The following is a 288,358-nucleotide window of genomic DNA, read 5'->3' as shown; positions in this document are numbered from 1 at the left end:
AGATCTGAGTTTGCAAACACAGCCTTAGACACAGGCCTCACTTGTGCTCGTCCCCGCACAGAGCGACACAGGACAGCTCAGACTCGGCATGCTACTGACAAAACCTTTCCCTGAAGTTTGTGTAGGGCTCCGAGTCACTAGAAAATGGCTGACGGGTATGATGCTCTTTTGAAACCGTCAAATGTTTCCTTCTCCCCGCCCTCCACCTCCTCCCTCTGGATGGATGTTTCTCAAGCACCATGCAATGAGTCTGATGGCAATAATTCAGACCTTTATTGAGGCTGCAGAAAATAAAAAGACAAAAACCATGTACTTTTTCATTCATTGGAGAAAAATTTTTTTAACTGGCTCAGCGTGAAGCCTGACTGCAGGGCAGTCAGCCTTGGACAGTGGCTGCTCAGGCCTGCCAGACAGAGAGCTTGGGGCGTTTGAAACTCAGCCCAGAAAACTTCATAAAGACAGAACACTGACTCTGCACACCTGAGAAACACATCAGGGCACAGAATGTGTAGCCTGAAGTAGCTCATTTCCGTAGCAAAGCGCAGTTTCTGCATAGTGGTGAAGAAAGGAAATGTGTTCCTTCATTCACTGAGTTCTGGCTTCAACCTATTGGCACTCGTTATGTAAGGCACAAGTTTCCAAAGGCAAACACCAATGCTGTAAAGTAGTTCATTATCATTCTCCCCCTTATTACATATGAAATTTAGCATTTAGACATTCCCACCTCGTTTTGGTGAGCATTTTTTAAAAAGATAAACAGATGCATGATCAGGCAGGACAAACAAGCCTTCCTGTATCACAGTTGGAGAAGACAGAGTTGAACAGAGACAGCAGCAGATAAAGGTAGATTTTTCTCCAGCCTGGGGTCCCAATGAATCCGTCTGCTGTGCCCCTGGCATTGGTGATGCGTTGGAAGGGGACACCAAAGTCCACAAAAGTACCACATAGAGTGCCGTGGCAGTTTAGTGCCTGCGAGTGACCCCGGCCAGGCTCTGTGAGGAGATCACATAAAGGCAGGCCTGGACGCTTTTCTTTGTCATACTCATGAGAAAAACAAACAGAAAGTTGTCTATCGGAGAACAAGAAGACCCCAGCCATCCCCCCTCTCTCTGACAGGGCAAGTGCAAGTCTTTGAAGGGCTCAGCAGATTCGGCCCCCAGCTTGGATCTTCCAGGCGAAGCAGTATTGCCTGGTGCCAGGGTCGGCTGCTGCCTGTCGCTCGGGGATCTCTGGGAGGCCTGAGTCTAGCTATGTCTCATGAGGCCCATCTGGACCGGGTGAGGTCTCTGACTCCATCACAAATAAGACTTGTGTTTAGAACCCAGGCCATGGAGACAAAGACACCAGAACTTTCCTAGCCGCCTGGAAGTCCCCCCAAGGCACCACCAAACCCATGACGGGCCTGCCTGCCGCACTTTTGGAGGGACTGCAGGAGGGATTATGGCCTGCTCGTATCTGAGGAGCAGCACAAACTGAAATGATTGCCTCTTGAAAATATTAATTCTGAACTGAAAACTTCCCAAACCAGCTTTGATGTCCTCAAGTCTTTCCACAGCTTGCCTTTCTGAGTTGGGAGAAGGTTTGGTGTTGATCAGAACACCTCTGAGAGCTAACTTACAGAAGCCAAGCCTGACTCTTCCTACGGCTTCGTCCATGTCGATGCTTGCTATACCTCCCTGGGCTCTTCTGGACTCATCATCACTAACATCTTGACAGCTGAGAGGCTCCAAATTGGGTCTTCAAGGAGCTATATCCCGGAGACGGCCATGAACCCTGCCTAGGTGCACGTGTCCACTCTCCACGGTGGCTGCAGCCGGCTGCTCTGTGAACAGTTTTCTCCAGGAGAGTGATCCATTCACCAAGGCTGGCCCAGAACAGGAACTACAGCTCCAGCAAGCTAATGTTAGCACGGACTGAGTTCCCGTCCACACGGGTCCCTGTGTGCCCACACACCACCTGGGTCCAGGAAGGCCCTTTGAACTCCTGTGGCGTCCACATCTGACAGGGAGCCAGGTGGGGAGAGGCCCACCAGATGCCGCTGTGTCTGCCGTGGGATCCCACTGGGGGCTTGCTGTGGAGATACCAAGGGCCCAGCTTCCTTCCCAGGTGCATCAGGATAGAAGGGCCTTCCTGAGCTCAGCCAGCTTCTTGTTGCTTTCGAGTTAGGCTTTCTGGCAAATCTACAGGCACGAAACACAGTTATCTTTGCTCAGATGGGGAGCCTGAGGCCGGGACCCTGTCCTCTGAGTGGGAAAGGCTCTGCCGAAGTGAGCCACCCCCACCCCCCGCCACTGGATCTTTGCTACCCACAATGGCTTTTTAGTTTGCTTTTGTTTTATTTTGGAGACAGAGTCGCTTACTTAGGCTGGCCTCAAACTCGGCCTCCGGCCTCCACTTCCTGAGTGGTAGGACGGCACGTGTGTGCCACGGTGGCCGTCCTCAGCACGACAGGATAGAACAGAAGGAACCGTGAGCACCTTCCTGCCCTGCGCCAGGGAAGGAAGGATGCGAGCAGGCTTGGCTTGACCACGAGCCCTTCCCAGTGAAAAATGACTCTAGAGACACCTCCTTTCATCGTGGGCTCTTAACCGTGTGGATGGAAATGCACAAGTCAGGGATTGTTTGGGACGCCAGTCGGGCCCTCCAGTTCAGGGCTGCTGACGTCAGTGATGAGGAATGAGGCCCCGCGTGGTCTCCTGGCCCTCAGGGAGGCCGCATAGTAGTGTTTTGCTCACACACTCTTACTCCATTTTTGATATAGCTTGGTTCTCATTTGACGTAATTAGCCAGGCTCCATAGACAGCTAGTGGTGTGGACGGTACGACAGCAGAAATGCTCTTTACGTGTTGGTTTAATTGCATCTCTGTTTCAATGGTTGACTCTTGCTTTCCCCAGTGGGACTAGTTTTTAAGGTACTTGGATTCTCCATTTTTACTTTGCCAACTTTCTGTAAGCTGAAAACTGGGTGAAAGGATTTTTTTCTATTTCTGTGCTTTTGATAAGTGTGAGGATTTATTACTTTAGTTTCTTTCTTACTTAGAAACTATTGAGTAATATCGCTTAGCTTTGCCTTAAGAATTCTTTGGAAGCTATGCACCCTACACCAAGATAAGTGCACACACCACAGTACTCTGACAGATGCTCTAATCCTCACCCACCAGCCCCGGTAGGAACCCTTGCCTTTGAAGGAACCCAGTTTACCCACCAAGAGAAGGGACAAGAGGAGCACTATGTGCTGGCTTCATGACAGAGGCCCAGGCAGACTCGAGGTGATCGGAGGGACAGCCTGTGGCTGGGCGGCTCATGATGCTCAGACGGGCATGCCTTCTGTCTCTTACTGGACTGCTTGGCCTAACTTCTCAGCCCCAGACCCAGGGCTGGGCCTCATCCTCCTTCTCTCCCCACCACAGCCCTTCCAGGGCCTTGCTTCAGGCTCCAGTGTCCCCAGTAACTTACTTCTGAATCCCAGGCTGCAGCTGCCTGCTGCCCACCAGACATTTCCACCAGGATGTCTAGGAGCTTTATTAGACCAGATCTGTGGAAACAAAGCCTGACTCACACTACTTGATTTTCAATCCACCACCACCACTACCACCATCACCATTACCATCATCACCACATCGCCACCACCACCACCATCAACCATCATCACCACAATTACCATGACCACCACCACCACCATCACCACCACCACCACCATCACCATCACCATCATCACCACCACCACAACCCCAAGTTCAAGCCAAAAGCCTGAATCACTCCAGACTCTCCATTTCTTTCATATCCAAACCAAACCCCTATAAGTCCTACCTGCTAAACCTTCAAAATACATTTGTATCAGACCACGCCCTGGCTCCATCTCCCTGCAGGGGTGTCCTTTACATGAAGCCAGTAATGCCTTAAGCACAACCCTCAGAGTTCCTCCCGCACCCCAGCAATCAGACAAACTCCATGTCTCTTACTGTGGACCCTGTGTGGCCTGAGCCCCAAGGTCTGGCTCCTCTGAGCTGTTCCTCCTCCCCCTGGCTCCCATTCTTAGGAAAGCTTTTCTGAGTCCCTCAGCTTTCACTCTATATCCATGCATTTGCCTTCACTACATCCAAACATTGACCGTGTCTGCCTGCTGTACCGACTCACTTGCTGATGACCTGAGTGCGTAAGTGACTGTGGGCTGACTTGAGGACAGGAGCTTCGCGGTGCACAGGGCCAGCCCTCGTTAGACGTCTGTGGGATGAATGATCGAGGCCTCTCCCAAAGCTGCAGAGACCATCTTCTGTTCAGCCAGTGTTGTCGGGCAGAGCTAGGGCACACTGCTGTATGCCGTAGGCCCTGCTTCCTCCTGCCATGGTGAGAGGACTCCCCACGGCTCCGGCTGCCTCAGAGACTGGAGGAAGGGTTACCAGCCCGCCGTGAGGCTCTGCCCAGACGCTCACTCCCAGCTCCTGTCAACCCAAGAGGCCCAGGGGGTCTCCATTGATCCTCCTTCCAAACCTGGCCACTCCCGCAGGTTCCCATCAAGCCCCAGCGCTCATCTGGGAAACTAATTTAATATCAGCTCTAGGAATAATAGAAAAGCTTCCGCTTCTTTCATCAGGAAGATAACTAGATTGTCCTCAATCTAGAAGGTACAATAGGTGTACCTTAGAAAAATATAGTTTAAACCAATCAGGAAAAAGCCACTTCCACAACTATCATCTGCGCTTCAGCATTATCAAGAAAAAAATTTAAAAAGCTTAGAAGTCTCACTGTTCGGATAAGGCATTTCCAAATAGTCACTCTAACAGTGGTCTTTATAGTTGAAACTTTTAATAAGATGAGTCTGTTATATTAATACAGAAAAAGAACTTTGTAGTGAATGCTCAAAAGTGCAAAGAATGCAGCTCAGCTGACACGACGTATGCACGGCTCTGTCCGCCCGTTGCTCTCACGAGTGCGATGCCTGTGCTGACATTTTCTCCACAGGTCCGCGTCGCTGTGGGTTGGTGAAAGCAACCTACAGCTCCAGCTATGCCCGTACCCAGCCCAACCCACGTGCCATTGATTCCTCGAGAAGCATAATGGGGCCATTCTAGAACCCAGGCCTTAAATGGCCTTTCTGTCTCCTCCCTCGTGCATCTGGGGCAAGGAACATTAAATTAACATGCAGCCAGAAAAAAAATGTCCATAAAGAACTATATTGACAAAAAGGTAAATGTGTAACAAGCCTTCCATGGCTCCATTCAGGGGTGGGTAATGCGTCTGAAGAGGAGGATTTTTACAGCTCTCATAGGAATTCCCCACGTTCAAAAGAATGTTTTCGGTTTCAGGAGAATCCAACTGCAAAACATTCCTGGACCATGACAGTCTTTGCCCCCATCTGATGTTCTGTGGGGGGCCTTTGTTTGTGGGGGGCTGGGGGGGGACATACTCCCGCCATCAAGGTGCAGCGGCTTCAAATGCTGCTTTGTGGAGGTATAGGGGAGACTTGGGGAAGCGCCCAAACCATTCACCTGGCCAGGCCCACATCCCTTAGCAAATGCCCAGCGCCTCACAAAGAGGCTGAAGAGTCCTGACTCATACAGGCTTGCCCAGGGAAATAGCTGCAGGAATTTACAAAGCAGCTTGGCAGTGCAGAGTGGCTCTGCCTCCTGCCCAGGGGCCAGCGAGGGCTGCCACAGGGCTCAGGGCCTGCCCGCCCGCAGCCCGGGCGCTCACGGGGGGACACACCTGGAAGTCCAAGGAGGCAGGGTAACAGATGACCAGCACAGTTCTCACAGATCAAACAGCGCACTGTCAGCCCCAGGATTAAGAGTTAAAATCGGAATCTCAGCACCTACACACAGCAGGGCTATAAAGCAAATAGACGGAGGTCTGGGGGAAGGGGTGTGGGTGAAACCTTGTCGGATGCTAACTGAAAGGGAGAGCAGGGCCCTGTGGATGCACAGATTCACCACATCAGCCTTAAACAACAAGATGTCACTCCAAACCAGAAGACAGGGACTGGCTGTGAGGTGAGGGCTCAGGTCAAGGTCAGTCTTTTTTTTTTTTTTTTTTTTTGGTCAGTCGTGGGGCCTGAACTCTGGGCCTGGGCGCTGTCCCTCAGTTCTTCAGCTCAAGGTGAGCGCTCTACCACTTGAGCCACAGTACTACTTCTGGTTTTCTGAGTGGTTTATTGGAGATAAGAGTCTCAGAGTTTCCTGCCCAGGCTGGCTTTGAACATGATCCTGAGATCTCAGCCTCCTCAGTAGCTAGGATTACAGGCGTGAGCTACTGGTGCCCAGCTCAAGGTCCATCTTGAAACTAGAGCTCCACTACTTTCTCTGTAGACAATGTGGATCTTCTCAGCCTCAGTTTCTCCATCTGAAAAAAAAGTGGGAAGAAAGCATTGAGACTCAAGGCGGTGGTTCCTAAAATGCATTTGACACTTTACCTGAGGTCTCATCTTTCCATAGAAGACATCCAGAGCATAGAAATGAAAATGATAAAATGGCATGTGTGTTTGTGGTGCATATGTGTGCAGGTATGTGCAGGTGTGCATGGCTGTGGTGTACATGTGTACAGGTATGCATGGCTGTGGTATGTATGTGTGCAGGTGTGTGTGTGTGTGTGTGTGCAGGTATGTGTGTGAGTTTTCCATTGCTAGTCAGAGTCCACACCAGGCAGGAGTGATGAGGACTATTTGTTTATGACTGAGAAGATCGTGGCATGAAACTGAATTTTCCCCCTGCATTACACAGCCATGCAGTGGTTTTTGGTGTTACTACAGGACACCAGGGAAGGTTTATTTTTAGCCACATCACACACAGTCTCCATCTCTTTGAAGTTTGTTTCCTCAGCGTTTTATTGGTGAGAATGTCAGCTTGGCTCAGTTCACCTCCAGAGATGTGGGGCCTGCTTTTACTCACAGGGGTCCCTAACTCTCGGTCACATCAGAGGTGTCTGTCTTTCCCTCTGTGTCCCACAAGACCCTCCTCAGTCCGCTGCCCGATGAACACTTATAGCTTCTAGAGAAACCCAGACACCAACCAGGGTAAAGATGGGCTCGAGGGTGAGATTGACTGACTTCCTTGATGTTTAGTTTGTTTGTTTTGTTGAGTGGAGACCTCCCTCTTTGACTCGAACTCATGACACTCCCACCTCAGGCTCCCCGGTGACTCCGGCTCCGGTGCTGGCAGTTCAGGAACCTCCCAGTGGACTTTACTATCACACCTGGACTTGTACTTCTATCTCCTGAACACTGTAACATGCCTTCTGAACTACACTAGTGCTATTTGCTTCATTCAAGGACTTGGGAAGCCCCATTTGGCCTTGGCTTGCAGGAGAGAGGTTGGCTCCGCACAAACCAACCCAGGGCCAGCCTTCCTCTCTCCTGCAGGGCGGTTCTGGGTGTCAAGGCCATCAGCTGGGGCGGGGGAGGGGAGGGAGCTCTTTGCCTTCCCCAGTCCTTATCCCCAGGCCCTGGTCTCTGTCAGATATCTTGGTCATTTGGGGCCCTGGCCTTCTGCCTCTCCTACTTTTCTTTGGCTGAGTTTGAGCCTCCAGGCTGCTCATGGGCCCTGCCCTGGTCTGGGGAGAAGAGCCACACAGCGGCAGGAGAGATGAGGGGAAGGGGGGCAGGCCTGCAGGGCGCCTGCAGTTCCACGGGAGCTCTGGGGACTGTGGAAAGATTACTGATGCAGCCCACGGCAACTCTAGGCTGTGGCACGACTTTCGGTTTACAGAAAAGGAAACGAGTCTTGAGAAAAGTGAAATTACACGTCCAAGGACACACAGCTGCTGGACACCCAGGCCGGCCCCTCCCGCCATGCATTCAACCTTGGGTTAGCCAGAGATGCTGCTGGAGGCCCGACCCAGCTGTGTACACCCCGAAGTCCTGTCCCTGTGAGGGGCAAAGCTGACTCCAGGCTGGCCAGCGGCCGGCAGTAGGAACACCGCTCTCTCTGGAAGTTTGAGAAGGGCTGACCACCCCAGTGCTGCCCCGGGGGGGGGGGGGGGGCCATCCTAGGCAGGAAGTGGCTGGCAGGCACCAGGGGCCCTTAAAACCTGACATTTGATGGTGCCGTGCAGGTAAATCTCCACTCAAAAACCGGATGCAACGTGAAGAATGCTTGCAAGACCAGTCTGCATGCCTCTCCCTGCCCACTCCCCCCGGGGAGACCCTTCCCCACGCTGCCCTTCCTCAGAGGGCACACCTAGAGGAACAGCACGTTTTCACGCGTGCATACTACTGGGAAGCCCACCGCCTGGGTCGTGGGTCTTGTCTTTGTATTGGGAGTCAGTACACTCCTTTCTCACCCGCACTCCGTTTCCCAGTGTGGTCTGAGGAGCCTTCCCAGGGGATTCCCCCCCCCCCAACCCTTCCTGGCTTCTCACCTCTGGGTGGGAGGGGGAGGGACTCACCCAACCCTAGGATTCCATGTCCAGATGCTACCCCCCCAACATCTGGGAGACCCAGGCCAAGTAACTGAAATCCCCCTCTGAAATGCAGTGCTGGGGTTAGGGCTTGGTCTCGACAGCTCCTTCCAAACGTTAGGGTCTAAAACTCTAGCCTTTGATTAAAAACCAAAACAGAACAAAAGGCTGCTTTTCCCCTGCCCCTCTCCCTCTGCCTCCACCGGCCTTTTGAAGGGCGCAGATACACTTGAGGGGAGCCAGCCCGTCCCCTACAGACTCTCAGTTCCTGCCTGGCTCCCTGGGCCAAAGCTTTTCTCGGGAGGAAGTGGGACTCAGCCCAAGGTTGGCGGCTGGGGCCTGGGAATCCTCCCTCCCTGAGGAGGACGGGTGGGAGCTGGAGGCCAGGCTGCGGCCCTGCGGGCGCTGCGCTGGGGCAGCGCTGCCCATGGCTGCTTTCCCGGGGCTGCGGGGCCTGGACGGCAGTGCGTTCCCACAGCCCCTCTCTGCTAGAAGGGCGCTGGCCACCGCGGTCACGCCAGGAGTTTTGTCTTCCTTTACTTTCTTCTCATCCCTCTAATCCCTTCTGGCTTGAGGCGGGCATACCACAGCGGCCGGCCCGGGTCCCTGGTGACCCGGGCGGCCGGAGGAGCCCCGCCAGGGCTGCCCCTCGGAACCGGCCCGGCTCCCAACTTGTCCTCGCACCCATCTTAGAGTGCAGCTTTAGGAGACGGTTTCAAGTTTGGGGAAAGGCTGAACACAAGCTCTGACACGAAAGGGAAGAAAAAGGAGCGTGGCGTGGGGGAGCCTCCTGGGACCCCGCGGGGGCGGGTCCTTCGGTCCCAGGGGACAAAGACCTGCAGGAGAAGCCTCGGTGGGCGCGGCGGCCCTCTGCCCGATCCGTGCACTTGCCGAGCGCATTGCTCAGCAGCTGCGGGTTTAAGCGCCTGGGCTTGGGTGGGGTGAGCCGGGCAGAGGGGTCAGAGGCGCGGACCGGCCCTGAGCAGCGCTGCGGCCGTGAGGTCCGCCTTCTGCCCCCATTCACGCTCCCTCACTAATCCCGCTTATTCTCCTCATTTCCTTTCCTTCTTTGTGTCCAACTCCAAAGGTTCCCAGTGAAATTCTTGGGCAGCTTATGGGTCCACGAAAATGGAGAGGTCTGTTCACAATGGCCTGAGGGCTGTGAGGACAGGGCCTGGGGGTCAGCCGTGAGGGGGGCTGTGAGGACAGGGCCTGGGGGTCAGCCGTGGGGGGGGGCTGTGAGGACAGGGCCTGGGGGTCAGCTGTGAGGGGGGGCTGTGAGGACAGGGCCTGGGGGTCAGCTGTGAGGGGGGGCTGTGAGGACAGGCCCTGGGGGGATGGGAGGGGCTGTGAGGACAGGGCCTGGGGGTCAGCTGTGAGGACAGGGCCTGGGGGTCAGCTGTGAGGGGCTGTGAGGACAGGGCCTGGGGGTCAGCTGTGAGGGGGGGCTGTGAGGACAGGGCCTGGGGGTCAGCTGTGAGAGGGGGGCTGTGAGGACAGGGCCTGGGGGTCAGCCGTGGGGGGGGGCTGTGAGGACAGGGCCTGGGGGTCAGCTGTGAGGGGGGGGGCTGTGAGGACAGGGCCTGGGGGTCAGCTGTGAGAGGGGGGCTGTGAGGACAGGGCCTGGGGGTCAGCTGTGAGGGGGGGGCTGTGAGGACAGGCCCTGGGGGGATGGGAGGGGCTGTGAGGACAGGGCCTGGGGGTCAGCTGTGAGGGGGGGCTGTGAGGACAGGGCCTGGGGGTCAGCTGTGAGGGGGGGCTGTGAGGACAGGGCCTGGGGGTCAGCTGTGAGGACAGGGCCTGGGGGTCAGCTGTGAGGGGGGGCTGTGAGGACAGGGCCTGGGGGAAGGGGGGGCTGTGAGGACGGGGCCTGGGGGAAGGGGGGGCTGTGAGGATGTGGGGGGGCTGTGAGGATGTGGGGGGGCTGTGAGGACAGTGCCTGGGGGGAAGGGGGGCTGTGAGGATGGGGGGGGGCTGTGAGGACGGGGCCTGGGGGGAAGGGGGGCTGTGAGGACGGGAGGGGGGCTGTGAGGATGGTAGTGCGAGGGAGGGCTCCCAGCTGGACCAGCTTCCCTGACAGCGGGCTGGGACTGTGCCCTGTCTCCATGGCCACCCCTCACCCCGGGTAAGCTGTGGGGACTAGACTCTGACCATCCCAGCCATGGGAAGTTCTAGAAGAGACAAAACAGTGGTAGAAAAAGGTGAGCCAGTGCTGACCTGTGGGCGGGCCCAACTGCCCGGGGCCGGGTTGGGGGGGGGCTTTCTGGGGTGACAGGGTTGTTCTACACTTTGGCAGCAGTTTGGGTTACGGAACTGCTGACCCCAAAGCAGCTGATGTGCGTATAGAGTAATTCATGATAGATCGCTTCCATAAAGAACAACAGGAAAAGGGGCAGCCCGCTGGAGAAAGGCCTCCAGGCCTCTGGACGGCCGCCTGCATGGAGCCCGCGGCAGCCGGGTGCTGGAGGACAGGTGTACCGTCCTCAGCGGACACAGCGTCAGGGGCCTGTTTGCCACGGGATGACAGGGCCCCCAGAAGGGAGCTCCGCTGCCCCTGGACACCTCTGCTGTCCACACAGTGCCCCCAGGAAGGGCAAGCCCTGTCTTTCCCAGTAGACGTTTCAGCTGGAGCCCAGTGTGGCAGGGTGCATCCACCATCAGCTCCCACTTCCCACCAAGGCCTGGGAAGACCTGTGGGAGGGCTCGGGGTGAGGGGACCTCTCCTGAGGCCCCCAGAGGCTTAGCTACAAGCCCCTGTTCCGAGGCCATGCAGTGTCATCCATCCTGGAGGCGGCGGTGTGTGGCGGGGTTGCCCCAAGCCGCTCAAGGTCCACAGGAGAGACAGGGCTGGGCTTCCAGCCCGCAGAGCCTGCCATCCAATTACAGAGGCTGGCCACGGGCTGGGCGTTACTTTGAGCAAAGCTACTGTAAGCAACACACCCTTTGAATGTAGACTAGGTGGCAAGTGAAAAGAAACTCAGCCAATAATGCGGGTTACAAAATTACACGCACATTTCCAGGAGGTTCTGCCAGAGCCATTCTGTGACAGGGAGTGTAACGCTTTCTCTCTATCTTTTTCTTGTTGCTGTCGTTGCTTGTTTCTGTTTTCTAAATGGCTATAATCCCCGTGGACCAGGTGTGACATGAGTAGAACTGTCTCCTCCTGATATTCATACTCAGAAGTCCTAAACCCCAGCACCTCCGAATGCGGTGCTGGGGAAGGAGGGACCCCGGGGACATAGTGCTGTGGAGAGAAGCCCTAACCCCACGCAGGACTGGCGTTCTTATTTAAAAGGAAAATTTTGCTGGGCACTTGTAGCTCACACCTGTATTCCTGACTACTCAAGGGGCTGAGATCTGAGAGTCAAGTTCAAAGTCAGCCAGGGCAGGAAAGACCAGGAGACTTATCTCCAATTAACTACCAAAAATCCAGAAGTGGAGCTATGGCACAAATGGTAGAGGGCTAGCCTTGAGTGACAAAGCTAGGGCATTGTGCCCAGGCCCTGAGTTCCAGTGTTGGTTATCTGCATGAGAGGGGAAGGGGGAGGGGAGGGGGAGGGAGAGGCCTGGGCAGGTGCCCCAAAGGCAGTGAGCTTTCCAGTTCAGGGGCTGCTCCCGGGCATCGGCTTGTCTGGCTCACGAATGCATGAGGAGCGCGACCTTCCTGGCACCTACTGCATTGGCATCACATGACCTAGCTGCCCACCCCGCCCCCTTCACCCACGATCTCATGAGTCACTTGCGCTCCCCGGAGCTGGCGGGAGTCCTGGCGGGTGGAGACCCTCCCGGGAGGGCAGCAGCTCTGCTCACTCTCCAGCTAGCTGGGCCAGGCCTCGTGGCTGAGATGTGGGTGAGACCCCCGTCTCGGGTGGCGCTGGGTACTCTTATGGCCCCATGCCCACAGAGGCTGCCCAGTGAGCACTGAGTCTATTATTATAATGACATGCCTCACCCCCCTCCCCATCCGTGCCCCTGAGGCTGGGCCCAGAAACCTGAGCCTGACTAGCCCCGGCAGATCAAAATAACTTCCAAGAATAACCAGGCCGAGGCCTGCGCGGAGCCCTGGGCCTGGGCTGGAGCGCAGCCCGTGTCAGCCTGGGGCCTCTGCTTCCTCCTCTGCTCCCCAGGAATGGGGCAACTCAATCAGCCGAAACAATCGGAGGAAGTGTGGAGCTTTCTCCGCAGGCCAGCCAAAAGGGACCCTGCTTATCAAAGGGACAAGATTTACTCAGTTGCTACAAACTTCTAAAGACTTCCTTTCCCAAAAGAAAGGCCTAGAAGAAGGTCATGTCCCTTCAGCCACCTCCACTGAGCCAAGAGCACCGTCTGCTCTGCTTCAAGCCCATCAGTCAGGTGACCTCTCCTCCACACACAGCTGCCCCAGAGGTTTGCAGTCTCTCCAAGGCCGGAGCAAAGCACAGCCAGCCCTAGGGACCACGCACAGCACATAGCTCCAGATGGTCTGCCAGCGACAGGCCCACACCTGTAGCTGCCGCTTGCCGGGGAAGGGAAGGAACAGAGACTCGGAGGGAGCGGCTTGGAGAGGTTGGAAGAGGAAGCAGAGCAGAAGGGAAAGAATCAGGGCAGGAAAGGGCAGGAGAAGAAGAGGGCAGGCCCGAGAAGGGAGTCCTCCCTTGACCACTCTGAGCCCTGTCTGCAGCTACCGCCAGCAGAGCCACAGCTCCCTCCTTAAAGGCCCTGGTCTCTGGGGCGCCCCAACATCTTCTTGAAGGCACCCTGGCTTCTGAGTTCCTCCCTGCTCCTGCTTCCCGCTGTAGCCAGATGAATCTTCCCAAATGTCATTTTCAGCATGGTCTTTACTTGGTCCAACCTCTACCCCCACATCTCACCCCACAGAACAGGACATAAACTACTGCTAGGAAAAAGTGAAGCTGGGGTCCCTGGGCCCTGGCAGGCCCCAGTGCCTGCCCTGGGCCTCTTCCCCTCCAGTCCTTTCCCCAGAGGGCCGAGTCCTCCTCCACACCCCACAGAGCATGACTCTCCCCCCAGCAACCAGGGCCTCCAGCTCTGCAGCCCCGGCTGTCTGCATTCTGTGTCCCGAGTAGATGTCACAACATCCTGATGCCTCAGCCATGAACGTGACCTCAGGGAACCTCGACTGAACCAGCCAGTGGCACAGGACTCCATTACAAGCACGCTTTCTGCCACCCGGAGGGTACCTACCCAGGTCTCCAAGTACCACATCAGAGCCCACACCTGGGCACTTTATACACTAGTCACACTTACGAACAAAGACACTTGAACACAAAGGTCACTCTTATTCATGGCAGACCTGCACAAAGGGCCACATTAGAGTTTGCTTGCCACAGACGGAGTAAGAGGCTTTTCCACAGGTGGGTGGGACCTCTACCAAGCAAAGGGGTGGCGCGATGAGCAGCTGCCAGCTGACTGTGGAGGGTGACGTCGGAAGAGCGCCGTCCACCTCCTGGACACACAGCCTCAGACTCACAAGGCTGCCTTTGAATGGAGAGGTGTATGGAAGAGAGCTTCCACCTCCTGGACACACAGCCTCAGACTCACAAGGCTGCCTTTGAATGGAGAGGTGTATGGAAGAGAGCTGGGTATTTGGGCAACCCACTACTCATAGCGTCCACTCAGAGGCGCTCCTGCTGAGGGCCTCTCTTTGCTGATGACCAAGGCCGTGTCCGGCTAAATGTCGATACAGATTCAAAGCCCTTCTTAACACGACAGGCCGAGCATGCCTTTGCTGAGCAGGGCTGTCCTTGGCCAGTCCAGCGCACAGCAGCTGGGTCCTCTGAGTGACCTGAGGTCCAGGCACCAGCGTTTCTCCCACAGGTCTGGCAGGGCAGAGAATTCATCTTAGGTGTGAGAAGGACACACCCCAGCCAGGCAACCTTCTCCGTGGACAGCGGCCTCCGGCTGGGGTGGCTCAGGGTGTCTCGGGTTTCGCTGTGCCTGGGTCAGTCGCTCAGGCAGTCAGCACCTGACTGCACACCTGCAGGCACCGGGATCTTGGCAGGACGGCGCTCAGACCCACTCGGCTGTGGAGTGGCAGAAAGCTAGTTAGCAGTGACGAGGACACTCACGGAATCCTGCAGCCGCCCCTCTGCTCACCCGAGCTGGGCCTGGTGGGCAGCCGTGGCCTGTGGTCCTGAGGGCTGCATCCACTCTCCATGCCCCACCCTCCCAGGGCCTCCAGCACACTCCGATTTGCATCCATCAGTCTGACAAATGAGAAGAAAGGCAAAAACCCAGATCTGCAAGGGGGAGGAACTCCACAATTGGCTCAGCAAACCAGGGGTACTGCTGGTAGGCAGCACACAGACTTGCTCATAATTTGGGAATGTTCATAGACAATCTTTCTACATACCACCCCTTAAGATTCACCAAGGGGCAGGTGCCTGTGGCTCACGCCTGTCATCCTAGCTACTGAGGAGACTAGATCTGAGGATCGCAGTTCAAAGCCAGCCCAGGCAGGAAAGTCTGTGAGACTCTTATCTCCAATCAACTACCAGAAAACCAGAAGTGGTGCTGTGGCTCAAGTGGTAGAGCACTCGTCTTGAGCTGAAGAGCTCAGGGACAGTGTCCAGCCGAGTTCAAGCCCCACAACCAACCAAAAAAAAAAAAAAGGCTGAGATCTAGGGAATCACAATTTGAAACCAACCTGGGCAGCAAAGTCTGTGAAACTCTTATCTCCAATCAACCACCAAAAGCTAGAAGTGGAGGTGTGGCTCAAGTGGTAGAGCACCAGCCGTGAGCAAAGCAATACTAAGTGATAACACCCAGGCCATGAGTTCAAGCCCTAAGATTGACACCCAAACTTCAGTTTGGAAAGATGTAGGAAAACAAAATTGTTTGGAAAGATGGACAGGATTCCAGGAGAAGAAAGACAGGAAAAACAGACATTCCAACCCAGGAAAAGGCTGGAGTTTTTCATATGTTGAGAGTTTGCAAATGTGGTCACAGCTAAGCCACCAGCCAGCCTAATGCTGTATTTGTATTGAGTCCTTTTAATGGCAGCACGGATTCTGAGCGCAAAGCTTCCAAGCCGTGGAAGCGTAACCGGAACCCAGGGACAAAACTAGCTGCATGCCAGGGCCTGATCTAGCTTCGAAAAGAGTTCTGTCACTTCTAAAACGCAGATTCCCCACAAGCCACAGATCAGGTGACTAACCATTTCTGCGGGTGAAACCCATCATGTGTGATATTAACTATAAGTTCTTTGATAACTTCCTGATTGACTTTCCTTTCCTGCCCACCAGTGACTTTTGAAGTTGTTTTGAGATATAAGTATAATAGAAAGTGACTTTGTTGAATGAAAGATGAGTTGTTATAATAGCATTAAAGAAAGTATCAGGATAAAGAGAGGGTATGGTGGAACTAGGTGTGAATCAAAGACTGGAGTCTTCCTTGAAGAGATAAAAATATATAACGTAACTGGCATTGCTAACTCAAGGCAGGACAATGTCCCACAGAGGGCACAGAGCGCTTGTTTTGACTGTCTCTGAACCAGATGTTATGCTTCCACATAGGCCTATACAAACTGAATCATGAGTTATAGCTTCCTCCCATGTAATATGAAGAAATTAAAATAATTTATTACATAACTGTCATAGATTTAGCAATAAATAATGCACAAATAGTTATATATAAGTTCCTTTGCCTAAGTAAATCTAAAGCTCTTGTCACATTTTAATCAAATATGTATGCTATTTTTAAAGTATCTCTAATTAATTATTTCTGTACATTATATTCCACTTAACATTATTTTATATTACTCAATCATTTTAATCATTATATGGTTTGTTATAGAAGTAATATTTTAATATAGCCATATGTGAAATTCCAGGAGGAAACTACTTTATTCTATAGACTGTTACAGTACCCAGCATATCCAACATACAGCAGTCATAGGCTCTGATTTGTTTTCTCTATTAGGATCAGCCAGTATCAGCTTCCTGGGCCACTGTCACCAACTGGCACAAGCTTTGGGGCTTAGAACAACAGAAATGTTAGCTATCCACAGGCGCCTGTGTGAGGACAGGGCTTTCCTGGTACCTCGCCCTGGCTGGCGCCCCGGGGTACACTGGCCTCTGCCGAGCTCCCTCCACAGCTGCCTGCCCCCAGCATCCCTGCTGCTCTCCTGTGCGTCTTTGTTTTCTTACAAGGCCAATGGTCACGTTGGGTTAGCAATCCATCTTACTTTGAAGACGTCTTCAAAAACCCTATTCTCAAATGAGGGCACACTTACAGGTGCCTGGGTTAGGGCCTGACCTATCCGTTGGGGGTCTACCATTTAACCCATTACACAAGCAAAGTTTGTCTTTGGCCTCCTTACCCATCAGGCAGTTCTGCAGTTTCCCAAGTTCCCCGGACCCATCCCTTTCTTACTCCACCCCATTGCTCAGCCTCACTCAACCTGTCCCATCATCAGTGTGAGAAGGAAGGGGTCCCAGCTCTGATGGAGACACTTGGGAGTGCACACTAATGATGGCATTCGTGTCTCGTGGGGGGGGAGGTGTCTGGGCCCTTGGGCCATTTCAGGAAGGCATTTACTTGCTTCGCTGACACCTCCACCAGGAAACTTCAGAGTCTCCCAGAACCTGCGTTGGGTTTTGTCTCCTTTCCTGCCTCTCACCCCAGGGTAGTTCCTCTCCTGGCAGCTGCTCCTTTACACAGGGTGGACACAGACTGTCACACGAGTGGGTACGTGCCCATAAATGACCTGGATGATGTTTCTTAGACCAGGGCCGCAGAGGCCGGTGTGAGGGTCAGAACGCCACGGAGGTGAGCGCAGACAGACAGAAGGTCCGCCCTCACGCTTCCATGCGGCAGAGATGGGGCAGAGCGGCAGCTTCCCTGAAGACCTCGCCACACGCACGGCACTCCGCGCCCCATGTGCAATCAGAGGAGCGGGTGCAAAACTGCAGTCTGTCTTTTACCCTCGCCTGGATCTGGAAGGACAAACGTCGCTCCCAGGTGGATCTGGGATGCACCCACGACTGCCAGAGTGATGGACAGCAATCCTGTCTTTCGGGCGGGTAGCAGCGGGGTGAGCCAGGAGGGCAGAGCCCGAGCCGCCGACCCACGGAGGGGCGGGTGGTCAGGACTCTTCCCTGCACCGCTGCCGGCTCCAGGGCCCTCGGCTGCTCCCGGGTTATAATAAAACCCTATGAGTCTTGCTCTTGCGGTGAAGGCAGCTGGTTGGAAGTGCTCACATTCTCTGCCTTCTTCTTCTTAGTCTTTGTGGCCCCTTCTACCTTCAAGTTCCAATTGGATGCCTAATTCCCCCAGAGATGCGAGGTGGCTTCCCTCACTACCGTTCCCAGGTCTGTCCTCGCGGGGGGCCCCTGCATCTGGAAAGCAGCTGCAGGTTTATGGGGGGCAAGGCCCGTGTGAAGTGACGAGCAGCGTGAGGCAGGCCAGGCTCAGCCGGGACGCAGCCCCGCGAGGTGCAGCGGGAGACACTGGGTTGGACGGGAGGGCAGGCCCCGCAGCGCATCTAGTTGAGCCTCCGGAGAGCAACCAGAAAGAGCATGACCCCATGCAAAGCTGACTCGGGCTGCGAAGGTGAGAGTGGCTCCTGGGAGGAGAGTGGGGTGAACTGGGGTACCCCTGTGTCTGCTGCTAGCGAAGTGCTTGTGTGTGTGCGTGCAGATGTGTGTGCGTGTACATGCATGCACGCGCACGTTAGCACATAGGATATATATTGCTGCTCTACTAAGGTTCTTCCTAAAAACAAGCCACCCTTTCCCTCTACTTGCCCCTGAGTCTTAGTGGTAGCCCCCAGGCTCCCACCTGCCCCCCTGCAGCCTTGGACAGGCCCGTGGCCTGCCCCATTGCACCCCGAGGACAGCGCGGTGAGCTGGCCCGCGGCCTGCACCTGGGCCACAGTGTACAGTGCTCCGTCCGGGCAGTGTGTTAAAACGCTTCCCATCAAAACATCCCTAAAAATAAGGACTGATGTCAGAAGACAGGCGAGGAGAGCCGGAGGTGGGGGGGAGGGGAAGGCCGCCGTGCCGTGCTGTGTCTGGGGCAGCTTCCTCTCCCTGGGGACGCTGAAGAGCACGGTGTGCACAGACAGCCACTTCACTCAGAAATCCCCAAACGCTCACGGTCTAGTTACGATGACTCCACGGGAAGCCTTTAGAAACCTGCTTCTGCGGTGAGCTCCTGGGCTGCGTACCCCCCAGCGGCTGGTCCTGGGGCCTCCCCCATAGGAGTTCTGGTCCCCCGGGCCTGTGGTAGCTCTGTTGACCCCCAAAGTATCCTCATAAATGAGGGCCTGGGCCCCACTGAGAACACAGCCAAGGAAGCGAGGCAGTGGCCACGCGGCTCGAGGCCCAGAGTCTCTGCCCTCAGCTCCTTGGGGAAGCTTCCAGCCAGCCAGGCCTCGCCCCTGCGGCCTGGCACTGGAACACTAGAACACTCCCGTTTCATGAATGTTAACACGCTGGAAGCTCATAACACAGCCAAGTGGTTATGAGCTCAAAAGCTTCGTGCAAGCTTCTCTCTGAGGGCTCCTTAATGTGGTCTTTTAATGGACACTCCCGAATCTGAATCCTCAACTGGAGCTTTTAATAGGACTGATAAGCACTCGGGTGTGTGGCCAAGTGGGGGCTGGGCACCTCCTGTCTCGGGGCTTCTGTGTGTGTTGAGGGACCTGGAAGGGCCTGGGCAGGGGAGAGGGTGGCGATGGAGCGCATCCTGGCTTTAAAAACCCACAAGCACGGTAGGGCTGGCCCTGTGTCCAGAGAGAGGCTTAATGGAGTGGCTAAAGGCGCATTCCAACTGCCACGCTCCGTGGCCTTGCCTCCCAGCCCTACCATTAATGTGGAAAAGTCCTATAAATCAACCCAACCATGAATAAGCATTCCCCACCCCACCCCCGCTCTGAACCCCAGGGCCCAAAATACTCAGGCAAGCCTGCCCGGTGACTCACAGGACTTCCTGGGCCCCTCCTGCCCAGATCCCTGCCTTCCCGAAAATATATTTAGTGGAGAGAAATTGCTCCAGATATTTTGGGGAGACAGCTGTTTGTGATTCTACTTAAGAATTAGGGTAGTAATGGCAAAATGGGGGCTGGACACAGGAACTGGAGCTGGTGCATGTAGGTAGGGAAAAATGCAGCCTGGAATTCCCAAGGCAATAAACCCTGAGTTAAACCAATGGATGGGGGCAGAGTAGAGGAGAAGGAGGCGGGAAGACTGCCTTTGAGTGTGGCGCTGAGGTCAACTGAATTCTAGTCAGAAGTTTTAGAGATGAAATTTCAGATCCTACGTGAAGAATTCCTCTTCCCCTGCATTCAATTGTTCACACAGCATGTGGCTGCCTGCAGAGCATGTGTTGGCCGTTAGAATCGCAAGTCTCAGTACTCCACTAAGTAACAACACCCTGGACACTTGGTGCCACAAGAACCCCTGGCCCTGGCTTTGTCGTCCTTGAGGTTGCCCCCCCTCTGACCTTGGAGAACTGAATGGATTTTATGTGGAAATTGAAATGGAGAGGAAGCTGAGTGCTGGTGGCTCACGCTGTAATCCTAGCTACTCCAGTGGCTGAGATCTGAGGACCGGGGTTCAAAGCTAAACGAGGCAAGAAAATACGTGAGACCCTTCTTTCCAGTTAACTACCTAAAATATCAGAAGTGGGGCTGTGGATCAAGAGGTAGAGTGCGAGCCTTGAGCAAAAAACAAAACAAAAACACAACAACCCCAAAAACCTCAGGGACAGTGCCCAGGCCCTGAGTTCAAGCCTCGGGACAAGCATGAAAAGAAAGGTGGGGGGGGGGGACTAGAATTAAGAAACACGACCTACTGCATTTCTGTCTGGGATTCTGTGATACACACACAAACACATAGAAACGTAGAAAGATCCTCAATAAAGAAACCTGCACAGGACTGGGCCGTAGCTCAGTGGCAAAAGCCTTGCCTAGCAGGTGCAGTGTCCTGAGCTTGACCCCCAGCACCAGAAAAGAAAAGACAAAAAATACAGTTTTTTTAAAAAAAGGAACCGACTTAGCTTTATTGAATGCAACACTTCTAAAGTGTATTTGTCCATAAAGAACATGTTTTGGGGGCTGGGAAGATGGCTCAGTGGTAGAGTGCTTGCCTTGCATGCATGAGGCCCTGGGTTCGATTCCTCAGCACCACATAAACAAAAAAAGCCAGAAGTGGCGCTGTGGCTCCAGTGATAGAGCACGAGCCTTGAGCTGAAGGGCTCAGGGACAGCGCCCAGGCCCAGAGTTCAAGCCCTGCGACTGACCAAAAAAAAAAAAAAGAACATGTTTTTTTCTTGTTTGTCTTTACAAAGTGTGCTATATAGGGTAATGGCCACGACCTAATCCCCTGTGAATTTGTCTCCTTACTGGCAAAAGGGCTGCTGCTAAAGTGATAAAGAATCTCCCTGGGCTGGGCATGGCGGCTCGTGCCAGTAATTCAAGTTGCCCTTAATTGAGATGGAGTTGGGAGGATAGAATTTCTTGGATGGGTAAGAATGTGAAAAGGGTAGCATTGGTCAAGATATATTGTATTTATAAACCACTTTGTTAAATGGCAACTCCTTTATACAAATACTGAAAGATTAAAAAAAAATGGCTAGGCCAATCTGAGCAAAGTTATTGAGCTCCCACCTCAACAAATAAGTCAGGTATGAAGACACATTTACAAACAATGCCTGTGATGGGACAATCACCCTGGATCATCCAGATGGTTTATCTAATCACCAGGGCCTTGCAAAAGAAGTAAGAGGTCAGACTCAGAAAGAGATGGAGTCAGGCAAGAAGAAATTGGAGTGATAGTGGGTTTTTGTTTGTTTGTACTGGGGCTTGAAACCAGGGCCTTGAGCTCTAGCTCAGCTTTTTCTTTCTTTTTTTTTGGGGGGGGGAGGGGGTCTAGTAGTGGGCCTGAACTCTGGGCCTGGGTGCTGTCCCTCAGCTCTTCAGCTCAAGGCTAGCGCTCTGCCACTTGAGCCACAACGCCACTTCCGGCTTTTTTCTTTTTGCTTATGTGGTGCTGAGGAATCGAACCCAGGGCCTCAAGCATGCAAGGCAAGCGCTCTACCACTGAGCCACCTTCCCAGCCCTAGCTCAGCTTTTTCAATCCCAGGTGGTGCTCTACTCTGGAGCTGCATCTGCACTCGGGCTTTGTTTACTGGTTGATTGGAAATGAGAGTCTCTCAAGTGGCCTGCCAGACTGCCTTCCAATCAAGACCCTCAGCTCTCAGCCTCCTGGGAAACTGGGACTTTAGGTGTGAGCCACCAGTGCCTGGCTTGGACCAATGTACGCTGAAGATAAAAGAAGAGACTTCAAGTCAGAAAAGAGAGATGTGAGCAATCTCTAGATACTGGGGAAGTCAAAGAAATGGACTTTTCTAAAAGGTACACCGCCCTGTTAAAGACCCGATTTCAGGACTTATTTTAGAGTCTTGACTGCCAGCCTATAGGCAAATATATCCGCCCTGACTTTAGCCAGGAGGCGGTGGCTATTTGTGACACAAAGATAGTAAACTAGTAAACGATAGTAAACTACCAGGGAATGTGCGTGTGTCACATGGAAAGTGTAGGACTTGTGAAGTTAGGGCCGCCCTGTTTCTTGTCATGTACTAACTCTGACGTCTCTAGAATCCAGCTTCTACTGGATTGGCTTCGGGGCTCGTTCACAAACCAGAATCGTTGTCCCTTTGACCCACACGTGGACACCATCACGCATGGACTGAGCGCTGAGCCCTGCTTGCCTGGCCAGCCCAAGCGTGGAGGAAGGCGGCGGGAGAAGCGCAGGTGAAATTCCCGCAGCAGCACGGGGGCGTGGTCAGGTGTCAGCATTCTGTCCTGCCTGTGCCCATCCCCCCCCCCCAGGAGTTTTCATTCTATTTCTTGGAAAAATCTAACTAAGGCAATGCTTTGATGCGCTCAAGCTTGTCCAAAGAGTAATCAGAGGAAGGGTTTGGCCAGTTTGGGTTCAGAGTTGGGGCTTTTAGAGAATAATTGGGTTCAATAAGCTTGTTAGGGTAGAGTCCCCAGGACGGACCTGGTGGCTCTACAGGAAGAGCAGAGAGAGCAGACAGACATGCCTGTCTGTATACCACCCTGCACCACCTCAGGACAGCGCTGGTAAAGCTATCACACGAGATGCAGCTCTTGGCCTTCCAGACCTGTAAGCTTCACCAAGCACATAGCCTTGGGTATTTCATTATAGTAAAGAAAAGGAGGCTGATAGAGCAGACAAACCTCGGACGTTCCTTTGGACAACCAGGTCCGCCATAGGGTTTGGGGGTAAAATTGTGTGTGTGGACGCGCTACATGATCGATGTTGATATAAAGATATGACAGCGTGGGGGGGAGTCAAAAGCACAAAGTCACCCTTCCAAATGTTATCCAAAGGCGAGCTGCATCCCAAATGAAATCGCTGAGCTAGAAGAATACTTCCACTGCATTACTGTCTACACATTGGGTCTTTCATACACGAATTCGGCAGTGTTCTCTAGCCGGAGCCCGCAGTTGGCGTGCTGGGGGCTAATTACAATGCCTTGTTCTCCGTGGGACCCTCCCCGCCAACAAGGCCAAGTGAAACTCTGCAGTTTTCCACACAGGCCCATTGTGTAGCCACCTCCGGGCGCTATACATTGTTCCTTTGAATGGTTGGCCCCCACTGCCCCGCCCCCACGCACGCGGGCCATCCGCAGGGTCGGCTCCTCTGCCGGGCCGGATGTCCCCAGCCAGAGCCACTTTCAGCTTCCTGGCCCACTACCTGCCTGTCTCCGCTGGTCCTTGACCACATCCACTGTGCCCCTCCTCCAGGCTCTGCCCTTCCTCCAGGGTTCTCGCATGGCAAATGCCACGAGCACATCAGCCTCACTTAAAAAGGAAACAAGAGGCCTCGGGCCGTCTCTGCTGGCGTGCCCCGTGTCCCTCCGTTCCCCAGGCCAGCCTAGCACAGTGGCTGAAGGACACACGTAGCTCTGGGAGATGGCGGTGTTGGCAGCGTGGGGTCCTGTGCAGGTTTATGGAATTGGCTCCCTGCGTGTTCCTGCCTTCTGCTGGAGCCTGCAGTCTTGGTGTTCCTGAGTTTATAGAAGCATGACCCCACTTGCCCCTTCTTACACGTGCTCTCCCTGTCTGCCTGTTTGCCTCCAAATTCCCTTGGTTGTAAGAACGCCAAGTCAAGAATACCTTCTGGAGATGAGCAGCAGGCCCTCGGCTCCACTTACCTGATGCCCGCTGCAACAACCCTACTTCTCAGCACAAGGCCCCATTCCTAGGGGAGGGGCATCTTGAGACTTCAGTGTATTAATCCGTCAGGGGGCAAAGAAGGTGGCCAGGCCCCGATGCTGAGTGCCAGACCCCCATTTCCATCAAGGCGGTCAAAGTCCTCCCCAGACCCAGTACTGACAAATGAGATGCTGTGAGGGCCTCCTGGAAAACATGGGGCCATTTTTCATCCTCTCCCCCTCCTCATTCCTGAGCACGGTGCCACGTCCAACAGCCATTTTTGTGATGACTTTTAGAAATCACCTTTAAAATGGAAGAGAAGCGAGACACGGTGGCTCATGGCTATAATCCCAGCAACCCTTGAGGCAGAGATGGACAGGTTGGCAGTTTGAAGCTCGTCTGGGCAGCAACAAAACAACAAAAAGCCAAGTGTGTTGATGCGTGCCTGTCATGTCATCTCAGCCATGAGAGGCGTAACTGGGAAGACTGAGGTCCCAGGCTGACCTGGCACAGAAGGGAACCTCTGGTACATACGTGCCACATAATCCCCAAGGGCAGAGGCATGGCCTAATGGTCAGAGCATTCACCTAGTAAGTATAGAGCCTGCCCTAGTACTACTACCATAACTAACGAAATAAATAAACAATAGCATAAAATAAAATGGAGATAGAAGAAGTCAGAAGGAATCCAGGTCTGCCAGTACTGTTTCAAGTCACTCCAGGACTGGCTCCTTTTCACCTGAGAAAGATAAACTTCTCTCATTTTATGTCAGTGGTCCTCGACCAGGAGCAGCTCCCCCCAGCTGCTGCCCAGGAGCCACGTGTGGGGAGGCCTTGGGCTGCCAGGACCAGGGGGGGCTCCTCCACACACAGGGGACCTGACAGCAGAGCGGTGCCCAGGGCCAGCGGGGCTGGGTCTGAGGGGCCCTGGCTGGTGCCGCTGTTGACAGGTTTTGACCATGAGCTCCAATCTGATGGGCAGACTGGAGTTCAAACGAGAAGCCACCAGGAGCTGGACCGCATTTCCCCCCACTTCCCTCAGATACCAGCGCCTTCCATCCATGTCTCTCTGCAGGCTCATTCTAGACTTTCATCTCTACTGACCAGAACTCTTTCCTTGGCTCTTTGTGAAATTCAAATATAATTGTTTTCATCTCCCGAATTCACGTGTCCCATTCAAGTGACCAGTGGAACCTAACGTGTCTCGGAATCCAGATTTCCAATTTCTGGGATGAAGTATTTGATGGTGCTGTCTTGAGTCAGGTTCCAAATCAACTTTTCAAGTTATGTAGCTACCGCTGGTTCTGGTGCCTCTGGTGAAGAGAATGGTAGCAGAGGCTAAGAGAAGAAAGTTTCCAAAAAATAGGCCCCTGTCGGGGAAGACTCCCACACCCCCTCCGTCAAAGGGGACCTGTGTTCTCAGTGTGCATCCTGCTCACACGTGCCTAGTGAACACACACAGAGTGGATGAGAGGACAGGGTTGTGAGAATGTTCTGGAAGTAGGGGCCTGGGTCATCACATGACCTGCCTAGCAGTCCTGGGGCCTGGGATGGTCAGGACAGAGCCTTTCTCCATCCCCTACACGACTTTCTCAGTGGGGTCCCCTCCTCCCTCACTTCCCTGGGCATAAGTTCCTGAGCACCTTCTCAGGAGTTTCTAGAATACTTTGACTTTCTGAGTTTCCTACTCGCGGCTGGTGCCTAGGCACCGTGTATGTTTTCAGAGTAACGAGGCTGTTGCTTTAAAGCTTGTTACCAGAGATGTATCAGAACTCGAGTAAGAAGTCTATATTGAATTGTTCTTTAATGGACAACTCACCTACAGTTTACAGGTCAGTGTGTCAGATGCTTTCTGGCTTTTTGGACACTATGGGCTTTTCGTAATCCACCCCCTCCCCCCGCCCCCCCCTCCACCCGCCCCCCCGTCTGGGGAGAGAGCTCTGGCCTGTGAGGCGTCCCCCTGCTCCAGGTCTGTTTGTCTGGTGATGAGAACCCTGTTCATTAGCTGACTGGTCGTTGATAGACTGGCTTTTTCGGCAGAGAATGCTTGCCTTCCCACCCTGGAGCATGGCTTGTGTGTTACCAGGGACTCTGCTGGGGAGGGGGTGGGAGGAACATTAGCTGAGGGACCTTTCCCAGGACCTATCCGATCTTGCTAATAATCCCCACAGTATCTGATGCCTACACGCGTCAGATACTATGACACACCTTTAGAGGGCCTGTCAAGAGTGGCCACCCGCAGGCTCCTCCCCAGTCTCACCCCTGAGCCCCGCACCCACCCTCCTCCAGGTTCTCAGCCCTTCAGGGGGCCCAACGTGCTGAGAGCCTGTGAGCAGCCACTCTGCTTTCTCTAGAGAAGGCTTGCATGGAAGCAAGGTTTCCAAACATCAGATACCTTGGTATTGATCCTATTTAGTGCAGTGCTATGGCCCAGCCTTGCAAAGGTGAAGACTCTGTTTATAAATAAACAAATTTGTGGTTCACCTGTTTCCCTTTGCTTTTCTATTTGCCGTGAGTGTTTGGAAGAGAGGCCCCCTGACATGCAGAACCGCGTTCACACAAGTTTGGCAAACAGGAATTCCTGCCCCTTGCTGAGCTCCTACAACCCCCAGCTGGGGCAGGGCTGACCTCGGGCTCAGCAGAGGCTCCTGTGGGATGGGGGAGCCACAGGATGTGAAAAGAGCTAATGATGCGATCTCTGTCCTGTGGCTGGAATGGCCAGGGGAAAATATAAAAGGAACCAAAACTTTCTGTGAGTTTAGTAGCAATAGGCTCAATAGTAAAGGCTGAAACACGACAGAATGAGCACAGCCCAAAGACGCAATCTGCATCATGACCTAGGAATGTGAAATATTAGCAATTCGATATAATGACTAAGGGAATGTGTTCAGAGTTAAAAAATTGTTAGCTGGGTACCGGTGGCTCGTGCCTATAATCCTAGCTAGTCGGGAGGCTGAGCTCCGAGGATAAGAGTTCAAAACCAGCCAGGTAAGAAAAAAATCACGAGACAACTATCTCCAATTAACCCCCAAAGAGGCAGAAGCTGAGCTGTGGCTCAAGTGGTAGAACACCAGCCTTGAACGAAAAAGGGTAAGGGAAAGGACCCAGGACTTGAGTTCAAGCCCCAGTACCAACACACAAAAAACAGTTACAGAGTTTAAATAAAGGCTTAGAAAACAATTTAAACAACAACTCATCTATTTTTCTTTAAGTCTGTCTCAGACTATAGGGCATGGAATTCATACTAATGGAGCAGTCTTATCTGCTTATTCCTAGGAATGCTTCGTTCAGCTATTATGATGAGTGATTAAGCAAAATAGTCTCCTTTCACATATAGAAGACCAAAAAAAGCTATAAGGAAAAAAGAATGAAATCCCAGATGTCAGCTGGGATTTTCTTCCGCCTGTCAGCACTAAGCAGGGAGAGGTCGCTTTTGAGGAAGTGTCTTGGGAGATGTTTTGTGCTCCGAAAGTCATGATAAAGAAAATGCTGTGCTTTCTTTAGCTGGTGCTATTCAAGGCCGGACAGGAGGAAAATCAGACCTGCGCTCTGTGGATTTCCTCTGTGGTCTGTAGCATAGCTCTGGCTGGCAGAAACCATGTGTCAGGAAAGCTGTCTCCCTCTTTGCAGTGACAAAAGGGATCCCGCAGCCCCCCAGAGCGTGGACCCCCAATGTATGAGGGGTGAAGAAAGGAACACAGCCAGCTATATTCATTTCCTTTTTTTTTTTTTTCAATTTTCCAGAAGCCAGCTTTCATTTCCCCAAAGAACAAGCAGGGCTTCACGGGAACGCCCAGTCTGGCTGACCAGCTCCTGTTAAGAGTTGGGGACAAAACTCTGAGATCTGGGCCAAAATACTGAAAAGGAAAATGCTCGCAACCCCTACAACCTGGTGCTGTTCTGTCTCACGGCCCACACTCCACAACCATGGTGAACAGCTGGTTCTAGGGCAGGTGGGCGCAGCGCTGGGGCAGGCGTGTGCACGCTCCTGCATACTCACCGTGCATAGGCCTCACGTCTGCGCGTGCCTGTGTGTTTTGTGCCTTGTAAACTAGAATAAAGATGGAGGAGGGCACTTGGGCGCACTTTGGCTGGACATGCAGCTTTTTTTCCTGCCTGCTTGGCTATAAATGTCCAGAGGAAGTGAGTCCACACTGGCTGATGACCTCATTTCCGCTGCTTCTCCAGCAGGCCACCAGCCTTCGGGGCTGCTGGGCAAGGCCTGTGCCTCTGCAGGGTTGTAGCCCCAGCCCACACCGCCCTGCCTGGCTCCTCCTCCTGCCTGTGCTTTGGGCTGTGCTTTATAGTGTCATTCTTTAGACAAGAGCTGACACCATGGCAGCCCAAACATGAGAAAGTCGGGCTGGGCCCCAGCTGCAGGGTGGGGTCATTAGCCGCACAGAGACCCGCCTGGGACAGATTTCTCACGATCTTGCCACAGGAATTAGTCACCAACAGAATCGGCACAGCATCTATTATTGATGACGTTTACCAAATCAGAGATAAATCGAGTGCTGTGTCTGAAACCAGTGACAACCACAAAGAACTTTCATGAAATCAATAGATGAGTTCAAAGCCAATAAGTCAAGACACTCAGGGGTCCGTCAAAGCGATGTACCAAACTACACACGAGGCTCTCTGGGAAATAAACGGAGTCTGTGAGCACACGGAAAAGTGGAAGCCACACGGTCTTCCTTCCTTGTCTAGCAGTAGACAGAGCCGTGCGGGCACGTCTGGGCACACTTCTGTGTGCACAGGTGACAGGCGGGCACACGCAGGCTGCTGGGAAGAGAAACTCACCAGAATATGAAGTCCCATCCGGTCCATTGTCATCCCACTGAGTCCTCGGGATTGTCCTCATAGAACTGATGCAAAGGCAGTGTCCGGCAGGGGTGAGTGGCAGCCGGAGAGGACGGGAGGATCGCAGAGCACAGCGTGTGCACGTGGACTGCGGGCCCCGGACTACCATGGGCAGGAGCCAAGGGAAGCTTCAGGCATCGCCCTGTGGCGCAAGCCGGGCCCAGCCGTGGTACCCCCTGCAGCTCTCAGCACACACATGCGTGCACACACACATACTCCTCACGTGCAAGGGTGGGCACACGCATATGAAAACATAAACCTGTTGACATAGCTAAGGACACACTTGCATAAACGCATACACAAACATGGCCACCCAGGTACACGTGCTCCCATAGACACACACGGGTACCGGGGCGTTGCCAGCAACTCTGCATGGAGACCATAGCCGCTCTATCCCCTTCTAAGTCCATCCAGCCCTGCTCTGAGATTGAAGACCGCCATGACTTTTTCACGTGAACAGTCAGAAAGAATTAGAGAACTTAGGAGAGGATCTGCTTGGTGGAGATAGGAAGGAAGAAAAGCATCCCGTGCTGAGATCAGCCTTTCTGGACATTAAAAAGAACTCACAGAGTAAGGCTGTCTGTGTTTCGCAAGAGCGATGTGTCCATAAAGAAAAGGAAGTGTGAAGACGATTGTTTTCCATCTTAGATTAGGAGAAGAGTAGCTTTTTGAAGTATGGGGTGGGTTTACCAAGCACATACTGTTCTGGAAGTTTAAAGCTTTTCTGAAAGATCTACAGAACTCTCAGATCAAGAGAGGAGTGTGGTTGTTATAGTTTGTATTTTTGAGTCTCTCTTGACACAGTTGGATCAAATTGACTTGGCTGAGTCTCAGGCTGGTAGATTGCAGAATATAACAACCTTGGAAAGTGTCTGGTTCTGGAGCTGTGGACACCCTTCTACCACAGCAGAAGAGACCTCAGTACTAAAGACATCTCAGGCCATCTGGTCCACAAGTAAGTAAGATCTGTGATTCTTTGATCCATAGGGAAATAGCCACTGATGGGACTGAACCAACAAACCATCGCTAGCAGACATCACAGGACCCTTGTCCTAACGAGCACTTAAATAAATAATAAGATTACCTATACTCTCTCCTCTTATTAAAAATAATTTTGGAGGGAATAATCTTGGGTATATGGAATCGTTGTCAACATGCTGCAACATCTCTTGTCACACATTCCCTTAGTCTCTACTCCATGTAAATCTCTCAGTCCATCCTTGCTTCTGATGACCCTGAAAGTTTTGAGGGTAGCTCTTCCATCAAATGCTCTTCACCTGGTTTGCTTTCCTCTGCTCTTCTTGTGAATAGCTGCAGTTCGTGGGGGTGGCGAGGAAGACCGCAGAGGTAGGAGACTAATCCCATCCGATCACCTCCAGGGCACATGCCACTTTCTGGCTTGACTTATCACCGATGACATTCACCTTGCTCACTGAGGTTCTGCCGCCGGCCTTGTCCAGCAGATAGGGACTTTTGCCCCCTCCCTGCTCTTTCCTCAGGGAGAGAAGCCCCAAGTCCAGCCATCCTCAAGGGGGTGTATGGAGGGAGGTGAAATTTCACTCCATGCCTTGGGTGAAAGGTTGTGTAAGTGACTGGGAATTCCTCTGGGGACTGTGTCTCTTCTCTCCCAAGAACTTAGTCATTTTTGGTGTCAGTTCACACGTACCGTTCAGTATTGTGTCGTTTACTGTTTTGATCACACCGTTGGACAGCCATGTGCATTGGGAGCTCTTCCAGCTTGGCTCTTGAGTCCCATGATTCGCCCTCAGCCTCCGGTACCGAGCCTCTTCCTCGCATTTTGCTACCACAGGCTGCTGCAGGCTTCTTGTGCCGTTTCTCTGACCCAGCCCTCGGCGGGGCCCTGGTTCCTCTCACTGGAGACAGAAGCGGAGGTGCAGGCCCAGGAGGGCTTGGCAGTACTAGGCTGCCACTGTTCTAGCAGAGCCTACAGGAGCCTGCATTCACCCCGCTGTATGTGTTCAATTCCAAGATATCTCCACATCTATGCAAGGCATGAGCTCCTACAGCGTCTCTGACTCTGATCCAGTGGCCTTTCCGCTTACATACCTGTGACTTCTCTCTCTGATGGAGGGAAGGCTGGTGCCCGTGTCTGCATGCTTTCACTTAGCTGCTTAGCTCCAGCACACGCGGATAGCTACTTCAGATTGTGAGTCTATCACCGTACCCAACACTTTTTTCTATGTATATGGCATACAAAATATTCATATAAAAATGTATGCCTGATAAAACTAGGGGAAACATAAAGGTACTTGAAAGAATCAATATTCAGAAAGACTCTAGTAATTGAATCCAGGTAGAAGAATGGATTGACATGATACACAGAGCTCAAAGAGAAATAAAGGACATAAGGAGAGAACAGAGGTGGAGGAGTTGGCTGACCACAAGCACGGGGTATGATGGTGTTGCTAAACAAAACCAATGGATGGAAATAGACTCTGCCAGTAAAGGTAAGAAAATGCACCATGGGCCCATGTAAACGCCAGACACATGGCTACAGATGCAAACATTTATATCTACCCTTCCAAAATGAGTATAGGGAGAGGGAGAAGGACCATGCTGGAGGGACAGGTCATGCTCCTAAAATACTAGCAGGGATTATGTGTACCCTAGGACGCTCCAGGGGACAGAACTAAGACCAGGAGTCTGACAATCATTCCCAACCAAAGGGGCTGGACAGAAGAGGACATGACCCATCCCATCCTCTCCTGCTTCAGCGTTCTCCCTTTCAGGACAATTAAGAGCCTCCAGAGTGGAGGGCAACACTAGACGTCATATCCTAGAACAGCTACAAGAATAAACTGGAAAAGACAATTGGCTCATCCAGGCCAAAACTTGAGTGAACAATGAAACGAGCAAACCAAAAATGAAGGAGGGCCGGGGGCAGGAAGAGACAGGCTGGGGAGACCGCCGAGGGTAAAGCCCCTCCTCCTGCCCAGGCCGGCAGTCTATGGCCTAGCAGAACAAGTCCATTGAAGGGCCCCCAGCAGAGCAGCGCAAAACACTGTGAGGACAGAGAAAGTTTGGTGAGGAGGAAATAAAACACAATCCCTATCAGGAGAGGGTTTCACGCGGAGTTGGTCAGGCCACATGCGCTGTGGCTGCCAGTGACTGCCCTGCAGCCAGAATGAAGCCAGGGCCTGGGTTGCACAGAGCGCAGAATGCGGCTAGTCAGGATGAGCACACAGGATCCCACAGGGGGGAGTCAGGAGGGAGTGGGGCCACCAGCCATACCCCTGCACTTCTAGGAGACTGAGGTCTAGAGGATGGCTGTTCGAAGCCAGGTTGGGTAGAAAAGTCCATGAGACTCTGATTCCAATTCACTAGCAAAGAAGCAGTTGAGGCTTGCCTCAAGTGGTAGAGAGCCAGCTACAAGCAAGCACGTCGAGGAAGCGTAAAGCCCAGAGTTCAAACTCAATACTACCAAAATGTCTGATCATCATTACAGTCAACACCCCAGGGATCAAGCTTCAGATGCCAGACTGCACGTGTGTGTGTCTGCTTCAAGGTGGCAGTGCTGGCTGCTTTTCTTCTTGTACTTACGTCAATAGCTGAAGCAAAGATAATTTCAAAGAAGAAGACTAAAAAGGCCACACACCGTGTTGAAGCCAGGGGTCCAGGATCTTAATCATGACTGTACAGAGATTCCCATATCCCTGTCTGAGCCTCAGTTTCCTCCATCCACAAAGACAAAAGCTTGGAGTAGGCGCTTTCTACAGGCTTATTGAGCTCCAAGTAGTTTAAGAGTCTTATTTACAGGCAAGAAGCTTAAGTACCTCTTTCTTATAATGTAATTGATCGTTTTTCCCAAGCCAGGTGCAGTTTCTTTGACATCTTTGTTAGCAGAAGGAAAGCAAATGGAAACACACAAGACAGCATTGCGTCTGACTCTACCAGGGGCATCGTTCACGTAATGGTGCAAGGGAGGAAACAGGGATGGAGTCAAAGCTTACGAATAAAGCAGCCCAAAGAGCCAACCTGCATCACCACAGACCTTCCCAATGTGTGCCCCAAGAGGCCCCAGCGCGCTCGCTCGAGGTGAGACCAGCCATGATGTCACCGGGTTTAGAAAGGAACTCAGTGCACAAAGGCCAGTGCTATTTTGGTTTGCACATGGGAAGACATCCTGCCATGGGATATTAGATTCTGTGTGGGCGCCTCCGAGTACAGAGGCAAGACAGCTCCTGAGGGACAGGGAGGAAGTCAGAAAGCCGGAGTGAGCCCAGGATCTGGAAGGCCAGAGTGAGCCCAGGATCGCCACCCTTGCTCAGTAAACGCTGGCTGAAGAGAGAAATTAAAACTAGTGGCAGAAGGGAGGGATGGACCAATGAGGAAAGGCTTGATTTGCAGCATGTAAATAAATATACATCCATAGAGATACTAACCCAAGTTCATAAATAGGTGTCATTTGTAAAGACACGTAATACCAGGTTCACACACAGGTGTCATTTGTGAAGGTGTATAATGCCAAAACTGGACCAAGATCCTAAGCAGAGAAGTTTAGATAAAGTAAGCCAAGCACTAATGACTCACCCTGTAATCCTAGCTACTTAGAAGAGCGAGAACTGAAGATGGAGATTCTAAGCCAGTGGGGGAAGGGGGAGAGGAAACAAGTCCAGAAGACTCTTCTCTCCAATTAACCAGCAAAAATCAGAAGAGAAAGTGTGATTCGAGTGGTAGAGCACCAGCCTTGCGCAGAAAAAAGGCTAAATGAGAGTGTGAGGCCAGAGTTCAAGCCCTAGTACTGGCCAAAAAATTGGAGGACAAAAAAAAGCTATACAAAGTGAGCTGGTTAGCGGGAAGCATGCTCAGGGTGCCACGAGCACCACAAAACCACGTAGGAAATCCCCACTTCCGCGTGGCGAGGAGAGACCCAGCCTGCTGGCACTGCGGCTGCCCAGCGGCCCCCTTCCCCAGTTCCGCTTGTCTCTCGTGGCCTGTCCTTCCCTCCAGCCTGGAGTGGGAAGAGGGGAGGTGCCCAGGCCGTCCGCAGGGCTCCCACCTGCCCTCAAAGCCCCACGCCTGCGGCAGACGGCACTTTCCGAACCTCAGGAAAGGCTCAGGTTTAGAAAGCTGGCCTGGGCTTGAACTGGGGGCCTTGTGCTCTCCCTTGGTTTTCTGGCTCCATCGCTTGAGCCTGGCTCCATTTCTGGCTTTTTGCTGAGTCTTTCTGGTTTTTCTGCCCAGGATGGCTTCAAATCGCAATCTTCAGACCCCAGCCTCCTGAGTAGCTAGGATTACGGGGTGACTTTTCACCTCTCAGATGAATTGCTTAGCCAAGACAGGGGAAAAGGAGAAAGAGGAGAGGCCTCCCACCCCCACTGGTGCCTCTGTTTCCCCTCTGTGGGTGGGGCCCCCGGGATCTTGTCTGGATTCCAGTTTGACAGGGTTCGGAAAGCCTTTCTTACAAGCTTGCGGCTGGGCTTCCTTGCCGGCCGCAGGCGAGGCCTGGGGGGAGGGGCGGGCGGAGCCTGGTGTCTCTGCACACTCACCGCGCACACTCACCGCACACTCACCGCACACTCACCGCACCACAGAGCTTCACGTGCGCCGGGATGGTGAGGCGCCTGTGCCTGTGCCCCAGGACCTTGTGGCCTGCTGCAGTCCGAGCACCGCACCTGCTGCCTCCTTTGCAGAAAGCCTCCTCCCTGGGTGTTCCCGTTTATCGTGGCTTGTTGTCACCCTGGGACCACTCCTTCCGAGGCCAGTGTCGACCCACCATGGCCAGACCAAGGCAAGTCAGCACCACCAGCTGCTCAGGAGCCCAGCTGGGACTGAAATCTCAGATCGTCCACTTTGGTCAGCTGTGGGGGCTCAAGGGGTGACTCGCTTTCCTGAGGCTCAGTCTCGTCCCCGGCCTGGAGACCAGGACTCAGCCCGGCCCCCTGGGCTCCGGGGACACCGGCGCTGCCAAGAACCCTCATGCTGAACAGAAGCCACCCGCCAGCCGCCGCCTTCCCAGCTCTGGCTCAGGAGATGCCAGGTCTGCGGAGCAGTGGAGCTCACCTGGTCAGCCCGGCATCGATTAACAGGTCATAGAATTGCCAGTCTGTAAATTTTGTTTCATTCCCCCCCCCTTTTTGTTTTTGGAGATACTGAGATTTAAATTCAGGGCCTCTCGTTTGCAAATGCTCTATCACTTGAGCCATGTCCGAGTCCCTTTTTGTTATCATCATCATTAATTATCATTATGAATTATTGGATACGAACCTCATGTCTAGGGCTGGTCTGCCCACCTACAACCTCTAGAGTACCTAGATTACAGATATGTCTCTCTCTCTCTCTCTCTCTCTATATATATATATATATATTACAGATATTGATATACTGATATATATGCTGATATGTGTATGTGATATATATGTAATATAGTCCCTCAGGTCAGCTATGCCTACCTTAGTTGTTGAGATTGGCTCTTGGTAACTTTTTACCCCAGCTGCCCCTTGGACCCCAGTCATCCCAATCTCCATCTCTGGAGTAGCAGGGCTTCTAGTTGTATATTACCACACCTTGCAATAGTCCTGAGCTTCTACAGAACATGACTTTTCTCTTTCAACTTCCTTCAACTTTACTTCAGTACTTAGTCTACCTAAGAAGCTCAAGAAGGGCTGGGAATGTGGCCTAGTGGTAGAGTGCCCACTAGCATGCAAGAAGCCCTGGGTTTGATTTCTCAGTACCACATACACAGAAAAAACCCAAAGTGGTGCTGTGGTTCAAGTGGTTGAGTGCTAGCCTTGAGCAAAAAAGCAGCTCAGGAACAGTGCTCTGAGTTCAAGCCTCAGGACTGGCAAAAAAAAAAAAAAAAAAAAAAAAGAGCTCAAGAAGAGAGAACAAGATGATCAAAACTTCCCAACCTGGGTAGGGAGCTGATGGCTCACACCTGTAATCCTATCTACTCAGTAGTCTAAGATCTGAGGATCAAAGTTCAAAGTCAGCCCAGGAAGACAAATCCAAGAAACTATTTCCAACTAGCCAGCAAAAAGCTGAAAGTGGAGGCGGGACTCAAGACATAGAGTACTAGCCTCAAGCACAAAAGCTAAGCAAGAACATGAGGCCCTGAGTCCGAGCCCTACTTGACACACACACACACAGGAGCCTTCAGCTTCTGATTATAGGCACATTCAGCATCTTTGCGTATTACAATAGTGAGCTCAGGAGTGAGGCACGGGCAAATGAAGCCCCTCAGTGATACTCCTACACTTTGGCCCCTCAAGCCTTCTAGGCGCTCTGGCTTAATAGACACTGCTTGGTACCACAGTCATATCTGACTTGCAGCGCTGTCTGTGACAAGACAGGAAGTTACCTACCCCCTCTGGGCCATCAGCTGCAGAGCCTGCCTGCAAGGCTCTCAATAGGACTCCCTGTATCCCACACTGGCAAGGGGAGCTCATCACACGCAGGTAAAGAAAGAATGAATGAATGAATGATGAATGAATGAATGCCAGCCAAATCTCCCAAAACATGTCTTCCCTTGAAAGCTTTGAAAGAACAATCAAAGGCAAAAAAACTGGAGGCTTTGATTTACTGTCACTGAATAAGTCAAAAAAATCTTCGTAAGAGACACTTGAACCTTTTAAGTATCATCTTGTGATAATAATGACCTCTCATGCATATTTATGCACTTGGCTTTAAAATAACCACTTGAAAGACTAGGGTTTTTTTTCTGCCTCTGGGGAATGAAGCTATGTGAAGTGTAACAAAATATTGCAAGTTCAAAGGTCCAGATATGTAAAATACGCAATGTTGGAATTGCTGCCGCAGAAGGACGCACTTGGTGCGGGATAAGCGCAGGCGGTGTTGACACAGGCGGCCAGGTGGGCACTAAGAAGGTCCTGGAAAGCCAGCAAAGCTCACCTCGCCCATGCCCAGCGTTTTTCTGCGAGTGTGAAGTGTGTGTCATTTACCTGTGGCAGGACAGGTATGGTTTGGAGACTCCAGAGAAACTGTCAGTCAGGCACTTAGCAAGTAATTCACTACAGGCCCCCAGCCTGGAGTTGCTTTGTAAAAGCCTTTTTTTTTGGCTATAATTTCTCAGTGTCATTCATTACCCCCTCTAAGTAAAATCATATGACCCCATTTCCTCTGTAAGTTAATTATTTTACTACTTTGTATGAGGAAAAACACTACTTTTATTGTTAATTAATATGCTAAAATTAGTTATACTATTCTGGACATGTGAAATTGAATATAGTACTTTCAAATACATGTATATATAAATATATATGTTTTAAGGTAGCTAAAAATAAATGCCTTAATCTCTTTTTTCTTTTTCCAGCCATGCATAAATTTCCTTCCTATGAAACTCCTTTCCTTCCTGCTGTTAAAAATGACATAATGTCATTTATTTTCCAATGGGAAGAAAAAATATTAATGAGACAGTAGGTTCATATTTCAAATGCAGATATTTAATAGTCAAAGTAAAATGAAAAGCAAAAATACAGTAAAAGATACTGTGACTCGTGCATAGACTTCAGGACCAAATCATTGCACACACGCACACACACAGACCCCCCCCCACACACACACACAGAAAAGAATTCTTTCTTTTTCAATAAATTTCAGACACTTCCAGATTTTTTTTCTTTTTTTTCGTGCCTTTGATCAAAGCAGTGATAGAATAGGAAATTCAGAGATTTTTCTTCTTGATGACAAGCAGTGATCAGGTGCACATCCCAGAGACAGCAGGAAGCATTGGTCAGACAGGGGCCACATCGAGACTTCTTGATTTCCTCAGTTCTCCTTACTCTAATGAAATTCCACCTGATACATCTACCCGAGCACACTGTTAATTACTTTTCTATTTGCTTAGTAGACCTACAAGTGGAAAGCAATCTAGGGCTAGGGAATTGTCTGACTCCCATGCTAAGTAGATGGCATTCCTATCCTGTGAGGTTGCAGGCAGCCCAAGCTCAACTTTTATCTCATTGCTGTGTTAAATTAACACCCAGCAGCGCTGCGGGGACTGCCTCCCTTCTCTGCAAAAGGCTGGGTGTTCTGGAAGTCAATAAACAAATGTGACACCCTTCTCTGCTTGTTTCGCTCTAACTATGGGAGAAAAGATTCCTTTAGAACTTGGGGAGGGGCGGGACATCTCTGAGAATCCAAGGTAAAATGTGACCGGCACTCATTACTTTTTTTTTAATCTATGCTGTGGTATATAGTTTCTTGCTTTTTCACATAGCATTAAGGACCGATCGTTCTTCTTATCAATAATTTCCCTTATTAAAATATAAAAATTGGGCATGTTATTTGGAGGAAGTATTTGTCAACACATTATCTTTTCCCATGTACTGCTAGAAAAAATTTCCTTTTTCGTTTGTTTATTATTGCTATTACTATTACTACCTTTAAGTAGTTGTACAAAGGGTTTCAATTCCACATATCAGTTCATGAGCACATGCATCTTATTTGATATTTACTTAAAGTAATTGTACTAAGGGGTTTCCAGCTCAAGTCAGGTTGAGTACAAGCAATCAGTGTCACTTCGGGTCCTTTCCCCGTCCTGCCCTCCCCCCCATCCCCTCAGGCTATCTGTTCTAGTCTCACACGTGGACACTGGCTATTGTGAGTTCCGGCCTAACCGTCTTCTCTCCATTTATCTGCCCTCTCCTTTACCCCACGGTTCTCCCCACAAAACGTGTCCCAGCTTCCTGGTTTTTCGTTTTGCTAAGGAATTGTGCAAAGGAATTGTACACCATTGGATCCCCTGCAGTGTTTACCACACAGAGGTCGTTAGCATGTGTGTCTGCATTGGACCCAGCCTGTGCCTTCATAGATGTTTTAAAATGTGCAGAGCTCATTTTGAATGGATGACTGAAGGGGTGAGCTGGCGTCTGGCTAGCTGGGACTGCAGGCGGCTTTACTGCGCAGTTTTCATGAAGCGTGTGCCTCCGCATTAACACAGGCCTGACCTCCCTTCTCTCTGGGGTCACTGAGTGGTCAGCTCGAAGGACAACAAAGCGGAGATAAGGCTTAATCTGTGCAAACCTCCCAGGGGGCTGGAGAAGCAGCAGCAGGTGCGGTAGGATGTCTGGCTAAAGGCAGTTATTTAAGGCAAAGAGGAAGGAGTGGGAATCTGATGACACTAGAAGATGGGCTCTCGGTTTCCTGCCTCAGATGGAAGAGTGGAATTCCTAGCACGTGGTCTCTTGCCCTTCATGGCTGGGGATGAAGGCCCTCTCTCCATCTTAGTTTCTTCTCTATTTTGCCCCACTTATTTTTGTGACTTGAGGTCTTTTTTCCTTCCATAAATGCAAACAGCTAGGTGCTAGTGACTCATACCTAGAACACTGGCTACTCAGGAGGCTGAGATCTGAAAATTGAGGTTTGAAGCCAGCCTGGGGAAGAAGAGTCTTAAGATTCTTATCTCCAAATGAACCATCACAACCGTGGAAGTGGAGCTGTGATTTGTGGTAGAGCTGTATCTGAAAAAGCGAAATGACAGCACCCTGGCCTGAGTTCAAGCTTCAGGACAGGCACAAAACAACAAATGAACAAACAAGCCCAGCTTGGAAGGGGTACAGTGCAGAAGCTGAATGCTCGCAAGATAACCTAGCCTGTCTGCTCTGTCTGCCTTCTGATTAGACTTGTGTTCTTGCTCAAGTGGCCAGGTCCACTGAGAGGCTCTTCTGTACAGAAGACCCATGGGCATTCAGGGACCAGGCCAGATGGAAGACTGCAGCTCCGCAGGGATTTCCCCCCTGGCTGGCCCGGGTGCCACTGTCTGGTCCTCATCTGGCCCTGACCCAGAGCCTCAGAGCCTGTGGATTCACCCAGTCCCCTCCCCCACAGCCTTCCTCTCCTGAACCTTCCAAGTAAGGTCCTAAGGCATGTTCTGCTGTCCTTAGAGCTCCAAGAAAGGCTGGCAGGACCTGGTGGCATCCCATAACTCGTCACCCCAGAGAGGGAAGAAGCACCCAGGACAGTCATCTCCTCGCAGCCACCACCACCAGCCATCCGGCCAAGCGGCCGCCTTGCCTCCTCCAACGCAGGCTCTGCTCCCTGCTCCAGGGCCAGGACCTGCAACTGAAGCCACCAACGACAGGGGCAGATCCCTTCCTCTCTCTCAGACCCTCTTCCAGGGTGTTAATGATCCTCTCCTTACCCTGACCCCTGACCCTGGCCAGGGCAATAGCCTCCCTCTCAGGGCGTGGGGGGAGCTGTGCCCCCCCCCCCAGCGGAGTCCATCATGAACCAGAGTCTATTAACCTAGTCTATTACACAATGCCGGAGCTGAAGAGGCTGAGATGATCAGCCATGGTTTTAAACAAGTTGGAGCACAGGGCTGTTCTTATAATGAAGTTTCGTGATGCGCAATCACGTCTCTGGCTGACCAGGCGCAATCGTTTTAAGTCTGAGGGACTGTAAAAGATGTGTAGGTTTTGTTTGGCTTGGTTTGCTTTAACATAGACAAAGCAGAGCCCCAAACCTGTGCTCACAGCCCACAGTGCCCAGTGTCCTCTGAGGGGGGGGACCTCCAGTCTTGCAAGGCCGCTCAGGTGAGAAGAGCGCCGTACGCCCCCCCCCCCCCCCCCCCACGTAAGCTATCCTCTTTGCAAAGAAGAGCCACCGTGGTCCTCTTCTATTAAGATCTGTTTGTCTCTTAAATTTGGTTCTGTGGCATAAAAAAAGGAGAGTTTATCTTCCTCCGCAGATGCAACAAACAGATGCTGGGGACCGGAGACCTTGCACATTCATAAACGATAAGTTATAAAATCTATAAAACTGCTGCAAGAAATCAGAATTTCAGCAAATTTTAGGGTTTTTTGTGTGTTTGGTGGGTTTTGTTTTTGTTTGTTTCCTTCCAGGCTGCTCCTTCTGATCAGCCGCAGGGAGGGGAGGCAGTCAGGCATAGCGCTCCATCTGTTATTACAGTAGAGAGTGAATGGGCTTGGGGGGCAGAGGAGACAGGGCTGGGGAGCTGCGATTTGACAGCGGTGACGGAGAGAGGGGCCTGCGCTAAGACCGAGCTGTCATCGTCAATTAGCATTTCACTTTTGGTGAAGGTCTTGAAGGCGATCGCTTCTTTGGGTTTTAATGTGGATCTTCAAAGTAATTTTGTAAGCTATTTAAGCGATGCTCCCTTTTACTAGTCTTCATAATTTGATTATACAAACCACCCTCCAATCCTCCGATATGCAAATCCAATATCAAAATGATGTCCCCCATATTTTGGTAGGATTTCATGCTGGTTGCTGTGACCAGACGTGACACAAATTACAGCCGCACATCAGCAGCCTGTCAGGGGGACCTGGAAGGCATTCATAGGTATGTACTATTGTTAAAAAATAAAAATCCAGCACCCCAGAGGCAAGGCAGGGCCTGGGGCTTGCTTTCAAAATGCCTTGTGTTCTAAGCCTGACACTAAGCTTGTAAACCAAACTCCGAGCCTCAGTTTCTCCTACCTGTGTGATGGAATCACAAGACTCACCTCACAGAAATGCAGCCAGTCAGTAGACTTTTATTATGGTATACTGCCCAGCTGCAGGCAAGTACTTTTGAGTTCCAAGGTCACAGCTGCAACTTTGAACTGTTCCCCAGCAAAGCTGGGATCAGAGAAAAGGAGTCCATGTGCAGAGAGAACCCTGGATGGAGCTTCTACTGGCCGCAGCTCAGCCCCTGTGTGCCCTGAACAGAACGACTTCGCCTTTCTGATCCAACAGCAGTGTGAGTGAGAATGTCTGAGCACCCAGCTCTAAGACCACATTCCCCCTACCAGCTGGATGAGCTTTTCTGGAAGGTAACACAGTGGTGTGATTCAGGATGCCGACAGAGCCCTGGCTGGCCCCAGCACCCCAACCGGTCTAGATCTGGGCTTGGGGGAGGCCGAGTGGAATTTAGCAGCAAAGTTTAATTTTCCACTTTCATAACTTCATTCCTTTGAGTCTCGAGAGCTGTTTTGGCCTTTCAAGAGTTCCCAGTTAAACAAATCTTCTGAATCCCTTATCAGCTAATTAATATCTTAGGATCTAGAGAGCCCTGTCCTGAGGGGTTAGCAGGTTTGTGGTGAGTACTGTGAGTGTCTCTTCAGGCATGTGGGCCCACTGACTTATTTAGGTAGTACTCTTTCTCTGAGGTTCCAAAACATGTCACAAGTCCAGGAACGGACCTCCCCCACCTTCCCAAAGGGCAAGTGCACAGGACAGGTGCAGAGAGCCCAGGGAGCCGTGGAGTCCCACTGGCCTCTCTCAAGGCTATAATCTGGGGTGCACCCGTCGTACGGGGGAAGCTCTTCTCTCCTCCAGGACTGTTTCCGCAGCTGTAAGTTCAGGACTTGAAAGGGACGCATTCCACGGCTCCTTGGCCTCTGCGTTGTATGACTGCGGAAGATGGTGGCTGGCCTCAGCTGGCTTGTCACCCAAGTTGAGAGACGGGCTTCACACATCACTTCAAATGTGGCTCTGGTCAGGACGCTCCCTGGCCAGAGCAGCGGTGGCCTTAGCGTGGAGACAGCAGGGACGGCTCTGGGTGAAATGCTGCTACTGCAAACTGCTTTGTCCACTGCCAACCAGACAAAGAGGAGGAAAACATGGTGCCGACTGAAAGTCGTTCCATGACAGGGTAGAATTCTGAGCCCTCACGGGAGCTGTAGGGTCCCAGGAGACGGAATTGGGGGACGGCCAAGCAGGCACAACGTGTCCTTGTACACACTGCCGGCCCTCAGGCCGCCATTCCCTAGGACTACTGATAGCACTTGTAACCACTGTGACTCCAGGGAAGTTGTGTAAAATAGCTCCCACTCTCTAAATCCCAATTCCTCAAATAGGCACAGGGCTGGAGACATGGCTCAAGGGGTTGAGCATCTGCCAAGCAAGCTCAAAGCCCTGAGTTCAAATCATGTCACTCCCCCCCAATTTTCCTGTATTTGAGTAGACATGATCTGTCAGGCCAGTATAAGGGCAGCTCTGCTAGCCTGAGTGGGGGCTTTGAGTCATTTGTGTCGGTGTGAGCTCAGCCGGCTCTGCCTCTTCTCTGCGTTGTCGGCCTGCATCGTGCCCTGTGCCGAGGCCCTGTCCTGTGGTGAGCTGGAGCTGGAGGAGTCTGAGGCAGCTTGAGTTAAATCTCCCAGTCCTGGGACTCCAACTGAGTGCTCAGAGAGTAAGTCAGGAGGTTAGCGGCATATTGAAGGTCTTTTGATCATTTTTAAGCATTACAACTTAGATTTGTAATATATGAAAGATTCATAGATTGGCCCAATTTTACATTTTTATTGATTGATGCTGAGAAGAATGTATTTCAGCAATAAGAGTCATACAGATCATAAAACAAAAGATGTGTGCTGTTGCTGATCGCATGGCTGCGATAGGAGACTGAACTTCCGGGCCCATTGATGTAGTTGTTGCTGAGAATGAAGCCCTGGAGGCCCCATGGGGCAGCCCAGCCTCAGGGGCTAGCCTGGGAGTCTCCTCTACCGCCGAGCGTAGAAGAGGCCCTCGAGAGGACTCCGACGCCCAGTGCCAACCTCTGGTCCTGAGGCTGTTTCTTAGGTTCTAGTTCAATTGTCTGACCTGAGAGATGCGAACCTGGGATCTGCTTTCCTCAGTTGCCATGGGAAACCCTGCTCAGTCACAAAGAGCTCAAAGCACTGAGTTCAAATAGTTTGCTGACAAAAACTGTTTTGTACAACAAGGTGCTGGGCACTGTCTGAACTGTCCCGAGTCCTCCCCCAGCATGGTGATGTTCAGTGGAGATGTTGAGCGTGGAGACCTTCACCAGGACTTAACTGCCACATTCCCCTGGCAGAAACCCAGGTTCAGACCGAGGCAGCTGCTGTGAAGGCCAGATTTGGAACAGATTCTGTGAACAGTTCTGCAAGTATATCTGGGACCCTGGGCGAAATCCTTCCAGAGGTCTCCAAGCCAAAAGCCATTGTTAGTAACACTGAGTAATACTGAGATGCCGTGCACCCTCTCTCTCTCTCTCTCTCTCTCTCTCTCTTGTCCGTCATGAAGCTTGAACTCTGGGCCTGGGTGCTATCCCTCAGCTCTTCAGCTCAAGGTGAGCGCTCTACTGCTTGAGCCACAGCACCATGTCCAGTTTTCTAGTCGTTTATTGGAGATAATAGTCTCACAGAGTTTCCTGCCCGGGCTGGCTTTGAACTGTGATCCTCAGACCTCAGCCTCCTGAGTAGCTAGGACTACAGGCATGAGCCACTGGTGCCCAGCTCACCTTCTCTCTTGCAGGAACACACAGGGTATCTTCTGAGGCTGCCTGAAGAGTGGGAACATTGGTATGGTGGTGCCTATAGTATCAGCTACCCAGGAGGCTAAAGTAGGAGGATCTCAGAGCTAACCAGGGGTAAAATATTTTATCTGGAAAACAAATAAAAGCATAAAGAGCTGTGAGTATCACTCAAGTGATAGAGAGTCTGTAAGTCCAAATTTCAGTTCTACAAAGATTGAAAGAGAAAGGGAGGGAGGAAGGGAGGAAGCGAGGGAGGGAGGGAGAGAAGGAAGGAAGGAAGGGAGGGAAGGAGGGAGGGAGGGAGGGAGGGGAGTAACAAGTACTACAGTGGAACAGGAAAAAGCACGATTCACACTCTCCACTGGTAGTATTCGTCCTCTCCCCATTCTTTGCTGCAGAGGTTTGCTGGGTGGTAGCTCCCAAAAGATTCTGTCTCTTAACCTCTGGAGACTATGCATGGGCCCTTATCTGGAAAAGTGTCCTTGCAACAGTCCCTCATTTAAGCGTCTTGAGGTGAGCTCATCTGGGATTTCCCAGATGGAACTCCACTCCCACGGCCAGGATCCTTCTAAGACTTTCCGAGAGGATAGACAGCCAGAAAAGGAAGTCATCTGTCCGGGGTGCAGGGGCTGGAGCGATGCTCCCACCTCCCTGATGAGACTCCACGCAGGAAAGGGGTCTCCTCCGCGCCCACAGGGAGCAGAGCTCGGTGGAGGCTTTGGTTTTGAATTCCTGCCTTTCTGAACTGGACGAGGCTCCGGGTCAGCCGTATATCACCAAGGTTTGGTCATTCATCACAGCTGGTGTCAGGGACTCCTATACGCCGGCCGCTGTTTCCAGGGAATGCCTACCACGTCTGCCCTGTTCCCCTACTCCCCAACATTTGTGCTGAATTTCCTCTTGCTGGGTGCAGGGCGCAGTGTCCCCTTCTCTGTGGCACCTTCTTCTGAGAGGAACTCGCTTCCTCTTTGGCCCCCTGCACCCGTGATCAGGTACCCATAGCTCCCCCAGCCTCCACAGACATTAGAAGCTTGGTTTTGTTTTGGGAAAGACTATCATGGGCCCACGTGAGCTTAAGCAAAAACAAAAGGTGTTTATTCTGCAGATAAAAAGATCTCAGGCGGGAGGACAGTCAGGCCCACCCGCGCAGCCCGCCGGGCAGAGCGAGCGGAAGCCGCCCAGGCAGCCACTCAGAGGCTTATCCCGCTATCTGCGCTGGTCACTTTTCCAGCTCTTTCTCTCTCTCTCCTTCCCCCCTCCCTTCTCCTCTGCCACCAGCTGCCTTTGTCTCTGTCAACTGACTCACAATGGCCACCCACACATGTCAGTTGTAACTTTCTGGTTACATATAGTTCATGCTAAGCGAGCAGGCCTGAGCACTCTCTGAATTCCCAATTTGAAAAAAAAAAAAAGAATTTTGGGTGCTGGTCCTGGGACTTGAATTGAGAGCCTGGGTATAGTCCCTGAAATTCTTTTTTCTCAAAGCTAACACTCTGCCACTTGAGCCACAGCATCACTTCTGACTTTTTTTTTCTTTGAGAGTTTATTGAAGGTAAGAGTCTCGTGGACTTTCCTGCCCAGGCTGGCTTGGAACAGCAATCCTCAGATCTCAGCCTCCCTGAGTAGCTTGGATTTTGAATGTGAGCTACCAGCTCCTAGCACAATTCTAAATTCTTGGAGAGACCCTAAGGAGGGAAGGCCTGGAGGCGAACAAGTGGGCAGGACTGTGCAGGGCACGTGTACAGCCAGAGGAGGAGTCTGTTAGATGTCACAGGGGTCCAAGAGGAGGTCACGTTTCCAGCAGCCTTTCCAAGAAGGGGACCATGGGAAGGCCTCTCTGCCTGCGTGCAAGCTCTGCACACAGGGTACTGCAGGCTCGGCCCAGGGTGCCTTACACAGAGGGAGAAGCCTTGGGAGCCCAATGCTGCTGGGAGGTCCTTAGGTCATGGGGCAGAGTGGAGGTCCCAGAAGGAACAGTGGAAAGCAGCGCTCTCTCTCTCTCTCTCTCTCTCTCTCTCTTTCTTTCCCCTCTTTGGGATGTGACCTTGTCCTCCACAACCACTAGGCCATCTACTATTATCTGCTCTCTTTCATGAACTCTCACAAAGGCTGGGTATATGGACATTGCAAGGCTCTGAGTTCAAAACCTTACTATCAGCTAAGCGCCAGTGGCTCACACCTATAATCCTAGCTACTCAGGAGGCTGAGATCAGAGGATTTCAGTTCAATGCCAGCCCAGACAGGAAAGTCCATGAGGCTCTTATTTCCAATTAACCACCAGAAAACCGGAAGTGGCGCTGTGGCTCAAGTGGTTGAGCACTAGCCTTGAGCTGAAGAGCTCAGGGACAGCGCCCAGGCCCAGAGTTCAAGCGCCATGACTGAAAAAAAAGAAAAGCAACCTTACTACTACCACCACTACTACCACCACCATCTAAGAAAAAAAGAGAGGGGGAGGGAAGAAGAGAAAGAGAAGGAAGGAAGGAAGGAAGGAAAGAAAGAAGGAAGAAAGGACAAGTTCTAATGAAAAAGCAACAAGCAAATAGAGGCACCAAAGTGGGCTAAAGACAGCTCTTTTCCCTGGCGGGTGCCCTGTCAGGCATTTTGCTAAAAAAACATGAACCTCGACTGGCCTGGATTGGCTCTCACTCGGTGCCACTCTTTGTCTTCCAGCCTCTTCCTGTGACTCGTGGCACACACGGGCACTGTGTAAGAGGAGCAGCCATTGGCTGGGCGAGTCTCCCCCCGTCCCTGTGTGCTGCCAGCGCCCTCCCATCCTCTTTCCATCAGCCCTGTTTGTTCATCAGCCCTGTCCTCTGCCCTCCACCCTACGTCCATTCAAGAGGCACAGATTGGGAGTTGCCGCTGGGGCCGAGACCCCTATAACCTCCCCGCCCCAGCAGGTCAGCTTTTAAGAGACCAACTCAAGGTGAACATCTCTAGAACTGAACACAACGTGTTATGGTCTCTCAGAGGTGGACCAGGAATGGAGCAAAACTGAGCTGAAGCCATGGGTTCTTATAGAGCTGTGAGGATGAGGGGAAAGGCAAAAGAAACGAATGAAGATCCGTTTATTACTGGACATGTAATCTCTTTGTGTCCAGTGAGCTTAACTGTCAAATTACAATGGGACAAATAATTAAAATGTTAACTACCTGCTTTACAAAAAAAGGGGGGTGACGTTTCTGGCCAGGCTGAGTCCAGAGTATACATGCCTGGAGCCCCATGTTCTCATCCCTTTGGTATGAGAAAGAATTCAGGGCTCAGATGTGGCCTTTGGTAACCAGAAGTCAATGTTGTGAGCCTTCTTTCTATTCATACGCATGAACATACTTGCGTGTGTCATTGTTAAACACACAGCACAGAAATTAAAATCTGGGTTTCCAAGGAGGCAGGAGACGTAAGTCAATGAGCAGGCAAATGTGCAGCCCTGGGCCAGTGGTGACCCAGGTGAGATGTCTGAGTTTCCTCTCAGTGCCGCGGCGGCACCCTGGTCTGCGGCTACGGCAAAATAGGCTTCGGAAGCAGACCCCTCTGTGAAGTGGGAAAATGAATCACGGTGAACCCAGCCTTAGTCTTGGTTGGGTAAGGATAAATAAAATTAAAATTCAGAAATTTCCTTTAAATGGGTTGTTAATTGCTGTTGAGCTTTAAATATTTGAGTTTATTAATTTCTCCCTCACCCCCTGAATTATATTTCAGCAACATTCCCCTGTTATTAGGCTATTAAATCAGACATATCAAAAAGGAAGCATTTATTTATATCTTCAGAGACATGTACATCTAATTAAGATAGTGTTACTGTGCATATTTTATATTAGGCAAATGCTGCCTGTGACTTCCATCTAATCAGCTGTGAAGGGCCCTTCACAAGTGTTGGAAAGATTTGACTTGGGCTGGATGGGGAGGAAGCCCTGTCTCTTTCTGAGCACTGATTTCTTAAGAACCTTCACCCTGCAGGAAGCAGCTGCTCCTCGACAGTGCAAAGCCCCTTGAAAGAAAGACTTCAAAATGGCGTCCTCTAGCAAACAAAGAATTTGGAAATTGGTGCATTGCCAGAATGTTTCTGTGTGCATAGAAAGAATGCACTAGCCAACATTTAGAGATTGCCACCTGCATTCCACAGGCTCTTAATGAATATTCATGACTTCATATGAGTTTATCACCACCCAGGAGGGAGGAAGTAAGAGAAATCTTGTTTTGGAGCATGTACAGACATGCACCACCTGACACAGATCACCGCTCTGTCCTGTGGATAGCAGTGGATCCCTGTCTTGTATTCCTACTGTTGCTGTACTTTCACTGCTCAGAGAAGCAGGATGGGAATGGTGTGTTAGCTACTGTACCAGAACCCAAGCATACTGTTGGGAAGCTAAGTCTGTTTGGTGTGTAAGGTTAATATTGGTCAAATGTTGGCCAAAACATAGTAGATTCCCACTTCTTGAGGACGGTCAATCTCTCCATTTAAAGCCATTTCTAATGGTGGATGTGACCGGTTGATGCTCCGGTTTGTGTTTGCTTATGTCTAGAAACTTCTTTAGACCATAGTTCTTGATCTTTGTTTGTGAGGTAAGGAAAAGGAAATAGGAGAGGAAGTATGAATTTTGGTCATCTTGAAAAATGCCAGGATTGAATCATGGTTCTCCCTCTCTTGGCTCCTAAGTCCTTGTGCAAGACAGACTCTGAGTTTGCTCACTGGTAAGCCGACTGCCCATTGCTTCACGCATTTCACACGCATTTAACTCACACAGCTCTATATGGTGTGGCCACTTGATTAACATTAAATGAATTTTACCTCTACTTCCTCAGCCTCACTAACCACATTTCAAGTGTTCAATAGTCACATTTGGCTAGTGGTTATTATAAAGATATTTCTCTGCTATAGAGATGCTACTTGCCAGTAAGTAGTGACTAACAGGGGGTTAGTATTCTTTTAACAAATGATGAGTGAGAACCAACTATGTGTAGGCCCAAGAGATGACTTTGTAATCAAAATAAAGTTCTCAAAACAAGTATGGCACTACATACCTATAATCCCAGCACTCCCGAGGTGGAGGCTGAAATCCGTGAGTTGTTCGCCAGCCTAGTCTGCATGGTGTATCAAAGTAAAGCAAAACAAAGCAGAAAAAACTGAAAAGGTCGGAGGCCATGCCTTTAAGGCTGTGTGCTGTTCATATTACACATTCTTCCCCAAATTTTCCTGAGGAAGTATAAGGAAGTGTTCATTCAGATTATGGCTTTATGAATACCTGGAGCTGGGGATCTTGGGAGAAGGTTGATTGGCTCACAGTTCTGGTGCTGGCCCTGGGCTCTCCTTGGCTCTGGTCAGCGCCTCCTGATTCATGGCATCATGGCAAAGGCATAGACAAGGCAGAGCCAGGGCAAGTGGATGGGCCAGACCTACTCTTGCCACAAACGGACTCAGGGGCCCAGAGAACCACATTAACTCTCCTTGGGGGCAGCACCTCCAGATCCCTCTTTCCCTGATCCTACCTCTACAAGGTCCCCCTGGGTCTCCACCTAGCCACACTCGGGGACAAGCCCTGACACACAAACCCTGTCGCCTCAAACCACCGCAAATAGGTGCACTACCTCTTTAGCAGGATTGTTGCAAAGATTACGGGAGGAAGGGCTAAATATAAAGGGTTTAACCAATGCCTGACACAGTAGGTGTTCAAGAAATGATTGCTCTCCTTATTAAGATAAAAATCAGTTCTCCTAATTGCTAGTTTGTTCATATAATAGGATATTTCCCCTGCTGTCTGGAATTTATTGGTGTGTTATTAAGGCTCTATCTCTGGATGTTTCTAGAGGTGATCTGATGAAATAATACTAAAGGCGTGCTGAAGGTGCCTTAGCAGTCCATTCTTTAATTCACATGTGGGAATTAATTGCTCAAATAATCATCTTAACAACATTCTTGCTGGTATTGGTTGCTATAATTATAGAATCTTGGAGCTTGAAGAGGTGTCAGGGAGAATTCAGTTCTACAGTGAAAATTCCTACAAAAATTAGGCAAGTGAGGGCTAGGGAACAAGAGGGATTGGCCTGAAGTTGGACAGATAGCCAGCAGCAAAATGAGGGCGGAACTTGGGACTCTGATCACCAACAAACAGAGTTATTTGGTCTCTTGCCAGTTGCTCTGCTCCTTTCCCTCCTCCCCAATCACCATAGACTCTTCATCACCCTTTAGTTGAAGTCTTCCTCACCACTAGACACTAAAATGACACTGAATTCAACCTAGAGGAACCCTCGAGAGATGGCCATGCATGCTTGTTGTCCCCTATACCAGCCACAGTGGCTGGAAGGACTGTTCATCTCACTGCCAGATGTGCCCAGGGACCTCCTCATCACCTCATAGCTTTCTCCCCAAGCCTCTAAGCCCTGGAAGAGTAATGGCATTTCCCCTGTGTTAATTTTCGGTGGAAAGCCCTCAGTACCATCTAAAAGGACATGTCGGGTTCCTCTTGTGTTCTGTTCCTTGGCTAGAAGAGAATATGGTGTCATAACCATTTCTAGCGACACGCTCAAATTTTTATAGAAGAGAACTAATGTTCAGGGAATTCACGCTCATAAATCCGTGGGTGCAAAGGAGGGAGAGTGATTCTAAACCAGGCTTGAAATTTTCTATCAGAAAATAAAAAGATTTTGTAAAAGTGATACATTTTACTCCATAGGCTCTGAGGTTGTGCATAAAGAAGTGTTCTTTGTTTTCTTGTCCTCCAGAGTTTAAAACTTCTTTGGATTCCCATCAGAAAGCACAAAAAATGAAAATTACAGTCGATTCTGGATTATTCATGTGCCACCTGGACTTTTCCATCTCCAGCACCAGAGTGAGTCTCCTTCCAATTACATAGCTCAGACTGCTAAGGGATGGGGGGGGGGTGCTTTCTCCTTCCTCCTTCCTTTCCAGTAGGGAGAAGGAGGGAGGGAAAAGGACAGAACAGGGAGAGAAACATTTTCCCCTGAAATGCGGAGCATTTCAGATCCAAATAATATAGGAAGAATAATAAACCACCAGCCGCTGGAAATTAATAATGTGTCTAACCTTGGGATAGCTATATGTTTTCTATTTCTTTTTGGTTTTTTTTTAATCAGAGAAACTTTCCAAAAATCTAGTCTCAAGTAACAGGCAACAATATAGTTTTCCTCCACATGAGCCGAGTTGGTGGTTATAAACCAATGCAGAAGCAATTAGAATGATTCTTTTGAAAAGCTTCATTCTTTCAAAGCGCATGTTAAAGTTGTGTTTTGTTTACTATGATTGAGCCTGTCTGTAATGGAGAGCCCAGCCTTGCACCTGGATTCTGATTTAGACAATCATAGACTGGTCATATTTCCTCATGGCATGTGGCATGTAAGAAAAATGTCCCAACAGGAAGAGGAGGGAAGAGGAGGAAGCGTATGGATGGCCAGATAAAGGAAGGAGCTGCCCCCCACTCCAAGTGTGTTCCTACACAGCCAGCAGCCTTCACACTCACTTTTCCCAGACCACAAGCTCCTGGAGCGGCGGGGCCTTTCCCTGCACCACTGTACTCTGAGTATTCTGTGGGGCGTCACCATAGTGGGGGCTGATTTCTCTATGGATAAATGTAACACAGCTAAACCTGAAATTGGCACTGTGGGCATCACGGCTTGTTTGGGATTAGAGAAGCTAGAGTAGAATTTCCTGCCCATCTGTGATGAGCTTTAAACGAGAGATCAGAGTTAATTTGGGGAATCCCTTGAATATGTGGAATGATCTAGCAAATTGAGCAAGTTAGTGTCTGGCTACCACTGGAGGGTCCTGGTGTCTGCTGCCCCGTGAGCCCACAGTAAGCCCTACATGACCTTCCACAGTGCGGCCTGTCCCCTGGCCTCCGCCCCCAGCTCTTGGCTACCTCTGTGACCAGCACCACTCATTCTGGCTCATACCCCAGCTCCTGGTTTTCCAAGTTACTTTAATTTATGACATAGTTTGGACTCGCTTGCTGCCGCCATGACCTCGGCCCTCACCCTAGGATATTATTTTCAACATTGATCCTCTAGTTCTCCCACTGACACCACGGGCAGGAGGGAGGTACTTCGTCCTGGCAGGGACCCATGCCCCAGGCCTAGGGAGACAGAGGCCAGGACAATTACATTCTAGATCCCCGATCAGGTAAGAACTAACATGGGAATGGCTTTGGAAGCTGACATTTGGCAAAGTTTCTCTGTGGTGAGTCGTACTTTCCCAGAGGGTGCCAAATTGCACCCAAGGTCACTGTTTCCTCCTGCAAAGAAACGTGGCACTCAGGCTTTAATACCTTGGAGAGACAAAATGTACACATGCAACCAGCTGATAAGATCCACCGAGCTGCCGGAGAGCGGCCACGAGTGCGCAGAGGGCATCTAAAGTAAAGAAGGTCTTCTGTAGGAGAGGGTCAAAGGGTCTTAAGCTGTCTTGAAGACAGAGGAGGCAGGTGGACACCCACCAGAGCCATGGTAAGAGCAAGTAGGGCTCACTGGCAAGTAGAAGTCACGGAAGGATGATGGGATGTAAGTCCTTCATCTGAGACCACAAATGACTCCATGAAGTGGCACTGTTATTCCTAATAGTCATAGGTCTTGTAGCTGACAAGAATCACCAGAGAGAATTGTCCAAGGATGGCGCACCTGACAGACAGATGTTCAAGCAAGAGGAGGAAGATTGGAATGAGTGAGTGTGGCATCTGAGAATCTTCCTGTTAAAGCACATAAAACTTGCTTTGGGTGGTCCCTGACCACTTATCACTTAGAAGAACATAAATTACAAAAACTATCACATGCTCTGTACACATTGCTTGAGATGTTTTTTTAGCTTAAACTACTTTGAGTCCATGTTACTTAAAAAAAAAAACATAACTGAAATATCCATGCTCAAAGTTACACTTTCACAGCTGATAAAAGTTTGAGCTCAGAAGAGTTAAATACATTGTCCCAAATCCTATGCTGATTTGTTGGCATAATCATGGTATTCACCAGTATGTGTTATTAAGAAGCCTAACACAAAGTTCCACATGTTCTTTGATTTTTGTGACAAACCCTCAAAACAGACTGAACAAGCTTAGTGCAGCTTCTATGTGGAACATTGAAGTTCAGACTTCCCTGTTGTCAATCAGCACCCGAAGGAACAGGACTTGAACTCATGTCTCATGACTGAACACTAACACTTCCTACAACAGCCTCATCTGTGTACATATCCCTTATACACAGATAGGTGCATTATACACTGAAATTACACACATTTTAACTGAAAATCAAAATCAAATCAGTGCATCACTATCCTTAGGATTACTTTAAAAGAGGTTTTAAAATATTGCTGCCCAGGGGGGCCCTGGTGGCTCACACCTCTAAACCCGCTACTCAGGAGGCTGAGAGCTGAGGATTGTGGTTCAAAGCCAGCCTGGGCAGGAAAGTCTGTGAGACTCTTATCTCCAATTAACCCCCAGAAAACTGGAAATGGTGCTGTGGCTCAAGTGATAGAGCACTTGCCTTGAGCTGAAGAGCTCAGGGACATTACCCCGGCCCAGAGTTCAAACCCCATGACTGATCAAAAAAAAAATATATTGCTGCCCATAGTTATTTACTCAGCTATATTCCGCTGAAATGTTGGTCTAGGAATCACCTAACTCCTCTGAAGTTTTAACTGGAATAATATATTTTCCATTATCTTGAGACTTGCTAAAATATAAATAGCTTATACTTTGTCTTTCTTGGATTTTAATTTCTAATGAAATATGAAAAAGAAAGAAGACACATAAAAGAAAGGCAAAAGATAACTAATTCAGAGATTAACTTTGGGGACCCTCCGAAATTAGATCATGTAATTAGCTCACAGTTTAAAAGTCTTTGGTGGAATTACATTTATGCAAACAAATTCCATTCACATAGTCTAGAAAAACTGAATGGTTTTATAGATACATTCTGCTTAAAATTCAGGGTTATATAAGCTTTTATTCCCCCTCATTTTTCTATCGTGTATCATTTGGTTTTAACAATCAAGAAAAATCAAGAAGCCGGGTGCCTGGCTCACACCTGTAATCCCAGCTACTCAGAAGGCTGAGATCTGAGTATCAATGTTTAAAGTCAGCCTAGGCAGAAAAATCTACCAGGTTTTAACTCCTATTAACCAACAAAATGCTGGACTGGAGGTGTGGCTCAAGTTGTAGAACACTATTGTGAACAACAACAAAAAAGCCAAATGAGAGCAGGAACTTCTGAGCTCCAGTGTGTGCACATCACACTTGCACATGCGTGCGCACACACACACACATGCCCAAGAATTGATGCTCAGTTGTTAATGGAAAAGCCAGTGGCCAGAAGGGGGGTGCCAACACAACGGAGTTAGAGCAGCTCTTTAAAAGGCGCTTGCTCGCCTTGGATGGCAGCAACTGGCCAAGGCTGGTCAGCTCCAAACTTGATCTGCATGGCTTCCACATCTTTGTGCAATGCTGTACAGGGGTGAAGTGGGTGACGTCTAGATGGAATCACTGGTTTTCAAGTTGCATTTTTGTTTTGGCTAGAGAAAATCCAACATTACAAGCAGTCGAAAGTGGCCCGGCTGGGATGGTAGAGCTCAGGAAAGGAAACAAGCCCAGGGGTCTCTGACAGCCGCTGGCCAAGATGAACTGCACAGGGCCTTTCCCACATGAAGCGTTAGGACGTGGGGCAGGGTAGTTGCTAACTTGGCTGGTAGCCAGGGACACTTGGAATTCAGTGTCCATTTAGGCTCAGCTGTGAAACAGGAGTCTTGTAACTGTTTTAGGGTGGCCCCTCCCAGCAGCGCCGTGGAAGCAGCTGGGGCTGAGTCCTCCCGGCAGTGTTTGCGAATGATGTGTAAACAGTGTGCAACAGTTGGGATATGGTTTCAGGGATCCAACGTTTAAAAATGTTTCGAGAACAAAAACCATGGCATGAAATAAACCCCTTGATGAGAAGAGAGACGGTGTGCGACATTTCAGTTCTGGGTTAAGCCACCTTGGTAGGTGTTTGCATCCCATTCTTGCAGTTTTAATACGAAAATGGACAGGCTGTGGTTTGAGAAGACACCACGCTCCCCAGCATGTGTGTTTGCAGGAAACTCCTGCTGTTACATGAAAGGGAGAGGTTCCATAGAGAGAGGGTCTCACCGTTAGAGCAAAAGTATTAAGTACCTTGGTCCTATTTTAGAAAGCAAGTTGGAAATCACTGATAAGCTTATATTCGAATGTATTAGAACTGTCAAAGCATGTGTATTTACCTCACTAGAACTTCACACTGTTTGTTCCCATGTCAGGCTGTCTGCAGGGTATTTACACTCGGCTTTTCTGGACATTTGTGGTCCTCCACTTTCCTGTGGCACTGGAGGCTTCTGTGCCATTCAAGGAGAGACTGTCCCACGTAATACACACACAGGAGCTCAGAAACCGCAGACACACCTTTCTCATAACGAATTTTATTGTTGATTTCTTATGATTCAGTTCATAATTATGACCAAAATTCCAGCAAAGCAAAAAAAATAAGTGCTACTACAATGTTTTTCTTTTTCTTCCACTTGAAATATTATTCGACCTTTGCTCAGTCATGAAAATTTATGCAAAGTAAATTCCCATGAGTGAATTTATAGCATGAAGCTGTACATAATCCTGACTCTGGGTATCTACCATCACATTCCTCCCCAAACCTGTCCCTTACAGTATTATCATTGGCGTATGAAGCTGCCTGTTCTTCTCCTTGCTAAGTGCATAATAGAATTAAAACATACATCTCATGTTTGCTTCATTTTCCTGGACAAACGTCCCTGCTCAGCAGAGCTTATCCTCTGCTCCCTCGTCTTCTCCCCACCCCCAACTTCTCTCATGTGCTCTTCTTCCTACCCACTGTATTTGTCTACCAGGGTACCCTGTCTTAGAATATTCTAGTATGTTCTGCAACAGGACACTGCTGCCAGGGCCTAACCTTTTACTCTTTTTATGAATTCTGGGCTGTAAAATTCCTCCTTTCCCCTTTCTGCTCATGTGGTTCAGCCTGACCATTTCAGTCAGTGGTTAACAACTGATAATGCCATCCCCCCAGAAAATAAAACACGTTTGCTAAAGGCTTACAAGGAAGACTAACTTAAAGCATCATTTTGGTAAAGGTTTCTTTTTTCTTTTTTGGTCGGTCGTGGGGCTTGAACTCTGGGCTTGGGCGCTGTCCCTGCATTCTTCAGCTCAAGGCGAGCACTTTACCGCTTGAGCCACAGCGCCACTTCCAGTTTTCTAGTGGTTTACTGGAGTGCAGAGTCTCATGGACTTTCCTGCCCGGGTTGGCTTTGAACCGCGATTCTCAGATCTCAGCCTCCTGAGTAGCTAGGATGGCAGGCGTGAGCCACTGGTGCCCGGCTTGGTGAAGGTTTCTTTGGGGGTCCTCGCCCTGCTTCACTCAGGTCGTACGTGGCCTTCCACTGCAGCCCATGAGGCCTGCTCCCCCACACAAGGCCAGGCCCCATCTGGGCCCGGCCCTGACTGCAGGGCGGTGCTGCAGGTGGATCCTTCAGGCTGGGCGCATGCTGCTGCTTCCACAGAGCCCCTAGCAGCTGGACGCGTGGACTTACGCTGCGTTTTAGTCATAGGCCATCAAAAGGCAACAGTTATGTTTGTGAATACACATTTATGCACGAATATGTATACAAATAGACTAGGCTCTGTTATTATTTGCCTTTCAACTACCAGACCTTTAAGGTAAAGGGAAATGAAATGCTGGAAAACAGGAGACTGTTCTGCATAATCTTCTACCAAGAAAGGAATATTAACCACCAGTAACTGATTTTCAGTTTGTCACACAAACATGAAGGAAGACTTCTCTATGTCACAGGGAAGTAGGAGCTGTTTTCTGCTCTGCCTCTGTTGGGGCCATGGCAGGTGGGAAGGATTTCCTGTAGTTTTATGAAGATGAAAAGATGAAAAGAGTCAGGCTAAACATTTCTTGAATTCAGACAGATTTTTAAAAACAAATTTAAATTGTTATTATAATGGTGATATACAGAGGGCAAGACAGATTTCTAGAAGTAACAAAACATTGACTTTCTGTATATTAACATACAAAAGGAAGAGGTAATCTATAAAAAGGAACATTATACTTTTTGTTGTTGTTGTTGGTCATGGGACTTGAACTCAGGGCCTGGGTGCAGTCCATTAGCTCTTTAGCTTAAGGCTAATGCTCTACCACTTGAGCCACTTCCGGTTTTCTGGTTGTTGGTTGGAGATAAGAATCTCGTGGACATTCCTGCCTGGGCTGGCTTTGAACCCAGATCTTCAGATCTCAGCCTCCTGATTAAAGGATTAAAGGCATGAGCCACCAGCACCCAGCACATTACACTTTTTAATAAGCTGTCTTGCTGTGGGGAGGGGGAGGATGGGTGGGGTGGGGGGTGAGTGGTATTGACAGGCCAGGCACATGGTCAGTTCTGGGGCCTCTGCTGTTCACTGAAGAAGGGAAAGGAAGGAGAAGCTAGGGAGATAACCAGAGCTTGGAAAGGTGACTGTTTCTGGCAATATAATATTAAGGTCATCAAAATGTCTCCATTTCAGTTCTACTGTACCAAGATATTATTCTTTTATTAGGCTATCATAAAAGATTACCTATAATTAAAGATGATTTATAATCTAAGCCATAACTAGACATAATTTGAAGTGAACACATTAGGGTGAATTCACTTCGAAGTGGAATTTAGCTAACATAATGGAAATGGTATCTAAATGACCGGGTGCTGGGGGTGGGTAGGGCGGGGTGAGCGGACAAAAACACTGAATATGTGCCATGCAATAAAAATTTAACCCATTCTTTGGGGGCTCCATAAACAAGCAATCTGTAATGAACGAGTATGTATGCAAGATGGCTTCAAAGAAAGCTGACTAGCCCATTGTTTTCTAGCAAATGACTTCTAATATGGAACTCTGTACTTCATTTTTCTCCATCACTGGGAAGAGCCAGAAGGGCCATTTCCCCGACTTTACCAGTGACAAAGTCTTAATGCACATGACTACTGACTGGCAACAGGGTTACATTTTCAGCTCCAGAAAGCTAGATGGAACTTTGTGTTTTCTTTTGTATTGAGATGTACCATTTGTTTTTCCCCTGGCAACAGCTTTTGCACCCCTGTCCCCCGCTTTTTCTTTCTCTTCATGGGAACTGTGGTGCCGGCCACTTGTGGCCCCTTTGCCTACTTCGGGTGGTGTGTGCAGACACACATTTATTAAAGTCATCCTTCAACATCCAACAAGAGCACCAGAAATCTGGGGAAAATGCCTCATAAATATTTAGATGCTCCACTACTTTCCAAACTAGAGTGAAGAAAGACTGTTTAGTGAGGAGTTGGTCTGGGTAATCTGCATGTGAATCAAGAAGGGGGACAAAGCATGAAAGGTGGAAACTGAACACCCACAGTCATTCATCTTGCTCCTGCCTACACCACCCTGGTGCCTGGCTTTTTCTCTGTGCTTTAATGGACAGAGCTCTTTCCCAAAGCTACTTGGCAAAGGAGGCATGCAAACTGTTCGATCCCACACTTTCTTCCGGAACGACCTTGCTTTACCCCTGTACCAGAGCAACTTCTTTATTCTTCTTGCATATAAGTGATACATCTGCGTTTAGTTATAAAGTATACAGGACAGGGAGTTACATTTGTTTTTACTGTGAAAAAGAACCCCACCATTTTGGCTGTGTACAATTCAGTGGCACTAAAGACATTCAGGTGTGCGCAACTATCTCACCTTCACCCTTCTTTGCAAAGAACTTGTGATTCTCAACCAACAGCCTGCACACAAACAACTTCTGTGGCAGCACGAGTGAGCTTTTCACGGCTTCTGTTCTTAAAGACTCTGTGGAATTGGGACTCCTGGCACTTGATTTTGGAAGAGCTGGGGTATATAGAGTAAGAGAGAAGAGAAGAAAGATAAAGTACAAGAGATGACATGGGTTAGAGGTCTTTGTTTTCCTGCAGAGTGGCTTCAGTGCATGGTAATCTCAAAGTCTGGAAGTGGATATGAGAAAGGAAAACCTGGGTGTCTAATGGCCCGGCTGCTGCCCACCAGGATGACAGAAAAGGGCGATGGTGAGCTAGGCAGATTTTTGGAAGTTCTCCATCTTGAAAAAGAATTTCCTTATAGAGAGAAAATATTCAAAAGAAAGCTAAACAATGAAAACCTGGTATACCAGTATTTGAGACAAAAAGTGAGTTATGGATTTTCTAAAATCCCATTAACAATCGAGGGGGGGATATAATGAATTTGATCAGATTGAAGAAATCTGTCTAATTGGTTGTTAAAGATACTTTATATAGTTATTTCCCTGTTTACAATTCTCTGAGATTGCAACTATGTAGCTTTAAGTTAAAAACAACAACTTGTAGAACTACTGTTGGTCAAATTCTCAATTTTATTACAAGGGAACATATGGTGGAAGGCATTTGCCAAAATTTGTGAAACTTTCCTTGTCCCTTAAACTCGGCAGTCAGTGTAAGCAGTCTTAGTAGAAGTTCTGGGCAATGTGGCAGGCGTGGGGTTCTGCTGGGCTTTGCCTGTCACTCAGGCACCTGCAGCAGGGCTCTGCTCCGAGAATGAAGTCAGCAGTGGAAACGGTATGGAGTGGCTCTCAAACTCCCTCCCTCTGAGGAAGCCACGCGGCCACTGCTGTGCGTATTGAAGGAATTTCTGATGTTTTGTGTGATGTCATGATGGCACTGTCAGGACAATCTCGGGGCACTTGTGGGATGAGGGGCGATGAGCTTGAGTCAGAGGCAGAAGAGCAGGGGCTTTGAACAAAGCCGGTAAATGGGAACTTGCACTCTAAGTGCTGTGAAAACTAGCCCTAATCAGCTTAAACTCGAGGCAGATTTACGGACCGAGGTAATTGGCAAAAGGGGATGGAACATTAATGAATGCAGGGTTCAAAGGGTGTCAACAAGAACATTTTTCTCCAGGTTCGCTGTGCTATTCTCGGTGGCAGCTTCCTGCCTTGGCACCTCTCACCACGGTTGCTAAGACTTTCATTCCAAGATCCCTAAAGTGCCCTCACCCCTAGCCAACAATCACACCCAAAATGGAGGATCCTGTCTGGGTGACCACTTCAGCAAGCTTGAAGCAGGGACTGGATTGAAGAGCCAGCCTTGGGTCAAGTGGCTGCTATGCGCGAACCAGTCGCCCAGGCCGCTGTGGATGACTTTAGGCCACCAAAATCACCGTGAAGATTTCCCAAGAATGCGGTGTCACAGGGGAGAGGGGGAGGGAAACATAGGGGAGAAAGTACATCTCTCCGCTGCAGAGCGAGATGGGGCCTTCATCCAGCTCTGTGCATACCCATTGTTACTCCCCTCTTCTGGACAAGTTGGCTCTTCCACTCAGCTGGAGATTTCCTTCTGGTCTTCTCCCACTGAGCGATGTCAGCAGCTCCAACAGCTCTGCCTGCACCACTTTCCCTGCTCTTGTCTGGGTGACAAGTTGCTTCTGTTCAATGCTCCTGAAAGCGCTCAAGTGTTTCCCCAGGACAACACTTGGTCCTCCGCTTTGTCAGTTGCTCAGGTTTCTGGAGCATCTCTGAGGATACAGTCTGAGAGAAGTTACTGGATGTTAGAAAGAATTAAAATATACAAAAGCCACTGGGCATCGGTGGCTCACGCCTGTCATCCTAGCTACTCAGGAGGCTGAGATCTGAGGATCGTGGTTCAAAGCCAGCCCTGGCAAGGAAAGTCCATGAGACTCATCTCCAATGAACCACCAGAAAACTGGAAAGTGGCACTGTGGCTTAAGTGGTAGAGCACTAGCCTTGAGCTGAAGAGCTGAGGGACAGCGCCCAGGTCCAGAGTTCAAGCCCCATGACTGACAAAACGCAAAAAACAATTCCAAGCAATCAGTATGTACAAGGCATATGAGATGGGCTTTGTAAGTATTATCTGATTTTTTTTTTCAGTGCTGGGGTATAACCTAGGGCCTTGGGCATGGTAATTAAGTGCCCTGCTCCTGAGCTGCACTCCCAGCGGAGCCCACAGAGGCTTCATTTCAGTCACTGTGCCCCCATGATGTGGTATTATTGCTATTCCGATTTTGTCACTGACGTGGCTAGGCTCAGGCGGCCTGCTGGAGTCACACCGCAGAGGCACAGCCTTCTGTTTCCATGCCTTATTTCCTTGACAGGTAAACTTAAGTCCAGTGAGCATGAGAGGGACCTGCCCTCTCCACACCGGAGTAGGCAGGCATGAGCCCAGGAGGTGCCTGAAGACGCCTGAATGGGAGCTGGGAGAATCTCCAGGGGGGGGGCAGTGAGGATGGAGCCCAAGGCCTCCACAGGAGGCGCTCCCCGAGGGGCCAGGTGGCAGGCAGGGCAGAATGAGAAGCCTGCGCCCGCCCCGAGGGCAGGAGGAAGAGTGTCTCTCTGTTTCAAGGTCAGGTATGGGGCCTGGACGCCACAAGAGATAGGTACAGCCCTGGAACCTCCAACTACGCAGAAGATTAATAAGAATGTTCTGGAAATATTCTAAGTGGTTGACCCAGGTCTCTACTGAAATGTAAATGAGGTCAGGCTCTGGGAACCACCATGGAGAGAATTCCGAGATTCTTTAGCAACCTTGTAATCTTCCCAATGTTGGCCATTTTTACAACTCCTTGACCTTTTGTGTAACTGAAACTCCTCTGTCCTTTCACTAATTTGTGTGTTTTTGGAGGCAGCAGGTGGGGGAGAAGCTGGGAAGCGGTATCCACCGGAGGCAGGCTCGGGGAGAGGCCTAGTGGAGAAACCTTTGGAGTAGCTGGAAAGAGATGGGTCCCTCAGTGCTGGGGCTGAGGAGGAAAACAGACAGATGTGGAGGCAGCAGCAGTGGCAGCTGCCTGGGCGCTGGGAGGCCTCACCTCTCCGGGATCCTCTAGCCCTCACTGTTTAGTCCTATCAGGGATCAGCATCACACGGAAGTCATCTGTGCGCCCAGAAGCCATGCATCCCCTCTTTACCACAGGTGCAGTTTAAATCAAGATAGGAAGACTACAGCTTTGCAAATTCTCTCTTTTACAATGTGGGGATCGCACCCCTTGAGGGCTGAAATGGTCTAGGATTTGTTGCCTGGGCTGAGCAGTGGTGCCCGAGCTTGTTGGCTGGATCTGCTGGCTGATAGGAGCTGTGCATTGCTGTGCAGGTCAGGCCCAGATAGAGCAAACTGTGAGGTTTAATTAACATGGGATTTTCTCTGTAGAGCTAAGGTGTCAGTTTCACTCTTGAGAGAAAATAGTAATTTTTTAAAAAAAGTTTTGCGGAGTGGCCTAGTAATTTCATTCCAACAAAGGCAGGTGACAGATTGGAGAACTCTTTTGAACATTTTCTAATACTTTTCAAGGGTTGACACATTCAGAAGACAACAATGAAAGTCTTATAAATGACTCTGAACAGGGCACAAGAACTTAAGACTCTGTAGAGCTGCTTTGAGTCAACTTGAACCTTAGGACACAGACAAGGGGCATGGCCACATGAACGCCTGGCTTGAGAGACACCTATGTGGAGCAAGCGAGAAGCAGTGCTTCCCATGTAGAACCTGAAAAACAAAACTGCTCTTAGGTTCATTTCTCTGCAAGGGTGACTTGTCCTTTTCTGATTTCTTTCCCTTTTTCTCCCTTCTTCTTCATGTACTCTCCCCTTTTTCCTTATTGGAATGACATTGCAAGTAAGTACTCTAAGAACAACCTTAGACTACACAACACAATGTCAAATAAAGCACAAAGAATGACCAGTCTCATGTAGACTGTTTCTAAAAAGGCTGAATTAAGATGCTAGCACAGTCTGCCTTCAGGCAATGTACACATTATGGTGCTAATATGCATCCCTTATAAACACAAAGTCCTATCATGCTTTACAAGCAAGTTTCATGATTACAGTAAGTTACAACCACTCACAGGCGGTGCCTGGAGAGATCTAGGAGGTAATGGGAAACCGCATTTGAACCCCCACAATGACACAGAGAGTGGAAGAAGAGGAAGAGGAAGCGGCTGGACTGGAGGCTGGGGGAGGGGAGGCTGGGGGACAAAAGGCTGTCTGCTTTCCACTAGTTCAGACCATGTGACTCTCGTAGGCTTTGCCCTGAGTTTAAGACCGTGTTACTCACTAAGTGAATTTCAGCTCACCCACGATTTTTGTGTGTGTGTATGTATGCTATTACCTTTACTTATTTCATAACTGTGGTATAGCTGTATTAAAATAATTAAAATCATTAAATTATTGTATTAAAGAGATCTCCAGAAGAAGATTCTTCCTAAGTCCCTTACAATGTTAGGGTCTCAATGACTGCAGACTGAATCATGTCCAGGGATGTACTGACACAGTGGTACACTTAGGGAAAAAAACACACAATGCAAGGGAAAGTTTCGTTCAATGTTAGTGTAACAATGGGGTACTCAATTCCCGTGAAGCCAGACTTCCGAGTCTCAAACAGTTTATTTGAAAACTTCCTTTTACTTTTCTTTCCCCCCAGTCCTGGGACTTGAACTCAGGGCCTGGGCACTTTCCCTGAGCTTCTTTTTCTTAAGGCTAGTGCTCTACCATTTAAGCCACAACTCCACTTCTGGCTTTCTTTTTGGGTAATTTGTTGGAGATCAGAGTCTCATGGACTTTTTTGCCTGGGCTGGCTTTGAACTACAGTCCTCAGATCTCAGCTTCCTGAGTATCTAGGATTATAGGTGAGAGCCACCAGTGCTGGGCTTTTCCTTTTTCCTTTCAGTTAGGTTATCTCTGTGTGCTCTGACCTGCATTTTAAAACAATGCACTGAAAATCATGTGTATTCTTTGAAAATCCCTGAGGCAAAGTTGTGGCTCCATTGGTGAACACTTTCTGGAGACCATGAGCATGACCTTGGGGACTGGTAGTGGAAGATGTCTAGCAATGGGAGGCAGACTTGGGGACCTGGTGTGGCTGAGTGGGGACTTGTCTTGGGAGAGGTGACACTTCTTCAGGAGGAGGCCAGGGAGCCTACCAGGGGTCTGCCATCACATGCTTCACATATAATCTGACAAAAGACTCACAGGAGCCGTCTGTATGTGTATTACCTACACTTTTGTCTTTTCCTATCCTACTACCAGATTTTTAAGTTCTCCAAAACAAGATCTATTTTGATCCATGGTGTCTGATTAGGAAAACAAATCAAGACAGAGAAAAGAAAAGTTAGCATGGCTCCTGTTGCTCACTTCTATAACCGTAGCTACTCAGGAGGCTAAGATCTGAGGACTGCAGTTCAAAGCCAGCCCAGGCAGGAAGGTCTGTGAGACTCTTATCTCCAAGTAACCACCCCAAAAGCTGGAAGTGGAGCCTGGACTCAAGTGATAGAACACTATCCTTGACCAAAACAGATCATGGACAGCACCCAAGCCCTGATTTCAAACCTAGGAGCTGGAAATGTTTAGTGGTAGAGTGCTTACCTAGCATGTATGAAGCTCTGGGTTCAATTCCTCAGTACCATCTAAACAGAAAAGGCAGAGGTGGCACTGTGGCTCAAGTGGTAGAGTGGTAGCCTTGAGCAAAAGAAGCTCAGAGATAGTGCCCAGGCCCTGAGTTCAAGACCCAGGACTGGCAAAAGCAAAGCAAAGCAAAGGCCCTAGAACTGGAAAGAAAAAAAGCAGACTTATTGCTGTTGCTGACCAAATGTCTGGTGAGATGGGAAGGAAGCACGGCTTTGCTGAGTGGGCAGGAAAGGCAAGCACCCTGGCGCTCCCTCCCCTCCCCCCACCTCCTTGGGCTGGTGTTTTTTTTCTCCCCTCTTGGTACCAGGACTGGATGCTTCAACTCAGGGGCTGGGCACTGTCCTTGTCTTGTTTTGCTCAAGGCTAGCACTCTACCACTATAGCCACAGCTCTTCTTCTGGCTTTTTTGGTGGGTATTTGGTGGAGTTTGTCAGCTTGCACTAGCTGCAAACCATGGTCCTCAGATCTCAGCCTCCAGAGTGGCAAGAACTGTTTACAGGTACCTGGCTCCCGCTGTGAGTGTTAAACCCTGGGTCAGCCTGCAGCTGTGTGGGCTAAGTAGCACAGTGCAGTGCACACAGGTGTGGTGGTGCGAGCCACCCGGCGCTGAGGACAGCCTCTGTCTGTACACTTGGCTCCTTTCCTGCCCAGCAGACATGAGCTCTGGGTCTTCCCCTAACTGGCAGAGCAGGTACTCACTTCCAGGGCAGGCAGGGGCAAGAGGAGGCAGACTTCCCTTTGCTTGATGCTGCAGAGCTGCTTGTGGGGTGCTGACAACTGGGTCTTGGAGAGCTTGGGTCTGGAGGCCTCCAGCCAGATTCCCAGAAGCGTGCTAAGGCTGGCAGCACAGCCAGCCTGGGATCCAGGCTCCTTTTCTTCAAGCTGTTTGTCCTGCTGCCTACTGTCAGCAGTCCTGGGGAGAGGAAATGGTCTGTGCAGCCGGCGCAGCGAAAACTGATGACCATGCACTTCCAGCAGACTGTGTGGGTACAACGCCAGTGGAGGGGATGAGGTTTACACACGCATTTCAGAACACATGTGCAACGTAAATCTGTGCTCTGTCAGGTTCTGTTCTTTTCCGTTTGTAAAAGGATGTGATTATTGAAAGCTTACTGTGTGTCCTGAGCATTCTGCCAATCCCTTCTGCTTCCTGTACTCATGCAATCCTAGTACCTTTACATTGTCTTATCCCATTTCATAGGTGAGAAAAGAGAGAAGTTGATAGTTTAAGTTGCTGCTGGTACATGGCGAGACAAAGATTTGAAGCTTGGATGTGGCCTCGAACCCTCCCCCGAGGTTGATGGTACAGTGTCTGGGGAGGATGGTTTCAGGACTCTGCCTTAGAGCTCTGAGTCTAAGGACAATCCTCCCACACCATCTGGAGAAGTAGTTCTTATAGCCCTGGCAGATGGCTAGTTGTGGGCTAGGGTATTATTATCTCCTATTTTCCCAATGCAGAAGGAAGCACTTATTAAAAGGTCCCAAACCAGTTGTCTGAGCCCAGACATGAAAGGCTTCCGTCTCCCAGTAGCCTAGCTTCTGAGTGCCTGTGACTTGGGCCAGCCTGCCTCTTACTGTCTCAGACTCCTCCCCTCCCCCCACCCAGAGTGACAGGGCCTGGGTGGGGCTGTGTGACCCAGTGCAAGTGTGTCTTCATGAAACTAGGCATGGGACCAGCTGCAGTGTTGAAACCTGGTCAGCTGAGGGAGAGGAGAAAGTCAAGAATGGCCTTTGGTCTAAGAGGTCAGGGACCTGGCACAGATGAGAGTCTGCCGTCTTGGCGAACCAACATCCCGGCCACCCAGAGAGGAACCGGAGGAGGCGGCGGCTTATTGCTGGCATGTCAGCTGATGAGAAACTTACCAGACTTGTCTCCAAACATCTTGGTCCAAGTTCTTTTTCTGACTTCACAGTTTAGCAGTTTCTTTTCCTGGTTCCCTTCTCACAGGCTCTCTGCTCCTCTGACAGCTGTACCTGGACAGAGAAATGCTGCTACCACAGGCAATGCCCCGTACCACTCTGTCACAGCTCTGGCTTACAGCTTCTCACTACTTAATTCCAGAATTACACTGTAAATATAGGGCACACATTTTAGAACTGTTAGACAAAAAGTGTTACTCATTTTATAGCACTACATTTTATTCTCATCTAAAAACAATGCTTACTAACAAGAGATGTTCAGAAAAATGCAATGCAATTACTCCAGTTAATCAAGTTGGTGGCCCTTGAAGATGTATAAAATGGGAGACATGTTTACTGACTGCCTTAGACAGAATCAGGGAAGAGTAACTGCTGGCCTCATCAGAGCTCTGTGTGCAGCGCAGTGAGGGAAGAAGAATTGCTACAAAGGCCTGGAGAGAGCACAACAGAAATAGTTCTACTGTGAAATATTATCATTGCAATTAGTGAAGACTAGTAAACTCAGGTTCAATGGGCATAGAAACATGAAAATAATTTTGTAAGTATGTAAAGAGGTTGATAGAAATAGATGTAATATTTCAAATACTAGGGCTAGAGGCATGGCTCAGCAGTATGGCACCTGCCTAGCAAGCAGTAGGCCCTCAGCTCAAACTCTGTCAAAAATGAAAGATGTCTCTAAAAATGGGTAGGGTCAGAATGTGCCAGGACTGAAGGGAGCAAGGTGCAAGGTGTTATGTCAGGGCTGCTGGGCTAGGGGAAGAGCCCCATGGCTTCTGGGAGAGTAGCTCAGCACAGACTACTCAATACCACACAAGTATTTCAGAATTTAAAGACTGATAAGGCTGTAATGAATACCAGGGCTGTGAATAACTGCTTTTTAAATTAGATACCCAAATAAATAACAAAGTAAGAGTGAATTGGAGAAGATATCAGTACATTATACAGATTCTTTTACTATTAAAACAAGGTATTTATTTCTGACCTGTTATACATTCAGTGGACTATGGGTGCTTTGGCCTACTTTGCCTCAAATGCTTCTTGCTGAGAGGTAACTTTTATACTCCAAAATACTTCTTGAGACTCTGAAGGCCAGGCTTGGTAATTTATGCCTGTAATCACAACACTTGGGAAGCAGATGCAGGACGATTGAGAAGTTGAGGACAGTCCAGAAGACACAGGGATCTCAAGACCAGACTGAGCTATGTAATTAGACTCTTCCTCAAAATGCAGCTCAATGTAGCTCAATGGTAGAGGGCTTGCCTAGTGTGTACAGGCCCTAGATACTATCCCCAATACCACATAAAGCAAGAGCAAAACCCAAAAATGAATACTAGGGTGAGTCTTTTCTAAGTCTCCTTTATGTCATTGGAAGACAGAGGAACCTTTGAGATTTCCAAAAGCTGCTCTAAGCAGCTTCCACAGCTGGGTGCTCCTCTCCTTAGACTCCAAGTTGGTCTACATTTCTGTCTTTTTTCTTTCTTTTATGCGAAGAAGTGACTGTTGAATGTGAACTCTTTTGAAAGAGAACAGAAAGAAGAACAAGACCCCGCCTTTAAGGAATTGTCACATTCTACTTATAAGATAAATTTCTCCATGGAGGGACTCATTGCTCCACTTTTTATCACATTGTAAGAATTGTACTGTACTGGCTAAATGAAACAAAAGCCCTTAAATATAATTTTTAAACATATTTTAAATAATTTCAGTAAGTGCAAAATCAAAATCAGCTATGTAAAGATTAAAAAACACATTTCTTAATATCATTATGTGACTATTCATCAGTACCTAAGATTATCCTATACACAAAATTACAACCAAGCCTTACTGATTGCTGAGGCACCTTATTTCAGAATTATAGGATTTCAGAATTTCCCAAGACTTAAGTCAACCTTCAGAGACTGAGTTACTTGCTCAATGTATTCACTGTTCCATAGTTTGTTAGAAAAGAAGCTACCTGGATGACCTTTTATACCCAGCACAACTATCTTCTTCTTCTTCTCCTTTTTGGACAACACCAGAAGTATTTCAATTATATATAAGCTTAATGTCTGAGAAGCTCTAAGGTTACCATTGTCTAGAATACTGTGAAAAGAGAGAGACTGAAATGATGGTAATTTTACTCATGAAAAGACATAACTTCTAGGCATCTGAACTTATCTTACAGAAGGGGCAGCTCTATACCTTTGTTGCTCAGGGCTTTGAGAGTCTATGTGAAATTATGTCCCCAGTATTTACTGACTATGGGACAGGAATCATGTTAACTAATTAACCTTCTAATCCTTGGTTTCTTCAACTGTAAAATGGTGATAATCATTAACTTTGAGCTGTTTGTGTTCAGTAACTGCAGTGTTTTATGTTGTAGGTACTCTATACATTTCAGTCTTCTTATTTTCTCCCTGGTTTCTCTGTAAACTTAGTCTAGAAGACATCAATCTATAACCCAATCAGGAAAAATACATTCTATCTTTGAGTTAAATTTCAATAAAAGATAAATGGCATTTGATTAAATGTGTGGAGCATTGCAGTTATACCCTTCACTTGTAAAATGTTTACCCACATTAGCTATTTAAACTCACAGACCATGAATCCAATGAAATCTGTTTAATATTGTAAAGAATTAATCAGTGATGTATCCTGTAGGAAAAGCACCCATGTAACTGAATCCAGGGGAACACTATTGAAATTAAAATCACGAGTCATCAGTCTGAAAGTCGATCAAAACAAAATGCATTTTAATTCACTCTCACGGTGCTGTAATTATTACAGTTCTGTTTTGTTGAAGATTCCTCTTAAATATGGAATGAAGGTCAGATTGCATGGCACAAGGATCTGCATCCTGGCTGAGGGTTTTCACCTCTAAAGTTACATTGAGGGTCAAATGTGTAGCAACCTTACACTGTCAGTTAACATTTAGCTGCAGTGCAGTGGTAGTACTGCATCTGGAAGTATCGTGTTTGTGGTTTAAAAAGGCAGCTGTTATACACTGGGGTGGCTAAAAGGGCAAAGCTTTTCATTTTGCAAATGCTTTATCTGAATACGCCTCACTGAAAGGAGTCCATGTTATTCTATGGTTGATTTATTTTCTTGTGTTAAAAAATAATTTAAAGCCCAAGGCCATTCATCTACAAACATGGTAGCCTGACACTGGAAGGCTATCTAATCTACCACCAATGGAGATGACAACTGACATCCTGATACCTTTCCACTTCCTTTTTTGAGGGAGGGGGCTGCTAAATTTTTATTTTGTTCCTTTAGTTTAGAGTAGCTATAAAGGGAGGGAGTTAATTCTATTTCCACATACTTACATGTTCTAATGCTTTCAGCATTGTCAGTGCCTTCCCCTAGCTCTTCCCAACCTTGAGATCAAAACCTTCCTTTGGAAGGCACTCCTGCCCTGGGTTCCAGGAGGGAACCTGGCTCTCACCCACATCCTTGCAGCTTTTGTCTTTAGGCTTTACTTAGCACTCATTAGTTAACACCCAGCCCAGTCCTACAGCAGGCATTCAGTGTATCTAACCAAGATGGTCTTTCTTAAAATGTGTCACTTTGTTTTTGTTTGAATAGTACTGTATGAACCATCTCACAATTTAAAAGGATACCCAAGAACTCCATTAAGACAATAAACAATTACTATAAACAATTCCCTATCAGGGAAATTTAAGGATTAAGAATTTAAAAAAGAACATTGGAACCAAAAGCCATCAAGCACTGAATCTTAAGTTCAGGGAACATTTTAGTTGCTGCAGGAACTCCATGGTGATGAAGACAGAAGTGTTTGGAATACTGTAATTTTCTATTTTAAATGTCAAGAACAGCAATAAGCAAATAGAGCCAATGAAATGTAAGAGAACAGAAATGTATTTCCACTCCTGGTTAATTACTGACTTTAGAATGTGGAACCAATTTTAGTGTCAACATAGTAGATGACATAATTTTTCACAGTGAAAAAGCTATTACAAGGATCTTCAAGTTGAAGCTCACTCCATACGTATTTTCAATCAGGGGAACTTTTCTTCTGCCAAGGGCCATTTGGATATTTATAACACCATTCCAGGGCTATAAAAATGATCAATACAGGCAGGCTGGCTATGAGCAGTGCATGAGCATACAGAAGCATCCTTGCCTGTTCCCTCACGTATCAGGCCTCATGGCCTGTGGGGCAGAATTCACATGTAATAATGGAAAAGGCTGGCTATGTTTATTTTAAAAATTGTAAGCTTTTTGAAGGCAAGCCACACATCTTAAGAACTTTTCTATTGTACTCTGCACTTACAATTTTCAACTACAATGCAAACCTGATTGCTGAGGTAGGAAATGTGGTAGCTTGTGCTTCAGCATGGTAGAGCTTGGGGAAGACATCCTAGGTAGACCTGGTCTGCCTCTGCCAGCTACTTCCTGCTGAGGTGGGATGGCCACTGTACCTCTGAGGTACAGCTATTCACCTCTGTACCAAATGTTGGTGTGACTATGCTATGAAAGCAGCAAGTGGAAAAGGGTTCCAGGAAAACATACATGAGTGCAAGTGTGTAATGCACTACCACATATGCACATATCATGTGTTGTGACTCACAGAAGAAGAAAGTCAAGTTCTGGTTCTGATGGAACGTAGTGTAGGTGGCAGGTGCAGCCCAAGGGGTCCAGACATGAGGAAGAAATGGGACCAACGGGGGAAGGGCATCCTGCGGGGTGCAGGGTTCGTGTGTGTAGGCAGGCCTGAGTGTGGAAACATGGCTTGGAACAGGTCAGCATGCCTGGCCGTTTGATGGGTCAAGGATTTCAGGCAGCTAGAGCCCAGTCAGCAAGATACGGAGGTCAAATCACACGGGATTCTCACAGGCCTTAGATTTCCCCCCTTTCCCCGGCCTGCCCTCTGGAGAGAGAAATCATGGAATAACTATGAAGAGCTGTGATCTATACATTGAAAGATACCTAGTAGTAATCACTCAATAATGTAACCTAACAATGTTCTTCCATTCGAATTAGTTTCAACTAGATTAGGAAAAGTAGTTAAGCCTTACAAAACGCACTTCCTAGGGGTCAGAATGGCGGAACATTATTACAAAGTTCAACGAGTTTATTGGACAGTTTCGATAAAAAGGCAAAGCACAGGTGTGGTGCAACTCCCTGTAATCCAGCGATCAGGAGGATCGTAGTTCAAGGGCAGACCCGGCAAAAAGTAGCAAGGTGCCGTCTTAATCAGTGAGCTCAGTGCGGTGGTAGGTGCCGTGGTTCTATGCCTCAGGGAGGCCATAGTTAGGATAAAATGGAAAACAAACAAAAACATGTAACAACCCCTGAAGCAAACAAGGCACAGGATGAGGGCGTGGGCCAAGTGGGGGTCTGCCTGGTGAGCCAGGGCCCGTGGCGGGCGGGGAGGGGAGGGGAGGTTCCGAATCTCAGCTTCGGCTCTCTACTTGGCTTTGGGTGCGGGTTTCCTCCGGAGGCCGGGGGACTGGCGTACCCTGGGCGCGAAGGGAACCAACTCAGAAAGGGGCGTCGGTTCCCACCCAGGCCGAGCCTGGCCGGGCCGAGGCGGGACCGGGGTGGGGCGGTGCGCCCGCGCGGGCTTCCGCTGGGGCCAGGCCGCCGGCCTCCACCCCACCCTCCTCGGGGCGCGGCCGCTCGGCCTCCCGCCGCCAGCTCCGCGCACGCGGCACGTGAGCCACCGCGTGGGAAGCGGTGGCCGCTCGGTACCCGGCGGCGACCACCAGCGTCGCGCGCGGGCGCCCACGCCGCCACCACCCGGGCGGGCGCGTCGGGAACCTGACGGGGGCGGCCGGCCCGCCCTCCTGCCCGCCCCCCGGGGTCCGGGCCGCCCTGCGCTGCCCCCCGCTCCCCGGCGGGGCCCGGGGCTCCCGGCGCCGCCCGCCCGCCCGGACCCAGCGACGTCACGCGCGCCGCCCCCGCGAGCCCGCGGGGAGTCCACCACGGCGGCCCGACTCCGTCCGTCCCCGCCTACCGCACCGCAGTCGGGGCTCGGGCACGCCCCGCGTCCCCGCGGACCCGACGGTGCAGGCCGCGCAGCGAGGGCTCCGCGGCTGCAAAGGCCCCGCACGGCCCCGCGCCTCCGAGCCCCGGCCCCGCGCAGGCGCGCGCGCCAGGCCCGCCCCTCCCCTCCCCCTCGCGCGCTCTCGGCCCACGGGGCGGGGCGACCCCCGGGGGGCGTGGCCACCGGCCTCGCCGCGCGCACGCGCCGTCGGCCTCACGGCTACGTGTCGGGCCACGTGACGCCCACCCCGCGAGTCCCCCGTGAAGCAACAGGACGTTAAAAAAAAAGAAACCCCTCTGTCTCTGGACGGTAGCGGGAAGGTGGCCGAGGTCCGAGGGAGAGACAACTAGTAACGGGCGGCGAGCGAGGCCGGGGCGGCGGCGGGCGCCGCGCGTGGCGGCGCGTCCCGCCGGAATTCCTCCCCGACCGCGCCCGCGGCTCCCGCAACCGCGTGCGGGGGCGGCCGCGGACCCGCCCGCCGCCCGCCGCCGTGAGGCCGGCCCGGCGCCCTCGCCCGACCCCGAGGCCCCCGCAGGGCGGAGACCCCCGCGCCCGGCGCCGCCGCCACGCTCCCGCCCCGGCCCCGGCCGCCCGTCCCGCCCGCGCACCAGGGCGGGGAGGGCCCGGAGCGGCGGGGGGCGGGAGCGCGCCGGCCGGGCCCCGTAACGGCCGCCCTGCGCGGCCCCGCCCGGCGCCCGCCCCCGGCCCTCCCCGCCCGGCGCCCCTCCCCCGCCGCCGCCGGCAGCGCCGCCTGAACTGAGGCGAACTCCGCCGCCAAGTGAGTGAGGAGGAGGCGAGCGGGAGGAAGAGGAGGAGCGCAGTCGGAGCGCGGAGCGCCGCGGCGGGCACCGGCCGGAGAGACCCGAGCCCGGCGAGGCGGCGGCGCGGAGCGGACCAGCGGCCCCCCGGCTCCTCGCGGCGCAGCGGCCCGCGCCGCGCTCGGCCCGAGTCCCGCCTCCGCCGCCGGCCTCGCGAGGGAGCCGCGCCAGGGGCGGCCGAGGAGCGGCGGCCGCGGCGCGTCGGGCCGGGCGGAAAGTGCCTGCGGGGGGCGGGCGGGCGCGCGGAGCCGGCCGCCCCGGGGCTCGGCGCGGGAGCCGGAGCGGGAGCCGGCGCGGAGCGGGACGCGGCGTCCCGAGCGGCCGGCGGCCGGGGCTCGCCCGCGCCCCTCCCTCCTCTCCGGCGGCGGCGGCGGCGGCGGCGGCGGCGGGCGGAGAGCGCGGCGGAGCCTGGAATATGGTCGGGGAAATGGAAACGAAGGAGAAGCCGAAGCCCACCCCGGATTACCTGATGCAGCTGATGAACGACAAGAAGCTCATGAGCAGCCTGCCCAACTTCTGCGGGATCTTCAACCACCTCGAGCGGCTGCTGGACGAAGGTGAGGCGCCGGCCCGGCCCGGCCGCCGGGGCAGGGGGGCGGCGGGAAGGTCAGGCCGGCGGGACGCGCGCCCGGGGCCCCCGGGAGGCCGGCCGGCGGGCGGGCGGGCGCACAAAGGCGGCGGCGGCGGCGGCGGGCGAGGGCGGGGGCCGGGCCGCGGGCGGACCCCGCGCCGGCGCCAAGTTGGGCGCGCGGGAGGCGGCGGGGTCCTCGCCGGGCCTGGGGGTCCGAGGCGGAGCGGGCGGCCCGGCGCGGCGGGGCCGCGGACCCTCCCTCCCTCGGTCCCTCCCTGTGCGCCGGAGCGGCCCGGCCCGGCCTCCGGCCCTCCGCGCCCGGGGACGCGGGCCCCCCGCCCGGGGGACGCGGGGGGCCCGGCCGCGCCGGCCGACGCCGCGCGGGACTTAATGAAATTGCGTAGGAGCCCGAAAGTGGTGCGGGCGCGGCGCGGCGCGGGCGCCTCCCCGCTCCTATTGTCTGGGGCGCGGGAGTCCAACTTCACTTTCGGGGGTGGGGGCTGGCGAGCGCCGCCCGGAGCGGAGCCCGAGTTGGGGCGCGCCGGGCGGGAGGGCCGGCGCGCGGGGCGGCGGGAAGTTTGTCGGGGCCGGAGGGAGCGGAGCGAAAGTTTGCGAGGCGCCCGGGGCGGGCGGGCGGGCGGGCGCGGCGGGCTGGGCCGGGAGCCCGAGCCCGAGGCCGAGGCCCGCCCCGCCCCGCACCCGCCCGGCCTGCCCCGGGTCGCCGCGCAGCCCCTTCGCGGCTGCGGCCTGGAGTAGTCGCTACTTTCCGGGGCAGCCCGGGGAGAGGAAAACCGATCTGAGGAGCCCTATGTGTGCTTTGGGAAGAGGGAGTCGGGACGGCGCCCGTCCGCCCGGCCGGCGCCCGCGCACCGAGCGAAGCCGTCGGAGACGCCGTGGGTCCTAGGTGGCCAAGAAGAGCTTGGAGACCTTTTCCCGGTCGCGCTCACGGAGTTGGCATGCCAGAGAGAACAAAGGGCCGGAAGTCTCTCCCTGGCAGAAAGTGGCTCACGAGGAACCCGGAGCTGCCCTCGCCCCGAACCGGGGGCACAGTTTTGGAGCAGAAAACGGCGGCCGCCGCCTCGTCCACGCACTAAGACGCCGCCGGAGCTCGCGTTGTTCCCACTCTGGGATCAGGGTGGTTTAGTGTTACACGGCTCCAGAGAAAACTCGAGCTGCCCCTTTAAGGGTTCCGCTTTTCCTATTTGTGTTGGCATTTGAAAGATTGTGGAGGCAGAAAACTTTCTGGAATGTCAAAAAAAAAAAAAAAAAAAAAAAAAAGAAGCCAGAACTCTTCAATGCGTGTTTCCAAATGTGAGCGCTAAGGGGCGCCAGCTATTGTGTTTTTAATTGTGGAAATGTTTAACAAAATGTGTAGCTTGCCCAATAATCTGACCTAAATTTTTAGTTGCAATTTATTTTATGGAGACAATTTCATCTGTGATCCAGGAATGTGTCTATGGATAGAAAACAGTACACTTTCTCCATGGCTTATTTTGATTAAGTTAAAGTTTAGTAGGAATAATTTAGGGTGAAAAAAATGTTTGCTGCAGTTTATTGTTACAGCATTATTAAAATGCTAAATTCAATCAAACGGCACACGAGAATATTTTGAAAAGTTTGGAAATACTCTTAACCACATAGATGCTATTTCTAAAAGCTTTAAACAATTTGAATTTCTTTGATTAGTTGTAAAAGGCATCTCACTTTTGCTTTTATATCCATCTGCAGTCGAAGTTGATTTTCTGGAAAGTTTCTAACTTCTGACTTCAGTTTTTAATCTTTTGATATTATCTTTAACAAAGGTATATTTTCTCCTTGGTTGGAAATTTGCATTTCAGATGTGGAACACTGAGTCAAGATGATAACGTTCCAAGTACTGTTTCTCCTTTTCATAAAGAGAAAACTTGCCTTGATCTGTTCTTCCTTCTAGTCTTTTCAGCTCTCTAATGCATAGATTAGTTCGCTGTGGTAGCTAATATGTTTGAGATGGGCAGTATACTGACCAGGAAGTTGGATTGTTTTTATCAGACCAGTGCAAGGGGCTGTTCTTTAGTGTGGAATAAGCTGCTTCCTGTAATTGTTAGCATTATTATAAACTTAATTTGAGTTAAAAAAATCCTGTATCTTAGTTATGTCACTTTTTTTTCTCTCTGGATGATTTAATTGCGGTATTTAACAAGTTGTGCTTTACCCCTGTGGTCATTATCCAAAACGAATTAATGACTTCTGTTTGTGGTTAGGAGTAATATTTTTGTTTGTCCATAATGCTTGGCAGAAAAATTATTTTTCAAGTTCAGAAAAACTAAGTTTTTTACTTAAGTGATTGATCAGTTTAATAGGGTTTTGTAGTTTAGTCTTTTTAAATTTATTTTTATTATAAAGGTAATGTACAAAAGGGTTACAGTTACATAAGTCAGATAATGAGTACGTTTCCTTTTGAACAGTCACTTCTTCCCTCGTTTTCTCCAGTTTCTTCCCTCCTTCTTCTATAAGTTGTATTGTTCATTTTCAACATAAGTGTCTGGAGAGTGTCACTGCTCCATTTGTTCACCCTTTGTTTAAAATGTTTTTGAAATAAATATTTAAACATTTTCCAGTCAGCTTGAGAATTGTTAGAAAATTAGGAAAATAATTGGTTGTGTTTTCCTACTTGATTAAAACTTGAAGCTTTAGAAGGAACACATTCTGTGTCAAGTTAAAAATTACCTTTTTGTCTGTATCTTGGTGGTCTTTCATTATTCAATTTTTGCTTGGAGTCAGTACCCATCTTTCTCTCCAAGTATGTTTAACACTAAGTGAAGTAAGAGAATATATTTTGAGTTTTGCAGCTACATGAAGAACACATTTCAGTTGATATTGAATACCATGACAGGTTAAGACCTGGGTCTTTAGACTACTCTGTCTTCAGAAAGTTTTCAACTGTACATTGAGACAATCCACTTTAAAACAGTACACTGTTTTGTTGTGGTTTTTTTTTTTAAAAGACCTTTGTCATAGAACTGACATTTGAACAATAGAAATTAAATGTAAATTGTTTTTATAAAAGTGAAGAAAAAAAATTTGAAAAGACCCAAATAAGGAAAAATTAGGTAGTTTAACATCAGATTTTGAGTTTTTATTTTATTTTTTTAGGGAATCTGGGAAAGCTGTTTATTCAAAAATGAAAAATTAAAAAATGTATTATGGTTTGTGGGAAAGTGAAGTCTAAATGATTTTATTGTGAATATTTTTTGTAGGCCCTTTTTTGATAGTAAATTTTTCCTCTTAAAACATGAGGAAACATTTTAAAAACTTTATTTGCTATAATACATTTCCATGTTAATGCCTTTTTCTGCTTCTTAGGAATTTATTGTTTGGTGTGTCTTACCCGCAGTTTTCTTGCTTTATTTATGTATTTATAGGAACTTTGTCCTGAAAAGCTTTTATTTAAAATTTGCCTGGCTATTGGTGTTGAGAGGACTCCGACTATATAGTTTCTTAAAAATTTTAGATCTTTTGTATGAAGAAAGAATCTTTGTTGACAGCAATCAATATCTGTGACAAATAGATTTTTCTTCTGGAGGAATCCCATTAATCTGTTCTTTCAGAGGGAAGGTTTATCTTTTGAATTAGGTGTGCTAATAAGGAAGCAAGAACTTTGTGACAAGTTATCTTTTTCTCTACTGCCTTTTCTAGGAGTGCCACAGCTCTCTATATGCCTGTAACTGAAACAGGTCATTTGTATCACACTGTAGATTCAGCATTTGGCTGACTTTGGAAGCCTACCTGAATAAGTGGAAGATGATTCCTTTTTCTTCTGCTTTACATACTTTATAGTAAAAGTTTCACACCCAGTTGAGTATACCAGTGTTTTTTATATGAACACTTTTCTTAAGTGGCTTTGAGATTACAAAATTAAAACAGGTTCTTTTGACTTTTTCATACGTGTATAGGGTCCGGGATAGAACCAGGGCTTTGCTACTAATAAGTGCCTTACCACTGAGCTACACTTCTGGCTCACATTTGACTTTTGAATGATTCTCCTACATTATATTTCTGTTAATTGTGTCACTGTTCTGTCGCTAATGCTTCATTGATTTTCCACAAGAAATAGTCTTTTTTTTTTTTTCCCCTTTTAGAGAGGATAGATTCCTATGGCAAAAGAAGTATCAGATAAAATAAACCTTGCTTTGACTACTTGACCTTTACTAAAGCTTGATTAAGATGCTCTTTTTTGAGGCATATATATTTAGACATGCAAGTTTTTTTTTGTTATTGTTGTCAGGTTTTTTGTATGTTTTTTGCTTATTTGTGGTTATAAGAGAATTTCAGTGTGGTCATAGGGCAGCTTTTTATAATTGTATTTAAACTACATTATATTTCACTTAAGAAACTGAGTGTAGCTAATACAACTTACTTGTTTGATGATGCAATTGTAAGCAGAAATTGCTTCTCTGTCAGAGATGGAAAATGCTGTGACACTGTGGGGTTTTTATTAGTAAGTTAAATGCCCACTAGACAACTTTCTGCTGTTAGTAAGTTGTTATGAAAATATTCTTGAGAGTTCATTTTTTGGCCAAAAGGGTGGGGCCGGAGAGTGGTCTTAACCTGAGGAAGTCATGACTGGAAGTGTGTCAATTTTTTTAACATTGTTGACAAGACTTCATTACTTTTTCTGTTCTTTCTCCCCTCTGTATTCAACATTGAGACAAGAGATGAGTGCCTAGCAGATGTGAGACCTAAGATTCGAATTCCTATTTCACGTCATCCGCTCACACTCCCTCCTCCCAAATTCAATGTGCAAGTAAAATTATTTTTTTCTTATAATGTTAACTTTTAGGTAATGCATATACCTTATAAAAACTAGTATGCTATGGGGGGGCTCAAAATAACTCCATTTTTTGATTTCCTTGTAAGATTTCTCATTTAACAGAAGTGAAATATTAAATTTATAATGGTCAGTACAGTATGTGTTAGGTGCAACTTTCAGCTCATTTGTTTCTTGTTAGAATTTGGTCCTTGAAAGTGCCAGCTTGAAGAGTCTGGCATGTGGACACTTACATGTTTATTGAATTCACATACTTTGGTGCTTTACATGTTTATATCTAAAATTGGAGTGTGCAGGTAAATTTAAAAAAAAAATGAAAATATGGCCTGGTGCCAGTAGCTCATGCCTGAAATCCTAGCTACTCAGGAGGCTGAAATCTGAGGATTGAAGTGCAAAGCTAGTCAGGGCAGAAAAGTTCCCATGAGAGTCTTAATTAACCACAGCACTAGCTTTAAGCAAAAGAGGAGGTAAGGAGCAGCACCCAGATCCTGGGTTCAAGCCCCACAACCAACAAAAAACAAAGAACACCTCCCAAATATGGAAGTGACACTAGGAATTGTCTAATATTTTTAAGAATTTAAGCATTTAATAGGTGATATAATCTTGGACATTTAGAGGAAAAAAGTAATGGCATTTTTTTTCTATTCAGATGGACTTTCAAAGAAGTCTGTTTTCAGTACTTTCCCTCAAGATGTGCTTAATCTTAATTTTAGTTTATTACTCTTGGTATGTATGAGAATTAGATGAAATAGTTTACTAAAGCAGTAGTTTCCAGCCAGTTCTTACACCAACATATATCAGTGTATCAATGCTTATCTCAGTTCTTGACAGTTTTTATATTTATGAGCTTAAATAAGTAAACCTTTGTCATTCACTTAGAAAAGCCAATGTATAGGTGTTTCATTTTACACACACACACACACACACACACACACACACACACACACACACACACACAATGCATGGCAGATGGGAAAAATATCTCTCTCTCAAGTAAAGTTTTGGTGTGTTCAGGATGAATAAAAGACCATAAATTGTAACTAGCAGATTGTCATTTGTGCCAAATGACAATTTTTAAAACATGAGTTTATCTCTAAGGTGTACAGAGCTTCCTGGAAACAAGACTTGACATGTCTCTTCATTACATCGCTATAGAGAAACTGTAGAAATCTGAAGAGGGCAGAGTAGCAACAGAGTGGAATGGTGCCCTAAATTTCAATTTCACCTTTTGAATTGCTTTGTGGTGTGCTTTTGTAATCGTAGAATATTAACCCTGATGCTGAAAAAACACAAAACGTCAGCTGTTGCCTTAGGTTGTAAACATAAAGAAAAAGTTCATGGTTTTTTTCTAATTTCAGTGACATGTTATTTTTTGGAGCTCAAGTATGTATTCTGAGATGGTTAAAGAGAAACTCATTTGAATGAGTATGAGCCTAAAAGTGAGATGCAGACAGTTTTTAGAGGCTTTTCAACCCATTCAGTTAAATTCCTTTGTAACCAAAGTTCTTTAAATGCTATAGTACACACAAATTCAGTGCCTATTTAGCAGCTTTTTTTATTTCTGTTATTTTTAATCCTGTAGAGGAAGCAGTATTTCTGACTGAAAGATTTAATATTAGAGGCTTCATATTGCCAAATGATTTAAGTCAGGAATAAACACTCGCATCAGCTTTAATTCAGCGAAGGGCAAATAACTTAGTGATTTATCAGGTGGGCAACTGAAGAGTGACCTGAGGACTGGAAATGGGTGCTGCACTAGGTGATGCACTCATTGTGTTCCTCATATTAGTATTGAAAAGGTGAGTGCTGATTTCAGATACATTAAAATCTTAAATATAAACCACAGCTCTTTGTTGGCTCTTTGTTGATTATGTTCCATTGTTATGTCTCGGATACAATTGTTGTTACATAGTAGTAGGCACATAATTTTTTTTTTAAAGAGGAAATATTTTCTACCCAAGAAAAGAAACATTCTAAAATTATCTGCAATACTATTGTTGAATTGGTGTTCCCACTACTGTGGCTGGTAGTCAGTGGTTAACTCAGTAAGCTTGTATGTGCACATGCAGGAACGAGCCCAAAGGTGAAAGTGAGTGCATCTTTTCATTCTATGCTGATGAGACCATCCATGAAACGTTGAATACATTGACTACAGATCTATAGAAAATATGGATTATAGAATCATGAACCTGCTAAAATGGACACATAGATAAAACTAATTAGTTTTATTTGTGAACATGAGCTTAGTAAATGGAATTTTTCATTTTTTTCTAGTGATGGAGGTTGAATCTAGGGCCTCATGCATGCCAGGCAAGCACTTTGCCACCAGCCACACCCCAAGCCAGTAAAAGGAATTGTCTTCTCAACCTCAGATCCAAATATTCTGAGGTTTGAAGGTATCATGTGCACAAGATTTGCTTATTCTGTGAGGTAGTAGCAGCATCTAATTTGTCGGTATTTGTAGATTCTTTATGATAAGATGAACAATTGAATAAACGAGCAACTTGTAGAGAATGAGAGATTAAAGGAGAGAAAGGTACTTTTATTCATGTGATTGTCAGGTTGTTAAATGCAAGAGTTTAGTAGCATTGATAGTTCAGAAGTTGCATTGAGATGAAATACTAGTACAGTTTTCTTGTGATGTAGAATCTGAGTATTAATAGGAAGGTGGAGGAATGTCCAGGAGAGAGAAAAGGGTAATGGTGTCAGCAAGGCTTGTTTAAAAAAAATGTTTATATATGAAGGTGGAACGGCAAAAGTATGGAGAGAAATGGTAAGGATTAAGTGGAGAATAGAAAGATTACATTAGGGTGGGGATATGGTGGGCTTAAAGCCTTGTCAGGGGTTTCAGTTTCACTGAAAAGTGTAGGGAATGTTATCTTATAATTGAACTCTTTGAAGGTAAACCAGTAAAGGTATTGTGACTGTAATTGTATGTGGTTAGCCCATTAGTATTTTTTTTCTTTCTGTGCTGAGAATAAAACTAAAGTCTCAAACATAGGAATACATACACTGTACACCGAGTTGACACTTTCAGTACCGTTGTTTCATAATATTTTTAGGTTTTCCAAAATTAATAATGAACAGAAATGTTTGCATTTTGAGCTTTCTGTATCTTGAAGTTTTAAGAGATTTTTAAAGTGTGTTTTTAACTATGCAAAACATGTATAGGTCTTCTCCCCTACCTTACCTATAAGTATATTTATCATGAAGTGTTGAGAATATGTGGGGCTTGTTTGTGTAGCAGTGAGCACAATTTTTGGTCACTTAAGGGAGAATTGAACTTTCTGTGAGAGTTGAAGAGAATTGAATAAAGTAGCTTTAGGTGACTGAGTCAGGAATTACTGAATTATTTTGACTTGGAAAAGTTTGACCCAGTCTCAGCAGTTAAGTGTGTACATGTTACCAACTACCAATGAAGCTTTCTGAGAATTTTACCCCAGTTGACATCTGGTTCTTTTTATTTGCCTATATTTATATTTATTTAAAATACATTAGAGATTCATTGTTTTTCTGTCTCTTTAGTGTTTTTCTATACAGTGACTAGTTGAACAAAATGAGCAAGTCCTGTACATAATCAGTCAATTAGATTTCTATAGTTGCATCCAAAATCTCCTTGACTGATTTCCTCAAATCAGAATCTTAAGTCAGTATCTTCTCTTTGGGAAAAGGGGGCTGGGCTGGACCTTGTCCATTAGCTTTTCACTAAAGGTTAGAACTCTACCACTTAAGCCACAGCTGGTCTTACCTCCATTGTAAGGTCAAGTCTTACAGACTTTTACTTCCCTACGGGCTGGCTGGCTTTGAATTGTGATTCTTAAATCGCAGCCTCTGGAGTAGCTAGGATTATAGGCTTGAGCCATTGGTGCCTGGCTTAAATCAAATCTCTCTTTTAAACGACTTTTCTGTTCAAAGATTATTCTTTCGTGTTCTGTGTATCTAGTACTTTGGAAGATTTAAAGGATGAAATGGGTTGAAATACAGCACCTTAAGAGTATATCAGAGGTACTATTGTATACTTACATCTGGAGGTAGAGACTGGTTCCACCATTACTGAAGTTCAGCTTTGTATCTGGGGTAGTTAATGATATACTGTTTGTTACATTGTAATGTTAGGGTGTTTTTTAAGATGATTGGTCCAGGAGGTAATGAACAGTAACCATAGTATTAGATTGCCTGGTGTTTACACAGTATAATCTCAAAGGTTGCTAAATTTTGCTTGGATTAAAACACAGTAATTTCCTAATTCTTCCATTCTTTCTACAGTTATTATTTTGGCATTCTTTGAAAGATAGAGCTTCTTCTCACCTTCAGGGAAAGCCTTACTGTTTGGAAATAGTTCCTACTGGGAAAGCCAGATAGATGCTTATTATTATTACATATCTTGGTTTCCAAAGTAAAGTATAAACTAGTTGCCCTCAATGGCAGTCAGTGATGCTTAATCCGTCATGGTTATTATTATGAGATGGATTTCATAGACTGGACTTAAATAAACTGCATGAATTATTTTTGATGTTTAAGTCAACACAGTTTTGACCAGTGATACTCAAACTATTTCCTTTGTGTTTTAAATCTTTCTTTCTGGGCTGGGGTTGTGTGCTCCTACATGTGCTACCCCAGCTCCCTTGCCTGCCTGTCTTGCCATGCAGCCTGAGTGGGTGTTTCTCCAGGACTCTTGTCTGGCCTAGTGCTAGACTCACAGGTGCTAAGATACTTTATTTAGGTTGAGTGTAGGCTATTTTCAAACCATTTGCTGTGGACAGAGCTAGGACAGTAATTGATTTTAAAAGTCATGAGTTCACGTTTATCTTCTTAATTCAATTTCAAAATTGTTAATTTGGTAATTATTATCTTTGCATGTGCATATGCTTACATGCACACATCAGACAGTTCTGAGGCATGAACTTAGGGCCAGGACACTTGCATTCTACCTCTCCACAGAGCCACTTCTGGCATTTTGGTGGTTAATTGGTGATAAGAATCGCACAGATTTCCCTGTTGGCCTGGCTTCGGAACTGTGATTTTCATATATTAGTAGGTAGGATTACTGGTGTGAGCCACCAGCACCTGACTGGGTTATAATTGTATCTTTTTTTTATTTTTTTTAAATCTTATTGTCAAGGTAATGTACAGAGGGGTTACAGTAACATAAGTAAGGGTAGTGAGTACATTTCTTGACATACTTGTTACTCCCTCATTTTCCTTCCACTTTCCCTCCCCCTCTAATCCCCTTCCCCTCAGTTGTACAGATCATTTCCAACATACTATTTTATGTGTATCGCTGTTGCATTGGTTCCCCTCTTGTCCTTTATCCCGCCATTTTGTTCCCCTTCCCTAGTTCAGATAAATATATACCCAGGGTACCAAAATCAAATACAGTGACAGTAGGGGATAAGCCATAGTGGGGAAGAAACATACACACAAAAGAAACAAGAAATCACATAGTACATTAAAAACAACAAAGAAAACCTCATGTTCTTGTCTTGGAGTTCATTTTTGCTTAGCATCATATCTTTTTTTATTAGCCAACACTAATGTTCTTGATACTGCCACAAGTACTTGCTTTATTTGTACAATATAGAGAAGACACTATTAAAATTCTACTAATTAGTATGATTAAAACTATCTTGCCTGTTTTAGACCTGTTACAAATGATATGTATAGTGACTCATTCTAATTGTTAGGGTATTCAACCCTTTTTTCTTACTCCATGTATACTTTCTTTTGTTACTTTTTACTAAGCTTTATTTTGTCCTTTTAATGTGTCATTACTAGCTAAGTTCTTCTTTGTTATATCCAATAGACCTAGAAGGGGGAGTACAGGTCTCTATTTTTAAGTGGGAGGGGTGTGTCTCATGGTGGCATGCCTCCCAAAGATACTTACCTTAGAGGAAAGGGACGTGTTGCTCTCTTCAAGCAAATACTTTGGATCTTACCTATGAAGGGTAGGAGTATCATGCAAAAAATTTAATTATTTGAATTGTTCTGAGTAATACTATGAAAACAAGACAGGTCTTCAAGATAGATAAAACTGGGTAGAAATCAGGTTTTAAAATTGTAAGTTGCAAAAATCTCTATTATAAAGTTTTTGTCTTTAAGAGTTTTCTTTTCTTTTTCTTGTCCTAAGGCTGGAACCCACGTGCTTGTGAATGCTAGACAAGTACTCTAGCACAGAGCTGAGCTTTCCAGCACTTAAGAATCTTTAATAGTAAAGAACTTATGTTCCAGCAGATGGAGATATTAGTACACAAAAGAGAGCTTTTAGTGATTAAAATGTGTTGAGAAATAACTTGCCAGCATAGAAAATTCTTATCCTTTAAATTATAAGGGAATACTTGCTCAGGAGTAGGACGAACAGCAGTTATTGAGTTTAATATTTAGGGTGGCATGTGAATGAGTTGTGATTTTTTTTTTTTTTTTTTTAAGAATTTGGCTTTTTAAGAAACCATATGTTAGTATGCTAACTACATTAAATATAACTGGTTTAGGATTTCAGTTTGATTAGAGCTATTTTCCAGAGTACTTGGTATTGTCTGCTTTCATAGCTTCATTGTTTGAAAGGTTGTTGCAAGGGATTATGTAATATATATACATTAAGAAGCTTACTTATACATTATCTGCAGTTTAAAAATCTATAAGGAGGTGATGCCTGCTTAGTAATGTGAGTCAGAAAAAAGTGTGTGTCAGTTTAGTATTATATGTTTAGTTGAAAAAGAAAGTTCTTTTAAGGATCTTGGTTTATTGTAGTAATAAAAAGTTATCAGTGGTACAAAGATAATCTTATCTCATTTTATTATTCTAGTTTATAGCCTTTATGGCATTCTTGTCAGTTTAGTTAGGTGAATATATATATAGATATGTGCATATCTATATATATAGTTGTAAAATATGCTGTGCAAGTGTTGAAGAAACACTCATTTCTTATATATGATTTGGAAATAGTGCTTTTACTAATAATTGGTAGATTTAAATTATAAACTGCCAAGGCACTTGGCTAGAGAGGTTCCTTTAATCTGAGCAACTATTATTCCTTCAGTCACTTTAAAGATTATTTCTTAGTTTGTGAGCCTCTGAGAATCTTCTCTGTTTTCTTTCTGGTAATCATGTATTAGAAACATTTGTTCTCATAAAATTTTCTTCCTTTTAAGAAAAACTTAATTGTATCAACTAAAAAGTGAAAACCTTGCATAATTCGGAATTAGGTAAAATTTTTTTCTATTTTTTAAACTTATATTAGTCGTTAGAAAATTGGGTTCTTTCCATATTATTATCCTTTTTTTTCTTTTTCATTCTTTTTTTTAAAGAATAATGTTGTATTTCCCATTGCTATTCATAGGATTTTGTATCCTGAAATCATTTCAGTTTTCATGGTGATATTCCATGTTCTCCAAGTGTACAAGAGTTAAATTTCTTTTGAACATACTACTTTGTTTTTTAGAAACTATGTATTTTGACAATAGCAAATGTTTTCAGAATTTATTACGTTAGTTTTCAGAAAGTCCTACCTTACCAAATATTGTGATTGGCACTTATGAATACCAAACTGTTATTTTGCATTGCAAAACAAAAAGTAATGGACTTTTATGATATAGTGTATAATTTCTAAATCTTGCTGAAGATATCTATTTCAATATTAGTTTAGTGATTTAATAGTAGAAATTTTTTATTCTGTTTAAAGTAGATAATGGTATATTGTGAGGTCTACAACAAAGCTTTAGATTTGTTCCTTAAGATTGATGAGAAAATGGTATGAAAAGTAATGTAAAGGTGTATTGAAGGTGCTAAAAGCGGGTGCTTTAGTTTGGGTAATGAAATGTTTCTGGAGAAGTAATAAAATTTCACTTGACCTTCCAAGGACATAGGACTTTAGTGGAGAAAAGGAAAAGGTGTGTGATCTTAACATAAAACAGTGTCTTGGATACAAAAGGAGTCTAAATAGTGAAGTAAATAAGTTTCGGGGTAGGGGGACACTTTTAATTGTCTGGAGCTTTATATTAGGATAGCAAGAGACATCACTCTCAGTTCCCTTCCTTCCTTTTCATCATGTGTTTAGTGGAGTTTTTCTTGTCTTTAGTTTTATGAGGGTTAAATTATAGTGTGGCATATTAAGCATGATAGATAACTTGCTGCTACTGTTTTTCTCATTTATTTTTCAGATGTTCTTTTTTCTTTTTAGGTCCTGTTTTCCCTTGGTTGTACAGCAATTATGCAATCATATTAAATGAGGTTTTGATGATCTTTATAGTTTGTATAGTAGTCTTTCTGAAAGGGAAGTACAAGAAGAGATAGTAAATTAGCACTTTACTTGGAAACCTGAATGTATTTTTGTGAAAAGAAAAAAAGAAGCTCAATGGAGTGCTGTTTTAGTATCACAAGGCTCTGGATTTAATCTTTGGGATGCCTCTTCCTACCCTCTCCCAAAATTGTCTTTGACCAGAGGAAATTCCAGTCCTTAGATTTCAAAGCTGGAAAGAATCTTAACAATCTCAGTACCATCTGTTATTTTTATATGTAAATGCAGTTCACCAATCTCAAAGTATGGAGACATGATTTTGGTATTGCTAGATTCAAGAATGGTAGGTAAATTGACTTTTTGGTAATACTATCTCTGTGTGATACCAGCAAGGAAGAGCACCCTTGGGTCTGATCTCTAAGGAGAATTACATCATGACTAGATCATTTCTATAGTTGGCTACCCTTTGATGTAAGTAGTCTCAATCATTTTCAGTTCTGTTTCATTGCTTGAAATACACTTTTTTCTCAAAGTAATAAAATTAAGCATCTATTGTACAGTCATGATCATTAAACGATGTTAAACTAAATAAAAACAAGAGATTCTTCTGGGTTCATGGTAGTCTCTTAGCATTTTCCAACACTTTGTATATAAGTTCAGATGTGTGGTTCATTTCAGATTTGCAAAGTGTTTTTCACTGTTTATATTTTATACAATATAAAGAATTTTGAGTATTTTGTTACAAGGGCTGCTAATTTCCTCCATTTTGTTTTTTTATTTTTTTTTGGTAGATCTAGGTCATTTGCCCTAGAATAATATAAAAGTATTAGAAAATTTCTTGGTGTCTATTCCTAGTTACTCAGGAAGCTGAGATTTAGAGGATCTCAGTTCAAAGCCAGCTAAGTGGAAAAGTTCAAGAATCTCCATCTTTAAAATAACCGGCAAAAAAGCTGGTCTAGAGGCTTGGATTATGTAGTAGAGCACCAGCCTAGCAAGCAAGCTGAACAAACATATAAATTCAAACCCTGGTACTGACAAAATATAAAATTAAATAAGACTATTTAATTTCAGTTCTCCAACATTGCTTGACTAATATTTATACATGTTCTATATAGTTTTGTGCTTTTTAGAGACAGTAAGCTTATTTAAATTTTGAGATGGTTGAAAGGTGTCTAAAAATACTTTGTTGCTTTTTTCTTTGAAAAATTGTAATAAAATGTGAAAAGGGGAAATGATAGGTAAATGAATTTGATGGAAGAATAAGAATTAGGGAACACAGATCAGAATTAGAAAAATCAAAGTTTAGGAAATGGAATTATTTTATATGGTGGTAAGGGGCAGGATAATCTTTTTTTTTTTTTCTTAATTTTTCTTCTGGCAGTAGTAAGGGATTGCTATACAAATTCCCTACAGTTTTCCCCAGTTGTTGTGCCTTTGTGCTTTAAAATTTATTTTTTTGCTCATAGGGTCTCTCCTGGTAGCTGGGATCACAAGTTTGAGCCATTTGATTGGGCATACTAGTTCATTATTTTTCACATGTAGTTTTTATATGAATGAAACTTGGTTTTCATTTTTTTTGTTTCAATTGAAGTATATTAGTTGAATGTCAGAATATATCATAGTGACATAGCTGTTTTGTTACCTGGTGAGTAAAGGTGTGTGTAAGTTCACCAAATTTGAATATTAAAGTTATAAATTATCTTATAATTTTACCTTGAAGGTGACTTGGAGCTTGAGAAAGGGAAAAGAATGAAAATACAGTAGCAAGGGGATTCTAAATTGGAAATTTTTGGTGTTATGAAATGAGTCTACTTGATTGTTAATGTTATTATGACTAATTATCAACGAGTGTGTTCTAACTACTTGAGCCAAGATAGCATGACTAAAATTTTTTCATTACTAAGCTACTTGTTATGAAATAGATCATGTGCGTATACATATATATATAGAGAGAGAACTAAACTGAAAGTTTCCCAGTTTTGTCTCTCAGTAGTACTTGTGATCCAATCTAGTATTTTTATGTCTTATTAACAATACTCCTTGTAAATTAATATTCATTGGTTAAATGGATTGTAACTTACATAGTTTAGCAAACTAAACTGTTCTGATTCAATAAGCACTTTCCAACGGTGTTTGTTTTTTGTTTTTCCCTTTTAAAAAATCCAGCACCATATTGGATGCTGTGGATACAAAAAGATAAGTAAGACATAGCCCATGGAATGGAGAGAAAAATGAAAACAGGAAAGTATTGAGACTTAACTGCTGTTCACAGAAGCATGCTCAGCTTAAAGTGGAAAGTGCCACCTTATTTTCTAGTAGAAAGATGGAACATTTCTTCTAGGTTCACATATTACACAATATGATAAATTCTCTTATTACGTACATGCTTAACATAATGTGAGATTTAGTTCTGATTTTCTTTCCTGTGCATTTTTACAAAGGAAAAAATACACCAAGTTTATTTACAAGATTCTAATATTTGATTTACTGGCCAAGTTTGTTAAAAGTTAATTATATAGATAATCTTTACAATATTAAATTTCACAAATGAGTATATACTACTTTAAATATCTTAGCTTTCATGTCATTATTTCGGAAATACTTTCAGATTTTTTTCCTCTTTATATTGTGACTTATTAGGAAACTAAAGTCAGTTAGAAATGTGATGCAAACCTACCTTTGACCATTGACTATTTGCCCAGATGGTGAAAGTTAAACTATGAAGCAAACTGAACTTGAACATAATGGAGTAAAAGGTGGGAACTTAATTTTTTCTGATACTTAAAATTATTGTCTTTATATTGAACTTCAGAAATACGCTCTGTATACGGATTTTCAGTTTGAGATTTACTCAAAATAATAATGAATCTTCACATAAGGAATTTTAAGGGCTGGGCATATAGTCTCCAAAATAGAGCAAGGCTCTGGGTTCAGTCCTTAGCACTACAAAATAAATAAATAAATGGAAATATGGTCAGCTTTATCCCAAATGTAAAGCATGGCATTTCTATAGAACTCAATTTGTATGGGCTACACTGTTGTCACAGTTTTCCCAGGAACCTATAGGCTGCTTCATCAGGTTGAAAAAGCCAGTGTCTAAAGTGAATGTGGTGGTTGCTTAGAATGATTTTGCCTTTAGCAGTGAAAAATGTTTTTCTTACAGTTCTTGTGCAGCAGGCCATGGAGTAAAGCACATTTTTATAATAAAGGTGATGAATTTAATCGCAAACTGGCAGCCAAATGGAAATTTTAGACCTTGATACTGGGAGAAAATTGCCTATAAAGCAACTCTTGAGAGAACAGGCTTTAAATTTATCCACCCATTTCGACATTGAGAAGAACATAGGAATCAGAAGAGTATTTTGCTTGGCCTGCTTAGTTCAGATGAATGACACTTGAATATTCCTAAAAGCCATTAGGTAGTTTAAAATTTCTTAAGCAATATACATAAAGACTTTAGGACTTTTTTTATTTTATTAAATATTTAAAACACTGCTTTTAATATTTCAGTGTATGATATCTTAATGAATTGAAAACCATTTACTATATTTTGAGGCATTTGCCATGTATTTTACATTTCCTACATGTTTATGAGGAACTGCAGTCTTAAGAGTTAGAATACTCCAATTTTAAATAATAATTACTAAAATATAGTCTTTGTTTTATTTGCATTTAAACTGTATATTGTAAAACTTCAACACAGAATGGTGAAACTTGTATTATGAGTAGCCTAACTTATGACCCACCATATCTGTTCAGAGTATTGAACTCTTTATCTTGGTATTCTGTAGCACTATATTGTTAACTCCTTCATCCTGTGAAGGAGATACTTGATCATCTTGTTGTTGACCAAGGGAAGTCATTAATCAGTAATAATTCCAGAAGAAATTTCAGAGACAAAGAGCTTAAATTCTGGGTTGCACAACAGCTCCAATGGTGTGGAGTAACTCACACTTAGTCCCAGGTCGTCTGTCAGGTCTGCTTAAATCATTGCATCGTCCGCATCCCCACCCTTTTGCAGAAATATACCTTCCAAAAGCTAAGTGCCCCAAACCAAAGTAAAAAGTTAAAAGTTGCATTTGTGGAAAGGTAGAATGTCTTTAGGTGGCATTATGAGAACAGTGAATTAAGCAGTACTGCACTCTATGAATCCTGAGCATTTACTGATTTTTTTTTTTTCAGTAACAGTCTCCTTGGAACCCTCTATCCATGGATCTCATTGTAATTAAGTTTCAGGTTGTTTGTATCAAGAGTATATGAGGCTGGGAGGCATGTAGCTGAAATGATCCAGTGCCAGCCAAGCAAGTATCAGGCCCTGAGTTCAACCCTCTTCATCCAGTACTCCCTCCCCCCAAATATATATAAAAGATAAATGAATTTCTTTTCAGATTTGGTCCTGTCTTCAAGATAGTCTCATTATGTAGATGCAAATATTCCAAAGCTTAAAACACTTTAGATAACCTGTCTTGTCTTTCAGAGCTATTTATCAGAATATAATGTTATTTATATAGAATATAGTATTGTATACGGCTTCATATATGTACTTCTTGATTCATATGAATGCATAGATGTATGTACTATTCATATCACCATACTTGAGTTTATAATCTTTTGAAATCTTTATAGCAGTCCTTTGAATTGGGAATATATTTTATGGATGAAGGAACTGAAGTAGACTGAAAGTTTTTTGTTTTAATAAAACATTTTGCTTGGCTGGGAAGGTGGCTCAGTGGTAGAGTGCTTGCCTTGCATGCATGAGGCCCTGGGTTCGATTCCTCAGCACCACATAAACAAAAGAAAAAAGCCGGAAGTGGCACTATGGCTCAAGTGGTAGAGCGCTAGCCTTGAGCTGAAGAGCTGAGGGACAGCGCCCAGGCCCAGAGTTCAGGGCCTACGACCGGGCCCCCTCCCCCCAAAAAACCACAAAAAACACTTTGCTTTTCCCTATTATTTTCTCTCCTTCATCACAGATTATATTTACAGTTATGATGCCATTTATTTTGTGAATTTTTAGAGAGTAAAATTTTACCTAACTTGTGATTGTTAAGAGGAAAACTGACTTGGAGAGGCTATTGCTTTATCCTTTCTGTATACCACAACTAGTTATTTGTAGTGACTGTGAGTACATCTATAAAGAAGCTTTGATTGTGTAAATGGCTGGCTTTATTTGACAGTGACAATCTTTTCACAAGAAAAAAGAAAGCACTGGATATTCAGAATGTAAGAAATACATTATTTAGTTTCTCTCAAGACTTATTCCATTTAGTATGTACTTAAAATGGGTTACTTTTTTAGTCTGGTTACATTTAAATGGGCTGCTTACCTTTTACTAATGGTGACAACTAATAGCTTTGGAGCCTGTGAATTTCCTGGTTTTGAGAGATTGTATGCCACCACTCCATTATTTAGAAGAAAACTGTTTTAGGAGTTTCCACTGTTAATTCTTTTTTTTTTTTTTGATAGGTGTGTGTTATGTGACAGTATTAAGGCTGGAACTCAGGGCCTTGCACTCTAGGCTTTTTTATTTATGTCTGGTGCTGTGCCACATGAGGCACACTTCCAGTTTTTGCTTTTTTCCTGGTTAACTGGATGAGACTCTTGGATTTATCTGCCTGGGCTGCCTCCAAACCATGATCTCAGCCTCCTGAGTAGCTAGGGTTATATATGTGAGCTAGTGGCACTTAGTTATTTTACATCTTTAATGGAACTTTTTACTGTGAAATTTTCCTATATTTTTCAAGGAACTTAGGCTAATTTGAATGGTAACTTGTCTAAATCATAGTATGTGACTACTCTGACATACACAACTATTCATTGTTCAACCACTATCTTGAATATAAAAGAAAGTATCAGGCTAGGAAGATGGCTCAGTGGTAGAGTGTTTGGCTTACATGCATGAGACCCTCAGTTCGATTCCTCAGCACCACATAAGCAGAAAAAGCCAAAACTGACGCTGTGGCTCAAGTGGTAGAGCACTAGCCTTGAGCTGAAGAGCTGAGGGACAGTGCCCAGGCCCAGAGTTCAGGCCCACCCCCCCCCCCCCCAAAAAAAAAAAAAAAAGGATCATGATCCAGGAAAACTGAACTACTGGCCTGGAAAATCATCAGCATTACTTAATAATCAGTCCTGATGGCCTGACCCAAGCTGTAATCCTAGCTACTTGGAAAGCTGGGAATGGGAGGATCTCAGTTTGAGGTCAGCTCAGGAAGAAAAGTTCATGAGACCCCTTTCTCAATCAATAGCTTGGTGTGGTGGCATATGCTTATCATCCTAAGGTATGTGAGAAGCTGGCCAGGAAAGTCCTTGAGATGATTCTTTAGTTAGAGGTGGCTGAATATGGTGGCTTGCATCTGTTACCTGGTTTCTCTTGGCAGATCACTATCAAAAGTCTGGGCTTGGGCAAGTGGTGAGAGCCTATCTCAAAATAGCTAGCAAAAAGCAAGGGTTAGTGCTGGTAGAGGACCTGCTTAGCCAAAGCCCAAGGCTCTTGAGTTCAAACCCTAGTACTTCCAAAATATAAATACGAATGTGCGTATACATATGTAATGCATGCCAGTCTCATACAGAGATGAGATTAGAAGTCAGAAAACTAGAGCTTTTAGTTTCCCCAAACTTTTAGTTGAGCTTTTAGTTTATCCCAAATCTTGGGATAAAATGTACCAGAGGTTAACAGAAGCTTATCTGATAAGCCTCTTTTCTTACATTAGATCCATCAGTATAATATTGTGTTATCAAGTAGATAGCTAATGCATCTTTTTCCCACTTCCATTTTCCTTTCCATTATAATTATTAAAATGAGAGTTTAAGCGTTTTGAGTCTTGTTTTTCACATTGTAGCATCTGAATAAAGCCAGAGTTCAGACTTTATTTAATTATTTTTCAGTTAGCTTAACAATGTTTTCTCATAGAGCTTTTTGTCAGCTGCCCTGGTCTAACTACCTATATTAATAATTTTGTATGATATGAATATATAAATGGCTGCTGGTAGAAAACAGGTTCCCCTTTCCTACTTTACATGAAGAAACACGTATGTTGAGGCACTTCTTCAAGAAGCCATTAGTTTGCTTCATCTGTTGGTTTTTGCTCACTTAGTTCCGATGGAGCAGGGCTCCTGTCTGTATTTGATTATTCCTGTATCCTTGGAGTTTTGCCTGATTCTGTCAATATACTGATACATACTAGTGTACTCTCAGGACTATTGATTATTAGAACACTGGGTGAAAATATTTAGGTGATATTTTATTCAGGCTACTTCCATTTTAGTTATAGTCTGTATGTCCTAGATATTAAGGAAATTAAGAGGCATTTATTTCATTATATTCTGAACATCTCTACTAAATATTTGGGTAGAGTATTGATCAGGGCTGTGTTGACTGCAAATATAGGCTAATGAAAAAAAACTTGAGCAATTAGTCGTAACAGTTCTTGGGGTCCAATATTGATTTGTAGGAGCAGCATTTTTCTTATGAATATTTTTAAGAAAAGTAGTGCATTATGTTACTTTAAAAGGAAGGAGAGCAAGCTAGTAGAGTTGTCAACCAAATATCCTATTGATGCTGACGTGAAATTATTAGAATGTTTTGTAGCTTTATATGTTTTTGTGCTAATAGTCCTAATAACAGTTTATTCAGAGGGGATGTAACTGGGAAATAAAGCAAAAGCAATGCTGTAATTCCACTCCATTTACATTTGGGGGGAACAGGCAGTAAGCAATACACAAATATGTGATACAGTATATTAAGCACTTATAGTTGTGGGAATAAGTTGAATAAGATACAGATTAGAAGAGTAATAATGGATTGGGACAAATTGTGATATTAAGTAGATCTGGGTGAATCTTGAGGAATTGACATTGACACAGATTAGAAGGAGGTAACAGTAGGAGCCCATGCTGCTTTAAGGAACAGCTCTCCAAGAGGAGGACCAGCACATTCTTCTATTCCTGTAGCTTGTAGCTGTAGCTGTGAATGGGCATTAGGGTTAGATAGTTAGAAGAATAAGTCAGAAAAGTTGTGGTTGGGGAGAGTTAGATCTTTGTGAAGGTCTGGGCTTTCTTCTCAACCTGATGAGAATTCATCAGAGTAGTAGCTCGCTCTTCGAGTTGTTCTGTGCCTTCTTTCAGGCAATGGATGAAGTCAAACCATCTTTGTGATCATTAGAAGTTATATCCTGTCTTCACTGTCACTCCCATGCAAGTGCTGTGTGTGGTAAGAGAATCTGTCTGTCCCAAGGCACACATTTAACAGAAATTTGCCAGAAGATAAGTAAAGAGCATTTTTTTTTTCATTTTGTTGGGAAATACATTGTCTTTCAACTGTATATATGGGGAGTTTGTAACGTCATGAGTTCATTGTGTAAAAATTCAGTTTGAATTTCTGTATTGGTAAATATTGATAAAACTCATAAACACAAACTTGTTGGGCTTTCAAAATAAAATTTAAAAGTTTAAACCACAGATCAAAATGTTGAAGTGCACAGCTCCCTTAGAGGTGTTTGTTGTTGATTTTCTCCCCATCCTGGAGCTTGAACTCAAGGTTTGGGTGCTGTTCCTGAGTTTTTTTGCTTGAGGCTAGTGCTCTGCCACTTTGAGCCACAGGGTCACTTCTGGTTTTCTGGTGGTTAATTAGAAATAAGAGTTTGATGGACTTTCCTGTTGGGGTTGGCTTTGAAGCATGATCCTCAGATCTCAGCCTCCTGAGTGACTAGGATTACAAGCATGAGCCACTGGTGCCTGGCCTTTACAGGGTTTTGAATGGGGGATATTGACAGTTCTCACAAATTTTAGCTGGCTTATTTTGGAGGGTTGAAAATAGAGCAAGTAAGGATAGAAAGGAGTCAGGTAAGTTGCATTAGATTAGGTAAGAAATAATTGTGGCTACAGCAGAATTAGAGTGAGTAGTAGAGTTTGAAGTGGTGAGAATTAAAGTTCTGTGTACATTTTGAAAATTGAGTACATAGTATTTGCTTTTGAACGAGGTATGAGGTGTATGAATGGGTTGGCTGTTTTTGAGATCAAGTGGCAGAAGCCTCTTGGAGTTTGGTTTGGCGTGTATCAGGTTGGTGTGTTCAGAAAAAGCTTTCTGATATGGATATCATTAAGCTCTGAAGGCAGAGGGTTGCCCTGATGTCCTTTACTAGGGTTTTTGTTAGGTTATTTTGGAAATTTTTATTAAATGATGGCATTTAGTCTCCATTTTAATCATTTGAATTTTAATGATCTAAAAAAGTGCTGCAATCTGCATATTAAATCTCATATTAGGATTTATTTCCAATACTTGTTAGAATAAAACATATACTTTAGGAGGCATTAAGAATGTAATAAATGTAGTTCTGCCCTTCCTGTAACATTACTTAGATATTCTGAAATAAACCAACTGTGTCTTAATTAGAGGGGATCATATTGCTTACCATGTTAAAATGTTTTCATTTCCAATTACTTTGATATTTGAGGGCCTCTTTGTGTTGTTGTTACAAAAACAGAGCTAAGGTATTTTTGCTGAGGTTTTATTTTCCTTTCTAATTCAATCTGAGTGCTTGAGGGCATTACCTTTTGGAATGTTGTGTATAATAGATTGCTTATTATGGCTTAAAAGTAGTCCTCAGATTTTTCCTAGTATGAGAGATTTCTCTTTTATTTGGGCTGCTCTAACTCCTGTGAATGTTATTTGACATCATTTACTTTTGTTTGTGTAATTAAAGAGTTACTCATGCTAACCTGTGATACATGATTACCAGTGGAAACTTTTCCTTCATTGAACTTAGGTAGAAATTGGAATATAATTGAAAAGGATAATTAAAAAATCAAAGGAATTGTTATCTAGGAAAAACAATGCATTTTCCCCTGCTATGTAAACATAACTTTCCAAATGCTCAGAAGGCCAGTTTTGCTTTTAGCCTGATTTGAAGTCATTAGGGACTTGGATTTTCTAGTTAGTTGTTAGGGACTTGGGATTTCAAGAAGGTAAACAGGGACTAACCTAAATGATTAAGTTTAAAGAACCTGGTTGTGGGAGGATTCAGTACCTCACAAAGATAACACTTAAATCCTGATGTCCAGGAGTTGGAAGACATTTCCAGGAGGAGAATTGAATCCTTTGAGGACTGAATAGGTAATTGAGTGTATATGGGCTGCCCTTACATGTTGAGATTCAGAAAACAAAATGGAGTTGGCTTTCGGGAGATGGAAGATGCAAAGACTCCTAAATGTTGGTACTTTAGAGCAGATAGAAACCACAAAAATGATTTGGTATAACTTGACCATCTTACACATTAAAATATTGAGACCCAGAAAGTTAAGTTCAAAGCCATAAGAAAAATGGTTCAGGGATTTATCCCTGCCAACATGGAGTTGACAGTTACTTCCTATGGAGAGGTCATTATTTATGGATTTTAATCTTCCTGTTCTGTGAGGTTTTAAGTGAGTATGTTTTTCCTAAATAGCGTCTATTAAACTGTAACTAAAAATTATACATATAATCTATGAAGATTTTAAGGAAAGCCATCTTTAGTTAAGATTAACATTAGAACTTTTACCTGTGTATGTTTTTTTTTTTTCTGGAGAATAGTAGATACTTTATTTAAGCACTTCCTTAAATAAAAAAAGACTTGTTTATTTTGGGTACCAAGTACTTTAAGAAAGTAAACATTGTAATTTTAATTTGATTTAGTGTTAATCAAATTGCAGAATAAATTATTTTGATTTTTATTTTCTTAGTTCTACTAGTAAAAAAGCGTTTTTTCATGGAGTAGGATAAATTTTTTTTCCATAGGCTAAGGCATTTGTGTGACATTCATTCTTTGCCCACAACTAGTTATTCCTTCTTCCCATCTCTGGTCTCTGGAACAAATAACTCTGATGGCTCAAACTAAAGCTTTTAAAATTTTAATTCTTTGTTTTTAAATAAATTGAGACCTACAGAAAAATAGAAAATAACACTCATGACTCATAACCATAGTACAGTATAGGAATTAGAAAATATACACGAATCGAGGACTGTTCACTAGTTTACAAGTCATATTGCATGTGGTGAGAGTTCCTTTTTTTATTGCCTCCAATCTGTGACTTTTGACTTAAGACATTTTTGAGGAATTATTTTGTGATGTATTCTGCAGTTTCTCTTGATCAGATTGAGGTTATCTATCCTGGGCTAGAAAAGAGCACACAAGTACTATTTTGTCACCTCAAACTAGTGCACCAAACTAGGGAGCACACATACATTTTAACTTGATCACTTTGGGTTAAGGTGCTACCTGTCATAAAAGTACTTTGTCCTCTCTTTATAATAATGTCATGTGGGGAGATTTCATCTATTCAATTATTTATGTGAATATAGCCTCACATTCTAATCTGTTACTGTCATTCTTATTGTAAGGTATAACTCGTATTAATTAACATATTTTTTATATACTAACAGCTCTGTCACTTGAGCTGAACCCCTGGCTCTTTTTACTTTACTTATTTTCCAGATAGGGTATTAAAGTCCCTGGTCCCCCCTCCCCCAGGGCTGGCCTTGAACCCTGAGCTCCCTATCTGTCCCTCTGCTGTAGTTGTGATTGCAGAATATACCATCATTTCATAAAGATTACGACTATATCTGAGTCATCTTACTCCCAACAGCTTTGTCTTGAAAACAATTGTGTTCTTCAGTTGCATGATATGTTCAAGACTGAAAAATAATAATAGAAACAGTGCTTACCTGTCTCCCAGATTAGACTGGTTTATTTACGTTTAGTGCTTAGCTTATTGCTCCCTTCATTTACCCCCTCACTCACCTGTTCCATCAGGCACTTACTGAGGACCAACCCACTCAGTATTTTAGAAGCTGGAGGCATAGGGGCTGGGAAGGTGGCTCAGTGGTAGAGCGCTTGCCTTGCATGCATGAGGCCCTGGGTTCGATTTCTCAGAGCCACATAAGCGAAAAGAAAAAAGCCAGAAGTGGTGCTGTGGCTCAAGTGGTACAGTGCTAGCCTTGAGCTGAAGAGCTGAGGGACAGCGCCCAGGCCCAGAGTTCAGCCCCCATGACCGGACCCCCCCCCCCCAAAAAAAAAGAAGCTGGAGGCATAGCAGGCAACAATTCTGTGGCACATTTAGTTATTAATAAAAAAAATCACAGGTGTTTATAGAAATTATAACTAAAATAGTAAATGTATTCTATCATCTAACTTGGTTTATGTGTATAGAAGGTTGTTGATTCTGTGTTACTTATATGTATGTTATATTAATGTCATATTTGCATTAATATTTAAAAGTTGTTTACCATTGATTCTTTTAATTTTCCTAGGCTTGATTACCTGGAAAACCATTTTTCCCCTCCCTGATTGGGTTACATTATATGGTACTTATTACAATAGATTGTTAAACATTGAACTGTTCTTAAATTCATAGTAACAAGTTCTGTATTATTTTGGTGCAATTTTTAATATGCTGGTGGATTTTACTTATTTTCCATCTGTAGTTTAAGCAATTTTTATGTATGATTTTTCTATGAGACTATTACTGTCAAGTTTATGTATTGTTGCTGTGCTAACTTAATAACAAGGATTAGGCAGTTTCTGAAGAAATTTAAATGATAAATTACCTAAAATGCTTTTATACAGAGATCTTGACTAAAACATATGTGAAGTTTTAATTAAAAATTTCTAATGCTCTTTGGTTAAGCAAAACACTATCTTGATACTGGATTATTATGAAGGATTTCATGATAAAACTAGAAGTATAAAAATAACTATACTTTTACATTTTATAGTATAAGACACGCAAATGCAAAGTACAGTTTATAAAAATGTACTTTATTACATAAAGTACTAAAAAAGTGAATTCTTGTCATATCCAAGGTACTCTCTTGCTTTTATACTGTTCCCATTTGCTGTTGCTGAAGCAGAAAATGGGCAGGGTTTTCTTTTTTTGAGTGGTTAAGATTTGATAATTGAGTAAGAACACCTTTGACCTAAACCTTTTTCCTGTGTTGGATATTAACTGATTTAAGTAAATGGTTAAGAAAATTAACCATCTGATAGTTCCTTAATATTAGTTGGCTGAAATTTCTTATTTGGAATATATGCAGCATTCGCTTACTTGGATGAAAGTATTTTTCCCAAGGAAGATAGTAGGTAGGCATTGTTATATAGAGTGCAGTGAGCATTAACCTAGTTGCTCACTAACCATAATGACATTCCTTGTGGCTTGTTCCACTGTCCAGAATCCTGTCCTCTAGGACCTGCTATAAGCTTAATAGATACTTGAAGTAGTAATCAAGTTTCTTCATAGGATTTGATTCATAAAGTCATCTACCTAAAAAATTATATATGAGCATTTAATGTAGTTTCCTTTTAAATGTCTTTCTAGCATTTTCAATAATCCAGGATTGTTTTATTTTCCTTAACCTTTCTTCCCTTGAAATTTCTTGATGCTTCAATCCATGGTATTACCTTTAGCTATTTATTATATTTTTGTAGAATTTGGCACTGTTGGATCACCTTAGCATGAATGACACCTCGCTTTCAGGTCTCCTATCTGCTCCATGTCTTCTCTGTTTGGATCTTACCTCTCTCCTTGAATGTTGCTTTTCTTAAGGTTCATTCAGTTCTTTCTTCCTTTGCCTTCTCTAAGACATTACATCTCATATAGCTTTAATTGCTAAAAAAAAATTATGTATCTTACATATACTTCTGCCAAACTTGTAGTTTATTGTCTATAAAACATGTTTGACTATTGTAAAGATATCTAAAATGTTAGTTAAATGTATAGTTTAAATCTCATTCCAACAGATTTTAAAAGTATAAAAGGGCCTTTGGTACTAGGTTTTTTTGGGTGGGTATATGTGTGTATGTGTGTGCGTGTGCAGGCATACGTACTTTACCGAGGCTATTTGAAATGATTTGCCTCATTAAACATGAAAATTTAGGTAAAATAAGTTGTCATATTGTTTTAAAGTTCAGGCTCAGAAGTTTATTTTGATAAAATGTATCATTTGATAAAATGTAAAATTTGATTTATGATAGAATGATAGAATAGGCCAGATGTTGTTCATTGGAGTTGTTAACATTTTATCAATGAAATCTTCCCCTTACCTCTCTTTTTTTTTTAATCCTCTTGGGCTAGCAAGAACTTTTTTTTGTCTAACACATTTAAAATTTTTACTTTTAACAGAAATTAGCAGAGTACGGAAAGACATGTACAATGACACATTAAATGGCAGTACAGAGAAAAGGAGTGCAGAATTGCCTGATGCTGTGGGACCTATTGTTCAGTTACAAGAGAAACTTTATGTGCCTGTAAAAGAATACCCAGATGTAAGTATATTTTGTTGCTTTATTCAGCTTTTTTTCTGCTTCACGTGCTGTGGGAAGAGATAAATTTGATGATAAATAAGCATAATCAGCTACTTTAAAAGATTACATGGAGGAGGGGCTGGAAGTATTAAATAATTTTATATGGATAGTTTGAAATTGTTCTTTGTAAACCAGGCAAATGGCTCACACCTGTAATCCTAGCTGCTGGGGAGGAAGAGATAAGAGAATTGTTGTTTAAACTGAGTTCTGCAAAAACTAAAAAAATAAAGCAAGACTCTTATCTTGAATAACAAGCCTGGCATATTGGAACATGTCTGTAAATCCAGGTATACAGGATACATAGGTAAGAGGGTTATGGTCCCACTCTTGACTCAAAAGAAAAGTTGAAGTCACCTGAAAAATAACTACAACTGAAAAGGCTTTGTGTCTCAAGTGGTAGAGTAGCTGCCTTGGCTTGTGCAAGACCTGGGGTCAAGCCCCAGTACTTCCAAACAAAACAAATAGCTTCCTCATCTTGGTTGCTTTCTTAAATATTCTCTGTAAGCATCTTATAAATAGTATTCTTGTTCTGCAACAGCTGATTACTAAAATCCTGATTCTGTGTTTGTTACAAAGCTCTATATGATACAGTCCATTTAGTTTTCTCTGACCTCTTCTTACATGACTTTCTCTCTTCTTCACTGAGTTGTAATCACATTGACTTTTAGAACAAGTCAAATCTATTCCCAGCCTCAAGACCTTTAAATTTACTTGTACCATGCTGTTTACTGGCTTCTTTTCACTAAGCATTGAACTTAAATATCCCTTCAGAAGCTTCTCCTGGCCAGTTCATCTCAAAGTCATCTGGCTGTGTTTTACATAGTTGAGTTAGTGTCTGTCTCTTGCTCTCTGCAGCAGCACTTTTGGTATTTTTCTTGTTTATTTTTTCCTCTCTTCCCAGCAGTACATAAAATAAGAACTTTTATTTGCTGCTCCATCTCCCATATTGTTGTCACATAATAGCATCCAATACCTGTTGAATAGATAAAGGAAAAATGTGGCTTCTTTCCTGGTTTCTGAAGACTTCTTTGAAAGCATATGGAAAAAGGAGTTGGTATTATAATGTCAGAAATGTGATTTTTAAGTAGGAGAACAGATTATTAATCTTTATATGAGAAATAAGGGTCTTAAGCTGGGTTAATTAGGAAAAAGTTTAACTTTCACAGTTTTGTATTTCCAGTATGTTTTTATAATTTACATGTTTTCTTTTTATAAACATGGATTTTTGTACATTGTCTTTACAGTTTGTACATTTATTACTATAAGCATATTCGGTTGTAAATATGCAAATAATTCAGGTTAATGCCAGCTAAAGAAGAGTTTGTGGGAACATTTTGGGCAATAACAAACATTAGAGGCATTTTCTGGAGAGCAAACATTCACATGAGGGCAGAAACTCCAGGGAGGGAGAGAGGGAGAGTAATAGAGTTGTAATTCATAGGAGGAGAGAAGTAGGTACAAAACAATGTGATTTCCACATTTTAAAAAAGTTCCTTGAAGTTTTAGTTACAAGAATTTGTTCAGCAAAATTGGAATAGATCATTGTTACGGAAAATTTTCTTCTTTAAGTTACTAATACATACTGATAGTCATTGCTTTAGGGGTCAATACAAGGAAGATTGTCTGACATTTTAAAAATGAAATCGGTGATTGTTGTGTCTACATTTGTCAGTATAAGAAAAAGATATATTTTAGAACTGTGAATTACATATTTCCTGTATGAAACATATGCATTCTTTTTAAACTTAATTTGTCTTGGAGATTATTCCATATGCTTCTCTTTCTGCTCCTGTTTATATGGAAGCTTGCTTTTGTGAGTGCATTTATATTATTTGGCTAAAACAATTTTATTAAACTCAAGTGGCAGAGTGTATAATAATCAGAACTGCAAATGCAGATCCCAGATTATAGCAGCTCTTCTTATTTTGTGTACCTGGGGCATTTATTTGCCCCTCTTAATTGGTTCTCACTGTATCATCTCTACAGTGGTGATATTAATTTAATCTTAAGTGAGTTCATACTTGGAAAACACCTTGATGATATCTAAGTGTTAACAGAATGTAAGTTCTATGAAGGCAGAATGACTTTGTTGCTTTTTTCCTTTATCCCACTGTTACATTCTAAATGCTTAGAATAGTGTCTGGTAAATTGTAGATGCCTGCTAAGTATTTAGAGTGTGTGTGTGTATTTATATGTATATAAGTATAGGTATAGATAAATATATATGTGTGTGTAATTTGTGGTATTAAATGGAAGTAGTTTCTATCTATCTATCTCTAATCTATCTATCTATCTATCTATCTATCTATCTATCTATCTATCTATCTATCTATCTATCTATCTATCTATCTATCTATTCTATCTATTCTATCTTGCTGAGGATGGAATCCCCAAGGCCTTAGCCTCTTAGCACTGATAATCAAGTACTCTACTATTGAACTATATTTCCAGCCACAGATAGTATGTGGACTTGTCTGTGTAGACCTTTGGGACTGAGTAGTTTGGCTGAAGTTCTGTCAATTAAGAGCCAGGCCTAGGCTAGCTGTATATGTTCTAGACCTTCTCCATTTTCATCCCTGTTGGACTTACACTTAAGATCCAGTGGGTATTCAGGGTATGCTCATGTCATGAGGGTCATCAGAGCTGTGTGTGTCTTTAGAGCTAAGAAAGAATGTTAAACAGATAACTTGCACATCCCAATTCTCCTTTCCCCAGACTGGTAAATTGAATGGGCTGAGAAACAACCTAAGCCTTACCATGCAACTTACTGTGTGTTTATTTAGGTTGAGTATCCCTTACCCAATGTGTTAGAGATTTGATACTTTTCAGATTTTGGAGAGTGTGTGTGTGTGTGTGTGTGTGTGTGTGTGTGTGTGTGTGTGTGTGTGTGTGTGTGTGTGTGTGTGTGTGTGTGTGTGTGTGTGTGTACACACGCACATACACATTATACACACATATAGATATAATGGTAAATCATAGGGATATCAGAAGATATCACCATATCTGAACATGAAACTCATTTATTATATGTATACCTGAGAATATATGGTCTGAATGTAATTTTGTACACTGTTTTTTTTTTGTTTGTTTGTTTTTGTTTTTTTTTTCTGGGCATGAGGCTGAACTCAGGGCCTGTGCACTGTTCCTGAGCTCTTTTGCTCACGACGAACTCTCTATCACTTTGAATCACAATTCTACTTTTAGTTTTTGAGTGGTTAATTGGAGATAAGAGCCTCACGGGGACTTTTCTGCCCCTGCTGGCTTTGAACTTGGATCCTCAGGTATTAGCCTCTTCAGTAGTAAGGATTACAGGCATGAGCCACTGGTGCTCAGCTTATACACTGCTTTTTAGTGGTATACATTTTGACAGCAATCATTCATATGAAGTCAGATATGGAATATTCCATTTGTGAAGTGTCATTTGTGTTTGTAATTAGAAGTTCTAGAGTTTGGAGCCTTCTGGGTGTTTTGTGTTAGGGTTTTTCACTTTGTATTAGGTGACCTGAATTTGAATCATTTATACTTTATTATGGTCTCATTTTCAACAGAAAACTACCTTAGTTTTTTTTGTATATAACCTGCTTTAACTTTACCATATTGAAATAAAACTTTTCAACAGGTAGCCTTGGAGTTAATTAACTAAAATTTTGGTTAATTCTTTCATTAGGAAAGCATAGTTTGTGTCAACAAACCTAGACATAACAAAGTAAGTTTATAAACTTTTACTGGAAGTACTGGGGTTTGAACAAAGGGGCTTTTTGCTTGTTAGGTACACTCCCGCTTGAGCCATATGGGCATTCTTATTCTCTCCCACATAGCTGGTATTAGGGACCTGAGCCACCATGCCTGGCCTGAAATTAAAGTTTGATCACCATTAAAAAAAAAAAATTCTTCTTCAAGTTCCAAAATAGTTCTAGTTAGCAACTTAGATATTGTAAACTTGGTCATCTCTTTTACCTGTGGGATAATTTTTTTCCTTATTATGTGGTAAGGAATTTTGACTGTGTTTAAAAATAAGTTTATGCTATGTTTTTGAGATTAAAGTACAGGACATTATAAGATTGTATCTAAACTTTGTTAATTTGACACTTAAGGGAAGCGTAAAATAAAATTTAAAAAATTAGAGAGAAACTAAGTACATGAAAGTTAGAGTCTGATGGTGTAGCCCACTGGCAAAGCACATGCTTTAAGTTCAATTTTGACCTGAACACCATCCCCTCCCCCCAAAAAAAGGAAAAAAAAAAGGAATGGAAATAGAAGGGAAAAAATGGAAAAAGAAACAGATAAAAACAGCAAAATTTTTGTGTTTCTTTAGTCAAACCGGTGCACGGTGTGCTAGGTAACTGTGCAAAGACAGTCTCCTATTAACTCCCACAGACACAGTGGAAAACAAGGGCCTAGACCAGGCACTAGACATTACAGTGAAAAGTTCTTTTCCGTTACAAAGTGGAGACTGGCAGTGAGGGAAACTCAGCTAATAGTGCCTCTCTTCAGGAACAGAGAAGACAGAATATAGAAAAAGAGTATAATAAAATAGTGGAAGCAAAAGTAAGATGTGATAAACTTACCATATTAAAAATCACATAAATTGACTTCATAACAATGTAAAAGTTTGCGTTCAAAAATATTCAATTTGACTTTCAGAACAGTTTATTGGTTGATAATTTTTGTGCAGAAAAACTTAGCTATCAGCTTTACAAGCCTTCCTGATCTATGATCAGAACTTGGCATTTCATCTCCCATACTTGTCTCGAGGTGAAACTGGTTTAGCCCAGCCTTTTTTTAAGAAAACATGTTCTTTTTTAAAAATTTTTTATTGTGAAAATACCGTACAGAGGGTTTACAATTACATGGGCAAGATAATGAGTACATTTCTTATCAAGCATTGTAGCCTCCTCCTTTGTTTACCCTTCCCAGGTTCCCCCCCGCCCCCCCAAACATGTTCTTTTTAGACATTATACATGCCATGGAAATACAGTGATAAATGCAGCTTAAAGGTTTTCATAAACATAGTTCCCCTCATTATTACACTTGAATCTGATTCCATTTCTTTTTTTTTTTTTTTTTTTTTCTTTTTGTCAGTCATGAGGCCTGAACTCTGGGCTTGGGTGCTAGCCCTAGCATTTCAGTTCAAGGCTAGTGTTCTACCACTGACCACAGTGCACTTTTGGCTTTTTCTGCTTATGTGATGCTGAGGGCTTCATGCATGCAAGGTAAGCGCTCTACCACTGAGCCACCTTCCTAGCCCCTGATTGCATATCTTTTGGTTGTCTTTGCTGGGCTCTTTGGCTCTTAGCGGCACTCTGCTATTTGAGCCAGGCCTTCTAGTTCCATTTTTTTCCTGGCTAATTGGAGTCTTCAGTTTGTTTGCTCTGGCTGGCTTTGAATTGAAACCCTTGATTGGATTATAAGCATAAGCCACTAGTGCCTGTCGATAATTCTGGGTTTAATTTTTTGAGGCAGTTCTGTTTTCTGTGATGGCTATGATTCATATTCCCATTGAGAGTAAACAAATGTTCCCTATTCACATTCTTGCTAACACACATATCTATTTTTCTTTTTTATAATAACCATGTGAAATGGTATTTTATTCCATTTTATTTTTTTTCCTGGATGGAAATTATTTTATTTATTTATTTTTTTAAATATATTTTTATTGTGAAAATACTGTACAGAGGGGTTACAATTACATGGGTAAGATAATGAGCACATTTCTTATCAAGCATTGTAGCCTCCTGCTTTGTTTCCCCTTCCCATCCCTTCTTATCCTCCTCCACCCCCCTCCCATCCCCCCACCAAAGTTGTAAAGTTCGTTTTTCGACATAACGACTTGTACATCTCATTGTTGCAATGGGTCCACCTGTCTCCCTGTTTTAACAATTTGTTTTTTCCCTTCCCCTCCACATATACCAACATCATATATAGTGAAAGCAGGGATTGTACCATGGGGGAGGGACACACAAGGCAGCAAAGACATAATCTTATATAAATATGTTAGAAACAATCGCATGAAAGATCTCTCTCTTTTTTTTGTCAGTCATGGGGCTTGAGCTCTAGGCCTGGGAGCTGTCCCTGAACAATTTAGCTCAAAGCTCATGCTCTACCACTTGAGCCATAGCGCCACTTCTAGTTTTCTGGTGGGTTTTTTTTTTTTTAATATTGTGATTAAGTGATTACATAATTTCCCAAATTTCACAGTATTGTGGAATAATGATGCTCATTTAAAGTCACAAGCTCATTCTAACTTTCCTGGAGCAAATTGTCTATCATGATCTGTAGCATATAATGGTGTACACATATACACCATACATGTGATCAGCAGCATGGGGCTATTTAGTAGTGGTTCGACCATATGAGTGGAAGTTCTTTGTTTCTTAAGTCCTATTAATTTTGTCGTATCACCTAACATTTTGGATTTAACATCCACTTATCAGGGAGACCATGTACCATTTGTCTTTTTGCTCTTGGCTTACCTCACTCAACATGATTTCTTCTAGCTCCATCCATTTCCCTGCAAATGCCTTATTTTGTCAGTGAAATGGTATTTTAATTGTGTAGGGTTTTGTTGCTTTTTGGTCAGTCATGGGACTTGAACTCAGGGCCTAGGTGCTGTCCATGAACATTTTTGCTCAAGGCTAAGGCTCTACCTCTTTGAGCCACAGTGCTGCTTCTGTTTTTTTTTGCAGGGGTGGGGGCGGTTTTAATTTGAGATAAGAGTCTCACAGATTCTCCTGCCTACTCTGGCTTTGAACTGAGATCCTCAGATCTCAGTCTCCTGAATATATATCTAGGATTATATGGTTTTGACTAGTGACAGAAAGCATCCTTTTTTGTTCTGTTGGACATTTAGACACCTTCTTTGGAAAATTGTCTCTTCAAGTTTGTCACCTATCTTTAAATTGAAATTATTTTCCTTCTTAAGATGCCTTAAGTTCTTAATATTTTGACATGGATATTAACTTCTTAATCCAAATATATAGTTTACAGATACATTCTCTCATTCTTTTTGGTCTTTGATTCCTTTACTCTGTAGAAGCCTTTTAGCTTGATGGTTTCTATTTTTACTTTTTTGTAAGTCTGTTTTTCATATCATATCTAAAAAAAAAGCCAAGACCAGTATCAGAGCTTTTCAACCTTACTTTTTTCCTATGAGTCTTAAAATTTCAAGTCATACATTTAAATCTTTAATGTATTTTGACTTAGTCTTTGTATATAGTGAAAAGGGGGTAAGGGTCCAATCTCCTCCTTCTCCTCCTCCTCCTTCTCCTCCTCCTCCTCCTCCTCCTCCTCTTCCTCCTCCTCCTCCTTCTTCTTCTTCTCCTCCTCCTCCTCCTCCTTCTTCCTCTTCCTCCCTCCTCCCTCCTTCCTCCTCCCTTCTCCTCCTCCTCCTCCTCCACCTCCTCTACTTCCTCTATCTCCTCTACCTCCTCACTATGGTTTGATCTTGGGCACTCTACCACTTGAGTCTTGGCTCTAAGCCATTTTGTTTTGAGTTCTTCAGACCCAGTCTCTTGCTAACCTTGCTCAGTCTGACCTTTGATGCCCCAGACTCTTGAGTAGGTGACGTTATAATTACTGTGTTCCACCGCAGTCACTCCAGTTTTATTTGAATGTGGAGATGCAGTTTTTGTCAGTATGGATTCCCAAAAGCAATTATTGTAGAGACTATCCTTTCTCCATTGTTTATTCCTGATCTCCTTATTAGTTGCCATCTCTGAATGAGTTACTTCTAAGTTTCTGTTCCTTTGGTTAACTTCATTTTTATGTCAGTACTGTATTGTTTTGATTACTCTTTGTAATATAATTTGAAATCAGGAAGTGTAGTTTCTCTAGATTCAGTTGTTGTCATGATTGCTTTATCTATTTTGGAGACTTTTGTAGTTGCAAAGAGGTTTTAGAAATTATTTTCTGTTTCTTTGGAAAATGCCTTTAGGAATTTGATTAAGGATTTCATTGAGTCTGTAGACATGTTAAAAGTAGTCATTTTTTTGAGTCCTTCAACATGGGATAACATCATTTTGGTTCTATTTTAAGTTATGTTTGCTTTCTGAATTTTTCTTTGAATAAATATTTTGTTAGTGCATATATATTTATATATAACTGCTTTTTGTACGATTTTATTAACTGCTGCTTTATATTTATTTCTGCTTTCATCTTTGTATTTCCTTTTTTCTGTTTAAGCCTATAGCACTATGTATTTTCAAGCAATCTCCTTTCCAGTTTTTTTTTGTATGTTTTTTAATTGTAAAAATACTGTACAGAGGAGTCCTATCCAGTTTTAAAAAATTATTCAAAGAATGAGGATTCAAACAATTTAGAATATCTTAGTTTACATGCCCACAATTTTGAATTTTGGTTATAAACACTTATTTGCTTTCTTTGTAACAGTTGAATTCTTTTCTTACATAGTTCTTGTAAGTTTTGTGTAGTAAACACAGATGCTTAAAAAGCCTGAAACACTGAAAGGTTTATCAAATTGTTCTTATATTAACTGTGTAGTATAAGTTACTTGTTTCTCTAAGAGACATTTGAGGATTTAATCTAGAATTAATCTAATATTAATAGTAGATTAATATATATCTAATATTAATCTATTAATCTAATGTTTAGAATTAATTGAAAGTGGGAAAGGGAGAAGACATTTGTTGCCTCTCTTCCTAAAAGCCATTTTGATAGAATCATTTTTGTATTTTTGAAAAACAGTTGTCCTTGTGGATAGGCACTACTCTTAAATAGCTACCTCAAATAGGCTCACTAGTAGATCCACTTGGTCCTTTTCTTTGCCTTCTTAGTGAAAGACTTTTATTCACAAATACATATACACTTTCAGATTGGTGTGTTTAATATCTAACATGACCATGTTGTATGTGATAGAATATGAGGTTTGTGAACTAATTAAAACCACCCTGGAAATAGGTGATACGAAAGTGAAATATGAAATAAAAGATACTGTATTTAGAAACCAATTTGTTTCTTGTGTAAAACAATTGAAAGAAGTGCGTGGCATTTGTTGTTCTAATTTTGTACTTACAAAAAGAGATTCTTTTTTTTTTTGGTCTGGTCGTGGGGCCTCAACTCTGGGCCTGGGCACTGTCCCTCAGCTCTTCAGCTCAAGGCTAGCGCTCTACCACTTGAGCCACAGCGCCATTTCCGGCTTTTTTTTTCTGCTTATGTGGTGCTGGGGAATTGAACCCAGGGCCTCATGCATGTAAGGCAAGCACTCTACCGCTGAGCCAACTTCCCAGCCCCAAACAAAGATTCTTTAATCACTTTTTATCAGTTACTAATTCTGTTAATGTATCACAGGAGGTTTTATCCATTAGTTATTAAACAGTTCCTGGAAACATTTTTCTTTCTGTCATTGGGTTAAATCTGTCATTTCTATTAAAAATTTAGTGAGCATCAGTGAATAGCATTAGACATGATTGTTGTTAAACTTTTAGAAATTCCCATGCTTCTTGGCAGAAATATAATCGGTGAGATATAGAGAAGATCTGTTCTTAAAAATGGTAGAGTTAATGAATGTCTTTTTATTTCTTTTTTTTCTTTACATTTTGGATTTTAAAGTTGCACTTAACTGAGGCTGTTTGAAATTGTTTTCTTTGAAAGTGTTGATACTGTTTTACTTGAATGAAGCTGCAGAGCTGGCATGATAAATCAACAGAATGAATTTTAATGCAAGACATAGGAAATTAACTTGAAAATTGGTTGCAGTAGACAAAGCAGCTGCTATGATTAATTTTTTTTCATTCTCCCTTACATTTTGTGAAGGATGACCTTGACATTTGCCTTTGCATAAGGATTCCCTTGGTATGCACTCACCATACCGGACTGTCACTTCTTAAGGACAGCAATGATTGGGGTTTTAAGGTTGAGAGAAAATATGTGTCACAAATTTAATCTATTTTTTCTGCTTTAAACACTTTAAAAAATTAGTAATAGTTACAAGAATTCATTAGTTGTGGTTAGGAGCCTTTTTCTGTGTATAATTCCAGCAAAGGAGATCCAAGATAGGACTGCCCCTTTTCCAGATTCCTTCCATCCCTCCTTCCAGCTCTCTCCCTTATTTCCTCCTCTTCTTTCCCCTCCCCTCTCCCTTTCCGACCCCTCCTTCTCATATTTTACTGTATTTAAAAACATAACTATTTAGAAACAGATTTATTTGTTGGGTAAAACAGGAAGCAAATCTATTTCTTATATATTTCAGATGCACTTAGCTTATGAGTTGGTTTGGGAAAATGCCTTTGTAGAGTACTACCCCTTATTTTAAGAAACAAGCCGACAACCAGAGTTAAGGTATTTTCACTGACTTAGTATTACTCTTTTTATTTTTAAATGTACATGGCTAATTCCTTACCACCCAGCAAGTCTGGAAAAAATATTTCCTTGTGTGAATTTGAATTTGGAAAGCCATCTTCTGTTATACCGAAAAATTCCCAAAGTAAGCAAAGTAGGTGATAAGATGTGGAGATTATTGTCTCTGTCTGTGTTGTTTTAGAACAGAATGAAAAAGACAAAGCAAAAACCTGGAAATACAAAAGAAAAATCAAAATGAAAGAAATTCCTTAATTCCTGCTCACTCAGGTGATTTTGACAGATTAGAAGTATTTTTTTTCTAAATTTTTTTTTTACTGAGATTAAATGACTACATAATCTTCACAATACCATAGCATAGTTATACTTAAAGTCAAACAAAGAAGTAACACAATGATAGTCATTGTGAAGATCTAAAAGTTAGAGGTATTTAAAAGGAGAATTAGAAATATTTAAAGGGAAATTGGTAAACTAGAATGTAGTTCACAAAATGCTCTGTTTAGAGAGTTAAAGAGGTGGAAAAGATAGGGAGGACATGTGAAAAATAAAAGAAATGTACTATCAGATTTAAATGTTTATGTTGTTGGTGTTAAAGAAATGAGATGGAATGGAGTGGATGCAGAGTTTGAGTGATTTGGAACCTTAAAAACCTGAGAAAGGAGCTTACGTAAAAAGAAAAACTGAACCCATGAATGGAAATAAAGCCATACCTCAGCATATCATACTATAGTTACTAAAAATTGTGAGTGGGGCTCAGGAAGCTGAGATCTGAGAATCAGTGTTTGAAGCCATCCCGGACTGCTAAAGTCCGCGCGTCTTAACTCCAAATTAACCACCAAAAAGATAGAAGTGGAGGTGTGGCTCAAGTGAGAACACTAGCCCTTGAGCAGAAAAGTCAGTGATACTCCCAGGCCACCAAGTTCAAGCCCCAGGACCTTGAAAGAAAAGAAAGAAAGAGGGAGGGAGGGAAGGAAGGAAGGAAAAGAAAGTAGGGAAGGAGGGAGGGAGAGAGAGGGAGGGAAAATGAAAAGGTAAAAGGCAGATTTAAAAACAGCAGAATAAAAAAGGGCACCTTCAAAGATAACCCTCTTAGCTTTCTTCTCAAAAGTAACAGAATACAGACAACAATGTAAAGAATCTTTAAGGTGCTAGAAAAAAAGGTCATAATTCCATCTCCACCAGAAAGAAGACATTTTGTTAAGAAAATACCAAAGATTTTGTTTCTGGCAGAAAAATGACTTTAGTTAGAAAGCTGAGTATGAAAATAGGAATACAAGCTGGGCACCCGTAGCTCACACCTATAATCCCAGCTATTTAGGAGGGCGAGATCTGAGGATCAGGGTTCTAGCCCAGGCAGGAGAGTCTGTGAGATCCTGATCTCCAATAAACCACTCAGAAAACTGGGAGTGGTGCTCTGGCTCAAGTGGTAGAGCGCTTGCCTTGGGTTGAAGAGCTCAGGGAAAGTGCTCAGGCCCAGCATTCAAGACCCAAACTGACCAAAAAGAAAAAAAAAAAAGAATAGGAATACAGAGCAATCAAAATACATTTATATAAATGTGTATTGTCTTGACAAAATAATAATAACTTAGTCTAGTTTAAAAATTGGATTTGCAAATAATGACATTTCCTGGATTGAGAATATTGTGTTAACAATCTGACATCCTTGTATGGGAAAGGAATAAAGTAAAAATGAATAGTGATGTTTAGTCATGTTGTAAGCTCTAGAGTGAACAAGTGTATAACTTCCAGGCTAAAGAAAGGAAATAGGCAAAGATTCTCTTGTGTACCCCTACTCCCACCCACACACAGATGCACATAAGCCAAAGGAATTTACAAGAGGCAGGACATATAGAAAACATATTATTTAAAGGTTCATGTAAATTGTACCATGTTAATAGGATCAGTTAAAATTCAGAAGATTGATTGGATGAAGAACATAAAGCAGTTAAGATGCTGTTTGTAGGATCATTGTCATGTAAAATATAAGGATAACAAAAGATTGAAATAAAAAAAAATGAAAAGTCAAATTTTTATTTAGAAATCAACTTACTTACTGTAGTCTTTGTTTTGTTTTGGTTTTTAGCTGGTCCCGGGGCTTGAACTCAGGATCTAGATGATGTCCCTGAGCCTCATGTGCTCCAGGCTAGCACTGTACCACTTGACCCACAGCACCACTTCCTGATTTTTCTGAGTAGTTTATTGGAGATGACTCTTAACAGACTTTTCTGCCTGGGCTGACTTCAATTGTTATCCTCAGATCTCAGCCTCTTGGGTAGTTGGGATTATAGGCATGAGCTACCAGTGCTGGCCTATTTTAGTTTTTAATTTTAGTATCTCCCCCTCCCCCTCCCCCCTGCATTATTGGATTGAACTCAGAGCCTCCTGCCAGCTTGCTAGGCAGGTGCTCTGAGATAGGGTCTCTTCTACTTGTGTATTACCATGTTGCTGGGGGTGATGGTACATGCCATACTCATACTCATTTATTGTAGGAGATATGGAGTATTGGGAATTTTTATGTTTTGGCTGGCCTCAGACTTCAATGCACTGGTTGTCTCTACCTCCCAAATACAATAGGTTTGAACCACTTCTCCTGACTGATTAGTTTAAAATGTGTTAAACTGCAAGAGGCCAGGAATAAAGATGCTTTTGAAGAAAAGCTTGTACTTATTACATATTAAGGCTTACCATAAAGTTATACCAGTTAATGCAGTGTGATAGTGAACCAAGGATCAAGTGGAAAAGAAATGGAATAAAATGGAATAGAATAGAGTGCCCAGAAAGTTTGTATTAATGACAGGATATATTCTGAGAAACACACTGTTAGACAGTTTGGTTGTTATGTGAACATAAGAGAATATTTTTACAACTGTAGAGGATAGCATATCTCAGGGAAACATGGTAAATATGAGCTATTAGGATCATGCTAATTTTTTTTATTATTCTTGTTTCTTTTTAATGTGGCTTTGGGCTTTGAACTCAGGGTCTTACTGTTGGTAAGCACTTTACTACTTGAGCCTTTACCCCTTACTTTTTTTTTGTTTTTCAAATTTATTTTTCAGATAACATGCTTTTCTTTGAATCATCCTCCCAAATAGTTGCATTTGCCACCATGCTCAGCTCTCATGTTGTTTTACTATAAGCTATTACAATTCTTGTAAGTTGGGCTCCAATCTTAAGTTAGTGATGAAACATGGGTTCCACTTGATTGTTTGTAATTAAGTACAGCTCCTTGGCAGAGGCCATAGGGGAGTTATAGTTCTAGGCCAGCCCTGACCAAAGAACAAAAACCACAAAGCCTTCTTGAAAACAGTTTAAAGCAATAGGGGATGGGGAAGTGGCTCAAATGGTAGAGCTTCATTCAACAGATTTAGCAAGCTGAGACCTTGAATTCAATCCCCAGTATCACCAAAATCAATCAGTAAAAAATGCCAATGACATAATATAGTAACATAGTCATTTATTACTGTGCATAATGGTGTGTGTTCTATTTCTGTATAACTGGCAATGCAGTCACTGTGTTTACAACAGTATCACCACAAACATGTGAGTGATGTATTCAGCTATGATGTCACTACATTTTATGAATTTCTCAGCTCCCTAATGTCTTACGGCCAACTGTCTGTACATGTGGTCCGTCCTTGTCTGAAATATTATTATATAGTACATGAATGTATTTATAAATGTTTATGACTGTAATACCACTGCAGAGCAACAATTGAGAAAAGATAATCTCATAATAAAATGACCTTTAGAAGTCAATTCTTAGTACATTATAGACCTAAATGTGAAATGCATAACAAGCTTCTGAAAGATAATATAAGAAGGTATTTTGATGACATTGGGGTGAGCAAAGACTTCTTTTAAACAAAACACAGAAAATAACTGTGAAGAGAAGATTGTTAACTATATTACATTAGACTTTATCATTTCTCCTGAAGAGACCATAAGCGTGAATGTAAGAGACCACTAACGTGGAAGAAGGCAAGCTACAGGATGGATGAAGCTATATACATGTTTCCACCAAGTAGAAACAAATACGAAAATTTTAAAAGAATACTGTGAATATCAGTATACATGGGAAGGGATCAATCTTAGTAGCTAGAGGACTGCCAATTGAAACAATAAATACATCAGAATGTCTAGGAAGGAAACACTGACAGTAAGTTTATGTGTGTGTGCATGCTGGTCCTAGGTCTAGAACTCAGGCCTGGGTGCTGTCATTGAGCTTTTTTGCTGAAGGCTGGCACTCTACCACTTGATCCACAGCTCTACTTTTGGTTTTTTGGTAGTTAATTAGAGATAAGAGTCTCAAGGAGATTCCTTCCCGTACTGGCTTGGAGCCAGATCTTAGCCTCCTGAGTAGCTAGGATTACAGACGTGAGCCATGGCACTTGGCTGACAGTAAGTTCGGGGGAGAAATTTTATCAAAACAATTTTGGCTTGGGGGTTTTAAACGTGTGCAATTGTTTCTGCACCATCCAAAGGGGATGTGTGTGTGTGTGTGTGTGTGTGTGTGTGTGTGTGTGTGTGTGTGCATGTGAATGAGTACATGAATACATGAATGTATATGTACATAATTTCTCTTATCTGCAGCATCCTTTTCCTTAAGAATCAGTCCCTAGTCTGTTTCTTTGTCTTGTCTTCTCTTTCATATTAGAGCTCTTCCTAAAGTATTTGGTGAACCTTATTTTTCTTTTCATGCTTCAGTGTGAAGCATTGAAAATTTGAAGTGGAAGTTCATGCGTGTGAACAGAGCTTGTCCATTATTAGCTTTTATTTTAGGCTATCGAAGTCACAGCCTTTGAGATGGGAATCAAATAATGGAATATTGGGGCTATTTTCCCCCCCAATTTTTCTTCTCTTGGTTTTTTTCTAGGAAGAAAACTCTAGCTTATCACATGCAAGTCAGATGTCTCTTGGATTTCAGTGGATTTAGACGATCAGTTCTTTGCTCTTTTCCTATAGTTTTTCTTTCTTAGTGTCAAGTCGTAATTGAGTTCTCAAATTTTCTATTGGTAATGTCTCTAAAATTCTAAGCTCAATTGTTGAATATCATAAAGAATGTGGTCTCTCAAATGGTCTTTGTAGTAGAATTGAGAGACTATTAATTGTTAATGATGTGCCAGATCTTGTTACTTGTGTTGTGCTACAAGCAGGATGCTTACTATAGTTCTCCAAATACTATTTACAGACTGAAGGTTGTGAGTCTTGACTGTGAGTTAAAGACCATGGTGTCTCAATATCCTGGGGTTGGGAGGCTTTTATCTTTGTACTATCTACCTTTCTACAATCAGTTGTTTAATAGAAAGTATTATGACTGAGCTACTTTGTGTGGCAGAGTAAGAATCACTGATATATAGAAGATTGAAGAAGTATTGTGCTTCTTAATTCTTCATGGAAGTCATTTTTGTAGAATTAGCATCAAATATTTTGTCATCTGTTTAATATACTCTGATTTAGATTGTATATGAATAGTATACCAATGGACAATTCATTATTAGTACCTATGGCATATTGTTACAAATTCATAAGTTATATTTAAGCATACCAAAATTGAATATAAAATAATGAATTAAGGAATAGTTGCACTCTGTATTTAGCAAGAAATTTATGAGAGATCTTATACATGTTGTAAATGTATGCCTTAAAATAATTTTAAAAACCAGAAGTTATGGCTAATAACTGAGGTCTTAGATATCTGAGAATCTGAGAGGATTTGAAGGCTCATAATTCGAGGTCAGCCCAGGCAAAATGTTCCCCAGACCTCATCTCAGCCAGTAGATGGACACAGTGGTATGTGCCTGTATCTCAGCCACACCGGTGGCCAAGAGTAGGCCAGGAGGATCATGGTTCCAGGTCAAGCCTGAGCCAAAAAAAAAATGAATGAGAAGTCATCTCTAGAGAACAAGTTAGGTATGGCTGCATGCACTAATTGTCCCAACTATGGCAGGAGTAGTATGTAGGATATGCTGGCCTAGATAACACCCTACCTCAGAAATAGCCAGCAAAAAGGCCTCACTTTAAAAGTGCCATGCTAGCAAGTGTTAAGACTGCTCTTTCCTCTCCTCCTAAACTTCAGAAAGTAAATAATTTTTGTGACTTTATTTTTTAATTCCAGTTTAATTTTGTTGGGAGAATCCTTGGACCGAGAGGACTTACAGCCAAACAGCTTGAAGCAGAAACAGGATGTAAAATAATGGTTCGAGGCAAAGGCTCAATGAGGGATAAAAAGAAGGTAAGCCCCTGAATACCAACAAGTCTTGATGATTAACTCATACTTTGGCATTCTTAGTAATAAAGCTCTATATTAACTCACAGTTTGTCATTCTAGTAATAAAGCTCTAAATCGTATAGAAGTTGAGCGTCATATTCATGTTGGAAAACTAGAAACATTTTAAAGGTGCTCCCTTGATTTTTCCCTGCCTATTCACATTTTTCATTTAAGAATTGGTGACCAGTTATCCTAGCATGTTAACTTACCTCGGGAATACACTTGTGAACATAATTTGCAAATTAGAGAATCACGTATCTATAAAAACATGCAACCCAAAGTTTGAAAAATCTCAGTGTTTCCTCTTCTTGTTTTTGATTGTGTTAAGAATGGAACCATTGCGCATGATAGAAGAGCATTCTCAACCCTTTCCTAAAAAATTCCTAAGACAGTGTCTCACATCCCTAGTCCTTTATGGAAACATTCCCTAAGTGTCTTGCTTCAGCAAAAATGGTCCTTTTGATGTAATTTAAGTGAAATGGGTCAGATGAGTGACTGGATTCATGGCAAGTCGTTGAGACAAAAGATGTGGAAATCTGTTAAAATGAAAGTTAACCATATGAGACTGGTTCCAACATTTTGTCTTGATTATAACAAGTATAAAACACGCTGATTCTATTGTCTAGTTTAGTCTCCTGCCATTTCTTGTTTAATCAGCAAATGTTGAGCCTAGCTATTTTTAAAATAGTTTTGAGAAGAGTTCATTATTTATCTAGCTCTCTTTAGTAATATTGTAAGATAGAATATTTCCTATTTAGGTTTATAAAATGACTTTTTAAAAATACCCACACTTTGATTGTGAAGTAATAAAATTATTTGGGGGAAGAGTGGTTTTTTTTTTTTTTAAATACATGCATTCAAACTTAGAGGAGCTCTCAAATATACTGTGTCATTCAGGTGGAGTTCCTGGAATGAACATGAAACCCAAAGATATCCAGATACCATTCATTGTGCTTTTGTTCAGAGCTTCCCACGAGCTGAGGCTAAGCTGAGTGCATTTCAGCTTTTTTGTTCCCTGCAGACAAAATGATTTAATAGATATGAAGTTGAAATTGAAAAGTCTCCAATAATACTAATTTTCTTTGGTCATATTATAATTTAGACTTTTCAGTTGAATTTACAAAGTATTTTTATGGGAATATGTGAGTTCTTACACTAGTTTTATTTTGACTTTTAAATCTCATCTTACGGTATTCTTCTCAAAAAAGTACTGCCGTATTTGAACTTAGGATGGCAGTGCCTGGGGACATTGCATGCAGTCTTGATAAGTGAAATCTGTCTTCATGACAATATTCATGTATATCCATTAGAAGTAATACCTCAGGTAAGAAAATACCTTTTTCTTTGTCCTGAGTCTTGTAGTCATGGCCCTCTGCTCCCTTCAAGCAGCCACACATATGCACAGGCAAGTTTTGGAGCTTAAATATGTTTAGACATTATACATAGAGAATTTTCTGTAGTCCTGGACAGAAGAACGGAATAATAAAGAATGAGCTCTGATCATAAAATGTTTAAGTTTAAATCTTCTTTCTACATTAGATAAGCTTTGTGTGACCTTGGACTAAAATGTAACCTCCTAATGATGTGTAATGTGGGAGTAGTAATTATCACTTAATCTCTCCTAATGAATATGAGAGTCACATGAATTGTAAAGAACTTAGAACAGGTTTTATCACCTAAAAGTGATCAATTAATACTCATGATAATTTTTAATGTATTTTGTTTTAAACAATAGGCTAGGTACAATATTTTATTTTTAGACTCTTACATTGTATTATAAGGAAGATGACAACTTTTTCAGCTTTGAGAATGAACTTACTATCTGTGTCCTACATAATTGTAGCCTTTCTGGTTTGTTTCTACAATGACTGCTATTTCCAAATTTTGTTTTGACCATTTGTTCTTAACCACAAATAGAAATAGTTCACATATTTTATTTTCTACTATTGTCTACTGAAATAAAATCTTACAAATGATAAACAATGTAATAAAAACAAATTAGCAAATTAAGAGACCAGAATAAAATTCAGCTACAGATTACATGTTTATTTTCATTAGATGCTATAAATGAACATGTTTTGATGAAAGATGTTAACTTGAATGGCTTCTGTATAGTTGTTATTATCCTTTGTGAATTTTGAGAATTTGTATATAAATATACTAGTTCTGTAGAATATAATAAATTATTAACTCGTCATGGTTTATGCTGAAATTACTCAGATTTTAAGTGTGAATAATAAAGTCATTTGGTCTTTGCTGTTTATATTTGGGCAAAGAACATGGGAGCAGATAAGCATTGATAGAGGTACTAAGGCTGATAGAATTATATCTTAAGTTACAAAGGAAAACAAAAAGCTCTTTGACTTTAAGCCTTTCTATCTACTTATCAATACATGTTAAAACTATAAAACCAGAAGAATTTACTGATTGCTTCTTTTACTTTTAACAAAAGTGTGATGGAAATGCTTTGGTTAGTCTGAGTCCTTTAATGAAGCATAGACTACGTTTTATGGCGTTTTTGCTGTTTGTTAAGCACCTTGTACAGAGTAGGCACTAGACACAGTGCTGTATTTAAAAAATAGTGACAGATAATAAATGACAGAGAGATGTTCCTCTTCCTTCCTGGCTCCCCTGAAAAGGATTTTTGCAAATGAAAAAAATTGTAAGTCCCCTCGGTTTTGGGGCCTGAACTCTGGGCCTGGGCACTGTCCCTCAGCTCTTCAGCTCAAGGCTAGCACTCTACCACTTGAGACACAGCACCGTTTCTGGCTTTTTCTGCTTATGAGGTGCTATGGAATCGAACCGAGGGCCTCATGCATGCAAGGCAAGCACTCTACCTGAGCCAACTTCCCAGCCCAATTTTTAATTCTTTTGAGAGAATTAATATTTCACTTTATTTCTCATTCTTTTGATTTGATATTACATCTTTATTGATGGGTTTAAAAGCAGTTTTCCTCCAAAATTTCTATTCCACTGTGGAACCTGTAGATAGGAACTACCTTTGAAGACATGAACAGTTGTGAGAGGACTTTTAATAATGATTAAGAACTTCTTGTCTGTACTGGTACATAAAGCTGTGTCCATCTGTATCTGTCGGTGTCTGTGGCAGTAGGGAATTGCTAGAAAACATTTTGCTAGTGAAAATGAGCTATTTTTTGATAATTCTATGGTGCACACTTTTGTCAAACACTATTCTAAATAGTTCATCGATGTTTGTTTAGATTAATTTGAGTTTTATTAAATCTGTTTTGTATATGAGGAAACTGAGGCTGGGGCAGGTTGTATGCTTTGAAGAGATGCATGCCCAAAAGTCATAGTCAGGATTTGAACCTAATGCCTGTGCTCTGTTCTTTGGTATAGTGCCTTCTAATTGTTATAGTTATTTCTAAGAGTGATTAATAACTTAAGAAATACTAGAACAACTTGAATGTTGTGAAACACTGAGGCCACAGTTGGAGGTATGGCTCAGTTAGTAGGGCACCTGCCAAGGAGCCTACATTGACACAGAGCTAATTCAAATCCTGGTCTCAGATGAAAAATAAAATGAGAGAGAACAGTGAGGTTAATAGCAATATATTCTGTAAACTTAAGTTTTTATTTTGTCCTCAAAATAAAAAAAATTCAAATTTGCTTTAAAATTCTGTTTTAAACATAGGATGCAAACCAAAGTGCTTTTTTCTGCTGTCTAACAACATTGAGTGTATTGCTATGGTGGGGATTTCTTTACACATTCCAACCCCAGCCCAGTACTCAGCTCTTCAGGAGATGCTTCTCTGGATGTCATACTCACTTCCCTGTGAACACTTGTCAAACATCCGGATGCTGTCTATAAGGACAAAGTAGCAGATCCTAGGGGTTGTGGCACTTAGTTTCACTTCAGAAGCTGTTTGCAGCCCTCAGTTGTGACCTATGTTTCTGACCCATCAACTTTGAATTTCTTTTCCACCAAGACTGTCCTTAAGTTTGCTTTATTTGCTAAAGTAGGCTCAATAGAAGTTAGGAAACCACTTTTACCATGTTTATTAATTAATTATGACGGATACTAAATATACCTGGAAGAATAGCCAGAAGAAGAGGTGCCAAGAGGAAGGCATGGGGAGTGGTTACAAAGCTTCCCATTACCTCTGGGAAGTGCCACCTCTGGTGCTTCAGTTCTTTGAACTGTTGGGTTTTTGTGGAGGCTTCTCTGAGGAGTGATGATTGGTGACCCATTCAACCCTCCCCTTCCCTGCCCTCCCTTTCCTGGAGGAAAAGAAGTCTCGTGTGCAATCTTTGGATTGCAGCCATTTAAGAACATTTCAAATGGATCTGTTTATTAAATTCAATGTAGGTTTGTTTTTACTGGAAATATTCAAGTTATTTGTCTATTAATCTGGGGTATTGTATCTGGGGTATCCTTACATGAAAAACAGAATCAAATCATTCACTTTTTTGTTGTTGGTCCCATCAGCATAGATTCCATAGTCTCGTGTGTGTGTGTGTGTGTGTGTGTGTGTGTGTGTGTCTGTGTCTGTGTCTGTGTGGTATCCTTACATGAAAAAACAGAAATCATTCACTTCTTTGTTGTTGGTCCCATCCCCATCAGCATAGATTCCATAGTCTCGTGTGTGTGTGTGTGTGTGTGTGTGGTGTGTGCGCGTGCATGCGTGCGTGCCCTTCCGTGCCTGCCTGCCTGCCTGCCTGCCTGCCCGACCGCCCGTCCACCCCACCACTGGGGCTTGAGGTCTTGCCCAGCAGTGTTTGTTGCTCACAGCTGGTCCTCTATCACTAGAGCCACATCTCCAATTCCACAACTCCAAGTTTCAATTATGATATTAGTTCCCCTAGCAGCCACCCCCCACTCGGAAAGCTAAGAACTTTTAGGTGTTGGTTAGGTTATTATTCCAAAGACACTTATTTAGGAACTCTGTTGCCAAAAAACAAATACCAAATGCACACATATGTGCACATAAAAAATTAATGATCTTATTTTACAGGTTGAATATCCTCTATTTGAAATACTTGGGGACTAAAAGTGGTTTTGGTTATGGTTTTCTGTTGTTTTTTGGAATATTTGAGTATGTATAATGAGGTACCTTGGGGATGGGACCCAGGTCCAAATAAAGAAATTAATTTGTTTTATATAATATATATATATTACACAAAACCTGAAGGTTAATAATATATGGCTTTCTGTTGTACAGCTGGTTTCTATATAACTTGTTGTATGAGGTCACTTGTACAATTTGGCACTTGTGGCATCATGTAACTCTAAATGTTTGGATTTGGGGAGTATTTTGTGATTTTCAAATAAGGACTTCAGCTTTATTATTCACTTGATTATCAGGAATCATTTCTGAGAGGTCCCTAAGTCTGGAGTGGATTACAGATGCTAGAGATGTCATTTTAGGGACAGAAAGTAATTATTTGTGGCTTTTTTTAGAAATTGTGGAAGACTAACTCTACCACATTGAAGACTGTAGGGGGAAATGTGTTTATGTTAGAAGAAATGGCCTATGCTTAGAAACAAGGTAGCTGTCCATTTTCTTTCAGGTACCCATTAAATAGAACAGTGTTTCTTATCTAAACTAGACACATTATAACTGAAGTTGGTAAGTTTACATTTTGTGAGTCTGATAAATGATATTTCTAGGAAACAGCATTTACAGATTACAGATTTGTCTTAACTAGTTTACCTATTCATTAGTGATTCTAGAGACCTTCCCCTAGGAGATTTAGCCCACTACCTCTTGAGCCAGGCTCACAGCCTGTTTGTCCTTTAGTTATTTTTCGGGAAGGATCTTGTGTTTTGTTGGGGCTTTATTGTTTTTGTTGGTGGTGGGCCTTGAACTGTGATCTTTCTTTGTGTGGTCTCCTATGTAGCTGGGATCATAGTTGTGCCCACCTTATTGGTTATTGATTGAGGTGGGGACTCACTAACATTTTTTTCACTTGGCTGACATCAACTCACAATACTCCAGATCTCTGCCTTCCTAGAAGCAAGATTCTAGAGGTGATCTATGGAAACGTCCCCATTGCTTTATATCTTATGCATAAAATATATCTAAATTACCTTTTTTTTTTTTAGTAATGCTTTTGTTTGAGTTGGAAAGTATCCAAAAGGTCTAAAACAATAATAAATTTATCTCTGTGGAAATTACCCTTCTCCATCACTTTGAGATGACTTCTAAATTGTTCTTTATGCACCTATATACAGTGTTTTACAGAAAATAAATTTATCAATGCAACTTTTTTAAAGCCTATTCTGGGGCTTGAATTCAAGATCTGTTTGCTGTTCTTGAGCTTTGTGCTCAAAGCTAGGCTTTACCATTTGACCCACAGCTTTTTTGGTGATTAATTGATGGACTTTTCTGTCCAGGCTAGCTTTGAACTGCAATTCTCAGATCTTAGCCTCCTGAATATCCATGCTACTTTTATAATGTCCCTTCTTGCAACTCTATTATTTCATTTCAGTTCAGTTCATCATCTTGTTGAGCTGTATGTTGTTGTAAGACTGCTGGGGCGGGGATAGGGAAGCACTCCTAGGAAGGTGTGCTGGTGTCATTAAGCACACAGTGTGTGTCTGGCCCTCTGCTAATTTTCCTTATATACACACACACACACACACACACACACACACACACACACACACACACACACACACACACACGTATGTATATATGTGTATATATGTACTTATATACACACATGATACTTTAAAAGAAATAAATAAATGGTTTTTTGTGGTTGACATACACAAGCTTTGACAGCTGGTGGAATAGCATCAGATACAAATGTAATTCCAGATACCTTGTTCTATTGATCTTGTTGAATATTTGGCTTTCAGTAAGAGTTTAGCATAGTACCCTTTCCTTTCCTTTCCTTTCCTTTTCCATTTCCTTTTCCCTTTCCCTTTCCCTTTCCTTTCCTTTCCTTTCCTTTCCTTTCCTTTCCTTTCCTTTCCTTTCCCCTTTCCTTTCCTCTTTCCTTTCTTTTTTCTTTTTTTGTCAGTCATGGGGCTTAAACTCTGGGCCTGAGCGCTGTCCCTCAGCTCTTCAGCTCAAGGCTAGAGCTCTACCACTTGAGCCAGAGCGCCACTTCCAGTTTTCTGGTGGTTTATTGGAGATAAGAGCTTCATGGATTTCCATGCCCAGGCTGGCTTTGAACCGTGATCTTCAGATCTCAGCCTCCTGAGTAGCTAGGATGACAGTTGTGAGCCACTGGCACCCAGCTTAGTTTCTTTTTTACATTTGAATTTTTCATCATATTGAATGAAGTTTTAAACAAACAAGGACCAGTAGTCTAAATGGACTGTCGTTTTCCTAGCCAGCAGCAGAACTGCCTGTCTTCCTTCATGCTTTCTCTCACTCCTGGTCTTCCCTGTCACTTCCTGCTGCATGCCAGATTATTTGAAGAGCAACTTTCACACATGTAGTTCCAACTGCAAACCTCTTACTAGGTTAGCTATGAAATTAGAAGGCTCCTTAATAATAGAAAATTCTGTATCCAAATATATATCCCATGTTCATAATTCCCCTTAGGACCCATAAGCTATGTTTTTTAAAAAAAATGTTTTGAATTAGCATCCAGATGATCAGTAAGTGTATATTGTAATTGATTAGTAGTTCTCAGCTACTACCCCACATCATGTTTTGCTCTTGCTGTTTATTTATGAAGGCCTGGTAATTTGTTCTAAAGAGTTACTGTGTAATTGTAATTCACTGGTTATGTTTCTATGGTGGTAGTTAATATTTGTCTGTTACTTACATTTCTTGCAAATTGGAAGGTGAAGGGTTTAATCTGATTCGTATATACTTCTTTCCCTCATTTCTGTTCATTTGTTTTGAAATGATGTATCCCTCAGAACACGGCAGAACACATTTTATTTAAAAAACAAAAATCAAACATGTAGCAGCTGTTACTGAATTGGTTTCTAGAAGTCCTTCACAGATGAGTTTTTGTTTTCTTTTGAGTATCATCCATGCATCTAAGCATTTTTGATGTATTCCAGTTTATTTCTTACATCCTACTTTTAAGATTTTTGGCTAGTTGTGTAACTTCAGACTGATTCCTAAGTTTTTTTGACGAAGATCCTACACTTACTACTGTGATAGGATAGTCTTCATCCTGTAAGATTTCTTCCCAAATTTGGCTTAAACATAATTTGAGTTTTAAACATAATTTGTTGATTTTTAGAGAAGGTAATATTGAGACTTTGAGCTCTCTTGTTAGTAGTATATTTATGAACATTTTCAGGACAAAGCTAGGAAATGCATGCATGCAAATACCATACATGAGAACACACATAAATATACTTTCACAATATTATTCACATTCAAATTTAAGACTACAGTGTCCCTTTTTAAATAGATATTGTATCTGTGGGTCTATTTTGCCCAACACATTCTGATTGGCTAATAATGACAAAAATATTTGATTGCCTTACTTAATATGTACAAAACATTCTCAAAATAATAACAAAACTACTACCAAACAATATAGTTACTGAAGCTTAGATAGTTCTAGGGTTCCTCATCAGAACCACAGAACATAAAAATCACTCAGCTTTTAGCAGAAGGGTTCACCATGAATTAATAGTTGCAGGGGAGAGAAGCTCATTTCATGTTTGGGCTGGGCATTAAGATTTGACTCTAATCAGAGGAAGTGGTGTTTTTCACCATCATTCTTGTCCCTTCCCGGCTTTCTAATTAATTAGTAACTTCTGACAAGAGTAGGATCTATACAGATTTTTTCTCTTGCAGTGTTAATCTTACAAATTATTTACTAATGAGTACTTCTAAATCTGCTTGAATAGTTGTATTTAGCTGTGGAGCCATGAGTTATGATAGGTATGTAATTAAAATTTATGCTATACTGTAATCTGGTTAATGAGGACCTTAACCAAACTGTAGGTCCTAACTGTTGTGAATTCTGTGATATGTGAGTTCATGTTACTACAGATAAGAGTTACCCAGTTTTTAGTATCACTTGTCATAGTCTCCTTAATACGTTTAATTTAATACCAGCCAAACTGTCCAACATAGCAGTTATGGTTTTGAATTCCTGTTATAATCTTTACTCTCAAGGAACTTTAAACTTGTGACACTTAAATCTTGACAGCAAATGAAAACATACTGTGGTGGATACTAGAACATAAGAGTGCATTGCATAGTGCTGCAGTATGTTCTTTGGGTCAGGTGTTTTGTGGAAGCTGGAGAAATGATTGTACCAGGCAAACCAGAGGAGTGGCATTCTGGCTATCAGAATCAGGATCCACTTGTGTATGTCAGCTTGGCCTCCCACACCGGAAGGTGTAGGGGGTACAGAGCAAGTGGCAATGTTGCATTGAGGACAGGGTCTGAGGGATCGGGACCTTGAATGTTGTATCAAGGGAGTTTTCCAAACCTCCATTCTTTGTGTAACAGTTTTTGGCATTATGATAATATTTATTATTTTAAAGAGTTAGTTTGGCTGTACTGGAAAAGATGAGCCAAAGGAAGTGACCAGAGGCCACAAATGATGAGGCCTTACATATAACTTAGTCTAGAAAGTTTTTCCTGTCACTAGTGAGGTAGAATCAGTGTCTTTGAAACAGGAGTCCTCTCATCTTGTATTAATGTATTTTTATTTTTAATTGACAACATAACTTTACATATTCATATAAATAGTTTGTAATGATCAGATTAGAGTAATCACATATGTCACCACAGACCTTTTTCATTCTTGTTAGGAATTTCTTCTAGCAATTCGAATTTTAATTCTTACTGAATTCTTAAATCATAGCAGGCTTTGACATGCTGATAGTGATTGCCTTAAAATGTCTTTCTTTTGCTAATTGACTAATAGCTCTTTTCTGTCTTTCTTTCCTTTGGTCAGGGTACATGGTATTAATTCAATTTTAAGAGTGATTAGTTGGTTTTAAAAAGAGAATAAATTACATGTATGCTGGTCAAACCAGTTATATTAAATGACTTAACAAATCCAATCCATTTTAGCCAATGTTTTTGTAAAATACAATAAAGTTAGTTGTCAGGAAAATGGAATTTTTTTTTTTAAGCTGTGTTTCTGTCAGCAACCACTTACATCTGACCACATAACTTACAATTGTCTTTTGGTACTGGGTTTATAATGATGATTTTTTTTCCACATTTTTTGCATATCATAAGTTATTTCATCTTTGCTTTTAATCTTAGTGGCACAAGAATGCAAATTATTTTTCTCTTTAAACTAGTCTAAATGAGTGTATTCAGGGCTGCTATTAGATATTTCTTTTTTTTTTTTTTTGGTCAGTCATGAGGCCTGAACTCAGGGCCTGGGTGCTGTCCCTCAGCTCTTCAGCTCAAGGCTAGCGCTCTACCACTTGAGCCACAGCGCCACTTCCGGCTTTTTTTCTTTTTGCTTATGTGGTGCTGAGAAATCAAACCCAGGGCCTCATGCATGCAAGGCAAGCACTCTACCACTGAGCCAACTTCCCAGCCCGAAAATGGAATTTTTAAAAAGACAAAAATTTAATATTAAAACTTTTATTTCTGGAACTGGAGGTGTGGTTTAAGTGCTAGCTTACCACCAGCCTCGAGTGAAAAAGCCAAGTAGGAACTCAGTGCCTTGAATTCAAGCCCCATTACTGGCACTAAGAAACAACCTTTTATTCCAGCTTAGAATTAATTATCCAACATTCTATATAATTTTCTAAAAATATTTCAATTAGGTATTTGCAGTATATATTTAAGTAACACTAGCTTAAATATAACCAGTGACCTGCTGACATTTTAGGGCTATAAACTAGCTACTCCTCTGCTTTTTTGTTACTGTTTTGAAATAAACTTTGTTGTCACTGATGGCTTTTTCCTGTAATCATAGCGCTCAGAAAGCAGAGATTAGAAGATAACAGTTCTAAACCAGCCAGTGCAGATAAATTGAGACTCTTACCTACAATTAGTTTGCAAAAATCCAGAAGTGGAGATGTGACTTAAGTGATTGAGCCCTAGTCATGAATGAAAAGGCTACACCAGAGTGAGAGTTCAAGACCCAGTAATGATTTGGGGGGAAAAAAATCATTTTAGTGAATTGAGTAGATTGTTTTTTTTTTAGTTTGTTTCTGGTTACACGTTCATTACAGATCTAAATGGCCTTACTTTATTTACAATAGAGAATTAAGGTGTAGATTAAAAATTCGCTGTTTAGGGGGGGAGGGGGGAGGCTGGGAAGGGATGTGAAGGGTAAACCAAAGGAGGAGGCTGCAATGCTTGGTAAGAAATGTACGCATTATCCTGCCCATGTAATTGTAACCCCTCTGTACAGTATGTTCACAAATAAAATAAAATTAAAAAAAAAATTCGCTGTTTAATTTGGAGTAAAGAGAATAGACTTTACTTAGCCAACATGTTAAAAATTCTGTTTATTTGAAAGTATGGTTATAAGAGAATGGTGGACCCAATGAGAATAAACCTTTGTTTATTAAAATGAAGTAACTTTAACCTGTAAAGTATAAGCTAATTACCATAGTTTTCATACCAAGATAAGTTAATTGTCCATGTCTAACAAAATGAGACTTGGGCTTCAGTGAAAACAGAGTCCATTTTATCACTAGATGCTCTTAATGATCCTTTTAAAATCAAGTGTTGATTACATCAATTTAGTAAAGGGGTATTTGAGTACCTCATAGTTACGCTGAATATATAACGGATTTTCTTGGTAGAGGATTTCAGTTCTGTGTTACTGGAATTGGTAGGGGACTGGTACTTGTTTGTCTGTATTTCACATAAATAGTATGTGATTATGTATAAATTGATTTTCAAAATCCTTTAATATGAAACTTGAACTGGAAAATATTTTCTTAATATGAATAGCAAATATTAGACAGTTTTATGATGCTAGCGAGTTATCTTATTTTGTTCCTACTAGATTTATATTTACTCCTTTCCTTATGAAAGACTACTATTACATTGTTTTGCTGTTCTTCTTTTAAAACATTTCTATTTCAAAATGCCTGTTAATTCTCTTGATGTGTTAAAGATGTTCAGTTTTGTGTATATGTGTACAACAAATGCATAATCATTTCTGGAGGTTGGACTCAAACCGGTGTATGTGCTAAGAATGTGCTTTATTAGTGAGCCTCTCCTCTAGTCCCTTCTTTCTTTTTTAAAAATTTCATTTATTTTTTTTTTATTGTGAGAATACCATACAGAGGAGTTACAATTACATGGGCAAGATAACGAGTACATTTCTTATCAAGCATTGTTGCCTCCTCTTTGTTTCCCCTTCCCATCCCTTCCCATACTCCCACCCCTGCCCCCACCCGATCCTCCCCCCCACCCCCACCCCCACCAGAGTTGTAAAGTTTGTTTTTCGATGATCTAACGACTTGTACATCTCATTGTTGCAATGGTCCACCTGTATCCCTAGTTAAACAATTTGTTTTTTCTCTTCCCCTCCACAACTTACACCAACATCAAATACAGTGAAAGCGTGGGTTATATCGTGGGGGAGGGACATACAAAGCCCTAGTCCCTTCTTAAGTTTTTGTTTCCTAAATCACTGTTTGTTACTGTGCTACAATGTTAGCAGAACTTATATGTCCAAAAAAGCTAAAAATGTGATTCTCAAGATTATTGAATTATTATGAATTTTTTAAGCCAAGGTTAAATAAAAACTTATTAGATAGTATTTTTTATGTTTTTTATTGTAAAAATACTGTATAGAGGGGTTACAGTTACATGAGTAAGGTAATGAGTACATTTCCTATTAAGCATTGTTAACTCCTCCTTTGTTTTTCCCCTACCATCCCTTCCCTTCCCACCTCCCTAACTCCCCAAGTTGTAGTTTGTTTTCAACATAGTGTCTTGTACATCTCCTTGTTACAATGAGTCAGCCTGTATCCTTATTTCAGCATTTTGTTATTTCCCTTCCCTTCTCCAAATTAGTAAAATGTATACAGAAGATGAAAGACACTGACATCAAATACAGTGAAAAAACAGGGGTTTTACCATGGGACAAGAACATACAAGAAAAATAAAAAAAATCATATAGTACATTTTAAATAGGTTAAAAACAATAGCAACAAAGGAAAAACCACTATGTCTCTATCTGGAGTTTCATTTCACTTAACATCGTCTTATCTGGTCATATGTACATAGCTTTTGACCTTTTCTGCTTGTCCTAGACTTATACTAGTTATTGCAAATAAGGGAAACCCTGGGACCTATGTTTCTTGGGGGTTGGCTTACTTAATATATTTTTTTCTAAGTCCTTTTTTCCTATAGGAGTATTTTTTTAAGAATCTTGGTAAGTTTTTTTAACATGAATTTTCTGAGTTTAACTTCCTACCATTCTCTAAATACAGAAGAATAATTACATAGGAAATATTAATGTTTTTCACAATATATGTACAGAAAGTTATGTAAAATTACATTTTGCAAAGGGAACTAACTTATGTGTGTTAATTAAGTTATAAGATTAGCCAATAGTAACAAACAAGTGAGTAATTAGAAGTGTAGATAGATGCTTAAAGGTGAGAGATTTGAGCAAAAATTCATGGGAGAAACATTTAAAATGTTTAAAGCATCATGAGTTTAAAGGAACCACAGGAAAAATAAATGTACAGTTGTCTATTACAGCATAAAAATGAATTAAATGGCAGTGGTTTGTATTTTGAAAAGTATGATCTTTTTCTATACAAAAGATTGTTGTATATGTTTATGAGTTTTGAGGCCATATGCACTTTTTAGTATCTATAAAACCACATGTCATTGTACATATCTGAGTTGAAGTACACTGCATAGTGAGGTGTGTTGGTCTTTAGACTTTTGTTTTGGCAGCACTGAGGTTTGAGTTCAGGGCCTTGTGCTGGGTAGGCAGTTAGTTTAATATATACATATATATATATATATGTTTTTTGTGGGTTTTTTTTGGTTGGTTGTGGGGCTTGAATTCTGGGCTTGGGCGCTGTCCCTGCACTCTTCAGCTCATGGCGAGCGTTCTACAGCTTGAGCCACAGCGCTGCTTCCCAGGTGGTTTAATTCTTGAGCCACATGCCCATCCTTATTTTCCAGATACAGTCTCTCATTTTTGAACTGGTTGTCCTGAACTGCAATCTCCTGCCAAGGCTTTCATTTAGCTGAGATTATATGTGTGAACCATTGTGCTTGGCTTGTTTGTTGATGAGACTCTTAGTAGTAATTGTTTTTTTTGCTTCATATTTGGGAACTGAAATTCTGATCTCTTTATTTTCTAAGTGGTTGGGATTATATGTGTGAGTTATGGTGCCTAGCTGAGTTTTTTTTTAAAATAATTGTTTTTACTGTGCAAATGTATCTTCACTATGAAAGCTAGTATTTGAAGAGCATACGTTATTAAGATACATTTATAGAACTATCAATTTTAATTTCCTGTGAAATTATAATGAATCATCACTAATCTTGGGGAATACAACTTTATTGGGGAACAAAAATGTACTTGATGTTAACTTGGATGAATATTACATCTTATATATTTTTATTTATTTGGATATTAATGTTTATTATGTTTTTTTCCTGTCTTTCTACTACCCCAACCCTACTGTAGGTGTTAATTACACCTAAGGAATGCAACAAAATTCTGTATATCCTTAACCTAAATTGTCATTTGTCAGCGTACTATACTTCTGAGGGTACATATATATCATTGATCCTCATTATTTGCAGATGTCATCTACTTGCTGAAACTTACTGTGACACTTGTAGTAATTTGTAGATATGTGCAGAGTGTCAAAAATCGTTGAGTCACCAAGTACTCTTGATTTAGTTGAAACAGCCAGATGGGGCATTTAAGTGTTCCTTTCATGGTGTCAGTACTTAGGACCGGGTGTTTGTGGTTTCAAATGGCCCTAGACATAGTGCTGAGGTACATGTCTTGTGTTCCGAAGAGTAAATATGCTTTTTCGTACAATCCAGAGGAAGTTCTTGTATTAGAGTTTAGTGTAGTCGTGACTTTGATGCTTTGGGGTGTCTGCTCAGTGTTAATGAATCAACCATGTGTGTAACATAGGTTGTTTTATACCTAAAACAGTACTATAATGAAAATGCTATGACCAGACATGCATGGGAACCTCACTCTATTTTCTTATATGACAGATATAATGAAAGTGCTGTGACGAGACATACATGGGAGCCTCACTCTGTATATTCTTAAAGACCAGTGTTTCACTCATTATTCAGTGCTCCTGGTAACTTGAATAGAACTGTCTATAAATGTCTGTCACTTCGTGTGCACATGCACATTTGTGCATGTGTATACAAAATCCTAATGTCTTGCTTGTAAAAGTTTCAGACCATGATCTTTCATTTCTATTTAGAGTTCATTTCCTTTGAGCCAAAGACATTCTTCTCAATAGTCAAAGTATCTCAATCACATCCAGCATTCAGATTAATTATTTAAGCAGAAGAGTAATGTTATCTGATACTTATTTTTAAGAAGAATTCTCTTAGAGCAATTAGAAAAAAAATAAGAGTTGGAGGTAGGGGATCCTTCAGGCTGTTGTTGGAATAGTTGGAGTGGAGATCGTGATGGCCTGTAATCTTGTTTTTACACTGTTAGAAACTACACCCTCCTCCTCCTCCTTTTCCTTCTCCTCTTCCTCCTCTTCCTCTTCTTCCTCCTCCTCTGCTTCAGTCTTTGCTAATCACCTTTCTGGGTTTCCAAAGCAGAGTTGGTTCTGTAAATGTACAATATATTGTTTGTATTGATTATCTTGTTTGCTCTTGTTTCTTTACTCAGGTTGTATTCTCCAACAACAGTAATATATATTTTTGATTTCTCTGTTAAAATGTGGACATAATGGTATACATTTAGGAAACAGAAGATTCTTTTGTTTTTAGTCACAGAATTTTCAATCAGCTAATTTCACAATTCTTTGAATTGCAGGAGTGTCTGAGTACAATAGAAGCACTTAAAATTCTACAACTGAATATGATACAAGGTACCAAAAAAAGTGGAAAAAAATGAATAAAGCTGGATACCCATGGCTCAGTCCTGTTAATCTAATCCTAGCTATTCGGGAGGTTGAGATCTGAGAGTAAAGGTTCAAAGCTGGCACAGGCAGGAAAGTTCATGAGATTCTTACCTTCAATTAATCAACAGAAAACTAGAGGTGGTGCTGTGGCTGGAAGTTTTAGAGTGATAGTGTTGAGTGAAAAAGCTTAGGGACAGTCCCCAGGCCCCAAGTTCACGCCCCATGACCAGGAACAATAACAACAAAAGTGAATAAAGTGAAATTAATTCCTACCCTGGAGACAGTATGTAGGCTAGATTTGCAAAGAACATTGATGACCACATTATTTTTGTCATGGATATATAGCAACATTTTTAAAATCTTCAAGTACAGATGTTTTTACCTTCTCCCCAACTTATGATGATTCTCTATACTATAACTTGAAATGTAAACCCATAAATTAAAAAAATAGCTTTTCAATCAAAAATGATTGGAATATTTAGTAATAGTTTGTGATTTTGATTTTGTTAATAGGTGTCATTAATATAATTATAAGTTGTATATTGTTAGAATTCTTAAACATAAAAAATTCTGTGGCAAGTCTTGAAATACACAACCCTGAGTGAAATACACAAACTTGAGGTGTGTTCTGTCCTTGGTCATTTAACACAGTATCCTCACCCCTCACCTCCCCATACTCATTAGGTCAGCAAAGGAGATGGAGTCCACAGATGTGCTTTGAATGTTTTAAACCTTAAAAAAAAAGAAAGCATTGAAATAAAAATGTTTCTTAGACAATGCTTGTTTAATGAACTGCTTGTGTATACCAGAGAAGAGAATGGGCCTGATTGCTAAGGATCTGATGTTTGACGAAGTATTTCTCTAGATCGTGTACATTTGCATATCTAATTACTATGTAATCAAAACTAAGTGAACTGTAGCTACTTGAAACTTTAAAATGAAAAGCAATCATCTTTATGGGGAGGAGGGGGAACACCCTTACATGCAAAGCTAGCCTGAATATTAGCATGATAGTCTTCTGGTGTTTAATTATAGGTGTCTGACTGAGCAGTAAATTTATGCTTGTGTAACAAAGAAGTGAATGTGACCTCGAAACACTTAACACATTCTGTTGTAACAGATCCTAGGCTCTGGGATAAGTTACTGTGTATCCTTTGTGTATTTTGGTGGTAAGAGAATGTGCCAGAATGGCTGCTAATTACCCGTTTTATGTGTATGGAAAGTACTGGTTCCGTACTTGGTGCCATCTTGCAGTGAGTGACCCACTTACTTAAAATTGGTATTAAACAGCTGTCATGTGTTTAGGTTATCTGTTGTGAACACCTAAGATGAAGAAAATTCACTTCATTTTTTTTTTTTTTTTTTAGCTGTTTGTTGGGAGCTTTGTTTCTTGAGCCCTTTGAGGATTAAAAAAAAAAACTGTTTACTATAATGTACACCCTTTCGTTCTTTTATAGACTTAACATTTTTCATTTATTTCTTACTGCTTCACATAAAAGATAATGAATTTAAGGAGTGGTAGTACACCTTTAAAATTCTTAAATGTTATTTAGATATCTTGTAGCCACTAATAGATTTCCAAAATAGTTGAAGCTCTTTTTATATTTTATCTCATTTAGACTTCTAAATTTAACTATGTTTAATACTTGTAATTCTAGCTTTAATTTCTATCAGCTCACTAAATGCTTCTTGATCATTCAGTCTCCAAGTAGAGAGGAATATATTCTGATTTATAAACCAAAGTGAAGATAAAAGTTCAAGTGAGGCCATGCAAAATACAAAATGCTGGACTGAGATTTTTATCCAAGCCTTCGGAAGAACTATTGAAAGGTCTGACTTCCTGAAGGTGGTTCTGTGCTTGAACAGGACCTCTGTTGTAAGTGTAACAAATAATTAGGTTTAATGTGTTTATTGTTGAGCTTAGCAGTTAAATGTTGCCACTGTCACGCTTTTAACTTCACTATGTTCCTTTTCCCTTCAAAAAAATTTATTCTAATTGAGGAACTTTGAGGTTTATTAAATATTTCTTGGCCTTCTGAAAATTGTCATTTGTATTATCTTTATGAAAATACTTATTCTATTTTTAAAAACTTCATTAGTTGAAGTAAAGTAATCGGTGAAATATTTTTGGCTGATAGAGGTTGCTTTTCACTCCTACTGCTCAAGTTTGAACTCAGGATGTCTTGCTTGCTTGGCTTGAGCCATGCCTCAAACCTTCCCCTATTTCTTTTGTTTGTTTTTTCAGCTTCAACATGACTTATAGGAAAGAAAATATGTCTTCACACTTAGAGTATTTGTTTCACTGGCCCTTCATTAGCCCAAAGTTCACACATTTGTCAAGTGAGAAATTAATATTCCTTGATTTACATTTATCAACCTAATTTTCTACCGTGGTATAAATAGAATAATGCAACTTAATTCTTAGCTAAGAGTTCCATATTTTCATAGTTGTATTTTAACCTTTACCATGAAGATAAACATGCTGTAAGAATTAATATTGACAGTGGATTTTACACTTGAATTTTTTTTTCAAGTCTAAGTGAATACTTAAATACACATTTTTCAGATGTCTTTCTCATTGAAGACTACAGAATGAAGTGTAGACCCAGTCTTTACCAGCTCGTCCTTTCCATAGTACTCTTTCTTCTTGACACACTAAGTTGTTCATGTTTTGTTAGCTGCCTATGATTATTCTTTGGAATGTAAAAGTCTTGTGGGTGGAAATATGATCCTGCCTCGTTCATTAATACATTATTAAATGCTAGAATTTGGTAGAATAGTCCTACAACAAATATTTGTTAAACAAGTTTACTGTCTGTTACTTGTAGACTTTGCGATCATGTCTTCTACATAATGATCATTGAATATCCCTGCTTTCTGCTTTTATAAAACATTTTTCGTGGTTATTATAAAAATGATGTACACAGAAGAGTTAAAAGATTCAAATGTCAGGTAATAAATACATATCTTTTCAGACATGTCACCCCTTTCTTTGCTCTCTCCCAGTTTTCCCTTCTGTTCTTACCCACGAGTTGCATAGTTTATTTTCAGCATAGTGGCTACTGAGTACCACTGCTACATTTGTTCATCCTTTGTCCCTGTCTTTGTCCCCTGTCTTCCTAAAGACAGATTAGGGAACAAGGCAAAAAACAAAACAAAACAAAAAAACCCAAACCCTCATTTCCATTTTCTGCTGGTTATTTTTGAGATATCTTGCTTTCCAATTAGGTGTGCACCTGAGGTGTAATCTTTCTATATTTGGTTTTTCATCATTGCTGGAAACACAAGTGTATCACTGTGCCCTACTTCAAGGACAACGTCCAAGCCTGCCTAGAACCTTGAACCTCCTAATCTCAGCCTACTGTATAACTAGAGATGACAGTTGTATGCAGACTCAAGATCCTGAAAACTAGTAGATTGAATGTAGTGAATAAGTGCTATGTACACTGAGGCACACTGATGATTGGGCATAGAGTCAAAAGCAACAAGAGAAAAAAGTACAATGAAACAATTAATGGCTAGGTTTTAAACAGAAAATAGGTCAGGAAGAGAGTAAAGTATCTTTGAAAAACTAAAAGGAAAAAGTTACCATCTCTGAATTCTCATCTAATAAAAGTATTTTTAAAATTCAAGTGGAAAAAAAGTTAAGTAGGAGAGCCTATTGCTAGTTTATCATAAGAGGAAATGAGAAGTTACTTTGCAGAGTAGAGAGGAGAGGAAACAGAAAGTTGATTACTTCAAGATAAATGGTGGACAGCAGGAATGGTAAATATCTGTGCAAGCAGCAAAAGACCTTTTTTCTGTTTTTAATACATTTTAATTTCTAATATATATATATGTATACACATACACATAAGTCTACATGATTAGTTAATAGAATAACTGTCCTGTGGAGCTACTCACTTAACGTGTGTATATATATATGGCAACTATATGGGTGCAAGTTTTCTACACATAAGAATACAGAACATTTACTGTACATAGAACGTGTAAAGTTAAAACTTCTTTTGTAAGCCCCCTTCTAAGCAACCATTAAGAAGATATAGCACAGAGACATCAATTAAAACCTGCCAGGTATAACTTAAAAATCAAAATGGATTTGTAATATTCTGAGGTGTGTGTGGGAGAAAGGAGAAGGGAGAAGATAGTGAGGGGCAGAAGAGAGAAGAGATGGGAAAGAGAGCAAAAGGGGATGGAAAAAGCGAGGAGAGAGAATTGGGATAGTAAAAGTTCTGGAAAAGCATCTCAGGAACAATAAATACTACCACTACTACCAGCATCAAAAGTTAGAGATTACAGATAGGTGTATGATAGAAAAAGTAGTAGGTGTAAATCTAGGCCTGTCAAAACTTGTATTAGGTAACAATAGAAGTAGGATTTCCATTTAAAAGGATTGTTGGCTGCTATTACTTACATCTGTATAATTCAAGCTACTGAGGAAGCTGAGATTTCCACTCCCGGGGTCCGGGCGGGGGTTGGGGAGAGTCCTTGAGATTCATAACTCCAGTTATCTTGTAAAATGTTGCAATGGAGGCTTGGCTCATGGCACAGTGCCAGTTATGAGTGAGCAGACAAGGCTAGGGAAAGGGTAAAGCCCTGAGTTCAGGATCTGGTACTGACAACCCCCACCTTCATCTACCCCCAGTTTCCCAAAAAGGTAGTGATTATAAAGGTAAAAAAATTAAGCAATCCCAGTAATTAAATGCCTACAAGAGAAATGCTAATTAGAAGAGATACAAGTTGAATAAAAAAAAAATCACGTGGAGGCCAGAAAGCAGATACTGAAATTATTAGTGTCATCTTCAGATACAAAAGAAAATCAAGTATAGAGAAGATATTTCCTAATGATAAAAAGTTCACTTGTGAGGAAGATAAAACAATCACAAATGAGTCGCCTGTTCACGAAACAAGAATTAAAACTAAAGCAGAAATGGATCATTCTACAGCCACAACAAGATTTTAATACACCTCTTCAGCAGTTAGTACAACAACATATCACTGACTTAGAAGATTTGAACTTCATTGTTAGCCACCTTTGCCATACTGGTGTTTATAAAACAATAAGCTGACTACTGGAGAATTCACATTTTCTCTTTTTTCTTTCTTTCTTTTTTTTTTTTTTTGGTCTGGTCGTGGGTCCTGAACTCTGGGCCTGGGCACTGTCTCTCAGCTCAAGGCTAGCGCTCTACCACTTGAGCCACAGCACCGCTTTTGGCTTTTTTCTTTTTGCTTATGTGGTGCTGAGGAATTGAACCCAGGGCCTCATGCATGCAAGGCAAGCGCTCTACCACTGAGCCACCTTCCAGCCCCTCACATTTTCTTTAAAGGGCACTCTGCATTCATCAAGAGGGAACATACACTATGCCATAGATTAAAAAAAAAGACGAAAATAGTGTGTGTATTTTGGCTATGAGGGAATTAGATATCAAATATTTGGAAAATGAACTACATACATTTCTTTAATCCATTGACCAAAAGATACCACAAGTGAAATTAGAAAATGTTTTGAACTGAATCATAATGATAATGATGAAGCATGATGATAACAGTAAAATTTGAGATGATTCTTTAGAGAGAACATAAATGTTATGAAAACTTGGACCATTTATCTAATATTCTTCCTAATGCTAGAAACAAAAAACAAAACCAGACTAAAGTTAACTAGAAAGAAAGATAAAGTAAGCTTAGGAATTAAAAATACTAAAATAGAAAACAAAAATAATGCAGCTAAATTTTTTTCTCTGATACCACCAAATTAAAGTAGGTAAAGCACAGCTTTGGTGGCTCCTAGCTACTCAGGAGGCTGAGATCTAGGGATTGAGGTTCAGAGCCAGTTCTGGCAAGAAAGTGTGAGACTCTCCAATTAACCATCAGAAAAAATGGAAGAGGAGCTGTGGCTCAAAGTGGTAGAGCTCCAACCTTGAGCAAAAGAGCTCAGGGACAGCTCCCAGCCCCTGAGTTCAAGCCCTATGACCAACCAAAAATAAATGAATAAGGTAGGTAGAGTTAAATAAATGGATTCATGACAAAAAGTGGAGTAATACACTTAATTACTGTATGATCAAATAGGGGACCTCCTCTGTAGAAAAAGCACTTATGTTGTCTAATTTTTATTAGCTTATATAACATACCTTTAAGTGAAAATTGTATAAAAAACACAAATGTTCACCAAGAACTCGCAAACTTTAATATTCCTGTGTTGATTAAAGAAGCTGTGTTTGTAATTAAACTTTCCCTGCAAGTAAGATAATAGTATATCCCCTTCGTGGTGGTGTATGTCAGTGATCCCAGCAACTCAGGAGCCTGACATAGGAGGATCACTGGAGCCCAGAAGTTCCAGGCCTGCCTGGACAACATGGTGACACTGCTTTTTAAAGCCTAGATGACTATATTAATGAACTTTATCAGACCATAGCAAAGTGCTAATTCTATGTAAAAATTGCCATTAAGATAGGAAAATACTTCCTAAATCAGTTTATTGCCACAGACTGATAATCGAAGAAGAACAAAGGATTTTGAGTGGTGTGGGTATTCTAATGCTATTGAGTTGGGTCCGAGTCTGATGCCCAGCCCTAGGAACAGGTCAGTGTTCATAAACAGAGACCCAGGGGTTTTTTAAAAAGTTTTAGTAAACTATATATAAAAATGGTACTATATCATTTCCAAATGGAAGATTAGTTTAACATCTGGAGATAATCAGTGTAATTCATCATATCAATGGAATAAAAGCAGAAGACTGTATGATTATGTCTATAGATGTCTTAAGATGTATTTGTCAAAATCCAATGCATATTCATGATTAACCAGTAAGCAACCTAATCTGAAACTTCCTCATTTTGATGAAGTTCATCTGTGAAAATGTGGCAACATCATACTCAGCAATAAAACACTGGATGCTTTCCTTCTAAACTGAGAGATAAGCCAGGAATGTTTGGGATTTCACCATTTCCATTCTGTTTGACACAAAAGATCCTACCAAGTGCAAGAAAAAGACATTGACAGGAAGAGGCCAAACAATTGCCACACTTCTTAATTGTTTAGATAGGAAAACTGCATATATAAAAAAACGAGTCTAATAAATATATAATTCTGCTGTAGTGCCTCATGCTTCCTAGCTGCTCAGGAGACAGATCTGATGATTCAGGTTTCAGGCTAGTCTGGGCAGAAATGTCTATGACATTCTTCTCTCCAGTATCTCCATATAGTTGGACATGGAGCTGCGGTTCAATTGGTGGAGCACCAGCTTTGAGGGAAAAGCTGCTAAGGGACACCACTGTCTAGGTCCTGAGTTTAAGCCCCAGCACAGGCAAACAAATCCTGTTTATGTCAGTTATCTGGCTCTTGGATTATCTGCTTCATGATGTCACAATAAAGAATTTTAGGACACATCAAGGTAGAGAGAGAACAAAATGCTGGACTAAAGGTATGGCTGGAAGTGGTAGAGCATCAGCTATGCACACAAAAATTTATTAGCAAGCTCAGAAGGCCCTGAGTTAAAGCACACACAGATGGTTGTAGGCACATTTGATAAGAGACAATGCTGAGTGTTTTTTACACCAGGGATATTTTAGTGAAAAAAAAATGAGTATTTTAGCTTAAAATTGCCTTAGAATAGTGTCTTTGTTGCTTTACATGTTATCATCCTTGATATTGTAGCATTTGTGTCTTACCAAAATATCCTGTCTGGTGACTTTTCTAAATTGAGTCATTGACATAGGATGTCTATTTTCCTGGAGCATGCCTCCCTTTAAACAAAGGATGGATTTTTTTAAATCAGGTTCTTTTAAGTAAGGTATCCTTCCTTAGGTTAATTATTTCCCTCTTGGAGAAGAGTGATCAAAGGATTTATTTTACCAAACTTCTCTCTCCCCACACCCCCATGAATGTAAGTCTTCCTTTAAGATATTCCTACTTAGCCTGGCCCTGGTGGCTCACAGCTAAAATCCTAGGTGCTCAAGAGGCAGAGACCTGAGGGACATTTATCTCCAAGTAAGCCCTCAAGCCAGAAATGGAACTGTTTCTCAATTGGTAGAGTTCTAGCCTTGAGCCAAAAAGCTCAAGGACAACATCAGCACCCTGGCCCTGAGTTCAAGATCAGGACCAGCTCATGTGCACTTACAAACACTCAGCTTAGTTCCCAGAGAGTTGTGATCTTTTTGAGCCAATAGGCAAAGTCAGAGAGAGAAAGAGAGAGAGCGCCCGAGCGAGTGTGCTAACCCACTAGAAACTGTTTGGAAATGAGCTATACAACTTGGGGTGTGAGGGAGCCAGGAAGTGGGAGAGAATGAGAGAGAGGTGACACTGTTGAAAAGGAAATGCACTCTTTACCTGACTTTTGTAACTTTAACCCCTCTATACATCACTTTTACAATAAAAATTTAAAAATCTAAAAAAAGTGTAAAATGATATATAATCAAGAGTAATTATGGGCTCAAAGTAAACTTAAAAAAAGACAGTATGAGGCCAGTTGACACCTATACCTAGTGGCTATGTTTTGGAAGGAAGAGGAATGTAGGAACTAGAATCTGACCACTTTCTTAGCAGATCTGAAAACAGGATGGTACTCTCCCTACTTGGTGTTCTTGTCAGCCTACAGAAACCTCTCAGTTTGGGCAAACAGAATAAGACTCTACAAGGATTTTCAGGGTCATGGAAACTGGTAGAGCAGGGAGAGCTGGGCTATACTGCTGCTTCACAGCATTCAGACAAGTTTCAAAAATGGGAAGATGATTCTTAAATGTTTTATAGTAGATGATATTAAATGGCTGTAGAGATAAACTCAAGACTAAATGAGGAATACTGTAGATATTTTAAATAGTTAGAAAAATGTTAGTAACTTTAAGCTGATTAAGATTTCCTTAATTTTTCTATGTACATGTCCTTAGTGGTAAAATTAGTTAAATATATCTTCTATTCAGGTTTGTTTTATTTACTATTTGGGATTTCTACATGCTAAAAGAATACCAGTAATTTTTATATTTACTATTTTAGAGTACAGGCAGTTGATAGATGCTTAGGTATTTGTGGTTAAAGTCAAAAGGATGGTTTCTTTGATTTTGCTGGTTACTATTACAGTTATTTTTTAAGTTGGTCATTGCTATCAAAATTGACTGTTAATTGTTGTTGTTGTTGTTTTTTTTTTTTTTTTGGGGTCCGGTTGTGGGGCCTGAACTCTGGGCCTGGGCACTGTCCCTCAGCCCTTCAGCTCAAGGCTAGTGCTCTACCACTTGAGCCACAGCGCCACTTCCGGCTTTTCTCTTTTTGTTTGTGTGGTGCTGAGGAATCAAACCCAGGTCCTCAGGCATGCAAGGCAATCACTCTACCTCTGAGCCACCTTCCCAGCCCTTGACTGATAATTGTTAAAGAGAGCTCAATTCATTACAGTGATTTCATATTGTTACAAAAAGTTTGCTTTGTACCTGTTAGTATTTTCTATTGCATACTTATTACAGCTAGGAAACAGAAACCATCTTTCTTAATCTATTTAAGTGAAACAGATACTATGAAGGACATTGTTTTTCCTTTAAGTCAGATAGATATATCTTTAATCATTGGTGGGCAAATGATACTACCTTTTGTTTTAGCCACTGAAATATTTCCTTGGTTTCTTTTGAAACAGTTTATACTTCTTGTTAACTCTGAAGCAAAAATTAATTTTTTTAATCAAATGGTGATAGAGGTATAAGTTGGTATCAGGGAGAGGAATTTAAGAATTCATTTTAAGCCAGGCGCTGTAATCCTAGCTATTCAGGAGGCTGAGATCTGAGGATCACCCTTCAAAGCCAGCCGGGGCAGGAAAGTCTGTGAGACTCTCATCTCCAATAAACCACTTAGAAAACTGGAAGTGGCACAGTGGCTCAAGTGGTACAGTGCTAGCCTTGAGCTGAAGAGCTGAGGGACAGCACCCAGTCCCAGAGTTCAAGTCCCATGACTGACAAAAAAAACAAAAAGCAAACATTTTAGTTCTGTACCTCCAAAACATAGACATACTTGAAGTAACCTAATGAAGTAAATACAACATAAACCCTCTGAATTTTTTATCAACTGAGATTATTATTCATTGGCTGATTGAATTGTATGGTAAGTGGTAGTATAGAATTGAATTGTATAGTAATAAGAGAAAAATAAATAACAAAATGGTTAACTTCTAATAAGAATTATTATAACTGGGTAATGTATAGTGCCATTTTAGCAGTAAAATGAGGATCACAAACTAGGTTTTAGTAAACAATTTGGAAATTCAAATAGTTTTCAGGAAAATTATAAATGTCAGATATGTAATTTGTAACTTAAGAAGGAAGATCCACACAGATGTTTTGAAAATATTGCAGTTTTGGTGTGACTATCACAAAGCCTTGCCATGGTGTAGTGAGCTCCTAGTACATTTCCTCTTATTCTGACCTGTTTGAAACCTCTGTAAACTGTGCTAGCATCATCATTGGAGAATGGATTTTCAAATAATGGTTTTAAGTTACTAACGTCTTCTAACATGTGCATCATTCTTACTGTGGGTAAAGTTACATTTCAGAAGTACTCAAGGGACTTGAAGATAGTGTCTTAAAGAGAAAGGGAAAAGTTATTATGCTGCATTAATTATATTATTTTATAGTTGTATTTTGCTAGCTAAATTATGGAAAATTGTATTTTGTTAGCCAAATGTTAATAAAAAGCTAATGGAAAAACTGTTGGATTTATAGGTTTTAAATGATAGAAATAGTGTACATATGGGTGACACGTACACTGAGGATCTTAGTAAAGTGAGTTTTCAACTCACAAGTTGAAATTACCCTTTTAACCTACTGACAAATGTAAGTGTGAAATATAGCTGAACATGTTGAAAATATTAGGAAAAAAAGTACTCCATAGTACATTAACCATCAAATATTACATATTTGTATCTCTCATATTTTATATCTTCAAATAATTAAGATGTAGAGCAATATGCTAGTCACAGAAATTATTGGCTGTTCAATAAAAATATTTGAAGATGGAGGCTGGGAAGATAGCTCAGTGGTAGAGCGCTTGCCTTGCATACCTGAGGCCCTGGGTTCGATTCCTCAGCTCCACATAAGCAAAAAGAAAAAAGCTGGAAGTGGCGCTGTGGCTCAAGTGGTAGAGCGCTAACCTTGAGCTGAAGAGCTGAGGGACAGCGCCCAGGCCCAGGGTTCAGGACCCACGACCAGACCCCCCCCCAAAAAAAAAAAAAAATTTGTAGAACTTCTTAAGAATACAGATGCTTTGAAACCCATCACAGCAATATTGCTATAATATATTGTGCGTACCTATCTATATTTTCAGTTGAAATTAAGGGATAATCTATAAAATCGGTTTAGTTACAACATACAAAGACTACCGGCTACCATGGATTTGATTTACATCTACTATTTTGATCTTCTAAAACTTCCAGAAGTTGAAAGCTATCACCAAGAAATGTGGTATTGGTACTTGCCTCCCGTCAAGAGGTAGGGTCTCTTTAATTTCCTAGACAGGCCTTGCACTTCTAGACTGAAGCAGTCCTCTTGCCTCTCAGTCTCCTGAGTAACTGGAACTACAAATGTGCATCACTGTTTGAACAACAAAAAGTTTGGTTGATTGTGTCTTTGATTTAATAAGGAATCATACCACTCCTACTCCTTATAGAGCTTAAAGTCTTAAGAGTAATTAGAGTAATAATAGAAGAGAAACAAATAAAACAGATGCCTAACAGGGAAAGAAGTTAGATGATCCACATTGTATGACCTTATACTTAAAAGACCCTGAAAACTCCACCAGAGTTTAGATCAGAGAAATACTTTCAGTGAAGTAGTAGAGTACAATAGCCAACATAGGAAATCATCAGCTTTTCTAAACACTAAAATGACAAACTCCCTGTGGAAGAAATCAGTAAAATCGCATTCACAATATCACTACTCTTCCCCGGCCACAAAAAATCCTAGTTATAAGCCTTCAAGAAGTGAAAGAACAGAAAATGAAAACTGCAAACTGTTGGAAAAAGTGGGCAAGGCGTCACATGTTCGTGGATTAGCAGAAATAGTATTGTGAAATCGTCCATGTTACCGACAGTGATCTGTAGATGTGGTACAGTGTCTGTCAGAATCCCAGTGATATTCTTAAAGGGATCCTAAAAGTCACCTAGAAGCATGAGAAAGACTTAGCCAAATTAATCTTGAGCAAATAGAATAGAGTAGAATACCTGAACTTAAAATTATACTGATAGTTGCAGTGTTGCATCTCTCAGTCTCATGTACATGTGGGAGGCAAAAGCAGGTGGAGCAAGAATTCCAGTCCAGCATGTACAAAATTAACAAGACCCCCAACACAAAAACAAAATGTGAAATAAAAGGCTGGGAAATATAAACCCGGTATCACCCTCACATCCCATTCCCCGCCCCCTTCCTTCATGCCTTTTGTCTCCGATACATTTTCTACAGGGCTGGAAGAAAAACATAGAACACTTCAAAGTAATGATCTTCTCAATACTACTACTCCAGTACCTTAAGATATAGTAAGATTGAGTCAAATTAAAGTTTCTGCACACTGGAAAACAACAAAGTAAAGCGATGGCCTACAAGAAAAACCAAATTTTTTTTTTTTTTTGGCCAGCTACTCATTCAGCAGGGGATTCTAAAAACTTGACTCTCGAAAATCTAAATGGACAAACCAGCTGAACACCTAACAAAAGAAGTACAGTGGCCATTAAATAGCAAAGTGTTCAATATCTTTAGACATGTTCCCCATTTCTATGAAAATTAAAATGACATTGAGATTTCATTTTACCCCAATCAAAATGACTATCATAAAACAAATGAAATGACCTAAAGTGAACAAAAGTTAGAAAGCTGGGGAAAACTGAAAACATACACATTGTTGGTGGGAATGTATATTAGTCTAGCCAGTATGGAGTTTCCTCAAAAAAGCTATATATCTAAAGGAATCTATTAGGATATAAGCGAGCTCCCTGTGTACCTATGTTTGTTGTGGTTCAGTTCACAATATGGAATGTACCTTGTCTCACCCACACTGATTGAGACACACACACACTATGCACCATAAAAAAAATGAAGCTGGGTGCCAGTGACTCACACCTGTAATTCTAGCTACTCAGGAGGCTGAGATCTGAGGGTCACAGTTCAAAGCCACCCCTGGCAGGAAAGTCCATGAGACTTACCTCCAATGAGCCACCAGAAAGCCAAAAAGTAGTGCTATGGCTCAAGTGGTAGAGTGCTAGCCTTGAGCTGAAGAGCTGAGGGACGGCGCTCAGGCCCAGAGTTTAAGCCCCACAACCGACAAAAAGAAAAAGAAGTAAAAAGGAACTGTCTTTGTTTTCTAGCGTACAGTAGTTAGTTTTTTGTTAGAGTGATAAAATACTAGGAAAGACTTCATGAAGAAAAAAGGTAAATGCTAATAGCTTAGGGAAATATGGAAGTCATAGTATTTTCAGTTTTTTCTAATTTTTTGAAATACTGCAGTTTCACTATTCTAAATATTTTTTTATTCCTCTTTTATCCGTTTTGTGTAGTATAGCCTGTGAAATAATAATATCATGGTTTATTCCTTTCCAAAAAACTAATCATCTTGTACTTGTCATGTGGGATTTTCTATGCTACAGAGGGCAGTTAAGTATTTTGACCAACCGAGCTTCCTTCTAGTCTAAAACCATGAAGATTATAGGTATATCTTTATTTTCTTTTTCCTAAATGTCCTATTTAAAGATAATTTCATGTTTTTATGTGATATTTTAATATATTTAACTGGCTTAGTTAAAATACACTGTGCCAAGCCAGTTCTCTTTAACCCCAAAATGCACATTTCTGGTTCTGTTCTTTTCCTTAGGTTATTGCAGCATATCCAAACTTCGGTACTTTGTGGAAACATGAATTCCATAGCTTTAAAGATATGCTAGGTACATTGCTCCATATGCTGTGTGGACATTTCCACATTTAAAGCTCACCATAGGTTTGTGATGTAAGTAATTTTAACGGTGCAGCTGCAGTGTCACAAGACCCCTAGAGTGCCAGCAAATGATTCCTCAACCATTGTGCGTGAAATCAAAAATACTTGAGAGGTAGAAGGAAAGGAGTTTACAGTTGTGGGCCAATCCAAGGACAAGCTTGAGACTATTTAGGTGAAAAAGAACTGTGGGATATGGCTCAAGTGATGATGTCTTCAAGTTTAATCCACAGTACTGCCAGAAATTTAAAAAAAAAAAAAAAAAAAGATTTGTATCTTCTCAGTTTCTGAGGAAGTTCTGTCTAAATAGAATTTCCTCAGGAAAAAGTAGCTTTTGTACAGTGAGTGATACGTTGTAGCTCTCATTCCCCTCTCATTCTCATCTTAATACTGTTATATTACCGAACTCTCTTAATGACCTTAATTTGAGATGGAGTATATAACCCATTTTTAGCGGAACTAATTGATTCATTTTTTTCTTTTAATTATTGTATGCTTTATTGTTTTTGTTGACTTAGTTGTAAGGTTTTCAAAGACAGAAGCATTTTGTTTAATACCTGCCTTTAAGTTTGTTAAAAGGAGTGAATAATTTTACAGAGTGCTGAGTATAAAGCTCTGTGTGCTGTTTTTGTTGATTTTGTTAACAATATTAGCAGCTATTGTGTCTGAATTAATGCTGTTCTAGTAATTGTTGAATAGCACAATGGTAAGGTCAGTGCTAAGGGTAAGAAGCTAAGTCTGGCTCCATACTTCCTGGAGCTTTTCAGCTCCAAGCAGTAATGGACACCAGACTATGTAAAAATAAACACAGAATAAGATGAACGCAACATCCTATCTGGGAGGACCTGACAATAGATCTTGGTAAACAGTGACTTGAAATTGCTACTTTGATTTGGGAAGGAAAATGGGTATACATGTAGGTACATAGTTACTCTTATTTTTTAAGGTTATCTTCTTGATATCCTGCCTGAAAATAATATTTTAAAACAAGTTGTCACTTCAGTCTTCCATACCTTCAATAATCTTTTTTTAGATCTGGTAAATGATGGCAAGACTAAGTCCCAGAATACAGATCTCACACATAAATTGGTGCAAAGCTCCTATGATTTTGTGAGTTCTTCTACTGCCATGCACAGTGACTACTTTCACCTTGTCCTTAGCAACAGAAACTCGGTTCAGTGTTTCCAATGAGTTTTCATGGTAGTCTGTTACTTAGATCCTTCATGTTGTTTAACATTAGCCAATATAAACTTGGTAAGAAATAAAATTAACAAGCCCTTTGTCATTTTTCACTTTTTATGGACTATGTACATTTTTGTACAGCCTTCACAACTATAACTGTGTTGTTAATCAATAATATTTTACTTCCAAAGAATCTTAATCAAAATTGTTTCTACATATAAGTTCTTTTGATCTCATTTTATCATGGGGTTAGGCCGGTATTATTTGGCTCAGATGAGTTGTTTTAAGTGGCCATACAATAATTGATTGATAAAAGTTCCAAGGAGGGAATGTCTGACATCTTCATATTGAGTTTGTAGGAGATGGTAATTCTTCTGAAGAAAAGCATTGGAACTTGTGAAACCTGTTAGCATAAAACAAAAAGTTCTTTGACTTAGCAAATTGTTTTCATTATGCTTTAGCATTTGTGGAGTGCCTGTTCCTCTTAAGACCTTTCTTAGATAACTGTATCTGTAAACTAAATATATATTATTTAAGTTCATAGGTTATTAAAAATAATTTGCTTCAAAAATATGATTAGTTGATTTAAGTTTAAGAAAAGTTCTTCTAGGTCATTTTTATGGGCTGTAGTCAATGAAGAGTTAAAGTACATAAAGTCTCCTTTGTGGATAGTTTCTCAACAAACATTTATTAATTTAAGATTATAAATATTAACCCAAGATGTCTCAGCTTTGCAAGTTGGCTTAACATGCATACATTCATAATAAAAGTTATTGATGCTATAGTTCACTTCAGTATCTAATAGATATGGGTTCTTTTCCAAGATGTTTTGGCCTGTGAACTTTCACATTCATAGCACAGTAGGTATGAAAGTCTTGTGCTCATTTTTCTGACTACAAATGCATAGTTAAGATAGTGTCTCAGCAGGGGTTGGGACAATCAGTGTGTTCTGATGCTTCATGTTAGATGATTACTTTGTTGTTCAAACAGATTCTGTAATTAGAGCATAATTTTAAACTTCAGAGGGGCAGTGACTCATCAAGTTTTTTAAAAATCAAAAACATAAGTAGTATCTCAAAGGTTGAGAATGTTTTTATCTCTTTTTAGACACTATATACAACAGCTTCAAAAATGAAGTGGATTTATTAAAAAATAATGGTTAGTATTTACAGGTAAAAGTATTCATTAACCCCGACTTAGTAGAAAGCCACATATTAATTTTTATAATGTCACCTATTGGAAACTAAAGTATCAAGGAATTCTATATATTAGTGAATAAAAGTTTTATCCTTTTGCTATTACTAGAATTTGATAGATGAGCCACCATTTAGGGGAACAAAATTTATATACGTGTAAGAGATCCGTTTAACTGGATGCTTTTCTCTGAGTTCATCCTTCATGTAACTTTTTCAGGAACGGGTTGTCTTGGAACTTGGAGATGGGACACATTTGCTAAATAACTCTCATTAGTCTGTTTCTTCATCTGTATTCAGATTTCTTATATTTGACTGAAAGTTTCTGTCAGGACAAGAGAATATATTTAGAATATAAAAATAAGTAGTAAATTAGAACTCTAAAGATTCGAAAATGCTGTTGTTTTGGGGGTTTTATTCATAATGTTACCTTGGGGACATTTTGCTCTTTTTACGAAGTGTGTGTATGTGTATGTGTGTGTGACATTTTGCTCTTTTTACGAAGTGTGTGTGTGTGTGTGTGTGTGTGTGTGACATTTTGCTCTTTTTACGAAGAGTGTGTGTGTGTGTGTGTGTGTGTGGTGTTTTAGTTAAAAATTAGTTAATACTGAAGGCCCTGAGGTTGTTCTGCCTGGTTACATACAAACTTGTTGGCATGACGTGATTAAGCCATTTCTGCCTCGATCTCCTAGTTAGCACAATGCTATAGTTTAGTTTGGAGAATTAAATGAGATGATGTATTTATATATTTATGTTGCTTAGTGCCATCCTTCACGTGCAGTATGAGTTTAGTAGAACCTCCCATAATTATCATCATCAACTTCAATTTTAAGTTTTTCATCACCTGAAAGGCTGTTATTTGATACTTCATTGTATATGCTATGCTCATTATTATCATTATCATTATTAGTTGTCTGTATATATCTTTGATTAACTAAGAATAGTATAAAATGTTAAAACATCTAAATTTTAATTTACTGTATATGGTTAATTTCGTCGCTTTAAATCCTGTCATTTCTTTTTATCCTCAGTCAAAGCTTTGAATTTATGTTTATACATTTTTTAAGTTGTAGCAAAGATTTTTTTGTTGTTGTTGATCATGGGCTTTGAATTCTGGGCTTGGGCGCTGCCCCTCAAGGTGAGCACTCTACCACTTGAGCCACAGTGCCACTTCCGGTTTTCTAGTCGTTTATTGGAGATCAAGAGTCTCATGGACTTTCCTGCCAGGGCTGGTTTTGAACTGTGATCCTCAGATTTCAGCCTCCTGAGTAGCTAGGATTACAGACATGAGCCTCCGGCACCTGACACAAAAATTTTTTTTTTATTGTGAAAATACTGAACAGAGGGGTTACAATTACATGGGCAAGATAATGAGTACATTTCTTATCAAGCATTGTAGCCTCCTTTGTTTCCCCTTCCCATCCTCCCCCCCCCCCCCACAAAAATTTTTTAATATATCAGAATAAAGGAAGGAGAAACGTTTCCTGTTCTTCCTGTGGGAGTAAACTCATATTTACATATTTTATTTTATATTTCTATTGTCTTATCTTTGTATTTGTTTTTGCTGTAACTTTGTTCTGTTATATTGAAGGTAACCTTAGGTGTTACACTTTTGGGAAGATTTTATTTTCCCATTTTTTTCCATGGGAAATCTTTCTTCCACTGAGCCTTTTGACACTAGAAAGGGCCCAAATAGCTTTGTCTGATTTTGGGGGGACCTTCCTGGTCTCCCCTAGTTTTACTGATACCTTTCTCACTGCCGCGCTTAGAGGCCTTTTTCCTGGCTACCCCTGGTCTAGAACACAATTTTGTTCTGTGATTCTGTCATGTAAATGTCTCCATTTTAAGTTCTTTGTATTTTCCATGTATAAAGATTTCTGTGTCAAGTCATAAGTTTAGTCTTTATTCTGAGGTGTTTTGGAAATATTTTTAATTATAAATGTTCCTCAGTTTTCTGTACTCATTAATTATCTCAAACACAATTGCTTTTAAGGCCTTTGCCTATTGATTATAATATCAGTCATAGGTTAGTATGAGTATTTTTTAACCTCATAGGTGTTGTATTTGTCTACTTTTTGAATGACTTAATTTCTGATTAGATAAAACTAGTGTACATTTTATTTTGTTGGATGGATTCTTTTGGTTAATAGTTGTACAGAGGGGTTGCCATTTAACAGTAGTTTATGAATGCAGTGTATATTGGTCAGTGTCACCCTTTTCAACGTTCTGCCTACCCTTCCCTTTTAACATTGTGCAGTCTGCACTCTGAATTCCTGACTAACATTCTTCACCGCTTCATTTGTCCACCTATCCTTCCTTGGCCCCACTTGCCCTCTTGCAATTACCCCTTTCTTGGTATTTATTTTGTTGGGCTTTGCCTTTACTTTTCTAAGGACTTCCACGATTTGAGGTCTCACTTGAATCTACCATATTTCCAGTAATAAATTTCTGACTAATTAGGCCTCACACTGTTTTTACTCACAGGGTTAATAGACTAATTCTAGCTACCATATAAAAGGGAAACCATGCAATCTTTGTCTCTCTGACCCTGATTTACTTCACTCAATAGAATTTTTCCAAGCATCATTCTTGCTAATGTATGAGTAAAATTCCACATTTTCTTGACCTATTTGTTCATTGAGGGGCATCTGGGCTGATTCCATACCTTGGCTATGGTATGAATACTGTTGCAGTGACATGGTTGCTGGTGGCATTATTTTAACCTGGTTGTGATCTTTTGGATAAATGGCCAGGGGTAGAATTGCTGGATCATAGGGTAGTTTTGTGTGTTTTTCTTGTTGTTATTCTGTTTTGTTTTGGCCCTGGGTGTTGTCCCTGAACCTTTATGTGTGTTCAAGCCTAGCATTCTACCACTTGAGTCACAGAGCCACTTCTGTCATTTTCTAAGTAGTTTATTGGAGATAAAAGTCTGGTGGACTTTTCTGCCTATGCTGGATCCGAACTATGCTAGTATTACAGGCATGAGCCACCAGTGTGCAGTTTTTTAAGGAAACTCCATACTGCTTTCCAGAGTGGTTGAACCAAGCTTACATTCCTACCAACAGTGTGTTAAGAGTTTCTTCTTGGCAGTATTCCTGCCAACATCTGTTATTGTTTGGTTTCTTGATACTGGCCTTTATAACTGGCGTGAAGTGGAATCTCAGTGTTGTTTTGATATACATTTCCTTTATGTCCAGAGATACCGAGGGTCTTTTCATGTGTCTATTGCCCTTTTTTACTGCTTCTTCTAGAAGTCTCTAAGTCATTAGCTCATTTATTAATTGGATTGTTAGTTTGTCAATGGTTAATTTTTTTAGTTCTATATATATTCTAGGTATTAGGCCACTTTAAGTTTGATGCTGTCTCATTTATCAAATCTATCTTTGATATACTGTACTTCTGGATCTTTACTTAGTTCTTTCCTGTGCCAAGGAGTCCTAATGTTTCTCCCACTCTTTCATGGTTTCAGGTCTTACATTCAGGTTTTTAATCCATTCTGAACTGATTCTGGTACAAGGTGACGTATAAGGGTCTAGTTTTAGGTTTCTGTATGTGGAAACCGAGTTTTCCTAGCATCATTTTTTGAAGGAGGCTGTCTTTCTTCCAGCCTGTTCTTTGACACCCTTAACAAAAGATGGCTGTAGGTCTGTGGGTTTATTTCTCAGTCTTTCTTCTGTACCAGCGGGCCTCAGGCCTGTTTTTGTGCTCATACTAAGTTGTTTTCATTACTATAGCTCTGCACTAGAGTTTACAGTTTGGTATTGTTATTCATCCAACACTTATTTTCCTTGCTAAGGATTGCTTTTACTATTTGGGGCCTTTTGTTCCATATAAATTTTTTGATTGCTGGGGCTCCCTCCCACTCCCTCTCCTCTCTCTCCCTCTCTCCCTCCCTCCCTCTCTTCCTTCTCCCTCTCCCTCCCCCTCTCCCCCCTCCCTCCCTTTCCTCCCTCTCCCTATACCTCCCCCTCTCCCTCTCCCCTCTCCTCCTTCCCCCTCCCCCTACCCCTCTCCCTCCCTCTCCCCCTCTCCCTCCCCCCTCTCCCTCTCCCTCTCCTCCTCACTTCTCCTTCTCCCTCTCCCTTTCTTTATTGTTGGTCATGGGGCTTAAACTCTGGGCCTGGGCACTGTCCCTGAACTCTTCAGCTCAAGGCTAGTGCTCTACCACTTGAGCCACAACTCCACTTGTGGTTTTCTGGTGGTTTATTGGAGAAAAGAATCTCATGGTCTTTCCTGCTTAGGTTGGCTTTGAACCCTGATGGTCCTTAGTTCTCAGCCTCCTGGTAGCTAGGACTACAGGCGTGAGCCACTGGCACCTGGCTTTCTCTATCTTTTGAAAGAAGGATGTGGGATTTTAATGGGTATTGAATTTATAGATTGCTTTGGGCAGTAATGCCAATATCTTTGTATTCTTCAGTTTTATTCTCAATAGTTAATTTAGTTGGGAACAGTTTTATTTCTTTAAGTCTTGTTTTTAAAATGTATTTAGGAACAATGGACTGTCCAACCATAGTTGGATTAGGTTTGTTTCCTCTGCTGATGGCAAAACTGTCCCCTGTTAGTGATCATAAAAATGTTTCCAGGCTGGTGTAGACTGTGAGGACTAGGCATTTTAGCATTAACCTTTGGCCCCTGGACTTTCCTAATAGGCATGTAGTCACAGTCATGACTGTTTGTCTGTACTTGGCCAGGCCCTTAGTGGGGTCATTATTCTTGCTTTCGTAAGTCCCTGGATTCTCACTCTGGTCTCCTGGAACTCTGGATAGGATACTCTCAGTCTGTTGAGCAATTAAAACGCCATTATCATTGTTCTTTGTGGCCTGATTGCCAGTAGCTTGAAACCATCATCACATACTTTTTGGTTGTATCAGGTTGATTGAGTCTGGTTCTTGGTATTTACTTTGCTTAGCAAGAAGCACAATATTCTTACATGTATGGCTTAGACAAGAAGGCACATTTTAAGTTCACCAGATAATACGAGTAGCTTTTTTTCCCTTTTACCAAAGCAGAAAAGGTAATCTTAAAATATAACTGGTTGTTCTTCAACAACAACAAAAAAATCTGGATTTAAAATTGTGGTGTTTTTTATTTTTTTGCCACAGACGTTGTTTATGCCTATTTTATATTCTTTGCCTTAGCCACTCAGTTTTCCATGGTATTCCCTAGGCAGAAAGAAATATAGTCTTGTCTGCTCACCTTTTTCCTCTCCTCTTTCTTCCTTCCCTCCTCACTCCCTCTCTTCCTCTTCTTGTGCTTGTACTGGGGTTGAACTCAGGGCCCATGTGCTGTACCACTTTGAGCCATAGATCTACTTATTTTTTTGTATATGCTGGAAAATTGGAAATAAGAGTCTTGGGAATTATTCTGCCCAGTCTTATTTTGAATTATGACCCTCAGATCTTAGCCTCCTGAGTAGCTTGGATCACAGGTGTGAGTCACTAGCACCCAGCTCATAGTTTCAGTTATTATTTACCTCCCATATAGTTTAACTTGTATTTACATCAGTTGTAATTTGATTTTTATTAGAGCAACTGCTAAAAATCTAGCTCTCCTAAGAAGCATTCTTAAGACAGGTGGGAGTATCAAATGTTGAAACAGATATACTTTGAGCTAGTAGTTTATAAGACTCTGATACCTGTTTTTCTTGAAATTTCAACTATCTCTTGGGCCCTGTGATCTCAGAATACTGACTTCAAATTCACTGGTTAGAAATACTGATAAGTCCTTCAAGAAGTAAATTAATTTTCCTGCTGAAGATACTAAGTGAACATAAGAGTAGAATCATATATTTGAGTATTAGAACTTATTTCCATTCTCATTGGTTAAGTTCAATCACCTGCTTTATTTTCCTTAACAGGAAAGTAAAGGTCTGTCAACATGTACTATCTTTGTTTATCTGTGGTACTTTGTTTTGAGCTGTGTACTACTGTTTAACATTTGCATGTTACTTATTTTTAGTTTCTAAATGTATATTGGAATGTATATTTTATACTATGTACTGTCTCTAAAATAAATCTATGACATTATGTATTATATAACTAATAGCATCTCTGAAAGAAGACTATGGACGGACACATCTCCAAATCGTCCCTGTAGGCTGGCAAAGCTTTCAGTATGGGGTTATCCCTTACTTGGTGATTAGAAGTCATCAAGGAAATAGAACAGGATATTCTGTCTGAAACTAGTATTCGTTTAACACCATTTTGTGTGTATATGGTAGTAGTGGGGTTTGAATACAGGACTCGGAACTTGCATGGCCGACGCTCCCACACTTTTTGCTTTTAAATAGGGTCTTGATTTTTGCCTAAGCATGGTTGGTTGAATGTGCAATCCTAGTTGTATACTTAAGTAGTTGGGAATGTCAGATGCATAGCATTGTGCCCAGTTTTTTATCTGAGGTAGAGTTTTTGGATCTTTTTTCTGAGGCTGGCCTTAAATCTTGATCCTTCCCCATGTTAGCCTTGAAAGTAGGAGGATTACAGACATGTGAGCCACTGAACCTCATCAACTAACACTTCCTGTATAAAGTCTTTGCAAAATGGTTTTTATAATGTTCAACACAACCAATTATTAAAGTCAATTGTAAGTCAGTGAAAATACCACTAAACTGAAGAATGAAACTGTTTTGCTTCTTCTCTTGAATTGACAAGTATTTGCTGTGTGATCCTGATAGATGGCTTCCTTTACCTTGATGACTTTCTGTTCACTATTAAGGAAAATATGGAAACAGTAGGCTTCTTGTGTTTTTCATGATAATTTTATAACTGTGGCACATAGCAGGTACTCTATGAATACCTGCTGAGTTTTTTTTCTTGTTTTGCTCTATAGTCTCACACAATCTTTGTTTACTTTGGGTCAGGAAAATAATTGAAAATTGTTGTAATACTATCATAGTTAAATAGTAGAAGTATGACTTAAGTAACTGACAAATGTTCATTTTATGAAAGTTGTACTGTCTCTTTAAAGAAAGACATTTGTAATAATGTACCTTACGATTTTTTTGTAGGAAGAACAAAATAGAGGCAAGCCCAACTGGGAGCATCTAAATGAAGATTTACATGTATTAATCACTGTAGAAGATGCTCAGAACAGAGCAGAAATCAAACTGAAGAGAGCAGTTGAAGAAGTGAAGAAATTACTGGTACCTGCAGTAAGTAATTATTTCCAAATCTCAGATTTGGGTCTCTTTTTCCTGATTGTTTGTTTGTTTAGCACTAGTATCAGGATTTGAACTCAGGACTTGGTTCTTGGCACTTAGTTGGCATACTTGCCCAGCTGGTGCTCTACTACTTGAGTCATGCTTCCAGAATAGCTTTTTGCTGGTGATTTTGGAGATAGAAGGAGTTTTCTGACTTTTCATCCCAAGCTGGCCTTAAACCATGATCCTCCAGATTTCAGCCCTGAGTAGCTAGGATTACAGGTATGAGCCACTGGGGCTCAGCTTTATTTCCTTTTTTCAGGTTAGTCTTAAATTATTAGATTCCCAATCTTAATGAAATATAGGTTACTTGTTTTTTTTTTTTTTTTTAGATTGTAAAAGTAACATGGCTCATTCAATGTAGTGTGAACAACAGACATTGTTCAGATCTTTCACTGGGAGCGTATTTTGGAACGGAAGTGGTGGGGGGGTTTGGTTAGGGGGAGGATAAAAAAATCAGTTAATCTACTTTTCAAAAGTAGTGGTCAGGGGGCTGGGAAGGTGGCTCAGTGGTAGAGTGCTTACCTGGCATGCATGAGGCCCTGGGTTTGATTCCTCAGCACCACATAAGCAGAAAAAGCCAGAAGTGTTGCTGTGGCTCAAGTGATAGAGCACTAGCCTTGAGCTGAAGAGCTGAGGGACAGTGCCCAGGCCCAGAGTTCAGGCCCCACAACCGACCAAAAAGAAAAGTAATGGTCAGTTTTTGAATCTTCCTGTCATGATGAAAGTGTAGACAGATGGAAACTTTTGTTTAGCGATTGCTGATGATTGTGTAGAAGTATATACAACTAATGATAACTTGATGAGCTGAATTTGTAGGAGGACCAACTTACTTGAATTGCCAGTGGGTGCCTGGTAGTTTTCCTGGCCCATCATTGGCAAGATTAATGTTCCATAGTGGAACTTCCTCAGAGTACAGCAAAATGTTTTCTAAATAAAAATAGGGGCTGAATTTTACTTGTTTTAGAAGACACTATTTTGAGCACTTTCGTATGTTACTCTTTTAAGATAAGACTTTTATTAGAGTTCATATTTAAGAATCTTTAATACTTTCTGGAGGATAACACATAAGTAATTGTCAGGACATCCCACTGCCTGCCAACTCTTCCCATTCTCTTCCCTCAGCTCCCCTTCCTTGCCTCTGCTCATTATTGCTGGATAATAGTAGAGCATTATCTTTTTCAATGGGAATTGGAAGGTAAATTTCATTTTTTTCCTGCATTACTATTAAAATTTCATGTTAATGAAAATGCTAGGTATCTATCGAGACACCAGCTGTCTACATTAAAAAACTGGGAATAGCTGGATGCTGGTGACTCATGCCTGTAATCAGTTACTTAGGAGGCTGAGATCTGAGGTTCATGGTTTGAAGCCAGCCCAGGCAGTATGAGACTCTTATCTCCAATAAACTGCCTAGGAAAAGCTGGAAGTGGCACTGTGGCTTAAGTGGTAGGGCCCTAGCTTTCAGCACAAAGGCACTCAGAGACAGCACCCTGGCCCTGTGTTCAATCTCAGGGACTGGCAAAAAAACAAAAACAAAACCAACAAAACAACTGGGAATATTACTAGTATTTATTTTGTCCAAATAAATATGTGTTGGCATTTATATAAATGAGTATCACATCTTCTGTTTTTTCTTTCTCAGAGAGTCTGTTCTTTATTTTGTTGGTAGAAATAAACAAATATCCCAAACGTTCTCCATTAATTTGATGAAGTTAATTCCTTGGAAGAAAAAAAAAAGTTCACGTAAATTCTAGTGGTAGGTCATATTAAAACAAAAACAATAGGTGAAATGTATACCAAAGCCCTTATTTGCTAAATCATGTAGGCTTCCTCTTTTTCCTTAATAAATGTTTGTTCTTGAAGAAATATATGAGTAAAGTTGTTTCTTTTTTTGTGAACACAGCTGTTTCATGATCAGAAAACATAATGCTAGCTGTTTGTTACCAAGAGTATAGTTTTGTGTTACACTAAATGAATGAGTTCACCTATCAGACCAAATAGACCAATGTATGTACCTGTTAGATTATTCTAATTATCCTTTCTATAGATAACTAGTTCTAACTGAGAAAGACTTCTGAATTAGAAGATTATGTTAATAATTAATAACTAGCTAAGGTCTTTCAGAAAGTTAGCTCTAACTTCTCTGTATGCTTCTGTATACTTTCTTATAAAATGAGATTGGGGAAAAGATATCTAAGAACCCTTTTTTTAAAAATTGTCTTTGAATATGAAAACATGCAGTAGATAAAGGGAAACAGGAAAATTCTTAAAATTTATATATTAAAGGAAAATAGCATTTTTGATGACTATTCTCTCATAGTACTTTTAAATTGTACTCCTTGAAATTATTTACCCTGAAGCTTTCTTATAATTACAAGTGATAGAATAAAAAAGACATACTTGGAGGTATGGATTCTATATAGTGATTTACAATATTTCTTACAATAATTTCTTATTCCTGTTCATATTATTTACTACTTTGTTATGAGTCTATATTAGATCATTTATTTTAATTAAACTGAATATTTTCATACTTGTGATGATACCAAAATAAGCAGAAGCTTAAACAAAACAGGAACTTTACTATATTTAGTATAATAACTTTACTGTATTTACTATAATTAACCAGTACTGCCTCTATGATTCTTACCTCTGTATAAGAGATGTTTGAATTAGACTTTTATACAAAATGATATTTGTGCTAACATGATGTTAAGTGTGCTTTTGTGAATATCCTATGTATTTTGTTGTCAGCTTGATGAAACTGTCCACTTTTGGAGTTCCAGGGACCCTGTTTATTGTTCTGGGATGGCTGTTAACCCTGGGCCATCATGGTCCTTGGCAGAACCCCGCATTCATCCAGTCACATGTTTTTGCAATCCATAGTATGGAAGTAAGCATTTCATATTCAGGAGAGAGGCTATTGACAGGAAAGGGAAGCCTTATTTTCAGTACCTAACTGGCCATTTTTCTAATTCTGACTGAATTTCAATTAGTACTGTTTCTCACTGCTTGAGAAAAACTGGTCTGTATTTGGTAATGATTTACTGATCCTCGAATTAGTGAAATAGAGAAGTTCCTCACAATAAGAACTTAATTCATTGGTTTTTATCTTTGCATCCATTAATTTAATCACTGTCCAATCCTACTTTGAAAACAAAATTAACGGTTGCAATTGTTTCTTTATTATGGAAACATAGATATACATGTTAATAGGTGTGATACTTGGTATTTGTACATAATGTGTGGTGATCAAATCAGATTAACATCTTCCACCTCAAATATTTATCATTTCTTTGTATTGGAACTTTTCCTTCTAGTTATCTTGAAATAATAAGTTACTGTTAATTATAGTTACCCTTCCGTACCACTAACCCACCCCGATTTCCCTTCCTCCTACCATCTCTAGTCTGATATCTTGAGTTGCCATTCCATTGTGCTCCAAACAGGTGTTTTCTAATTTTCTTGACTATTGTATGAAAAATATTTGAAAATTTGCTGTAGATTTCATCTCTCAAAATTTAATTTGAGTATAGTGGTGCTTGAAAATTTGTTATTTTCAGTAATAGATATTAACCATGGGGATTGGTAGAAGTTATAGGCCTTTTGTGTTTGCAGTAATCACTTCTGCCTTTCCCTTCTTAGGCTCTGTTAATACATTTTGTAGTTCATAACCACATATCATGCCAGAAAAAAAACCCAAGTTCAGTTGAGTTACTTTTTATCTCATGTGTGTTCACTTCTGTCATCCACTTCCTCTCCCTTATTCCAGCCAGTTTTGTTACCACAGAATCTCACAATTCATGCTTTTACTTAGTCTTTAAAACCCTCAAACCCATCTTTACATTTTAGTCTCTGTGATTTTTCCCCTGCTTAAAAACAAGTTAATAAGTATATATCTATCTTTGTGTATGTGTGTGTATATGTATATACACACAAAATGCCTTAGTGGTTCTCTTTTACTCTGAGAAAAGAATGTAAAATACATTAGCATAGCCTATAGGTTCCTTTTTATGATTTGCTATGCTTTTCAGGATTAATTTGTATTCTTATCTGTCCCTAAAACGTAAGTTCATATGGTCTCACTGCATATTAGACTAACAAACTGAATCATTTTTAATATTTTGGATCTTCAACAAGTTTACTGCATACTTACTATAGGCTAGACACTCTAGTTTTGTTTTTGTTTTTGGTTGATCATGGGGCTTGAACGCTGGGCCTGGGCACTGCTGTCCTTCAGCTCTTCAGCTCAAGGCTAGCGCTCTACCACTTGAGCCACAGCACCACTTCCTAGACACTCTAGTTTTGAGTGTACTAAATGGTTAGATAAACCTGACCAATATGATACTTGCTATCTTGAAACATACCTTTAGAGTTTGATTATTAATAGTAAGAAAAACAGATAAACTGTATTGATTGTAATAAAATACTGTAAAAATATAAAAGGGAATGAAGAGATCAAGAACCATGGAATAAGAAAATAATGTTTTATTGGAGGAGGAGGATGACAACATGCTTCTGAGATGGCATCATTTAAGAAATACCTGAGTGAAATGTGACTTCATTTGGATTAGCAAGTTTAGTGAGGAAGGTGAAGAAAGGTGAAAGGTCAAGTCTGTGGCAAGAATTAACAATGACAGATTGCAGGATCTGTGATATTTGGCTTTATTCTGGCATGAGAAAAGCTATTGGAAGAATTTGAAAGTATCATGGCAATAAGTAGTAAATAAGCCAACGCGGAAGTTTTTGTAGTTGAATGAGAGATGAAAGTAACTTAAGTTGGAGGAGCTGAGAGGCTCTTGCATGGCAAGTGTACTTTGGAGAAGAAATGGACAGGGATTATGATTTTTGTGATAATGAGATGTGATGGTGACTTGAACCTTTTTTCTTTTTCGGGGAATGCTAGTTTTGGGGCTTGAACTGAGAGCCAGGCAATGTCTTTAACCTTTTTTTTTTTTTCTTTTTCAAGACTATCACTCCACCACTTGAGCCACAGCTCTACTTCCAGCTTTTTTTTTTTTTTTTTTTGATGATTAATTTAGTTGGAGCCAACTGTTTGGAAATGTAAAACTTGAAATATCAAATGCTGACATTTCATTATAACAGAGAGTAATTCAGTGAGGACATGGACCCCCAGGGTATAGGAAGGAAATAAGGAACCATCATACAGAATCTGGAAAATCGTTAGAACTGGGAGATCAGATGTGTAGAAGGAATGTCCAAGGTCTGAACTGGTGTTCCATGTCAGAAAGAAGAGAGATCAGCAAGGAAGGCCACAAAGGAGGAACCTCTTGGGTAGAGGAAAACCAGGAACCAGTCCTAGTAGTAGAATCCCTTTTTCATACAATTTGTTTAGAATAGAACTGGAATTGGCCTAGCCAATTGACCACGCTAGCTTAGCAGGTAGCTAGCTAGTGTACTCTCTTCCTTCCTTCTTTTTCTTTCTTTACTTCATTCCTTTTATCTTCTTTTCTTCTCCATCTCCCCTCCACAGCAGTTTGCAACAGTGAACATTTCCCTTCGTACCAGTGAAGAGATGCTGTATAAATTTGTTCAGCAGTTGATATATTCGTCTATATGTACTTAGGATACATCTCTTGAAGTAGAGTTATAGAATTTCTAAGTTAAAAGCAAATTGATTTTAATTTTTAATACTTAATAAAATTTCTAAGATGGCATTGCAGAAAATTTGTGCTTACACTAATTAGTCTGGCCAGCATTGCATGAAAATCCTAGTTGTCCCACAATGTCAAATCCTAGGGTGTTAAATCTTTGTTCATGATTTTTAAAACTATTTAATATTAGCCTTTTCTTTCTCCTCCCTCACCCACCAGGGGGTTGTGTTGTTTTGTTTCATTTTGTTTTGAAGATAAGGTCTTACCAGATAACCTCTGGACTATTGGTATGAGGCACTATGATCAGGCTATCTTGTATAGGAAGAACTTGTGTGTTATAGATATTTTCATTATATAAAAATTTTGACTTTTCAACTTATACACAGCATATAGTTTCATATCATTTTTATGTGGAGTATTTTCTTTCTTATGTTACCATTTAATGTTAAATTTACAGCTGAATCCTAGAAATGTCCTAAATTTCTTACCATGCCATAGGGATAATTCTTTTCTGGAAAGATGTTGGACAGCATTGTACCCATTTTGTTTAGAGATCTAAATCCAAGAGTGTGAGAATATTTGCTGACTTTTAAGCTTCATAAATCTGATAAGTTGTGTCTCTACTCCTTAACGATGTAGTTCTGATTTTTTTCTCATAATTTTGAAGATTTGAATATAATTTGTATTTTACATGTAACTGTTTAGTAAATAAATTCTGATTGTTTTAATTTAAATTTGGATATTTAGGGATTAGAGGTATTGCTTGGTTTGCAGAGTCCTTGCCAGTGAACAAAAGTGATAGGTTACTGAGTTTTAGTCCCAGTCTCACCACCACTCCCCTCCCCCCCAAAAAAAGAATTGGTTTTTAAATAACACTGTAAAGTACAGCCTTCTCTTTTTAAACAGCAGCATACAATCAACTCTCAACATTATTAGGAATACTGGTATTTTTCCATAAAATAGTCTACTGTCCTAATTCAACTAAAATTAATAAAGGTTTTTAGAAATCAAATAATACTTATAACTTATCATGGAAATAACATTTTTATTTTAGGTAGAATCTATTTAGACAGTGATATTAGGTTTAACTTTAATCCTTTTGTTTCCTAAATCACAAATTGTGTAATAATTATACGGAGTAGTAGTATTAATTTTATCTTACAATTCTGTATCTGTTCAAATGCTCACAAAAATGTTCTTCATCATAAGAACAATTAGTCTAGTTATTTTAATCTCCATTTCATTAGAAAAACTATATCTCTAGGTCCACTATATTATTAATTACATTGCAGCATTTTGTGAAAGCTTTAAGTTTTACTGACTGATAAAGACAGTGTCCTGATGGTGCTAATCTGCAGTAAAGGTCATCTTTGGTTGAAGTTTACCTTCACATATTTCCTGCATATGATTCTCCTTGGTTGAAGCAGTCTCCTGTTTTCCATCATTCCTTTCAAGCCATTCTCCCATTAGTTAGCAAGTGTCATAGTTTTAAAAAATTTTTAATATATATGTTCATTGTAGAAATACTGAACAGAGGGGTTACAGTTACACGAGTAAGGTGATAACTACATTTCCTATCGAGCATTGTGACTTCCTCCTTTCTTTACCCCTACTATCACTTCCCTCCCCAGTAATACAGTTTTAAAATGTAAAATTACTAGTTGTTGATTTTTTAAAATCAACAGCAACAGGAGCTGGGAAGGTGGCTCAGTGGTAGAGCGCTTGCCTTGCATGCATGAGGCCCTGGGTTCGATTCCTCAGCACCACATAAGCAAAAAGAAAAAAGCCGGAAGTGGCGCTGTGGCTCAAGTGGTAGAGCACTAGCCTTGAGCTGAAGAGCTGAGGGACAGCACGCAGGCCCAGAGTTCAGGCCCCACGACCAGACCCCCCTTTCATTATGTCAGGGGTAGACACTGATACAAAGAAGTGCTTTAAGTATTTTTAATTTTGCTTTTTTACAAGTTTCTTTACAGTTCTGTTATGTAGTTGCTAATATAATATAGCCCTTATAATTTTCAGTAGACAAATGACATTTTAAGCCTAACAGATTAATAATCATATATACACTTTGAACAGAAGACTATGCACTTGGAACAGAAAGGCTTTTAAACATGTTCAGCTGATTTAGTTCAGCTAGAAACCTTGTGAACCCTCACAGTATCTATATCTATGTTGACCTGTTTAACTAAAAGTTCATCTTGACATTTCCCTTCTGTGTTCACAAATATAACTACAAAGTTCTGTGAGTTATATAATAATGTTACTTTTATGTAGTAGTTATCAAATTACTTTATGTTTAGTCCTCATAGGATAATATAATAACTATGATATATATTAATCTATATTAATCTGATTCTATCTCCTAATTTACTATTCTCACAAATTCACAAATCTAGGTTTTTTAAAATTTTTGTTGCATTAGTTTGTTAATTTGTTAAAAACTCCCAGTTTGATGTTTGTAACAACAATATGTCTATAGTCTATTTAAATCCTTCCATCCTTTCTGAATTCTTGAGTATATTTCAGTTTGTATATATTTTAGATTTAAGTCATTTGTCAGACAAAACCTTTTTTCTGTCTTCCTACCTTCTGTTGTATTTGTGTTTTTGTGGAAAGGCTTTTACATTTGAATACAGTCACCAGAATAATTAAAGAGCTATTTGGATTTTCTCTGTATTGTCATCTTGCTTGTCAAATAAGGGCTGTAGGATCTGTAGTCGTGATTTTTTATTAAATATTTATGACTTGATTTTTCTTGATCAACTTAGCTCAAGAATATTATTAATGCTAGAAGGCTTTTCTGTTTGGTTTTGCTGATTTTTCAGGTTTTTTGTTGTTGTTGTTATTGTCGTTTTTGTCGGTTATGGGCCTGAACTCTGGGCCTGGGCACTGTCCCTCAGATTTTCAGTTCAAGGCTAGCACTCTATCACTTGAACCACAGCGCCACTTCCGGCTTTTTTCTGCTTATGTGGTGCTGACAAATCGAACCCAGGGCCTCATACAAACAAGGCAAGCACTCTACCACTGAACCACCTTCTCAGCTCCAGATTTTTCAGTTTTTGTGTGATAGATTCTACTTTTCTTCTACTTGATTTGAGTGTAGTTTTATTTGGGGATTTCAAAAATAGAAGATTGATGATTTAGACCTTTTGTAAAAATTGTAGCTGTGTCCCATAAATGTTTATATTTATTTACATCATTCATTCATAATGTTTTTGAGTTTCTTTCTAGATTTTTTAATTTCATCTATGTTTATTCCAAGTGTTTGAAAATCTTTTATTTTAGCAGCAAAATGTATTGTATTTTATGTGCTTTTTAGCCTTTTTGAATCTAATTATAAGGAGCTTCCCCCCCTTTTTTTTATTGAGGAGGAGCAGTTCTAGAGATTAAACCCAGACTTCATACATCCTAAGTAGACATTCTATGACAGCTAAATCGTACCTAGATTATGACTTTTTAAGTAGACTAGCATCCATTCATTTGTCATTACTCACACTAGTTTTTCTCCTTGATGGCATTAAAAGAGCCATAAACGTGTTTACACGTGTGTGTGTGTGTGTGTGTGTGTGTGTGTGTGTGTGTGGTCACACATATATTCATGTATCTATAACTCAGTCTATAGGAACAGGTTTTGGAATTAAACAGATTTCATTATGCTTCATTTTATTTTTGTGGGGCTTGGGTCTTGAACTCTGGGCCTGAGTGCTGTCTTTCAGCTCTTCATCTCAATGCTAGCTCTCTACCACTTGAGCTACATACAGCACCACTTCTGGTTTTCTGATGATTTATTGGAGATAAGAGCCTCACAAACTTTTTGCCCTGGGTGGTAGCTAGGATTACAGGCGTGAGCCACCAGCGCCTGTCTGGTTTATTTTTTGACTTAAGAGCAAGTTTCCTCCTGTTGTAAGTTTGAAGTTATTTTTTTCCCTCTAAAATACCATTGTTTCATGCAGCCCATTTTCAAGAGACAGTACCAAGTAAGGTTTAGTTGCCCTAGATGGACATGTAGCAGCAGCAGTTAGTTACTCTTTTAGCCTTTGGAAGTGCACTTTTCATGTCCTCCTTTCCTCCCTATGTTCTTATAAGCTGCCTTGGATCCATCATCTCTGCAGCTGTTATCTGATCATTGTAATTGCACAGAAGCACTAAGTAAAATCAAAACAACTCTTTTTTGGCCCACAAAATGTGCTTGCTTTGCTAGTCCATCAGTATACATTATTATTAACAGTAAGATAGTAGCCTCCCCCCGAAAAAAAAAAATATCCCTTAACATTACTTAAAATTTTCAGTGTGTGTCAAAGTATGTCTCACACAGGCACATACTTCTGTGAGTATGCCTCAGGTGTCAGATATCTTTGGCTTTTTAAATTGATTCCCACTTCATTTTGTTGAAAAATATTAAAATAATTATAATTATTAGATAAGAGTTTATGTTGATACATATCCTTTGACTTTTTCTCTTCTGGACCTTCTAGAAAAGAAGAATACAAGAATAGTGAAATACAAAATACAAGAATAGTGAAATTAGAAAATTGCTGCTGGTGTGAAGACTAAGAAAGTAGAGATGAGGGATATATACTTAATTTTGCATGTTCTCTGTATAATATTTTTCCTCCTTTGTATAAGAATATAGGCAAAAGGTTTCTGCTGGAGAATTAAAGTAGTGCTAGTCTTTATTGGGTAACTTGATCATTTCAGGCAGTACAAGTTTGCATTGTCTCATAATTTAAGACAGACTTCAACAAGCGAGATATTACCAACATTAGACAATTCATAAATTATTTTTGAGCTGTATAACTAGTCTACCTGTATAACTTTGTGGTAGCTAGAGTCCCTCTCTGCTACTTTCTCTTGATGTTTACTTACAGGTATTCAAGAACCTGAAAGCAAATCATTTTTAATATATATTTGATCATGTATGTGGGGTACTCACAAAGTTTTTTCATTCATGGTTGCTGCTCTACCACTGTGTTACTTCCACTCTAGTTTTTTTGCAGATGAATTAGAGATAACAAGTTTCACAAACTTTTTTGCCTAGGCTGGTTTAGTGCCATGATCCTCAAATCTTAGCTTCCTTCATAGCTAGGGCATGAACCACAAGCACCTAGTTACAGAGAATCTTTTCAATAAAAGCATTTACACACATAAGAAATAACTATTTAAAATTAAATAATTGATCTTAAAAAGTAAACTTCCATCTAAGAATATTGAAATGTAAGTTGTTAATTCAGGGAATATTATAAAATTTGAAAGTATTTATCAGAGCAAATCGTTCTTTTACATTTTAGAAATACTATAGGTGTCACTTTCATTGAAATTTAGGAAGATATTAGAGAAATAAGATGTTTCACAAAATACATGCTTAACAGTTCCCTTTTTGCTAGATACTGGTGGCTCACACTAGCAGTCTAGCTACTTAAGGAGACTTACATTAGAGAATTGCAGTTCAAAGCCAGGCTGAGGCAGAAAAGTCTACAAGAGTCCGTCTTCAATTAACCAGCAAGAAAGCCTATCTAGAGCATGAAGTCCTGAGTTTTAAGCCATAGTTCAAATTCTAGCACATACATCATACACGCATACCAACCTAAAAATAAGTCATGTCCACTTGTCATGTCTTCCATAGGTTCTCTTTTTGTTTAATGGCCTATGCACATTTCTCATAAATGTGTTAATTATAAACTTTTAACTTTGTTGACTTCACAAATGAGACAACTTGACTACACGATAATTTTAAGAAAAAAAATTTAAATATAAGTTAATGAACTGATGGTGTCACATTTACTCTTGGCGAACTATTTGTAATCTATGTTATTGTCGGTCTCTTTTGATTTTCTTGGGAGAGAAGAAGGCAAGTATTAAAATACATGTGTAGCTGGTGATGTGCCTGGTGGAACTTCAACATGAGCACTTATGAAGGAGGTGTTCCTTATTCCTTGTGCCATGCACAGCCATTTTAATCTGAATGGAAAATCTGTCGAGGGACCTGAGTACAGTAATTAGCAGTCTCTTCAGAATGTCAGAGCAGAATTACCATTGTAATGGTTTTAGCTGCAGGATAAAAGGATTGAATTTGGGTTTGCCTGTCTGCCAAACTAAATGAGTTGCCATGGGAATTTTCAAATGTGAGAGGCGTTTACTTAAAGCAATTTGGCGGGTCTGCATAAACTCATAAATTGTGTGTTTGAAAGAAGCCAGTCCTTTCTTAGGTCCTATAGGGAAAGCTAGATAGGAGGAGGATAGCCTCTTAAATCCTTAATAAATCAGTCCCAGCTTCTCTGCAGGCCACCAGCTTATTAAAGTTGCTTGTTCACTAAATGTAATACAGAAGCATACAAAAAAACACTTTTTCCCAAATCTGTGGAGAAACAGGTGACAGTTCTAGACATACATGTCCTTCCTACATTAAGCATATGTATAATTAAAGATATTGAAATTATTTGTTTGCTTTTACTCACCTTAAACTGACACTAATTTGAGTCTCATTCAGTATTGATAGTAAATATATTTTTAAAATTATCTTATCTCACAAAGCATTTTTTGTTTGGAAAACAAGTATGTTATTCAGGCTGACAATGTATTATTGAGGCTGCATGTAAGTATCTTTAGGAGTTTCACTTGCCCCTTTTTCTCAATAGAATTGGATTTTAGTATATGACTGAAAAATGCTCCCCTAAATGCCTTTGGTGGGGGGTGGGGAATCATAACTTTAGCCTGTGTTACCTTACTTGCCCTTGAGATATTAGTAACAATATAATTTTGTTGGTGTTTAGTAAACCTGAAGTATTTAAATTCTGAGATTGTACAATTACCTTGCAAAGTAATTCATATTGGGAGAGCCTACTAGGTTACAGTTTCTTAAAATAGTAATTTGGTTATTGCTAAATCTGGTAGCCTAAAAATGTAGATACATCTTTCAAAGGTGATTTACAAGCCGGGCGCTGGTGGTGGCTCACTAGCTATTCAGGAGGCTGAGATCTGGGGATTGAAGTTTAAAGCCAGCTCTGGCAGAAAAATCTATGAGACTTATCTCCAGTAAACAACTCAGAAAAAGGTGGAAGTGGTGCTGTGGTTCAAGTGGTAGAGTGCTAGCCTTCAGCACAAAGAGCCTCAGGGACATTTCCCAGACTGAGTTCAAGCCCCAAGACCAGCAAAAAAAAAAGTGTTTTACAAAAGAGATTCAGATATATTAGGATAGAATGGTTGTTTAATTTACTGGAGCAATGATAAACATTTTTATAAGTTCAGTAAACACTTTTTCGTGTATACATTGATCTTTACTACTTACTATGTGATTACCCATCCGTTTTATCTGATTAAAAATCTTGCACTCGTAAGATTTGTTAATCTATTTGATAAACTTAATGACCCATAAGTTTAAAACACACACACAAATGTTACTTAAGTGTAGAACAGAGGCCATTATGCAAGTCCTTACCAAAGATCTCTTGAGTGTCTGTTGAACTCCTTCGAATCAAGTTCTGTAAGACTGCTGAGCTAGCTTCCTGTAGGGTCTCTGTGATAGCTTAGGAAACAAGAGAGGGAAAAGCACTTGCAGAAATTAAAAAGTTCTTTTTTTTTAAATCATTCAAGTCTGACTAAAATTCAGTGCAGGTTTTTATATCAATTTGTTTTTTCTCCCCTTTGGTGTTTATGTATGTTAATGATATTGGGGTTTGAACTCAGGACCTTTCACTTACTAGGCACCTTACCACTTGAACTATCTCTTTATGCTTTATAGTCGTGTTCTACATATTAGAACAGCATTTGTTTTAACTAAAATTTTGGCAATTAGTTAAAAGTATTATTTCTTTGGATAGCAATTTAGATAGCCACAGTTAAGAAATGCAGCACAGTTTATGTTTTAAGACTTAAGTCAGCATCAGCATCATACATAATTAGGTAAGATACTCAGCAGCTATATGAGCTGTTTATTGTCTGTCCTTAAAACTACAATGGAGTTTTAGTTGATGAAACTACTTGTTAATAATATGTCATGACTTTGGTAATGAAACAGCTTTTACAAAGAGACTCTGCAAGAATAACACCCTTTTTCAGTCTTATAAGAATTCATTGTAGCACAATTCCTTGAAGTAAGGATCTACTCAGTTTTACAAATAGTTCATTTAGCTTATAACACTAGATTTGAGGTGTTGCAAGTATAAAATAAGATATTCTGATCATAGAAAAAAAAATATGTTCCTTAAAGTCTCATACATTTATATGGGACTGAGGGTATAGCTCATGTACTAGAGCATTTGCCTAGCATAGAAGAGGCCCTGGGTTCAATTCTCAGTACCACAATGGAAAAAATAAAAAAAAGAGAAAAACAAAAAACCTTTATTGTTTATGTAGGAAGTCCTGTTTTCAACCTTACATTCCATGAATCTCTCAGAATTTTCCTGTTGAATTTATTGTAGAGCACTTTATATGTGCTTTAAACTATTAATTCTTAAATATTAGTGTTTATATATCATAATTGAATAAGCTCCACAGTGGCAGGATAATGCATTTTAGATGTTTTACATTTCCCTGCTAAATGTACATTGTGTTGTTCCATGTAGCCACTGTAAAGTTAATATAAAATATATGTTGATAATTTAATTTTCTAGGTAATTAAAGTGTATTTAATAGAAAAATGAGTAAAATATCTCTTCAGTTCAATTATTTTCATACCTCCCTTTAATTTGTTTGCATGCCCTTCTGATGGTTGGTAAGTAGCATCATGTTCCTTATATATAGGCAAAACCTTTATAATCCATCTACTTTGTACTAGTCTAACTTACTGGATTGGCAAAAGTTAAGAAAACCAAATGTCCCTTATTTAATTTGTTTGCAGTTTTAACTCAATTTTTTGACATTTCGAATGTCCTATATTGTTTTTATTAACATGCTAAAAATGTACTTCAGTGGTATATTAATGATTCACATAAGTATTTCAATACAAAAGATTATTTCATAAAACTTACTGGGTAGCTTATATTATTCCTTGATTTTCTTCTGACAATTTTATAATGGAATCTTTAAAAATTTCAAAATTAATTTAAATTATCTCATTTATTAGTAAACAAGATTCCTTTATGGAAATTGCCTTTAAAACTATGTTGACAAATATAGATAGATATTTTTTGATTTCTTAATATTTTATGTATATAGAAAAACAATTTTTAATATAAATAAAATACAAAAATAACTGTTGATTTTAGTTATGCCTTTAAACTGACATAGCATTAGCTTAGTTTTGAGTAACCCTTTATAGTATATAATATCTGGGCAATTTGGAAAATTTGAAAATTAGTTTACTTTATGATACTAATATTTTATAAATTTTCCTATTAAGGATGATAATATGCTTGGTTTAAATAACTTTGAAAACTGAGTTTATCATTTGTAGAATTTCAGCATATCTGTGGAGATTGAAAGAAGCCAAAACAATTCACTTCTATTGAGAAACTGTTCACCAGGTTAGAAACCAAGACTTACTTTTGGTAATAAAAATAAGAATGCAGTTAGCTGAGTTACCTAATTTCTCATTTGATCACTTGATGTTTGCTCTTCAGCAATGTCATGTTCTATACTTAGATACTTTTCAGAGTGACCCTTCACTTCCAAGTTGTTGTTCCTGGACCTTCAGTTACCATTTCTTCTGGTCTAGAACTCCAGATAAGATGTATATTCAGTTCATTGTCTGTATGCAGTTAAGGCATGTCAGAAACCATATCACATGTTTTTCTGCCTCTTTTGTGATTCCTCCCTAAAAAAAAAAAAAGCCTAGGCATTGCCTAGGAGTCATCTACTTTCATTCCACCTCTATTATGGATAAGCTGTCCCTGCTTCTTTTCCATTACTTTATCACCCAGTTCAGATTCTTCTCGCATTTACACATATCTATATCTTTCCTAATGTACTGAGTCTGTTCCTGTGGTAGTGTTTCTGTCACCACATGATAAAATTATATAACATTAATAGCTCATGTTCATCTTATGTGTGTTGTATTGCCATCTTGTTTCATACAATTTCTTCCTTATTTAAACCCACACATATTAAAATAACATGCAGTTCCTAAAGCAGTCTGTGTATACTTAGTGTACAATAGTTTACTTACGTTTTTAGGAAATGAGAATTGGAGATTCTAATACAGTATCCAAATGGATGATGTGTGCAGTGAACAAATCTCTCTAACAACTCCTAGGATATAAGCACTTCTCTCAAATCCTAGTATTAGACACCCTATGCCAATAATATAATACTTATATATTTTTATTGCAATTGAGTTTTTATTTATCCCACTACCTGGGAGCATTTTAGTGGTACAGTACACATGGAACCCATTTCATCGTAGTATCTTGTTCCTACTGGCTGTTCCTATATGTAACTAAATATATATAACTAAATATAGAGTGCTACTATTATTAAGACAGAACCTGGTTAGTGACTAGATTTTCACAACAAAATAGGAATTCACACTTGAACATATCAGGTAAAGATACATTCATCTACCTAGGTCTTCTTATGGAAGAAGTTTAAGCTGCAAATGTTAGTTTGAGTTGATCTTGGCTAAAAGCTGAAGATGCTAAGGAAAGAGAAAAACCTTAGGACTGACTTAAAGCATTTCAACATAGCAATTCCCAGGATGTGGAGGCATGAAGCACAAAGGAGAAAAACCAGGAGAATAAGATGGAGCAACAATTGGCAGGAGTCAACTTTAGATAGGAGTCAGTCTACAGAGGCAAGAATAATAAGACTGACCAAAGCTGCCAGTTTGATGTAATGTTTGTAAAGTTTGTGTTAATAATCATGGTGAGAAATGATGAGAAAGATGAGAACGAAACCTCTTTGGAAGTAAAAGGAAGAATGGATTGTGTAGAGAACTGTGCAGTTACAGAGATAAGGAGAAAGATAAGCAGTGACCTGTAGAGACATATTATCTGGAGCTTTTTTTTTTAAGGATGAGAGATTTGTTTTCAATTTGGAAGATACACAGTAGAGGGAGAGAGAGATTGAGAGACATTGTAATTGCTCATGAAAACTTTTTTTTTTTTTTTTTTGGTCCGTTGTGGGACTTGAACTCGGGCCTGGTCACTTTTCCTAAGCTCTTCAGCTCAAGGCTAGCGCTCTACCACTTGAGCCACAGCACCACACTTTCCTTCCCGGGCTGGCTTTGAACTGTGATCCTCAAATTTCAGCCTCCTGAGTAGGATTACAGGTGTGAGCCACCAGTACTCAGCATATGAAAACTTCTTGAGAAAGTAACCACACATAGAAAGACACCTCCCCCCAATCTACCCACAAGAAGGCGAAAGGGTCCAGGAAGATGTAGACCAGAGGAGCACAGAAAATTTGTCTGGAGAGGTCAGCAAAGTGAAGGCCCATTGGATAAGGACCTAAAGAACTTTAAGCAGGTCAGTTTGCTGTAAAGGTGAAATTTCTTAGCAGTTCTGAAACAGGTGTGGAGAAATGGATAGAGAGGAGAAAGGAAAAGACTTGAGAAACATAAACCAAGAGAGAGAGCTGTCCTCTCACTTGAGTGTTTGGAATAATTTAAGACTCCTATAAGAGACTAGTAAAATTGAAAAAAAAATGTTCCCTAAAAACCTTACACTATATCTTTTAGTTTTCTGTAACTGTAAATGGATGTATATTAATGTGCAATTGTAGCACTATTTCCATTGGTTAATCAGAATTTCTTCAAAGAAATAAATACAGCTTTGTTATCTAACACGTGACTGTTAGAAGGTGTTTTAATCATCTGCTGAATTTATTAAACAAATACTGATTTATGTGTTAAATACCAGGACCCTAACTATAGACTTTAAACTGTAATCTCTCCTATAGTAAATGAAGAGATGTGCTTCTAAGAGGGTATGGTCAAACTCTACTCATGTTTAGGTTTCCACAGGGTATTGGAACCAAAGGCATAATAACAAAGTTAGCTTTTCTTCTGAGAATTTCAGGAGTCAGAGATTTTTGGGAAATCTGTTACAAAAGTAGGATATAAATACAGAGTTACTGTACAGTTACACCAAATTCTTTCTACTTCTGGGACTGAACACTTGCCTTTCTATTCACCACTAACAAGATGTTTATTATTCATATCAGATATTTAAAGCTCTAGCCATCACAACAGTAATGTCAGATAAGACTAAGCTTTCGATACTGTAATTCTTATTCTTGCCTGGGTGTGTGCATACATAATGATATTTTCCAAAATGAAAAGTAATACAGAGGTAACGTTTTAAAACTGTACATATTAGCCTGCACACACAAATATACAAGATGTAGTAAATACTAAAACTCGGCCATCCTACACTTAGTAACTGCACTGTAGGATTTCTTCATGGTTCCTTGGCTGGTGTGCTGTATGAGTAGTGCCAGGCACGGAGAGTGACCCTCAGTTTACCATTTTTGTAGCCTTTGTGGAACTAGCATATTTCAATGCAATCTAGACAATAATAGATTTTTTGTGAAGTCAGAAATTGTAGTTCGTAAAGCCTGTTTCAGCCTCCACTCAAAGAACTAGCATTTTTTGGCCCATTCAGGGAGCAATTTTTGTTTAGATTTAAAGGAGGGGAAAAAACACACACACTGGAATGGCTAAAGGAACTTACTGTCACCTTTTACAGCAAACTAAGAATAGATGACAGGAGAAAAAGCATACCAGTTTTATTAATACACAGGCACAGGGAGTTACAAAGAGTATAAAACTTAAAAGAGGGACCAGAGAATTGAAGCTTATTTTCATAGTAAACTTTAGAGCAATAGTAAATTATTTTTAGGGACAATACATGGGCCCTCAGAACAGACAGGCTGGGACATTGTCAGGGCTCTGAGGGTCTTGTTAACTCGGGTTACCTCCAGTCCAGAGTTGGCTCAGTACATTTTTAGTATGTTCCTACAAGGTCCCTACCAGTGAATTGTTTAAATTCTCAACTTCTCTAACTATCTTTTTCTTTATTCTCTTGCTCTGTGAGTTCCCAGGAGAAGAAAATTTATCACTTTATTAAAGTATATCCAAAGAATATTGTTTATATAATTATATTTTTAAGGACTCATTATTTAAAAGATTGAATGATTATAGTATGAAAAACTATTTAGTTGCTTATTTAATAAAGACGTTATTACAACTATTAAAGGAAAAAAGTCTCACTTTTGATAAAATGTAGCTGGTACTAAAAATGTTCCCTAGAAAAGTTAACATTTTCGATAATTCTTAAAATATAAGCTCCTAGATTTGGAATGATGCTATCTAAGCTTGTTTGTAAGTTCCATTTACTTCAAAAGTTTTTTCTTTCAGTTCTTATGTAGTTCTATTTTACTAGATGACCTTCCAGCAGGATTTGGAGGCCTACTAGGTACTGCCAGTGCCCAGTACTTTAGGAGACAAAGGCTGACTTAGCTATGTAGACCTGACCCTACAACTGTGTAGACCCTACTTCAAGGGGAAAAAATGATAGAATCACTATCCTTTACAATGTAAGAACTTACTGCTGTCACTTCAGTGACATATCGCTGATACCTTTTTAGAGATGCACCAGTTGTGTAACCCTCTACTTTGCTGTTCTCAACAGAGTTTGTGAGATATTTCTTGATAGCCTCAGCATGCCCTGGCCTTTTCTCAGCATTTGTGTTAATCCCTTGTATATCTTAAACATTCCTCCTGACCTTGAAGTCACAGACTGTTTTTGTGGTGGCTTGTCAGCTTCATTAGTTCTTTGTTAGAATCCTTTGGTCTATGTCTTAGAGAATTTTGATAGAATTCTCTGGTTCTAATATTGCTCTCCATGTTTTATTGTTTCCTCGATACTTTCCAATTTGCTTTTGCTGATAATTAAATTCATAGACAGAATCATTGTCACATTAGTGGAGATGTTCTTAATTTTCAGAAGATTTCGAAATACAAGCTGAACAGTAACCACAAAGAAAAGACATGGCCCAGACTCAAAATGACTGAGAAGGCTGCTAAATGTTAAGATTATAGGTTCTTAAGTAGAGGAGCTTGTTATGCATACACCTTTCCTATAAAGTGTGGTCCCACTAGTACTAAGGCCGTTGGCTCATGTATGGTCCTGCTTTTAGGTACAAGAACTAAATAGGTGGTTCTTAGTTTTAGTTGTGCATTTGACTCTTACTTTTGTAGTCAGCTCCTGTACTTTGCCTTTTTGCTATTTAAGGTGTATTTTAAGTGCTGTCCGGATTGGTCCTTGGCAAAAAAAAATAGGTTCACTACCTCTAGATCAAGAACTGTAGGTACAGATGGCCAGGTCTTAACTGACTTCACTCATAGAGGCCAGATGCTATCAGATGATTTGTGAATGAATGTCACCTTGCCTTCCTTTCCTTACTTTGTCCTGCATTAACCTGACTCTGAGGTTCAGTTTTAATTATTTGTATTGAAAATGGGTCTTTTGAAATAGCTTGCAACAATAAAGGAAAAGTTAAGATGGGAAACATCCTTCATTGCCTTCAATGTCATCATGATGACTACATCCAAAAAAGGTTTCAATGTAAGTGAAAATGGCTGTAGTTACTTAAAATTGTGGTGTACCAATAGCCTTTCTATACTCTTTTGAGATCATCAAGATTGTACTTCATAACTCAGAAATCTCAGCAGTATCTCCTAGGGGGAATATAGTTACTTTGAAGTGACCTGTAAGGAAGAAGGACATTCTATTGTTACCTCTGAAGTCTTGCAAAAACGACTGGGGTTAATTAAGTTTATCATAGATCTTCTTGGGAGAGCTCAGTACACATAGTTAACCTATCTACTTAAAACCTGTACTTGCTGGCACCTGTGGCTCATGTCAGTAATCTTAACTACTCAGGAGGCTGAGATCTTAGGATCACAGTTGAAAGCAAGGGAGTGGAGGAGTTAACCACCAAAAAGTTGTAAGTGGAGCTATATGTATGGCTCAAGTGGTAGAGTGCTAGGCTTGAGCAAAATATGCTCAGGGACAGCATCCAGGCCCTCAGTTCAGGACTGGCACCAAATAAATAAATAAATCTTTTACTTAAACTAAATTACCTAGAAGTAGCAATTGTCACAGAAAGATAACATAGACTTTTGTTGTGAATGAGGTTAGTGATATAAGAGGAGGGTTCATATATACCAATCTTAAAAATTCAGGTTGTAAAAATTATGATATAAGCCAGGCACCAGCAGCTTACACCTGTACTCCTAGCTACTCAGGTGGGTAAGATCTGAGGATCGAGGTGCCAGCCCAAGCGGAAAATCCTTAAGACTTTTATCCACCAGAAAACCTGAAGTCACTATGCCTCAAAGTAGTAGAGCACTAGCTTTGAGCAAAAATACTCAGGGACAGCACTGAAGTCCTAGTTCAAACCCTACTACCAAAAACAACAGCAGCAACAAATCACTTATCATATACATATATATATACATATATATACACACACACACATACACACACACACACACACACCGTGGAAAATGATTCATGTCTCAAAGAGGAAAAAAAAATCTGTCCTATGCTACAATGTGGGTAACTGTAATAACACTGTGCTGAGTGAAATAAGCTAGTCAGTCACAAAAAGCAGTCACAAAAAGGAAAGTATTACATGAGAGAGCTAAATAGAAATCACAGAGACAGGAGGTAGAACTGAGTGTCAGTGGTTTGGGGTAGGGAGTGATGGAAGTTGCTGTTTAACGGCTATAGTCAGTTTTGCAAAATAAAAAGATCTGTGGAGACAGATGCTTATGATGCTTATGACAATTAAAATGAACTTAATACCACTGCACTGTTGGCAGAAATGGCTAGGTAATATATTTTATGTTCTATCCATTTTACCACAATAAAGAAAATTTTAATGTAAAAAAATTCAGATGGTAGAAAATGGATATAGAGAGCCACTTGGCTTCTTACCACTCAGGAAAACAGAAAGCAGCTAAGTGTTTCAACTGATGGCAGCAACAGAGGAATTGAACTTGTACTGAGAACTAAGAAATAAAGAAGGGGGCAAGCCATCATTCAGATTTAGAAGTATTATAACCCTAGGGCTGGGACAGAATAGAAGAGGTGAGTGCTGTTTGTAGCTCTTAGGCACTTTTTTTTTTTTTTTTTTTTTTTAAGTTGAGTGTGCTGACACTGGGAGCCTGGGTGCCGTTCCTTAGCTTTTTTACTAAGTCTATTTTACCAGTTCAGCCACAACTCTACTTTTGGCTTTTTGGTCTTTATAAAGTTCAAGAGTCTCATGGACTTTCTTGCTCAAGCTGACTTGAGATCTTAGATCTCACTTTTGAGAAAGCGATATGCCAGGTTGGAACAGACCTCTGGCATCTAATGGCTCAGCTGAGTCTGGAATCTGGAAGAGTAAACAGTAGCCAGCTAGTGCTGGCAGTTTGTGATGGAAAGGACTATACAATGAGGCTAGTTCTAGGGGTGCTGGGAACGAGATGTAGGAAGCTAGAGACCACTGTCTGGCAAGTATAGAGCCGAGAAGAGCTCCACAGGCAGGGAACTGGCCCTTCTTCGCCCATCCATTTCTTTGGACTTGACTTAATATCCCACCCGTGTCTCATTGAGAGCCTTATAGGAAAGAACAGCTGGCAAAATAGAAATATTTGTAGAACCCTAGACCAAGCATTTGAAAGCATATGGCAGATGAGTTTGAAACTTAATAACTACTGCATCATTTCAGAGAAAAATTCTGAATTGTGAGAGCATAATTCTTCTACTGGCTTTACAGAATAAGTCAATTTAAGGTTCACCTGACATCTCCATTTAGATGATAAAAATCAGGCATTTCAAACCTAACCTTTCAAGACAGAACTTGTGATTCCAACTTGTTTTTAATCTCATTAAATGGAATCATATATTTTATTGATTAATGCAAAAAGTAAACGTTCTTTATTTTCTCCTTTTCCCTTATCCCTTGCATCCCCCTGAGCATCAAGCCATGTGATTTCCAGTCTTACCTTACTCTAGCACAGTTCATTGTACTTTGTCCAGACAGTGAGGCCTGTGGCCACTGTCACAAATCTTATCCAGGCCTCCAGCCATCCATGTATCGGATAACAGGGTGATCCTTAAAGACAACTTTGTCACTCCCCTGTTTAAGACCTTTTATTTCAGTTAAGTTCTGACAAGACAATTGATGGTGTTTATTAATACTAAAATCCTTTGTAAAATTTAGTCCCTATTTCTCTACTAACTTGTTAAGCTTGTATTCCCCCAGAAAGTTAGTTATATGTTTTTGATGTTTCAGAACACCGTTTTTTAGCTGTTTAAGTTTGTAGAAAAGTAAGGACCCAAAAGTGTAAAAGATGAGATGCCACACACCCATGTGTGATGAATCCTCCTGTGTCCACAGAAAGTAACATTGTTAAACTAGGATCATCAGAACAGTCTGCACTGTGAGAGAGAATATCATTTAGGGCTGGTGAAAGGTAGAATAAAAGGTAGAATAAATGAGTTGTTTCTCTAGCCTGTCTAGAAAAGCACTAGGACTATTCTAAAGGGCTGTGAAAAAAAAATGTTTTGATTGCATAACTGTAAATCTGGCTAGTTAAATTGTTCAGTTTCTTAGGTGCTAAAACTATAGTTTGAACATCTCATAGGAAATCATTTGAGTTTTTAAAAAATAAAAACTGGTTTAGAAATACCCATTTTATTTTAGTTCTTTGTAGTAAGTAAATAATACATTGTCATAGTTTTCTGTGTGTAATTTATAGTTTCCTTAAATTACTAATAACATGGCTTTTATCATTTCTAGTATGAGATATTCAGTGAAAAGATAATTGAACATGAAGGCATTGCATCATTGACAAAGATACAATGTAATTGTCAAATGGGAGGAGTTTGAATCCATGTACTTTGGTTTGGGAGCTAGTTTTGCGGTTGGCCTTCTGCACCATGGGATAAGCTAGGCTGCCCAAGGCTCAGCCATGATATAGTCCCGCCTTCATTCTAAAGAACAAAAACACCTAGATGGGAGGCTTTGTATCTAGTTACTGAAAAGCATATAAATCCTTCTTTAAAATGTTAGAACTCTTTACTCTTATACATGGCCTATTTTCTATCACTTTCACAGTTAAGCATAGCTTATGACATACTTTCATCTTACTGTGAGGTAGGTATAAGTTTAAAGTTATATACATCCTTAAATCTGTCATCTAATTATAAAACCCAGAATGGATACTTACAATACATCTTTATCCCACTTAGTGTATTTTTCTGTGTTATGAATGGATTGTTAAGTATGTTCTTTTAGACCCTATTAGAGATGTTATGTCATCTGCGGTATATTTTATTTCTGAAACTCTGTAAACCTCTAAATTTAATTTCAAGACACTTCTGTGATGCCTGAGGTTTTGGCTATTAGCAAGTGTTTATTTTTAGCCCTTGTGTCTCAAAAATGAAGTTGTTATTCATAGTGCTTTCTCTTCATAGCATATTTCCAATGTAATTCCTCTACTCTGTGACCCAGCAAAGCCACTGCTAGATAATTAGTTAAGATAAATGAAAAAACATACATTCACAAAAAAGTCTTGAATAGGTATTTTCATGGTGTCTTTATTTGCAGTGTCTCAGAATCAGAAATTACCAAATGGCTGTAGCAGAAGCATTGATAAAATATTACTGAGCTATTAAAACAAATGTATTACTGCTATCCACAATATGGATGGAAGATTGACACAAAAGTTATATTTAATTTGCTTTTGGCAAATTGAATTTCAGTATGAGAGAAATCAGATGGTTGGTGTATGAGGTCCAAGGAGATTTGGTTATTGGGAATGTTCTATCTTGATGCCCATTCATAACAACCAATCCCAGTGTTGCACAAGGTAAATACTTAAGGAATGAGAAGGTGATTGCAGAGAATCTCTTGAATTGAGCAGCGTACCATATGACTTTATGACTGACCTTATACTGGTTGCATAAGAGCATTTTCCTTTGTTAAAGACCACCATAATGACAGTTTGCCTCATGAAGGTTAAATGTGTTTGTGACTTTGTCACTATCTCACAATACTGTGAAATTTGTGACGTTTATGTAATCACTTAATCATAATAGAAAATTATTTTAATTTAATGTTGCATGTAGTATGTTGGACCCCAATTGAGTTTCTATAAGTACCTTGGGAAATGTCTAAGTAAAACATACAACTTCAGGATATCATTTTTGATCAAAACTTAAAGAGAAATCTCAAGTCTTACTATAGAAGCTCTAGGACTTCTGAACCATAGAAAAAACTTAATAGCATACACCCTCAGTAGTATTAAGGTAGGAACATAGACCAGACTTCTGTCAGGCATTACGGTGGAATCACCACTCCCACGTCTGCAGGTATTTTAGAATGAACTTCATTGTCTCTTAAGGCAAGATGCCTCTGCTCTTGGAATACAGTGTTGGAAGGGTGGAACTCATACCATATCAAGCCATCTGATTCAAGTTCGAATGCTAGTTCTGCAACTGACTTTTGTGATTTTTCTGAGGAAGTGTTAGTATAGCCTTCTGTAGTGTACCAAGGCCTACCATATTGTCATGTTACTGTCACGCACAGTGACAACATCATCAGGTGGCTCAAACACCTGATGAAAGGTTTGGTAGTTCAGTTGTTAATCTTTTTCACTGATTTCTGCCCTGTTTTGTCTTGCAAAAGGTAAGACTGCTTATATGTACACTGGCAGGCCATACATGCGTTTCTTGTTTTTTTTTCCCCCCTTGACACTGAATTATCAACTAAGGAGTAGTTGTTTTGGTTTATGTTTAATATCCAAAGAACGAGCTGAGTTCAGATATGTTTTTAATCATGTTCACTCTGCACCATATTGTCTTTTTCCTGGTTTTGATAGAGGTAAATTTGCCTTCTTGCTGATATTTTCGCATTTGCACTACTTCTTAGTTTGGCTGGAGATAAACATTTCTAAAATGTTTGTCTAGAGTATAATATGTAATATTTTTTATTCTTCTCTTACTATAGATTTAAACTTATGTCAGCTCTTGAAAGGGAGATGTGTTAGAATTTGAACTAAGGGCCTCTAAACATTGGCTCAGATTTCTTGCTCAGCTGGTGCTCTACCACTTCATCCATACCTTCAGGTCTGCCTTTGGGGAGGGGTGGCTGGTTATGGGGCTGGATTTTTTTTTTTTTTTTTTCACAAGGCTGGCATTCTACCACATAAGCCACAGCTCCAGTTTCAGCTTTTTACTAGTTAATTGGAGGTAAGAGTCTCAGACTTGGGTATGGCCATGATCTCAGCCTCTTCAAGAGCTAGGATGACAGGCCTGAGCTACCACTGCCATTTGCTCTGCTTTGTGATGGAATCTTACCACATTGTTTTGTCCCAACTGGACTTGAACCATGATCTTCTTCATCTTAGCCTCCTGAGTAGCTAGGATTACAGATGTCAGTAACTAGTGCCTAGAAACTCTTGATGAATTTAAAATTCTAATACTATTATGTTTCGTTAACAAATTTAATTGCATTTAATGATAATGGATTTTTAATTTTTCCCATTTACTAATTTTCATCTTCGTACAAGTTGATGGGGCATAAACATACAATCATCCCAAATATACACAGTATCTTCTTTCTGAATACTGCACAGTAGGCCTTTTAAAAGTTGTCAGTGACATGAATAAATATTATTTTCATAATGTTTTCACTTCTGTCTCTTTCTCTCTCTCTTTTTTTTTTTTTCCTCAGTCATGAGGCTTGAAATCTGGGCCTGGGCACTGTTCCTCAGCTTTCAGCTCAATGCTAGCACTCTACCACTTGAGCCACAGCTCCACTTCTGGTTTTCTGGTGGTTTATTGGAGATGAGAGTCTCACGGACTTTCCTGCCTGGCTGGCTTTGAACCGTGATCCTCCGATCTCAGCCTCCTGAGTAACTAGGATTACAGGTGTGAGCCAGCAGCACTTGGCTTTCACTTGTCATTTGTTAAATTACTCACCAGTTACATTCACTCCCAGTTAGAGCGTACTATTTCCTGTTTTAATGCTGAAGACTCTTATGTTATCACAGTTGTAATGGAAAAGAATGACTGAGAAGTTTACACTTGTCCTAGTTTTAACCTCTTTTTGAATCTGCAAGAAACAAAATTACATCAGAAAAATACATTATTGAGTCACTTTCTTTTAAAAAAATTTATTGTAAAGGTGATGTACAGGGCAGTTGCAGTTGCATAAGTAACGAGTACATTTCTTTCTGAACAGTGTCACCGCTTCCCTCCTTTTTTCCCCAGTTTTTTCCCTCCAGATTCACCTCCCCCACGTTGTATAGTTCATTTTCAACATAGTGTCTACTGAGTATCACTGCTGCATTAGTTTACCCTTTGTCCTACAAACTATCTAAATATTAAATCCTGGGGACATGGTAAAAATTAAATTGAGAGGGACTTAAGTTCCATCCCTTCCACTGTGTTCAGAGGCAGACTTTGTAAATAGACCCCCATCTTTTATTCTTACTGTGGTGAGTAAATGCTTATTCTGTAGGACTTAGACGTTCAAGAAATAAAAGTTAAAATTCCCATGCCAATCATTTAAAGGGTAAAGCTCAGCAAATAATTTGGAGGTGAGTACATGGTGATAAGGCAGTGATAAATGATAAATAGATTCTACAGAACAGATGCCGTTTAATGGACAAATGGATTCAGAGAATGTTGACACACACACACACACGCGCGTGCGCGCGCACGCGCAATGAAATTTTACTCATCCAGAAGAACGTTATATTATTTTCAGGAAAATGGATGGACCTAGAAAAAAATGTTACGTGAGTCTCTAGAGAGACAAAAAAACAACAACACGTGTTTTCTCTCATGTCAAAGTTGTGTGTGTGTGTGTGTAAAAGTTTGGCATATCCCAAGGAGGATTTAGTTGTGTAACTCCTTTGCACAGTTACCTCATAGGTTAACAAAGTCAATACCAGGAAGCTGGAATATGTGTTGTTAGGGGGTATGTAGTCAAAGGAGGGCAGGCGAGTTAGTGGAAAGGTGGGCAAATGCAATCATATCCATTGTACATATGTAAAAATGGAACTAGATAAATGGGAGGGATGAGTGGGTTTGGGAGAGATGGGGAGAATTATCAAAGGGCTGACATTGATCAGTATGCATTGTATTCAGAAACTGACATGCTAAATTGAAACCCCTTTGTACAGCTATCTAAGGATAATGAGACAAGGAGGGGAAAGGAGGAAGGAAGGAGATCTCTCCAGTGAAGCTCACTTTGAGAGTATTGATATTGAACAGTAATTCTAAACTTCTATTCTGAAATCATATAATCTGCCCCCTAAAGAAAGGTAGGACATAGGATTTTAGAAAAAGAGAGGGTGAGAATAACATGCAGAAGAGTATTGCAGTGGAGGAAAAGTGTATAAATGTGCACAGACAATGGAGTGATATGGTTAATGTTAGGTTTGTGTGTGAAACGGTAAAAAATTAATTGGTCAACTGAAATGATAGTTTGAGGCCAGATCATAGAAATCTTAATTTGTTTTACACTTTTTGATGGTAAAATTATGAAAGGGTTTGAGATAGGAGAATGTTGAGAAACATGGTTGTGTTTTCAGGTATTTAGTCTTGTCTGCTCTGTATAGATTGTGTAGATTGTTTATAAATTGAGTGATAGGTACCATTAGCAGAATGTTTTATTAATGACTAGAAAAGGCAGATGAATCTAAGGTGAATATGGAAGGCAAACATGTTCATGATCACAGATGATACTGGCTTATGTCTGTCTTAGTAGCATAGTTATTTAGTGCCTTTTTACTCTTTTAAATACTTCCATCATTTGCATAGTAAATCATGGTAGCCTTAGAGATAGAGGGCCATCAACTTACTCACACTTGCTAATTATATTGAAAGAGAATGGAGGTAGTGCATAAATAAACATGCAGAAATGCAAGTTTTTTTAATTGTATAAATTAATATTAGAGTTTCACTAAATTTTCCTTTTGTTGAGTTTAGATTACAATATACTCACTTAAATGCCACAATAAAATTTTGTTTCATTGTGGTATTGTAAATGTATGTGTGTTTTTTTTTTTTTAATGATTCTGAGTTTGGGCCTATGTATAACACATTCTGTTTTAAATTAAAGGATTTTAGGAGAACTATGTATCAATATAACTTGCCTTAAAATTACTTTTTCAAATAGATATGTAGCTGGTGACTACTGGGAGCATATTACGTAGAACATACTATCACTGAGGAAAACACAGGATTCATAATGTCAAAATCCTTGGTGTTTCCATCTTTCTTTTTCTGATTGGAACCACTGGCTATAGTAACATTTTCTATTGTAAGTTCAAGGTTCTATAGATACATGTGGGTGTATGTGGATAGCCACTAATGCTTCTGCTCTCGTGTTTCTCTTACAGGCAGAAGGAGAGGATAGCCTGAAGAAGATGCAGCTGATGGAGCTTGCCATTCTGAATGGCACCTACAGAGATGCCAACATTAAATCACGTAAGAATGAGGCCGAGGCCCAGGCTTACAGCTGTCTCAGCTGTTTTGTCTGTAGACCTTTGTACTTTTGGCATCATAGCACATGAACAGTTAGATTGACAAATTAAACTATATCATTTAATATGAGACCAACAGTCCCCCCCTTTTTTGGAGGGTATCTATTATGGGTCTTAAACTGAGGACCTGGCAATTGTCCTTGAGCCTCTCTATATTCAAGGCTAGCCCGCTATTAATTGAGCCACAGCACCACTTCCAGTTTTTGAGTGGTGAATTTGGAGATACAAGTTTATTGGGGACTTTTCCTGCCAGGGCTGGCTTCAGACCACCATCTCAGATCTCAGCTTCCTGAGGAGCTAGGATTACATGTGTGAGCCACCAGCACCTCGCCCAACAGTCCCATTTTTAATACGGTAATGAACTATAGCCCTCTTGGTTTTATTTTTTCTGTTATTTTAGCACCAGTCCTGGGACTTGAACTCAGAACCTGGGTGCTGTCTGAGTTTTTGTGCTCAAGGCTAGTGCTCTACTATAAGAAGCACACCACTTTTTCTCGTGATTAATTGGAGATAAGTATCTCGTGGACTTTCTTTTCATGGGCTGTCTTTGACATGATCCTCAGATATCAGCCTCTTGACTAGCTAGGATTATACATGTGAGCCACCAGTACCTGGCTGCCCTTGGCTTTATTTTATGCTAGCATATGAAAGTTTTGAATTTGTAAGTTTTTATTGTTCAGATGAAATTTCAACCTTTAAATTCAAAGGTGTCTTTGAGGAAATGTCTTATTCTGTTAACTACATAGATAAGGCTTTCAGCTTACTTTGTTGTACTTAATGTAGAAGACAGAATGTATCTGACTGAAATGGCCCTTCTGTTAAGTTCTTTTCCTTCCCCTGGCTTGCATGTTTCCTCTCCAGTATTTTTTTCCCTATTAAGTTCAGATGTGAGTTCACAGAGATCAGTGTGTGGGGAATATTATACGCTATTCCCCTTGGTGGACTTGTACATCAAAGTTTTCCCCATGCACATTTTTATAAGGTATTGAGAGGAGGGATAGCTTTTATAAGCTGTTGAAAGGATAGCTTTTTATATTAAAAAAAAGAACTGATGTGAAATTTGTCATTTCAAACAACCTAAGATTTACTTGCTATTTATATGAAAGTAATACCATATTTAAAATAATACTTTTTTAAGGAAACTCTCAAATGTTAGCTAACACAGTCAATTTAGAAGTAGTTACTTTACAAGTGGTTGATTACATTTAACTCATGAGAAGTGAGAATATCGTTAATAGTCATGAGTTTAGAAAGAGGATGTTTTGTACTGTTATGAAGTAATTACTAAAGATTCAGTTTATTTGCATCTAGTGGTTATTTGCCTTACTATCATGAGAAAATGTTTTATTGGAACTCAAGTTACACTGTAGGATGTACCAAGACTGGATTTCTGTGGACTCTAACTACACATTTTTTATAACATCTTTTAATACAAATGTTTTCCTATGCTTTTGCATGCACCTTTAGTCTCATTAAATCTTATATACATATATCAGATACAGGAACTAAATATAACATTTTGGTAGTCTCATTCATTTTTTTATAGCGCCTTATTTTTTTGCACATTCTTAATCTGATTGGGAAAGGGAAGCTGATTGCATTTGATTGGTGTACTTTGGCATTTTTGTGTGATCAGTGCATGTACTAATGATTTCCTTTTATTTTTCTCCTTTCCTGCTTTTTCCTTTCTTTTCCCTACTCCCCTCTCATTTTCCCATATTTTATACTGCTATCCCTATACTTCTTTCTAAATTTCTTTGCTTACTGTAGCAGCCCTTGCCTTTTCTCTTGCAGCAACTGCCCAGGCTGCTCCAAGGATCATTACTGGGCCTGCGCCTGTCCTCCCACCAGCTGCCCTGCGTACGCCTACGCCAGCTGGCCCTACCATAATGCCTTTGATCAGACAAATACAGACCGCTGTCATGCCAAACGGAACTCCTCACCCAACTGCTGCAATAGTCCCTCCAGGGCCCGAGGCTGGGTTAATCTACACGCCCTATGAATACCCCTATACATTGGCACCAGCTACATCAATCCTTGAGTACCCTATTGAGCCCAGTGGTGTATTAGGTAAGTGCTTGTGTTTAGGTGCTTAACATGTTCTTGATAGATTTTGTTGCCCCAGACTTTGACTTTTTTTTTTGCAGTTTTAGAGAGGCAAGATAAGTTTTCATTAGGAAATGCTAAAAACTGAATCTGATTTTATTTCAGCTTCTCACAATTTTCTTACTAAGTAACTGCACCTAATATTTGTGCAGATTCTCTTTGATAACTTATATTCACCTCAATTGGACAAATTTGTTGTGTACATTTTAAACAGGAAATACTTCACATTTCACATTACTGCAATTCTTGAGTTTTATTTTGGTTCCACCTATGTCATTAGTTCCACCTCCCAAAGATTTCTTTGTTTTTGTAGAGGTAATTAATTGCCAGCTGAAATTTAAAGTTCTGTGTAGAGCTATTTTTGAGATTTCTATAGTGTTTATATTATTGTGCCTTTACATATATGTGATAAGTTAAAATGGGACCAGGTTAATGCTTGTTGCCTTAAAAGGTTTTTAAATTAATGTCTTCTGAGTCTTAGTTAACATTAAACATAACTGATACTCCTGATTTCAGCAATACATTGTGGAATAGATGAATAAATTCTTCATTACTAAATTAGTCACACTGGAGGCAGAAATTAAAGTCTTACTGTAAACGCTTGGTTTTACATGAACAAAAAGTGGTGTGCTTGAAAAAGACATTACTGATGCCTTTTTTTTATAGAGTGGATTGAAATGCCAGTCATGCCTGATATTTCAGCCCATTGACTTGCTGGATGAAGGACTAGAATACAGCAGCTGTTATAACACGACCAGTCAATGTGGAACAAACTGTTTCCCTGCAACCCCTTTGTTTTACCAGACAGATTCTTTGAACACTTTTTTCCTGAATTGTATATGACCTTGGTGCTGCATGCATTCTGTTGACTTTCAGGACTTTGATCTTTTAAAGAGCTCCCCCCATCCCCCAGCAATAATACTGATTTATAAACAAATTGAAGATCTTTAATGAACTTGGACATTAAGATTTAAACTTGAAAATTCATTGTTCAGTTAAAGAAAGCCACAATGCTCTGTATGTTATCTGTGTGTGTGCATGCATTCAGGTGCCTTTTGTTTTATGAACAAATACATTTTGTTGTACATGTTTTCCATCTACATCATTGTATAAAGTAATTACAGGTCAGAATTATACCACAGAACTGTTGATTGGAACGCTTGTTTCTGTTGCTCATTTCTTGAAGCATTTTTAAAATAACATGTAACCTATAACCTTATTTTTAAGTTTTTCTTCCTATTAATACCCTATCCTGTGGCCCTGTGCATGCTCTCCTCCTCCCCCCAAGAACTCCTCTCTGCTGCACCCACAGCATCTGTTCCTGAGGAGTTAGAACTCTTGACTTCTTATAGGTCTGGGGCTGTTAGCCCCACCAGCTGCTATTGCATTATTTTCAATGCAAGATCTCTTTGGTTTTGCCATTGAATTATACTTGTATATGGTTAGCTTATCTAAAATGACAAAGGGGTGATCAACCAGTTTACTGCTTAGAAACATCAAGAGGCACTGCTATAAAATTTGTTTCTCTTTGCGAAACATGTTTCTCTTTTGTTGGAAAAAATTTTAATGATAAAATCTTGACTATTAGGCAAAGTTAAGAGTAAAATGCGATACGTAACATTCATAAGGTGATTAATAATAAATACTAAATGAAAAATTTCTCATAACCAATGTTATCTCTCCTGTTGCCACCTAAGCAGTAAAACATGATATTGACCCCCTAGAGGACTGAGGAAATTATTTAAAATTGCTAAGTTACAATATAAATTTGCACACAGATAACATGCATGCTATGTATCATATCTCACGCTCAATTATTTTAAAAGAAGCAGTGCCCTTCAAAACAGATGCAGACAAGTGTGTTGGTGGTGGTGAGGAGATTGGTATTAGCATCAAGTCTTCATTGATGACTAATTTTTAATTCCGTTCCTTTTATCTTTAGGTATGGCTTTCCCAACGAAAGGCTAAGAATTCAAGAACGGTCTTAACCGAGCCCTCATCAGATCTGAATTTAACAAATGCTTAGTCTCAGCAGCCTCCGGGGAAAAAGCTTAGCCTAGCAGTCAGTGACTTACTTGCACTTTTTGCACATAGATATAAAGTAAAATTATGTTATTAATTTGGTTTAGTCTGTAATACTACAAAGTAACGGTAATTTATAAAGGAGTGTACAGGAGTATACTGACTGCTAAGTGTACTACACTGTTTGCTTTACTAATCACCTAATTCATTGCAGTTCATACTTATTGACTCAAAGTTTAAAACCACAATCTGTAGGCTTTAAGAATGGCTTTTAAACTTTCTTAAGTGATAAACTCTGGAAGTGGTCTTAAGGTTAGCACATAATTCTCAGCATTAAACGTGGCATTATTTAAGTAGTCCTACTGCAAGAAAGGCACTTCAGTGAATATGTGACTAGTAAAGCGCAAATATGTTTGGATCTAATAAGAGCTGATGAAATGCTGTAACTTGGGGATTGTAAATGAATGGATAAGATAGGTTAAGGCCAACATGTTTGAAATGAATGCAATATTAATAGATACATAGAATATACATGACATTACAGTTAATTTTAAAACTACTGTGCCTTAACATGTTTCTTAAAACAAGCTTTTGTAGTAAACGAACATTTGAAATCCATTTTGATAAACCTGCTGTTAATGTGTTTCCCATTATGTATGTTTCTAACTCTGTCTTGGTAATTGCAATCTAACTAGGTGCGGTGGCTACTAAAGTTCGAAGGCACGATGTGCGTGTCCATCCTTACCAAAGGATTGTGACCGCAGACCGAGGTTAGTTTAGTTCTGCAGTTCTTGTTTATAAGAGATGCGTTGGATGTCCATAAAATTTGCAACACCACACCTGGTGGAAAAAAAAACAAAACTGTTTACCTGAATACCATTTCTTTTCCTTTCGGAAATTCATTTTAACAATTCACAGATTTAAGGGCTGGGGTGGGTTTTTTCCTTCCTTCATATTTTGACTTATTAAATCTATTATTATATGCTATGATTTATTCCTACTAAAACGTAAATTAGCCAATTTGGGGAATCTACTAAATTTGTATGTTGCCTTAACTATTTTTAATAATTACTCTTGCTAAATTTTGCCTTTTTATTGTTCCAAAATTTGGGGTTGGTATTGCAAAATGACTGAATGGATGGTGCTTTATTGAAAGAAGTAAAGGAATATATGCCTGCTGTGTACTTTTGGAGAAAACTGAAGATTTAGTTTCAATTTTCTTTACTACAAGAAAACCTTTGAGCCACTGTATAAACACAAGAGTGTAGATGCCAAGTACTTAGCTGAAATCAACAGGTCAGGACTGTGAAGATACTGTCATGTAGTTGGACATTTTAATGTAAATTAGAAAATCAGTTCCCTTTTATTCTTACATTCTCTTGCCAAAATGGATCCTTTGATCTTTGTCATTTGCTGCTAAAATATAATATCTGAAGGTAAACCATCTCCTGAAGTTCTGTGGTATATGAAATCCTTTTTGACTAACCTGTGACTAGAACATAAGTCTTCATTTTTCTCCTTATCAACATTTCAATTTGTGTCCTATATATACCCTTTATTATAAAGTATTTATGCTCATGAGGAGTGTTATTTTCGGTTTATTGACATTGTTTTTTGTTGATGCTTTTAAGTTTATTTTCAGCATGAGATGGTAGGAAAAGATTTTTTTTAATTATGGCACATTTATTACCTATTAATTAAATTAATCAAAAAACCCTAATTGTGGGAAAATAACAAGTTTATACTCTACTATACATCCTCTATGAAAGACCTATCCTGCTTTACCTGGTTATCTTGAACGCTGATCATAAATACTGGACTGGACACAGCTGATGATGTCATTAGAAATGCCTTTCCAAAGATGCTTGATAATATTTCATACATGCATGATTAAAGAGCCTCTGAAGACTTTTTAAAACTAATGTATACATTATTTGTAGTCATTTTTTTCAGTGAATAGACTCCATACCCAGCAGGTTTCCATTAACATATAGTACTTGTTGGCAGATGTGCCAAGTGTGAGTACAAACTTCTCTTAGAGTGGAGTCACTAGGATTTGAAGCTATATTCATACTGTTAATGTCTAAAGTAGTTCTACAGAGTTTTTTAGAGTATTTTTTCTGTAGTTAATTGTTACTCCCTGTATACTATTAGGACATTTCTCATAGTTTTGTTTTAACACACTAATTATTGGGTTTCTTAATCCAGTTCCTTTAGATAGTTGGAAGATACTAAAGGAAGATTATATTCTATTTCGAAAATGACAACACATTCCATGCATGGCTCTTATTTGTATTTAATTGGTTTTTATTAATTCACATTTTAATTTAGAATGCAATGTCAGCAAACCGAAATGCTAATTTTTTTAAATAAGTAATGGAATACTTAGAGACTTAATTTCACTATGCACTCATGGGTCTAAGGAGATGCCTGAAGTCCTTCACTTAGATATTTTATGATACTACTGTTTTCTCTATTTTTGAGGTTTCTTTCATAGTTTCAAAACATTGTTTTGAAGAGGAGATTATTATAAGCATTCACTTGATGTAAGGAAAGTCAGTCTTACACATATAACCATGTAATTCTGTATGAGCCTAAAAGTAACTACATGGTTGACAAATACCTTGTTCTTTACTAAAAATAAGCCCACCTCTTTACATACTTCAAACCTGAATTTGAAACTTACAAAAGACCAACTGACTTTATTTGTATTGAACTATAAGTGATTTTGCACAATTGATATACCTGTATGTACTATAAAAGGCCAAGACTTGGCAGAAGGTGTATTCTAGGTATATATAAATTGATTGTTTGCTTTGTTCACACTCAAAAGAAACATCAGAAAATTTTCTGATTAGTGATTTATAAAAAATATAATAAGATACTTAAACATTTTTGCTCAAAAATTTAATTAGAAGCCAAAAAAGCTTTAAAGATTCCATATATGTTGAAGAATCTGTGAAAAGGTAGTGTGACTATATCATGTTAAATATTTGTTTCCTCTTTTGATTTGGAATAGCATTTTTAATTTTAAATAAAGTTCCACTTCATTTTTAGGAAATTCAGAAATGATTTAGTCACATGAAGGATATGGTATTTTTTTGGTAGCAGTCACTAACTGTCCTAAATAAATGATTGATTGAAGAGACTATTTTCATTCTGTGAAGGTAAATCAGTCCATTAAACATATGATTTGAAACCCGGTGGACATTATACCTGCTGGGTTTTGATTTTTGAAGTGGCACAGAATCTCATGTTGCACTGAATACCATTTCATTCACATCTCCTCTGCCTTAGTTGCAATGGCAACAGTACAGAAAATTCTGTTTAAACCTCAGAATATAGTAGAAATAATTAAGCTGTTGAATGAGTCTTAAAAACTGTACTACTGTTAAGTGGACCAAGTTTGGTGAAGCAGAAGGTGACAGGTTGCTTAAGGAAGGGACAACTCAAGGACATTGGGAATAATGACTTTTCCACTTGAGAACTACTTTTATGTTTTACTGTAATTTTTTTTTAATTTTTTGTTCTTTTTGTTATTTTGCAAAGGAAAATAGTATTTACAGGTGGCTTCTTTTAAAATATAAAATTATAAAGCAGGAATGTATATGAAATGTCAGATTTTATTGTATTTGCAGAGTATTAGCTTTGAAATTGAGTAAAGAAAGCTGTTTGTAGTTTTAAAATGCCTTATTGGTATCAGTTAGAAATTACTTCTATTTTTTGATGTACTTAGAGCTCTTTGAGATATAGAATTTTAAATGGCAGGATTTTACAGTGTTTACATGCAAGTGCATTTTATAAGTGTTCTATATGTGTAAAATAGTATTTTCAACTGGAAAGCGTTGGCCAGGGCCAAAGGCCTGGCCTTTTTCTGGTTCCCATGATGTTGCCTACACTGCTAGACTACAGTATTGCTTTGTATCATGAGGCCAAGAAACTTCATGTTGTTTGTAAATAGAATAATTGAAAAAGCAATAAACATTTATTGAACAAAAGAAACCTTGTTTGGCCCAGAGTTTATGTTGAACCAAATTGTTCATAGAAATTTTAAGTATCTTTAGATTCATTTCTGTTGATCATCAATTATTAATAATCACATCCATCATTAATAGTTGCTTTATTGCTTGCATCTGAGAGAATACTAATGCTTAATAGCAGTCAGATACTGATAACTGCACTGACTGTTCAAAATTCTGTATACCAAACCTATTTATTCATTGTTGTTTTCCAATTCCTTCATTGACTGCTACTAACTATTAGTTGTTAGTTGTATTTTATTTCTATTTTTTTCTGTTAACAAGTTGATTTTTTTTTTTTTTTGTGGGAGTGGGCTCTTCTTCATTTGTTCAAATCATGATATGAAATTGTCATGATTTTTATTGTATTCTGTAGATGGTGTCAATCAGTTTGTCAGAGTTAAACATGCTTTTTTTTAATTAGTTGTGATTAGTTTTTCATGTTGTCATTAAGCCGTCACTAGCTGAAACTAATCTCTTCTCTATCTTTTCTTTTCTTTTTTTTGTTTTGTTTTTTGTTTCTAACCACCCAGCCGCCACCGGCAACTAACCTATGACCTTCTGACCTCTGAACTCTTCACCCAATGATGACCTGACCATGCCTGCCTGCTGATCAGTTAACTGGTAATCGCCTTTGCTTGCCTGTCGTCAGTGCAGCGAGCTGAGGCACTTGTCCGTTCGTCTTACCATCTAACCAAACAAAAGACAAAGAAATTGTCCTCCAACTCAGCTTTTTTTTTCCCTCCCTTGTTTGGGTGAAAGTGGTTCTAGAACCTGCACTGAATAGTAGTAAAGCAATAAGGCCCAGTTCATCCCACAGCACTGATCATCTTTCAATGTCCTACCCTAAGCGAACGGTAAGAAGAAAGGGAGACAGATGGCCCTTAACTACTCAAATGACAGAGGCAGTTACTGTGAGAGACTCTAGGAATCTTTTTCTTCCCATAGCGAAGTCAAAGCTCTCTCTGAATGTACTGTGTGGTGGTGCATCATGCATGAACCTTTGGTCAGGGATGTCATTGGTGAAGCGATTTCACAAAGTATTCAAAATTTGATATGCTGTTTAGTCACTACTATGCCCTCAAAGGGCAGAAGTTGCAGCCTTTTTTTTTTATATTGCCTGCCAAAATTTGAAGTATTAGAAGAAATTGTGCCATGAGACAAAAACGTATTGAAGAGTTTTAAAAAGTAATACAAACAGCAAAACTGCAACACTATTTTTAAAAAGATAACTATCTCAGTTAAAATTACTGAACCATTATTTTACACCTCCTTAAACAAATATTTGAGAACAAGGTACATGCATTATGTGTCACATTACTGGGCAAACTGTTCAAGTATTTTTTTTAAACTTCCCTGTATAGAAAAAAAAAATCATTAAGGATGTAAAAGCCATGCTTGCCTATTTGCTGTATACATGTAATGAAATTGTAGATAAAGTGTAGTGCATTGAAACAAATGAACAAAAAGTAGATACTTTTACTATACAAGGGTGCTGGTGCAGAAAAAAATATATATATTTTTGGAAATGTAGCATTTTATACTTTCAAGTGTTATAAAAAAAAGAAAAAGAACAAAGAAACCCTTTATTTCATTAAATAATTTTTTCTGGTGGTTGTCAAGAAACAAAAGACCAAAAGAGCCTTTTTGTCTTTCTTTTTTTATTTTTTAAGTATTGGAATAAGTCTAAAGAAAAGAAAGTGCCTTATTTTCCTTCATGGTCATTTAGTCAAGTGTCTTGTAAGATCAGCTCCTCCCTCAGAATAAAAGTTAATGCATGCTACTCAGTCGCCCAGTATGTGAAAGAAGTTATGAGGGGAGGTTAAATGAGTTGATGGTTTGAATTATATGATTTGTGCCACGTTACCTTGATGCAAATTTGCCAAATCTGATACTGTGAAAAATTTAATAACTTTTCTTAGGTTTGACTAGTAAGTTTTAAAGTGTCATTCTTTTAAAAATCATAATTGAGTACTTTTGGTTATTATAGTCTGTAATATTAGCCCAGAGGATTCTGAGAGAAAAATTATGTTAGATCTGAACATCATTTTACAGACAAAATTAGAGTTTTATTTTCTTTGGCGAAGAGGGGATAAATTGGATTCTTTTTTTCTTACAAATTGGAGATAATAGTACACCTACCAAACTTTTCCACAGAAATTTTCCTTTGCGATTTTCATTCTGAAAAACGGTATTTTTAAGTGACCCACATTGAATCCGACTTCCTTATCTCATACCAGATCACTTGTGCAGCCCATCTCTCTGCTGGCTTTAGTAGTTGCCTCTACATGCACACATTTTTGTCCCTCCCCCCCTTTTTTAAACTTTACAAGAATGTGAAAAACTAGCATTATTGTGCATATAATATGGAACTGCATTTCAGTTTGAGCTTCCAGTTTCTCGTGAAGTTCAAACCATTTTGTAGTTGAAGTGATTGGTGTGCGAAGCCTGCATCTAAACACTTGAGTGAATAACCATTAACTGCTCAGTACCAGATGTGGCAAATCTCAAGTGATGGTGGATCCCCAGCTCATCAACTCGGGCCTTCTTTCATACCTTCTCAGCTCCACAGTCACGGTCAGCAGGAAGCTCAGTGGGCACCTTCAAGGTGACCTCTATCATCTTGTCTCACTTGGAACCGTTTTCAGTTTATTTACTATGCAATAGACATTGCTTCGTACTCAGCTAGCTTTGGTTTAATGTGCCACTGCTTTGTCTTTCTGTTACACATACAGTTGTTTTGATTTATTTACGATATATGCTGTGCCATTTTGATTTTTATTTTGTTTGGTTGGTTAAATAAATTTGCGACACTCAAACACTTGAGGTGATAGTAAAAAACAATACCAGTATTTGATTCAGTCTCATCTCAACTGTGTTATACCTGGACATTTTAGATGTTTATCAAAGGTCTTTTATGGGGAAGAAAGTAAATGTATGAAACAATAAATGTGTGACATTTATGAGTAATGTTGGCTCTGAACAAACTTTTGAAAACTTAGTTGACAAAATTTTGGATCAACTGAAAAAAAAGCATGACTTTTGAAATCTCTGAATGCCTTGGTTCTCAGTATTATCATTCTTTATTGAATTTATTTCTTATTAAAGTATGTAGTTTTTAAGACTTTTCTGACAGTATTATGTAATTTTTTTAGTGTGGGTAGATGGGAGTGTCGCTTGTATGTTACCGTACAGCAGACATGTATTTTTTGTCTATTCTTTATTATCTTAGTAGTTTCATGCTATGTATGTACCATAACCAACCTATTGCCTATGAGAAACATGTAAGATAATGTATTTACAGCCATTGTTACAAGTTTATAATGTATTTTTCTATCTTGTTTTATATGTATGTTATATAACATTCAAAAAGAATTTTTTTCTTGATTGAGAAAAGGATACAAATGCAAAATCCACAATTTTGATAACTGAAAATTGCCAATTGTTTTGCAGTACTTTATTATATTGGGTGTCTTGTCTTTCTTGGGCTTTTAGTTAGCTAATGAATGAATACTTTAGACACTTTGGGTTTTAGTTGGGATTTTACATAGCTTGCATTTTAATTCTTTGGTTCTTTGCTGTTTCTATTAACCCATAGCATTATTTTAATAAATGTTATAATACCAACCTACTAACTCTGGACTATGTCTGTTTATTAACCTTACATGTTTAGTGAAAATAAACAAAGACGAAAGAATGTAAAGTCTTGAGTTACTGGACTAACCTGGAGAACGTGACCACCGATAACATAGTGTGACTTGTTTTTCTGTTGTTTGTTAGCTGACAGTCCTGCACACTACTGTTAGATGACTTTGGTTACTCTAGCCTTTGATCTTGGGGGATAGGTCAGTAGATAATGGGAACAAAATGGCATTCTCCTAGTCGTGCCACCTGCCATTTCAGCACCTGCGTTACTAATTCCATATTTTTCTTATTTTTTCTTCTCCAAAATAATCACTGTCTGCTCACAGCTTAGTGTACAGGAATTTGTTGCAATTATACATACATCTTCTTGAGAAACCAGTTTGATTCATTGTAGAACCATTTATTTTAACTTGCTTAAGTAGGTAATTTTATGATCACATAAATCAAGAATCTGTTGAGATTTTTCTTTCAACTTGACTTTGTTTCTTGAAGCATTGAACTTGTTTAGACAACCGCTCCTATTAGAGGAACTTCATATATATGGAAGGCCAGAGGCAGATTGGGTCTGTTTCTCCTGAAAGTCAGAAAAGAAATGAGTGATGAGTCAGCATGGGGCAGCCCACCTCCTTATGTAGGCCCAAGGGGGGTACTATGGAACTTTACCACCGGGGTTCTTTCTAGTTCATCACCTTCCAAAACACTGTAACATCAGTAGAAGAAATTGAAGGGGGAAGAACACTGGAATTTGAAATTACATGATTAATTTCTTGTATGAAATTAAATTTAAAAGGGGATTCTTTAAATACCATTATGCTTTTCTGGGTCACAATCTATGTAAATGAACCTCTAATTGTGACTTTTTTTAACTCTGGTGCGTTCTTGTGTCACAGATTGGTAATTGCCTTTCCTGTGAAGCTGTTCCGCATAATAAAAAATTCTCAGGATGAATTTTAATTTGTAAATAATGGTTTGTTTCTGTAAAATATATTTGTTTTGAGTTATAAAATTTAGGGCTGAAATGAGTTACATGTAGTAGACGTAATAATTCTATCACACAAGAATGTCAGTTCTACCAAACCAGACTTTAACCTTCATATGTATTTGGATGCGTATATGAAATGTACAGTATACTGATGACAGATTTAATTGCTCTTGAGATGGTCATTTTGGATCATGTCAACAAATAAGTTATTTGATCGAAGAGTACTGTTGTCAATTAGATCTTGAATATGATACTATCTGTAAAAGTTCCCATCACCATAGCAAGTTTGTGTATTCTGGGAAAATTTGAAGACGCCTGTCCAGTTGCTATTATACAAGTTGTCACAATACTATGTCACTTAAATTTCTATGCCTATAATATTCTTTGAAGCCTGTGAATGCAGTCTTGTCTCATTTTCAATTTAGGATATTACATGTAATTGTCATCTTTCCTGTTGAAGACACTGTAAAAGAGAATTTTAAAGGGGAAATACCATTGCAGATCTCATGTTTATACAAGTTGCAGTAGTAATAAACATAAAACTACCAAATTGCTACAAGGGAAAATTCTAGAGTATGTTTATTGTTTGATTCTGTTACTTGAGAAAATGATTCATGGGTGAGGTTTTAGCCAAAAGATGGGTTAGGTGATAGATAAACATTTTTTTTTTTTTCCTGTAGGAAAAGGTCAAGAGAAACACAGTATGAGAATGGTTTTCACATACACATTGTAGTGCAATAGCAGCTCCACATGTGGACCCAAGTGAGGGGTGCTGAGAATGCCCTGTCCAAAGTGAAGACACGTCTACACACAATAGATACTTAGCTGAGGTTTTCTAAGTACTAGATAAGTACAACGGCCCAGGTTTTCTCATACAGCGAAGTATATGCTAAATGTAAGCGAAGTTGTTCCTTGCCAAATCAGAAACCAAGTCTAATACTTGGATAAGTGACTGGACTATGCTGCATCATGTTCCCTTGTTGTCTGTTGGTTATTCCTTGATAAAAGCTAATGTGACACCATTCCCAGCAAGTTCTTTTTGCAGGATGAAATGTGGCCAAATGAGAATCCACAATTAAGAATTACTCTTAGGAAACATTTTGGCCTCATATTTTTTAAATACATTGGATAAATTTTATGTTGTTACAACTCCTTTAATAACTTTAAATGAGAAGAATAGTTTTAATTCATTTTATGGACAATACTATTTTAGGAATACTAGTGATACCTGTAATTGTATCTCTGATTTCTTCAATAAGAAATTACCTTAAGTTGAAAAGGCTTTTGTTTTGAAGACATTTAACTTATATGGACACCTGGTATCCAATGCTAAGTCAGACTGGTTGAACTACAGCACCGACGCATTCCTTGGTCAGGGTTGGGAAAAGGAGGCGTGATTAACTCACGGTAGGTAGAAGTTGTGGTAAGTAGAGCAGAATAACACATAACTCATTGTGGGAAGATCTCAACCCCCAAGGTAAAAATTCTCTTTAAAAAAGCGCTAATACTAAGTTTCGATTACCAAATACTGTGTCTTCTGTGGCATATATTATAGTGGTGTGTGTAAAACTTGCGAGAATTTGCATATACATAATTTAAATTGCGTATGTGAGAGTGACAATAGGTTTTTCTAGATTACATGTGAATGGAGAAATTATATGAGTGCAATGCAGTAAGTCGGTGGGAAGCATGCCTGTCCTGCATCTGTGCAAGCCAGTCCCAAAATGCTCTTTCTGCACCCTCCCAGTGTAAATAAAGTGCACATTTTAATTTTTTTCTAGTATTTTAACTATTAAAAAAATTGGATATTCTGAAATTCTAATATTAACTAAAAGAGAGTATTTGCTTTAATTTCAGCGATTAAAAGAAGGCAATCATTAAACAGACATCTACAGTGTTCCTCATTTGGACTGCAGCCAAGGTAGTTACCATTCCTATTTAATCCTTAAGAAAGTCTGGTACAAAGTCTTTAAATGTAAGAAAGATGATTGAGATGTAACTCAGTTTGTAGAGTGCTTGTTTAGCATGCATGTTTGGTCTCCAGTACCACACCAAAAAAAGAAGAAAAGTAATGAACAAGTTTTGATCTCAACCACAGTATGGAAAAGAACTAGTATTGTCAGTGACCTGAATAAAGCATAAGCAGTGACTAGGTTGTTGCCAGTCTCTTGACACCTCTTCCCCTTGACGTCCTAGTATGCTCAACTCATTGCCCCTCGAGTTTCCAGCCACCCTTATTTGCAGACTTTCTAAGTTCCTTTGCCTACTTTTCAATCTCACAGCGCCTTCCTTTTTTTTTTATATACATCTAAAAGCTAAAAGATGAAGCAGCCACAGTACCAGCTCCAAGACGTGTTTAGCCTATACAGTGTTTTTTTGCTTTTTTGATTACTAGCCAACATTACGAGTCTAAATATTGAACTTCACAAAGTCTGTTCTTTAAAAATCAAAATACCTAGAAAGCTCATACAGTCTCACAGTGGTCTGCAGCTAAAACTGGGATAGCTGAAGGCCTCCTCCTCACACACATTTCTTAACCTGATGTCAATTGGGTTAACTTTTCTTAACTGTTTCCATCTTGCATTGTTCCGTTCTTTCCTCTCCTATAGATATTCTTATCTCCATCCATAATGGTGGTGTAAAGCATTTCTCTAGACACAGCTACCTTCACAAAGGGGAACATGTAGGACAGGTTTTAATGGTTTTCTTCCTGAAAATTCAGGCGACCCATGGTTCCTAAATTCTTTAGCCTGTTGTAAGAGTAAGAGCTAATTGCCAGGAGGTTTAGTATGTTTTAACTACTGTAATTACACAATCTAATATTCTGTGCATATAGAACTCCACATTTGTTGTTGTTTTTGTTTGGTTGGTCGTGGGGCTTGAACTCTGGGCCTGGGCGCTGTCCCTCAGCTCTTCAGCTCAAGGCAAGCACTCTACCACTTGAGCTACAGCGCCACTTCCGGTTTTCTGGTGGTTTATTGGAGATAGGAGTCTCACGGTCTCCCCTGCCCGGGCTGGCTTTGAACCGCGATCCTCAGATCTCAGCCTCCTGAGTAGCTAGGATTACAGGCGTGAGCCACCAGCGCCCGGCAGAACTCCACATTTGACTAACTAGGCGTACTGGACTCTGGTCTAAAAGAGCTGGGTGATTTTCGAGGAAATGTTTGGCAAGTTGTTTGCTTACCATTTCTCTCCTGACACAGAGAAGAATTCTGTTGTCTTCAGTCTGCATTTGACAGAGCTACATGAAAAGAAAAGCAGGAATAAAAGTAAATTTAAAAATGTACACCACCTGGGCTGGGAAGGTGGCTCAGTGGTAGAGCGCTTGCCTTGCATGCCTGAGGCCCTGGGTTCAATTCCTCAGCACCACATAAGCAAAAAGAAAAAAGCTGGAGTGATGCTGTGGCTCAAGTGGTAGAGCGCTATCCTTGATCTGAAGAGCTGAGGGACAGCGCCCAGGCCCAGAGTTCAGGCCCGATGACTGGACCCCTCTCCCCCCCCCCAAAAAAAAAATGTACACCACCATACAAGCATCATTTCTGAAGTCCTGTTTTCATTTGTCATCCTAGAAGCCAGGTGTTAACACATAATCTGGGCTGTGAGGGCTCTGTCTAAGTAGCAAGCCACTGGCTGTGAGTGCAGCATCTCTACTAGCAGGCCACTGGGTGAGGAACTGATAATTTTGTCAGCCCAGCATTTTCAGCCCAGCATTTGCTTCTAAGAACAAAAACTTGATCCAAGGTCTTTGTAATCAAAGCAACTTTTGTAGCCCTAAGAACTGCTGATTTTAATGGAAAATAAGATGCCCAGAGATGATACCCTGGCTGGAGATAGGTGGCTGAAGTCCGCATGGAGTCTTCTGCATTCTGTATGTTGAACCATTGCACTCCACCCAGACATGAAGGTAGCTTGCTCATGGTCTGGCTTCATCAAAATGAAGATCTATGTTGTGTGTGGATGCTCCACATTTCTCCAGTTTCTTTAACACTTCAGGTGTGATTTGCTGAAAAAACCCTGAAACAACAGTACATTTTCCAAGTGTGTCTTGTGGCATGCCACTATTATGGAGGATATGCAGAACTTGTCAGCCTCTGTAGGAAAATTCCAGCAGCTAGTTACTTCCTTGGATTTACACACCCCAGGGGAGCCTGGTGGGTGAGGACTTTACCCATCCAAATGTACACACACACACACCCTAACATCTAGGCATCTTCCATCTCTTTCCTGTATTCCTCTGTCGTTTATCTCATCTTTCATCCATCTCAATACTTTCTGCCAAAGCAACGTGCAGTTGACACAATTCCATCATTTTACCTCCCTTATCCAATTTTGTTTGAGAGCCTGGCTCCTGCCCTCCCCAACCCCCCTAGCACGGAGTTGGAGGGCTTCCCTACGTCTCTGGCGCCCCAGTACACAGAAATTAACATTTCAGTGTGTGTCCCTGGTAACGGAGGGGTTGCTTGTAGCTGGAGTTGTCAGTTCAGGAGGTACCAGTGACTAAACTGTATCTTGGGTGCATCGCAGGTCAGTCACACAGGAGTAGGAGCGGGGTGGCAGGGAAAGGAATCCGTGAAGCAAAACTTCCTGCTGCCTTGTAGAAGTGTGCTCAGTGTCAGCTGCACAAAGTGGAAAGGCATCAGAACTAAATGAAAGTTTAAAGTGTAATGTACAATGCCATGGACTTCCCTGATAAGTTTACATAAAGTAACATGGCCAGTGTCATGTGTTAGCCTATTTACAATTCCTTGCAGTTTTTGGGAATAAGCTAATCTACTTTTCCTATCTAAACATAAGTCACTGTCTCTTAAGACAAGTTTTGATCTTACAAGTATTATCTAGTATGAAAGTTCTACTCATAAATCATTGTTAACCTTATAACTCAGAGCAGTGCATTTCATCAAGACCTAATCTCAGGGAAATCTTTCTGTGCAACTACACACACTGCTAAGAGAGCTAGAGCACTGAAGACTTGTACAACTGAGGGGAATAAAGCTAGCCTTTCCCCCCTCACTTTGACCTGAAATGTAATGTTAACATCATCAAGAATTTCCAGGGCTACTTGGATCAGCTGTTGATCCCTGGTTACCACAAATCTCCTTTAGGAAAGATTTTTTTTTTTCTTGAGTTCCACTTGGTTTAAATGAAAAATGTTTCCTCCTTAGTAACCTGATTTGGATTTAGGATTTAATTTTGTCAGATTTTAGTTTACTTGAGTCTTAACAGTATTTGTGAATTATGTGATCTTGTGTAGGGATCATTAGGGTTCTCCTTTGGCAGTGTTTCATGTTCTGTAGACAGGAAATTATTCCTACACAAGCCTTTAATTCATTCGGGCACTTCATCAGGAAATTGGACTCGCCAGAAATATATATATATATATATATATATATGTGTATATATATATATAAAACCATGTAGGGGACCATCTCAACGTCAGTTCCTACCATAGAAAAGATGCCACATCCAAACTGAAGCCCAGAATAAGTCCCAAAAGTCATTCATAGAAATCACTACTAAGGCATCCAGATGCTTCATTCTCTAAAGCAGTATCTTAAAACTCATCTTACTATCTGAAGAAATAAACTACTGAAGTTTGGTATCAGATATGTGCCTGGTAAGTCTTCAGATGAATTTGAGCTTTGATGGAAAGTCTTACAGTTCTAACTGCACAACCATTGGATTCACTTTGATAAAAAATCAGAAAGTATCTATGTAGGACTCTGGGAGTATTGAACAAGTCCAATTCTCCCATTTTACATAACCAAATTGCAGAGGATAGGCCAGAAGTGCATCCGTCAGCCTAAGGTTTCTCTGAGGCCCTGCACAGATGATAGTTAGTGTGTATGCTCTTGTGGTAGATTTTGTCCTCAGAAGCATGGGAAATGGAACAGTATGAATCTACCTCACTCTCAGTCTTCCCATAAAGAGGTTCCTTACTTCATCTATAATTCTGTCGATGTTTCTCTGTGATGATTTTCTCCTTTATATCCAGGACAAGAAATGCTTGAGTATACCATCTTGAGTTCTCTATTCACAAGTTCCTTTATCTGGGCTCCTGTCATACATTAGTATTATGCTTTGGGGCAGTATGGGTGTTTTTCATATTAACTGTAAGGTCACTCTTATCTCCATGCTTCTGAAGAATAAGGCATGTATGTGTCCTTGTAGTGATTGCTGTAAGAATTTTAGGCCCAAGTTTGCCATCTCAGGCAGCGACCTAGGGAACCATGACTACCATGATGTATGTGGCACAGGCTGGCCAAGGACGCCTGAGCGTAGACCTTTGGAGACTGAAGTTTTACTCCAGTGCTCAACCGGCTGTATGTTTGGCTGCAGCTCTGCCTGGAGGCTCAAACAGCTGAGTAGTAGTGTTTCAACCCAAGGGGCAAACGGCATTTATGGGGCCCAGCAACATCCATCCAACAGCATGGCCAAGCTCGCGACACCAAGATGCGAAAATAATGAAAGTAGTTTTTCTTGAGAGTAAGAGATCCCAGTTATAAACTGATAATGTATTTAAGATGTTCTGTAAGTAGCTTTCTCACAGGATACGTAGGTCACCTGTGTTTACAGATACTTTCTAACTGATAGTTTTGCACAGTTAAATAAAATGTCCAGCCTCAGATTTCTCATCTGTAAAATGAGTTTTTAGGAACCTAATTGAGTGGATGGATAAAAGCCTCTGGTCACACTACAGAATCTGTTCAATGAATATCTGCCCTTGTTATTTCCTTCTGCTTCCTGGGGCAGAGTTGAAGGGATACATGCAAATTGGAGTTAGCTGGGAGATATGGGTCTGTCCTGGAAGGATTAAACAGGCTTTCCTAGGAAATGCATGCTCTTTGAGTGGCAGGGCAGTCCTCTTCCATGGGTTAATTAAGATGATGGATATACTTTGGCCATAATTAAAGTAATGTATGCATTTTGAAATTAAGCTGGAGTTTTTGAATAAAATGCAGTTAAACTCCTCCCATATCTGTAAAGGACATGTAAAGTATGCTTGCCTTAGAAGGCACAATTGCACAGTTAATTTTAAACTTTGTGTATTTTGTGTATTTCTGCTTTGTATATTGAATAGCACTTTGTGGCCAGAACAAGTGAGAGACAATCCAAAACATAACCCCCAACACTGAGATTGGAATATTTCTTCCTAAGCAGTTTTCCTCTTGTGTGAATATTTGGAGAGGAACCATGCATGCTAAATCGCATGGTGGGTAACCCAGAGCAGATGCCAGCTTCCAAGAACCACTGGCTATAGTCCCCTGCTCTCAAGGAGCAGCCAGCACGGCCTGACACGATCAGGGGTCGAATGCCCCTTTCCCCTGACTATAGAGCTTCTGAAAGCAACTCAGAGCAAAGGATTGAGGCTGCCTGATCATCTCTGCACAGTCAGAACTGCAAAGGTGAGCCTACTGCCTCCAGAACATATCCATGGCCTCTCAGGAAGCCACTGGCGGCCCTGGATTCTGCAGTCACGTGGCTGCAGTCTGAGGAAGCCATTACCCCTCCCTCCCCCCCCCCCCCCCCCGGGAGTGCACTCCATGCCACTTACCCCTATTTAAGGAAACATGTAGGATAAACAATCCTACCTTCCTTTGTGTGCTCTTTCCTGACTTCCTCATTGTGGTACAGATGCTGCTTCACTATTTCCACAGGGGCCAGGCCAGGGTGCCGTGGTCAGTCTTTGAAAGCCTGGTACCAAGGGGATATCCGAGTGCAGGAGTGCCCTGTGGCTGACATGGCCTGCATGTTCCCGCAAGCAAGAAGTTTAGCTTCGTAAGAGATCTGGCTTCTCTGAACAACCAGATAGAAAGTGCAGTCATAATGATGACATTCCGTAGGATTTTATACAGACCTGCTTTTGGAGGAAGAAAAAAAGAAATCAAGGAGGGTGAGAGAATAAACAACTCATCTGAAGCCTGGGTCCCAGGGGAGATAGAGGAGCAACAGGATGTAGAAGCACCAAGCCACCGGACTGGCCAGGGGAGGGACGTGGGAGGGACGTGGGAAACGAGGGACACAGTGGTTGGTATCTGATTTTTTTCAGTTAGATCTTACATACTTGGGTTTTTTTTTTTCTTTTATGCTATACTTTTCTATACCTAAGCAGATGCTGTTAAGAATATATTTTTTTCTTAGAGAGGATTAAGATTTTTTTCAGAAAAAGTCCTGTAATTAGCATTGTGAAAAAGCTGTGAGCTCCAGATTATCTAAAGAAAGAGGAAGAGAAAGACTCATGAACAGGAGACTTCAGTGGAAATTGCTGAGGTTATATTGAAGGTATGACAGAGGCCTCTAACTACAACTTCAGAACTGAGTTGGGAATAAAACAGAAAAAATACCAAAATTTGGCCAGGCAATCAATGTTATGGAATCTTCTAATTTTACTGAGGGTGTGAGGGGAAATTTGTGTGCATGGCGCATGGAGTCGCAAGTATTTGTCAAGTGAAATGGCCTCCCCTTCTGGCCACTGCATCGGGAGCCTCTAGCACGAGCACCTGTTCATCTAGTCTGTAATTCCAAGGTGAGTCTAAGTTCTCCCGTAAAGTAAGTCCTTCCTTCTTACACTGCGTTGCAAATCACTAGAGGTAGTCATCAAAGCCGGTTAGCTATGTAGTTTGTTCCTCACTTGCTCAACTGAGTATTGCCTACTCATGCCTCACTGGCACTTAAACCCGTTAGTTTTGCTAGAACAGCACTGGATTAGAGTTGTGGTTTTCAGGTGAACATCTTCTGTCAACCTGTCTGGAGTGCACTCAGTTACCATTTCTTCATCCATTGCCACCCCAACTCCCAATCTGCCCCAAAAGTAAGAGATGAGTAGGTATATCTAACACACACGTTTCCCTCAGTAAGTTTCTGTTACCCATGAGCCTCTAAAATTATGGCTGGCTCAAGAAAGCATTAAAGCTGAATTATCATGTGTGTTTGTCACAGAGGTTGCAAATGTATAATGAGATTCCAGAGTTAATGTTTTGTACAAAGCACTTAGGAGAGCCAGGATGAAATTGGCTCAGACTTCTGATGTGGTGTTTTAATTAAAGATAGTTTCTAATCAAGGGTGGAGCAGAGGCTGCTTAGGAAATGTCAGTTCATTGTCTGATGCACTGGTGCAGAGATGGGCAGGCAGCCTCAGAGCAATTCCTGCCACAGAAGGAGATAGAACATGGCAGCAGAGGAGATTCACCATGGACAGAGGAGAGGATATGGCCTGAGATGCTGTGGGCCATCTCAGACTCCATGTGCCTGGCTTGTGCTATCCCTGCTTGCATCGCTCTGGTGACATGACGTGGACCCCAGGTAGGTCCACACTGAATAGACCCCTGTGTACTTCACTCCAGACTGCCATGGTGCTGAGCAAGCAAAGCTCTGCGCCCCAGTCAGCTGGGCTGTGCTCTTGTTACTTTACCCAAAGTGCCAGGGCATGAGTATGATGCCACACATACCCATCTAGCTTGTGATCCCTTGGCTTCCCAGCACGCCATCTCTCAGACCCTCTTCTTCCTGGTAGAGGAGAGATAATAGCTTTGAATAGTAGTGTTGGGTTATTAGGAGATGGTGGGTCTGCTGGGAATGTCCCATGATTTGGAACATTGGTTGAGAAAAACCATTTGTTTGCTCACACATTTTCCTGCTTCCTTTTTGTTAGTCATGGGGCTCAGCATTCTTCTGTTTACTGACCTTTAAAGACTTTGAGGCTCAAAGGAGGACATATCCACCCCCCCCCCACACACACACATTAATTTGCACACTGTTCCACCTGCCTTCCCCTTCTAGCCTGGCTGTGTTTGTGCACCTGGTCTTGGGGATCCAATTGGAAGCACCTGTGGCTGATGTCCTGGGCAAGCACTTTGGTGTTCTGCACTGTGGGTAAGCAGCGAGGCCTCCACCCCATGCCGGGGGGGGGGGGGGGGCGGGCAGCCAGGACTGGAAGCCTCCCAGGATTTGGGAGGCAGCTTGCTAGCTTGCCGCTAGTCTGGACACGTCTTACCCCTCCCCCAGCCCTGGGCGGCACTCATTCATTCCACACAGCCTATTGTATATGACACCTAGAGAGAGATTCCTTTGACAGTCATGTGAGCATGCTTTAACCCTCTACTGGCTTCTCATTGCCCTTGGAACACTAGACACTCCCTGTCTACCTGGGCCCACCTGGGACTGCTCACCAGGTGCCAAACTTCTTGGTGACCTCTATCCATTTGTGACCTTGTGGCTCTTCATCGCTGATGGTTTGGATCTGTGTCTGGATGCTGGCTCTGAAGTAGCTTTTGCAGTCATGTGCCGTCTCTCTGCCCAGGCTCATCTCCATCTCCCAGAGCTCTTGTGTTCAGAGTTTGGTGCCTGGTTCCGCAGTGGGTGTCCTTACTGGGTCTGCAGCCTTCTGCCAGCAGGGACTCTGCTTTTCCGGAGCAGGATCCAGAGACCCAGATTAACGCCAGCCAGGCAAGGGCACTCACCTGACCCTTTGTGTTAATGCTTGTCTCTCTGTGTGAGGTCCTACGCTTTGAAAATTAGGGCCTTGGCTGGTGCTTTACCTACTGAGCCTTGCCTCCAGCCTTGCTTTTTGCTAGTTATTTTGGAGAAGAAATCTTATGGACTTTTCTGCCTGGGTTGGTTTTGCTCAGCCTCCTGAGTAGCCAGAATTCATGGACAGTCATGTCCTCTGTGGCTCTACCCAGCTCTTGATTTAAAAAGCCAAAACAGAGCACGACATTGCAGGTCTTGCTTGTCACAGGTTTTAGTCACATACTTGTACTTGTGCTCATGAGGTCCTTGGTAGGCTTTAGTGGGACAGAGCAAAGCTTCACCCCCACCGCTTGCAGCAGCCCACGGGTGCAGTAGTTCGGTGGAGCTGCGCGAGGTAAGGGTTTGGGGAGGCTATGGAGTGAGAGTCTTGTCAGGCGGGAGTGCGCGCGCATGGGACGTGCGGTGAGGTTGGAGTCCCTGGCCATGCCTGGATTTTGAGGCTCATGGGCAGCGTCCTGCTCAGCTTTGCTACTGTTTCATCAGAGCCAGTGGTGGTCCTGGCCCATCTCACCGTGCTGCTGGCAGTTAGCGCATGCCCCTGCAGGGTTCGGTCTGCTGGGAGGTGACCCAGGCTCCCAGCAGAACTTAGAGCAGAATGCTTTGGGGAGATCCAGTTGGCATTGGACAAGCGAGTTGCCTCTGCAAAGGGTTGATGCACAAGTTGGCCTGTCTGGCTGCCGTCCGGCCACGGGTGCTCCCTTCATTGACAGCTCAGCTGATGACGTTAATTGAGTAAAACACAGAAATAGATGTCTGCCTAGGTTCACAGTGACTTGTGGGTCTGGAAGGAATCATGCAGGCTGAATGGGACTGATTTGCTGCTAGACTATTTGATAACACTTAAAAGCCTAAATTGCCTGCATGGTTGACATGGAACTGACTAGATCAAAATATATCCTGTTAAACTTTATATTTTGTTGGGGTGGGGCATGGGTATTACAGAATAAGGGAGTCAATTCCTTTTTTTCTTTGAGTGCAAGTCTCAAGCCTCCTGTTTGCTAGTATCATGGTCATTTTACTGATTTATTTTCGTGCTCTTTGTTTTTGAACTTGCGAAAGGAAAGGCTGGGTTTCCTCCCCAGGTGCAGGCCGGCAGGGAATGAGCAGGTGGGCCAGGGAGCCCAGGGTCTGGATGGGTCACTTGAAGTGGTCCTCCTGGTCCCTTCCCTTCAAGCCCAATTCCCACACCCCTGTGGATACCTTAGATTGCTGGTTCCTGACATTTGCGTAGTCCTATGCTAATTTTGGTAGAGCTTGTCTTTTATTAGAATGCAAATTGCCCCCAAGGCAGGATCCATTTTTATTTTTTAAATTGTTGTTGTAAAGGTGATGCACAGAGCAGTTGCAGTTATGTAAGTCAGGTAAAGAGTACGTTTCCTCTTGGACAACGCCACCCCTTCCCTCGCTTTCTCCCAGGATTGCCCTCCCATCACCACCCACAGGTTGTGCAGCTCATTTCAACATGGTGTCTGGTGAGGACCACTGCTGCATCTGTTCACCCTGTGCCCCCTTACCTCCCAAAGACAAGACAGAGAGAAAAGGAAACTAAACAGCAGCAAAGGAAAAAAGCTCGTTTCCATTTAGGCTACATGTTGAATCCCTTATTTCTTGTTTGTTTTTCCTGAGAATAAGATTATCTCATCTCTCCTGCTGCAGTTGAGCAGGGGGTGCTGAGGAAGGAGAGGTGGTGTGGGCCTCTGCAGGAGGTCCTGCGGCAGGCTGGCATCGACCACCTCCCATGCATGCCCACGTTTTCAAGTGCTTTTAAACTTTATTGTAAAGATGCTGCACAGAGGGGCTGCAGTTGCCCGAGGGAGGTGGTGAGTGCATTTCTCCTGAGCAGAACCCCCCCCCCTTGTTCTCCCACTACCCTGTCCTTCCCATTCTCCACCAGAGGAGAGCACCAGTTTGAAATGACATCATACATGTTAATGTGCTCATTTACACCATCCTTTCCCCCATCATTGTTGTCTCATTTGTATTGTTTTAGTATAAAAGCCAAATACTCTTTCCACTTTCATGCATGACAGTCATTAAAATTATTTAGCTGCATTAGTTTATAACAGTCTGTCATCCAGAAAACTAGTTTGCATTTCATTTGGGGAAAGATGTTAGTAATTAAATACAGTCAGTAGTGGAGTTATCATTCTAGCAACCATCTCAGCCTCAAAAAGAGAGTCTGTTTGGGCCTAATGCTGGCCCTATTTACTCCATTAATGGCTTTTATTTTAACAAGCTTAATCATCTTTATAGGTTTCTCTCTGATGCCATCTCCTTTTGTGTTTTATTGCTTGGCTTATATAAACACTTCTGCGATTTAGTTTTGATGAAGGCAGGTGGGGGAGAAATTGGCGTTTCTGGCTTGGTGGTTGCAGTACAGTAGGTAGGTAGGTAAGTCTCTGGTGATCTCCTGGCTGGTTCAAAGGCTCTGGGAGCCATATAACTTTTAGAAAGCACACTTTATTAAATAAAAGAGTTGACCTTAATGTCCAATCTTGGCCAAAGGCACTTATTTGTGCTACTATCAGCACTGGAGAGGTGTTGGGTGGAAGGTAGACTATATGACCGGCAACCCTCTCTGTCCGGTGACCTGATTAAATGCTTGCTGCTGCCCAACCTGTCTTATCCATGTGAAAATAGTACCCGTTCTCCACAGGATGATTTCCACACTGGGTTCTAACAGCCGCCACTGGAGCTGCGTCTGCTGTGCCTTGTCCCAGGCTCGTGCTCTTGCCCTCCGTGGATGTGGTCTCTCTGCTCTAGATGGCCAGAGGGGCGCCTGGGCCCCTCAGCGGTCCCCTCGGGGATGCTCTGCCATGTGCCTCTGGGGTGCAGGCAGAGGGTAGGACGGACCCTCTTGATCTTTCCTCCCCAACCCTGACTTTCTTCAGGAGTTCCCGCAGCCACAGCAGAGAAGGCAACTGGGGGTGGAGCTGTATAATTTGCTTCCTGATTTCCCACATATAAAAACACAACAAACAGAGAGCTCTAACTTCGGGTTTGCAAATGGGGTCTACATTTAGCATGGATGAAATTTGCCAACAGATGAGTTTCTAGAAAGCATGAGAAGCCTCCATTTCTACACCTGACCTCTGCACCTGGAGTTGTGGAAAGAGCAGGTAGCCTGAGATGCGTGTGGACCGCTGGTGTGGGCAAAGTGCGGATGTGAATGGGATCTGGGTGCAGGTGGGCTCCACCCTGGAGCAGCTCCCTGGCTCTGCCAGGTCCGGCTGCCCTGGACAAGCGTGGCCACACATCACAGAGGCTTCCCGGGCTGCCTTTCACACACTGTGTGCTGCAAAGCTTAATAAACAGAATGCCATGCAAGAGGGAAGGCGCGTGAACAAAGTTCTGCGCGGCTCCCATGGCAGCGGCTGGCTCTCTGCTCTGCTTAGCACTGGCGATTAGCAGGGTCTCTCTTGCAGCAGAGGGCCTGGGGGGCATAGGGGAACCCCTGCCCCCCCTTCTCTGCCAGGTGCTTCCATCCAGCATCTTAGTCTCTCCAGAGAGCTGTGGGGATGGAGCGCTGGAAGGCAGAGGAGACACGCCTGTCCACAAAGATCTGAAAAAGAAGACACATCGCCAGCAGCTTTTAAGTTCAGTGCAGAAGAGGGGACAGGATTACGAGTCCTGACATCCACCTGTGAGTCAAGGACAGAGAACATGCTCATCGCCTTTCTCTGGGTGCGTGGTGGGGCTTCCTTGCATTGGAAATGTAGACTTCAGAGATTTGTACATCCAAACAGCAGGTGATGAATGGCCCACGGGCACGGAAGCCTTGTGTGCCTGGGTTGGCAATGGCTGCTGAAGAGCCCTGCTGTGTTCAGAGGGAAGGCCGAGTTGAACCAGGGCAGCTGGAGAGCCACCACCCAGGACAGCAGAGGCGGCAGGAGGGAGGAAGAGAGCCCTGCCCACACGTCACGTGGTGCAGATGGGGTTGTGAGAGTGGTATTAATACAGTGATATGTAGAACAGCAATGCTAGTGAGCTTCACAGAAACTGCCAAGACAGATGGCTGGCTTCTGTCTGCTGCCTTGGAGTGTCAGGCCCTGCTGATGTCTGGGACTTGGACCGCACCTTGGGAATCTGTCCCTCGTCACACAGCCATGCACTAGCAGCCTGACCTCGCTTTCCAGTGGAGAAACTTCCACAGTGAGGGCACAGCATCGGCCTTAGAAGCCCGTGCCAAGGGCTCACACAGCAAAAACGGCACCTTGGCTCAGCACACTCAGGTCCTAAATTTTTAGTAAAAGTCTTGAATGATAAACTTGATCACTCAGCCCTAAAACACTTGGAGGAGAATGTTAACACCAATAAGCAGAATGGTCCCCTGATGATCCCAATGTTCTAGAACCTACCAGGGTATTCTTCATCTATTGTAATTCTGTGCTTAAGTTTGTGAGGTTTCTTGTTGATCGTTGAACATTCATTTCCAACTCTGAATGTGGTCTCCAGGCAGAGAGGAATCTTCCCCTTTATTTTGAGGGAGACATATCCAAGCCACACCAGGTGACAAGTACCATCTTCTCAAGGTCTTTCTGCCGGGCTGCTTTTCTGATTTGCAGAAGATGCAGCCCAACTGTACAGATGCTGCTGAGACCCATAAGAAGGCTCTAGACTGAAGCAGGGACTGAGCTCATACCTCACAGGCCTGGCTGCAGGGACCTGAACCACTAGCACAGAACATCAGCCACTGGCTGCTGTGTGGGGCCCAAGGACAGTCCAGCCACACAGCACGTACCGCCCCTTCTAAGTTTGCTGGCGAAGCCCACCTCGAAGGATGTGTGAATACTCTCATTGGAATCAGGAGAGCAGAGAATTCGAGTCCTGTGACTTTCTTCGTGTTGAAGTGATCCTGGCATATGATTCCCTTCAAGATGTCATCAGCTCAACAAGAAACGAATTGAACTTGTCATGTGTGTTTTAACTTACTTAATAATGTTTTCTTGCTGTAAAAATGTGGCTGTAGGGTGAGGTTGCTGCCGGATTTGGCCAGTTGTTACACTGTTCCACTTCATTCACAGTCATTGGCCTATTCCCCAGCGGCAGACAGCTTGTGGTCTGCAGATGCCCCATCTGACTCTCCTTTTAGAATCTTACCATGAAGCTGTGATGCGCATACACAGGCTTTGGCTCCAGGAAGAAAACCAAGCATGACCTGGGTTAGAAGAACCACGCCGCCTGTTTGGAATGAGCTGGAAGACAGTTTGTTTGGAGCTGATGGTTTTTATGTTTGGCTGGGCTTAGGCTTTTTGGTCGTGGTTATGTGAACTGAGACAGATCCTGACAGGTTTTGTCTCTGGGCCTTAGAGGGGCTGCTTCTGAGGCTGTTCAGCTCAGCCCCTGCCCAACAGCTCCATGGTCCTGAGCTCAAAACCTGGAGGAGAGTGAGAATGTGGATGGTGGCCGACAAGTGCCTGAGTTCTACCAAGTCTTAGAACCAGGCAGACAAGAGCTCTGGGATCGTGGGCTCCTTGGAGCCTCCAGGATTGCACACAAAGCGAGTAGCAGGGTTTCTACAGGTTCTAACGTGCTTTTGGATGCCGCTCCCGAGCCCATGCGTCTCTAGAATTTTGGATGCAAATGCGTAGGCACAAAGATAGATATTCGATTTCATCTCCTGCTTGTTATTGCTGCCATAACAGTGTGACTTGGACCTCATGGCTTAGGCTTCTTCATGGCTCATGGAGGAGTTGCTCCGGTGTTGCACACAGCTGTGTGCTTTAAAATATGCGTGTGAGCTCTCTGCTGTCTCTCACTTGGGTGTGTTGGGCGAGGGGCAGAGGAGCTGAGGCTCTGTGGGTGCTTCCTTCCTCCTCTGGGCCCTGTGGCCCGTGTCCTGGGACAGCGGAACCTCAGGGTGCTCCGTGACCATCACGTGCTGCCGTGCTGGTACCCTGTGAACGGCCAGCCCAGCGTAGACATGCAGGCCGCTGTGTGTCACGGTGCAGGTTTCCATTACTCACCCTCGCCGTCCCCCAGCTCCATTATCGCCCCGTGGAATCATCCGCTCATTCCCCTTTATTTGGGCTACTTGGAGGAAAATTGCAAAATGAGTTCAAGGAACTTTTGTCCTCTTTATCTTGAGGAACCAATTGCTCACATTTTGCCCCATTTACTTTCTCATTTCACCTCTCTCTCTCTCCACATAAAATACACACATTTCCTAAACCATAGGAGAGTAAATGGCAGATCCCACGCCTCTTTATCGCTCCTTAGAGTGGATTAGGGCACTTTCCATCAGAGTAATCACATTCACTTTTAAAGCCACCACAGAATTATCAAAATCCTGGAATCAAACATAGATACAAATACTATTATCTAAGACACAGCCCATGTTCAGATCCCTTCAATTACCTGGATGCTGTTATTGTTAGCTATTTCTCTTTCTCCACTTCAGAATCCAATCCAGATTATATGCTCTGAGAAAAACATATAGTAAATACATAATATCTTATCAGATAGATCTTTGTATTTTATTAGTTGGTTCTTACTATGTATTTAAATTCTAATTTTTATTCTCTGTAACCGATGCCACTGTGACTTGCCCTCAGTTTTCTGTCCCAACCCCCATAGCTAATTTTCTTAGAATACATAAGTAGGTTCAAACGTGTGAAGTAGCCGTCTCCATCAGAGACCTCAGAGTCTCAAGGTCTCTTCTGGAACATTGCTCTGCAACACTGTAATGGACCTATTGGTTCCCTACTTACTATCTACTTTCCTATTTTATGGGTTTCAAGAACATTCTCTGGTCCAGGGTGCAGTTGGAACTTGTGTTAGCCAGTGGTGGGGATATAAACGCTTTAGTGAACCATAATGGTAATAAGGCTCGGAACCACCTGAAACCTGTGATTCCTTCTCTCTGAGTCTGCCTCATCTCAAGACTCTCTAGCTCCAGGGACATGAGCTCATAAACATCATTGTTATCACTGCTGGCACTAGCTGGGATTTCTGTTACATGTGGATAGAATGGCTCAAACAGAAACACACATGCTTTTTTCCCTGGGTGGGTAGAAGGATGGTGGCCTTCAAAAAGGCCCATCTGTGTCCTAGATCTCCACAGACCTCTGTAGACCTCCCTAAAGCCCCCTAGACCTATGAATGCAACCTGATTAGGAAAAAGTATTTCTGTAGATGTAGTTGGTGAGTGATCTTGAGCTCAGCTCATCCTGGGTTATTTCGGTAGGCCATAAATTGAGTGACAAGTGCCCTTATAAGGGACAGAAGAGGGGAAAGATACAGGAAAGGGAAGACCATGTGTGGGTGGGGAGAGGCGGGGGTGGTGTGGCCCCTGGGCAGGGAAGAGTCCTCCTCCCTGTCCACCGTCAGAGGGTGGGTGGCCCTGATGGCCCCAGAACTGTGAGAAGATGAATCGCTGTGCTCTAAGGAGTCGGATTCACAGCAGCGTGTTGCAGCAGCCCTGGGTTGAGGGATAGCTTCGGGAACCTTCACATGAGCAGATGAACCTTTTGTCCTTCCTCCATTCCAGACACTGGGCTTTCCTCTGGTACCCACATAGGCTCTACGCTCTGGCCAGAGAGGCAAACCACCTTTCTGTTTGGAAAACTAATCCAAGTAATTAATCTTGGGTGTTCCATGGTCTTTCTAGTGTTCTGCCTGCATCCAAAATTGGGGACTGGTATTCTCTGACCTCCTGTATTGAGGTATGGAGTTGTGTTTTTGATTCTCTATCTGCAGGACAAAAGTATGAGCTGATCAGAAAGGGAAAAGAAAAGCTGCAAAATCCATGACATTATTATTCAGAGGAGAGTTTTTTTTATTTTCCTGGTGGAGTTATGTAGAATTTTTTTCAATAAATTAATTTTACAGACTTTTAAGGGATAGCTTTTAGATTAATGGAAATATTACTTGAATTTAAATTCAGCCCATTAAGCCATCAATTACATTGTTGTTGCAACATCATGTGCTTAATGTTAATGACACACACAAATAAAAAAGAAACGACACCAGAAAGCCATTTGCTTTGCTGTTTGGGATGATCTAAGCCAAATGCTTAACAAGATTTACCCTTAGTAGTTAATGCAGAGCTAGGGATGTCAGGAAGGCGGATGGATGTGGTGAAATGGTGGGCCCTGCATGAGGAGGTTTCTTCAGCCTGACAGGATGAAAGGCGCAGACATTGTCACCCAACAGAGAGAAACACAGCTCCTTTCCTGGGTCTCTTCTTCCTCCATTTGTGGTGCTTCAAATATGGTTTTTTTTTCCCCTCTAAGTTCTTTCTTCTGATTTTACTTTCTCCTCCCCACCATCTCTACAAATGCCTTCCAATTCCACCCCATTTACTCTCCCTTTGACTTTGGAAGGCTTTCTGGGTAATCACAGTTTCTTTCTTTCTTCCCTGAAGGTCTGGTTCTTACAGCGCGCTTCAGCCCAGCCCACTGCTTTTGTGCAGAGCACATGGTTCTTCATAATACAGAATACTGAATATCCCAGTAAAAGTGGGAGCCACCGTCTGTTAATGATAGGTTCTTGCTAGCAGCTTCTAGAGAGTAGCTACATGCATGATACACAGCTAATTCGTGCAAGTCCTGCAGCGCTGATTAGGTCATGAGGGTGGTGTCCTTGGCTGAGATTGGTGCCTGATAGAAGGAAGAAACCCCTAGAGCTCTCTTTATGTCCTGTGAAGACTCATCAGCTGCTAACCCCGCCGACAGCCACCCTGCTCTCAGTCTTCCAGCCTTCAGAACCGCTATTGTGGGTGTCTCCCCCTCCCCGCACCGAGTCCATGGCAGCTTGCACACCTGTGCTCAGAGCCTGAGCAGCGAGCCTGGGACGGATTTCTGCCCCACGATTCAGACCTTTATGTAGTGTACACAAGCACAGTCATCTTGGTGCTGCTACCTAAGACATACCTTGCTCATATCGTATCTCCTCACTAACCTATTTACTGCTTGGCCCCTCCCTGCACCTCGAGGCTGCAGAGAGTGGTTCCTGTGATGGGGGGGAGGCATAGGTAGCTGAAAGGTGGTGGTAGTGTTCACAGAGTACAATTTGTGTTCGTTCCATGGTCGGACACACCAGTTCCTTCCAACCAGTCAGGCGCACAGCCTCCCTGCCCCTCTCTGCTGCTGCCGGTGCTAAGGAGAGCGCCCTGGGCTGCTGACAGCCATGCATGCCCCGGCGCTGGCTCTCAGGGGGCTCGCTCCTGCAGGGACATGGCTTCATTCATCTCAGAATAAGCTTTCCTCCTGGGTCCCACAGAGCACAGCGCCCCTTCTCCTTCTGCTCATTGTCTGGAAGGGGAGGGCTTCCCTCCCACCTCACCAAACTACCTTCCGTTTTCTTTCTTTTTTTAGGGGAGGGGGGGGCTGGTCATGGAGCCTGAACTCTGGGCCTGGGCGCTGTCCCTCAGCTCTTCAGCTCAAGGCTAGCGCTCTACCACTTGAGCCACAGCGCGACTTCCAGCTGTTTTTTTTCTGCTTATGTGGTGCTGAGGAATCGAACCCAGGGCCTCATGCATGCAAGGCAAGCGCTCTGCACTGAGCCACCTTCCCAGCCCCCCTTCTGTTTTCTCATATCCTCATGCCCACATCACTCCTCCACGCTGGAGGAGAATGGGGCCCTGCTCCTCCACCCTCGTCCCTCCGCCCCCATGCAAATCAGTGTCCTCCACACGTGTCTTCTGCAAATGCCACTCCTAGGCTGTGACCTGGCTTCTCTGTCACCACACAGCAGAATTTCCCTCCTCCTCTAGAGCTCAGATAAATGGCCACCTTTCCCTCAAAGCCTATTCTTCATCTTCCCTGTGAAAAGGGCCTCTCGGCCTCTGAGAGTTCACACAGCCTGCTACTATGTCTTCCTTGTGACCTTTCTTTCCTCCTTCTTGTGATTTAGTTTGTATATTCATGTCTCCTCTCCCTTAGGACCTGAGCTTCCTGGAAGATGTGGCTCTAGTTAGGTCATCTTTGTGTGTTTCCTTACAATAGAGTTAAAAAAATGATTGAACTCAATGTTCTTTTGATTTATTTAGTGTTCATATAGTGCCTGTTTCTTAAAAGCATTGAAGTGTGTACAAGAAATGCCAAGCATACAATACGATTGGTAAAATAAACATAAAGGTCAAAACATACAGAAGGAAAAAAAATGGACAAGAAGATAAGGCACACACATAAGAATACAGAGTTGCCCTAAAGTGTATGAAAAGCTTTCTATTTCTCCAACAACCTAAAAAATGTAAGTAAAGTAGCAGCTATGAGTGTTGCAATTTTGTTGACATCCAATAGAAACAGAGCAGCACCACTACTGAAGAAACTACAAGAAGGAAACACATTACTACTGATTCATCAATTCATTGCAAACTTTCCACAGGCTATTTTGTCAATATTTAAAAAAAAAACCCTTAAATATTGCTGTATATAGCCAATTTACTTCTAAAAAACAATTATAAGTTAAGTAATTGTGAGCTTGGAGGCATGGTTCAGGTGGTAGAGCAAAGGCTTTAGATACTGAGAAGGAAGGAAAGAAGAAAGAGAAGGAAGGAAGGAAAGAAGGAAGGAAGGAAGGAAAAGAAAAGAATAAATAATTGTGGATAAACAATAAATCTTAAGTTTATCTTGTTGTCCTAAACATCATTATCCTATACACACATACACATATATATTCTAAGTATATTAGTCTACATTATAAACTAATACATAAATATATATTCTAAATATTCATACTCTAATAGAAGCTGGAGCCAGCAATTTAGGGTTAGTCTGTTGTTTTGAGTATTAGCATATATCCCATTAGGCATATGCCAATGATACACTGTCTTTTAAAATTTGCATAAGAATTCCCTGTGTGGCCATACCAACAACTGGATATGTATTTTTGTTATTGTTCAGTTTTTTAAAAAATAATCTTTGTGTAAGATTAATTTGCTGTTGTAAGATTTATAAATTTCCTTGAAGATGTAACTATTTACCAGATTAGGTCACATCTTAGAGTCAGAGTCAAAGCTACTCAGTAGAGCAATTCACATGATCTAGTATATGTCCTTGTCCCTTCCCACAGTCCTCTCTGTCCTGGCCTTACCATGACTTTCATAAATGCATGCTTGTTTCACATCTTAATTTTTTTTCACTTAATCTCTGCAGTAGCTCATTTCATTGCCACAGACAGATGGTCTCAATTCCTTTCCCAACCACATAGGACTCTGCTGTAAACATGACATGTTGTGTTTTTACCCATGAACCTGTGATAGAGGCTCTTAGATAAGGAAGGGTTTGACAGGTCAAAGGGGAGATGTGTTTGCTACTGTGTCAGCTCCTGACAGATGTCTCTCTGGGAGTTCCACCATTTCATTCCCACAAGCCATTCACGAGGATGCCCACATGCCTAGCCTTGCCAACCAAGTGGGTGGTTACGCTTTAGATTTTTGTGAATCTGGCCGCTCCCATTCTTAGCCCGGCTGAGCATCTTTCCCTAAGTGTGTCATTTGCATTTCTTTCTAAAGAATTGTCCCTGCATATGTCTGCACCTTTTTTTTCCTGTAAGGCAGCACATTGTTATTTTTAAGGATGAAGATGATTTTCCTTTTTCCCTTCCTTCTACCGTCCTGGGGACTAACATAGCCTATCAACAAAGAATCATTACATTTCCATAGTTGCCAGTTTTATTCTAAAGGATTTCTGCCAAGCTAGGATTTCCATAATTGTCAATTAGAGCAGATGTTATTTCATGACATTAAAGGCCCCTAGTCAAAAACTACCTCACAATTGAGCGTACAGTTGTGATGGGACAGGTTAGCGTATTACTTGGAGTAGTGAGAAAAATATCTCCTCTTCCCTCCCCCCTCCTTCCTCCTCTCCTCCTCCCTCAAAGAACCATGGGCATCACAGGAAGCTTGGAAGACTTAATAATTTGGGCTGTGGCTGGATTTGAGAGAGCACAGTGTGACTCAGAATGGGAGGCTGTCAGGAGTGGGGGTAATTGTGTGACACGGCATCTTAATCTCATCTAAAGGACAGACCTGATCAAGGCCCGAGCTCTACTAAAGAATTGTCACTCCTGGGGCTGGGAAGGTAAAGCGCTTGCCTTGCATGCATGAGGCCCTGAGTTCAATTCTTCAGCACCACATAAGCAAAAAGAAAAAAGCTGGAAGTGGTGCTGTGGCTCAAGTGGTAGAGCGCTAGCCTTGAGCTGAAGAGCTGAGGGACAGTGCCCAGGCCCAGAGTTCAGTCCCCACGACCGGATCCAAAAAAAAAAAAAGAATTGTCACTTCTATCAGATATGGGCAACAGTTCCAATTTTGTGGTCCAGCTAACGCACTAGTTTTGTACATGTTCACTCATGCTTAGATGGGGTCCCGTGCGTGTCTTGAGATGTCTGGTCACAAAGGGGCCTTGTGTGGTATGTTTAACAGGAGGCTCCGAAGCCTGACACAGCTACAAACAGCACCAATGTCAAATAAGCTTCTGGATATGTGTGGCTTTTCTGTTTTCACTGGGCACCTACAAATGAGTCTCGGAATCCCTCACATCGATGTTGAACTACTGATTTGTATTGTCTCATGATTAAAGTTTGTTGTTTCTTATTTATTTCACACCGCCACATGCTGCAACATCTTGTTATGTGGTTTCTGATGGTGTTGTACTTGAGTGATGTCCAGAGTCCAGCAGCAAGAGCCTGTGCATCAGCCTCTCAGGGTCTAGAAAGTCTTGTTGAAAATCATCTGGATGACCATTCTTCCAGTAGAGGTCTACTGTCAACAATACATAAGAAACTAAAACACAACAACAACAATAATAACAGTGATAGCAAAAGAACAAGTAATCCAATCAGTATGTAGGCAAATGAACTGGACAGTTTTCCAAAGAATTGCAAATGGCTAATAATTACGTAAAAATTATTCACTACCTTTAGTCATCAGAAATGCAAGTCAAAACCACACTGAGATTTCCACCATGCCTCAGTGAGAACGACTATCATCAAGATATATATCCCGAAGAATCAAAGTCAACAGGTAATGGTTACACCTGTACAGAAACACCCATGTTAATACACCACTGTTCACAGAAGTCAAGTTATAGAATCAGCCTAAGCATCTGCCAATGAATGGATGAAGATTTTACTCAGTCATTAAAACAACAACAACAACAATGAAAGAATCGAGTCAAGTTGTTTTCAGGAAAATGGGTAGAAATGGTGACCATTGTGCTCAGGGACATTAGCTAGGCTCAGAAAGACAAGGATCAGAATTTTCTCTCATATCTGTAATCTAGGGAGCAAAATAGTTGATGTGAAAGTAAACAAGGTTCTGTGAGAGAGGGTGGAAGAGTTAGTGGAGGGGAATAAGAGGCAAATAAAAGGTTAGGTACAGTAAAAAATAGGTTACATGTATGAAAGTGAAACTCATTATCTTGTAGTTAGTATATATGACTAATACACGCGGACTGGCCTCGGGTGCGTGGTCTGGCTCCACAGAGGGCGTCTGACTCAGGAGGAGGTGAAGGGAGAGGACGCATCAGCCTGGTGGAGGAACAGCAGTGGTCTGCTCCAGAAGAGCTGTAAGGACAGGGCGCACCCCATTTTCCTTACACGTCTCCCCTGTCTTCATCCTCCCCTCCCTCTTCCATTGCTAAAAGTGGATCTGTCTGTGGGGTACATGTGAGTGGATAATAAGCCACAGAAAAGGGCTTTAGCGCGTTGTCATGTAGCAAGTTTGAAGTGCAAACTACCGCAATATCCAGGCAGGATTTAACAGCAGAGTTGCTCATAATGCTTCCTGAAGCACACGTCGATTTGATCAGCAACTTTAATGGAACACATAAGACTCTGGAGCATTTCAACACAGACATGATTCACAGGCCAGGTTTTGAAAACAACATGTTAGACCACTGGAAATAAAAAACAGGCATGTAGGAAATCACAACATACTTGAAGACCTACAACCTGTCTTGCAACCCCCTGCCAAGTTGTAGTGACACCTTTGTGAACTTTGTGAGTTTCATTCGCAAGATACCTTTCTCAAATAGTTGTGATTCTGGTGAAATGTGGAGATGTGTGTTCACAGCTTTGGGTACACCTCCTGGCACACAGGACATGCACAGTGAAGAACACTCCGTCGCGGAATGAATCTGAACCTGGTCCCTTGATCAAAATATTTTCAGCGTCTGTAACAAATGATGGATCCAGCCATCAGACGTTTCTCAAGTGGCTTCTAGTTGCTATGAACGAATCCTACCTGTCTCAGCCTGGATGATGACAAGAGTAATCAGGGGGCTGGGAAGGTGGCTCAGTGGTAGAGCGCTTGTCTTGAATGCATGAAGCCCTGGGTTCAATTCCTCAGCACCACATGAGCAGAAAAAGCCAGAAGTGGTGCTGTGGCTCAAGTGGTAGAGTGCTAGCCTTGAGCTGAAGATCTGAGGGACAGCGCCCAGGCCCAGAGTTCAGGCCCCACGAGTAAGAACCACGGGGAGGCTGCACACCTTCTCCAGAGAAAAGTAGCTTCCACAGGCATGGCTGCCTCCGAGCTCCCCACAGTGTGGGCGGCCCTGGGGCCCGCCAGGAAGACACGCGGCCCCCTTCATGCCATGGGGTCCCCCTGAGCAGGCTTCGGTGTGCCTGGAGTAACAGCCTCGCATCTCTGCGGTCATCTCCCTGGCCCATCTGCTATGGTTCAAGGGTAGTCCCCAAAATCATGTTCTGGAAGCTTGCTCTCCAGAGTGGCCATGTGGAGGTGGTGATGTCCATGGGCTCCTCCCTCAGAAGGGATTCCTGTTGGTTCTTGAAGTGAGTTCTCTCCGGAGCAAGCGGCCCTAAGGGGAACAAGGCTGCCTTCGGTGCTCTGGCTTCCGGACTCACATGCGGTCTTCCACACAGGCGGCCGCCGCCGGCCGGCCTCCGCCCTGCGGCCCTCGGCAGCGGCTGACCATGCAGGCCCACCCCGTCCATCCTGGTCTTTCAGCCTCCCAAGCTGCCAGCCAAAGATGTTCTTTAACAGGCTGGGTGCTTCACGAAGTACCCAGCCGCAAGTATTTTGTGGTGGTGACAGAAAACAAACTGTGTGTGGTGCCTTGTGATGAGTTCTTAATCCAGAATTGCTGAGGGGGTTGAACACCGCGGTGTGCCAAGCCTTTCCTTGGGTTAACCCCTGCAACCTGTTGGGCTGCAAGGCTGAGGAAAATGGAGGTTGTTGATAGAATCAAGGGTGATGATTGGCTACCTTGAAAGGAGGGATATTTCCCCAGATTTTCTGCTTATCCTATCACCAGAAGGGTTCTTAAAAATGGTGGAAGTTGAAAATGGCAAGAAATTCGATTCTCTTCTAGAGACAGGAAAGAAACCAGTTTATCGGTGTCTTCATTGTTGCTCAGTGACCTCCACAGGGTAAGATAACCATTTTTTTTGCTGTTGTAAATCTCTCTCTCTCCATTTGTGACCATCAGTTATAGCACCAACAGGAAAGGGAAGTAAGGACTGTGTACGCGAGGCCTTGGCTGGCCCGAGGCTCTGCGTCTGTAAATGTGTGCTCTCCTGCGAGAGGCGGGCAGAGCCACAGAGACACAGCGGCTGGGTGGCTGCCAGTCCAGGATCCTTTCTGCCCTCCTGTCACCCAGCACCCTCCCTCCGGCCTAGAGGGGAGGAAGCAGAGCTGGAAGATGATTGAACTTGGTGAAAAAGGAGATCACTGGTGAAGGGACTATTGGAAATTATTTCTCTAACCCCCATCTCAGGAAGTGACATCTAACAGTAATAGCAAACAAGCTATTAGTGGATTGTTTTGCCTTTATGTACCCACAATTTAACTTCTTTCTAATCCATTCTGTCTTAATTGACTGTGGATGGGTGTGATCCGTGTCAGGTGATCCTAAGCGTGGGTTGGGGTGGCCGGGTCACCACTCACCAGGCAGTGGGTCTTGGGAGAGCCTGGCTGGGGTTTGCTGGGTGGCTGGTCCTCTGAGGGAGGCCAGAGAGTCAGTGCCTCTTGCCGGAAACAGCCTGAACTTTTATATCACGGCACCAACAGGGCCTGAGCAAGGAGCAGTTTGGGATTGGCAGAAGGCAGGAAATACTGGCACCAGGCAAGATGGAACAGCAGAGAGCCAGGGCAGAAACTTAGGTCCTAACTGAAATCTGATCCGGAAAATCTCAGCTAGGCCTCCCCTGGGCAGAGCTGGGGTGCAGGGGGGGCGCCGCACACCTCTCCCTGGCAGCCAGGTGTCTTTGCTGGATGGGAGGCTGCCATTTTTATTTGATCAGGCTCTAGCTTCCAGGCCAAGCCCAAGGCCAAGCCATGCATCTGCTTCCTGTTCTATGAGCAGCTGGTGGCCACGGGAGGAGCAGGACCGTGAGTGCATCATCATGCATCATGGTGAGCGGGCCTGCTTCCTAATGAGGCGCGGCGCCCACTCATTTCTCCAGATTTGCCTGGAGTTGCAATTGCAGCAACGGCTTCCATTATCCCTCCGTGACCACGTTACGGTCGCCTTGACTAGCGTGGAGACCCATGTGTCACTAGCCCCACGGGGAATGGCCTCTCCTGGGGTCTCCTGGCCATGCCTCTTCAGTGCTCCCTGCAAGGAGAGGCAACAGCAAAGCCGGCTGGTGGAGGTTTTCATCGGGAGTGCCGGGCACGCGCAGCCGCCTGGGCGGTGGCCCCCCAAACTGTCAGTGGTCGGTCGACCCTTAAAACCAGTCAGGGCACCTCTGTGGGAGCCGATTTCGCACCGCCTCCTCACCTTGCGTATCTTATCTCTTCGTGTCCAGTTACCCGGGCAGCTGCCCCGAAGGCCTGTGCCTTTTTCATTCTGTGCTTCTTCTTTATTTTTCTCTGTGACCTGACCAAGTCCAGCCCCTCATTGAGTCAGCCACCGTTCAGCGATGGCTGTGGGCCTGGCATTTCCAGTGCATGCCCTCCGCCAGTTTATATTCCAGGAGGGAAAATAAGGAGGGAATAAGCCAGTACGTGATGTCTGGATGGGACGCGATGGGGGCCGAGGAACCTCAGGAAGCTGGGGGTGGAGGGCTGGAGAGGGAAGCTGGCAGAGCAAAGCAGAGGATGGGCGGAATGGCAGGTGTTTCTAGGAGGAGAGGGCACGTCGGGTCCAGTCCTGGGACCCCGCCCCTCTCTCCCACAGGGATGGGTAATGGCCTAGCTGGCAGGAGATTCGGGACCAGGGACATTTAACATCTACAGCCTCCCTCGCTTCTACTTTTGTACAGTTGATCGAAATATTTCTAGCAAGAGTCGATTTAAGGGGCTTGAGTGATTCCAGTACCTGCTTCTGTTTTCAGTCCTCCTTTAGGAGCACGGCTTAGAACTTACCTTCTACTGCTGAACGCAACCAGCGCAGACAGCGGGTATTACAGACGCAGCTTAGAGTGAAGTTTTGACTTGGGGTCAGAATTCGTTGAGATGTTTGGTAATGAGCAATGCAGCCTCCAGTGTGCTGAGAACAAGCAAAGCGTTATGATCCTCTAATATACCCAGAGTGACTGAAGTATTAATTTACCAAATAACGGGTTCTTTATATTTTGCACAAAGATTGCTCTGTCAGAACAGCTAGTGCACAGATATGAAAAGAGCAATCTTTCCAGGTAATGTAGGGAAAAATGTAATTTTGCCACACTTGATAGAGCAAGAGGCTAGAAATTGAGATTGAGTGAGAATGTTGTTTGCTGAAATAGCATGAATAGTTCATGCCAAGAAAATGTCCCGGCTCCTCTTCTTCATTTTAATAATTAAAAATGTATGAACTTAAAATACAAGGAGACTGTATTAGGGGCCTGTTATAAATAGGACAGAAAATGGAAAATGATATTTGGTCTCATGGAGGCCAACCTTCTCATTTAAAAAAATTGTGCATTTTTCCAGACTTGGGCTTAGTAGTTAAAAATATGTAAACTCTGTTGTTAGCTGACTATTTTAGACACAGAGTATATATTATATATGTAAAAATAGAAATATCATAATTGTCCCTTACTATATAAAATTAATGAATACTAGTAAGTCTGTTACTGATTACAAATTAAGTAAATAAAAGGCAATTTCCCTCCAATTTAGGATAAATTCAAAATTCTATTTTAAAAATAGTATTATCTTACATAAGAAACTGCCTCTTACCTACTAGATTGCTTTTTACCTTCTTTTCTTTCTTTCTTTCTTTCTTTCTTTCTTTCTTTCTTTCTTTCTTTCTTTCTTTCTTTCTTTCTTTCTTTCTTTCTTCCTTCCTTCCTTCCTTCCTTCCTTCCTTCCTTCCTTCCTTCCTTCTGGTCCTGGAGTTTGAACTCTGGGCCTGGGCGCTGTCCCTGAGATTCTTTTGCTCAAGGCTAGCACTCTACCACTTGAGCCACAGCACCACTTCTGGCTTTTTCTGTGTCTGTGGTTCTGAGGAATCAAATCCAGGGCTTCATGCATGGTAGGCAAGTGCTCTACTACTGAGCCACCTTCCCAGCCTTTCCACCTAGTAGATTTAAATAGCAAGCCTTCATGAATTCAGAGTCTCTGCAGGTCAGAAATCGTTGTGGCCTTGTTGGCCTGTCTCTGAGTCTCCCTCAGGTCTGCACCTCAGCTGTGATCTGGGGCTGTGGTCTCATCTGCAGGTGTGTCTGGCAACCTAGGTCCCTGCTCTGCATCTTCTCTAAGCATCCTTCTCCAAGTGTTGCTGCTGGCAGGATGAAGCCTTCAGCGGCTTCTCACCAGACGGCTCCCAGAGTCTCGCTAAGTGGGATTCTCAGAAGGATGTCTGGGGGCACAGGGCCAGCACCTCTGGAGGAAGGTGTGGGTTTGTCTGGTCTGCAGAGCTCTGCTGGTTCCTGCTGGGGGCATTAGCTCTGCCTCGCCAGTCACGTGCACTGCTTGGACTGAGATCACTTGCACACACCTTGCAAGTTTGAGCATGGTAGTCAATGGATCAACAGTCTTTGGATTGAATACATAATTAGATTGGAATGAATACATAATTAATACAAATCAAGTAATGTGGACAATTAAGAACTAGCCACCTCTGTGTGGAGGCTGTCTGCTGTGCTCCGTCAGGCCTGGGAGTTGTAAGAGGTGGTAACAAATGGCCCCTTTGCTTGGAACGCAAATTCATGACCTACCACAGACAACGCCGGACTTCTGACAAATAGTGTTTGCTCAAACATGGGTGGCTTGGTGTTATGCATTATTTACTTTCTCCTTCAACATGGAAAACAATTCGATCTGATTGCATCTTTTTAAAATGTCAAGTGTGATACTTAACCACTTTTTTTAAAAGCATCTGTGCTGATGGGAACCAGGAGAACAAGATAAATAAATCCATTCCAAGCCAGCGAGGGTCTATATGGCCCTTCCGAATCATCTCTTGGCTGGTTTGGGGAAGCAGCTGGGAGGGGGCACGGAGGTGGAGGAGAAGGGGCTGCGCACCGGACCACGGTGCGCACCGTGGGGCGGGCGGGACCGCGGTGCGCACCGTGGGGCGGGCGGGACCGCGGTGCGCACCGTGGGGCGGGCGGGACCGCGGTGCGCACCGTGGGGCGGGCGGGGCGCCGCGCACCCGGGCTCCGGGCAGCCCAGGACCCAGGCCTGCCAGACACCACGGCAGCGGCGGGACAGAACCGAGAGCAGCGCAGAGCGAGCTTCATGCACAAAGCCCCAGCGTCCCGCGAGGCCTGGGCGGTGCACAGCGCGGCGAGCGCCCGGCAGCCAGCGCGTCCTCCACGCCGCCCCGAAGCAGGACGGGCACCTCCCATGCTCCGGCGGACACCCGTTCCATCCTGCACCTGTGCTGTCTTTGGAGTCCGGAGACGGCTCTGCCCGCCATGCGAGCGGTGTGTCACACCACATTCAGACTGTGCACGTGTGTGTCACCACATTCAGACTGTGCACGTGTGTGTGTCACCACATTCAGACTGTGCACGTGTGTGTGTCACACCACATTCAGACTGTGCACGTGCGTGTGTCACCACATTGAGACTGTGCACGTGTGTGTGTCACACCACATTCAGACTGTGCACGTGTGTGTCACCACATTCAGACTGTGCACGTGTGTGTGTGACATCACATTCAGACTGTGCACGTGCGTGTGTCACACCACATTCAGACTGTGCACGTGTGTGTGTCACCACATTCAGACTGTGCACGTGTGTGTGTCACCACATTCAGACTGCACGTGCGTGTGTGACACCACATTCAGACTGTGCACGTGTGTGTCACCACATTCAGACTGTGCACGTGTGTGTCACACCACATTCAGACTGTGCACGTGTGTGTGTCACCACATTCAGACTGTGCACGTGTGTGTCACACCACATTCAGACTGTGCATGTGTGTGTGTCACACCACATTCAGACTGTGCACGTGTGTGTCACCACATTCAGACTGTGCACGTGTGTCACACCACATTCAGACTGTGCACGTGCGTGTGTCACACCTCATTCAGACTGCACGTGTGTCACACCACATTCAGACTGTGCACGTGTGTGTGTCACACCACATGCAGACTGTGCACGTGTATGTGTCACACCACATTCAGACTGTGCACGTGTGTGTGTGACACCACATTCAGACTGTACACGTGTGTGTGTGACACCACATTCAGACTGTGCACGTGTGTATGTGTCACACCACATTCAGACTGTGCACGTGTGTGTCACCACATTCAGACTGTGCACGTGCGTGTGTCACACCACATGCAGACTGTGCACGTGTGTGTCGCCACATTCAGACTGTGCACGTGCGTGTGTCACACCACATTCAGACTGTGCACGTGTGTGTGTCACACCACATTCAGACTGTGCACGTGTGTGTCACACCACATTCAGACTGTGCACGTGTGTGTGACACCACATTCAGACTGCACGTGTGTGTGTCACCACATTCAGACTGTGCACGTGCGTGTGTCAGACCACATTCAGACTGTGCACGTGCGTGTATCACACCACATTCAGACTGTGCACGTGTGTGTCACACCACATTCAGACTGTGCATGTGTGTGTCACACCACATTCAGACTGTGCACGTGCGTGTGTCACACCACATTCAGACTGTGCACGTGTGTGTCACACCACATTCAGACTGTGCACGTGCGCGTGTCACACCACATTCAGACTGTGCACGTGCGTGTGTCACACCACATTCAGACTGCACGTGTGTGTGTCACCACATTCAGACTGTGCACGTGTGTGTCACCACATTCAGACTGTGCACGTGTGTGTGTGACATCACATTCAGACTGTGTACGTGTGTGTGTCACCACATTCAGACTGTGCACGTGTGTGTCACCACATTCAGACTGTGCACGTGCGTGTGTCACACCACATTCAGACTGCACGTGTGTGTCACCACATTCAGACTGTGCACGTGTGTGTCACCACATTCAGACTGTGCACGTGCGTGTCACCACATTCAGACTGTGCACGTGTGTGTGTGACATCACATTCAGACTGTGTACGTGTGTGTCACCACATTCAGACTGTGCACGTGCGCGTGTCACACCACATTCAGACTGTGCACGTGCGTGTGTCACACCACATTCAGACTGCACGTGTGTGTGTCACCACATTCAGACTGTGCACGTGTGTGTCACCACATTCAGACTGTGCACGTGTGTGTGTGACATCACATTCAGACTGTGTACGTGTGTGTGTCACCACATTCAGACTGTGCACGTGTGTGTCACCACATTCAGACTGTGCACGTGCGTGTCACCACATTCAGACTGTGCACGTGTGTGTGTGACATCACATTCAGACTGTGTACGTGTGTGTGTCACCACATTCAGACTGTGCACGTGTGTGTGTCACCACATTCAGACTGCACGTGCGTGTGTGACACCACATTCAGACTGTGCACGTGTGTGTCACACCACATTCAGACTGTGCACGTGTGTGTCACCACATTCAGACTGTGCACGTGTGTGTCACACCACATTCAGACTGTGCACGTGTGTGTGTCACCACATTCAGACTGTGCACGTGTGTGTCACACCACATTCAGACTGTGCACGTGTGTGTGTCACACCACATTCAGACTGTGCACGTGTGTGTCACCACATTCAGACTGTGCACGTGTGTCACACCACATTCAGACTGTGCACGTGCGTGTGTCACACCTCATTCAGACTGCACGTGTGTGTCACCACATTCAGACTGTGCACGTGTGTGTCACACCACATTCAGACTGTGCACGTGTGTGTGTCACACCACATGCAGACTGTGCACGTGTATGTGTCACACCACATTCAGACTGTGCACGTGTGTGTGTGACACCACATTCAGACTGTGCACGTGTGTGTGTGACACCACATTCAGACTGTGCATGTGTGTGTCACACCACATTCAGACTGTGCACGTGTGTGTCACCACATTCAGACTGTGCACGTGTGTGTCACACCACATGCAGACTGTGCACGTGTATGTGTCACACCACATTCAGACTGTGCACGTGTGTGTGTGACACCACATTCAGACTGTGCACGTGTGTGTGTGACACCACATTCAGACTGTGCACGTGTGTATGTGTCACACCACATTCAGACTATGCACGTGCGTGTGTCACACCACATTCAGACTGTGCACGTGTGTGTCACCACATTCAGACTGTGCACGTGCGTGTGTCACACAACATGCAGACTGTGCACGTGTGTGTCGCCACATTCAGACTGTGCACGTGCGTGTGTCACACCACATTCAGACTGTGCACGTGCGTGTGTCACACCACATTCAGACTGTGCACGTGTGTGTCACACCACATTCAGACTGTGCACGTGCGTGTGTCACACCACATTCAGACTGTGCACGTGTGTGTGACACCACATTCAGACTGCACGTGTGTGTGTCACCACATTCAGACTGTGCACGTGCGCGTGTCACACCACATTCAGACTGTGCACGTGCGTGTGTCACACCACATTCAGACTGCACGTGTGTGTGTCACCACATTCAGACTGTGCACGTGTGTGTCACCACATTCAGACTGTGCACATGTGTGTCACACCACATTCAGACTGTGCACGTGCGTGTGTCACACCACATTCAGACTGTGCACGTGTGTGTGTGACACCACATTCAGACTGTGCACGTGTGTGTGTGACACCACATTCAGACTGTGCACGTGTGTGTGTGAGACACCACATTCAGACTGTGCACGTGTGTGGCACACCACATTCAGACTGTGCACGTGTGTGTCACACCACATGCAGACTGTGCACGTGTGTGTCACCACATTCAGACTGTGCACGTGCGTGTGTCACACCACATTCAGACTGTGCACGTGCGTGTGTCACACCACATTCAGACTGTGCACGTGCGTGTGTCACACCACATTCAGACTGTGCACGTGCGCGTGTCACACCACATTCAGACTGTGCACGTGCGTGTGTCACACCACATTCAGACTGCACGTGTGTGTGTCACCACATTCAGACTGTGCACGTGTGTGTGTCACACCACATTCAGACTGCACGTGTGTGTCACACCACATTCAGACTGTGCACGTGTGCGTGTCACACCACATTCAGACTGTGCACGTGCGTGTGTCACACCACATTCAGACTGTGCACGTGCGTGTGTCACACCACATTCAGACTGCACGTGCGTGTGTCACCACATTCAGACTGTGCACGTGTGTGTGTCACACCACATTCAGACTGCACGTGTGTGTCACACCACATTCAGACTGTGCACGTGTGCGTGTCACACCACATTCAGACTGTGCACGTGCGTGTGTCACACCACATTCAGACTGTGCACATGTGTGTCACCACATTCAGACTGTGCACGTGTGCGTGTCACACCACATTCAGACTGTGCACGTGTGTCACACCACATTCAGACTGTGCACGTGCGTGTGTCACACCACATTCAGACTGCACGTGCGTGTGTCACCACATTCAGACTGTGCACGTGTGTGTGTCACACCACATTCATACTGTGCATGTGTGTGTGTCACACCACATTCAGACTGTGCACGTGTGTGTCACCACATTCAGACTGTGCACGTGCGTGTGTCACACCTCATTCAGACTGTGCACGTGTATGTGTCACACCACATTCAGACTGTGCACGTGTGTGTGTGACACCACATTCAGACTGTGCACGTGTGCGTGTGTCACACCACATTCAGACTGCACGTGTGTGTGTGACACCACATTCAGACTGTGCACGTGTGTGTGTCACCACATTCAGACTGTGCACGTGTGTGTCACACCACATTCAGACTGTGCACATGTGTGTGTGTCACCACATTCAGACTGTGCACGTGTATGTGTCACACCACATTCAGACTGCATGTGTAAGTGTGTGACACCACATTCAGACTGTGCACGTATGTGTGTCACACCACATTCAGAGCGCACACACATGTGATGCACTGACTTCAAATACTGACCAGGCCGGAGCTCCCGGGAAGCTTTGTGTTCACGACTCACCTTCCTCTTCTGGTCTCTCGGCTCCTTCTGCGAGCTTACTTGAGTTGGAAAGTTTAGTCCCCAGGTTCCAGCTCTGTGACCGACTGGGCACAGAGCAATGAACTATGACTGCGTTAGCTCAGTTCCCCGCGGGAAGGATTGCCTTGACCAAGAGTCAGTATTATATCCTGGATATTATATCCTCGCCTGCAGACACGGTCTGTGTTCAACATTCTTCATCCTGTGACCGATGTGATTAACTTCTCATTGAAACAGGGGGCCAAGAAGGAGTTTATGTTCCCTCAAGAATTGTTTTGTAGAACCAGGCATGGTAGCTCATGTCTGTAATCCTAGCTACAGGGAAGGCAGAGTTGGGGCTGGATGGAACCTTCCTGAAGAGTTTCAGATCGTTACAAGAATCCTTCAAACAGTTTCAGATAGTGGTTTATGATAAACTCTGTTATAGATCTTCTTGGAAGCACGCCGGCATCAAAACATGAATGTAAGCACACACACTCTGTGTCAGAGCCTTTCCTTATGCTGTCCTTTGACAACATGTCTGCAGGATCCCGTGAAACAGAGGCTGGAAAGCCATAGCATGTGGGCCACAATGAGACAGCTTGAAACACAACATGGCCACGTGCATTTGCTGTGGTTCTCGTTGGCTGTTCTGTGTGCGTTGTAATAGTAGACTTGACTCATTTGAACACAACCACTTTACATGTAGTTCACATGTTCTGGAAAAGTTTGCAAACACTAACAGAAATGGTAAACAAAACAAAACAAAAAAACAGCCCAGTAATGTCATGTAAGGTCCTGTCTAGGGCAGTTCACCTGAACTGGCCAGGTAACGGGCCACGCGTGATTTTCTGGAGGTGGCAGAGACACGCACAGGTCAGTGAGCCCTGAGGGCCCCGGTTTAGTGAGAAGAGTCCTGGAACGTTATGTGGGTGAACTTCCCTGTCTTTCTCCAGACATGTGGCTTCGGGACACCATGACACCTCCATGGGCGGGCTCTGCTATCTGCCACTCACTGGGTGTGAGAAGGCGAAAAGCAATAGCAGGACTGATTGAACGCAGCTGGCTCACACCTGCAATCCTAGATCACCAGAGCCGGAGAGCTGAGGGTCACAGTTCAAAGCCAGTTGAGGCAGAGAAGTTCATGAGACTCTTATCTCCAATTATTAGCAGCAAAAAGGCAGAAGTGGAAGAGTGGCTTAAGTGGCAGAGTTAACAGCTTGTAGCAAAAAAAGCCAAGCAAGTATTTAAGACCCTGAATTTCAAGCCCTAGTACCAGCACACACACACACACACAAAACAAACAAACAAATAAAAAAACAACAGCAACAGGGACTGGGAAGGTGGCTCAGTGGTAGAGTGCTTGCCTTGCATGCATGAGGCCCTGGGTTCGATTCCTCAGCACCACATAAGCAAAAAGAAAAAAGCCGGAAGTGGCGCTGTGGCTCAAGTGATAGAGCGCTAGCCTTGAGCTGAAGAGCTGAGGGACAGCACCCAGGCCCAGAGTTCAGGCCCCATGATCAGACCCAAACAAACAAACAAACAAACAAAAAACAACAGCAACAAAAAAGTAGCAGGAACAGATGCCTTTTGAAAGCCCTGTTTTGTGGAGAGCAAGGTTGGCCCTGGGTGATGACATTTCTCAACAGCAGCCCAGGGATCCATTTAAATTCTGCTTCCTTCCTCTCTTTGGTTCATTTTGATTTAAGGATAATTTGCAAATTTTTGTATTTATTGTAATTTTTGTTGTTGTTGTTGGTTCTGGGGCTTGAACTCTGGGCCTGGGTGCTGTCCCTCAGCACTTCAGCTCAAGGCAAGCGCTCTACTACTTGAGCCACAGCACCACTTCCAGTCTTCTGGTAGTTTCTTGGAGATAAGAACCTCACGGACTTTCTTTGCCTGGTCTGGCTTTGAACCGTGATCCTCAGATCTCAGCCTCGTGAGTAGCTAGGATTCCAGGCATGAGCCACCGGCGCCCGGCTCATTATAACTTTTAATCTACATTAGGAGTATGGGAGAGAATTGCCAATCCATCCATTCTCAAACTTGAGGGAGGAGAATCTACCATGTTGATCCAGAAGCTGGAGCCAAGACAAGAGGCTGGAAGAATCTGTGTTAAAAACACTTGAGTTAGCCACTAATTTTCTTCTTTCCCTCTTTGTTTATAGGCTTTGTAGACACGGCCTAGACACAGCCTTAGTTAAATGAACTCCTACAACATCACAAAGCTGAGAAAAATCTGTATTCAAATAAAATTCAAATGAGTTTTCAGTATGAATTGCATACACGAACCATAAAGATTTATTGCCCTTATTTCAAACATCATTGAAATTAGACTTAATTATCTGTACAATTTGCTAGGAATAGCATTTTTGATCAAGTATATGTCATTAATTTTAAAATAGAAATGTACCAAGCCGTTTTTTTTTAAAAAAAAAAAAAACTTCAAAAACACAATTTCTAAATTACTTCTGAAAAAAAAAAAGCCTCTCCTCCTTTTCTCATTCTAAGCGTTTGCCACTCCAACTCTTAATTTGACCAATAAAATCTTTGTTTATTTGCATACTCTTTTCAAAGCATGGCAATTTTGACTGGTCAGACAGGTTTGAATGAATGCTTGGAATTTTTGCTGGAAGAAACAGCTGGGCTAGGCAATGATTTTAGACTTCAAGAGGACAGAGGTTAATGGCTTTTTATTATTGGACTTTTCTTTGGGGAAAAGTAATCTTGTATTTTCTCAGGATCTGCCTATGTCTATACCATGCACAAGAAAGCTGAAATTTATCAAGTTAATTAACCTGGATATTTCCTCTGAGTAATGGGGCTCTGCAGTATACTTTTATAATGGCTCATTTTCTACCAAGGTGACAATGTTGTATCTCTGTAGCCACAGTTGATGCTGAGATTTCAGTTTCCTTTCCACATTTTCTGTCTTTATGAAACCTATTTCATGGAAGTAAAATGCACCTGCAGTCCAGCAAGGCTTCTGCTGGAGAACCATGTGAACTGGGCTGGCTCTAGAATCATCTTCAAGGCTCCTCTGGGCACTCACGAGGACATTTTGTGTCCAGTTTACCTTCTGCTCTGAATTTGTACTGTTGCTCGTGGAATCGTACTGTTGAACTGTTTCCCTGTTCTTGCTCCAAACAAATGCATTCCTGGACACAATTTCCACACCCCTCCTGGCCTTTCTCAGCCCCACGAGCTCCTACCCTCCCTGACCTCTGATCATCTGTGGGGGCAGGCCTTAGTAAAGGCAGCCTGGCATGTGGGATCCGATCCCACACGCTGGCCTGACTGGTTCCCGTTGTACAAGGTGGTCATGGGGGGCAGCTTGCAGCTGGATGGGAGGATGGTGAGTCTTGGAGAAATTCAGGCTCTGCTCCTTGGATCCGCCCGGGCTTGGACACAAGGGACCCATTTGGAGCCCATGTGGTTCAGGGACTGAGCTGAGGGAAGAACTCATCTGAAAGAGCAGAGTCAGGGAGGCAAGCCTGGGCAAAGCAAAGGAGAAAGGGGATCAGTGGTACTTAGTTCTTGGATTTGTTTCCTGGTGCAGGTTTCTGAGGCCTATGCCTGATTGGTGAGTGTGTATAGGGAGGGGAAAGGGACGGGAGTTACAGGGGAGAAGGGAGAGGAGGAGAGAGAACGCATTCTCGTAAGCATGAGGGAGAGAAGAAAGTAAAAACAGAGCCAGTTGGTAGACTGCCATCCAAGTATGGCTGCCCTTTGCAATGAAACTATCATTCTCCCCGCGAAGCCGTCACGTTCAGAACATTTCTCATGTCCCCCTGAATCTGGGCTGGCCTCACGACCGCATTATTGACCAGCAGATTGTAGAGGAAGTGATAGTGTGGCTTCCCTCTGAGACTGGATTGTAGAGGAACACAGCTTCTAAAGACAGCCCAGAAATGGTGGCAGAAAAATTATCAGTCAACCCACAGAAATACAAAGCCTCTCTGCTTTTTAAGTCACTGCATGGGGGCGAGGGGGAGCCGTTTGTTACGCAGCGAGTGCTGACTATGACCAGCTGCTGTACTGAAATTTCTGTCAGATATTTTGGGATCTGTTTTCTACCACATGGAGGTCTTTAGTTTGTCTACACACTGCTTCAAGAATGTATTATCTTCATGGCTGGCAAGAGAACCTTTGTTTTGGAGGTTGATTGGGCAGGGATGTTTGATGCTTTGAGAGTTGTTTTGGGGAAGAAAGATAGACTTGAACTGCCAAGGTCACCAAACTTCTATCCCTGTGAAATTAGTAGAATCTTGGTGAGGGAAAGACCTGGGGACTTGTGGGTCAGATGTGGAATCTGAAGGACTTCACCGGAGAGGCTCTTGGCTGACTTGCTGTCCTGCAAATGCTCCATCTGCCGAACAGGAGGCCCTCATGGGATGCTTACCTGGACATCCAGGAATGAGGGCTTGACCTGTGGTTTCGGCGCCTGGAGGACCTGGAGCCTCCCACGCATGGCAGGTGGGCACTGTCACCAGTGGACAGCTCCTCTTCCTGCTCCCAGCCAGGCCTCACCACCAGCTGAGCCACAAGACCCTGTGCTAGCACATCTGTTAATCCCCAAAGGGAAGACATCAGCTGAGGCGGGGCTGAGACCAGCTTCAGCAGGGGAAGAGAAGTGACGAACGTAGTCCGCCTGTCATCCTAGCCACTTAGAAGGCTGAGCACCAGAGCACTGCCAGAGGAGGCCAGCCAGGGATGACAAATCTGAGACTCCATCTCCAAAATAACCAGCAGAAAGCCAGGCTGGAGATGTACTTTAGGTGTTAGAGTGTCAGCTGAGTGAGCAGTCAAGCAAGTGAGTGGCCCTAAGTTCAAATCCTGCTACCAGCAAAATAAACACACACACACACATGCACACGCACATGTACACACATGTGCACACACATGCTCTCTCTCATACACATGTACACACATGTGCACACACATGCTCTCTCTCATACACACACACACACACACACACACACACACACACACACACAGGAAATGAAGGTATGTAGAGAGAATCAGAACTGCAGGGGATGTTCAACAAATGTCATATCTGAGATGAAGAGCCAGGGGACCAGGGACTGTTAATGTTAAATTTCAGCTGGGGAATGTACAATATTTCTTTTTTCTGGATAACTCATCAGATCAAAGTATATATCCGAGTTAACTTTTCCTTCTTAGAAAAAAACCATACTCCAATAAAGTACCCCCTTGGTAACAATCTTCTGGATAAGTTTATGCACCTGTGCTCATTTTCCATTGCTGTGTAACAAATGGTCACACATTTAGCAGCCTAAACGGGCACATAGGTATAGCTTCTCCACTGCTGTGGGTCAGGGGACTGTGGGCAGGTTGCGGCCTGCTCAGGGTCTTAGCAGTTTGAAATGGGGGTGTGTGCAGGCACTGGTTTGAGGACGGGGTCTCCTTTGAGGCTTGTTTCAAGCTGGTGGGACTCACTCCTTGGAGGCTGAGGCCTGGGGCTTCCCATATACCAGAGCCACACGCGAGGCACAGGGGTCACGCGGCCCCTGGGGGAGTTCAGAAGGGGAGCCCAGCCTCTGTGACCTCTCCCTCTGCGAGTCCTCTCTGTTGGGTGAGGCTCTACAGCACAGCCTCCTTGGGTTACCAAAGACGGTGAGCCGCACAGGCTTCTCCCTTCTGACGGGCGGGACTCTGCATGGCAGAGTTGTGGCCACCACACCGAATTGGCCCCACAGCGGTGATGCTTGGGTGCTTTGCTGGCAGTTCCCAGAAGCGCGCCATCTCAGTTCATTGCTGCAGCTGCAACAAATTACCTGGGACTGGAGAGTTTATGAGTAATGGGAATTTATTTCTCACAGCTCTGAAAGCGGAGAAGTCCAAGATTAAGGGGTCAGCATTTACCGTTGGATGAAGACTTTTTTTAATTATAATTTTATGGTCATTCTTAAGGTGTTGTTCAGAGGAATTTTCATTCTGTAAGTCAGAGAATGAGTACTTTTATTTCTTTTTAATCCTCACATGAGGAAAAGAAGAAAGACAAGAGAGTACAGCTGGTTTTTCTGGAGCTCTTTACAGGATGCTTACCCCACGAAGCCCAGGGGTGTGGCGCCTCCTGGCAGGACTTCCTAATGCTCCTGCGCAGCATGTACATTTGGGAGAGACACGCTCACACCGCTCACACCGCTCACACCGCAGCAGGTGCTGTTACACACTGCAGTTTAGTTTCAAACCGCAGTTGAAGCCTTGGCAGGGGCTACCGCGGTTGCCTGAGCGCTCTTCTCCCCTCATAGAGGATTTAGATGGTGTAAGGCAGCTTGCTTCTTGGTGTCAGGCTGGAAAGTCTGGGCTCAGTTTCCCTGGACGAGATGGGGGAAGGTGTAAATTTCCCATTTCTCCCCCCAGAATTCACTTTGAATTCCCTGAAGTTGAAAGAACTGGCGTAAAGAGGGAAGCGAGGAAAAACACCGCTCAGCGCTCTGCGTCCAAGGACCATCCCTCAAGGGAGGGGAGAGGGTCATTCATCACGGAGAGTGGTCGCCGAGACTGCGTGGGCCAGACACGTGCCCATCGCTCACCCAGCCTGGCTTCATGGAGACATTACTTTGGTCCTTTTGCTGCACAGGAACTAGTCAATGCCAACTGGAGGAGGCAGGTTTGTGGGCTCACCTCCCGTTAGCTTCTCCCGGGGTCTCCAGACGGCACTGTTACCTGTTTTCCTTTGTTCTTCAATGTGCCTTGCTCATTTAGAGCTCAGCCAATTTAGCATCAACCTCGCTGGAGTGCTCCAAGCACTGAGGTGATTCAACGTGGCAGTTAACACCAAACACGAAACCATACGTGTGTGGGGGCGATCGAGTCTAAATAACTCAAAAAGAAAAACCTGGCGTGTTTGGCCTGTTTCCACACCGCGCTTCATCTTGTCTACCTTTCCAACAGCCTCGCAGGCTGCAGGTTGGTTTGTGGATGAGGAGTAATGAGAGTATTCCTGGTGCCCTGGGAGCAGGGCATGTGCAAATCCCATCGCCTGGCAGCGCTAAGGACACACTACGTTCTCCTACCCAGACTCGGGGCGGCTCTCTGCACTGGCTTGCCTCAGAGCGCCCGCCACGGATGAAGCATTATCATATTCCATAAATAATTTAGGCATGAGTGTCATGTATAAATCAAAAGGACAACTTCTGCTTCCAGGTTTGCCTGGGTTTGTAAACTTATATTATGTTTGGTAAGGAAGTATATGTAGCCTGCAGAATTGTTCAAATGACTTAACATCTCTAGCTGTTGGGAGCCAAGCAGAAAAAGACGGGGAGGGGCTTTGCGGATCCCGAGTTTCGGATCCATGGCCTTCAGGGCGCATGCCTGCAGACCCATCTGTTAGAGGACCAGAGGGCTCCACGTGGGAAGGAAGTGGGGTTTTTCTTCAGGGAAACATGTGAGTGGAGCCCTTCTGTGGAAAGCTTTGGCTTCTTAGTGATGTGCCTGAGGTGGGATCAGCCAATAGCTGAGCAGGAGACAGCGCAGCTGCGCAGCCGGGCCGGGGCGGCTGCCAGCCACCAGCGGGGGTGGGGGAGCGGCGAAGGGGTTCAGCGCATCCTCCAGGGATCCTGCAGCGCACCTGGGACAGACGCGATGGCCCAGAGGCTCGGGGAGGGGGAGATGCAGATCGTGTGGACACGCCGCAGGGTCACATAAACCCACAGCACCGTCTGAGTTCTGCCATTTTCTGCACAGAACCCTCACTGGGCTACGGTGCAGCGCACTTGCCGTGAAGCTGGGTTACACCAGGGCCTTCCTCCTCTCCCTCCAGCCACGGGGAACTGTGGCGGGAACTGTGGCTCAGGGGAGGAAAGCTTTATTCGGCTGACAAGGCAAACTGCAAACTTTGTCCCTATCCAGTGAGTGACGGTGTCCGTGTGGTCAGGGAGGGTTTAGGACCCTTGACCGGGCAACTGGGAGACGAGAAATGCACGCAGGGCCTCTGCCCTTGAGCACTGGCCAGGACCCCCCCCCCCGAGGGGCGGCCGTGGGCCCCAGCCTCTCCACACGCCACCCCACCCCCGGGGAAGTATGGCCACGAGTCCCTGAGCCGGCCTGGCGTGTGGGCAAGGTGGAAGACTAGACTTCTCGAGCACGCTGACAGTCACATTGCTCCCACAGCCCCAGGCCTGGCAGAGAATCTTGTTTAGGGATTCTTAGACACTGACAGGTCACGTGACTCCATGCTGTGCGCGTGTCTCGTGGACACTATCTCCTCTGTCCTCAGAGACGGAGCCACTGCCCGAGTCTACTGGCTCAGCCAGGTTCTGACCACGGACCTCAGCTGATGCTCTTCCTGCAGGTGAGCGCAGGCCGGGAGGCCTGCGGGTGCAGTGCACGCCGCACTCCGGGGCTAAGGCGTTGTTTCTGCATGTCTGCCCGCCCAGAGCACGTGCCAGAGATAGCGGGCTCCCGGCGGCAGTTCTGGAATTTTGTCTGGTGGAAGACTTGTCAGTCCGTGGTCCTCGGTGTGGCTCTGAGTATTTCAAACAGAACAGTGGACACCATAAATCCGTGTCATGTCAGTCTGTGGCGGGACAGCCGCGCACAGATCGCCAGACCCCAGGTCTCTCCCGGCACTGCGCGGCAGTACACTGGGCGGCTCCCCCGCAGCGGTTGCAGGTCACCAAGTTCTGGAAGGCCCCTTCCAGACGGTTCCAGAAGGGGCTCCACAGCGCACCACAGTCATCCTCCCTCTGCTGCTGGCTGGGCCAGTGGCTTTGGGAGATGTGCTGAGGGTGGCCGAGTGGGGGAGGGACTGTCCGCTTGTAGTGAACACAGCGTCCAGAAACGAGCAACAGCAAGCCACACGTCCCAGATGCAAGTGGAGCCTGCACGGCCTGCGGTTGGCGAGGAGACCCGTGCAAGTCACCGGACTCTGCCGAGCCTGCTCACTCTTTGTGGAGAGGAGAGATGACGTCTGCTCTGCCCCGTGGGGACCCTGTGGAGAAGCCAAATAAGAGAGGTCTAGAGCAGTAACTCAGGGACAGCTTGCTTGCTAGACTGGTATCGTTGGCAGATATCTACCTGTGTCTGCATGCCAGGCGCCTCTCACATAAAAATGTGGGTTTTCTACCCAGGTGGGAGGACCCGCCGGTCCCCGTGGCAGTGGCCGATGAGGAGGAGTGTCCGTGGTCTCTCCAGACAGCGCCACCAGTGCTACTGCCCTACAGGGCCCCATGTTAGTCAGGTTGTTTGCTGGCCCTTATGGCCTTTGGACTGTCGACTCTTGTATCATACATGCATGTACATCTGTTATTATGGTGGCAGCTTAGAGTTTATAAATAGCATCTACTTTAAGATGAAATGATGAGAACTAGCCACATAGTGCTCAAACTGGTGAATGGAGCTCAGTGGTGTGTACCAGAGGACACGAGGAGCAGAAAATCAGACAGCTCCCAGAAACAGCCAGAAACTGGGTGGGGAGATCTTGATGACATGGAGAACTGGCAGACCCCAGTCATGAGCCTTAGAATCACTGGAGGCCATACAACCTCATCCAACTCTTGGGAAGCTGGAACTCATTTCGATGTTCTGTTCCCCTCTATCTCTTCTGAACAGCAACTCCCTCCAGCCTCTGCTGGCGTGGCTGGCGTACCATCCTTGGGGCAGAAGTCCACATTCTCGCTTCTTTACCCAGGTCAAACCCATTACCCCAGTGAGCGCCGCGGCCCGAACAGCAGAACACCTGGCAGTGATGGAAGTCGGGAGGCAGAGGACCCCAGGTTGGCACGAGTCACCCTGAACACGCAGCTTCGCCCAATGACTGATTTTGGCAGTCCTGTGGGAGCAAATGGTCCAGGAGAAGAACAAAATGTTGAGAAATGGATCATGGAGAACAAGTTAGGTTTAATTCAGAGACAAGCCGGATCTGTCACGGCGCTGTTTTACGGAAGCTGGAAGGATGGCACTTGCCACTTGGAATATGGTCAGGGGTTTGATTTTGTGGAAATGAAGACTCTTCCTATGCAAGCAAAGAAAATCAGAGAAACAGCAGCGTGTAGGGAGCCGGTAGAAGAATTCTGAGCAATTTATTTCAATTCAGTGTAGTTCAAGAGACCAGTAGGCATTTATTATTCTGCCTCATTTTGAAATAGTATGCATTTCAGCTCTCCAGCCATTGTTATGCATAAAGTAAGTCCCTCAGCAGGAAAATGGAAAGCATTCTCTTTGCAGGAAAATGGGTGGAGGCGCCGTTTGCCCATGTGCGATGTGGGTCTTGTGTGAAGATGGAGAGGGGGTTGTGTGGAAGAGGCCCAAGGGTCGCGGAGGATGGCGCTGTCCACGAATCATCTCCACAGACGAGGCTGGCCAAGCACCGCAGTTATTGAGAGTAAGCTGACACAGCAATGCTGCCGGGTAATCCTTCTTTTATGCTCTGTGCTGGGCAGTCGGTTGAATCCTTCTTTTATGCTCTGTGCTGGGCAGTCGGTTGAAAGCACACTTTGCAAATAGGAGCTTTTCATGGACCAGCCCATGAGAGAGGTCAGAAGAAGGTCACAGGGGTGGTCCAAACGTGGAAAACAAGAACAATGAAGAAAAGTTAAGTTGGCCCTTCTCAAAGTGTGGTGCCCTGGCTCAAGTAGTAGAGCACTAGTCGTGAGCAAAAGAAGCTCAGGGACAGTGTCCAGGCTTGAGTTCAAACCCCAGGACTGGCAAAAATAAATAACAAACTTAAAAGGCAGAAAAGATGCAGAGAAGATCCAAGTGTGGTGCCTGGCCCAGGAGCACCCCCTGGAAGCTTCCCAGACACAAGGACTTTCGGGCCACACCTTCGAAGGGCTGTGGGATCCCTGGATCTTCATGGCTTTAGACAGAGACAGTGTTAAGCTATTTCTGAACATCTCTCTAGATTTGGGCAAGAGAACTATTTTTAAATTATTCATATCTATATTCTTAACAGTCAAACCCAATATATAACAAAGGGGAGATTGTGTTTCGGTGGAACCTTGGACAGGGTTCGGGATATAAGCTTCAGTCTTCACTCTCTGCCTTCCTAAGAACCATCCTATTTGTCCTCTGCCTCTGACAACAGTGGGAGCACAGTGCCTGACGGTCCCCTGTCCCATCCCTGCTCTAGCTGGAACTAGCGTTAATTACGTGCACGTACAGAGAGAGGTTTTCCTTGGACAGATCAGTTCATGGGCACAGCGCGTCTTGCTCATTATCTATCATCTTCTCATTTCACTCCCCATCATTGGTTTGACAAGGTTTTCGTTTCTTGAGCTCCTTGTGTATTCTGGGTACGAGGCTATTGTCTGGTGTATAACTGACCAGAATCTTCTATTCTGTAGGCTGAATTTTTAGTGTGGTAACTATGTCCTTCTCTGTGCAGAATTTTTTTTAGCTTGATGAAATCCCATATGTCAATTCTCTCTCCAATTTGTGGATCCCTGGAAATTCTACTCAGGAAGTTCCTGTCTATGCCAAGAAGTTTTAAAAAATATTTCCCCTCCTCCTTCCTGTAGTAGTTTCGAGGTTTTAGGTCTCACATGGAGATTTCTGGTCCTTTTGAACTGATATCAGTATCATGATATTAGCCACAGACGGGGATCCAGTGTCCGCGTTCTGCATACAGATGTTTGGTTTTTCCAACATTGCTTGTTGACGAGGCTGTCTTTTTTCCTACATATATTTTTGGCTCTCTTGTCAAATATCAGATGGCTGCAGGTGTGTGTGTTTATTTCTGGGTCTTCTAGTCTGTTCCATTGCTCTTCGGGTCTATTTTTGTACCTGCACTAAGCTGGTTTTGTTACTATAGCTCTGTAGTAAAATTTGAAGTCTAGAATTGTGATGCCTCCAGCATTGCTCCTCCCAGCCCCAAGATTGCTTTGGCAATTTGGGGCCTTCTGTGCTTCCATATGAATTTCTGGATTGTTTTCTCTAGCTCTGTGAAGAATGACATTGGGATTTTGATGGTATTGCATTGAATCTGTAGATTGCCTTTGGCAGTATGGCCATTTTATGATATTAATTCTGCCAATCTACGAACCTGGGAGGTCTTTCCATTCCCTGTATAACTTCTTAGAAAAATAAAATACAAAAATCCAATCAATAAAACAATAGACTTTATAAAGATAGATCAAACCCCAAGGAATAATGGAAGACATGACCGAAACAGCACAACGAGCTCTAGTCTTCCAGAAATGTTTTTATGGACTATCAGAGTTCAGATGGGTAATTCCTACCCCATGGCAGTGTTTCCAAGCGTGCGGTGGTGGGGGGGGGGCAGGCTGATTGTGTGAGGAGGAATGTGCGCTGGGCGGCATCCCCTAACGCCCCACGAGCAGCACACACATCTACAGATGAGTCTTGCTTATGAAGAGACACAGACACATTAGGGCATTTCAACAGGACTTCCTCACAACAAAGCCAGCATGAAATAAAGTTGTCGTTCCAAGAGCATAGAATCAGTTGGCCTTAGAGTATCTAGTAATATAATTTATTAAGTCAAGAGGAATAACCCTATAATTACATTCTGTAAGGATATTTCATACCGTTGAAAAGCCATTCTTGATGTTTTCCCTCTAAATACTACTAATGAATCAATAAGTAAGATTTAATTGAAATCCAAGGTCTGTTTGAAATGTCTCCGAGGTATCATTATTGCCATTCAGGTGATATCAGGGCTTGTACATGCTGTGGTAGTGTGAGTACACAGACATCCACCATTACCTCTCTGGGGATATGCTGCCCAGGGAGAAGAGAAGTGATTGACGGCCTGGAGACCCCAGTGCATGGCATCCAGCATTGCTTACTGATTGCAATCAATGCCCCCGCTCACATCCATCCCTGACCAAAAACAGAAGCAACTCTCCATGTGGCAAGTTACCGTCTTCATTACACGTCAATCCTGGAGATCATACTGTGCGTGAATGCGTAAATGAATAATTTTCCAAATTCCTGTTATCTGTGCAAGTGCACAATGGTTTAAAAATCATGTTGATTTCTCTGTCATCTGTGTCATATTTACTTTACATATTTAGATATTTACTTTAGATATTTCTTTATGTCATGTTTACTTTAGCTATTTCTTCTAAAACGTATCTTCTTACATCAGAAGGACATTCTACCACAAAAAAGAATATAAAAGAAGCTGGGCATTTGTACTTGAAAGAGACATGGAATTTATTAAATAAGAATAAATAGCTGGGTGCTGTTGGCTCACGCCTGTAATCCTAGCTACTCAGGAGGCTGAGATCTGAGGATCATGGTTCAAAGCCAGCCTGGGCAGGAAAGACTATGAGACTCTTATCTCCAAAAAAACCACCAGAAAATCAGAAGTGGCGCTGTGGCTCAAGTGGTAGAGTGCTAGCCTTGAGCTGAAGAGCTGAGGGACAGCACCAGGCCTAGAGTTCAAGCCCCACAACTGCCAAAAAAAAAAAAAAGAATAAGTAACACTGAGAGTGTGTTCACCTGGCCGCATTTCACTGTGGGCACTGGGAGGGAGGGAGGGCTTCATTCTTGAATGTTATGTTTCCACTTAAAGATGACTGGTTCTCTTGCTGTAGAAGAGGAGGAAACCAGACAATTTAGTGTTTCTGTCACAACTCCTTCTTTGGCAACCCAAATATCTTTCTTTATATTTCCTCCTTTCTACCCACAAACATGTTCACACCTCCCTTAGAAAGAGAAGCTTTGAATCCATGCTTCAAATCAGTGCTTAAATGCTTCCAGCTGACACCCCCCACCACCACCACTGCCACCGGCTTCCACTCATTACTCCCCAGACCCAGGACAGCTGGGGAGAACCCCAGGGCTTCTCTCTGGGTAGATGAAGAGTGGAAAAACCCACGGGAACCACAGACCCTGTGCCCCTCTGCGGCCTGCTAGAGGTAAGGCTTGGAATTACCAGCTCCCTGTCCTCTGGGCTCTGGGGGCGAGGCTCTGCTTTCTGAGAGCTTCTTCATGACCCTTTCCGTCTCTACTCACTTGTACTTTGTGAACTGGAAGCCCGACCTTTCTTTGAGGGCTGCTAGCGTTTGGAGATCATTTCCTGCAGGCCGGGAGAATCAAAAGATTTCTGGAATGTTCCACAAGGACACATTTTGCAGGCTGCTTTGTGTTTCTTTGGTTGGACAGTCAACTCAAAGCCACACAAGTCCTCCAGTCTTAGGTTCTCTGGCCAGTTCCGTGTGGCCAGGAGTCTCCTCCCGACCGCGGAGATCTCCCCTCGGTGTCTCACGCTCCACTCCCGAACCCAGCTTCCATCCCCTCCCATCCTCGCTTCCTGTCCCGGACCATGGGAGTTGGTTTGGTGCCTTGCTGCCACCTGTGCCCCCTCTCTGAACGGCAGCGAGGGTCTGGAGGAGCCCCAGGAGGAAGAGAGTCACACTCGTGTTTTTGAGCACAGGCCAAGAGAAGCTGTGCAGGTCCATTGTCCTCGCGGGGCAGAGGGCCCGGGGAGACCCAGGAGCCCCTTCCGGAATCTGTGTCTGTGTCCCCCTCCGCTAACACTTGTTCTGAGCAGAGCCGGGCCGGCGGGGCAGGCCGATTCACGTTAGATGGTGAGTGGACGGGAACAGATAGGACCCGGCTGGCAGGAATTCAAACCTCATATACTTTCCTCAGACCTCTGACTTGTGTAATGAAAATTCAGCTGCTAAATCCAATTGAGATCCAAGTAAACAAGAGAGGGAAAGGTGAGAAGGGAAAAAGGTAAATGAAATCAGGAAGCAAATGTCAAGTAGAGGTCACTGCGGAGGTCAGCCTGAGCCGGGCTGCTCTTTGATTCAAGGTCGACGTTTCCTGCTGTGTTTCTGATGGGATCAAATTAAATTTGGTAAATGGAGGCAGCTCTGCTACAAAGGTCCGCAGAACCAACTGCAGCGCAAAATGCCTCCCCCCTTCCCCATGAGAAAAGGCGTCACACCCCACGCGGCGCGGCCTGTGCGTGGCACGTGCCAGGGTCACGCCTGCCGTCTGGGCCTCGCTGTGTGACCCCAGGATCCGGTCTCAGCACACACAGTGCAGCCGTCCTCCCCTGCGCTCCCGGGAGACATGATTTCCAGCATCAGCTCCGACCAGCGGGCTTTCCAGTGAACCTGGCTGAGTCTTCTTCCCGTGTGGACTGAGCTTTCTGCCTCCCTGTGTTTCCCAACCCTAATGATTCTTCCCTCTGCTCAGGAAGGAAGTCCGGGGGAGAACAGCACGCCAGCCCAGGCCCGCCCCGCCCCTCCCCCGCCCCTGGCATGCTCGTTAATGACAGTCAGGGTCACCAAGCCTCGTCACTGTTTGCTCCTGGGCTCAGGGGCAGCGTACCGGAAGGCCCCGGATGCAGCCATCGCGATGGCTGCTCCATGAAGCAGAGCAAACCACACCACCCGGGACTTCCAAACGGTCCACCCCGGGACGGTGCTGACACCCGCCCTTCCTTGACCCTGCCAGCTTCGTCCTAGAAAACCTCTGTCACTGTCCCTGTTTCACACCAAGTGACAGAAACAGGAGCAATGCAAAGGCTGTTGTGGGCTGGACAAGAGGGCGCTCTGAGGGTGGGGTGGGGGAGGGGGTGGGGAGGATGTGGGGTGGCTCGGAGCCGGGCGTGGGGCTCAAGCTGGCCGCTGGCTTGTTAGCTTTCGCTTGTGAGCCAAAGCCAATCGTAGTACCGAGGCACGGCTTAAGTGAGTTCCCCTCGTAGAGCCCTTGGCAGAGGGCGTAACGCAGGTAAGTGCTGTGCTGTTCTGCACTAAGATGAGGTTCCTTTCCCTCTGGTGGAGGGGGCTTGTTCCGAGCCATGTGGGGGGGGGGGGGACTCAGGATCTGGGCCTTGAGTGATGGCTGGGACGTTGTTGGGTGGACACAAGGGGGAGGGTGTGATCTCTGCAGGGTTCACCTAGCTTCCTGAGCCGAGTGAGTCAGAGCCGTGAGGGAGGACTGTCAGGAAGGACCGTCAGGGAGGACCGTCTCAGGACTGGATACTGTCAGGGAGGACCGTCTCAGGACTGGATACTGTCAGGGAGGACCATCTCTGGACTAGATATGTCAGGGAGGACCGTCTCTGGATTAGATATGTCAGGGAGGACCGTCTCAGGATTAGATATGTCAGGGAGGACCGTCTCAGGATTAGATATGTCAGGGAAGACCGTCTCTGGATTAGATAATGTCAGGGAGGACCGTCTCTGGATTAGATAATGTCAGGGAGGACCGTCTCTGGATTAGATATGTCAGGGAGGACCGTCTCTGGACTGGATGACACTGGGGGACACACAGCCCAGAGCCTAAATTTTGGATAGGATCATTTGGATTACCATGGTCCATGTAGTTGCTTTTGTCTTAGGCTGGGTACTCCAGAAGTTTCTGAACTCAGGCAGCTGGTGGGGCCGTGTTAGGGCCTTATTGGTGCAGGTCTGGTGAGGAATGCGGCCCACTCCGGACGCTCACACCACGCGGTGTGTCTGTGTGCCGTGAGGGTCAGGCGAGGGCTCTGCAGCCCCCAGATGACCTTAGGCACACAACTGTGTTTGGGATGCTGTGAAAGAGCCTCAGCCCTAAACTTCAGCTTCAGAGTTACCAGTTCCATTAGAGCTGTCCAGAAGAAGTGGCTGGCTGGCAACCGGATTCTGGGGACCAGGGGCACCCCAGGCCAGTGGCCAGCCGAACCTCCTCCTACCCCCCTCCTCCCCTTCCTCCTCCCCTTCCTCCTCTTCCTCCTCTCCCTCTTCCTCTCCCTCCTCCTCCCCCTCCTCCTTTCCCCCTCCTCCTTTTCCTCTCCCTCCTCCTTTTCCTCCTCCTCCTCCCCCTCTCCTTCCTCTTCCTCCTCACCCCTCCTCCCCCTCCTCCTCTCCATCCTCTCCTCCTTCTCCTCCTTTCCCTCCTCCTCCTCTCCTCCTCTCCCTCCTCCTTCTCCCCTTCCCTTTCCTCCACCTCCCTCCTCCTCCTCCTCCCCCTCCCCATCCCCCTCCCCGCCCTACTCCTCCTGTGAAGTCAGTCCTGTATGGTGAATCACAGCTTTCATCAGACCTGGTGTTTCTTGGGATTGGAAATAAATTAAGTAGTGGATTTGGGGTACACGGTCTCTAATGCCCCAACTAATTTGTCTTAAAGGAGAGAAACTCTCCAATAGGACTGAGAATTGACAAAAAGGCTGCATTGAATTCATCAGTTAATCAACAGGGCTGTATTGGCAAGGCGATTAACTCTACTAGCAGATCGTGGATGTAGCCGACTTTGTCTTTTACCCAAGTAAGGGTGTTAGAAAGTGCGATTTAGTGCTGGAGTAGCAGTCATGTGCGCGTGTGCACACATGCATGTGCTCATACACATACACGCATGGAGAGGTAAGATGTGAATCACATCAAAAACTGAGGATCTGTTATGTGCAGATCACCTGTTCACATTCCAGATATCACCCATTCTACACACTCAGGACACCCACAATTACACAGACACACCAACTCACACGCACAGACACATGCTCACATTCACGCATACATGACATTGCGCCCACAGCCTCGTACACATAGACCTACAGTCACATCCAGACACACACAGAGAAAAATATTGAGCACATTGGCACACACGCAGCAGTACCAAACTCATTGGCACACACAGAAGCACCAGAGACACACACAGAGACAGACATAACTTGCGTACAGACACACATCCACAGCTAGACAGTCATCCACAAACACACACAGAAACATCTTTTTCAATCTTAAAACAGCCTACATAGAGATTCCTTTGATCTTTTGAACAAATATATAGATAGCATCTACTCGAAGGGACTTGTTCTGAGGAAGCAGGGCGGGAGCTCTCTGACTCTGGGAGCTGTTGGTTTCTCAGTCCACCTCTTGGCATCTGCACACACTTCTGTGTGATGCTTGTTCAAATGAGCAAACGTCACTGCCCTGCGGCCCTGTTAGGTTATATAAAAGTTCTGAATAACTCTAAATGAGCTATTCTACCCTGCCATATAATTATATATTTAGGACACATGTATGGCTTAAAAAAGAACCCTCTGGAAAATGCTGAAGCAAATTGCAGAGTGATTTCAGTGGCTGGTTCTATTTAAGCTACAGTGTTGGATGTTCTCCGGGTTTGCTCAGTGTTCCCGTATCCCCAAGACAGTATTCTGGAACTATTGAACATCGGTCTCTATTTCTGAATCAGAATCATTTTAGAAGTGTGAAAAGCTCACTTTCCCGATCTTTTCTTTTTGAGACTCATCAAATGTAAAAATGGCATCGCACTTGTTTTCTTGGATCAGAGTCTTCTCATCTTCTTTGTTCCATTTCAATCATGAAAATACAATGAAAATAATAGCGGTTGTCATTCCCTGAGCTCCTGCTTTGTGCCAACAACTATGGGATGCATTTGTATTTTACCTCATCATAGTCTAAACAAGAAATCTAAGAGTGATCCAGGAGCCACACAAAGGTTGGGTTGAAGTACTTTGTTTGGGGACCCCTGGCCCACAAATAGCAGTCAAGGTGAGAACAGTCCACTCTTCTGGGTCCCACAGTAATGGTACTCCTGGCTGACTTTCACACCCTGGAGTATTTTTATGTGTGCTTGCTTGTTGGTCCCCACAATAATCTGGGGTATGGACTTTGAATTGTCTCCATTTCAGCGCTGGGAGACCTGAGGTAGGGAGATGGTGTATGCACACAGCTCTGGCCCCCTCAGGGCCAGGGCCAGGGCCAGGCTCTGCTTACAAAAGTGCAGCCGGCTTTCTGCACCCTCCCCTGCCTTCCCACAGCCCTGCGCCAGAAAGACAGAACAGAGCAGGCCCAAACGAACAATGCGTGCAAGATCAAGGTGGTCTTGTGCCAGGCAGCACAGAGCCCTCTGTAAGGTGAGCGAGGGAGGCACAGCACCCCCTGAGTTAGACAGACACAGCTGTTTACATGCACCCCCACTCCGGAGGGGAAGCAGCCAGCCTGAGACTCGTCGTGGTGGAGCCCTGAGCACCATTGCTGCCCTGCAAACATCGCCACCCAGCTGGTCAGGTGACAGGACTTGCAGGGGCGGTGGAACACATGCCCAGAGGCCCTGGGGCTTCACAGAGCTTCCCAGCTGTGGTAGCAGAGGGGAGCTGGGGAGCCTCAGCTTGAGCACTCCTGGCCTCTTACTGCAAGCCAAGGCCGTGCAAGGGAGGAATCCCATGGAGCAAGCCACAGCCCGGGGAGGCGCTGGAGGCCTGGCCGGATGGGGAGGAGGAGGCTGTCTATCTAGGGTCGTGGAGAAGGCTGACCTCACGGGCTCCGAGCGGCTGGAGGACACTAAAGGAAGTCGTTTTAATCTTCAGAATGAGCTCAGAGGCGTGGAGGGTGGATCTATAACCTCTATTCATTCATTTAATGTATGATTGGATGTCAGCGCTGTTGGAGCTGGATTTTAGGAAATGACTATTCGTAATGGAAGTCTTGGCAACGTTTCCTTCGAATCAGCAGAACAGGGGTTGAGGGCTCGGCTGTGGTCCCTTGCCAGAGGCTCTTAATTTATGAGAGATGTTAAATGAAGCTGCTGCCCGATGGTCGGATACGGGAAGCCATACAATAAGTCACTGGGGATGTGCTGGGATTTTTCTTTTCTTCATTTGACAACCACAGATGTGGCCATTAGCCAAGTCTTCTGAGGGTGTGTGATGGCTGGGCTCCTCTCAGCTTCTTGAGGAACTTCCAGGGCGTGGCTGACGGGGGGAGGGGCGGGGGGAGGTGGGGGCACCTCGGGGGGGTTTGGGGACCGACTGCCATGCTTGGCTTCCGCAGACAGGCATGGGGGGGGGGGCTGGCTGTTTCTCTGACGCTTCTCTGGGACCAGTCCAGCTTGGCCTAATCCTACCTGTTTGCCAAAGCCTTTTGAACAAACTCTCCAGGGTCTAAGAGGTGAAGAACGTATACATTTATCTCATTTCTTGCTTTGTTCTCTTCTAGAAAGTCAATTGAATTCCATGAGGTTTCCAGTCCATCATGGTGCATGAGGCTGGGGGGGGGGGGGGGGAGGGGGAGAGCACAGCGGTCTGAGCAGGACTGCGGGGAAGGCCTGCTGCTCCATATTCCAGAAGCCCAGACGGGGGCCGAGGCCCTGGTGAGAAGGGGAAAGCAGCTGCAGGCGCCTGGGCCTCGAGAGGCCACGGCAGAGCTTGGAGGCAGGTTGGGCCCAGTTGAGAGGCCGTGCCGTGCCCGGCTGAAGGAAGGTTGAGGATCTGAACTGCCCCGGAGGCAGTGCCGACAGCACGGAGAGCAGCGTGGCCTGTCCTTCCAGCACGATCACCCCCCTCTCTGCTCCTCTTCAAACATGGCCGCCATTTCTTTCCTACTTTCTTGATGTAAATATTTTTATGCTCATTTTTTAAAAGTGTGTTTGTTTGTTTGTTTGTTTCTCCCTGGGCTTTGGTGGCTCACAACTGTGACCCAAACTATGCAGAAGGCTGAAATCTGAGGACTATGGTTCAACACCATCCAGGAAAAAGTCTAGGAGATGCTCATCTTCAATTAACCAGCAAAAAGCCAGAAGTGGAGGTATGGCTTAAGTGGTAGAGCACCAGCCTTAAGCCAAAAGACCGAATGCCCTGAGTTCTAAGCCCCAGTAATAGCGCTCTGTCTCTCTCTCCCTCTCTCAATGTTTTCATTAAATTAAAAATAAAGAATTGGTTCATCATTTCTAACTTTCCCTGAACATCGTCTCCCTTGGATCCTACAGTGCTCAGATGCTTGGATCTCAGCCCTCACACTGTGGTTTAATGTGTGTGGAATATGGATTGTCACCAGGGCTTCCAGAGCTCCCCGGGAATTGGAGGTGTGGCAATGGGCTCTCCAGGAGGCTCCTTGCGTCTCCTGGTGAGCACCCCTCCCAGGAGTCTTGGTCCTTCCCTAGTCTTTCACCGGCTTGGGGTGACTGCATTTTCTGAGTATGCAGGGTGCAGCAGTCAGAATATGCCGCTGTAACAAGCAGTTCCAACTGTGGTGGCAGAGTGGTGGCGAGGACGGTTCCTCCCTCTTTCTGGAAGAGGGGAAGCGGAGCCGGGGTGAGCAGCAGGCTAGCGCCAGGGATACTGCTCTCATTCAACGCTCCAGTCATGCTGCAACCTCCGTCAGCGTCCCTTTGCCAGAACTAGAGATTATTTTGCTGCTTTAAAATAGAAATACATGCTTTCTTGTGGACCAAAGGGGCAATGCTTCTGGCTTTTACAAACTTTTGTGACTATTTTCCACCCCCCCCCCCCACTTTCTTTTTTGGTGCCATTACTGGGGCTTGAATTCAGGTCCTCATGCTCTTGCTAAGATACTTTCTGCTCAAGGCCGGAACTCTACCACTTGGGCCACAACTCCCATTTCTGGCCTTTTGCTGGTTATTTGGAGAAAAGAGAGTCCTGCAGACTTGCTTTTGAACTCTGGTCTTCAGATCCCAGCCTTTTGAGTAGATGGGTTTACAGACATGAGCCACTAGCACCCAGCTCTGGTTCCTTCATTTTGTTGATGACGACAGCACGTGGACATTTCTCTTTCTCTCTTTTTAAATCTCAGTGAATGCTGCTCTGAAGTAGCTGCCTCATGTCTCAGGAGTCTGTGCACAAGCAATGCGGCGCCTCTCCCACATCCTGTAGGCTCAGAGGCCTTCTGCTTTTCTGCCTCCTTCTTCCAAGCTTTTCCTTTCTCGACTCTGTCCTGAGCTAGGTCACAAGACAGAGACTAATGTCAAATCCATCCTTTAATTCCAAGTCTAGGACACATGCAGAGGAGGCAAAGGCAAAGCCTTCTCTTCGAAATGTAGAAAATGAACACTCCTGTTCATGGCTAACAACCCTGTGGTTCCCAGACACTGGGGTGCATATCTGTGAACCCAGGCCTAGCGGGGCCGGCAGGCAGATCCCAAAGTTAGGGCCAGCCCAGCCTACATCACAGGGTCAGAATTAGTCTGCGTTACAAGACCCTGTCTCATAAATCCAAAACAAAAGAAAACAATAACAAACAACACCCTTAGTGGTCTATGAAATGTGCTGAGCGCGTCACATCAGTATGAACACCCGCCAGGCAGCCTGCCCAGCCCCTTCCAGTTTACCTTCACCTAGGGCTGGTAAGCTAAGCAGATGTGGATTCACCCTGAATACCATAGATGGAAAGGGCTTCACCAAAGTGGTCCATGTGATCCAACTACAGTTGAGAGACTCTTTTTTTTTTTTTTTTTTGGTGGTGGGGCTTGAACTCTGGGCCTCGGCACTGTCCCTCAGCTCTTCAGCTCAAAGCTAGCGCTCTACCACTTGAACCACAGCACTACTTCGGTTTTCTGGTGGTTCACTGGAGATAAGAGTCTCACAGACTTTGTACCTGGGCTGGCTTTGAACTGTAATCCTCAGATCTCAGCCTCCTGAGTAGCTAGGATTACAGGTATGAGCCACCAGTGCCTGGCTCGAGACTTTTGATAGCAGAGCTTCAGAATACTGAGGCTGCGTGGAAGCGGGGCCGTGGACCAGTAGGCCAGCATCCTTTGCTAGTGTGAAGCAGAGAATGAAAACAGATGCTTGTTTTTCTGTGCATCACCTTCTGGAGTCCTGTCGCTTTCCCCTCAGGTGTCCAAAAATACACAGGGCCACCCCTCTGTTTTCTCCGGACTACTGAGTTCTTTCATTTGGGAGGAAAATGGCTCTCAGGCATTAATGGCAGTAAAAGGTGGCCAGGGCTTTGGGCGGGTAGATCCGTAGTGAAAGCAGATGGCCACAATGGTATTAAAACTAAAGACTGCAGTAAAGCTTTTAATTGAAAACAATTGGACCCTGCTGGATGGTAATTACCTTGGTTGCTCGCAAATAATGTCCCCGTTCGTGATGTCATGGAGGGAAGCTGAGAGCCCATGTGTCTAATGAGAATGGAGCCTCCCCCACACCCCGCTGCTTCTCCGGGGGTCCTCTAGTAGAAAGACTTGGAGAACAAGAACAATGCGCCACAGCCAGAAGTGCAAAGACATCCCGCCCATCTATAAAGCAAGCTAATGGGCCCACATTGGCTTGGAGAAAATTGAAATTCCATCCACCTCCAGAACAAAGAGCACGCAAGGATGCTCTTCACTGCTGCTCCCTTCTCCAGTTCTGGCTTCCTCGGCTCAGCTAATGACGCTGTGAGGAAGGGCGCTCGCTGGGAGGGAGGGAGCTGCGTGGCCATGGCTGGTACGTGGCAGCATCGCCAGTGCCGGGAGAACAGTTCCACGCGTCCTCACTGCGTGTGTGTGTGTGTGTGTGTGTGTGTGTGTGTGTGTGTGTGTGTGTGTGTGTGATGAGTCCCACGGACTTTTCTGACCTCAGCTGATTTCCAGCTGTGAGCCTCAGATCTCAGCCTCCTGAGTAGCTAGAATTACAGGCGTGATCTATCAGCTCCCGGCCTAAAGAGACTTCAGATGAACATTTTCTACTCATGGCCTTTTCCTTTTTTCTTTTTAAAATGCTTTTTGGTTCCAATTGATAGGAGTTAATGTTTTCAGCATTTTTCATTGGCGTGTATGGATTGTGCATAGACACAGTGTTCTCTGACTTAAACTCACCCAGCTGCCAGTTTCCTTATCTTCACTTCTTAAAACAATGCCACCAGGTTTCCTGCCCCCTTTTCATGCATGATTGTAAAGTACTTCAGCCCTCCTCACCCTCCTTCCTCCTCGGTTTGCCCTCACCTGCCTGCTGGCGCCTCCTCGGGCCCCATGGCCTACTTCACATTGCTGTGGGGCTGGGGGGAGACCGCTCTTCAATTATAGAGATCCAGCCTTCTGCAACCTGGAGCCGCGGGGAACCCCTTTTGAGAACAGTGTTCAAGTCATTCAGTTCCATTTGGCATTGAACATTTCCAGTTGGGTGTCACTGCCAGAATATGGGAATAAAGGCCTATAAAATCACATCCTTGATGGTGGGTTTTGTTAGAGAAGCAAGTTAGCTGGGAACACGGCATAATGTTTCATGGGCAGTTAAGATAACTACTTACTGTTTGTATCACACTCTGTAATTGTATTGTGTAATTGCTTCTTGTAGGCCCACAGTATCTATTGTATAGCATTCTGTTTTATAGGTATTTTAAGGTGTATATTTTATTGATTTGGCATAGACACAGAAATGAGCTGCTGCTGGATTGATTGGACATAGAGTAAAGCCCAAACATTTAGTGCATTGATTCTTAATCAGCTTGAGATTATATTTTACACTTTTCCATATATATGTATATATATATAATGTCATAGATATGTATGCTACTAGGATATAAATAATGCTAACATTAAAAAGACCATTGGGGATATGTGTGAGCTCCTAATGATAAATGAAAAGATCTGTGGTTTGTCTTTTCTCAGGAGACTGTCCGTGGAAGTCTAGGTCAACGAGAGAAAACATAGTTACGTTCAATGGATTGCCTTCTAGCAATTGCCTAGCATTGCAGGATCATGATTAATCTAGGAAGGTTACTATGGAATTTTCCAGATCTAACATAGTCAAATGATGCATCTCCTACACCTTTGTTTATCTTGAGGAAAACCAGGGTGCTTGTGTACTTATTGACCATTTTACTCCTCTATTGCAAAGTGTCAATTGAGCTCATTTGGCCGTTTTTTCCCAATAGACTATTCATTCTTTCTATGCTTATTTAGTTGGCGCTCTTGGGATTTGAACTCAGGGCTTCACCTGCCGGGTTGTGGCTGTACCACTTGAGTCACACAGTCAGCTGTGCTTTCCTTTGGTTAGTTTCTAGGGTCTTGCTTTGGTTTCATTGTCTGGGTCAGCCTGGGCCATGCTCCTCCTGTTTGTACTTCCCTGTGGTTGGGAAGTACGGCATGCTCCACCATGTCCAGACTTTTCTGTTGACATATAGGTCCCATGAATCTATTTATTCTTGGCCTTGGCTGGCCTGAAACTGTGACCCTCTTGATCTCACTCTACTGTAAAGGCAGGAGTAACAACTCGTGCCTCTGTGTCAGCTTTTGATGGCAATGGGATCTTGTGAGCTTCTTTCCCTGGTCTGGTCTTGAACTGTGATCCTCCTCATCTCCAGCTTCTGAGCAGGGAGGATTATAGGCCCGAGTCACAGGTGCCTTGCCTGGTATCTAAGTTTTTGGATTTGTAATATATTCTGATTATTGGTCCACTGTTGGATGAGTAGCTGGCAAGCATTTTATCCATTTGGCAGGGGTTTTTTCCACTCTGGAATTGCTTCTTCAAAGTCAGCATGTAACAGAAATGCTGGCTGTGTTGTCCACCGTGGCACTATTCACAGTCACCAAGCTACGGAGCGGCCTACATGTTCACCCACAGATGCACGGATAAAGAAGACGTGGTACAGATACACCAGATGTTATTTGCCCACAGAGAATAAAATCATGTTGTTTGCAGGATAATGGTTGGAACTGGAGATCACCATGTCGAGAAACGTAGAGCAACTCAGAAACAAGTATCCAGTGTTTTCTCTCATCAGTTGGTAGCGTCTAGAAAAAACAAAGACATCAGAGACAAAGGAGGACAAGATGAGAAGAGGACAAGGAGCAGGAAGGGGGTAGAGAGGCCTGGGAATGAGGAGGGTATGTGCCTGAATTAAATGTCCCAATAAAACCTACAATTTATATAGTTGATATAAACATAAATAAAAGTTAATATAAATTAATATAATTTACATTAATATAAATTAATAAAAATAAAATATAATATAAACTAATATAAATAAAAATAAAAATTATTATAATATAAACTAATATAAATAAAAATAATTGAAAGGCTCTATGTAACACGGGGGCTTCTGGTTGCCTCTTTGAGAAGAGGCCCTCGCTAGCAACCCCGGTGGCTCCTTCTTGTCTGTCTTGAGCTAGGTCTTCCAGTGGCATTTTTCTACTGGCTCCTACAATACTCACATAAGAATTCAGTCTGTGTTTAGACACTGCTGTGCTTTGACTGATCCGTGCTCTCCTTCCCATTGTGCTTCCCTTGGTAACACGGTAGTGTGGCACTTGGAAGATGGAACTTAGTTGTCGGTTCAATGGTGAGAGGAGCTGGTGGCTTGTTCTCGGAGAGGACATGCCAGAGCAGCAGGAGGCCACATGGAGCGGCCTCTTAAGATTGGGGGATGGTTTCGTTTTCTGCCTTCATGCACACTTTGTCTTGGTGAGTGAAGAGGGGGCAGATCAGGTGGTGGGGAGGAGGAAGAGGGAGGGCAGATGACTCGACATGGGGGAGAGTTCCAGTCCCCCTGGCTTCCACCAGGCCTGCGGATGGCAGGTGACCTCAAACTGCTGGACGAGCCTGCCTCAGTTCATCACTGTTAGAGGTAGCTAACCGGAGTGGCCACAGAACATTATTCGCAGCTCGCCATGAGGTGAATAATTCACTCTCCTCCCTCCGGTAGAAAGAAATCGTAAAGCCTCTGGGACTCTTTGGATAAAGTGCTCCACAAATGTGTCAGATGAATTTTGGTTTTATTACAGAAGAGTCTGGTTAGGATGGAAAATAGGACTTAAGTTGAAAGTAAGGATTTATTACCTGGGAGAGCCCCCTTTCACACAGTTACCCTAAGGAAAAACAATATGTGACAAAAGAGTTAAAATCATCTGTACATCATAACTTTTATTGGCTGCATTTATGTTTTGAATGCAGGTACAGCTCATTTTTGTGAATAATTAAGATAGTATGTTTAGACTTGCAAAATCACCTCTCACTTAAAGGCTGGGATTTTTTTGCACATGGAGTCTTGCTACACACGTGATTGCAGGGTCTAGCCAGTGCATACAGCAAACACACTGCCCTCATCACCAACTGGAAACAAGTGGGGTGTGCATGTGCATGTGTGTGTGCATGCTACTATGACCAGAGAAATGGCAGGGCAGTGGTAGTGAGAGGCAAAAGAGTTTGGATTCTGATCTCTAGTTCTGTTTGTTCCTTGGGATCTGGTGTCCAAGTTGCAGAGAGAGCTGAGAATATCCCATGGTTGCAGTCAATAGTCACCGCGAGTGCTGTTGTTGGCGGAGGGCTGGGAAGGTGATGTGCAGTGACAGAGCGTGCTGCTCTCCACAGAGGTAACATGATGTCAGTGCCACCCAGCAGCAAAGCAGCGCTCAGAGGAGGGAGGCCAGCAAGGCAACGTGAAATGTAATCATAGGTGATGTCTTTGACCAGAAAATATTCTTAGAGGCCAGACCAGAGTCAGGACTGTGGGTCACAGGTCTGATCACCTGAAGGGTGTTTTCTGGGCTCTGGAAATGGAAATAGACCATGTCTCCTGGCTCACTCTCTCTGCTCGCTTCTCGTCAAGGGGTTTACGCCCTACGTACTATTATGCATTGTATATAATATCATAGACACAGTTATGTGTTGTGTTTATTATTATGCATTGTGTCTATTAAATATTTATGTATAATTCATACATAATTTTATATTACACTTTTGTCATGAATAGTAATTCATACTTTGTTACTTATGTATTATTATTGATCATATATACGTATACATATGTAATGTGTTTATAATGTATTTAGCCTGTCATCAGAGGATGATGGGAGCTGTGGGTCCTGGCTTCACCCCCCTAGGTGAGGTCACATGTTTGGGCTCCGGGGAACAACGCACACTAGGACTTAGGACTTGAGTCAGCTGAATGAGAACTCCACACTCCCGAGAGAACAACTTCAGGAATGCGCTCCTCCCCTCCCCCGGGTGTTTTGAAGATGTCTGGTGCTCCTGGAACCCAGGGCGCTGCCCCCTCGATCTGCCTGGCCACATGGGAGTCGCCTCCCGGCACCCTGGGGAGGTTTCCTGCCCAGCTGCCGCTATCTTCGTGGTTTCTAGGAGAGGAGTCTGTGACTCTGTCCTTGGGCAGTGAGTTGGTTTCAACAGGTCATAGCTGTCTTCACTGAACACAAGGTAGGGTAGAATGACGTCCAGAGGATGGGCCTCGGGCTCGGGGGCTCCGGCCTTTTCAGTCACAAGATCACCAGCCCTAACCACCTGCTCTGTGTTTATGTCACCAGAAGGGCTTTGCAGAAAAGATCAAAGACTAAAGTGAACCGGTGGGGGGGGTGGGGTACGGTAGCGAATGGCTGGCGGGCGGAGCGTGGCCGTGATTTCCTTGCAGACAGGAACCATTGTGTGCTCATTTTTGTACACAGCACGTAGCACGACAGCGGGCAGACTGCACCCAGTAAACGCGTAGGTCACCTATCATCCCACCCTCAGAAAGCATGAGAAGCACATGTCTGCCGACCCAGCCCACGGAAGCTGTAGCCATTTGTTCTGTGGCAGTAGAAAACAAATTCCAAGGGCACGTGTCGACAAATCAAAGGCTTCTGTTCTTTAACCAAAAGAATTTGAGAAGTGAAGTTCAAATCAGCCTTCACCAGCAGGAGCTACTGTTGGTTGTCATGGCTTTTATGGATGGGTAAACTGAGGCAAAGAACTAGGAATAAGCGACAGAACCAGGATTTAGGCCCAGACCATCTGGTGCTGTGTTTGTTCACTGTTACCCAAAACAACTCCACTAACCACCAGCCCCGGCTCCTGAGGTGGCCTTGGCGAGGTGACAGTCAGTCATGAGAGGTGGGGTTGCTGTGGGAGCTTAGCAGGCAGAATGGAAGGGGCATCCTGGGCTCTCCGGTGGCCCGAGTTAGCTGCAGAAGAGCGTGGAAGGAGGAGGAGGCTCCCCAGCGGCAAGTGCCTCTGCCTGTCTGTCGGAGCCGCTGCAGCTGCCACCCTGCAGGCCACGAGCATGGACAACGCAGTGCGTTGGAGCCTCCGCAGCCGCCACCCTGCAGGCCACGAGCATCTGCAGTGCGTTGGAGCCTCCGCGGCTGCCACCCTGCAGGCCACGAGCATCCGCAGTGTGTCAGAGCCGCCGCAGCTGCCACCCTGCAGGCCACGAGCATCCACAGTGCGTCGGAGCCTCGCAGCCGCCACCCTGCAGGCCACGAGCATGGACAACGCAAGGGTCTTCCTGGGGTTAGTGGACTCTCGTGGAAGTGCTCAGAGGGGATTAAACACAGAGCAGCTCAGAGTGGAGGGGAAATGTGATGCTGGTGAAGTCTGATGCGAGGTTCACTTCTGAGGGTGTGTGTGTGTGTGTGTGTGTGTGTGTGTGTGTGTGTGTGTGTGTGTGTGTGTGTGTTGGTTAGCTGACAGAAGCCAAATCTTATTGATTCTCTTACTCTGCACATGTGTGTGTTCAGGTGTGTGTGTGTGTGTGTGTGTGTGTGTGTGTGTGTGTGTATGTGCACACGTGTGCATGATGCAGCTTGATTTGATTTCAATCCTCACCATTTCTAAGGTCTCATTTCTTTTTCATCTTTCCCGAGGATAATTTGTCCCCAAAGCAGAGAGTGCATGGAAGAGAAGAACTTACAGATATGTTCTTTCCACTCCTTCAAGCTCACTGCGAAATTTTCTGTTCAAACTATTACATACAAAAAAATTCTCACAAGTGATTTTGAGAGCTGTGAGAAACACTACCTTTTCTATCAAAGGGAGTTGTTTAAAAATTCCTGCTTTGGGCTGGAGGCTTGGCTCTTGATTATTCTGCTAAGACAATATCAGCAAGCACAGAAAGGAAAAGGAAGAATTTTGGCAATGTTAAGATTTTGTCTTAACTGGTTTTCCTAAAGTGGAATTAAGGCACACCTCAGAAGACACACCTCAGTTTGATCAAGAAATAGCAGAGGGTTTTTAGATTACTTGTGTACTGTTAATCTTATTCCAAAGTCTTTAATGATCACCTTATGTAAATACGTTTTACCCTATTCAAACTGGCCAGTCACCAGTAGATTGTGAGCCTGAGCTCAGCCAATCTGAACTGAGGGGTGGGGCCTGCTGTGTCTGGGTAAGTGGAGATCGGCTGCCTGCCCCACGTGCTTGCTTGCCCAGTTTCTGGTTGACGGCGTGTCCTTCTGCAGGAGTGAATTTTGCCTTGCTGAGACAATTCTTTGCTTTTGTGTCTGTTGTTGTGACTCCATTCTTGTTTTTTTTTAATATTTCTGTTATTATAAAGGTGATGTACAGAGGGGTTACAGTTACGTAAGTCAGGCAAAGAGTACGTTTCTTTTTGGAGAACATGCCCCCTTCCCTCTCCCCCAATTTCCAGAGATTCCTGAAAAACATATTTATAACAGAGCTACCAGCACCTTAGAGATTCCTCAAGACCAGGTTCTCAAAGGCATCCAAACCCCAAAAAACAAATTATCATTAAAGTAAATTGCTTTGCTTTTTTGAAATTGGGGTGCAGGGTGAGGGGACTGGACCAAGTAGAGAGACCCAGATACTTCCTGCTTGTGAGCTGGAGTATTTCTGTGTTGCAGGGAGGGAGGCTGAGGCCTAGGAGAGCCACAGCCCTTTCTTTTACTCCTTGGTTGGAGGTGAGCACATGATCACTCCCAACCTGAGTGGCTAAGAAAGAAACATCATGGGGATTCGGAGCCCTGAAATGTTCCAGAAGAAAGGCACGGGCAAGTCAGGGCACCTCAGGGTGGGTAGAGCTCAGAAGGGAGTCAGCTGGAGATGGAGATGCCTTTAATTCTCATACAAGGTGAATCACAGAACTTAAATGGGAGGAATTAAATGTCCCCGAGGTGGTTTCACAGTGCTCCCCGGAGGAGCGCATCGGAGTCTACGCTTGCCTATCTTCACAGCCCTGCTCTGCTGGTGGCCAGCGCTAGCTCCCTCCTGGTGCCTTGCTGGATCCGGTTCTTGCTCATCCTCTCCAGCCTGACTCCTAGCAGGCATTTAACTAACATGATCACCACCAACTGCCACTGAATTCATGGCCTCATGCCCCCATTTGGCATGTGTTCCTGGCTGGTGCTCCACCACTTGAGCCTACCTCCAGTTTAGCATTTTGTTGATTAAAGGTAGATGGGGTCTTGTGAACTTCTCTGCCCAAGCTGGTTTTGAACCGTGATTCTCTGATCTCGGGCTCCTGAGTAGCCAGGATTACTGGTGTGAGCACAGGTGCCTGGCTGGACGTTCTGAGTTGTTATATGAGGAGTGTTGCTGTTAGCATGGGTGGGAGCCAGGGAAGTTGTTCAACATCCCACAATGACTCAGTGCTGGTTGAAAATGGCAGTATTTCCAAGTGTGAGAAAATCTGCTAGATGTCGTTTGGGTAACTTCTTGTGAAATACCGAGGCAAGGAAATCTCTAACAATCATAGCAGCATAAGATTCAGTTTTATCCCATGTTTTCCTAAGGAGATTTTGAGTGATTCTCTTGCTGAATCTCTTTGATGAGCAGCTGCTGGGTATTAAGAATTGAGAGTGATCGTTGTCTTTCTCCCAAGGGAAGACATTAGCAAATGTTGCTCACAAATACTGCTCCAGGGAGACCCGTGGGCTTGTCTAGGGCCAGGGCTGCTACCTGGGCAGCTCATTTCTAAAAATAGGCCAATGGATCAAGCTACTGACATGCGCATAGAGCACCAAACACTGGAAAATCCTCATGAAATTCTGTACTCGTGTCCTTTGGAACTAACAAAATAAATGCTACGGTTGTACATTTATTCATTTTTTCTTCTCTTTTTATTAGTGCTGGAGATTGAACCCAGGACCTTTGCATCTAAGCATTAGTTCTACTGCTAAGCTATACCGTATTCTTGTTATTGGCATTTGACTAGAACAAAATAGAGTCAACTCAAGAGAGTGGTTTCTTACATTTTAATTAATCAGTTAATCTTTGGTGTAAGGTCTTATAGCAACTAAGCATGTACTCTGCACAGAGTATAACTCTAACCTCATATATTTTATTCTTGATGCTCTCAGTGAGAATCTCCAGTCTTGGTATGGGACATTACATTCACTATTTATTGTGTTATTCTTATGCCAATGTAAACATTCTTGCAAAGAACACCTTCCAAACATCTTGTTGCAACACTCGACTGTGATGTTATTTCATTATGGATAACAAAGGAGTAAAGCCCCAAATCCCCGCAAGGCCTTGCTTTGATTACCATCCTAGAGTAAATTGAATGGGTCACTGTACTTGTGTGACTGGTGTTGAGGAGTTTTGGGGATGACTCTGGGTTAATGTTGGGGTGCACTACTCTTTTTTTTTTTTTTGGTCGGTCATGGGGCTTGAACTCTGGGCCTGGGTGCTGTCCCTCAGCTCTTCAGCTCAAGGAGAGCACTCTTCTGAGTGGTTTATTCGAGATAAGAGTCTCATGGACTTTCCTGCCCAGCTGGCTTTGAACCATGATCCTCAGAACCCAGCCTCCTGAGTAGCTAGGATTACAGGCGTGAGCCACCGGCGCCCAGCCCTGCACTAGTCTTTAAGTGTGCTGCGGTCCTTCCTCCGAAGCATGGAACATACAGGCATGGCACCTGGGAGCCGCTCAGTGTGTTAGACAACCGATTTCTGCCATTAAGTGAGCTCATTTCTGGCTACTCATGTCAAGCACAGAAATTATACATCAAAAACAAAAATACCCTGCCTAGGAGGCCTCCATCTGACTCCTAGCCAGCCCTTCTCCCGTAGAACAGTTAGCAGGGGCCCATCGTGAGGCTTAGTCTGGGGTCCCCAGTGGAGGGACCCTCCTCACCCCTTCTGAACACCTTCTTCCTCGCTGCAACTGACAGACTGTTCGAGACCAAATGAGCCTAAGCTAAGATAGCTGAAGGGAAGAAAACCTGCCTGTCTGTTTGGAGAGGAAATGAAAAACAAATTTTGCCTATTTAGAATTAGTTCGGGCTTTTGTTTGCTGGTTTGTTTTTAGCTTAGAAACCTAAATGAAAGACAAAGTTGATTTTGAAAGATGACTCATTTCTAATTCACACGGTTGGAACCTTCTTGTGTTCCCCGTCTCTCCCCAAGGCCCAGGGCCTTTCCTGAGCCCGGCTTAGGCTGGGGTGGGGCTGCGGATCTCACGCAGCCCTCTGGGCTGGGCATCTGGGGACTGTTGGCCAGAGGGCCTGCGAGGGTTTTTGTGCAACATATACTGGGCATCTGAATGCTCTGGAAAAGAGATACAGTTGGTTCTCAGTGCTCTCACAGTGCTGGAATTTAAACAGCCTATTTTGGTACCAACCACTCCCTTTTATTTTTGAAGTAGAGCTAGGGTTGGGCACATGTCAGACAAAATCAGATGCCAAGACAATGATGAGCATTCTAACATTCTTGTGACTCAGATTTCTACCTGGACTCCTTGGGCTTCCTGAGCTAGTATGTCATATACTGAGGTTTTCATGTGCCCCCGTCAACCTGCAGGGCCAGCGAGAGGGGGCTGGTGCCACCCGCGTCTGCACGGCATCTGCTCTCAATGTCTGTCTTACATGTTTGCAGCCAATGACAGAAACCTACTTGTCACCTCACCTCGTTAGCATAAAATGGGTGAATTTATAAACCTATGTGTTCATTCAACTAACAAATACAACGTGTGAGCTATTACGTTAGATACCAGTAAAGGAAGAAGGGAGATGCAAAAAATATAGGTAAAAAGGAGCAATAGATAATTTCTTTCATCTTGAAAGATCATGGCCTCATAGGTCCGTCGTCATAGAAGTGTGGAAGAATTTAGGGCCAAGGGGAAAACCTGAGATAATGTGGCCAGAATAGAGCAAACCTTTGAGGAAGAATTGGAGGATGTTGGTTTTGAAGGGCAGATCACAGTCACATAATGGAGTTTTCATGGTCAACTGGTTAGGGAAAAAAAAAAAAGCACACACTAGGTTCGTTTGTTGTTGATCATGAGCCTTGAGCTCAGAGCCTGGGCACTGTCCCCGAGCCTCTTTGTGCTCAAGACTAGAGCTTAAGCCACAGCACCACTTCCAGTTCTTTCTGAGTAGTTTATTGGAAATAAGAGTCTCATAAACTTTCCTGCCTGGGCTGGCTTCAAACCACGATCCTCAGATCTCAGCCTCCTGAGTAGCTGGGATTACAGGCCATGAGCACCAGTGCCAAGCTCACACTAGGTAGTTTTTTAAAATTTATTTATGTGGTACCAAGGAATCGAACCCAGGGCCACATGCATGCGAGGCAAGCATTCTACCACTAAGCCACCTTCCCAGCCCACACTAGATGGTTTTAAAGGGGATTGACCTCATACATCTCCTCAAACTGATACGGTAAGAAAACGGCGACATCTGTGGAAGCCAGCCCCACCACAGAAGGGAGAAAAACAGGGAAACAATGAGGTTTTTAGAGCTTGCTTTGGGAAAGACAATAGAACAAGAAAAAAAAGAGTAGTAAGAACTAAGAAAAACCGACATTGAAAAGAGCGAGGGACCATGCATGAGAGTTCAGAAGTGGAACCAAAGCTACCCTGCAGAAATCACTGCCAAGAGCATCTCAGGAAGGATGGAGCTACAGGGCTGAGACTAGGATTAAAGCTGGGAGGAATCATGTCTTGGCTTCCATTAGCCGTAAACTGGGTGACTAAAGAGGGCAGGGACTTTTGTCTCTCATAGTTCAGAGGCTAAACATCCAAAATCGCCATCTGCCTGCTGAAGGCTGTGGGGAGAATTGTTCCTAGCTGCATCTAGCTGATGGTGGGGGCATTGATTCTTGGGGTTCTTGGCCCACAGAGGTGTCACTCCAAGCTGTGTCTACCACCACATGGCTGTCTTCTCTCTGCCTGTCTCTGTGTGTCTCTTCTTATAAGGATGTTCACCTGATTTGACTAGGCCTCATACCAGTGACCTCATCTTAACCTTGACCTCTACAAACACCTTCTTCCCAAACGAAGGCACGCCCACAGGGCAGACCGGAGGTCTCAGAAGCAGGGGTGAGGGAGCGCGTGTGCCGTGATTGGTGAGGGAGCATTGCTGGGAGGAAGCTGAGATGGACAGTGTGTAAGCAGCTGGAGCGCACGGTGAGGAGGAAGGGAGCCACGGGGCAAATGTATGCGCAAGCGGAAGGAATCACGGGCAAGGGAAAGGGCAGCGGAGGGATCTGTGCGGGGGAGGGAGGAGGACGCCATGTCCGCGAAGGCCAGCAGCCCTGGGTGGAGCTGTCAGCTGGGCACCCACAAAGCCAGCAGGCTGGGGTGGCCAGGCTGTGGCCGCTCAGGGCTGCAGTATTTTCCCATCTCTGCAGGAATTGAGTTCTGTTTCTTGTTCTGTTATTTTTCAAGGTATTGACGAGAATGTGTTCCCACCACCTGTCTGCTCTGAGATGTTGCAGCATGTTCCAGAAGCTGTGGTTAAGCACTCAGGGCCACTTCCGGGGCGGGAGGCGGCTCTGACTCTCGGACACCCCAGGGGGGGAGGGGAGGACAAACCCCAGCCGGAGCCTGCTCACGGTGGAGCCAGAGCTTTATTTGTTGGGGCCGAACTTGTTTGGAGGGAGGTTGAGCTTCAAGTGAGTAGCTCCTGTGCCCTGTGCTACAAGGGTGGGTGGACAATGTTGGAGAATCAGGGAAAGTCAATTTCCTCACCTGGAACGCATTCTGAACTCAGGGAGAAAGAGGTAGACAGTTTAAATGGCGGTCAAATTGGTTCTTTTCTGAAAAAATGTTGGGTAGAATGGAGGCAATTTGTGAAGCCAAGCGAGCTGTCTGTTCCTTTGTCCGAGACTGACCTGCGTGGCTGGGCTGTGGCCAGGCCGGGGCCAGGCCTGCTGGGTAATGTAGTAGCCACAGAGGACGCGTGGCCCTGGGGAGCTCACAGAGTCCCCCAGGGTCCTCACAGGCCATTTTCTGTCATTTGTTCATCTCATTTCTCAGAGCAGCGAGGGCCGATGGCTGCCCGACGCCCCGGTCTCGCTGACTTTTGAATCAGTGTGCTTTCCCTCCTCGGGAACGGGCGGTGTGTGTCGGGAAGGCCCCGCAGGGCAGCCGCCCTCCCGGGAGGGTGGCGGTGTTGGAGCTGTCCATGGCAGCCTAGGAGGATTTCCTCCTACACGCCTCTCCTGATGGACCTCGCCCCGGGCCACGCGTGTTCACGAGCAGCTCGTCTTCCTAGGTACTTTCCACAGCCTGTGGAGAAGTTCATTTTTCTGGAAGAAAGCAGAGCTGAGGTGAGAAGCCCTTGCGACTCAGTCGGACGGTTCGTTTCAGGTCCTGGATTTGCTCAGTGGAGGGCAGTAGACTGCTGAGTGAGTTGCTGTCAGCCAGAGCCCCACCATCTCTAAAACGAGCGTTACCATCGCATTAGTAGGGGATGCCAAGGCGGCCACAGCAACACCCTCCGGATCCCAGTGGCTTACCCTGTGCCTTTCTCTCTTGGGTGTAGCTAGGTGCAAATGTAGGGGACCCTCACGCTGGCTGTCGCCCCTGAGGAGATTCGGGGCTTCAGGCTACGCCAGTCTGGTGACACTTCCATTGTGCCATCTGCTTCTGTGATTTAAATCCAACCGAGTATCACCATGGTGCTTACCTCACGCTCCTCTTCAGGTGTGCCTTTGTGCGTTTAGAAAATGTCTCTGGTCTTCACACTCAGCAGAGAGGAGGAGCCGAGGCCATGGCTCAGTATCCTGCGCAGTGGACGTACCCACTGGCCAGAAATCCCATGGAAAGCTCTTGTATGTGGAGAGAGTTGCTGCCCAAGGCCTCAGAATGCAGTGTCCTAATATTTCTTTACCTTTCTCGAGTTGCATTCAAACAAAATTATTTTTCCTTATGTGTCCCAGGCTTCATTCTGGAAAATATCATTTGAGTCTTGATTCTTTTTTCTTTTTCTTTCTTTTTGTCAGTTCTGGGGCTTGAACTCTGGGCCTGAGCGCTGTCCATCAGCTTTTCAGCTCAAGGTGAACACTCTACTACTTGAACCACAGCACCACTTCTGGTTTTCTGAGTGGTTCACTGGAGATAAGAGTCTCACAGACTTTCCTGCCTGGGCTGGCTTTGAACAGCAACCCTCAGATCTCAGCCTCCTGAGTAGCTAGGAATACTGGTGTGAGCCACCGGCTCGTTTGATTCTTATAGACAAAGAACTAGATGATCAAATGACTGATTAGGATAAGAATAGAGATTTCTTACCTTGGAGAATCCCCTCCTCCCTGGGGAATTAGCTGAAGCCCCTCTTCAGTGTCAGGTGATTGTTTCCGGTTTTTTGGTGCCTTCTTGCAGTTGATGTTGGCTTCTTTGTCTCACATGGCTTCCTCCTGCTCTACTCCTTTTCTCCCCACCTTAAGTTACAGTCTCACGCTGTGCCTTTTCCTTTACGGCTTGCTAGATGGTGATTTCAACACTCTACCATAGCTCCCGCCTCTCCAGTCCCTTAAAGCACTTGGCATCTGTACCATGCAATTCAGAAGTTAATCATGTCCGGTCTCATTTTGCCTTCTAATTGTGCATTGTGCTCTGAGTCTCTGATGGAGAGTTTCTGAGCACAAGGCCCATCTTCCCCACGGTGTGCAGCTCACACTGGCATATCCCACAGTGAAATGGGTCATCTGGTAGAGGACAAGCCGTGCATCAGACTCTGGGCTGGATATGATAAAGCTCTTGGGCAGTGGTGAACTAGCCACCCTGGGAATCTGAGAGGAAAGTGACTGACATCAGGCTAGAATGTCAAGTTCACACATTCTTAGAGGGAAAACAGTGGTCTCTAGGGGTCAGAAAGGAAAGGTGCTACTTCCAAAAGCCTGGCGTGGGTGTGGGGTAAGGAGCCTCCAGTGCTGGGCTGGGCTGGACAGGACCGCAAGACTCTGGCAGCCATCTGTTTCATCCAGGAGGCGTTTGAGACTCTCCACGGTCCTACTCAGCACGACTTTCCCTCTCTGAAGACATCTGTGGGTATTACCTTGAGGCCCGAAAGAAGGGTTTGACTTTGCCATGAAGCCATTTTCTCCCTTGTTGAGTTTGTGTTGGCTACAGCTAAAGAAAAGAGAATTATTGTTTCAAACCTAGCAAGTCCTGGTTCCTTCATATTCCCTCCACACCTGTTTAAAAAGTGAGCACTTCTTTCCTCTCTGATTTCTTGAACTTTATCATTGGCATTCACAAGGGCTCCCTGGAAAGCTCTACCTCCAAACACATGAATTTAAAGATACACTTAGCAGCCAGGTACTGGTGGCTCATGCTGCTAATCCTAGCTACTCAGGAGGCTGAGATCTGAGGATTGTAGTTTGAAGCCAGCCCAGGCAGGAAAGTTTATGAGACTCTTATCTCCAATAAACTACTCGGAAAGAGCTGGAAGTAGTGTTGTGGCTCAAGTGGTAGAGCTCTAGCCTTGAGCACAAAGAGGCTCAGGGACAGCACCCAAGCCCTGGGTTTAAGACCCAGGATGGGCAAAAAAAAAAAAAGAAGATACACTTTCTAATCTCTCTGTTCCCTCAAGGGACAGCCTCCTCCGAACCTTTGCCCCCTGCTCTCATAGACCATCTTGTCACCAGTCTTCAGGGACAACTACCCAATTACTCTCTGCTAACACATACTTTCAGACATCTGACATAGCAATTCAGGGTTCTGGAAACCAAGGGGGAACCTGTCAGTCTGTTTGAAGGCAGCTTCAAAGTGTCTAGAACCAGACTGCGGTTACTTTCATTGTGCCTCGTTCATCAAAGTGGTCAGGCTGTCCCAGAACCCAGGAGAAGGGACCCAGCCCTCTCCCTTCATTGGGGGGGGGGGGTGAGAAGGGACCCAGCCCTCTCCCTTCATTGGGGGGGGGTGAGAAGGGACCCAGCCCTCTCCCTTCATGGGGGGGGGAAGGTTCAAGGCCACAGAGCCATCTTTCATATTTCATAGTAACCATTACTCAACTTGACCAATTGTAAAAGTCACGAATACACACAGCTTATCAATGTTCAGCCTAAAGCAGGTGTTTTGTAAATACCTTTCAACTTATGTGAGTGAAGCCAAATAATTATTGCAAAGAAACCTGGAATTTGGTGGGGCTTCGTAGCACAGAGCCCTGGTTTTTCATAGACTTGTACCGTCAACTCGCACCTCGCAGCCTCCCCAAACCTCAGCTCTTTCATTCGTAAGAGGTTGCCCTGTCCCACTCTGCGCCACATAAAATGCTGCGTGACGTACCTCATTTCTCATAGACTGTACACACTCTAAGCTGTTCAATATTCAATTTGTCTTGAGTGATTAAGTGGAACTCTTTGGGGTCAGTCCACCCTGAGTTGGACCTCAGCTCCATTATTGATTTGCATGTGTGGTCTTGGGTTAACCCTTTGTTCCCCGTGAGATTGATTTCTCCTGCTTTCAAAACGGGCCATGTGGATGTCGCTCATGATCTTGCTCTCACGTGGGATGTGAAGCGGTGGACTTGCTACATGCTTGTCATTGCTCTTGTTACTCTTTGTGCTCTGAGAAAAGTCAAAGCTCAGACTTGCATGTTCCTTTCCCTGGCTCTCTGGTGTGAACAAGTCCACGATACACGGAGGGTGGGTGGGGTGTGCTCAGGGCTGTGCTGTGGCACAGGTAAGGAACCGGGTTTTAGAATTTTTACCTCAAATCCAGTCCGTTGGCTGCCATGTATCTGCAAATCTAATGAGAAGTACTCAAAAATTAAGTTTCTTCCATGTCGCTTGGTTTCTAATGAGACAGCTTGTTACTGTTTGTTAAGTATTAGATGTAGCAGCCATAGCAGAGGCCCATGTCTATTCTGTGGTTAATCCTCAGTGGTATGCCTTTATTAATCAATTGGCATTTAATTAACACGAAAACTTTCCTGTTAAGCCTAAATTAAATTTGCAGTAAGTCCATTTGAGATAATTCAGCAACATCAGGACCACAGCTCCCTTGGCTACTCTGCTTTTATTATTAGCTTGAATTGTTAGAGTCTTGGATGTGAACACAAAGAGGAAACTAAGGCCTTGCCGTGGGAAGCCCGTAGGAGTGACCGAGCGGGGTCCTCAGTGAGGGGTCTCTTCCCGTGACCATCCTTCCCTTTGTGGGGTCTTAGAACTCCATTCCACAGCATGGCCCCCAAGCCCGCAGCACAGGTTAAGTACAGATCCCCAGCCAGGCCTCATTCCAGATCTACCACCGATCACAAGCTCTGAGGACCGAGCCACGATCTGAATTTTCACAGTCCTCCTGATACCAGAACAGATACTTCTGGTTTTAAGATCTGGTGTCAGTACAGGAATATGAGGAATATAAACCAACTCCCAGGGCATAAGCTTGGGTTGAAGGCATTGCTCAGTGATAGAGCAGTTCCCCAGCATGTGTGAGACCCGGGGTTCAATACATAGCAGCACACGCACACACACACACATGCACACACATGCACACACATACATGCACACACGCATACACACATGCACACACAGACATACACACACTTGTACACACACATGCACACATACACACGTACACAAATAGCTTAAGTTCATTACATCACCAACTTGAAAGATGCCTAATCCCAAAGGAGATTTGTACCTTGGCCATCTTTTCCTTCTCTAGTGTCTTGATTATGTTTAAAGTGTCAATCAAGAATGCCTGGTTCCCATAGTGATAAGTCGTTAGTATGGATCTAAAAGACAAAATCCTCTTGGGTTTAGTACTTGTCTTGCAGTCAATAGGAAAAGAATGCCATTGTCTCCTTCGGGGCTGCGTTTCCCCTCCTTTTATAAATATGAGTTAACCGCATCCTTTACTTGCTCCTCTCTCCATAATTTCAGAATGTGATACTTTGGAAGCCATCCACATGATGAATCTAAGCTGAATTTCCTAAGATGTGCTCCAAACAAGAAGGAAAATCAGCCACTGATGATGCAGCTGGCGAGTTAGTGTTGCAGAGCTGGGATGCAGGAGTGGAGGAACACACCTTTACTGGGGGCCATCATCAACCAGCCTAGATCTGCACACCTGTTGTGAGAGGAAGTCTGAGGAGTAACTTCAGCAGGGGACAAAACACAGATGGCCAGAGAGAAACACATCACCAAGGGCGGTCCTAGGAGGAATTTACAGAATGTTTTCTCTGGCAAATGCAACAGAGAAGGAACAAAAACAAACTGTATCTCGGGCCAGGTCCTGCGGGACAGGGCAACAGAATGCAGAGGAGCGCGGGAAGGGGCAATCCTACAGTGGAGACACAAGGAGCTGGCAGGGCCAGGCCCTGTTGAGGGAAACCCACCCGGGTTTGGATTTGTCAGACCCATGGGATTCAAACCGCACTAGCTGTCATTCCGGCTGGTGGCATTGTGATTCTATTTCAAAAAGAAGTAACACGTTTGTGCTTTAGCAATTCTCTATTTGCAAGAATTTCCCCAGCTCCTCACGCCCTCTTAGCTCTACTCTCTTTGAGCTTTCACCTCTTAGAGGTTTGCATTCTTCAAAAACCAGATCCGAGGGTAGAGAGTGAGGTTCTTGTGCTGGAGACACTGACAGGTGGTGTGTGCAATGACAAGGCATCAACCAGGGCTTCCCCCAGCGGAACTGGCACAGATGCGACCCGGGGGGAGCAGCCCTGAAGACAGAACCACGGCTCTGCTCTAATGCTATGTAACACACACGCTGTGTAACACACAGGCCGGCTGTGCAGAAGTAGTAAACGTGCCACCTTCACGGTCTGGGTGATAGGAAAACCATCGCGTGGATACTGCAGAAGAGAAAGGTGTGGAGAATGCCATGTGTTGAAAATAGGTTTGCAGGCCAGGTACTGGGGGCTCACGCCTGTAATCCTACCTAGTTAGGAGGCTGAGATCTGAGGATCCTTGTTTGGGGGCCAGTCCCGGCAGACAAATCTGAAAGACTCGTATCTCTGATTAACCAGCAAAAACCAGACATAGAGATGTGGCTCAAGTGATAGAGTGACAGCTCTTGAATAAAACATGTAAGTGAGAGTGTGAGACCTTGAGTTCAAGCTCTCTTACCAACACATACATGCGTGTGCACACACACGCACACACACGTGCACACACGCACACACACGTACACACTCACACACACACACACACACACACACACACACACACCATTAAGGCAAATTTTCCAGCCTAGGTTGGTAGCGTTAAGACTGGCTAGGACAGTCTTAAGCCAGGGGTGGGGGCAGGGGCTTAGAATGGAGGGAAAGGAGGAGTTTGGGCTTCTTGGAGTTAACCCTGGTTCTCTTTGTGTCTGGGGTGGGCTCTGTGCCTGAGAGGGTCTTCCGGAAGGTGAACTGTATTTGCAATGAGAACTAGAGCACACAGCTCTGGACAGAAGCCGCAGGTCCTTTCACCTGACTCTCCCCCTCTCAGCTGGCCGTGTGGGATGGTGGGTATTTGCATGTCTGCATGTCTAGCTCCTCAGTGGCTGGAGCACCTGCTTGCTGCCATCCCTCATCCTGGGCTGTGAGTTTGCTGGGCCCGGACTTGTGAGAGCAGATTTCTCCTCCTCAGTTCCTCGCACTGGATAGTTTTTTTATATTTACAAAATGCCAAGGTTAGGTGTTCAGCATTCTCATTTGAAGCTGAAAAAACGATTATAGACCACAAAGGGGGGGACCTCTATGCTATTTAAATAATGTTTAAAAACAGTATTTAAATGCAGTTTATTTGGAGATTCATTTCACGCATTTTAACAGGTTACAAACATACTGTAAGATTTTAATAGCATTTTCTTCTTGTAATGAGAGATTGAAAGGAAAAAGCCCCTTATAGCTAATTCATCAAAAAAAAAAATTAGGTTAATTTACAAGTGAAAAACCATAAGGGAGGTAGTCTGACATTTTGGACATTAAAGGCTTGCTCTCCCAGAGGTTCCAATGGGAACAATGTGGGCGGATGCGTGCGTGCGGGAGAGCGGCACCTGACCTCCAGTCACCCTGTGGGAAGACCCGCCCAGCGCCACGCAGCACGCACAGCCCCACAAAGCCCACCGTGAAGCAGGGCACGGAGCATCCTCCCCCGCCCTGTCCCTGAGCTGGGACCTGGCTGACCTTGAGATGGGCACCCGGGAGCTGCCCTCTGCTCCGCAGGGTCCATCAGGGGATGCTCATCGTTCACCCCGAGGGGCAGATGAGGAGGCCCCCAGGGGGAAACGTTCTCCACAGCTGCCTAAGACTCAAGTGGGGAAGCCAAGGGGGGAGTCCTGGGGCGGCTGATGGGACGGGGCTCTCTGTCTGTGTGTCCTCTCTCAGGTCCTCAGGGATCTCTTAGATGAGCACAGCTGGAGTCTTGTCCTTTGCAATTGTTGTCTACAGTAACCTTGGAAGGAAGGTTGGGGTCGCTGGCACCACCCTGACTGGCTTTCCCCTCTGTGCTCGGGCCCTCAGAGCCCACAGCCTCGCACAGCCAGCGTGCTCTGTCTCCTTCCTGTAGGAGGGGAAGCCAGGGTCCAGCCTGAGGGAGGGCGGGAGAGGAAGAGGAGACAGTGGCCCCCCATCTCTTCAGGGCCGCTGGTCCAGCCCTCAGTTCCACCAGGCAGGGAAGGGATCTAGAAGGCTCGGCAACTTCATCTTCTTTGACATCTTGATCTCCCCGCAGGCCTCGTTCTCCCCTAGTGGAGTCTGGGAAGCACAGAGCAGGACACAGGGTCACACAGCACCAATCCCCTGTCAGGTCCCCAGTGCCCAGTCCTGCTGGAGGACAGAACTGACCAGAAGTGGCCAGGCCACTGCCCTGCAGCTCCCTCCAGCACACATGTATATTCTGGTTCTTCTACCCACCAACCAAACACATGAGCTGGAGGTGAGGGAAAGACTTTTACTTCCAACAGGCTGTTGGAATTTAGCATCATTTTGCGCTAGCCTAACACACTGATGCCTGACCATCACCCCCGAGGAATGAGTGAGGCTGATTTGAGACAAATTAGTTACAGGGACTCCTCCTTTTAAGATTTGGCTATAAATATAAAATGCTCTCTTAAAATCAAAGAATGTTCATAAACTGGTATGACACATAAAAAATGTCAAATAATACTCATAGTAAGTCTTGCATTTAAGTAGTCTGGGTATTTTTTTCCTTGAGTTTTATTAGCCATTTAAAAATCTTGTTTTGTCATAGTCCAATATTTAATTTTTGTGGACATGGGAAGATAATCTGCAGGGCTGATGGGCTGCAATGTGGCTGTGTATCTGACTCACCTGGAAGTGAGGAAACAGACAAAACCCAGGGCTGTACCTCAGGTCTGTTGAATCAAACTTCAGCCCAGGAAACTGCAGTTTGGAAGGAATCGGGTGACTCTCACGCATGTCCTGACCGGTGTCAATGAGGAGATGAGGCTGACACCTCTGGAATTATGGGGGTCAGCGACAACTTGGGGTCCTGCAGCTGTGGAGACTCTTCCTGGTCTTTGCTTGCTTCCTCCCTTTGCAGCTCCTGCTGCATGCTGGGACTTCCTGTTCCTGATGTAATAAACTCCCCATTTGATGAGGAGGAGGAGGAGGAACAGGAGGAGGATTTCAAGAAGCGAGAGAAAGACTTTTTCTTCACCTTACGGTTTACTTCTCAAAGGAGACTGCATGTGGCTCTCCTCATCCTGGCAGTGAATGAAGGGAGAGTTTTATTTAACTCTGTGTGTGTGTGTGTGTGTGTGTGTGTGTGTGTGTGTGTGTGTGCGTGCGTGTGCGTGCGTGTGCACGCACTGGTCCTGGGGCTTGAACTCTGGGTACTGTCCTTGAGCTTTTGTGCTCAAGGCTAATAGTCTACCACTTGAGTCACATCTCCACTTACTTCTGGCTTTTTGGTGGTTAAATGGAGATAAGAGTTTCATGGACTTTCGTGTCCCGGATGGCTTTGAACCGCGATCCTCAGATCTCAGCTTCCTGAGTAGCTGGGATTGCAGGCGTGAGCCACCGGTGCCTCGCTGCTGCCTGTTGCTGTTGTTGAATTTATTTTTTATTAAGTGGTTGCACAAAGGTTTCCATTCCCGAAATCGGGTTGTGGGAAGCATCTCAATCCCCTCCCAGCCCCTCCCACCTTGCCCCACCCCTCCATGCTCTCAAGTTGCATAACTCGTAGCTCTGAACCAGGACACATCTGCTCTTTGCTGCTTGTCAACACTGGCTGGCCTGTGGCAGAACACAGATCCCGGGGCTAAGAATGGCGCCAACTGGAGGCCACGGCCCACAGCTCTGCCGCGCTGGGGCTCCCTTGTTCTGGGCCTCACCAGAGGGTGATGCCCTGTGGCTGGCAGGGATGCTAGTAGCGCAGGGCTAGTAGAAATCAGGGCTAGTGGAACAGGAAATGACACAGAACTGGTGAGGGGCAGGTGGGGAAGGAACCCTTCTTGTTTGTTTGTTTGTTTGTTTTTCTTGGCTCAGTGCCTTTGAGTTCTTTGAGGAGTTATCTACCTACTGCACACAAAACACCAATTGTTGGCTGGTGCTGATGTTGACATTCAGAAGTTTTAAAGATGCTGTAAGGGTTCTGGAATGGAGAGAGTCAAGAGAAAGGTCACGGGTCTGTCCGGTGGTTGCTAGAATGCTCCACACCCATGACCACAGTGCAATCAGCTTTGCAAACCATCTGTTTGGACCGGGGTTCCAAGCCAGTGGAACGCTCTGTGCCTTCTTCCAGAGCCTTTGAGGGACGGTATTTCGAAGGCCAGAGGAGGAAGGCAGATGTTTTTCCCATCTCCACCTACTCCGTGACTCCTTGCCAAGTGAACGAGAAGGGAGTGCGTTCACTGCTGCCTGGCTGCTTCCAGCCGGGCCCGGAGTGAGCCCCGCGGTCCCCCCAGCCGGCTCACCTCCTGGCGATTCACCACGGAGCTGAGTGTGAGAATGAAGGCAAGAGCAGGCGTGGGAGACACGGGGTCCTCCAGCTAAACTTGGGCTCTGGGCGGAGGCAGGGCCTGGGAGGGCGGGAGGGGAAGCGGCTTCTGGGTTGGGTGAACGACATTGACTAAATGTAGAGGCCCTTCTGCTTGCTCCGTCCTGAGTTCCGTGGCTGTTCTGGAAGCCAGCACAGCTCATTCTCTGGCAGGGAAGCGATGCTTAGAACTGATTTATAAAAAGTGTGTGCAGACCCCCTTCGGAGGGACAGATCCCTTCCGAGGCGTCCCGTGTCTGGAAATGAAGGGAATTATCCAGCCAGGACGCCGGAAAAATTACGTGTTGCTGCAGCCCGACCGGAACACAGCTGTTCCGTGCCTGCCCACGGCCGCTCCGCAGCCCGGCTGACCTGCAGCTGAGAGGCAGTGCGGAGGCTTCATTTCCTCTCCCAGCCGAGCACAAATATAGCCCCAGAAAGGTGTCATCAAACCAGGAGCTCCGGTCTCCTTTCCCCTGGAAAGGAAAAGTACTGGGTCCCCTGTGACCCTTCCAGGACCTGCATGGGGTGGGCTGGGCTGCGGGGGGGGGGGGGGGGGGAAGGGAGGCTGGGCTGCAGGCTGCTCCAGTGGGGGTGGGTTTGGGAGAAGGTCTAAGGGGGCTTTTCTCCCTGAGGACGAAAATCACCGGCTCCCATTTTCAGCATTCTGAAGACACTTCCTCAGTTTCCCTGGGCTGCAGTTCAGCTCCTCCAGCTCCCACCAGAGCCCAGACATGACTCTGCCTACAGAGAACACACAAATAAATGCAGAAGCCAGACTGCCATGCGCCCCGCCTGGAATGGGTGGGTGGGTGCGAAGTAGAAGCCACTGGCACAAGGGGCTCCCCGTGGAATTTTCCACCTCTGGGCCATGGCCTCTTTCCTTCCCCACTTCTCCTGGGGACCGTGGGCTACTCTGTCCTGCATGGTTTATAGCTATTGGGTCTTTGTTTTTGTGGTAGGTACTGGGCCTTGAACTCAGGCCCTTTCCCTCTTGCTTGGGTTTGTTGTTGTTGTTGTTGAAGGGAAGTTCTCTACCACTTGAGCCACACCTCAATTTCCAGCATCTTGCTGATTAATTGGAGGTAAAGCCTCTTGGAGGTGTCTGTCTAGGCTTTCTTCAAAACTTGATCCTTGGCCTCTTGCGTAGCTAGGATTAGAGGTTTGCTGTTTGGTCTTAAAAACTGTTTTTTGGGGGGCACAAACGAGAGTGGTTATTTGTTTTCCTGTTCTGTGCCTCAGACTTGGGCATCAGCAGCTACTCTGGGCTCAGAAGGGGCCATGTGTGAAAGGCTCTGACCCCGGTGAGGAGTCCAACGCCCTGCAAGGATTCCCTGTCCATTCCCACCTTTCTGACACATACATCCTAGGCCCAGTGTCCTTCCTGAGTGCTTATACTGGGTTCTTTCTGAGTGCTGAGACTAGGTCAGGGTAGGCCAGCCTCCTCCCTGGGGCGAGTGGAAGCCCTGCATCCTCACATCCTCACAGCTGGCAGAGGCGAAGCCAGACACCCCCAGGCCAGCTCACGGTCATGCCCCTCAGTCTTGCTTCTTTCTCCAGGCCCCCCCCCCCCCCATCCTTCCTCCTATCTCTCCAGGCCTTCTCCCTCCCAGGAGGACAAACCCTTTCTCCTGGTGACTCCAACACTTCCTGGCTCCGGGTGCGGTTTCCACACCTCATTTACAGCGGAAGTGGAATAGAATCAAATTCCTTCCTTCTCAGGCCTTCAGACTCCTCTAGCCTGGGAGGAGGAAGCGCCCATTGCAGTCCCATCCTCCCGCCCTGGTGAGGCTAGACAGTGACTAATGGTACCCAGGGGATGTTGAAGATGCCTTCCATCTCTCCAGACGGCCCAGTCCCCTGCCCCTCTGGGGGACTCTCCAGACGGCCCAGTCCCCTGCCCCTTGGGGGGACTCTCCAGACAGCCCAGTCCCCTACCCCTCTGGGGGCCTCTCCAGACAGCCCAGTCCTCTGCGCCTCTGGGGGACTCTCCAGACGGCCCAGTCCCCTGCCCCTCTGGGGGACTCCTCTCCAGACGGCCCAGTCCCCTGCCCCTTGAGGGGACTCTCCAGACGGCCCAGTCCCCTGCCCCTCTGGGGGACTCTCCAGACAGCCCAGTCCTCTGCCCCTCAGGGGGACTCTCCAGACAGCCAGTCCCCTGCCCCTCTGGGGGACTCTCCAGACAGCCCAGTCCCCTGCCCCTCTGGGGGACTCTCCAGACAGCCCAGTCCTCTGCGCCTCTGGGGGACTCTCCAGATGGCCCAGTCCCCTGCCCCTCTGGGGGCCTCTCCAGACAGCCCAGTCCCCTGCCTCTTGGGGGTACTCTCCAGACAGCACAGTCCCCTGCCCCTCTGGGGGACTCTCCAGACAGCCCAGTCCCCTGCCCCTCTGGGGGACTCCTCTCCAGACGGCCCAGTCCCCTGCCCCTCTGGGGGACTCTCCAGACGGCCCAGTCCCCTGCCCCTCTGGGGGACTCTCCAGATGGCCCAGTCCCCTGCCCCTCTGGGGGCCTCTCCAGACAGCCCAGTCCCCTGCCTCTTGGGGGTACTCTCCAGACAGCCCAGTCCCCTGCCCCTCTGGGGGACTCTCCAGACGGCCCAGTCCCCTGCCCCTCTGGGGGACTCCTCTCCAGACGGCCCAGTCCCCTGCCCCTCTGGGGGACTCCTCTCCGGACGGCCCAGTCCCCTGCCCCTCTGGGGGACTCTCCAGACGGCCCAGTCCCCTGCCCCTCTGGGGGACTCTCCAGACGGCCCAGTCCCCTGCCCCTCTGGGGGACTCTCCAGACGGCCCAGTCCCCTGCCCCTCTGGGGGACTCCTCTCCAGACGGCCCAGTCCCCTGCCCCTCTGGGGGACTCTTCCACCGCCCCTCCCTGTTTCTCCCAACCCCATCTTGCCCACGCCAGCTTCCCGCCCTGGGGGAAGGAAGCTAGCACTCTTCCGGCAGGCTGGGAAGCAGGAGGCAGGAGGCAGCACAATGGCTTTAGACTATCCCAGCTCTGTAATGGCGAGGCTGAGGTGTAGCTCAGAGATCCAAAGGAAATGGATTTAAAGTTGGGCCCTGATCTGGTGATCAGAAAGCTGGTGGTGGTCCCCAGGGGAGCAGTTACGGTGGAAGGTGTGACCTCAGGGTGTGACCTCGGTGTGGGGAGGAGGAGAAGGAAGCTGGTAATCCTGAGGGGTCCCAGGCTACAGAAAGTCCAGGGAAGAGGAAAGCTGGAGCAGCTGCCAAGGAGGGGAGAGAATCGAGGGAGGGCTGTACCCAGGGTTGGGGACCAGACAACTCCAGGGTTCCGGCTATAGGAACAAGCTGAGAGGGCCAGGTGCCTTCCACCACCTCGGACGCCAGACACAGGGCTTTGAAGAACCAGAGGACACTGAGTCAAAGGAGGCTGAGCATTAGGCCTTGGATGGCGGGCCGCTGTGTCTGCAGCTCTCTGTCCCACACTCCAGTGTGGAAGTCCCAGCACCCAGGAGACAGTGTCAGGAGGCGGGGCCTGTCACAGAGCCTTGGGATTGGGGTAGTGGCCTGTAATCGAGGCCGGGGGGGGGGGGGGGGGGGGGGGAGGGAGGAGGCAGTGGGAGGGGGGAGGGGAGCGCCCTCCCTCCCCTCCCATCACCCGTGAGGACACAGGTGAGCTGTGTGGGAGCCAGGAACTGTCCTCTCACAACACTGAATGGAGGATTCTGGAAATGAATGGTTATTGATTTTAAATAGTTATTGGCATTTATTACTAATCATGGTGAATCTCTCTCCATGTGTATAGTTTGCAGATGGAGCTTCATCATGGGTATGTGTGTAGAGGAAAGAAAAGCCCCTATGTGCAGAGTTCAGCACCTGTGGCTTGAGAAACCTTGGAATATGTCTCTGCAGATAGTGGGAGCTGTGGTGCCGTGAGGACAGCAGAAAGTATTCTTCCACAGTCCTGCAGGTCCCAGGTCCCAGGTTAAGACAGACCTTCCTGGCCTCTCTCCACTGTGGCCTGGCCAGACGTCCTTGGCTTATAGGCACGCCACTCCCATCTCTGCCTTTGTCTTCATATGGCTTCTCCCTGTGTTTCTGTCCCAGCGTGTCTGTCTGTCTGTCTCTGTCTCTGTCTTTTAAGGCATGAATCATGCTGGATTTGGACCCTTCAATGAGGCAGGTGAAACATGACTAGTCATAGGTACCAGGATTGAGGCTTCAGCATAATTCAAACCGCTGTGGCCCCCAACTCCACTCTTGTATGTGCACGGGGCGGTCCCTCTGACCACATTCATGCTCTTAGTTGGAGCTTGACCCTGCACCCCGAGTTGTCCCTTGCTCTCCACAGCCTCACCCGCGCACAGCTCAGCATTTCACAATGGGTGCTGCCCCATTCAGCTGCTACTCGACCTACATTGGGGTTACAACCTGAGAAACCCTTCGTAAGTGGGCAATGCCCAGGTGATGCATGCCTGTAATCCCAGCTAAGTGGGGGGTGAAGCTTGGAACATCGACGTCTAAAACCAGCCCTGTGTGAAAGGGAGAGATCCTGCCTGGAAGCTAAAGGGAAGCACAAAGGGCTGCGGGTGCGGGTCTGGCACGTAGGGGCAGGGCACTGAGTTCCCCTGAGAACGGTGCCACGAATGCCCCTTGACCCCGAGTAGCTTCCCGTGCCCCAGCAGCAGGGCCCTGTGGACTGGTTCCTCTTCGTCATGATCAGCTCCTGTTGCTCACACCCAAGAGAGCGTTTCATCATACCTAGCTAACCTGGGAAGAAAATCAAAATTCAACCTGCTAAGTATGGTTTCTATTGAGTGCATGTCACTTTTGAAAAATGGTGAGTTGAACTCTTGTAAGTCGGGGGCCATTTGTAGTGGGTTTCCTCGGGGGAAATTAAATGGAATGGTTTTCTGTAGCTCTGCCAACTTAGGAAACAGCCCTGCAATTAGGAGACCTAACCACAGCCTGGTGTGGGTTTTGGGAGCTCTGTGGCCTTGGAAAACCCTCTAGCACCTGTGTCTCAGGTCCCCTGGAAGGCCGGGGGACAAAGCAGGAGCCTGCAGTGCAATTCGGTCTCCACCATTTCAGCCGATCTGCCAATCTGGGGAAAGAGCCAATTTCTAAAAGCTCTTCATTTAACCCACACCATGGTTCCTAGAGCCAGATAATCAAAACTGAGTGATGATGTCTTCAGCTCATCACTTTGAATAATACAATTCCCCTAAGAATCCCAAGACGATTCTGTTTCCAAGCTGGGTGTCCAAATAGTTCATTCATTAAGTAATTGGGTCAAAGTCCAAACACCAGTCACAGTGTGAGAGGAACACAGGACTTTTCTTGCTCTTGGTCACGAAAGCAGCCAAGGGATGTAGTCGTACCTGGAGCCGGTTGGTGTGTGGCGTGGTTTGGTAAAGAGGGGAGGCTGGCATGGACAAAGGCCGAGATGTTTGGAGGCTATGACACATTGCACCTGCTGCTGGGGCCGCTGGGATGGGAGCTGTGGCAGGAGCAAGGCTCCCGTGGGTGCTCACCACAAGCCCATGTCCCCAGGCAGCACCGCAGGAGATGTTCAGATTCCCCACGCATGCATCTGGCCTCTTGCTGGGGAAAAGGTGTGTCTGAAAGGCCCTCTCCTCTTCCTCAGACTCCTAGGACCTCCAACCAGTGTGTTCCCTGTCCCTTCAGCTCCCTGTCCTTTGTTCCTCTGCGCAGGTATCACTCCCCTGGGGAACATGGGACAGGAAGACACAGGGCTGATGCGAAAGAATGTTGTGCGTGGTTTTGGGTTTTTTTTTTTGGCTGGACTTGGTTTTCCATCCAGCAAGCTGCCAAGCAAAAGTTCTCTGGTCCCACATCGACGTTGATTTCTCTCACAAATCAGGAATATTTTGAAAGTGTTGTCATGAAAACGAGGACCACCGAATGCTTGCTTAGCTTGAGCTCGTGTTTCTCAACATTAAATCATGTATAGCCCCCTCCTTAAGTGCCTCCTGTTTTGACTTAATTATGTTTGTCATTGTGTTGCATTAGTAGGTACAAATATAAATCTAAGCAAAAGCTTCTTCTAAAGCTAAGACAGATTTGCCCATGTAATAGAGAAAGATGAGAAAGACACAATTGGCATTAGCGTTCTGCCGTGAAGACAGTGCTTCACTGGAGAGCACCCGCCGCGAATTCATTGACTCACGTGTTCTCCAAAGTAGATTAGTTGACTCCTTAGTGTACTCCAAAATGCAATACTGACCAAGTTTTTGGAAGTACATCCCCAAATTGTCCCTTGAATGTTGAGTGTTACATTCACTATGGATGAAGAGCTAGTGGTTGGCATATATAAAAATTGAGTCCAGACAACACATCTGCTCCAAAAAACAAACATGGCCATGTGTGCTAGGCCCAGCATCACCCTGCCACGCTGGGAAGAGAGCTCTGCGGTTCCCTGACTTTCCTGCGGGAAAGTCGCAGAATCTTTGCTTGTTGCTGGGTCCTGAGGACATCCCATTTACATATGAAGACAGGATCCTCTGTTCTTCACGCACCAGTCCCTAAACTCCCAGTACTAATAAAGGTTCATCTCCCTGGGTCCAAGATGCAGGATTTTATAGACTGTTAAAAGAAGAAATTCCGCTACCAATTAAAATATGAAATACTACAACGGGAAGATGTGAAAGTGTGAAAATAAAATATGCGCGATCCAATACCTTCAATAGAGAGATTGTAGCAAATATCCGTAGAGCTAGCATTTTTAAGTGTTCCTGTACACTAATTCGTCTAATCCTCCCAGCATCCTGGGAGGAAATGTATTAGGCAGAGCAGGCCTCATTGCTCCGCAGCAACAGACAAACAACAAGTCTCCTCGGCTTAACTCAACCGACGTCTGTTTCTCGGGCTCCTGTAGTCACTGGGTCAGGGCCGGGGAAGTGGAAGCGCAGCTCTCTCCCTCTCTCCAGCTTTCTCTCCTCACACCAAGCCAGCCTCTGCTTCCATGACTGCTCTTCTGGGGAAAGAGAAGCTGGGTGCTGTGCACCAGGTCTTAAGTATGTCTCCCTGGTAACATCTCAAATCCTTCCCACCGGTCCTTCACTGGCCAAAGCGTTTCAGATGGCCATGTGTGGCTGGAATCACACACACCTGGATTCAGAGGATAACTAGAAATCTTTCTGAGAGCAATGTTTGCTGCAAGTAGAGAATGCCCATTTTGCAGTTGAGAAAATGGAGACTCTGACAGGTGAAGTAACTTCCCAGGATCCCACAGGTCCCAGTGGCCAAGGTAGGCTTCAAACCCAGCCACTGAAGGTCAGACTTGTCCCCTGCTTTTCCTCTGAATGGTTGGAAAGCACCGTGTTGCTGGTAGATGTCATGATGTCCAAATGGAATCCTTGAAGTGAGCTGAGAAACCGAACTTCCGTGGGACTATTGCAGGTACAGGCACTGCCTGTGAAGGCCGGAGGGGCGGCAGCTGTGTGGGGCTGTGGCTGGACCAGTGAGCACTGGCAGCCCGGCCTGGAAGAGCAGATGCAGGAATGAGGCTCTAGGTAGAGGTCAGATGGAGGTTAGGGTTTGTCTGAGGGCAGCTCCGCCAGGAGGCTTTGAGGGCTTAGTTAGTTTCCTTACAACACTATAGTGCTGGGAAAATGCAATGAGACATAAAGATTTCTGGGATTCTTTTCAGAAGTGGCAGTAGACAGGAGGATGGTAGTTCTTCAGTGCACTCTGAGAGCTGAGGGGAAGGGAAGGGAGGAGGGAAGGGGGCAGGAAGAGGGGAGGGGAAGAGGAGGGGAGACAATAGAAGTGAGGGGGGGCAGAGAGGAAGGGGGAGTACATGCATACCCAGAAGGAGAGCCACAGCCTCCTGAGCCACTGAAACCAATACGCTAATCAGCATACGTATGCAACAAACTCAGTAACTATTTTCCTTGTGTTTGACTATTTAGGAGGTCTAAATGCTGCTATTATTCACATAATCTGGTTTACATAATAATAATAATAATGCCCAGATGAGCTTCCACTTCACTTTCTCCCTTGAAGTTAGCAGGTAGATTCCCTCATCTGACAAATCTGGCCGTTGACAACGTTGCCATCCTTATTCACCAAGCTAGGCCGCGCAGGGTCTCAGTTCCTGAGGGCACACAGAGATAATAGAGGCTGTGTGAAGAGGTGACTGTGTGTGCCCTCCATGTGTGACAGCCTGTGTGTGCCCTGGGCTCCCGAGTGGAGGCACAGAGCCTGGCCTCCATCAGAAGTCTTTCTGCCGTTGGAGGGGTGGACTTAAGAAGGCTCCCAGGAAGGCCCTGGAGTCCGAGTCTCCATGCATTGCTATTTCTTTTCTACTCCTATTATTCATAGGCATGTTGACCTCTGTATTCATTGCAACTTTTTTTCCCTTCAAGACATCTCCCCCCAAGTTACAGAAGCTGACTGCACCAAATGTTCCTACTTGGAAGAGAGTGGATCTGTGGCATCTCTTAGATCCTTTTGCTCAAGGATATTTTTAAAGCCCATTCATTCGTTCATTCGTTTGTTCAATCTTCATTATGACCACATCCTCTTTTGGCTGCAGGACGAATCTGGGCTTTGGCTGCCTGAGGTTGGGACTGGGGCAGGGGTGAAGCTGGAGAGCTGGGAAATTGTTCTTTTGGAGTTCATGAGCAGAGGCAGCAGAGCTGCCCCCTCCCCCTCTCTGCTAGATGGAATCTTTCTGCTCTTGTTAGCATCAGTCCAAATAAAACAAGACAGAAATCCTCAAGGTGAAGAGCCTGGACAGGTAGAAGGTCCAAGGTACAAAGCTGGGCCTCTGGGCTGACGTAGGAGTTCCGCCATCTGCCTCAGCCGCCTAACACGCAGAGCTTAAGTGACAGCGCCTGAGCCCTGGCTCAGTGTCTTTTGTATCCTTAGCATCTGCCACATCATAGTCGATACAGACCTTACCAATAGCAGAGATCAATAGCCACCCACGAGTGCAGCTGCAGATACAGATGTTTGTGAGAGCTGTCCACCCACGGGTTTGCCATCCACACAGCCCAGGGGATGGCTGTTTCTCTCCTTTGACAGATGCCAAAGTGCGTGCAACCAGACCTGTTCACTTGTTCAGCACATTTGAAACTGCAAGAGGAGCCATGTGTCTGGAAGAGGTCCCAGTGATGCTGAGGACGAACAGAGACAAACCCTGGGGTCCTTTCTCAGAGCCCACTGGGAAGGCCAACCAGACAAGGGGCTTTAGGGTAGAATCAATTTCAAGTTGGAAAAAGGGAGCAGACTTCCCAGACCTGATTTAGAATAGAATACAAAAAAACATGCATGTC

General features: G+C 43.6%; 1 protein-coding gene and 1 long non-coding RNA gene across 9 annotated transcripts; one reads left to right on the top strand and one right to left on the bottom strand.

Annotated features, from left to right (window-relative positions):
* Positions 1-59,066: 59,066 nt before the first annotated feature.
* On the bottom strand, positions 59,067-66,361 carry LOC122116103. Its single transcript, XR_006148896.1, has 3 exons — positions 65,950-66,361; positions 64,786-64,999; positions 59,067-60,201 (listed from the first exon to the last, which is right to left on the bottom strand). It is a non-coding gene; the product is annotated as an uncharacterized LOC122116103 (long non-coding RNA).
* Positions 66,362-73,130: 6,769 nt separating this feature from the next.
* Qki (QKI, KH domain containing RNA binding) lies at positions 73,131-197,710 on the top strand. Of its 8 annotated transcripts, none has more exons than XM_042689726.1 (8): positions 73,132-73,370; positions 100,573-100,715; positions 117,187-117,303; positions 156,638-156,781; positions 185,789-185,876; positions 187,703-188,002; positions 190,756-190,830; positions 194,613-197,710. In XM_042689726.1, exons 1-8 carry the CDS (start codon positions 73,229-73,231, stop codon positions 194,627-194,629), a joined length of 1,026 nt encoding a protein of 341 aa, XP_042545660.1. In that variant the 5' UTR covers positions 73,132-73,228; the 3' UTR covers positions 194,630-197,710. The 8 variants fall into 8 exon arrangements, 7 of the variants coding, with proteins under 7 accessions (XP_042545661.1, XP_042545660.1, XP_042545663.1 ...); XM_042689723.1 differs by having other exon boundaries at positions 73,139-73,370; positions 187,727-188,002; XM_042689722.1 differs by having other exon boundaries at positions 73,139-73,370; positions 187,706-188,002.
* Positions 197,711-288,358: the final 90,648 nt, after the last annotated feature.

This window comes from Dipodomys spectabilis, unplaced genomic scaffold (assembly GCF_019054845.1).
Source record: "Dipodomys spectabilis isolate Male_0828 unplaced genomic scaffold, ASM1905484v1 ptg000126l, whole genome shotgun sequence".
Classification (NCBI taxonomy): Eukaryota; Metazoa; Chordata; class Mammalia; order Rodentia; family Heteromyidae; genus Dipodomys; species Dipodomys spectabilis.
This window is presented reverse-complemented; position numbering and strand designations above follow the sequence as displayed.

Coding starts and splice junctions, on each gene's coding strand:
- Qki (XM_042689726.1), top strand. CDS start 73,229: ATGGTCGGGGAAATGGAAACGAAGGAGAAGCCGAAGCCCACCCCGGAT. Junction 100,716..117,186: donor CTGTAAAAGAATACCCAGAT/GTAAGTATATTT, acceptor TTTTAATTCCAG/TTTAATTTTGTTGGGAGAAT. Junction 156,782..185,788: donor AGAAATTACTGGTACCTGCA/GTAAGTAATTAT, acceptor TTTCTCTTACAG/GCAGAAGGAGAGGATAGCCT.